Consider the following 288,358-nt stretch of genomic DNA (forward strand, 5'->3'; position numbering starts at 1 on the left):
TTAAACTCTCTGAGCTTCAGCTTTCTCATCTGTGAAACAGGAATAATACTTCCTGCATACAGGCTTACTGTGATAATTAATGAAGCTAATGGATATACACATGCCCAGCATGACATTGGTGTAACAGGCAGTTTAAAAAATGAATAACTCATTTTATTTATTCTGTGCAGAAAAAAAAAGACTGGTTGATGGTCATTATCTGAAAATAAAAGTGTGAGTGTGCTTATTCTTTGAATGTGTTTTCTTAACTGTCATTGAATTTTTGGAGAGCTCTCAACAATCAGACTTGATGGCTCATGTTTTCAAAGGGCTGAGTTTTCTTTATTTTTCAAAGCTACATATTTGTTCAAGAAACATGATTAGGAGTTTGGGGTTAACAGATACACACTGCTATATATAAAGTAGATAACAAACAAGGACCTACTACAGCACAGAGAACTATACTCAATATTTTGTAATAACCTATAAGGGAAAAGAATCTGAAAAAGAATATATATATATATATACATATATATATATATATATATATATATATATATATATATATATATATACACACACACACACACACAGAGAGACACACACACACACATATGTATAACTGAATCTCTTTGCTGAACACCTGAAATTAACACAGTGTAAATCAACTATACTTCAATTAAAAAAATTTATAAAGAAACATCTCTAACATCTTTTCCAAAAAAAGGTCCATATCCACTTTTATACACTCTGGAACAGATTTCTGTTACATTCTAAAAGTTTCTTCTTAGCACAGTGTTTGTGTATGTGTGTATACACACACACACATTCTATTCTCTTAACTACCACCATAAAAATTATGAAGTGCCTGCATGTGTAGAACTTTTGCCAAATATTTCTAAAAATGTACTTCGATTTTCAACATCCACAGAAACCCAGTGCAGTAGCAGGAGAAGCAGGTATTATTACCTTGTTTCACAGATGAGATTTTGAAAGGTATGTGACTTGCCCGAGACCTCAAAGCCGCTAAAGTAATGGAGCCACAATTCAAACCCAGGCCTTCAGCTTCCAAATCCAATATTGTCTCTACCACATCTCACGGCCTCCCCACAGGGCCGTGCGGTGGACTGCTGGAGAGATGAATGTAAAAGCAGAAATGTAAGGCTTGAAAGCCTCTTTGGAATTTGGAGGCACTAAGCATTTGCAAACTACTGAAATGTCATGCTCAGAGAGTCTAACAAGAATTCCGTAGCGATGGGAGTATTAGAATGGCTTCAGAATTTATATGTATTTTCTTTAAAACAAAGGAAAACGCACAACACTTTCCTAGTCTCCACTTTCTCGAATGTGTTTTTCTTATGTCTCAAACACTAGATTCTTCTTCTCCTTCTGTACACACCAGATTTATAGCTTTAGTATATTTTCTCAGTACTTCCTGTGCACACTTTCTATTTAAAAAATCAGTATTTATACCCCACATATTTAATTCTTATACTATTGACATTTAGAAAGGATGTGAGGAGGTTTCCCTGTATCTGGCATTTTGGCTAAGAATGAATAAATAAACAAAAGGAGAAATCAGTCTGGATCTACTTCCACGTGTCATACTTATTTAATATGCAGACCTTGTTCAAACCTCTATAGCTGGCCAAGTTGAAATAACCATATTCTAAAACAGTTGGCATTATATTTAAGGTGCAAAAAAATATTCATAATGGCTCCCCCACCAGCAAATTTATTGTATGGAAATACCACCCCTCACATTCCAACTCTGTGTGTACATATATGAACACACAGAAGCAATTACGTGCATAAAAATTAAAATACTATATTGCTTACACTAGTGAAAAGCAGAAAACATAAATTTTCAACAAAATCTGAATGGTTAAAGACATCATAGTAGATCAAATCTGATGGAATACGGGGCAACTGCTCAATGATTATTTTGAAGAATTTGTAGCAATATGCAGTTTTTGTGGGGTTTTTTGGTAGAGGAAGAAAACTCGAAATCAAATCTACCCTCTGATTCTAACCATGAAAATATGATATTTTGCATGTGGACAAAGATTTAAAATGATCATAGAAAAGTTTAAGGGTCCCCACCCCTTTGGGAATCAATTAACAGTATTTGGGTAATTAACAACAAAAATAAGAAACAGAACACCTTTTGGCAGGCACTAGGTAAAATCGAGAAGAAAGACTGTAGGTTGCTCTGTCCTAACTAAAACGGGTACTGCAGACATGGGGTGATCCCAAGGACCATGCAGTGTTGCACCTGAGCCCTGACTTTGTACCACATGGAGAAAGTCCAGAGCAATGAGTGGGAGATAGTCCAAGTCCCTCTGGGCCAAGGGCTATCCTTCATGTCATCTCAAAACTATACACACATGCTCTACATTCCATGTATCTATTAGGGCATCAAAGTCCCAGACAGCATATCTTTAAATCATTGGATCCCAAAGGGAAACCAAAATTGCATGAGAAGGGAAAATACCACACTGTGGGAAAAATAACCATTTTTGTAAGTCTTTATTTTTTAGTTGCTCCTCCCATAGTAATGCACTGAAAGGCATAACAGTTTATATTGTACAAAGCATTGGAAGAAAGTACCTCAACTTGCCGATTATTTCAAAATGAGATTACAAACAAAAAGAAAACAAATCTGGTTCCTCGATAAAGGGCAAAATAACTGAATACAGTCTGTTATTTACGTCTCTCTTTTAACATAAGGTCTGGAACACTTCATTTTACAAATAGGATTAACATGAACATAACAACGCACAAGCTTGCAGACAACCAGCATAAAATATGGGGTACAGTTTTTAATCAGGAGAATCATGCTTTCATGAAAGAAATTATAATTGTTTATACAATTGAATCAATTTCAGTATTACAAAAACTAAGTTGCATCTATTCGTATTTAGCTCATTAAGAAGGAAAACAAAACAACAACAAAAAAAGGAATGTTAAGAAAAGCCAAACACCATTTGGCACTCCCATACACAGGTCGAGTCACCTTGGTCCTTGAAATTCAAAAAGGGGTGTGCCTCGGACATCAGAAAGTAGTGGCTGACTGGAACAGTGCTATTTTAATCAACAAACAATAGTTTGCCAACAAATAAATACATGATACACGCAACACACACAAAAAATTAAACATTAAAAAACAGTGACATGATTGTCTAAAATTAAGATGTTATTACAAGGATTTGGCAAACCTTCTATTAGCGTAGTGGTACAGCGGTACTGGTGATGAACAGGTTACTTCACTGACTTAACCTCTTTGAGCATTGAACATCCATAGTTTACAATATACACATACCCTTGTTCCCTCGTTTTAAACAATGTACTTAAAGAAGGCAAAAGTTAATGGGAAAAAAATACTCCCTGTTATCAGTTTCTATAATAATCAAGTGTGCATTTCATCCAACTACTTCTGTCTTCGAAGGGTTAAATTACATAAAACTTTAACAAAGCAAGAAAATTAAATCTGTAATTAAAAGCAACTGTTCCCAATCATGTGTCAGGTGATCTTGTACAAAAAAGAATTCAGTTTCTATGGAGTGTTCATTCGTATCAATGCTGCCATCTTAACTACTCCTCTCACCCTCCCACTCCCAGGGGCAAGGTGAACGGGAAGACGCCTTCTGCCCAGCAAGTTTTTCATTTTTATTGAATCATTTTAAGTCGCATCGATCCTCCAGAAGTCAGCAGCTGCCTTTGCTGTGCAAAACAAAATATCGAGAATAAATAGTTTCTTTTTCTTTCTTTCTTTTTTTTTTTTTAATCATTCAGTTTAAGGTCCCCAGACTTTACATGAGTGACCCTTCAGGTTTATAAGGCATTCTGCTCAGCAGTCTTTTAAATAGTCCTATGTGAAAAAGCCATGCTACCGTTGGACTTGGTCCCATTCTGGTCGACCTTGGGAATGTCATACGTGGCTTATGGACTGGATAGCACTGGATTCCGCCGCAGCCCTGGCCATACTGTGCCACACGTTGGAAGAATTGTGGGATGAAGAATGGAGGGACTCCTTGTCGGACAATGACAACATCATAGCATATGCCTGAGGTAAAAAGGAGAGACTCGGTAAGTGGCATTTGAAAAACATCACTTTTTGTTCGAAGGATATCTTTGGTGAATGTTACAAAGAGAAGGGACCCTGAGAAGGAGCATCCCTCATGGGTGTGTTTGGAAGAGTGTGGGACATTTTCTTGTGTTATAATGACATGGAGTTACTGCTGGCCTTCATGGCCTCGGGGCCACAAAAGTGACACAATCTGCAGAACAAAAAAATTAATGACCCAACCTTGAGAATGACAACAGTGCCCCCATTAAGAAATAGGAGTCATCCCCCTCCCCGACCATAACTATAATAACCATCCATCCACTGTTTATGTACATGTTCAACTCACCCAAAATATTACTGAATGCTTACAACTGAAACTGCAAATACAAATAAGAGACAGGCCTGCCTTGACAGTACTGTGGTCCAGAGGAAACAGTCCCACGGACTCCTGCACTGGATAATTGAGAGCCCTGAAGATGAAATGACTCGCCCAAGGTCACTCACCTAGAGGGTAGGAGGCATAAGTAAAACTTATTTCTTCCCAGCTTTGAATGCTTTGTGTACTTCCCCTCCACGCTTGAAGTATTCAATGCTGACACTCAAAGACCTTGAAAGTCGAGGTAAATCAAGTCGGTTCTACCAAAAAATGAAACAAAGCACAAGACCCAACAAAGTTCTAACCCCTGTGCTCCAGTATCTGCCAGCAGAAGGTGCACAGGGGTGCTCTGTGGAGAAGTGCTCTTTCTTCCTTATTATCACGTCAAAGTCTAAATAACTGTTCAGAGAATCTCCCCATTTGCTGCCAAGTAAAATATTCAAATGAAATGTTTGGTCTTGACTTAGTAGTGCACTTTTCACTGTTGATTTGTTGGTCTCATCCACTGCTAAACTTGCTTGTCAAAATGCTGCTGAAGAGGAATCATTAAAGTCCTGCCAAAGACATTCCACCGTCGGTAAACAAAGACAAAATGCCTCCGTTGTTAAGCAGAATTTCATCTCTGGGAGTCGTGCTGAGACATGTGGCCGGTCTGTGGTTTCTTCCGTAATCATGGCATTCAGTTAGAAAATCTGCTCTCGCAGACTGATTTTGATTTGCTGGGTCATTGCTCTCAATGTACACATTTGACTTTTATGTATGCTATTTGCCTTCTGGACCTCCACAAAATCTCAGCAGACATGTTACAAATATTTCTTAAGCATCTACTCTATGCCAGGCACTGTGCTAGGTCCCAGGGAATCAAGGATAAATAACATAGAGTCTTTGTCCTTTGTAGGGTTTAAAGTGTGGGGGAAGTGAGCATTGAACTTTATTCCAATTAAATACCCACAGTTAGAGATCCAGATGAACACTATTCTGAAATGGTTTTAACAAAACTCATTCTTTTTTTTTTAAACTCATTCTGATATGTGGAAAAATAAAAGGGATTGCAAGAAAAAAAATTGAAATCCTGAGTTTTTTTTGATTTTTTTAAATTTACTTTTGCCTGCGTTGGGTCTTCATTGCGGCGCACAGGCTTTCTCTAGTTGCGGCGAGCAGGGCCTACTCTTCCTTGTGGTGCGCGGGCTTCTCATTGTGGTGGCCTCTCTTGTTGTGGAGCGCGGGCTCTAGGCGCGTGAGCTTCAGTAGCTGTGGCTGGCGGGCTTAGTTGCTCTGAGGATTGTGGGATCTTCCCAGACCAGGGCTTGAACCCGTGTCCCCTACATTGGCAGGAGGATTCTTAACCAGTGTGCCACCAGGCAAGTCCTGAAATCCTGAGTTTTAATCCTGGCTTTTAACCTGCCTCTATTCAGCTAGCTGCGTGACCTTGGGCAACTTGCTTAATCTTTCAAGGTTACTTCTCTCATATGAGATGTGGATAATAATAACAAAAACTTAGCTCCAATGGTTGTGGAGGAACCACAAGTACTTATTTACATAAAGTGCTTAGCTTAGTGTTCCTGATGTAAATAGTACCTGTTATCATGAAACTAATTTTTGTAGGATAGGGTTTTTCAGGGAAAACTCTATACAGAAGGCAGCCACTGTTGTATTGGTCAACTATTTTGGATTCAATCACTATAAAAATCACAGAGTAAATATATGAGTTGTGAGTAAAGCATATGAATCTATTCAGGTTCTAGAAAATGATAAATATGGAATGTCTGCCTTTTGGTAATCAAAGGAAATAAACATTTTCATGCACAAGGATCAGGGCTGAGCACATAACTGACAGTTAATGACAACTGAATGAATGAATAAAGTCTCATGAAACAAAGTCAGTTTGCAAAAAGGCACGACCATCTTCAGATTGATATATATATATATGACATTATCAAGTAATAATAAAAATATGAGCTAAAATTGAGAAATGCAAGTATTTCTTGTGAAGGTAATTGTTAGCCCAGCTATATCAAAATGCTGGTACTGAAATACATCATTTCCATTATCTTTAAGTTCCCAGGACCCTTTGCTTTCTATCACTGTGACAGTTTCAGGAATTTTTAGGTATTGTGCCTTATAATGTCATAATTTGGGGTGGATTAATTAAAAGAAATTTTAGAAAAAGAAAGAAAAGCTGGCTCCCCCAGTTTCTCTGATCCACTAGCAAGGAAGAATGGGAAATCAAGAGTTAAAAAAATATATTAGACACTTCTTACGGCTGTCTCCACATGAAAATGAGATGTCTTCTCTGGCTGGTTTACTTTTAATGTTAGAAAATGAAAAATTCATTTTTATCCTCATTCAATGATAGAGCAGGAAGGGATATTAGACATCTTCTCCACTCACCCCACTTTACAATGAGGAAATGATACCCATAGTTGCGAAGTGATGTTCTCAAGCTCATGCAGCTAGGCAACTCCAGAGTTGAGGCTGGGTGCTTTCACTTCAATTCAGAAAGAACATTTATGTTGCCTATTACCATACATGACATCTTAAGACTTTTTATTGACTTTACTGATATTTTCAAATTTGTATTATCCCACTGGAATGTTTTCCCCACTTTAGTTGCGATATGACCACATTTGCTGTTAAGACCAGTGCAAAACATCTCATCCAAATAAGAAATTTCCAAATGTAGGAGTTAATATGGTCACATGGTTTGATATGTCAGGCCACCGTTAAAATGAACTCTGGATCAAAGAATTAGACCAAAGTGACCAACAGATATAACAACAGAAAGTTTCTTTTTTCTTTCTAAAGAAAGAAATGGACCTGAATAAACAACCTGGTTGAGTGCAGATGTCAAGTAGAAAGGACTGACTTCCCTTTTTTGTGAAAAAAGAGCTGAGGCTATGTTCAGTGGTAGTTATAGATCCTTAAATGGATTTATTTTGGTTACCATAGTGCTGATAGATTGCTATAGATCTCAATGAACTTGGGTACCACTCATTCATTCATTCATTCATTCAATAAAAATCGATAGGGTTTATTTCCAGGTTTGCCATTAAGTTGCTACAGACTTTTGGCAATTCATTTCATCTCTGTCCCTCTGATTACTCCTAAATTCTATCATTAGATGACTTGTTTATTAATTATGTACAGTAAGAAACAAAAATAGAGGACAGAATTCACTTTCCAACAATCTCAAAATGCAATTAGGTTGACAAAAATTATAGACACGAAGCATTAGAAAATAATTCTGAAGTAGTATACAAATAGGTGCAAGCAAACATTATGGACCATCTATACAAAGGCAATGTAATTGCAAAGGAAAGGGAAGATTATTGGAGGTCAGGGTTTGACACAGAAATTTCTGTGCAGAATCCAGTCATATTAATTGCTGTAGGGGTTGACTATTTTGGATTCGGTCATAGACAAAGATTTGAACGTTTTGAGTAAAGCACCTGAGCCTGCTCAGATTCTAGAACATTGCAAAAAGTATCTGCCTTTGGTGTCAAAGGCACAATGTCATCAGGATGCTATACTGCAGGAAAGTATGTACCTGTGATTTGGACTTTCTGTGTAACGGCTGTTTAAGTTCCTCTGGCACATGGGAAGCACTGAAAGAAGACACCTCAGCTTCAGTATATTGATTATCTTCCATTTTCCTCATTTTGAGGCTATCTGTGAAGTGCCTTATATGATCTAGAGCAGAAAGTCCAGTTTTATATTCTTCCTCTTTATACCTAAAATGAACCAATGGGAAAGCACAGAGGGTTTTTTTTTCTTTTTCAGTTTGATATCCAACCAAATCACTTTTCATTTGAGTCTATACACTTGTCAGACATATTATATTTGCAGTAGAAAGTAGCCTGCATCAATTCTTGGGTTCTCTAAAAAGCTTACAAATATTCTATCTTATGAATATATTTCTTTTCAGATTTTTCATGACTAAAGCAAGAGTATATTTGAGATAAAGAATTAAAGTCAATGACATGGGAAGTCAGCAATGCAGTGGAGACAGAATTCATAGGTTTATAATTTCCATTTAAAATAAAGCCAGTTACGATTATACTCGTTTGGCACCAATTATCCATATGAAAATATAATATTCCCATCAATTTAACTATTGGGCTAATTTTTTCCATTTAAATATCTATCATCTATATAGATTCCAAATATATTAAGTAAGGTGAAATTTATCTCAATGATATTTGAATAATAACACACCAGATAAATTGAATAAATTAGATAATGTTGAAATCTCTATTTTTCTTTGAGTTGAAATAGGTAGAGTCTAAATAAGTGATTGTGTACTTGTGTAGCTTTCATTTACCCTTCCTTCCTCAGGTTAATCAGAGTTCCACAAATACTGATGTATTTTTATGCTTGTGGATTATGTTGATGGCCACTTTGTTTCCATCTTTTAAAAATTAATCCACTGTGTATGCCTTGCTAATTCAAGTTTAGTTTTTATAATTTATTGTTCGCAAATTGCTTATCACCTGGAATAGTGCACTAATGGAAGAACAGAGCAGCAGGAATGGTAACCCTATGTGGATCTACTCTTGCTTCTCACCTCATTGGGGACGTCTTGCAACTCATCTCCAGGGTGCTGGTGTCTTCATAGTCATCCTCATGGTTTCCTTCATGTAAATTACTTGTCCCTGGTTCCTTTCCTGTTTTCCCAGTAATATCATTGTCTTCATCCTCCTCATCTAACAACACCTCGTCTTCCACCTCTTCATCATCCAGTAAGTCTGAATTTTGACTGGTCACCAAAGCCTTTTCATCTTTAAAGTGACTGCCATTCATTCTTTCAAAAGCATAAAAAAGAAAGAGGTTCAATTACTGGTATCATTTTTAAACGTGCAGTTAGCTCTATTATCACGTCTTCCTAGCAACAATTCAATTTTCAACATTTCTAGAGCAAATTTCTTATTGTTTATGCTTTATGGCAACCATGGGAAAACAATGTAACCTCACAAATGAGAAAATGAAGAAAAAAAATAATTGTGTGATTATTCGGATTATAAATAGAGCCTCTGGTCGAACTGGGAAAACAATCTCAGTCTCCTATTTCTTATCAGGCCTTTGCTTGATAAATGATATTGTTATATAGGATATAAAAAGCACACAAAAGTTTTCTCTAAGTAAAGTTACCTAATTACCATATAAGTACGCACCATTTAAAAGAATAGATTTCTGGAAAACTCATACCCCTGAGCAACATTGCCAAAGCTTCAATACACATGTTTCAAGTGAATCTAAGAGTTCAAAGAAAATGTTAAAATAGCTGCCAAGGACTAACAAGTATTTGCTATTTCTAGGTGACAGTGGTGGGTATATGGCACTTAAACACTCTACTGAGACTTGAAAGTGTTTGAGTGCTCATTTATTCGTACTTTGTTCAAATTATCCTGGATGATCTGAATGTAAGAAAATTCCTTGTTTCCCAGGATAACGTTGGGGTGGGAAATGATATAAAAGTGTAATTGTACAAATATATTTTGAAGCTTACTTAGCAAGTGTGTATAACATAATGATGCAAAAGAAGGCTATTATATTTAAAAAGTCATCTGTAATATTTTAGTCGGTGGTGGCAAGGATTGCAATATGTGATTCGAACGTTTAATTATTAAAAAAACTTAATAACAGAAGTCCCTGTTTAAAACTTTTGAGGGCATTTATGAAACTAGGATAAGCTTTTTGGGCTTTAAAGTAAACATTAAAATATGTGTAACTTGAATCTAAGTTTCATTGTAAGATTTTAAAGTTGAAACTGTTCTAAAACAATTATAAATGTTTTGAATCTCTCCTCCTAACTTCCTCCTTTTAAAGATATATGATCAGGGAAGTTAAGGCACTTGCCCAAGTACAGAAAGCTTGATAGAAATTAAATCATCCTAGGCATCCAGGTGTCCTGATTCCTGGGCCATTCAGAATCTTTCAATTTTGTCTCACTCTTTTACCTATTTACTAATTCAGAAAACTTGCTGAGACTGCTAAATTATTGTTACAGTCATGTACAATTTTCACATTTAATGTAACTATTTTTGAGATTATGGAAAATCAGGTATCAGCGATAGACCCCCATCACTTTCCCACATTTAAAAAAATGAGTATAATTTAATACTTAGATTTCTCAGGGCAAAAAAACACATAAATAAAACAATTGTGGATGTGACAGATGCACACAGTAAAAATTCATTTGACCAGAAAAAGTCATATCATCATTAAGTTTTTTTATACAATCCATCTCTTAACCTCTTTTATCAAAGAATGATGAAAACATGTTTTGCACAGACATAAATTATTAGTTTCCAGTTACACTGCCAACTTGCTAGCTTGAATGGATCGAAATTGTTGTTTTAAAGAAATGAAAGAAAAAGTAAAAGAACAAAAGAGTGCATGGATGAAAACCAAAAGTAACAAAGCCAACGTGATTAAGAAAACCTATTTGTTAATTATGCTTTCAAATGTGGCAATTTATGGGGTTTAAATTATTCATCAAAAGTAGTCTGATAGGAGTTGAGGGGAGAAAAGTTGGATGACTCAGTCTTCTTACTTCTATGCTGTTTAGACATGTTGAAGCCAGATGTTGCAGCTTTATGGTTCACAAATCTCCAGCTAAGGGCTCAAAATCTGAATAGGAGTCTCAGAACACAAATGGTGCTTTTTGTTCACTATTTCTTATTTGTATCATGTAACTATCATTAACAAAATGTCAAAATTATCAAAAGATCATGACTGTCTTTCTTACTTGTCCTTAGTACTTTATACTTCTGATATCTGCCTCCTCACCTCTCTCTCTCTCTCTCTCTCTCTCTCTCTCACACACACACACACACACACACACGCACGAGCAAGCAGAGGGAAAGACATCCAACCGCACAAAGTTATAGTTTTATCAGACTTCTGAGAGGCTGGGAAGAGTCATGCAATAGCAGATATTCTCTCCTTGTTCCCGTAGAAACAATTTTATACAAGTTGAAGAACAGAGTGGTCATATATTTTTATGTTATCTTGGAAAATAATGTTTATTTGATACTTGCCTTAATGGAAAAAAGTACCTAAAACAATTAACTTTGACTTTTAATAGCATCAAAAACAGAAAACACTAACAATAACACTTGCATGATAAAAAGTCATGGAACTTTCATTAATTTCCTGTTACATTAAAAGGTACATTGCAGCATCCTAATTTAATAGGCCACTGGATAGTTATATTCAGAACAACATAGTTCTCAATATCAGATATTTAATTGTAACTTATAGATAAGAAAAATTAAACCCAGTAGTTTGGGTAAAATAATGTTTCATTTACATCACATAAAATGTAAAATACTAGATAAGTATTCATTATCATTATCAGCATCATTAAAAGTTTTTCTATATGAATTAAGCCATATGTGCTTGATGTTGATAATGACAAGAGGGAACCAGTGCACCTTAAAAACAAGGATGATTATACCCACCGAAACAAACATGCTAGAATTAAATGAGGTTGCACCTGAGAGCATATAAGGAAGGGATAGAATCTTATTCAGAAGTCACAAACGTTTCTAAAAAGATATTTGGATGACATTCAATAAGTATTTTATATGTAAATATCTACAGTATGTATAAATATATACAGATACATATACATACAGATATATATATAGTCGTATAATATACATAGTCATATACTCTCTGTATACATGATATATCATATGATCTATAATAGTAACCACTGTTAGCCAGTGATTCAACTGAACTCCTGTGGTGGCTTTCCCTTCTAGTTGGAAAGGTTTTTTTTGTTTGTTTGTTTGTTTGTTTTTGCAGGCCTCTCACTGTTGTGGCCTCTCCCATCGCGGAGCACAGGCTCCGGATGCGCAGGCTCAGCAGCCATGGCTCACGGGCCCAGCCGCTCCGCGGCATGTTGGATCTTCCCGGACCGGGGCACGAACCCGTGTCCCCTGCATCGACAGGCGGACTCTCAACCACTGCGCCACCAGGGAAGCCATAGTTGGAAAGTTTTGATAAAATACTCTAATTAGCTATCAAGAGAGGCAGAACAGAACGGTGGTAAACGCCTGGGCTCTGGAACCACAGAGCCCAGCTGAATCCCATTTATTACTTAGGTGACCTTGGGCAAGTTATTTAACCTTCGATGTCTCCATTTCTGCACTGATAAAATTATAAAACAGTAGTCGCTATCTCATAGGGTTATTAGGGTAATTAAGTTAACTAATAATATAAAGTGCTTAGAAGACCATTTGGTATCTAATCTGCACTAAATAAATACCAGCCATTGGTGGCAGGAGTAAAGTAGTGTCACAAGAGTGAGCACTGCAAATGTATTTGAAAACGTTCATTTGTGAAATCATCGACTTTAAAGAGGAAAAAACAAGCTTTACCTCTCTTCTGTGTTCCTGGGAGACTGGCTGCTATGGTTGCTATTACCGATGAAATTTCGAATTTCTGTGAAGTAAGCATCTTCCTTGTCATCGAGAATCGCACCTGTACTTTCCAGTTCAGAATGAGGCGACGATGTGGCCGTACCTGAGGGGAGAGAAAGCCTTTTGTGAAAAAGACTATTATTTATAGGGCAACTTATTCTGAATCTCATACCTTCTTCATTTGATCAGTGTTGTTTCCTAAAACAGGCTTTTTCAAATATTAATAATGATAACTTTAGGAGGTCAAGGTCTTCCCAATTTTACCACAGTACCCATGCCAGTGAGTAATGGGGACTATTTTGAACCGTTGAAATAGTGAGATACAGTCACCCAAAGATGCCGCTTCTCCCACTAGCTTCCTCCTTTTCCCACTGTGACATGGGAACATTTTAATTTGTAGAATGAGAATATGGGGTGAGGCAAATTATAGAGAGGTCTTACATACATTCTGCAGAAGAAACTGTATACCTGGTTGCAGTCAATATGTATTTATTGCCCCTGTGCTAAAGTATGTTATCAAATAAAGACTGAACACATGCTGGAAATACTGCATTTTGATTTGGTGGATTAAGCCGTGGGTAGACTCAGGACACACCAGTCGAGAGACAGTTGTGGTATAGTATTAAGAGGACAATATTGAGTCTGTGGATTACAGAATGATTGTCAGCTTCCTTACCTATAAAATTAGAATCAAAATACCTGTATCACAGATTATTCCAAAGTTTCCATAAATTTACAAATTATAAACACTTTATAACATGTGGTCAAACTTTATACTAACATTTGCTTCATGCTGTTTAGCGTGCCCACAAAATATCTACAGTTTAATAGTTCATCACAATAGTCTAGACGACAAAAACAAGAGGTTAGAACACCCCTCAGCTTAACAAAGTTATAACCTGGACCAACAAACAAGTATTCAAACTTGACACATTAAATCTTTAACTTATTTATTTTCTGAAATAATTTTGACTAGAAAAATTATAGTGGTATACTGTAAGAAAGTGTAGCCACTTTTGTGTATTGGATTAGACTTCTGCCTCTAAAATCCAATATTTTAAACCAATGATCATTAGATTTTTGGCTTTAAGGGAAACGAACAGTATATAGTTCATTCAAAATTATAAGCAATGTTCCTGTACAATAGAGGATGGATTAATAATAAAATAATTTCCTTCAGTAAAGATTACTACTTTGTATAAACCCAACTTTTCTCTGTTCTTAAAATCCTTTTCAGGAGCTGCGTGCACAACCCCTCTCCTCACTTCTAAGTCATTTGCTTAATTCTCTAGAAACAAATTATGGCTACATAAGTTGGTTTCACACACATATGCCAGCTGCTAAACATTCGTTAATGGTTTATTATCTAAGTATTAGAAGCCAAAGGCAAGAAAACCTACCATGTCTTCTGCTAACTATGCGCTGGTACGTCTGGATTAAGGGAAGTCTAGTTTTTTGCCACTTTTAACTTAATTCTACATTGGAATTTGTGACCAAAACCACACACCACTATCATTTGCTACGGGCTACTCTGATCATGTTGACAGTCTTCTATCACTCATCTCTAAACAAGGTCCCCTGGAGAGGTCCTCTGAACTGCAGGCCTTCTGCAAAAGCAGCATGGTTTCTAGGTTAATACTCAGAGCGTGGTATTCTGGGGCTCCACTGTGGTCATCCTGCCAGGCTGGGGGCCACATTCCATGCCAATAGATGGAAATATTGTTCTCTGCAATTTAGGAAATTTTGGTTCATCAGTCTCCGGTGAGTTCGGGTCATGGTTCTCTTTGCTTGAGATTGCCCACTGAGATGGATCCAGGGGAAAATAAAATCATCCAAATAAAGCTCTGAGTTGTATATTATTCAACGATCACATCATTCACTTCATTCAAAAATCTCAAGGGAAACGTGCTGCAAATTTGCACAACAGGATCTGATTCTCGTGTCAAAGTGGAACAAAAGAATGATCACAGCTGTCTTTTAAAATAAGAAAAATAAGGGGCTTCCCTGGTGGCGCAGTGGTTGAGAGTCCGCCTGCCGATGCAGGGGACACGGGTTCGTAACCCCGGTCCGGGAAGATCCCACATGCCGCGCAGCGGCTGGGCCCGTGAGCCATGGCCGCTGAGCCTGTGCACCCGGAGCCTGTGCTCCGCAACCGGAGAGGTCATAGCAGTGACAGACCCGCGTACCGCAAAAAAAATAAATAAATAAATAAATAAAATAAAATAAAATAAGAAAAATAAGCTACCGTCTCCTCCTCAAAACACAATTGATGACCTACCAGACATGTTCCCATTCTCGTGTTTCTTTAGATGTCTGTCTAAGTTGGTTTGTTGACCAAAACACCTATCACATAAGTGACACTTAAAGGGCTTCTCCTTATTGTGGATGTTGCGAACATGCCGCTGCAGGTTAGAAGATATGCTGAATGACCTGTCACAGTACTTGCATCTGAAAAACAAACACAGAACAAATATTCACAAGCAAATCAAAAGATATTTCTCAAGACAAGCACACCAGATCTCCAAAATTATCACCCATAAAACAACACTGTAGAGAAGATTACTATCCACACAGCCAAAATTTCAATTCCAATAAATAGACTTTGATTGCATTAAAGATTTTCATGACTTCATAAAAAACCATAATAAAATACTTCATAAAACACCATAATAAAATCACAAGTTTATGAAGGTAATCAGTTCTAATACTTCAAGTAAAGCTCACGAAATTAAAAACATCAAGAAATAGTAGTTTTGTTTTATCTTCTGCTTAGGACAATACAATTAAATCTTCTGTAAACAAACATGAAACAGATTCACATATTGTTCAAACAAAGTAAAAAGATCATTTTTTAATTCAAAACTTCTGAGCCTGATTAAATACTTTCTTAGTAAATTCACTTTCTCAATTGCTAATCCTGAAGGAGAAATTCTGTTATCTTCTCCAAAATAACAATAAAGGTTCCAAACTCTTAAAACTGGGGCAATGTAATAGTTTAGTCTGGTACCAAAGATACTGATTTTCATAATCTATAGTTATTAGGGCCCCCCAAAGCCTTTATTGTGTTAACGTTTAAACCATCACAAAAGAAAGAGTACCACTAAATTCTCCTTTTCGGATAAAAACACAAGGTCTTTGCTAACCCTCCTCTCTCTGGATTCCTCCCAGTTTTCCACTTTTATTTTTCCTAGAGTCTGTGGCAGTTCTGAACCAGGTCAGTTTTTTCAGGAAAGCACATATTATTGCCTGGCTAATTGTTTCTGCCTTCCATGATATTTAAGATAAAAAATCATAAATTACTGAAGTTCTCCTTCAGTCACAAAATAAAAATGTAACCTCCCACCCTCTCCCCTTCCCACCAGCTCTTATGGTGAGGAAGAAAAGTGATAACTGACAAGATTTTCTCCTCTGTCATTTTAAAGAGTGCATTGTCTGTTTATATGATTTTTTTTGTACGTGTGTTGCGTAAAAGGAAAAATCAACTTTCTTTAGATAACTTTCAAGTGAAAATTTCTAACTTAGCAGCCCAAAAATCTGAAACTCATTCTTTCATGTGTGAAGGGCCCTTCTGCCACTTCTGAATGCAGGCTCAGCAGTTCGAGGGACTCTACATCAGAAACTACCTCACTCCATTCAAAGTGTTTGGATTTTATGGCTGTCTCTACATGATGCCAGATGTCTAGTTAGTTTAGTGGGGAAATAAATCTGTTAAACTAGTTACTTTGTCATAGTATCAGTAAACCAACTCAAGGCCTGATTTAATTTCCCTCCTAAAAAACCATTCTGGCATCAGGAGGTTCCTCAAATTTAAATTAATAATATTAATTTTAAAATGGGTAAAATCCCACATTGATAGTAGTTGTAATATTTAAGCCTCTGCTTTTGAAAATATATATATATATATGGATATATATGGACTCTTGGCTTTCTTTGAACTTCCAAGGCCCACTGCAATGAGGACCATCATACAGTTAGCACAGTTGTGTTGTCCTAAGCAGAATAACCTAGGAAACACTGATAGAGAAAACTTACACTCCCATCAAACTTTTTAGAAAAATTTTCACTCAAAATATTTTCTGCACATATCATGAGGAAGAGAGATTTTGTCTTTGACATGCTTCCAACTGTCTGCTTATAGGCACAGAAGCTGTAACTCCAATAAATATCATCCACTCTAATATAATCAGTCAATAAGGAAGTTTTAACCAAAAACCATCTGTTACTTTGTATCTTTCCTCTGCTAATATCTTGGCCAAATGTCTGAGTGCTCCTAAATAATAATCATTCCATTCTATTCCAGTAAATTAGTTGGTGGTCAAGAAACGGCTCAATTCAGAGCCTAAGTTTCAGAAATTCTAAAGAGGAGTACATAACACACTCGTGAGCATACACGATTAAGCTTTCCTGGTTACTGGATGTAAACACAGGGGTCAAGGGAGCCTTTCAGATCATGGTATGAGATTAAAAACGCTGACTTGAGAGTTCCAGAACTGGGTTTTAATTTTGGGTCTATTAGTACCAGACTTCACAGAAGGCAATTAGCATCTGTGGATCTAATTTTTTTTTACTTATAAAACAGAAGAGCTGGACAAATAACTGTTTAAGGTCTTCAGCTATGAAAAATTCTGGTTTGCATTTTTAAAAATATACGTACAATAACAGCACCATTTATAGGGTAGAATGAAACCACTGAATTCAGGTACAAAAAAAGAGTAAAATGAGCATGGTATTATAGTTGCATACCAGACCCTTGGCCATAACAAAATGTAAGTGTGGAAATCTTTCCTCCACTTAAGCAGAATTCCTTGGATATGACATTTTCTCAAAAAAGGGAAATCATCTAACACTTCCCATTTTTATATCTCTCTGAGACCTACTATATCAAGCACATTCTATCACATATAAAGTCACTTATAAATATCACTTATGATTAGTGATTTATAAAACATGTAGGAAAGCAAAGAATTTAAGAAAATACTTTATTATTTTCTGAGTTTAAGTCCCTCCAGTTTTCTCCTAAAATTTATCCTAAAATTTGAACAATCTTCAAATGAACATTGGTCTGCCCATTTTCTTATCCTCGTATGTAAAAAAGTCTTTGAAAGCTTTATTTTAATGACAAAAACATTCAGACAAAAATAAGTTTACACATATGCAATGCATAAGAATTTCAAAGCAAAATAAAATTACAATATTACTTAAGGTAAATAACATTCATTCTTTAAAGAAATATTCATGAGTACCTAATACTGTGTGCAAGGCATTACACATTCAACAATGTAGGTGATATTTTAAAACTGGAATGGAGAATTGTGGTTAGTTTCATTTGTTAGTAAACAATAATATTAAAATTAAACACAGGTGTCATGTGTCATATGGCTAATTTTGACAGTTAAGAGAATAAGCTAAGAAGCACTTGAGAAATTGTTGACAGAATTGCTCTCTTCCTATAATATATTCTATTTTATCTGTTCTACCCCTAGCTCCCTTTTCTTCCTCCTCTCCAGGTTTAAAATTTATTCTTTAAACCTCCTAATGGGACCTGTAGACATTGACTTAGCTGTACTGGGAAAACAAAGATATATCCGGGTTGTTAATTCCTAGCAGAGATTTAAGGCTTGGAAGAGGGAGGCTGCAAGATTATGATTATTGTCAATTAAAATGGCATGAATCACTGAGGAGAGAGAGCACTTAATTTTAAAAATGGCTGACAGTTCTTAAACGCTTATTCTATACTAGACACTGTTAGAACTTTTAAACTGAGATATAAGAAGATGATTCAAGAAATTAGGACTTTTCTAAATTTTAACCCCATCCATTAGTTACTTCTTCTTTGACTCAAACTTGAACAGACATACATTCAGACATTCACAAAAATAGCCTCTTTTAAAATTGTGGCAATGAGCCTACTTTATTACAATATTTATCAAGATATTTAGTAAAAATCATTGTCAAACCTGTAAGGCTGCTCTCCTGTGTGGGTTCTCAAGTGCCGTGTTAGGTTCGCAGATCTTGGAAAAATCTTGCCACAGTATCTATTATGAAAAGATGTTTATAAGAGAAAGTCAGCACAATTGACTGTATTCCACTCAAGCTGCATAGAAGCCAGATGCTTATTCCTGAATTAATTAATCTTGCATGGAACTCACATGTCTTTGGTATTTAAAATTTGCAACAAAGCCATTCTACAGATATAAATAACTCTACAAATAAAGACTGCATTATGAGATCCGGTTGAATTTGCTCATGCATAAGCAAGCAGTTTATGAAAACAGACTTGAGTTTTGATGACCCCCATGCTCCTCTTTTATTAACTCTGTATCTTTACATTCACAAAACTGAACCAGACAAGGGGATTAAAAAATGACAAGAGCCTGTGACTCTGGGTTGATGTAAACAGATTTCAAATGTTTCAACTCATTTTACATGTTAGGCACAGTGACAACTCTCTGTACATTGAGTGGTATCAGATCAGACAAGATTCTAAGACCTCATCCATCAAGGTATGTTCCTATAAAAGCTTTTCTGGAAAGAAAGTGACACATTTACCAAACAGCAGATAAATTGATATGCCTGAGTTAGACGCCACAAATTTCTGAAGACAATTCAGAAATTGTAAGTATGATTTATTAAAAAAGAAAACAGAAACTAAAAAAGAGCTTTACTGTACTACTGATGAGTAACAAGAAACTTATTAACTAGTTTTCTTCACTTATCGACCTTATTTGTCCTTCATTAATAGCCTTATTCTTCAATGCCATGACAATTAATAAATATATGCTTGAGGACAGTAGTATTATACCTTTGGATGAAAATAATTAACTGTGAAAGAAAATTCATAAATATCAAAGTGAAACAAGTAGATAGCACTTGGACCATTTCCAACCTCATTTATCACAACCAAATGGCCTGTGTTAAAATTTTCATTTAATAATAATTTTTTAAACCATTATTTTTATATCCCACTAAATAAAGAGTACTTTGAAGTGCCTGAGATCTATCATGGTTGCTATTAATCATCCAATCAAGAATAATTTCCAAAACAAACAGCAGGGCCTTTTGAAATCAGAGGGGAGATTTTTGGAAAGCAGGCCATGATTAACTTTGCAGTTACCTGCAGGTATAGCGTTCCTTTCCTTTCCGCAGGAGGTTCTCTGGCAGGGCATTGGGAGGAGCTCTGAAGTTGAACATGGAGGGAACCGACTGTAGAAGTTCACTGGCGTCAGGTTTCAGGGCACTGAAGCTCTCCAGCTTCTCCGCCATGTTTTCAATGGCTGACATCTGCAAGGCAAAAGCACAAGACCATGAAGGATGGGGCAGACATCCTTCCTTCTGTAATCATCTCTAGCAAACCAAGAACAGATTAATAAGAGGGAAGCATCAAATCTGCTGAATGCAAGGGGCTGTAGAAAGAGACTGTAGTCTCTAAATATTAAACAAATGAGAGAATTCACTGATCTTAAAGATAACAAAGGTAGAATCAAGCTTACAAAGTGCCAAGTGAACTTTTCCATAAGCCCTTAGTTAGACCATTTTGTAATAAGTTGATATACAATTAAGCAATGAAAAACATGAGAGAGAATAAAACCGTTAGATTTTTTATTAAATTAAGAGACAGCATTAGTATCATGCTATCAACAATCACCAGGCCCACCTGTGAATGACTGCAGGAAGGAAGAAATTAATACATCCCCTCCAGAGGCTGACTGGAACCAGGAAATATTTGACTTTACTCCCTCCCTTTTTAGTATAAAAGAAGCTTGAATCTAACTCTGGCAAGATGGTTCTTTGGGACAAAAGTCCACCATCTTCTCGGTCTGTGAGATTTCCAAATAAACAGTAAAAAAATAGTAAACTGGAAATTATAGCAAGAGATCCTGTATGCCTTGTCTAGGTAATAAAAACCATAGGAAGTAGGGAGTCCCATGAAAAGAACTCACAGCATGAAAAACATCAGGTGTTCCAAAGTTATAGCTTTAGCCAAATGTATGTAATGCAGAAAGAAAAAATTAAATGTGTAAACAGTGCTTTATGTTAAATTAATATCTGGATATACTAGATTTTTAAGTGTGATTATGTACAAAGAATTTTGGTGAAATATTCATTTGTCCTGGACAAAGATTAAGTTGAAATGACAGTTCATGATATATTATCATAACTTCACATAACCTGTCATGGGCATTGTAAGTAAGACCAAACTCTTAGAGCAGTATTCTTGAAGAAAAACTGTCCTGCCTGGTTCTTCCCCTCAAATAACCTAATTTATTTCGCTTATAATCTTCAAGTTTTTTGTCTACCTGCACACGTATTCGACAGAGTCATAAACAGAGGGTGGCATTTACATTCAAAGGCAGCTTGATCCTTACTGTCTATAGTTAGACAGACTCTCTCACCTTTCCTTCAACTCTCCCAAAATGTTGTTTCCCCCATGCTCACATTTTATTTGGAAGCTGCTTACTACTGAATTTTTAAGAAGAAAAAGCAAAGTCTCAGGCCATCTTGTAAAATCAACTCACCCATTGTTTATTTGGTTCTCAGGGCACTATGCCACTGGAGAACTCACAAAGCTGTTTAAAAGGTGTTTGTGTTCTGTATGCACTCTGTATGTTTCTCAGAAGGCTGGGGCAGTAGACCAGAAGACCCCATGTAAGGATTAAAAATGTTAACAACTATACATTCAAGCAACTGATCAACCCAAGAAAAAGATTCTTTTGCTGATAAGATGGTAAGACAGAGTTGGAGGTCTAATTTATTATGAGTCCAGGTTAAAAATAAAAGGCAACACTTCATACTCAAAAAGAAAATTAACAAAATTTATACTCCACAGACACACAACCGGACAGAATACCACTGACTTCTTAAGCTGGAGCAAAATCTTAACCGAATGGCCTAAACATGATTCTATTCTTACAAAGGGAATATTGTATGCTTGATTCTTCAAATGACTACTCATGTTGTAGTTAGCTTTCTTTCTTTTCCCTTTATCCTGGAGCCTGCCCTCTCATTTCATGCCCAGACTCCTAATGCTAGCTACAAATTGCAATGTACAGGGTACCACTGCCAATTTGCCAAATGTCTTTCATCAAACACGGTGCAAAAAAAATCTCAGAGGAAAGTCAAGATACATTTACTTGTCAGACGACAAATGTGAACGCACTGGGAGGCAGTAGGGGCTATAAGCTCAGGGGTTTGATTCATAATCACTCAGCTGCTAAAACATTCTCCACAGATGCAAGTGGACAGCACATTTGTCACTATGAAGGATTTTGACACATACTGATCACAGGGCAGAGATATAAAATGATGCTGCTGCTCAGAGAGGTTGAAGGAAACTCTGTCCCTGCTGAATATGGTCATTATACCCCTCTAACCAGAGCATTAGCATTTTCATATTACTTTGGATTTTATTTATTAAAAATCAATCCAGAAATATTTTATGATACTATTTTATTTCCATTTATTCCTTCTAATTGTTGCTTGCAGAAAATCATTTTGATATTCCACCCTCCATGGAATAAATTGTCTGAGTGAAAAATGACCTCTGGCCTTCAAGCTGATTAGCAGGGGTAAGGGGCATGATCGCATATATTTATTGGGAAAAATAGTAAGTGCATGGATGATGATTATAAATGTTTTATTTATGTATATTTAATATTTGAGTAAAGTTTCATTATCTAGTGGTTTTAAATCATTTGAGTGTCCGCCCTGCCGACACACTCAGATTCCTGGGGCAATACATCTTGTAGAAACACTTTCCTTTTATATGGAAAATAGCTTACTCATGACTATCATTATTTTCTGCTTTCATCTCCAGCACATATAAACTACAAGTCCTTCAAGTTATTTAAGAGCAATTGGCTGTTGAGAAATGTGTCTTGCTTTAGTAGCTGCTAATAGCTCCTTTTAAAGGAAGATCACTGTGATTACCTTACCTCAAACTGTTTCAATTTGGGAAAAGCATTAAGAAATAATAAAATATAGTATGGACTTGATGACTAAATAACAACATTCTTAAAGATAATAAGAAAAAGAATAGGGGTTACCCAAGTGCCTCTCTTATAAGCCACCCCCCACCTTTGTCTTGGGGTGTCAAATGAAAAGAGGATTAAGTCAGAGTGAGGAAGAGGGAGAGAAGAAAGATGGGAAGTGAGCTGAGGGTAGCTATTAACACCACATATGCAGACACACACCCCCTCTCCACTTTCTTTCCAGCTAGCAACCACTGAAACAACATATAAGCCATCACTGAATCCTTCCTCTCAACTTCCAAAGATTTGCTCTCACAGCACTTGACATCAGCTGAAAAGAGTAAGTTTCCCCATTAGGACAGATAGAAGTGACTTAGATTGACATATAGACACTATTATGTATAAAATAGATTAATAAGAACCTACTGTATAGCACAGGGAACTCTACTCAATACTCTGTAATGAACTATATGGGAAAAGAATCTGAAAAAGAGTGGATATATGTATATGTATAACTGATTCACTTTGCTGTACACCTGAAACTAATACAGCATTATAAATCAACTAGACTCCAATAAAAATTTATTTTTAATAAAAGTGACTTAGACGTCTGCTAGTTGGGGTAGTTTAGCCATTATGTGACCAACAATCAGCCCTGGTCCATATCTTGGATTAAGGTGTTGGATTAAGATGAGTTTTATCTAATGTATGGGTCCAAACCTCAACTTTCTCTAGCTATCTGGGCTGACTCATGTGATACTCCTCTTGGAATAACATGCATTTTGTAGAAGTGGTAAGTTTTGACATTCATTTTAAAGTCTGACTTGGTATTTTAAAAATCGAGATGAATTGGGATAAATGAAACAGAATCTAGCTAGATATACTTTTCAACTATGAAGAAACCAATGAAGGGGGAACAATGTGTACTACAATGAAGAGGATATTTGCTGAGAATGGGGAAAAAAGGAGGAAAAATCACATCATATATTTTAAAGACGTATTGCCCTCTGTCCCATTAATGTCATAGGCTAATCTCCGATCAGTAAATGGCAGCTTTTTTCCTATGGAACAGTAATTTTTATTTACATATATTGTAGTTGTTGATGGTATCTGCAGCCAGATGTCTGGAAAAGGAAGTCATTTCACCCCCTTCCAGTCCCCAAGGGGCTATTAACTTTATACTGACGCAAACTAATATTTAGACACAATTCCCTAGCTCCTACCAAAAAATGTAGTTATCTTTCCCGTCAAATAAAGTTAGTATTTGTAAAAACATTTCAGCAGGCAAGATATCATCAACTGGGTCTGAAGCACTTAGCTTAACATTTTTTATCTGGCAGCCAATAATTGATGACATAAAGAAGTTTCTCATTAAAACTATTAAAGTGACAATCTGATTATACAAAATGATATATCCAATGGCACCATGAATTATGTGACCTAATGTTTCACAAATTAGATTACACATGGCTTTATCATAAAATAACTAACTTTTCATAAATAACTTATGATGGGAAAGTTTGTAGATTTGGTAGTTTTCTATATTTATTCACTTGATAATCTAGAGAAATCTTCAAATCATGGCCATTTGGGGGAGAAATGCATATTCATATTTTATGGTTGTCTCATTCCATATATCACATTCTGCAGTCATGATTATAAAATTATAGGGTTTTTTAACCACTAAAAATTATAAACTTTAATATTTTACTACTTTCCACTAATATCTATATTTTATAGTACAAATATAAATTATTGCTTTGAAAAACCTATGATTCAAAGAATGGGAGTGTTTCCAAAGCATTGCAATGGCAGTTGCTATACCATTGTACTATCAGGAAAAGGTGTCTAACTTAAAATCTGAACTGGCTTTGTAAGTTGGTAGAAGCACTGGCCATTTGTGTAGGAGACAGCACCTTATGCTTGAAGCACCTAACAGCAAAGCTACTAGCAAGTAATACTCTACATTAGAAATAATGAGGACAATGATGTACAATATTCTGGACAGACCTTTGCAAGGAGAGGCAGACAAGAAACACTGGAAATATAAGCCAGGATAATGAAAGAACAACGCTGTCTACTGCACAACTTTGCCTAATAAGGAAGTTTCTGTCTCTCTACTCTTATACTTTTGAAATAAATGAACTTAATCCTTAAAAGTTGATAGGATGAGAAAAATCACAATTCATCACATATTCCACAGAAGAAATAAAATAGAAGAACTTCTGTTCTAAAAGGAAAACTAACATCAGATAGAGGAAATCGGTAACTGCCAAAGTGCTCTAACTTAAAATAATTTATATATAATTATATGGTGACTAAAGGAAAATTTAACTACATTCCAAGATTCTACCCATACTTCAGAATCAGTATAATTTTGAGTGAAGAGGAGAATGAAGGAGTAAAAGCACATACACTTAGAGGAGATTTTGTAATATATGTTATTTACATATATTTCCATGGACTCAAGGTTTATTTGGTAGTGAAAACTAAATAAATAGTATTCTTTGTATCTTGAATAAAAAATAAAGTTTTCCCCTACTGATGTCAACTTACAACTGACTGTATCTGGAAACATTAATTGAAGGTTGAGGGGGAGGGATAAATTGGGAGATTGGGATTGACATATACACACTACTATATATAAAATAGGTAACTAATAAGAACCTACTGTATAGCACAGGAAACTGTATTCAATATTCTGTAATGGCCTATATGGGAAAATAATCTTTAAAAAGCATGGATATATGTATATGTATAACTGATTCACTTTGCTGTACACTTGAAACTAACACAACATTGTAAATCAACTATACTCCAATAAAATTTTTTAAAACTTAAAAAAAAAAAAGAAAGTTGAGGAAATGGGCCCAATGCTAAAGGATACATTCACTAGTCAGATAAAGATTTTTAAACATTTAGTCTTATGACTCCACATAGCCAGAACCAAGTTTTGCCCCGGGTTATATGAATGTGAATTCTAATGTCATCTTGTGTCTACACAAAAGTTCAGGTTTTATCCTTTTGAAGCCTTCATCATAAGCATCTTTAACATGCTGGTCAGGCTCCCCCAAATAATGGTTGTTTCCACTTAGTGACCCATCTCGAAGTCCCTTTTAACAACATGCTCCCAAGTGCCCAGAAAGAGTTCTACATCAAGGTATAATTACATGGAATGGGGCAGATTTAGAGAATAAACTTCTTTCTGTAAACAATTTATAGCACACTAAATGCCCAGTTATAACTGAAAGCATTCTGCAGTTTGACAAAGCTGGAAATCTATCTGCTAAAGCCATATCATTTTATGGAAAGGGCTCAGAATTCTTTGTCTGTATGGCAACTTATAAGTTGTTTTCCTTTTAATTCTACGTTATTTTAGTCAAAAATATAAGTAGGAAACTTACCCAAGTTCTCTGATCAGGCAGTTGGAACTGGGAGCAAAATTGAAACAAAAAACAAAAAATTACTTCTGTATCAGTATCTTTATTGCAATCTATCCTTTGAGAAATTAACATTTATACTAAGTAATTTTTGTTTATCATGTAACTATATCTTGAGTAAAAGCTTTGGAAGTGAAAATTAATAATTTTATAACACTGCTGAGTTTCCTCTATTTACCTAAATTAAATTTTAGAATCATGGTTATAAACCAGAATGTGCTTATTTCCAAGAAAGCTAAACACTACTTACTATCAAATCTTAAATAGCAAAGTAGATACTTCCTTTTTATTTGTTTGTACTCACTGCAAAACAAGATTCCTAAATTTTACTTTAATAACTAAAAATTAAGCAATTTCCTGCAAAAAAGTTATAGTCTCTTGCATTTTTACAATGTTAGTAACAAAGAAAATAAGATATTTACTCAAATGTGAATCACCGAGTAACAAAAAGGTAATGTCCTTGGAAAAAAACTGCTTGACTTCTACTAGGATGGGACTGAGACCATCAGTAGGCCAAACACCGAAGGATATCAAGGAAAAGAATTACAAATGTCGAGTTCTTTATGACAACTTATGACAAGAATCAATGGAGAAAACTTCAGTGAGTTAGAAGCACTATCAGAAAACACAAATGTTACATCTTTAGAAATATCATTTTGATTGGTTAAAGGGGATATATCTTGCTTTCTTAGATTATGGTATCTTTAATAAGGAAGATGCACAGTTTTTAATGATAAAAGGTTTATCACAGAAGAAATCTAACACAGGAAACACTTGTTGAAAGCAAGAAAGAAGATGAAAGGCAAAAGACTTAAGTGATTTTCACACCCATGTATAAATGATAACTTGGGAAAAGACCTTAGTCTTTTTCCCAGTTCCTTGGGATACAGTAGCAAGTAGACATTTTAAAGGAAGAAAATTCAAAAAATGAATGCATAAAGGACAGAAATGGAAGTAAAATAGAGTCTCTGTTGCAGATCAACACAAAGCCAAACATCTGAAAATGAAATACATAAATAACCAAAAATAATATTTAAACTATAGGAAAATCAAACAAAGGAATAATAGCCACTTTTATAACAGTATAATTGCCAAGTGATATCTATGGCAATTCAAATGAGCTATCGAAGTGAATGCAAAGTACCCAATGAAATGGACATTCCAAAGATCACATGGCAATATCATTTCCTCCATCTCACCTCCTGTGGCTGTCATCTTCTTTTCAAAATTATAATCTGAGACTCCACAAGTAATTTTCAACCACATATTCAGGAAGAACCTCTGTAGTGTTTATTTCACCCCTATATTAAACTAACTTATTTATAAGAGAAAAATATAAAGCTAAATAGTCCTCCAGTGGCCCGACAGAGCAAACATACTTCTTTAAGAACTGAACTGAGAGGAATTTAGACCCTAAGAATGATAAAACCATCATTTACCTTTTGATTTTGATGTATGTGTTCCTATATGTTTGGGGTATTTTTGACAAGGATTTGAAAAATATACATTATTCCAAAAAGCAGTAAGATGGCCTAATAATCTTTCAATAACATTTAATAAATACCCACTGAGGTGTTTGACTTTCATTGATTAGGCACTGTTCACTGGGGAAGGAGGAGGGCAGAATACAAAGACATACAAAAAATTGTAAAAGCAGCCTTGCCCAGAGAACACCACTACCAAGCATTTACATATCTATCTATATATAGGTTTTCCCTGAAGCAGCAAGAACATGTGGTCTCCTCTTTATTATTATAATATCACTGAGAAGTAGATAGGGTAGGTATTATTCTCATTCTGAAGATGAAGATACGGAAGGCCCAGAGAGACCATGTGATTTGCTCCAATATACTTTAAATGAAAAATGAAGCAGCGAATGGTCTTAACCAAGCACTATGTAGCTACAAAATCATAGCAAGCCCTGGGAGCAGAGGCAAGTCCTTCCATGTTGGCTTCTTGCTCTGTGCCACCCTGATTGCCGCCCAACAAGGCAGCACGAAGAACACAATAAGCACCTTTCCAAGGACTTCTAGATACTTGGTATAGCCCCACCAAAAAGACTGGGCTCAGAGGATGGCAGAGGGTATTTTACTGACACCCTTTATGTTCAAAATGGAATACTTCTGCAACCAATAATAATAAGAGCTTTTCCTCATCTAGGTCCTTCCATATGCCAATCACAATGCTAAACACATTATGTACGTGATCACTAATCCTTGCAGCTCCCTTGGTAAGGCTGGAGGGGTGTTCCCATTACACTGATAGAGAAGGTTCGGAGAGATGAATTACATTGCACAAAACTGAAACATTTTTGTGAATAAGTAGGAAAGCCAGTTCTAAAGCAGTTATTTCTGGCCCCCAATCCTGGGCAGTTTCTCTTAGTTTTCATTTGTTTGTTTGTAGGAAAGTAAATCATGAGGCTAGGACAGAATTGATAGAGGATTAGAAAGAACAAAAACATTCTGCAGAAACTTCAGAACATTTGAGGCAGATTTTCTGAAAGAACAGACTGGTCTGAACGGTTGGTGAAAACTGAGTGACCCGAGCTTCTCTCAGGCTACGCTTTTTATGCCACCTGTATTCCACTGATATACAGCCCTTACACATGAAAATAGCCACCATGGTTATCAAAATAATGAAATATTTCTGTAGTCGTTGGTAAATAGCCTCTTCCCCAACTACCCTGAATGTCCTCCTGCAGCCCTGGCCTCCTTCCAAAAGACCCTTCAGACAGCCCACCGGCCAGCAACTAAAGCATGAACAGTTGGTGCAGCAAGGGGTTCCAGGACCCGGCTCCAGAATGGCAGGGGTCCATTCTGATTGATCAGTATTCATTACATATGATGTGTTAAATAGCTGAGTATCACTGTTAGGTCCTGTTCTTATAGCAACACGCAGCAGTGGGCAGTCCCTTATACCAAGACGCGACATTCTGGTGTGGGAAGAAAACTCTCTGCCACTGTGACTCTCACAGGCATATTTTCAATGGTCTGAGTGGGTGATTACTGTACTCCAAGCACTGAACATGTGCCTCATCTTTTGTGGTCATTCATTAACTTTGGGAATCTTAAAACATAGCAGATTTTCTTATATTAATATTATTTGATTAAAAACATGTATATACTATATTTTTTAATTCATTTTTTAACATCTTTATTGGCGTATAATTGCTTTACAATGGTGTGTTAGTTTCTGCTTTATAACAAAGTGAATCAGCTATACATATACATATATCCCCATATCTCCTCCCTCTTGCATCTCCCTCCCACCCTCCCTATCCCACCCCTCTAGGTGGTCACAAAGCACTGAGCTGATCTTCCTGTGCTATGCGGCTGCTTCCCACTAGCTATCTATTTTACATTTGGTAGTGTATATATGTCCATGCCACTCTCTCACTTCGTCCCAGCTTACCCTTCCCCCTCCCTTTGTCCTCAAGTCTAATTTCTATGTCTGCATCTTTATTCCTGTCCTGCCCCTACGTTCTTCAGAACCATTTTTTTTAATTCTGTATATATATATGTGTTAGCATATGGTATTTGTTTTTCTCTTTCTGACTTACTTCACTCTGTATGACAGATTCTAGGTCCATCCACCTCACTACAAATAACTCAATTTCATTTCTGTTTTATGGCTGAATAATATTCCATTGTATATATGTGCCACATCTTCTTTATCCATTCATCTGTCAATGGACACTTAGGTTGCTTCCACGTCCTGGCTATTGTAAATAGTGCTGCAGTGAACATTGTGCTACATGACTCTTTTTGAATTATGGTTTTCTCAGGGTATATGCCCAGTAGTGGGATTGCTGGGTCGTATGGTAGTTCTATTTCTAGTTTTTTAAGGAACCTCCATACATGTATATACTATATTTACAACAGCTGCATGCACATGTAAAGATATTGATAGATAACACTGCCCATCTTCTGAACAAGTAAATTTACCTTAGCTAGCTAGAAATCTTGAATTTCAGAGAGGATAGGGACCTTACACCCAACTCCCTCATCTGACAGGTAAGGAAACTAAGAGCCAGTAGACTGAGTCACTCAAGGACACTGAATCCCAGTGGCTTTTTTTTCCCTCCTTTATACCATGTACTCACAGCACTTAATTTTGAAATGATTAATTACTAGATTTTAAAGATAATTAGAATATGAAAACCACTTGATTTATTGTGATTAAATGTAGATAACTATAATATCCTTATAAGCATTTAGTTAGGAAGTTATCAAGAGAGACATACTTTGGGGTAATATCTGACACAAAACACACATTATGTTCAGTTTTTTTAGCCCATGAGGCTGGCAAGTGCAATTTAGGTCAACCTAAATGTGGAAAATAAGTACCCGATAAACATTTACTATTTTAAAACTTGCTTCTTTTCCATAAAATAATTTAATAAATGATATCATCCCTTAGTCTTCCTACACAAAATGAATACTAACTGGAATATTTCTAACCCCTTTAATACTAAATCATATATTTTTGCAGTTTAAAATAGAGAGAATTTTTGAGCAATGATAGATTTCTCCAGCTAACCCAGAATATGGTGTTTCAGCTCTCATACTTTGTTGTCCAGAATTTAGGAAAGTACTTTAAAAAATGAAGAAAGAAGAGGTGGTGGCAGGGGCGTGAAAGGTGGAAGGAAGAGTCATATCCCATGACTTAATTTAATTAGCTCATAACGTTCTATAAGACAGTTTGCATAGAATTCCACCAATTTTATTAGAGGAGCGTAATTTTTGGTTTGAATATATTGAAACAGAACAAATCAGTTAACTCTGTTTTCAAGCATTTTCATAAAAATTTTGCTTACTATCTATAGAGACCAAAGCTTATATCCTTAATAATAAGTAAACAAAAAATAAAATATCATTAAGAAACCAGACTCAAGATATTTATATATTTCTTCTTTCAATAAAATTCCCCTCATATTTATTGATACGTAAGTCAGCTTTTTAAAAAATGACCAAATATGTAAGGACATAAAGATGAACCAATTAGATAACGCTGCTTTGTATTTTCCTTGCAGTGAGAAACTGTACATATTTTGATAAATGGACACAACTCCATCCAGCAAATAGCTCTGTGTATTGTGGTGAATTCTTGTGCAATTACAGAATTTTGTTGGAATGCCCAGTGGTCTCTAGATAAATTCCTTCACCCTCTATGGTAACAACTTGTCAGGTAGACTCATTTCCTGTTTTTATCTAAGCACTGAAAGAACATGAGCGACCTTCATGAGTTTGGGACAAGTCACACTACGATCCATTTCTTACGATCACAAATTTTTAAACATGAAAGGCAACTTCAATATTTAATTTCTTAACTGAATTCTACTCACTCTAAAATACACTTTGGCTCAGTAAGTAGTTAATAGAGAATAATTTAACAGCAAAACCATGTTGTTTTTTCACATATATTAACTACTTTTTCTTTAAAGAGTTTGGGTTTTAATTCTGCTAGAATTTCCTGTGTTCTTCCACACCAGCGTCATAGGAAATCCTAGTGTTCTCAAGATTTCTTTCATTTCATTGCACCTGCTTTTCAGGATCAACAAGTTAGTTTACAAGCTTGAAGTCTCAAATTCAACATACTTACTTGTGGGTGAAATAAGAATCCTGGAGAAGGTCTCAAGTATTTCTCTTTTAAAGCTTCAAGTGGGTCAGTTAGTTTTCTTTTCTCTACTCTGAAAGGTTAAAATTAGATTTTGGAGATGAATCAGTCTCATATATCAATCCCTGCATACTCGCTGACATTTAAACAGCTAACAATAAAGCAAATGGTAGGTTGCTGGGAAGCACACTAATAAAAATATAAAGACATCTGTTCAGTTCTTGAAGAATACTCCTGGCACTTCTAGGCGCTCAGAGAAAGAAGGGTCTTTTTATAACGAAAAATCCTATTGAATGACTAGTAATAATAATAATGAGGAAATGTAAAAAATGAAGTCATGAAATCAGAGGATTTGGTCACAGATTTGTACCTTTCCATTTTAAATGTACACAAAAAGGCTTGGTGATTTCAAAAGCATAAGAACAGGGCTCATTTTAAAAATTAAAGTCATTTTCTATCAAGAAGGTGCTTCCTCAAATCGTCATCATATTTCTTCTACATTTGTGAATGTCAGCAGGAGCGTTTCTAAGCGAACTACACACCCTGCTAGCCGCTCTCAGGCATAGGTATCTTCTTTTCGATACTGCTGCTGATAAACAGAGTAGGTTAAAGGAGGGTGGTAGGGAGAGGATGAGGAACTTTTTGAAGACAGGGAGAGACATTATCAAACTTATAATATAGCCCTTCTGCTTTAGAAATGTTTGTCATTCTATTTTCTATTAATCATATAGGAAATGACATCGTGGACTGAATTAATTTCCTTCATGAACTGTTGGTGATTTCCTTTTAAAAACTGTGAAATAAGTATACTTTAAAATAGAATCAAAACGAATAAAAACAGCTCCCACTTTTTTTTTTTTCCGGTACGCGGGCCTCTCGCTGTTGTGACCTCTCCCATTGCGGAGCACAGGCTCCGGATGCGCAGGTTCAGTGGCCATGGCTTACGGGCCCAGCCGCCCCGCGGCATATGGGATCTTCCCGGACCGGGGCACGAACCCACGTCTCCTGCATCGGCAGGCGGACTCTCAACCACTGCGCCACCAGGGAAGCCCTCCCACTTCCTGAAATTGTACGTATGCTATGTTTTACATATACTATTTCACTTATTGAAATAGGTGCTCTTATACCCATTTGATGGATTAAAAAAAGTTTAAGACATGAGAAAGCTGAGATTTCAACCCAGGTCTTACACTAAAACTGGTAAGTTTAGGTCTTTCATGAGTTTGGTAAAGTGACATGCCTAAAGCCTCAATTGACACTGAGGTACCAGAGAAAAGATTGAGATTAGAGACAGCAGGAGGGAGGTCAGGAGGTGATGGAGAAGAGTGGAATGGGTGTATGAAGGAACTGGAAGCCCATTGCCATTGGGAGGGTCTAAGAAAGAGAGGCTGAGAACTTATCTTCACAAAGGGCTGAGACATACTGCTGAGTTGGAAATACAACCTTACTGGCCATGTGTAACATATGAGCTACACACAAAATATGGAAGATCTGTTTTTCCTTCTTTTTCTTCCTCTGCCGCAGAAATGAAAATATAATAATTATTTTTTTAAAAAAGTGCCCAAGCATGGTAATGATGGCTCTGAGACATTTTTGTACTGTCCTTTTCTATGCCCCTTGTCATGTTCAAGTAACATACTGGCAATGTTTCTTGGTTAATGCATTGAAGATAATAAAGGTAGAAAAAGAGTTTGAAGGGAAAAGAGTTTGCAGCTGTGGTACCTATTAAGTCATAGGCACTCAAAAAAAATACTGTTGAATGAAGGAATTGAACAAAATTGTCTCTTGATAAAAAAAAAAAGAATCAGGCAAAAATATCAAATTCTCCCAGCTTAAATAAGTCCAATAAAAAATTATCCACATTTTCCATTAACTCTTGACAATGTTCACGATTTGAATGAGAAAGTAAATGGGAAAATTTGTGGTAATATTTAAAATACATCACAAATTAATTATTGTTATTCATACACTTTGAAGAAGACTAGTTTTTAAAAACTAAATCTTTCTGAATGGTTGAGTGTTACAGAGTACTGTCTAAGAGGCTGTTTATTAGCATATATTCCCCCCAAAAAATTTTTGGATGCATCAAAGGAAACTGGATAATGAAGGCATTAAACAGAGATGTGTTTTTTAAGCTGACCACTCACATTATATACAAAGCATTTTTGTGAATAATATTTCAGTTACATGGGGTTCCTAGGAGATTTATTTAGAAACAGAATAGGACCAGTACTTATTAAGGATGTGTTGGTAGGTTAACAAAGAGGAAACGCTTGCTATGTCCCATCTCATTCCAAATAACCTGACCCATTCAAGTACCCACACATATTTGCATTAATCCTTCAGGAGCCTCATTCTTCCGCCACTTGACAACTTGCTTTAAATATGGCTTTCCCATATTTTCCACTTAAAAAATGTGTTTAAAAATAAATTTATTGTCAAGGGAAAGAACTCTGTGGGCCTATTCCAAAACCCCAAATTCGGAGACATCCAAAAATAAGTCCAAACCTAATGAGTTGACTTTCCGAATAAAAAATGAACTCACCAGATCAAACAACTTTACTTTCTGCTTTATAAGAATAATAAAAAAGGTTTGTTAAAAGCTGTAACTTTATAGTGTGAAAACTACCTTTCATTCTTCTGTCCACATTTAGCGGTCTCCCATCCACCCTTACCTGTAAATAGGGTCCATGAAGAAAGGAGTGGGTCTAGCATGCTGTAAGGAACCATCAGTTGCTGGTCTTGGTTCACCGTTGCCTCCTTTCTTTTCCCCAAACACGTGGTTTTTACGAGGCTCTGTCAGCTTGGTCCCACTGGCTCTACTCCTACTGCCCATACTTAGATCCAGGGGTTGGTCTTGGCTTGTGGCCGGCGTCACTGGAGGCTTGGCGGGTACTGGGGTCAAGGGCTTCTCGTCCTTGCGTTTAGTGGTGAGATCAAAGGGAGACTCAGAGCTGCCCTTCTGCAGTTTCTTTACTTCACTTGGTGACTGGGGTTCCATTTTCAAAGGTAACGATCTCAAGTCTCTATCAGGAAATGGGTACATTGATTGAGAGAATGCTGGAAAAAACGGGAGGGGAAACATGGAAGGGTAAGGTAAAGCTCCAACTTTTTTGTCTTGCAGCCCCACCAGTCCTGCTGAACCAAAGTATTTCTCAGCAATAGAAGCAATAGCCTTTATAGAATCATTCACAGCTCCTGACACCGCAGTCTGCTCCTCTAAAGATGGTGAGAAAATGGAATGATTGCTGTATTCTTTCTTATTATGTATTGAAGCCAGATTCGGAAGAGGGCTTACTTTGTCTTTGAACATTTTACCATTTTCTTTAAATTTCTCTTTATCACTTTCAATGTCACTTTCCAGGTCAGAGCCCGAGGTGGTTTCCAGGTCACTGCCACTTGGCGTACTGACATCATCAAGGTCACTACTCTCTGACTGGTCACTGATTTTCTCAAGGGGCCTCTCTTCAGAGGACCTCTCGGGCTGGAACTCCACTGGCTTATCGTCCCCTACAGGTGGGTGTTTAGATAGTGCCTTCAAAATATCTTGTGTAGCTGGCAGTATCTGAGGATGTGTCATGAGGGGACTTTGACTTTTGTTTGTCTGTTCAGTACTTGACAGTCCTTTAACAGGAGAACTAGCAGGTATCAAAGGAGGCCTGTGGTACAAGCCGGAAGGAAACAGACCAGGGAAGCTAAAAGAAAATCCAGGAGCTGTTGGAAAGGTAAGACCAGCAGGATGCCTATTGGCGCCAAAATAGTCAGCAAGGCCCGGGTTGGCATGACTCATATTAACCATGGACGTTTTATCCATAGCTGGGGTTCCAGGAAGTGAAATGCCTTGGCCAAAAAATCCACCTGCCGCAAAATGGTTCTTGCCCTCACAAAACCTCCTGTGTTTATTTAAGGAAGACGTAGTGCTGAACATTTGTCCACAGTCTTTGCACTTGATTTGGGTTCTGCAATCAGCATGCATGCGCTTATGACGACAAAGGTTTGAAAACTGAGTATAGGATTTATGGCAGACCTCACCTGTGTGCAAACAACAAAAAAGAATCTCAGGCTTTATGGCAATTGCTTCTGAATTTAGCATGTATCACAATTGGTTTACCCCAAATTTCAATTAGGAAGCCAGGAAAAGATGTTGGAGGCACCAAAGTGGGTGCTCCAAACACAGAAAACCCCATTTCACTAGATTCCAAAGCAAGGCATCCAACCTGACAAATGTCTTGAGACAGCACAAATATTTCATATATATATATATATATAAATATTCTGTCATCCCCATTGCATAATATTTTGTATCATATTTGTGTATTTAAATATTAATTAAAAAGTCAAATTCCAGCATGCATTGATTTCCCACCCAATTACTACACTAACAGAATCTTTACAATTAAGTTCTTAAGATGTACTAAACATTAAACAGAACAGGAACCCCTTTAAAATTTTAGACCACTTAAAGACTTCTATATTGTAGGCATCAACACAAAATAAAACAGCCTTTCCCTCGACTAGAAACTTCACCTTTATTCCCTCTCCCCTTGGGGAAAAAGCCTGTGACTGCTCTACTATTATTTAATTTGTATTATATCATATGCTCTCATCATTCACACATCAAAGCCACACAACAATGCACATTGTGTATTCTGAGACATTTTTAACAATCATTTTCATGATTTGAGAAAGACTGACATAATTTACAATGGCGCTATTTTAAGCCTGCAAAGGAAACTAAATTGAATGTAGCCCATCCTGCATTGCTGGTTCCCATGAACTATGATCACGTCCTCTGACTTCCCCTCACACCAGTGGTTGTGCTAACCTTCCTGCATTTATGAAACCCCGTCCTTGGGAAACATGTCCACTTGTTGTCATATCTTCACGGGTTATCTCCGGGCTTGACTTCTATGTGGTACAGCCTACTACAGTAAGCAGGGGAGAGTGCGCTGAATGCTATAATCCAGTAAGAACACAGCAGTGGGTGCAGCTGGGAAATAACTCTCGTCCCCGAGAATTTGCCAGAAAAGTAAAACATCTTCTTCCTCATATATGTGTGAATAGATCTAAGTACATTTTAAGATGGAAATCCATAACCCTTAATAATTCCTTTGCTAGGTAGGAATCTTACTCAATACACGCCTGGCAGGATTATAGTATCAATTTCCCAAGCATCACAGCTTTTATGTTACTTTAATAAAGATGAGTTCCCTTTATGTGTGAGCTTACTTTCATGCTTCTGTGCATGTTTAATACATGCAGAAACATGATATGCCTTGTTGGTAGTTGTTGAAACCAATTTATATAAGAAATTAAATTGAAGACAAAATGCAACATTTATTTCTTTCACGTGATGACTGCCTTTAAGCTCCTAAGTCAAAACAATAACAATTTAAAAAGAAAATTCAAAGAAGATTTTATAGACCTTCAGTCATACAAAACTCATCCAGACAGAACTTGGATTATCCCACACACAACCAAACAGGAAGTACCAAGTGATTCTATGTCTATTTCTTTTACCACTAACAATTAAAATGCATTGCTACACTTATCAATGTGCTTAGTAATATTAAAGGAGCTTTCAACTGTGGAATGATTTATGACATTGTAGAGACTATAACATGCATTTTAATGGGAAGAGAAGATGCGAGTGATTTCTTTTCAAGTTATTCTACTGGAATATTGACCAGAGTCTGCTTTAAATATATATACTAGTTAACCATATACAATAAATACACATACTGTTTAAATTCTTTGATACACTAATTAAAACCATATGAAGTAGAGGGTAGAAACATGAGACTTTCGCTAGTTATACTAATTCAGCTATGAGCAATAACAAGAAATAGTAAATAAAATATTGATGGAATTATACATGTGCACTCATTAAGAAAGTGACACCTCTCCTCTGGGCATTAAAAGGCGTTGAGAAAAGATCTTGATGGGTATTCAAACAAGGTATAAGTTTTTGAAAGGTTAGCAATGTTTTACCAAAGAAATGTTGCTCTCTACACTTCTTTCTAATAGCTGGATAGATTTAAGAAAATCAAGAGTAACAGAGGTGCATCTGAATTTCCTGGTTATAGGCTCTGTTACACCAATGAATGGTGTTTGTATCAGGTCCCAAGAACACAGAATCTGGGATGTCTCCTTAGGCAGAGGCTTTGTTTTTCTCACTTGAAGATCTTGCCTGGCCCACCACAAACCACCAGGCCTCCAGGTAAGTGGCTCAATTGATGCTGCAGTCTATACTCTACTGTAATCTTCTCAGTAATAAGGAATTAGCCAGCAGTTAGCATTGCATTTTTCTAGTTATTAAACAAATTAAGAGGTATTTTGAATATATTCAGCCTATTAGAGCATGTGGTTTCTATTTGGGAAGGCTGGAGGTTTCTGTAAAGGCAGTGAGTAATTGCCTTAGCACTGATGACTCTGGGCTCAAGCTTGGTGGCACACTGTAATAAGAGACAGTTGCCATAAACACACCAGGGGGGGTAAATCGTGGTGTGTGGCCTTCTGGTGAGAAACAGATATCAACTCTAGGTGAACCTCCTCCACTCCAAAGTCTCCACACCAACTCCTCTTTTGTTCTGAAATTACACGGCTATTATTCACAATTACCCCATGGTCCTCTGTCAGATTTTATATTTGAAGAATGCCATCTGCTATTTAAATTTACCAATAATTACTGAAAATACATTCATGGGAAATAGTCTGCACAATCTGATTGGAAAGGGACACCCTATAGTGCTTTAAAGCAAAACACTTGATTTCAACACAATTAAAATTACAGATCCCAGAATTTTAGATGGTAGGAATTTCTATTTTCTGACTTTTACTTTAAATAATAAAGAAAGCATTAAATGGGTGATCATAATTCACTGTGGTCAATTCCTCCCTATTTTCCACCAAAACATGAGAAATTTATCAAAATTCATTTCTGAAAAAATCAGAAATAAATGAACTATGTATGTCTGTAGCACTTGCAAGTACATTTTAGGGCATTACGACCTAGAGTCAGGAATGTCTTTTTGAGACAAGAAGTCTAAAATTTCCATTGTATACTTTATTTCCCACGACTTTCAACAGTGCTTCCTCAAGGGAGACTAGAGAGCACCCTTTTGTTTCTCTGCTAGGCCTCTTTACTCCACCAGGGAACAGAAGAACATATGAGCAAAACAGGATGCTAGGGTAAGCTGGAAAGGGAAAGAAAAGCTCTCTTGGTGCTTGGAAACACAAAAGAGGGCTGTGTAAAGGCAAAAAGGAGGAGCGCAAGTCTCTGGCATCTCCATGTTGGCACTGAAAATTAGGTTTTTTTCCATTGGGTCCTGTAGTAGTGTCTCATATACCTACTACAAACCATCAAATATTTGTCAGAGAAACTGTTTTGCAAGGGTTCCCAAGTCAGAGGTTTTGCCAACTCCTGAGTATGTTTCATCCAGTTCTATGCTTATCTGGATCCAAAATCTGTCTTAAATTTTGTAACACAGCTCAGTGAGTCACTGTGTTTATATGCCCAGCCGAGCAATAGATGAAAAGAAGTCCAGAGTCGTTGCCCAGATGGACTAAGAACAACTGATTTTCCATATGAAACATTTCAGCACAATACAGAGAAGAGGGGTGGGTGGACAAGAGAGGCAAATGAGGGCTGAGCTGTACTTGTACTAAAGCGCTCTGTACAAGGATATTCTAAGTAGGTGGTCAGATTGGATGTCCCCTGGAAATACACTGCCCGTAAATCTGCTTTAGTGCAGTGGGTTATAGAAGCAGCATGTCCAGCATCAAAGTAAAAATGTTCTGCTTTTCAAGTAACTGAGAACTACCGATCTGCAACCTGTGATCAGCAACAAAGGGTAGATTAAAGGGCATTTTATCCCACCCCCAACACACACACACACACACACACACACACACACAGTCCTAATAAGCCTCCTTGCCAGGTGGGGTTCTTCTAGCTCTTTCTGATCCAGAACAGGTTTTTCTCACTTCATCTTGTTTAGTGGTATCTGCGATTTGCTGTTTTACAAAGCCACACACATTTTCAGTATGAGACAAATCTCGTTGTCTCTATTAAATCCCACAATCTGGGGAGGCTTCCTTTACATTATTTAACGACTTCTCTACCTGTTATTGATTCCATCTAATAGAAAACACCCCAGGCATCATAGACAAAACACCATAGATCTGGTTATAAAAGATTTTCTTGTAATAGAAAATAGCCCAACTGGATGAGACCATAAATCGCTAATCCAGAGGCCCCCCTCATGGCCATGCGTGGCCCACCCTCCTGATCACAGTGCCTTTTGGATAAGAGACAGTTGCAGGAAGGAGGGCTGGAGTGTGAAAAACTTACAGATAAAGGGCTTCACACTGCTGTGGATGTGCTTGTGTTGTTTGAGGCCCGACGAAGTGGCAAACGTTTTGCCACACTCCGGGCACGCGTGGGCCCGGGCACCAACATGCTGAGAGCGGATGTGCCGCTGAAGGTTGCTAGGGTCCGTGAAAACCTGCTAGGAAATGAGTACTGATTAATCAAGAAACTTAATTCTAGGTCACAAGAAAGAAGACCGGGAATAACTCAAGAAGGAATTTTGTGTATTTGTTTTGTTTTTATTTGTTTACCCAAAGACCGAAAGAAAGTCGTATTTCCAAAGTGTCAGCCTCTCTAGGGTCAGGACTTACAAATTATTCAGTTTTGTATACTTAGCACAAAGTACCCGTTGGTATCAGTTGAACAGAATAATTAATGGCATTATTAGAGCATATTCAAGTGCTTTTTGATTCTATTTAGAGTGAATGGAGTTGGATAATAAAATGCAGGCCATGACATTATTAAAAAATGGTGTGCTATTTACACGCTTTAAACAAAGACACACTATGTACAAAATTGGGGGGATTTTGACTAAAGTATCCCAAATCTATTCAAGGAGTTCCCCTAGGGTATAAATTCTAACACAGTGTTTCATTAAGTTACCATTAAGCTAAAATCATTCCTTCCACATGGTACTAAGAAAACCAACCAAACAAACAACAAACAAACAAAAAAAGAAATAGGAAAAAGAAAAAGCTACCCACACATCAGGGAGCAAAACATCTCTAAAGATAAGGTCAAATGTCCCAATTTCCACTGGCATGAGAAAAGATATTCAAATGTTACGAAAAGTTTTTGGAAGGAGAACTCAGTTTTCATGACACCAGGACATCTTTTAGTTAATTGAGAAACATGAAAATTCAATGATGTGAATTGCCGTTCCCGTTGTTCAGAGTTATGGTCAAGGTGAAGGGCTTTCGTTTCACTCTTAACATTGTTCAGCCCTGGCCACTAAGGCACTACACTTTTAATTAGAACCGAGTCATAATTTATGGTGGGGACTTCGGTGGAAAAATCTGCAAACGTAGGAGTCTCCCATTCTTTCTGAACAGGCATTCAGAAACTTTATGGGATTTCCTCACAAACTGATCTTAAAAGAAATTAGTAATGTGCATTGGATACAATTTTCATTCTCCATAAGGCTAAAAAACGACCCCACGCTGGAAAGCCAGTAGCAGAACCAGGAATTTACCAAGGATGTCTGACACTTAGTTCTGGAACTCACCATCAAGCCTTGCTTCCTCCCTTACAAAAATAAAAGGATACCCACTAAGTGTTTCTATACACTGTACTAATGCCTTGTAGCACACAACACTCCGTCTACTTTTCTCAGGATATTTATAGTTTCCCCTCTCAAGGCTTGTTTTTATATACCGTGGCAAATGATGGATTAAGAGAGAGCAGGATGACACAGAGGGGCCAAGTAGTCTACAAATTCACTGTACCTTGGCACAGTTCTCACATTCATAGTGCTTTCCACTGTCATGTGACATCTGGTGGCGGATTAAATTGGACTTCCAGTTAAATGCCTTGGGACACTGATCACACTTGTATTCCCTCTCTTCAGTATGTGACAACATGTGTTTCTCCAGGCTGTTAAGAGAACAATTGATTTAATAGGACATGGTGACCAAGAACACATTCATAAACAGAACGTCATTTTATTACTAATCCAACTGGCAATTAAAGAAAGAAGAGGGAAAGGAGTTGAGTCGGAGAAGAAAGAGAGGAAACAGGCTTGCAACAGACAGAAGTACGTTTTATATTCCCTAGACTGTGTCTCTCAGAAATACAGAGAAGTACCCCTGTTGTTAGGAAATAAATCTGATTCAGCTAGCAGAGTTTAGGTGCCAATTTAGGGGAATGATAAACAACTAGCGATTTGTCCAGTTCTGGATTCATTACACAGTTCTAGGCGCAACATGTATTGCTGCTACCCACTTAATTCAAACACAAACACTCAAATAGGAAACATTAAGAAAGCGCTTAAGAACATGCAGGAAGCTATTCTATCTAATGTATATAACCCTTACATTCAAAAAAGCACTTTTATTCCTACTCAAATCACCATATGGGAAAGTGAGCTGTAAGCTAACTATTCAACAAGCAACTTCTCAATACAACCAATATAATGGATGGTCAGACAGATGGACCAATGAATGAACATGTATGCATATAGATATAGAAGTAGATATAGATAGAAACATTAACTAGAAAAAAATATATATGTATATATACTATAACCTAAGATTATATATATACAACCTATGAATGAGGGAGGAAAGAAAAGTATATCATATTATAAGTGGATGCACTAGTAAAGCCCCTCAAAAGAAAAACAGGGTTAGAATTTTCTCACAAACATAGCTTCTCTATGTTTTAAAGCTTAGACTATTTTACCTTCTCTCTCTAAAATTTGAATATGGAATCTGCATGAATATAATGAAAAGTACATATTATAGATCATGGATTACTGTGATATTCAGAAGATGTCTGCAACATTTTTGTTAATTAAACACACACACATAACACATCAGGATACTACTCCCAAATAAAGTAACCAGAGCTCCTCAGAGAAATAGCCTGTTTCAAATGTGAAACATGAAATACACAAGATGGGCCTTGAACATCTTGTTATGGCAAAAAGCAAGAGAGTTATAGATCGTGTCAAAAAAATTAGGGTGCCAACCTGAAAAGACACCCACTGACTAAAGATGGGGAAATTTAAGCATCAGTAAGAGTAATAATCTCACCTTTCAACGATAATGATACTCAGAAACAAACGGAACCTCACTAGTTACCCCAGGAAGATGCTGAGAAGCCAAATCATTATTCTGAAAACTAGTAAATAAAGGGGAAAACTCATGTACACATCCTGCCTTTCCTATACGAACTGTACTTCAGGGTGAGCAAATAAACAGTGAGGGGAAGTTTCTCTGCATAGAATTAATCCAGATAATAAATAATAAAAGAACGGGGGAATTAGAATACATTCATTTTGCAGCCCCTAAAGAATTAATGAATCTAGGCAATCCATTATATGCCTCCTGATGGAAATAAATGATACCATCAATGAGGTATTCTTCCTAAAATACTGGGCCTGAACCTGATCACAGCTTGGGATGTAACTATGAGTATACAGGAAACAGAGGAGATGGAGAAAGACGTTAAACAATACCAAGGGGATATAATCAGCAGAATACAGACTGGAGGAAATGCTACAGGAAAAAACACTCAGTATCTTCTGCATATAAACTGTAATGAGAAAGAGGGAGGGAGACTTACTGGCTTTGACTGGGGGAGCCTATAAATTAAGAAATATAAGAGGGACGTCCACCAATTGCTATTATGGACCTTATTTTTTTTTTTTTTTTTTTTTTTTTTTTTTTGCGGTACGTGGGCCTCTCACTGTTGTGGCCTCTCCCGCTGCGGAGCACAGGCTCCGGATGCACAGGCTCAGCGGCCATGGCTCACGGGCCCAGCCGCTCCGCGGCATATGGGATCCTCCCGGACCGGGGCACGAACCCGTATCCCCTGCATCGGTAGGCGGACTCTCAACCACTGCGCCACCAGGGAGGCCTATGGACCTTATTTTGATCTTAATTCAAACTAGAAAACTCTAAAAATAATGAAATGACTGGGGGGAATTTGAACACCGACTGAATATTTGATAGTAAGGAACCATTATTTTTAAAATGAACTTATGTTTTATAGTCCTTACTTTCTACAGACACATACTAAGCCATTTATGAATAAAATGACAAAATGTCCAGGATTTGTTTCAAATAATCCAAAACGAGTATAGCTGAGACAAGATAGGCGTTGTGTGATAATTACTGAACCTGAGTGTATGGGTGTTATTACACCGCCCTCTCTAGTTTTGTGTGTATTTGAAATCTTCCGTAATAAAAAGTTATTAAAAAAAAAAAAAACTAACTACCAAGCATGCGAGCACTGTTTCTTCCCTATATTTTATTTTTCTGTGAAATGAACATTCTAAGTTTGAGAATCAAGACCTCTGTGTGCCTAGAATATGTTATCCAGTGTTTGTATACACCATGTGCATGGGAGTGTGTGTGAAAAAATGATATGCCCTTTCTCATATCTTGATAAATTAGAAACACCTTTCCATATTTTTCTCCTCCTCAGTTTCCTCCTTCCACTTCTATTCATATTGTGGCACATGAACTTATTTTTCCTGCCCTATGAGTCAGTCGACTTGGTAATGCTATTCTATTTGAGCACCAGTGGCGATATCTCTGTGAACAAAAGGTACCAGGAGAGTACAGGTGTGTGGAGTCACAAGAATGTCCCTATCTTTATCTACAATATGTAATCCTCTGTTTGTTACACAAGTTGAAATGTTAATCAGAGAGTTAAGAGAAAGATATCAACAATGGCAGTTAACATTGAACTGAGTCAGGGACATCTTCCAAAATCGTTGTACAGATTGCTATTCGTACTACTGTCTTTAGCAAACTATCAAGGCATGCCATTTTATGACATATATTATATTCCAATATGCATCTCAAATCATAAACTCTGAAACCTAGTGGTAAAAGATTGTCCTATACATTGAGACTTTTTCTTGCCTCCTAACTCCAAGGGTGTGATATTGTTTTAAGAGTATAGTACATATCACAAAAGGGGGAAAAAGATAGCAAAGTAAAGGAAATTTTCTTTTTTTTTTTTGCTTCTTCTAATCCAGCATAAAACCCACATTGTTCCACGGAATGATCAGCTGTCAGCTAATCAGTGATAGAAAATAAAAAGGCAAGTGGTTCTTGCAAAAGCAAATGTTCATTGCTTTCATAAACACAGAAGTATCCAGTCAGTCATTAATGAAACTTCACTTTTCATAGAATTTTATCCCAATTTATAGAGCTTTGCTTAGCCTTCTGTGTTCAACCTTTGTTTCTCGCCCCCCCCCCTTTTTTCTGGAGGGTGGTATTCTTTTCTTAATATTTTACACAAAAGATACAGAACAGAATAATACACCATGTCAAGAAAGGAATTCTCATTTGTTTAACGTATAAAACAATATCGGTTTCAATAAAGTGGAAAATATTCAGGGCACATAGGTTCTGCACTGGCTAAATTATATAACCCAAAATATCACCTGGCTGACTGATATCAGGCCACATAGTGACATGATATATCCATCTGGCTGAGCTACTGAAAAGTGAGTTTTGAGGGTTCATCCAATGCCAGATAATTAGGTTTCCTTATTGTTTTCTACTGAATGTTTGACTGAAGGAGCTAAATTGACAGTTGGTTTTGGCATTGAGTAGCACTGACTCAGGCTTAATCTTATACCTAGTCAGAGTAAGAAGTTTTCTCCACCTAAGAAGTATTGCTATACCCAACATTTTAGTGTTCAGTCTGTCAATTTTTGTTTTATAATGCTGTCCATTATTTTTTATAACAAAATAGAAAGAAATAGACTTACTCTCTGGCATCATATGGCTTTACAGTATAAGTACTTTTCTTAACTGCTGGTATTTAGTAGCAGATAAGGAAAGTATTTTCATTTTGGTTTTTAATTTGGACACAATGTATTTAGGAGACATACTGTGACGGTTTTTGATTACAAATCCATGTTTTACCAAACATACATAACAGATTTATTCTCTATGTGGGTTTTTATTAAGTAGTAAAGATAAGTTTAAAGGGTACTGGGAAAACCCTCTTAGGCCCCAAAATGTTTTCTCTCTAATAGCTAGATTAAGCCTGAATTTTCAAAGCTAGACAGATTCATTCTTTTGACTCAGTCTCCTCAAGGAATGGGTTATACTTGATGCCTTTTTGGTCATCTATGCATTAAAATGGAATGAAACCCTTTCCTATGAGAAGAGAGATGTGGGGCAATCAACAGAGGTGAAAGGAGAAAGAGGAAGAGGAGGCACTAAGGAAAGAAAGGAAACAAAAAGGTAAATTAAAAGAGGTGAGGTGTCCAAGACAAACTGAGTAATTCACATCCTTGACTAAGGTCGGCTGATATACTCCCATACCCATTTAAACACAGTGTTTTTATGTTCAGTTGAAATTCTGATTATAGGTTCCAGATTTAAAAGCAAAGTAATGAATACAATTATTAAAATTGTTTGTGGACCAAGGCAAAAACCATTAGGTAGAAAAAACAAACAAACAAACAAAAAACTTATTAGCTGGTTAAACAACTTTCTGATCTGAAAGACCATTTTGTAGCATAATTATCAATACAGTTTTCAAAACATAGGTTCCAGGGTTGTTGTTTTCTTTAACAGAAATTTTAAAAATGTTCTTGAACTAAATTCAAAGGGCTATGAAAAGTTAATATTATCACTGAAATATGATTTTCGTTTTGGTAAAAATAAGTATTATAGAATTATTTCATTTAGATCATGTTTACTTTTTCCCTTTTTGAAAACTCAATATTTTCTTCACTGAACATGCTTCTCTTATTCTTTTATATATGTGCAGTTTAGATAAATAGTTGAAATTAAATCCATAGATTACACTGATCTAGCAAAAGACTTCCTATCTTTCATTAAGTAAGTACCAGCACAGTCTCTTTTTTATTGTCGAAATGTTTCTAGAGGGTCGCTTTTCTGTTTAGTGTATAATTAGATTAATTAGCATCATTGTTGCCTCCTCTACTCTTGATACCTCCTCTAAGTTATGGTTTTACTATAATGTGAAACTTTCAATTGCCAATAACCCTCCTTAAATAATGAAAGTATTATTTTCTATCTGGCATCAAAATAACTAATTCTAACTTCACTGCAAATATTTGACATGTGAGAATTTCCAGGGGAAAATGATTTCCGAACGTGTGACTAACACATTTGTCCAGCTCATTGTTGTTCCAAATTTCCCATTTGCATCAATTCTGAAAATTCAGCATAAACATTTTACTGTAGAGTAAATCAACATGTTTTTGTAGTGCAACATGCCATGTCTAACCTTTGCAAATCGGGAAACACTTGGTCACATTCCTTACACTCCTGAATTGCATGTATCTCTCGGAGATCATTTTCACTCTCGAGTTTTTGTTGAAAGTCCTCCTCTACCATTGAGAATGCCGAGTGGGGTGTGCTGCATGGGAACTTCTGGTGATCCGCTAGTTCAGCCTTGGACTCAAAGAGCTGGTCACAGTCCTCACAGCGGTATTGCCGTTCTTCTGTGAAAATAATTCAGGTGTTATCAGCACTAGGTGATCAGGAAGTGCCACCACACACTGGCAGTTCTTATCGAATTACGGAAGACATAATAGAAATTATTTGGTTGTCCTTTCCACCACTTCCATTTTAACATGGATTAGAAATAGTAAATGTAGGGACTTCCCTGGCGGTCCAGTGGTTAAGACTCTGCACTTCCACTGCAGGGGGCACGGGTTTGATCCCTAGTCGGGGAACTAAGATCCCGAATACCGTGCAGTGTGGCAAAAAAAAGAAAAGAAAAGAAAAAAAGAAATAATAAATGTAAAGAAGCCAGGACAATAATAACAGAAGTGATTGCTGTGGCTCTCGTATAGCTTTCTTATCAGATAAAACTTTATGACGAAACCCTACCAGGGTTTAATATTCACAGGATATTGAAAGTCATAATGACCACTTACTGAGTATCATTATGTCCTCAATCCTGTACATGGATTATTGATATTCCTAAAACCTGACTGTGAGGAATGATATGTCAGATTTGTATCCCAATTTTCAGATGAGGGTATTGATGCTCAGAGAAGTTCAGTAACCAGTCAGGGATCATAGAGCTAAATGGTTATGTCAGACTTTGAACACACATCTCCGTTCCATACCCTTCTCGCTGTGCCATGTTACCTGGACGGGACACGGGACAGAGTCCCTATCTGAGCCATACTTAAGCCTGGCTAATATCAATAAACTTGGAAATGCTTTGACATTTGTCATTACTTATAATGTGGCACAGCATGATTTTAGCACTTTTCTAGGCTCATTTATGTTCCCTCAGGGCCAGTGCTAATTGGCATGGCTTTGTTAAATAGCCAGCATATCATGCGTTTGCACTTTAAATCACTAAGATAAATAAATGGTAATAGTGGGGGCCAGGGATAACAAGGCTATGGAGTGTCAGGTAGTGACGCCATTGTTTCTATTCTTTTTATTGGAATAGCTTTCAGCCCACTCATGAGGCCATACTATGCACTGATCACACAGATATCATCACAGAAGTCCTGCAAACAGCTCACAATGCTGAAAGACACAGAGGACAACAACACGATACATCATCCCTGGGTTACAGACCTGCAGCCAGGACCTATATCCAGTTATTCACTGACCAAATGTTTTTGAGGGAATATTTTAGTCACCTACTGAATGTGAGGCATTTTGCTAGGGAATGAATACATAAGAAACCCAAGGGGATACACATGTGAACAACTAGTGTGATACATCTTATGACAGATGCATGCACAGGCCTAAATTAGGAGCCCAGAGGAATATACCAAATCCATCTATCCTGAGGAAGAGAGGTTCAGCAAAGATTTTGTAACGAGGAAGAATCAGCCAGGTGAAGCAGCATGAGGGAAGACATTTCAGGCGGTGGGAATAGCATGGACCAATGACGAAGGCAAGAAAGAGCAGGGCAGGCTCGTGGAAAGGCAAAGCTATAGTAAAGTGTGACAGGTTTATAGGGTGCATGTAGGGGAGGAGTGGGAAATGAAGTTAGAGAGGGTAGCAGGTCACTAGGGGCTTTTTAGGTCCATGCTAAGAAGGGTACAGAAAGCCACTGAAAGTTGGAATGCCCCATTGCAGCTTGAGAAGCCAAGCAGAGAGGTCAAACGGGTCGCTGCTGCTGTGATCCATATACGATACTGGTTTAGTTTAAACTAAACCAATAACACAGGGGCCAGAAAAGTAAAGAAATTAGTATGTAGATTCAGTAGGGTTTGTCACCTTTGGACTTGGTTAAAGAAGAGGGAGCTATTTTAAAATAAATCACCTCAGCTGTAAGACAGGTTTCTCAATAACATAAATTAGGTAATGGAAACGTTTCCTATAGTTTGTGACACTATTCACATGTTTAAGATCTAAATTTAGGATCTCAGCCAGCAGTCTGAACACAAACAACCTCCAGGCCTATGAAAAGGCATAGGCTTTAGAGACAGCAAGACCTTGGTTTGAATGCTGCCTCTACCACTTTCTAGCCATGTGGTCTTGGTCAATTTACTTAGCCTTATATGGCCTCGTTTTCCTATCTGTATAATGGAAATAATTCCTTTCTTACAGGTTTGATCTATGTCTAAAAGACTAAATGAGACACTAAATGGAGAGCATAAAATATCTAGCATACAGTAGGTGTACAATGCATGTGTTTTATTTTCTCTTTTCTAAGAAACATTAAATCCTAGAAGTATGAAATACAAATCACCATGTAAACATTATAAACATTATATTTAACATATCGGGTATATGTATGGATATGGGTATGACACAGTGAAAATGAAAAGCAACCGATGGGTTCCAGAGTGTTGTAAAGGCAGGTAACTTATGAATGGTAGCCCTAAAAGAAAAATAGTCACCTCTATTTAGGCTTTTTAGAATAGTACAGTAACCATTTATATTTTAAAAAAATAATTGTTTGAAAACCTTTTTAGAGCAAACATTCACTGATGAAAGATGCCTTGTACCAGAGACAGTCCAAATTAATTTTTTTTTTTATCATCTGAGCACTCCCTGCTGTCAAAGAGCCCTTTCCCACTGGGTCAGTCTCCCCATTCAGGCTCAAATTCTACAAGGCTAGTTAAGAAGTCTGGGTTTCTGAGGCCATTGACTTGTCACAGTTTCTAAGAAGAAAACAAGTTCCAAAAGGCTCCTCAAAATACAACTGGTATAATCTACAAAGAGGCAGAATGCAGCTCAGCCAAAGGAGAAAAATGTTCAAGTAAAGAGCCAGCCAACAGTGGTAGCTTTCTTTGCTGGAGCTGCAGATGCAGAGGCTGAGTTTCTCCTGTTTGGAATGCCAGAGAGATGGAAAGTGGAGCCATCCTCACCTCTCACTGGTAACCCTTCCCAGTGGTCCTTCCAACTATAAAAACACTCTAGAGACACCACTAGATTATGCTAAATCAAATCACATTATATGAGGGGAGAGAAACAGGAAAAAGAAAGAAAACAGTCTTAAACGTTCATCCCGATGATACAAATCAATACAAATAAAATTTCCTTTTACTCTTACCTGAATATACATCCCTAGTAATTATAATTCTTTTTGATCCCCCCTTCTTTAATTTAGAATAGGTCTCTGACAAATACAAATTCCTCTGGCTCAAAAATTTCCTCATCTCTACTTTTCTCCCAATCCTCATCCCTCCAGCCCTCTCCCATATGCTCATGCTGGCTAGGATTTTACTCAAGTAGAAATACTTTTCCCAGTACTAGAACATTAGATGGGAGAAACAACTGCTAGATATACAAAAGCCCAAGCCCAAGCTCCCTGAAATGACTTTTGTACAGTGAAAGGACTCTCACTATAGTCTAAGGCACTGACAAAAGGTTTACCTATGTGATGCTTCAGTCCAAATATTCAAAATTCCTCTGACCTCCATTTCAGAGAAGACCTCTGCTTACTTTAGCTTCACCGTAATATTAGCCAGATGTCAGACCAAGAAAATAGCTACTCTGTGAGAAGGAATTTCTTAAAACTGACATTGACTACCCAGGGAAACTAACAAGTACCAAGTGTGATGGACCCTTTGGCATGCTCCATCACAGTCTCCAAATGAGGGTGGTGCGGATGGTGGCATGAGTGGTACTAACCGTGGATATCCGGTGCCATAGTGTCATGGGGATAGTCTTCACTCTTCATGAACAGCAGGAGCTCCTCTCCTGGTGCAATGTCTGCAACTACTCTATAAAATATCTTCAAGAGACCATGAAGGGGTGGGGGGAGAGAAAGAGAAGTGAATATTAAGAAAGGGCAAGATATACACTAAGATAGCTGTACATTTTCCCATACCTTAACAAAAATATTCCTTTTTATTTTCATCAAAAGAACTAGCTTTCCTGTTTTATACACTGAGAACTAGCCCTCTGATGACAAATGGAAAGCTGTGACTCTCATGCCAATTCATAAATCTTTTCCAGCTCCCACTTCACAAATCAAATTTTCTTAATGCGAGGCTTGCTGTGTCACATACACCCTGTGTAATGTTTAACAAAGAACAATCCCTTCTCTGAATTCCTTACTCTAGGGAGCCACACACATACTCAGAGAGTTGAATGTGTCTTGCGTTATCCAGCAGTGAACTAGCAAAGACTGGCAGGGGCACAATTACTCCCCTCGAGCATGTTCTCAAAAGTAGCACCTTCTCAACAAGGAGCTTTTAAGGTAATAGGCTGAAGGGACACAACATAAAGAATCATGACAACAAAATCTGTGTAGAACATAGTCAAAGGAGAGCATTTTGTTTTTTAAAAACTTAATCCCTCTTTTACCGATCAAAAGTGCCACTCACGGGCTTCCCTGGTGGCGCAGTGGTTGAGAGTCTGACTGCCGCTGCAGGGGACACGGGTTCGTGCCCCAGTCCGGGAAGATCCCACACGCTGCGGAGCGGCTGGGCCTGTGAGCCATGGCCTCTGAGCCTGGGCGTCCGGAGCCTGTGCTCCGCAACAGGAGAGGCCACAACAGTGAGAGGCCCGCGTACCGCAAAAAAAAAAAAAAAAAAAAAAAAAAAGTGCCACTCACAGGTCCAGGACCTGCCTTCATGACCCAGATACTGATCCCACTCTTTGAAAGCGGGCATTATGCCTTCAATTGATTCCTTTACCAGGGTTTGGGGGTGGTGCTTATTCCTCTTACTTTCTAGCAAAATGCTGATGAGAGGAAGGATTTAAGAAATCCATTAATAACTGACTAAAAAGCAGTGGAGCAACTGTGGAAAAAACCCTGACCTATAATTTCCAAGAGCTGCCTACCTTTCCCCTGACCCGCGTGGTTACCCTAGGTAGGTCATTGCCCAATCTACTTGTCCAGGATTCCGGGTTTCTTCATTTATAAAAGTATTTAATTCTGCTTTGCAACATATAAAAACATCAAATCATTATGTTGTACACCTGAAACTAATATAATGTTATATGTCAATTATCTCTCAATATAAAAAGGATTTAATCATGAAAATATTTAAGGTGCCTTTCCTTTTTAAGATAATATGTTCTTAGTTTTTAATTCTATTCTAGGATTATTTATTAAACAATGATTCTGTAACCAGATAGAGGTTATGAAAGAAAGAATAAAGTTATACAGTTAACTGGTGAAAATGAGAACAATTACATTCACACACACTCACACACACACACACACACACACACACACACATACCACCAAAAGCAACAATGGCAACAATAAAACTAGGGATTCAATTCTGCTCAGTCTCAATGCAATGGGGAGAAAAATCACATAACACAAATTGGCACACCCTACTAAGAAATGGGAAGGATCTATTTTGAGAAGACATTGCTCTACCTGTGGTTTCTTACAGGACCACTTATTTCAAACTGAGAAAAGTTGAGTAATTTAACGTTTTATAAGATCAACAGAAATGTGCATAACTTTAATTATATTTATCTGTTTATCTCTTGAAAAGCAGAGGACATTAAACATAAGTACGTGCCTCTTCATTCCAGTAGGTGGCTCTAAACTCCAATTGTTTATTTTCCTTTAAAAAGACCAGAGTACAAAACTGTGCTAAATTCAAAAAATAACTCAATGAGGAGTATTTTCTGCTTAGTTTCTTTCCTGTCAAAATAAAATCATTTTTTTCATGCAACAGTAATTTAACCACATGAAGTTGCTTTATAGAAAATAATGCCAAACATAAAATGTTGCCCTAATATAATATAACCTAATATTCTTTATCTCTATCCTTAGATAAAATCCAGGCTATCTTAGGAAAATTACTCTTTGTTATGTGGTGATTCTATAAAAACCAGAGAATTAACAGTTTGTATCTTATTAACCCTAACGTTCACATTTTCCCTTCTCTGGAAGTACACTCAGAGGAATAATTCTGCTCAAAAAGTTACCAGATTTAAAAAAAAAAAAAAAAAAAAAAGTGTGCGTTTGCTTTTTCCCCCTAAACTTTCCAGTTAAATGCTTATTAGTGCCCTGTTTCATTCTAGAGTTCTATTTCCCCTTAGAAAACAATAGACTTCTCTCAACAGTTTGAATCACCTCTTCTTTTGGCATCTCTCAAAGGTTTAACTTATTAGCTTCCTTTCCAACAACATGTTGATATTTGAATTGTGACATATTAGAACTTTTCAGTGGCTTCTCGGAAACAGTGAGGTTAAAGAGACAATATTCCGAAAGACCGTAAAACAGTACAATTGTCTCTGTTGGGGAATGCTGCAGAGACACACATGCCAGATCATTGGAAGAAAGTATTATGATATCATTATTTCTTTTGAATAATAGAGTCCACTATTAATCATGTCTCTTTTAATTCCATTTTAGATTTACTCAATCCAGTGTGAACAGTCCAAGAAACAAAAGAAAGTGATAGATACACTGTAACTATACATTAGAAAGATAATTCTCTTTGCCGGGACATAGATCACTACTGTAATTTCCCTTTAAGTGTCCAGATTGTCATGTGAACAATACTGAGCGCATAAAAAATAAAAGACACGGAAGAGCATTGATGTTGGCTTTATTTACTGGAGGTAAAAGGTGACATTCCAGGCCACGAAAGGCAAGGCAAAGCAGAGTGGGTTTTAACTTCAAGGTGTTCTTTTCGATTTTAAGTGAATTTTTATGGTGCTCATGAAACTGAGGTTTGAAAAGAACTGGCAAGAGCCCGAAGTAATGAGGGCAGATTCTGGGCATGCTTCCTCATATCGTAGTAAGAATGTGCCTTGAAGCCCCATCTACCACCCTTAGAAATCCAGTGCTTTTTTCAAGGTGTTGTCACCACTTGCCATTTCATTATATCTCAACTCTTTGGGTTTTACAGAGACTTAAGCAAAATTATGTCTTTGCTCTTATAATTACAATGGTCCCAAAGTGTAATTTGAATGCTTGAATCCAGAGATGTCTACATACAAAGTTGGTTTATGTTCTAGCAATAACAATATACCAGCAGGCGTTTGAGAAGTGAGAGAAATAGTTTAAATGAAAACATAATGACTATTTGTTGCCTCAAAACAATTATGTGGGGGAAAGATGGAATGTAATGTTGGAGGAATCAAGCCTTTCAGAAAAAAACGTTATCGCATCTATGCTTTTATATTAGAAAATGGGTCTTTCAGCAACTAAAAATATAATAAAGAATGGAAGTGATTTATGTAGCTTCTCCCGCAGGTTTGTCTATTAAGTATGCTTGACCATGCTTATAAAAATGTTATCATAACATCTTTAAAATCAGTGTATTCTCAAAATTTCGGCTATATATTACAGTCCTATGAATTACATGTCATCTGAGTTATGTACCCGAAGCAGAGACATGACTAATATAACCTCTCCGGGTTTTGTGTTAGATAAAAATGGAAGGGAATCAATTCCTCTGTTAAATTCCATAAAAGAGTTAACAGGTCTCTTCCATCAGGGAGTTTTATGGAAAAAGTTATCTGGAACCAAAATAAAAATGTCCTGGATCTGGGATTTTGTGATGAATTCAACTCAAGTATTTAAAGAGGGGCTCAAAATCCCACTTAGAAAAAGTTGGAATGGATACAAAAGGGTTGTTGATTTATTATTTTGCTGTATGTCTCTCAGAATGCTCTACTAGAAGGGAGAACACAATCTCTCCCAATATAAGGTGAAAAATTAGAGGAATGGGGCCTTTTAGTGTAAGAAAATAGGACTATATGAGAATTCCATTTTTTAAAAGTCATGATAAATATTTTTAAACTGCGTTAACTCCTTTAGAGTTTTCTATTTGGTAGCTAATACCAAATTCCAGAAACACAACATGTTATGAACATGACCTAACTCTCCATATATCGGAAACTTTTGAAAGTTGAGGTAGTCTTTTCATTTTACCATAGGAAAAATTTAATTTTTCCAATATCTTGCTGGACTCTTTTTAATTTTTCCAGAAAGCTTTATCTCTGTCCTTGTAAGTATGGATATTATAACTAAATCCCTGAATACTTTAATTTATAAGAATAAATATTATAGTAAAAGGTTTAATAGATCTTTCTATATTCTTTATTTTAAAATTTGCCAAAATATCACACTAGTGAAATTTCTTAATATTTTTTTAAAAAATTCTAAAGCATTCAGATATTTGAAGATAAAACGAGAAATCCCTCAAATTGTTCACTTTTACTACTGGTGAAATTCACAATTTAAGGCATAAATATAATATTATGCATGTATATAGGAATTACTCTAAAAAATAATTATTATTCTTAATTTATTTTAATCAAACCTTGAAATGGCTCCAAATATCAAAAGCATATCTGTTCAGTTAATATTCATAAGGCTAAGCTAAAGGTAAAAGACAGTGGTGATGTGGATTTGATTTAGCAAATTTTAGACTGCCAAAATGAATATTTTCATACAATGTTATATATAAGTATATATGTGCTTGGATATATTATATATTTATATGTGATTTATAAGTGTGGCAAAGTATACATTTTAGGGACATTTTAAAATCTGCACAAGATATTAGTAATCTCATATTTTACATATTAACATAAATTAATATTTAATGGCACATGATTAATTCTATTATAGATCATATAAGTTATATACAATTATACATTTTATAAATTGCATATTATATGTAATATGTGTTATAGATAACTATTTATTATATACAGTTGGAACCGAAATTAATCACACTTTATTAAATATTCATTTCCTTTTGTTATTTAAGCCCAAGAGGACAGCCACTAAAGAGAGTATGGACAGTTGTAAGCATTCTGATAGCAAAGGTAATAGGCTATAAAAGACTTTCAGATTAATTCTGTTTTGTACTGTCACAGCCTGTGTTCAACCTATTCCTCCATCAAATTGATGATGCTACCATTTGTATTTATAAATGGCAATAATGTGGGTTCTTGTTTATTATCCTATAAAATAGAAAAATCTAGAATCTGTCAGACCAGACTTGCTGTCTAGTTTGCTATGCTTGGATCGATTCAAAGTATTATGCTTGTATTACTGAGACAGAAGAAAAATTCAGTGCACAGAGGGAAAACAAGAAAGAAAGAAAACATCATTTACTTTTAAAAAGATGAATAAGGACTCATTGTTATGAATTCCCATTTATTTTTCCTGGTCAAGCACTGGAAGTTTTATTTATGCTTAATAGACTGCATTTGGCATGTCTGAAAATGGCAGAAGTGTGAATTATGAGTGACCTTCAACCTATTCAGGAAGTTGTAATAATTGAAATAATAGAGAAATGTACTCCCTGCAAAATCTGTACTGAGAGACAACTTTTTCAGACTATTGCCGTCTTTTCACTTTGAAGTAGACAGTTGATTTCTTCCTTCCCACCTCCTAACAATCAGCCTGAATGCTTTATTTTCTATAGCCTCATTCAATTTACCAGTCCGAAGACTAGGAAAAGCTGAATGGAACTTTAATGTTTAGAGTGTGGATAGAAGGGGAGATAAGTGACCATTTGCATGTCTGAACAAAGTCAATATTTGATATGAACACATCTGTCAGTCTTGGTGCTACAGAGGTAACATCAAGTCCACAGAGACAACGTGTGCATATGTGCTGGCTTTAGGAAACTTGCTCTGGACCCCTGATCTTTCCATAGCAACATGGGAAACCCCTACTCAGGAGGGCAGGAGTGACAAGTTTTTAACCTCTGAAAGAAGGACCCTATTACACATTCTAATCCTGATTAGTAGGAGATAACTAAAAGTATCTTCAGCAGACAGAGATTGATGACAGAATGTAAAGATATTTGTCCAACAGAATGGAAGCATTATCGTGGCCAAGCTTCGCTAAAGCAAACCATCCTTAGTTTCCTTAGTTCCTCCAAAGACATAGTATCCTGAATTCGTCTTTAAGGTAACAGTCTAAAGACTATAAAATATTAACTGAGAAATGTCAGGTACCGTCTTGCTGTATCTGCTTCCAAAACAAAATTATATGTATCCACTGGCTATTTTCAGAACAAAAATATTAACGAAGGAGAAGTTCTGCTCCACACATTTTTATCTCTTCATTAAGAACATGAAGAGAAAGCCAAGTGTAATTTATTGGATGAAACAAAACAGAAAGGATTGACTGTTGACTCTAGTTTGCAAGAACAGGGCAAGTGATAAAGATACACATTATTATACCTGGAGCCTACAGTGTACCTAGCCTGGAAGCCTTGCAAGTTGTCCTGTTAAATAACCTCTAAGGATCTCTCTACAGACCCCACAAGAAATATTCATTAACCACCTGTCTTTAATGTGGTCATTTTGTCTGACTCTGTGAAAATTGATCATTCTGAACAGTTTCAGAATGCCTGGGAAGCGAGGAAGCTAAAGATCCTCTTTGGGTTTTTTATTAGACTGGAGGTGCTTCTTGTGTTCTTGACCAACATGTTTTCCTCCTCGATGACTGGCTTGTAATGAATTCTGACAACTATCTTTTTGGTACCATTCCAGAAATAGCTGGAGTCTGGTATGGTTGTGATGCTTTTAGGTCTTCCTGAATGAAAAGTGTTGCGTACATGCAAATATTAATTACTTAGAATGTGCCGATCATCTTTTTTCAATTTATGTGGTTTGTGGATCTTGGTAAAAATTCCTAGGCTGTGTAGTGCTATGGCAGGGTTGTGTGCTGGGTATAATTACATGAGGGAAATTTTTTTGTGGGGAGGGGATGCTATTTGTTTTATCATGTAAATATCAAATGACAGACTATGTCTGAGACAGTTTCATCTTCGGGTGAAGGAAGTAACTTATCAGCCAGACAGCATCCCCCCAAAGTCAGCTTAGGCACCGTTCACAAAGCCAGTCTCTGGGTATTGCCAGCTGGCATTCATCTTAAAACAGCAGAGCATAACTTTGGTATAAAAGTGGAACTTGACTTAAAAGCAAAGCAAAGAAAATGGCCAAAGCCAATAATAATTTTAACATCAAAAGAGGTCATAGAAAATGTGGACAGAAATCCTTGTAAAGGAAGAGCAAATTAACAAATTACCTGACAGTTGACGCAAACATGTTTAAAAAGTAGAGAGAGGCTAAGATACTACATTTTGCTTTTTTGCACAAATTGCATTAATTGAATGATGTAGGCATACATTTTTTTTTCAGTAAAAAGCCAAAGAAAATAACTTGATAACTGAGTCCATAATAAGCCTGCAGTAATAATACTGTTATAGTGTCACAGCAGCCTGATAGCACCGCTGACGTGGACCCAGGGAGAGGGAAAGTGGGTGTGCCAGTTCAGCCATGATGGTCCTGGAAGCAGTTAAAACTTTATAAGGTAAAGCACAAACGAGAACAATGCCTGATCCAACTGAAAACACTGTAGAATCTTGCTGCTGTTCCTCAACGAGAAGGGAGCTGGCAGAATCCCCTAAGTGAATTCTGACCTTGTATTCTCTGAAGGGCACTCCTTCTTCTAGATCTTATTTCTTCAAAATATACATCAGGCATTAGATAATCTCTTATCGACACCTTTTGTTTTCTTCAGAGGGAACAGTCTACTTACTAAATACCAGCTGTCAAGGGCCCGTTTAAAAATGAAAGAACTTATCACCTTGTGTAAATGACAAGATTAATAATGTCTTGGGTTTCTGAGAACTTTATTCCACTTGTAGACCATGTTAGGGCAGGCCAAGAGCTTGAATGAAATTGCGTTCCTTTCTGTGATGCACACCTATAAAATGTTACCCCAAATCACATGCCCAGATCTTTCTCATTATCATGAGTGGAAAGGTAGGTCTTGTGTAAGTCAAAAAAGTTCACTTACACGAATTGGGCCATACTGACCTGATTACAACCAAAATGGTTTCACCATGAAGAAGTATTAGAGGAAAACTTGTGTCCAGAGAGCTATTTGATAAGTACACTAAACTTATGAACATATCCTAGATAAGAACTGGCCTGATGTGAGGTACCTAGGGGTCTGTGGGTCCACTTGCCTTTGATCTAGGTGAAGGGTATAGCAATGTGGAGGTCTGAGGAAACTCATCAAAGGATGGAGGGAAAGGCGGGAGCAGGGTGAGAACAAATCTAATGCAACATGCTCCATCCACCCATCAAAATGGGTGTAAAAGTAAGATATCTACAAGACAACAAAGAAAAGGACATCAAAATATCCAGATTAAAAAAAAAAAACAGTAAATCATCTAGGTGTTTGGTCCACTTGACGTTAAACACATGGGTGCTTCCAGATGTAATGAAATCTCTGAATAATTAATAAACAATTTCCATGCTTCCTCTACATATTTGGTCCTCTTGAGGACCTATTCTGGAAAGAACTTTCATTATCCAATTCTCCGCTTTTGCTTCTGCCCTGATCTACCTCCCAGTGCCAGTTCTGGATCCTCAACCAGGGATAATTCAGACCATTAAAATGTAAAGATATTGAAGCATTGTCTGTCTCAGTAAAAATTTCCAGCTAAAGGCTGTGCCACAGTAGTATAGCTATGTAACACTGTACAAAAACTTTAAGGAATACGGGGAAAAATAATTAGGACTTCAAGGCTAAAGAGCCTTGGGTGTTTTTAGTGGATCTACTATTTTATGACTGGAGTGTGACTTAATTTACTAGTGTCTTTGGTGCGGCCTTCTTTTACAAAGATAAATTACTGTAGTTAATACAATATTTTCAGGGGGGAATAAGGATATCAGTCAGAAGCTGCAGCTGCTTAGAAATTATGGTTTAGCAAGTATGCCAGTGTTTTCAGAATTTCTATCTCCAAAAACATCACTGCAATAATTTTGAAAACATGAAAGGAAAAAGACATCTAAAAACAATAAACTCGAGTCTTCTAGGCAGCACTGTCAAGAAAAAAGCTGCCACAAAGCTCACTCTCGCCTGAAAAAAAGAAATCTGCAATAAAATAACGTGCAGAAATCTATTGGAAGATTTAAACTCCGAAAAATCCCCTCAAATAAAATGCTTGTAGAGAGGTATTAGGAAAATGTTCATTGAATAGCCTTTGCCTTTATGATACAAAACAGATTGCACGCTTTATCAGCTTTACCTGAAAATCTAAACCTAGGCTGTTTCTAAGTACCTCATCACCCCAAACAAATCAAATACAAGTTTTACCCAAGACAACGTGTTTTGACTGTCCCACTATTATCAAACTGTATTATCATCTTTAGCAGACACATTAATTCTCTTTTGTAGAACTCCTTCACATCATTATAAAACTGATCCAAATTGACTAAACTTGATCTTTAATATTAGAATTTTAAAAAATACATATCTTTGCAAAAGTCAACTATAATTTATACCCTCCTTTTTGTTTTAGGTCATCTTCTCCCTTCTTTGTTGGATGCCCTAATTATTGCAATGACTAGTTTGCAGTTGAAAGATTCCCCTGAAATTCTTCATTTTTAAAGCCCAGGACTTATTTAAAATTCATTTTATAAACTTGAGCTCTATCTAAGAATCAGAGCAAAGAGGAACACTTTTTACAGTTTTTTGTCACGTGCTTAATTTGCTTTTGTGTGTGCAGGTGAGTTGATGTTGTTAATGTTTAATAATTACTCCTGATCCAGGGTGTCTCTTTATATCTGGATATTAAATAATATCTCACACAGTGGGAGCGTTCATTATGAGATGAGTTGTGCTTATTCACCATTTGGCAGCTCCTATTCCTCACAGAAAACAGAGTGAAAAAATAGACCTAGAGAATCTCTTTAGTCAGCTCTTTTATCATTGCACCTAGTCCAACATTCACATTTCAAAGCTGCCTGGAATTGCTAGTCTTAATTGGCTTTTAGAAAAGATGCATACATGCTTATAGATGAGTATGTTTATAATATATGCATACACTATTTTGATGTCTGCTCTCGTTTGTCTTGTCAACTGGGTTAAGTGTGATTGTATGCATATATGTCTATCACACAAATCTGACTTTTACCTCTGACTTTCCTCTTGTTGTTTATGGGTGAACGTACTTGACCATATAATGTCAATTTCACAACTATGTTATTTGATATGTACTCTCTTACCATCTTAGATTTCTGCCAGCATAATACATAAGTTTAAAATGAGAACTTACAGAAATAATAGTGTATGTCTAATATTGGCCTTTTATGGTTTTCCTGATTAACTATTTTCCCTGATTCTTCAGTTAAAATATGTAAACATGCTCTTCATTAAGATACAAAGCCATCATATTTTCTTTCGAAAGCAATGCCTTTTACAATGTGTACCTCAAAAGGAACCATGTGAAAATTATAAATGCCTACTCTAATAAGCAATCTAATTCATACTTAAGAACAGCAAAATAGTTTCCTTTTTGATGAGATCACAATTCCCAAGGACAAGAGTATATTTATTAAAAAATATTAGACCCATAACTATTAAATGAAAAAATGTATTGGCCACAAGTCTCATTCTTCAACCATCTTTTCACTGATCCTCAACAGTTTTATCTGTCTAAGGAAATAGCTCCTGTTGTCAGTAAATATGGATAGCAAGTAACTATTATGATATAATTACATTATTTCATCTTACAGCTGCCTTTTGAGGTCTTTCAGTTCCTTTTTTAGGAAGCATCACACGCACAATTCACTCATTTACAACACCTATGTAATACCCACACCTACATATAGTCAGTGCTCAGAAATGTTTGCTGTTGATGGTGACAGTAACTCATATGACGGACTTGGGATATTTTCTGCTTACGATCAATAGCTAATTTAATAATGTTTTCCTTTGTCAATAATGTCTCTTGTTTTCTTACAACAAAGGGAAAAAAACAGTTGATTCGTTTATTATTTTTGATATATGTTGAAGATTTTAAAATAACTCCCATTTAAACCTAATTTTATATTTACTACCTCTTATACAGTTTAGTCAGTAAAAATTATCTAGTAGCTGGTAAAATGCCAAAGAATAATCTCATAACAATGATTGAAACAGAGTTTTAGACCATATGACGCTAGCATTACTTACCAGCTTTCAAATGGAAACATCTAATTTAAACTTTTCTTTTTCTTGGTGGTGATTTTCATAGTAGATTTGCCAAGCAACCATTTTAATATGGTCTTTGAAACATATTTGATTTACATAACCATCGGTTTAAAAGGAATAAACGATGATAATATAACTATATTCTAACTCAACGATGTTTATAAAACAAAATTTAGCAGGTTGAAGTTCTTCTTGTTTTAAGTATTGTCATACTAAGTTACAAGATTCATAACCTCACTTTATTGAGTGCAAACTATGTTTCTTGATATTTTCATGATCTTGTTTCATAGTTATTGTTATTAAAGTTAACCTCACTGCATGAGCCTCCATAAAGCAATTTCCAGCAGTGATACTTTTAAACATTTCACATAAACAACAACAAAAAATGTTACTTGATTAATCTAAAAGTGTTTCTCGTTTATAATTAGGCAAATCAAATGCATAATCAGACAAGTTCACACATAGATCAGACATATACCTCTACCTATTATTTAAAATAAAATCTATATAATATTTCAAGTGTATCACTTCCAATTTCTGCATAAATTCAATGTTCTTGATTAGTTCAGTACTTTCTATGAATGTCTCCTTATTATGATAGCAAAGGAAAAGAAAGGTAAAGAACAGCTACTAATAAGTAGTATTCAGTTTTTAAATCATTCAGTCATTCCCAGAAAACTAGAGCATTTATGAAGTTTACTAGCACAAAATGAAAAAACTACCCAAAAAAGAAGTACTGAAAATGACTTTATGCATCTTATATTTGGGCATTACCTTTCACCATATCGACAAACAGGCCACAAGGGTCTACTGAAGCTCACTGTTATTTTTATTCTTCAGGCTTCACTGATACTTTAGTGCTCTCCAAGAAAGACAAGAAAATCTTTACAACATACCTGATCATTTATCTGGCATGCAACGAGGTTGTGCTGATCATAACAGCCAGCGAACCTGATGTACTTGAGCCAGCTTCCTACATCTGGTTGACTAGCATCTATGCAGAACTTCACATTGCAAAACTCATCTAAGATCTAGAAGGAAGAAGACGAGAACAATCAATTTCCATTATCAGTTCATTCATTAGAATGGTTCATTGCTTGAAAATATTTTATTCAAATATATGATTCCTCCTTTGGATCCTTAAGAGAAAAAAAGTCAGACAGCATGCATATTAATAAAGAAGGAATAATAATAAGTTATCTTAGAAGTGGCAATGTCCTGCCTTTAAAGGAACAAAGCAATTGTAAATTATTACAAAAACTGATTAATTGGTTTTTAAAATGCTCGATTCCTTGTTATGAATGAATGAGTGCCATTGCCTTAGTTTTATCCAATGTGATTTTTTCGAAAAATAATATTGAACAGCATATATTAACATAATATTTCTAAACTATACAAGTCAATATTTTAGGTTCAGATAATCTTCCCTTGTAAGTGTATACTTTCACATATTTTTTCACTTTAAATTAGTGCAATTTAAAAACTTTAATCTAAATATTGTCAAATTCCTTTTCAGTTTGTACTGCACTACTGTGAAACAAATCACACCCGTAATTGAAGAAGATAATAAGATTTGTCTCACTGATGCTTCCGACCAAACTAAAGAAAAACAAATGAAAATAAATAATTGGTAAACACTTGTGCAAAATATGTCAACCTAAATTTTTAGGTAACACATGCCAATGCACATTTCAATTTTATGTTTCGGAAGTAAAATACCAAAACTGGCTTGTGAACAAGTAAAAAATATGTAAGAATGTTGACATAAATTGCCATCATTATATATGGTTGTGTATGTTAGTGTTGTTATTTTTCATGAGATTTTATGTTTGGCCTATGCTAAATATTAATCACTACTCAGGATACCTATTAAAGAAAAATTAAGATGGGAAGTGTCCATTTTTAAGGTCTTGTCTACTTAAACAAGGCTATTCGGAATCAAGAGTAGCAATAATGTTTTAAACATCAATATTAAAAGCTGCATAGTTGTTGACCTGATGGTAAATAACTAGAAAGTCTGGTAATGTTAATGTCAATCAGTTAGCGCAAACTTGAGGAAGTTTCCTATCAAAGACTAAACAATATAGTCTAGAACATTAATTGATGAATTAAATAACCCCCTCCCCGCCACCCGCCCCAGAACTCTGCTGTATCTATACCTATAAAAGTTAAAACTAAACACTCAGGTGCATAGACCAAAAGCAATTTTGCACAGAATTCAGGTAATCACCCAGTTGCAGATTCAAGTCATTAACTCACCACAAACTTCAAGAAGAAGCCCAGTACTCTGAGGGCTCTAGTCAAGAGGCATTATGAATAAGCCTTTGGCCATGAGGCAATTAAAGGGCAATAAGTAGTCCCACAATTTTAAAAAGAAAAATTGAAACATAAGATAGGAATGATAATTGCCACACACACACACACACACACACACACACACAAATCAAGTCTTTTTTCAAGGAGGCCTCTTCGCACCACCACCAACAAAAAGTCTATATTAAATACCCTCTCTAGTGAGAAGAACAGATTTTAACAATTTCTCATTTATAAAATTACAAACTTTAAGTTGTTTTCTTCAACTTTCAATGCTGAGCAGCTTAAATGGCAACTTGAGATTACCCCCCTCCTCACATGTCTGGAAGGAGCATAACATCAGCAATACACACTTTAAAAGAGTAAAAGGTTGGGATTGTTGTTTTTTGGTTTCTTTGATTTCTGGTTGATATTTGTTGTTTGTTTTCTTGACTAGCCCCCCTCCCCCCCAAAAAAGGTAGTTCTACTAACACACTAGAGAAATGTTTAATGAAGGAAACAGGGTGAAGGCAGTGAAATGCAACACCAATTCCATTTCATATTTGCAGAAAGACGTGGGAAACTTGTTAATTTCAAAGTCAAAAATCATTTATCCCCTTAGCTTTCTAGCATTCCCTTTTTGCAAGGGCAGGGTAAGTACTGCATATGCACATAAAAATTCTAGGTGTAATTTTACTCTGTGTTAACATTATTGCCATTGCCACTGTCAACAGTGAAATTAATTTAAAAACAGGTTCATTTCCAAAGAATGTCTTTTTACATACATGTAATACGATTATTCAAATATTTCACCAACGTATTAACTTTCTTACTCTCCGTATTCTTGCCCCAAGACAAAGGCTTAACTTTCTCCAGAAACCTTTCCCCCCTGGGTGAATTATTCGCTTCTGATTTGCTAACACAACTGCATTTGTCTCCCAAATGTCTTAATCGTCTCGGAAATCTCGAATAAAATAAAGTAACAACACATCTTCCGTCATTTCATCGAACACACTCCTGTGTTTTTAAAAGCTGTCAAGTTCCAAAGATAGCTTTAAAAAAAAATTCCCTTTAGGTGGACTTTAGAGAAAGGCCCTTTCAAAAATCCAACAGCGAAAGGGGAAAAAAAAAAAAAAATCCCCACAATCTAGCCAAAGGGTCCGAATGTGACTTTCTCGCGAAGCAGCACACGATGTTGGACAGCAAAGCTGTTACTTGGCAAGGTGGAACTCGGCCGAAAGCGGCTCCAAAGTCGCGTGGCCGGTGCCAGGAATTCAGATTTTGGCAACCCCACCTTCTGAGTCCCTGATACCGACGGACAGACACACGGAGGGAGGGGAAGGAGGAGAAGAGCGCGAGGAAAGGAGGCCGACAGCCGGCAGAGAGACCCACCGAAGGCCGGACGACCCACCCCGGAGACGCGTCCAGACCACACCGTTGCACAGGAGGAACAAGGAAATCGCCAGTCCCGGCAACGTAGATAAGCACAGGGCTCCGCGAGACTGCGGGCAAGTAGGAAAAGGCGGCTGGGGGGCGGGGGGCGCCCCGGAGAAGGGGTGCCAAGGCAGGAAACTGTCCAAAGTAACAAACTATGTACATCGCCAGGACTTCTTTTTTTAAAGTGAGTTCTCTTACCTTAAGATTTCTATGGCCTCAACTCAGCAATAAAAGGCAATCACAGAAGAATTAAAACAAACAAAATAAAATAATCAGCAGCCCCCAGGTTTCCTGCACGAAAATCCTTTCATACGATCCCGAGCCACATTTCGAGATGTTTAAAAAAAAAGCCTCGCGTCTCGATTTCCGAATGGTCTCTGATAACTTTGTCCGTCTCTAGGATCTGCTCGCCAGGACCACGCGTTTCAGATTTATTGTCCGCCAACAGTGTATTTTTAAGACCAGAAATGAAGTCTCCTCTCGTCTGGGTGACCCGAGTTTGGTGTGTTTTGGCTTTTTTCCCCCTTCCTAAATGAGTTCCGAGCTATTCCTTCTGGTTCACATCACCTCCCTCTTTTCTCACTTTCTCTTGCTCTTATCAGCCCGATGTGTAATGAAAGTTATCTGAAACCCACTAAAACTTCTTCCACTTCTCTCTCCCAGTTCCAAGGTGGGGTGGGGGGTGGGGGGGGGGAGATACAAGCAGGAGGAGGAGAGTTTGAAAAGGTGGGGGGCCTGGGGAGGCGAGGGGAGCTCTAGCCCCCTTTCTGATCCTCCGCTGAGCCTTGCCCGGTCCTAGACCCTCACGGGATCGTCCCCTTTCGCAACTCGTAGCTCAGCCGCCGGGTTTCTATTTCATGAACTGTCTCTTTAAAGAGGATCTGCTCGGCCATCCAGAAAGAACCCGGGGCGAGGGAGAAAGGGAGCTATCTCCCGCCGCCCAGAGTGATCGGAAGCCAGACAGGCTCCTCTTTCAGTAAATTTTTAAAGTGACAGCAGCCTCCTCTGGCGAGAGAGGTCACAAAAAGGTCGCCAAGACTCAGTCCTATAGGGACAGACTGATTACGGATGCACCATCCCCCTTAAACATGTAGATTTCTCTGGGTAAACAACCAATGGGGAGATCTCGCCAGGCAGGATTTCTTTCCCCAGGGAAATATCCTCTGTTTCGGTGTCCTGAAAGCCCAAGTGTAAGTGTGTGTGTGTGTGTGTGTGTGTGTGTGTGTGTGTGTGTGTGTTGGGGGTGGGAGTATTGGGGTGGAGAAGGGCTTTCGGGGTGTGAGGGTGTGTGCACGAGGCTGGGGGTGAGGCGCTGGAGGGGGCGAGGAGGAGGTTTAGGCTGAGGAGACGCTGGCTCACGCTAACCATAATTACTTTAGAAATTCTCCGAAAACAGTAGCCTAAAAAGTTGAAAAGGACATTTCCAGTTTTCTGTTAAGTATTTATTATTATTATTGAAATTTGTACTTTGATTTTTCCCTTCATTATCATAGTTAGGTCAGCAGAAGAGCATGCTACTTTTTAAATCACATTTTTCTTAGAAGAAGGAATTTAAAAATCTGAAACATTATTTGCATATAACCTGCCCAAATAGCGTATTAGGGACTTAGAGAAGTAGACGATTGTCTGGTGAGTGTTTGCTATATTCTCTGATACATTAACTAAAACATCATGAATGCTCCAAAGTGGAATTGATAACTCAGATTATTTTTTAACTTTTAACATCATAACTGTTGTTTTGGGGGAATCAGTACTATATGGTGATTAATAGTTTTCAAATATATATGGTCAGCTTTTATCAACACATTCCAGAAACAACATTGGAAGAAAGAATATAGGGAATGCATGGCAAAATAAAAGTGTCTACGGATTTACTCCAGCCAAGCTTGGAGATTTTAGTAAAATCCATCGGTTAAATGGAAATAAACGCTTTTTATCACAAAACTCCATTCATAAAAACAAATGGACAAAATCCAACTTCTCAGCTCAACAGTGGAAAGTTAAGCAAAGTAAGCGAGTCAAGGGACACTTGAGGGGGAGGGGTGGAGAGAGACGGGATGGAAAGCGCGTTTATGTTAAACTTCATCTGCAAACGGAGACGGTACAAGTCCCTTTTTGTTTTCTCCAAGTGCAAATAGACGTGTAAATCTAGTAGATCTGTATTTCCTCAAAATGCTGATTTAAAAACAAAAATAGTAACAAAAGGGAGGGATGGAAGGGAGAAAATGACAAGAGGTGGTGACTAATTCGTTTTGGTGGCCTGTTATCTGTGACATTGAACTGTTATTTCAGATAATGGCCATTGTTTGCGGGAAAATCGCACAGCAATGGTAGGTAGGACAGGAAAAATCCTTTGTAAATAACCTAAAACCCGGTCAGATATTCCCATAGAATTCGGCGCTTGAGAACCTTTAAGAGCTCCGGGCTTGCTGCTGCCATTGATTTCCTGCCCTTCCTCAACTTGCCCATTGTAGGAGCTCCCCCGACCTTTTTTTTTTTTTTTTTTTTTTTTTTAATTTGGCCATAAATTAGACCGGCTCGAGCTATGAGCTGTTCTATTTTCTTCCTGTCAGGATGAGGGATTTGTTTTATGATGCATTGTGTGTTAAATACAAGTAATCTGGGGAACCGATTGCTTCAGACAGTGCGGCCTGATCAGGGGGTCTGAGAGCTCAACGCCCCAATCCCCTGCCCTTGTCTCTGGCCCCCACCTCCTTGCCCTTTACAAAGCTGCTCTGAAAAGGAGGAAACGTCGGTGGATAAACAGAAGTTCGTATGGAATCAGTGGCAGGTCCTGGCTAAATTAGGAATCGTGGAAAGGGCCTCGGAGTTTTTTCCCTTATATTGGGTTCGGGTAGGGGAGGCGGGGCGACTTTCAAGGTCTGAGCACTTGCAGGTGCGTCAGGAGGCCGGTAGATGGCGTTGCGCCCCGAATTAAGTAGCGGCGCTGGCGGCTCCAGCCACCCAGGTGAACCCGCTGCCGCCCTCCGGGTGCCGGCAGCCGAGCTCTGCCCTCTGCCTCCCGCGCGATCCTGCGCCTTCCGGAGCCTCAAGCCCGGATGGGTGCACCCTGCAGTCCAGCCCCGCAGACACGGACCTGAGCTAAGGCTATTGTTACGCATGAAATTCTCTTCCTCAGACAGAGCCCAAAAGAGTTAACACTTTCTTTCTAAGTCCTTGGAAGATTGATCTAGAGAGATAGGGGATTATTTAGCCTTATCATTATTATTTTATTAATGTCATCATCCTCAGTCAGGTTCTCCACTGAATAACTTGTGAGAAAGACTAAAGGACCTCGGCAAACATCAGATCTCAGTATTTCTTCTCTCTCTCTCTCCTCTCCCTCTCGTTCCACCACCCCCGCCCCCTCCCCTCTTTGACTATACTGTGATAACTTCACGGACCTCGCTTCTTCCTGACGACGCAACTTGAAGTTTAAAAATGGGGTCCTGAAATCCCGGAGTAGCTAGAAGGGCCTTGATTCTCATGAAAGGAGCCTCTGGCTATTTCAATAATAACCCTTTAGGACAAGACCCTGACCTCCCTCCCCTGATCAAAAGTGACACGGAAGAGAAGCCGGAGGGCTGGAGGAAAAGGTTTTTTGCAGTGGGGGGCTTGCTTTGCTCCCCGGTTAACTGGCTCAACATCAGGAGTTTTCTAAAACAATAAACAAATGCAAAGAGACAAATACCACCACCAATTCCCTTTATTCCTTGGGATTTCTGGTGAAATCTGTTTACAGTAGTTCCCAGTTACAAATTAGTCTGCAAAAGCTGCTGTCTGCTCAGCAGTAATCAGTAACATGCGTGTTCTGCAGTGTTTAGCGCTGCCCTTGAAATGGGCTATTAAAAATAATGGTTTTACTATAATCTCAAACCAGCTTTAATTTGCAAACATGTATCAGCACAGATGATCTAAGTATTAAGGGAACGGAATAGGAGAACATACAACAACAAATGTACAGTTTAAAAGCAGAACATAGAGTGATTTGGTGGCAATGTTTTTTAAAAAGAATCATACTTTAAAAACATTTTTCCAGAAGGAATGATCGTTTTTTCTGCCCTGTTCTGTTAATTGTTGTTTACCAGGAAAAAGTCATTGGAAAATATGAGGTTTGAGTGTGACTTGATAGATTTTCTGGGAGCTGTAAAGATCCCCCTTTGGCTGATGGCAGGGCTGGGGTGGGAGAGGTTAATGTGTTTTCTTCCTGGCCTGAAAAGGGCATAAACCCTCCTCAGGCCCCTTCCTTCCTCCCCCATCTGCGTGGATTGCAGAATCTTTAAAAGGCTCAAAGATTTCCAATAAGGCCACTGGCTCTGCCTTCATTGTGTAACTGTTTATTTAAAATAAGTCAATATATTAGTTAAAGCAGTAAGAAGTTAGTACCCCAGTATTCAAGTGATTCCCACAAGACTGTAAGCTGATGCCTCTTTTAAGCCTTAAACTTCATGGTTGTCCCAGAAGTAAAAGTTCTGCTAATGGAGACCCTATGGGCATGGTACATTCCAGCACATCATTAAAGGAAAGAAAAGCAGTCCAGCCAAAGCCAGATGAAATGACTGCACTGTCCACTTTTAATAGGCTTCCTGTGGACAAACAACCCTGTAACACTCTACAGAGGACAATATTTAAAAACAAGACAACTTGCTGGCAGTTTTCAATACCATAAAGTTAATAAAGTATGTTCCCATTCACCCTGACATTATGTTTTTAGTTTATAGAGGAAGGCACTTTATAACCTCAGCCTAAGTAGAGTTCCCTTAATTCTGTAGATTTGGGTTTCTTGAGGCCACTAAATATACACTGAGCTCCAAGCCTGACATTTTTGTTTTAATGCTGTTTTGTTTTGGGTTTCTTTTTTTGGTTTTTTGGTGGTTTTCTTTTTATTTGTTTGTTTGTTTTGTTTTTTGTAGCTTTTCAAGAACATACAAGTGCATTTTTACTTTCTCAAGTTCAGTTTCATTCATAGAGATCCTGTTAAATCCTGTTGCTTACAGCTCACATCAAGAAGCATGAAATAATCTGAGAAATTGACATTTGGCTGAACAATAACTGCTTGCTAATTAAATTAGCTTCATGTATGGATATTGATGTGTGTTTAAAAAGAAAATCAATGCTTCCTTTTCCACATCAGAATCGGATTTTGTAAAATCTTACCTAACTTAACTGATACAAAGCTAAGAAAAAAATATAAGTACGTCTTTAGGACTCAAGAGATTTCCCACTGATTTGCATATAAATATTTCTCCCAATACAGAAACTCCAATTTGTCTCTCCTCTTTCCTTCCCTCCAAATTCTTGACCACCTACAATTTCTTCTGTCAAATCTTTTTACTTAATAGGTAAGCCTTGTAATGAAGAATCATAGGCAAGATAAACTGGATTGGGAAGCCATGGAATCAAAGGTAATATTTTAATTTTAACTTATATGTTTTAGTCAGGGGAGTATTCCACAAGCTTGGCTCCCTAAACTTAAAGATGAATCCTGTCATGTTGGGTAGGTAGACCCAGCAAAAAAAAACGGTCACGCACAATAAGAGTTTACAAATAAAAAGTGCTCTGGATGTCCGGTCACCAACATACGTTATTACCACTGCTCAGGAGAGATATTTCTGGTCTCTTTTGATGGACTTTTTTTTTTTTTTTAACTTTATGGGGGTGGGGAAACTGTTAAAAAAAAAAAAAGAAAGAAAGAAAAGAGGAAATTAAAGGTAAAAAAAAATGTAAATAAAAAATTTCCCTTGGTCTGGAAATGGGCCCGACTGAAAGCATGTTAATCTCCACCTCAGTAATTTGGTTCTCCAGGAGAAGACAGAAGCCCTGCTGCTGTGCCCTGCACTTCATAAATCACATCTTTATGTGGACAAGGTCAGGGCACCTAACAGCTCAGACATGGGCCTTCGCAGTGGCTCGAGGATTCAGGCATGTTTACTCTCCCGCCTGGCTCTCCGAGGAGTAGTCCAGCACGCTTCTAATTACTTTTGATTATTTTCATTTGCTGGGGTCAGTCTGGCTTGCCAGGACTGCTGGAGGGTTGATTTCCTACAAATCTCGATGTCTTTGTAGGACAGCCTTGTGTGCGTTCAGAATTAGCACCCCGTTATTGTCCCTCCAGCATGGGATCCCTCCTAACAGATACTGTGATAGAAAAGTTTCCCTAGTGAATCATTACCTACTTCCCTTTTTATTAATTAACTACACAAACATAATCACCTATCTGATCTTTTTTAAAAAATGCAGATGACTTTCTTAACAGATGAGTGTTTTATAGTGTATTTGCCCAGAATAAACGTGATCCTTTTTTTTTTTTTCTGCTTCAACTTTAAATATATTTAGTAATGATAGCAGCTCTTTGGAAACTAAGATGAAACACTTTCCTGAGACAACAGCTCTAGTGAAAAATTATTATACTCAAAGATTTATTTCCAAAACTCCAATTAAGGCTGCCATATTTAAAATATTTTTTGTTGGGCTATTTTGATGTATTTCAGTCTTAAGCCATTATGCTGAGTGGTTATTTTGTGGCTAAAGCACAACAACAACAAAAAATTTATACCAAGTTTAAATGAATACATTGTGATAAAATAAAAACTTTAATAAAATACGTCGTAGTAAAATTTGGTAGAGAAAAAGAGTCAAAATATCATTATTTTTCTCTTTCTTATCCCTCAAAAGTATATATGTTTAATACAATGATGCATATGCCTCAAAAGATATATTCAAGAAAACAATGATGAGGAAATAAATATCCACAAAACTGAGATAAATATTCATAAAAGAACACATCAACCTGGTTGTTCAGACAATAAGCATTTTCAGATCACTGAACAAAAATTACTATAATCTTTTTTATTTTATAAAAGATAACTTGGATCTTGATTATAAGTTGTCCCAAAAAGCCAAATCTCTCATTCTTCCTCACTTTAGATCAAAGAATTAAGGTCCTAAATTAAGGCTTTAGGAATTAACCTCAACTGCTAGGAATTAATTTTTTATTATTTTATCAATTTAAATTAAGTCAATTTTCAAGACAGCATTTAGCACATTATGTAATAAATCCACAGTCAGCTTCTTTCCTGAGGCTTTAGGAACACCATTTCAGAGTGCTTTTAGACTTGTAATCTTGTGGAAGAAGTGAGTTGGAAGACCTTTCTCTGCTCCCATCTCTTCTCCTACCTGTTTGCCTTTGGGTAAGTCACTTAACCTTTGAGTCGCTTTCTATGAAAGTTTCACAGTATCAGCCTAATAGGAGTGTTGGGAAAATAAATTGGGTAATATGAGTGTGAACTGCTCTGAGTTCGTGGGAACAGGTCAAAACACTAAGTTTCACAGTTTTTGTGTTTGGGTAATGGGTTAGACTAGACTTACATACACACACAATGAGGAAGATAGTCTGGTTTGTACTTTAGGGAACAGCAAAGTATAAGTATTTTTCTATCCTCTTTCTTCCATTCCAGTGTCAGTTGCCCTAATCCTTACCCTGACCTATGGAAGAGAAGAATTTTAAGAAAAATGTTTTTTTTCTCTCAAGCTGTGCTATCCCCAAAGATGTCCGTCTTTGCCTGGCTTGCAGCTGAGCCTGCTCTGTCCCACCCACTGTGTTCTCTGCCAATCAGTAAGTGGGAGAATTCTGAGACAGAGGTGAAATACCACTGAGATCCAAGAGCCCTAAAAGCTGGGGTAGGAGGCCATGCACACACACACACACACACACACACACACACATCCAGACTAGTTTTCGGTCAATATTCATTATCAAGGTCCAGAAATGTATTCTCTGCAACGTCCTCTGGTGGACTTTAAGTGCCAGTATGGTAGGAATTGGGTTTCTCTCATTTGCCTCTATTGCCCAGATACTAACATAACGTCAGACATGGAATAGGTATTCAGTAGGGGTTTGTTGAAAAAAATGTATTGGGTCCTTCCTTGATTTTCATTCCTATGTAGTTTGGATGCTTAGCTTGGATGCTTGTTACCTCTAGTCTGAATTATCACAATAACTTCCTATTCTGACCATCACTCACCCACCCACTAGTTTATGCTCAACACTGTTCATCTTCCCATGCATCAGCTGTTACTCACTCCCCTGGTCAAAATCCTTCAGTGGGTTCCAGTTGCCTAACAATTCAGTATAAACTCATTGTATTTTTTGAAAATGAAATGAGGTAATGTATGTAAATTACTTAGACTCATGCATGACACCTAGCATATGGTTAATGAAAACATAGCCATTATTATTATTGATATTGCTAATATAATTATAATTTTAATCATTATTGTTCCTCAGCCTATAATTTATTTTGCCATCATTATCTTGGATGAAATCTTATCTATCCTTCAAAGCCACCTCTTTTTCTATGACCACTGGTCCCTAACTACCAGGTTTGACCTTTTCATCTTTTATCCCAAATCATCTCCTGGTTGACAGTCAGTTCTACCTTACGTTACAGTTGTATCTGTAATGCTCTTCAGTGTGCATTATTAAAATTGTCAGTGGTCCTCCTTAAAGGGTTGTTGTAAAATTCTTAAGGATGGAATCAAGTTTGATTCATATTCACATCTTGAATAGCATCTTTTCAGAATAGGCTAAACTACCTTTGAACTGCGTTGCAAGAATCAATTAATTATGGCCAACTGTATCAGGAATTGTTATATTTAATATCTAAGGAAACTGGACTATTTACCACTGTTCCCCCATGGGAATCAATTGATGCACTGGTAATTCTCTTTCAGGGAATCTAGAGATAGAAATTTCTACCACTGCTGCTTCCCAGGAGTAGCACTTTATTGCTCCCCCCATGCACCCATACTTGTGTTTCTATACCAACTACCTGAGTTGGCCCTTTACCTGGGTACCAACCCTGGACAATATCTGGGATGCCTCCCTTTTCCTTATCCCCAGTGAGCAGTCACTGGCTATTACATTGTTTCTTTAGGGTCCTCACCTTCCCACTGGCACTGGCCTGATGCAGGCCCTTGTCATTTTAGGCCTGAATTCTGTGGCATCTTCACATGAAAAATTAGTCTTCCTGAGTAAAAAAGTTATGACAATGTTTTGCTTTACTTGAAAACAAAAGCTAAAAAAGAAAAACCACACTAATAAAAACACTAATTGTTCCTAATTTGCTAGAAAATAAAGCTCCTAATTCAAAATGCAATCTTCTCTATAAGTGGATGTCAAATTTATCTTTCCAGGCCCATGGTCTGATTCTTCCCTCTAAACAAATCTAAGTTCTGGTTAATTAGGGAGATGAGTAGAAGCTCTTGGCCCTTTAACTGTGTTCACGCAGGCCCTTTGCTTTACTTATCCCTGATACTCAAGAGCATTCAGGAGATGAAACAAAAGCTCAAGGAGGAGAAGTCAGAGTTTTATCTATCAAGCTCATACACAGCCCTCCAGGCTCTTTCCTTGAAATTCTTACAGTGCTCATTATCAAAAACATTCACTTGTCAGTCATCATATTTAGGGTCATTTGGGATATTTCTGTCATCTGCTGATCTACCTATAAGTTGTTTGATGGCAAGAAATGCACTTTACACCAGCATTTTCTCATCAATGACTTGTTACCAGGTATTCTCTGAAAATGTGTTCCGTGGTCAAATGAGGTAAAGATAGCTCCATCTTGGAGCTTCACAATAAACATTAATCTGGTAAATGCTCTAAGACTCTAGAAGTCTAAGAAGTCCTTCAGTGAAGAAACCTATTTTGGCTTGTTTAATAGAGCATCAATAAAGATAGTTAAACATGTATGAAAGCCCCTTTCCCCTTCCACTGAACACCTAAGGGGAACAATTTTGGAAATAAATCTTTTTATTATGTTGCATCTGTTTCAGCAAAGCTGATACTAGTAAAAACTGCTAAGTATTGCCTAAATATTTTTCTATTAATTGACTGTTTTCACTCTTGACCAAAACTGTTACTAAAAAATAGTGCTGGATAAAGAGAGACAAAAGCAAGCCTCAACTTTTCATTCAGCTTGAAAGCATTTGGAAGGTCTATCAAACTCACAAAGAAAGGAGGTTATCAGTAAACTCTCTCCAACTGATCCTTTGCCTGTGAACTGTTGTAATTTTACTTGAGTATCTGGTCTGAGAACCTTCCAAAGAAATGTGTACAATTTCCTTTCAAAATCAACCCACACCTTCCTATCCTCTTCCATTATAAGCCCTTCTAAAGCATAGATTTTTACCATGGGCATATTTACACACAATGTTTTATATTATTTAGGCTCTTCTTAATAAGATTTGGCATTATCTAGATATATATTTCCCCAGGAGAAAGAAAAGCAGTCATTTAATCTTAGTCTACCAAAGCCTGAATTAAACATTTAAGAATTAAACTGGCCTTTTCTCCAGTTTTTGATATTGGATTCCTGTGTTGTGCCTGCCAATGGCTGTCTAACTGCTAAACTAAGTGGACATTAAATCAGATGGCATACAAAATTACAGGAATTTGATCTTTATATAAACCACAAACCTTGATGAACTAACGTTGTTCCAGATGAATTAACTATCATCCTGCGGAACAGAACATTTCGCAGGAGCAACCACACAGTCTCCTCTGTAAAGAGCACTAATGGCTGTGATTAATTTGTGATCTATTGGAAGTGCTCACTGCTAACTAAAGAAGCCTGTGCTAAACAAAGGGGGAGGCATGGTGAGGCATTTCTGGCCCAGAATTACTGCCCTATTTCAACATTCTGATGGTGGATGCTAGTTATGATGTCCCAGTTGCAGAATTATCAAAAAACAATCAATATGCTAAGTTCTGACCAGTGATGTAGTGCGATATCACTCTTCCCTATATTAGAAATCCTAAAATTCCATTTTATTATGTCAATGACTATAACTAGACACTTTAAAAATAAAAACTCTGTAGAGCCAGAAAAGTGTGAGGCTTATAATCCATTTAATGGGTGTCATATCTTTTGATACATATCAAATAGTAAAATGTCAAAATATTCCAATAGTGGTTAAAGTACCCAATAAGATCTCAGTATCATTATGAAAACATGGACATGGTTTCAGGTGTGGCTTTAAAAATATATTTCTGTTAATTTTGTTGAGTCAATCCTTCAACTTCAAATAAAATCCTAATATAGCCTGTCTATAAACTCCAGAATTAAGTACCGGTCAATTTCCAAGATGCAGATTCTCATAGGTATTTGTGTTTTGGTATGTAGTTCTTGACTGGAAAACAAATCTAGGCTTGCTAATGCAGTGCCTACAACTAGAAAGGAGAATGCCAGAAGTGACATAAATGCTTTAAAAGAAAAGAAGAAACACACTTTGATTCACACATAATTTCTCTCCCCATGTGATCTGGACTATCAATTTACAAATAAACCATGGAATCCAGTCATGAGATGGAGAAATTCAAAATTATAAGCCTAGGATGGTAAGATCGAAATGGCTATAGATTTTAAATTTTAAATTCATGCTTTTGTGTAATATTACGTTGTATCTAATATAGTTTTATATTCTTCCCTCTTCCACTCTTCTAAGAGCTAGCAAAGTTCATATGTCCTCAAAAAAAAGAAGTTGGATGAATCAAATTTAAATGATTCATTAAGTCCTTTAGCATGTTCATTTGTATTAATTCTGTGGTTTTTGTTGTCTCTGCAGAAATTATCATAATAAATGTTTATCATTTCCTATACATATCTCTTTGGTAACCAATGCTGGAATATTTCAAGAAAGTCATTAAAAGTCTTTATAAAGTATATTTTGCTACATTTCAGTCTTGGAAAGCCCAGTGGTGTTGTAACATAACATATACACGTTCAAGTTAATAATGTTCAACTACTGTGAACAGATAGAAAGAGGGAGATGGAGATGGAGAAGAGAGAGAGAGAAAGAGAGAGAACAAGAACAAGAATGAGAATGAATGATCCTTTATCCAGAAAAGAGCATCAGATGGAGAAAGAATCATCTGTTCCCTCAGTAGGAATCAGTGTTTAAATGTATTTTGTATTGAGTATCTTGTTGCATTGAGTGTGACTCTTAGGTTTAGAGATATGTATTTTTCACACCATGCAGCACCTGAATGCAAAAACACCACTTTCTCCATGGTCAACCAAAGCCAAGGTGATCTATGTCCATACTGGATGGTTTAAGAGCTGAGCAAGGGAAATTTTGATTACACTTGATTTTCAATTACTGGTTCACTGCAGAATCTAAGCCCTCAGTAAAATGCAAATTTGCTGAATTTGGTTTAGACTTTGAAAAGTATTCCATAGCAGTGATGAGATAAATAATTAAGGTAAATAAAGTATCTTCCAGTCAAAGAACCTGTGGATGGCAAACCAACATTTCTTCTCTAATTATTCCCTGTTCCCAATGATTTTGTTTAATATGGTCCAGGTGATCCCAGTGGCTCATGACTCACATGAACCTGCTGTCAAATCATTCACACCTAGGATGTGGTGGCAATGCTATCACCTGTTTTCACAAATATGCCACATCTTGTGGCCTTTAGCAGGGAAGGCGATGGGCTGAATGTGGTTAGCTGCCGTAATGAAGCAAGAAGATCTTCTTCCCAGGGCTCAGTAGACCACAGGTTTCCTCTCTGCAAATCTAAAATCACTTGGGCTCATGAGCAATCAGTTTCTCCCCGGTTTCCTGCTAAGTTGTAGCCCTCTGATGTTGGAGCCCTGGATAGAATCTGCTGCTACTTATGTGATACTGAGCTGCTTAAACTTCCTGAATTTTTCTTTCAATATCTTTAAAATTGTGGTAATGGCATCTATAGCATAGGAAGTTATTAGGATTAAACAATGGAGAATATACATATGTGTATATATATATATATATATATATATATGGCTCTTAGTATAATGCCTGCTACATAGTAGACATTCAAAAGGAGGGGAAATAGTATAGTGATTAAAAGTACAGACACGAGTAGGACAGCCTGGATTTAAATCAGAGCTTCACTACGTGCTAGGCGAGTGACATGTGCCAAGTTACCTATCACCTCAGTTTCCTCGTCTGTAATTGAGGATAATGATAGTATCTTACAGAGGATTAAATATGATAATCCATGCACAGCACTTAGCTCAGTGCCTAGAACATAAGCACCTAATAAACATTAACTATTATTAAATGGAGTTCTAACTCTATAAAATAGCTGTTAGCTTCTATATAAATGCCCTTTATGTTTTTTTTTTCCATAGACATCTCTACATCAGAAGAGGAATAAGCATTTTTCTTATCCTAATTTATCTGCTGTCACACAGGCAGCAGTTTGTTTTTTGAGAAACAAAATGGAAACATATAGAAGAAGAGGGAAAGAACCAAAATAACTGACAAGAATGCAAATTCATTATGGCATCTAACAACTAAGCTAGGAATTCCAATCTTGGGAGCGGGGAGAAATATTTCCTAAGAAAGGAATATTTTCGGAGATAGGTAAAAGAAAACACATGAAGAGAAATTGGAATCTTCATGATTCTATTGAAGTGATTCATGTTTTCAAAATAGACCTTGAACAGAAATTCAGTACATTTTAGTCGATATTTAAAGTAGGCTATTAAAAGATACAATTCTTCAAAATGTGAATAAAATGGGGAAAATGGGAGGTGAAACATTCAAGGAAAAGGAAAGAGGACATACACCAAGTAAGATGTTCGTGTGAATCTAGAGGATCTCAGCAGAGGTTGTTCAGTTTGGGGTGTGTAAATTTCTTCTGTTGGCTGGGGCAGAAATGTGAGTGGGCGGTGAGTGGGGTTGGATCTTCCAGAGCCAGTCAAATATTTAGATGACTGTAGCTGTTGTCTTAACTGCAACCTGATGAGACCCTGGGCTAGAACAACCCAGCTAGCTAAGCAGCTCCTGAATTCTAAACCATAGAATCTGAGGACAATACATGTTTATTATTGTTTTCAGCCACTAAGTTTTGGGGTAAATTGTTATGCAGCAATAGATACCAAAAACACCAGCCAAAGACCTTTGGTGACTATGGAGAATTCAGTCACCTGGCGTCCTCTGACTGTCAGAGACCTCTGGCCCATGAAGGGGCACCCCGACCGTCCCAGCCTGCACTTAGCCTCAGCCTGCCCTTTCCCTCCTGCAGCTGAAAAGAGATGGTTTCACACCCCCATCTAACAAATACTCGCCTCTGGTTCCTCTCATGAACTGTTGCTCAATAAACTCGTTAGGATATCCCAAGAGCCGTGAAGTTGAGAAGCATTAGTGAATAAGACTTGATAAGGCCAAATTATGGAAAGCTTTCTAAAGCCTGTTGGAATTTAGGCTATCTTGGATTGAAAGCAGAAAAAGCAGCGATCATAAGTTTCAGGGTGGTGATATTATGACAACAGATTTCAGAAAGATTTGTTTCCCTATTTCCAGAGTCCTCATTTAGTGTATCATGAACTTTCAACGGGTTTGGCAGCATGTACCAAATTAGGGCTAAGTTGCTTTGCCGATTCAGACTGATTTTTCATTATTGTGTATAAAATGACTAAGATGTTGATCTTTGAATGTAAAGGGGCTCTGATAAACTGGTTATCAGGAGTTCCCTCAACATTAGCTTAAACCTAGAAAAATGGTAATACAACAGTATCACTGCCAAAGGCAGCAATGAAAAGTAATATTAGCAATCAATGTTTCTCTCCCTTCCCATCACTGCCATGGACTAGAACCTTGCCCCTCTTCTGTGGTAGCAGGAGCTCTCCTGGGAGTTGCAACCACTTCTGATAAAGTAGCTGTGGGCTGCTATTCCCACAGGTTCCCAGAGAGATTGCCAGGTTTTCAAAACTACCAACCAAACCATAACAGATGTGACAGAGAGTATGGTAGGGATAACACATCATCCTTTGCAAGGGGCTTTCACCTAGATTAGTTAATTAAAAGTCACAAATGATGCAAATCTATGAGATGGTATGACAAGTACAATTATCACAATAAAAATGAGAAAAAAGATGCAGACATTAGAGAACTTGCCTAAGGTCCTCGTGCTGGTAAGTGGTAGACCTTCGGCTGGAAGATAGAACTTCTTAGCTAATGTTTTTGCCTGCTGTACCAGTGCTTCTCCATCTATCCAGGCAAAGAGGCTGAATTTAAATTTAATTTTCTTTCCTCTTAGAGACCTGGTAATTTTATTTATCACTTCACTTCACTTTGGTATTTCCTTTGAAGTTTTCATTTTTAAACATTTTCTTGGAAGTCTTTCAAATTATAAAAGCAATTCGTACTGTTTTACCAACTAAACAACACAACACGGTGGTGATTCACCATTCTGAGGTAATTGATATTCATTCCCATGTGGGTTTTTTCTTGTTGTATTCTTTGGTCACACCAAATTTTTAAAAATTCACCAAAATAAAGTTATACTTTACGTATTATTCTATAACTTCCTTTTTTGCATGTGACAATATATCACAAACACACTACAAGTTTAAAAGTCTATAATATCTAAGTTAAAATTCTTTTTCTAATTTGTTTTTGTGTACATACAGCCACATGTACATACATGCACACACAGACAGTTTTACAAGGACTCTTGGGTTTCAGAATAACTCTGAGATTTCTTCCCAATCCCACACCACTCTCTTCAATTCCTTGGCTCTTGATTCACAGGTTGAAAATGACCTACTAAATATGCTGCCAGATAAGGTTTAGAAGCCAAAAGGAGTGAAACATTAATATAAACCATTGTCCCTGCTGTTAAGGCCCAGGCAATCTATTTAGAGAGACAAGACTAAGCTACTTGAAAGAACAACAAATAGTACAAGACTGTAAGTCATTAAGTACTAAATTATGTGGCTCGAATGATAAGTGCTACAGAGATTCAGGCAGGAAAGAGATGCTGGTGTGGTAGGGGAAGCTTTATGGAAGGGTGAGACTTTCACTCATTCAAAGACTGGGCAGAAGTGGAAAAGAATATTCCTGGGGAGCTTTCGATGTGCTAGAGTTAGGTTAAAGGTATTTTCAATGTTTGTTCAATTTCTTTGATGAAACTCAGCATCCTATTGTTCCTTATGATCCCCAAATCATCCCCATATGTTTTTGAAGTATAGACTGTAGTAGCTTAGGTATATGTATATTCATGTGTGTGTTTTAAACAAAGAGATTAATTTTCCTGATGGATTCTAATACATAAATGGATTTATGCTGGGTGAATCTGCCAGCATAAATTAAAGAAACAGGGAAAAATAATTGTTCTGATAAAATCTAAAAGCAGTAAGTAAGGTCAAGAAATTTTTGGAGTAATTCTTTTTTAAATTTAAGAATAACTGTTAACATACTGAAGGTACACCTCTAGGTAGTGCTTTGTAGATAAACTAGAAACACTTTGTTTCAGATAATGAGTCTTCCTATTTTGTTTAACAGTGAAGACCTAGTCAAATCATTTTCAATAGCAATAACAATAAAAACAATAACAAAAATCACAAAACACTTTAAATCATAAGCACAATGCCTAAATACATACAACCCACTGCTGTTTTCTGTGTTGTAATCACTTTTTTGTAAATTATTTGATGTTGATTGGAAATGTAGGCAAAATATATCCATTAGCTTTTTTAAAAAACTGTGTATTTAAATAGTTTATTTCTAACATTAGTCTGTCCTGTTAATTTCACTCATTTATTCATTCATTCTGAAAAGAAACCAGACATGGTCTTTGCCAAATCCTCATCTTTAAAAAGCATAATGGGGGTCTTCCCTGGTGGCGCAGAGGTGGAGAGTCCGCCTGCTGATGCAGGGACACGGGTTTGTGCCCCGGTCCAGGAAGATCCCACATGCTGCGGAGTGGCTGGGCCCGTGAGCCATGGCCGCTGAGCCTGCGCGTCCAGAGCCTGTGCTCGCAATGGGAGAGGCCACAACAGTGAGAGGCCCCAACAGTGAGAGGCCCACGTACCGCAAAAAAACAAACAAACAAACAAACAAACCCATAATGGCCACAATGTGGCAAACGTATTGGGGTGCAGCAAGTGGATACTGGTGACCAATTAGCAAGCTACTGAAGTAATAGAAGCAAGAGATGATGGCAAGATGGTAGAATATAAGTGTCCACTCTATGTCAGGTGCTTATTATGCATCATTTCCTTTAACAACTCACTAACCACCATAAGTGATTATTATCCTTGTTTCGCAGATGACAAAATTTACAAACTCAGTATGATGGAGTAAATACCTTGCCCAAAGTCACACAGCTGGTAAGTATTAAAGATGGGATTCAAATTCTAATTAATCTGACTGTATATTTTGCTGTGATCTTTACCCAAAGCTACAATACCTCAGACATAAAGACCTAAAAGATGGCCCTGCTAACTTGCCAAAGATGTCATCTTTCTGATATTGGGAGTTGGCAATGAGTATCACTCTGGGCCAACCACTAACTGACAGGGACCCTAAGGAAGACTAACCTCAGTTTAATAATAAATATCAGATACATAAAGCAAGTATTCACTAGGGGTGTTTTCAAGACCAATAGAGACTCCTGAGACACAAGTGCACCTATACTGCATATTTGTAATAACACAGTCATTTTGTGGATGTGAAAACAGAGGCCAGAGAAGGAACTTGATTTTCCCAAACCTAAATCATAATAGGAGTAAGAATAAATGTAACCGATGCTTGGTTTGTGGCATCATACATTTTTTCAATTACCCTGTCATTGATTAATGTATTTTCATTGTAGTCTGTTAGGAAAATACACATGAAAAAGGAATTCAGTACTCGAAGTAAAGAAGAGGGGCACTTAGAAGTAAAATTCTCATCTACTAAGGTTCTCAAAAAGTGGCCCTAGAAAATGTATCTTTTATCCTCATCTTACATTCTTCACTTAGATTTGTGTAAAAGCATAAAGGTAAAAATAGAAGAAGATAAAACAATGTCTTATTTTTCTGTCCACAACTATAAATATGTCATAATAGGGATGCTAATAAAAACAATGAAATTTGATTTTTTTTTTTTTTTTGCGGTATGCGGGCCTCTCACTGTTGTGGCCTCTCCCATTGTGGAGCACAGGCTCTGGACGCGCAGGCTCAGCGGCCATGGCTCACGGGCCCAGCCACTCCGCGGCATGTGGGATCTTCCTGGACTGGGGCACGAACCTGTGTCCTCTGCATCGGCAGGCGGACTCTCAACCACTGCGCCACCAGGGAAGCCTGAAATTTGATTTTTAACATTATGGCATTAAACCATAATTATGTCTCATAGCCCAAAGAAGGTCATTTGGGGTTTTTAGTGGTTTCCTCTTAAATCTAGCATGTCTGCCCTTGCTATCTGCTTCCTTGTCTGATTATTTACACTGTTTGAAACTTCCTTGTGCTTTTATCATCAAAAACCACTTGTGGTCTGCATCCTGGGTGCAAGGCACTGACCCCATGTCATATTCTTTGTCTAAGCCACGTTCCCAGTAAGGTTTCCTGACAAAAGTTTTGTCAACATAATAGCCAACATAAGTTTTGATAGGAAATAAATTGGTTTATAAAAGTAAGTCTTAAAGTGGGAATCAGTTCCTCTGTTTCAAGATATCTTTTGAAACTGCTTAATGAGAGTTCTTGAAGATTTTGGTGAAGACACATCAGGATGTGCGTAATAGGAAAGCTTTTAAGTCTTCCTACCTTAAAACTGTTAATAGAAATAAATTGTTCATTGCATCATCAGACAACACATTTCCACTGTGACTATGCTCAGCGGGTATTCATTCTAGTAAGACTTAACATGAAAATGTATTAAGAAAATGAAGTTGTGAAGCTGATTAATTTCAGCAACCATAGGAGGTAGAGTATAATCAAAATGTTGCAATTGCACCGGACATTCAAGCCATCTATAGTGTAAGAGAAGTTTGTAATTAGTCTATGTTTTTCATCACTAGGGGAAAAAAATATGTGGTTTTAGATATCATGTTTAAAGCACCTAAAGAACCCAGAGTTGTCATGCTAAATACAAGAGATCTAAAGATCTGCTGTTACACATCCATTACATTTAGTGAGCTGTCCTCCTGGCTTTTTTGAAGTGCTGTATACACAATCTTGCAAGGCGAAATGCTTTATGTACCATAAGAAATTTGAGGCATAATGTTTAACGTTCACAAGATAAGTTAACAAAACTGTATACTAGTGACTTTTTTATTTCCCAGTTTTATGTCCTTCGAGTACTTTAAGGAAAGATAAACAAGAAGGTAGGAGAACAAATGTGCCTTTCCCTTCTACCTTTTTCACTCTTTCCTAAATTAAATTATAACTGCTGATTTGCACCCGAGGAAGAAATCATGTTAAAATATGTTGGGTTTTTTTTTTTTTTAATGTTTAGATAACAGCTTTCAAAACACAGCTAAGTAAAATGTGTTTTGAGATGGAAAACATTTGGTCTTTTTTGCAGCTTTCAACAGCTTAAGTGAAGGGATTTTTAATGTTCCCAAACAGCTGGGCCATACGATGTGTAGCATGAATTCCACTCTCATTGAAGGGTCCCATCTCCCTCCCTGCACCGAGAGGTTCCTCTCTTTCTTGCTGTTATTACTGCCTGTTCATTTAAATAGCTTTCCATTATTATCACGGCTTTCTCATAGGTCATGCTTGCAGCAGTGATTGCTGAAAGAACTTTCCCTTGAACAAAACATAAAATTTTCCTTCACAAAAATGCTAATTTTTATAATGTATTGTGTGGCAGCTGTAGAAAACAGCAGGTGAGTGTACATTGGAATAATAATAATAACTGTGTGATAGGGAGGGGGGATTCCATTTATTTTCAGGACCTCTTGTAGCTTTCTCAAAAGTGCTAATGAACATTACAGTACACATTATCTGAACTGCCTTAATATTTTATCACTCTCTCAACATTACTCCAGACATATGCCCAAATGGAGTTTTTTTCAAAACTAATTATTTCACAATTATCTTCAAACCCCTTCCCAGGTGAGTACATAAGTACTTACATAAGCACATAAGTACGTGTAGATGTACATAAGTGTATCTATGTGTCAGTACTTATTTATGTGACTGTAATAAGTAAGTTAATGAAGACAGTGTGAATGGCAATCACACATGTCAATTCCACGTGACAACAAAAGTAATCATTGTAAAAAAAAAAAAGCCCCCAAATTATAGAATAGTTACTTAATGCAAATGTACTGAGTTAAAGTGCATCTTACATTTAACAGTAGGTTTACTGTTTTACAATCAAAAGAGTAAAAACAATAGTTCAAACGTTTGCCTACACTAAATATACAAACCGTGTAAATAAACTATGTTCATAAATATACATAAATTATGTAAACTGCTTGGCAAGAAATAGCAAAAATGTCATTGTCTATTTTTATAATCTGTTATTTATTTCTGTTTCCTAGAAAATGTCACTTTTTTCTGAATCTATTTATCTCGAATTTAGGGGTTGAATTGAATGGAAATGTATCTTTCATTCCCTGTGCCTTCCCTCCTCAACTACCTCCTCCCATCCTATTGCAAACTATGGGACCTTCTAGACTTTACTAAGGGCCACTGCAAAGTTCTAAGGTCAGGCAGAGAGTGGAGGAAGACAACATGCATCCATTAAATGACATATCTGATTGGCCGGGAAACTCAAAAGTTCCACATGGTAAAAGAAAAGATGCTGTGGTATTTATTACCTACTGTGAAGTTCAAAATAATAAACAATTCTTAACAGGTAGATGATTCACAATCATTTAAATTGCTTTCACAAATCCTCTATGATTGCTTTTCACCATGGTTGATCTGTACACTCCAAACTCTACTCCCAAAAAAGTTAACTTGTTCTTGGATAATTGAAAATTCACTTAATACATATAATGACCTATACATCTGTGAATAGACGTGTAACCCTCATATACAAAAATTGATTCTGTGTGTAAGACACACACAAACATACACACCCCACAGCTTCAACATTTTTTTAACATAAAAACATACCAGAATGCACACATTTAAATGGCTTTTGAGTACTTGTCCTACCAGGTTCCATACTTCAGTCAACAGTGTTATTATCCACCCAGCTACTGCTTCTGATCCCCTAAGAGAATATGTCTTTAAAATATTCTCTGTGAAATGAAATAAGTGAAATAACTGAAATTAAAAATATTGCTGAGAAATGAAAGAGAATAGCAGCTTCTCATGTGAAAACATTGGTAGGGAAAAAAGATATTTTCAAAACAATTGCAATTCTATTGGTAAATAATTTGATCACTTTTAGAAGAATTTTAAAAATCAGTTTTAGACTTTTCATAATGAGATTTTGTTGAAAATGCCTCAGATTCCAGAACTAATGCTGCTAATTTCCCATCTTAGAGACCTATTTTTTTTTCTTTCATGCTGCTTCAAATTAAGCTACTTTGTTCTTTATTAAATTATGGTACAGTTTTATTTTGGTTTGACTGAGATATATTAGGTTAAAGAATTGTAGCTGTGAAATTGGTAAATGTTGCCAGTTTCTAGATTAAAATCCTGCTAGGTCAGGTTTGTTAACATGAATTGCATTGTAATTGCTTATGGGCAAACCAAAAAGTTTCTAAATTCATTTCCTATATTGACTTAAATGTTCTGTGCTGACCCTACGTCTCATCTTCTTTTTCTCCTCATCTTTTTTTTTTTTTCCATATCAAAACTGTCTTGGAGACTTTATTAGTCCACTTTGTGAGATCCTTGGTGCTTAAACCTTATAGTCAGACTGAGCTAAAAATAATGAACTAGTACATGGTTTTCATTGAGGAGCCTCTTCTGACTAAAACTAGATAAGTGACAAGTCACATAGAAGAGTTGGAACACTAGGAAAAGATTCAAATTTCCATACAAAGAGTTACCTTCTTTAACATATATAAAAATTCAAAGGATATAGTAAAAGCAAAGTATTTATGATTCAGAACAGATTAGAGATAAAAGTTATCCACATTAAATTTAGACATATTATTAATAGAAAAATTGCCATGTGAGGAATAACAAAGAAAATTATGCATGCTCAGTTTTTGGTTTCTACTCTTTAAAAGTTTATAGGTAATATTTCCCCTTTATCTAGCATAAGTTCACTCCATAAGCATAGACTAAGTTAAATTTAACAATGTGTCTTAGATGAGAACAATAACTATCAAGGGGAATTTGTTTTCTGTTTTACTATTTAATGAAGGAAAAAAATTACACATGATCTCTAGCAGAAATATAATACTTAATATCTTATCTGTGTCATAAGTGAACTCTTTCCTTAATTCAGAAATACTAAGTAGAAGAAACTACGATAAGAAACCCAACGTCTGGAGTTATCAAAAATAAGTTAATTAATCTCATTAATTTGGACAGAAATAATCAATATGTTATAAAAGTTATTTATCAATGGAAATGATGGTAATTATACTTCCAAGTGTGTTCTGCTATGTCCTTTGAAAACATTCCAGAATCCAAGTGGCATATTTTCTCTCATATTACTAAATGTTTGCTCTGACCTCAGAGTGTTAATACAAATAAAAATATTGACATTTTTTACACTTATTCAATACCCACTGAAAAGAAACCTAAAGTATCATTCAAACCTCAGTACATCTTGTACTTTAAAAAAAAAAAAAGAAAAAGAAACCTTCAACATAGAAGTCCAAACTGTAAAATAATATGTCCCAGATAGTGAGAGCAAGAAGTAGCTTTTGGTTTCCCTGAACCATTCCAACTTCCTGCTTAACCATCTTATCAGAAGTTTATCTTAATAAACAGAGAGGGGCAGCATGATACTCTGTTCTGTTCAATTCTCTATGAGGGCAGTTCTACTTTTTTTTTTTTTCATGGGAAAGAAGAAAATATCAGCCAGCCAAAATACAAAAGCCAAGATGATATCTTACTACTGGCCCAACGAAGTAATATTTTAGGAAAATTATATTTAGCCATTTATGTAGTTCGTACTGGAAATCAAATCCCTAGACTGTTACAAAAGCTATTTCATATACATTCCTAATGCTGCAAACCCTCTTTTGATCAAATCACTCTATTTTAACCTCTGTTGATTTAGCGATATCATTAAAATTAATCATTAAGATTGTGTGTTCCAACTCAGACCTTAAAAGTCCACACCAAGCCTCCCTGTTCTCTCAGAAGTAACCCTCAGACTATATTGTTTCCCATGGCACTTAATTATTCCAAGCCAAATGAAGGCACAATTCAAAGGTAAACACACTTTTGTGAGTACCAAAAATGTGAACTTGGCCAATTTTTCCATTTTTTTTTTTTTTCCATTCTGCACCAAGTGGCTAATGCTGTGGTGATTTCTCTACTCTGCATTATAAGCCAGCCTCTCTAATTCTGGAAACATTGCACAAAGCTCCAAAGGGAATTCCCCCAAGACTTTACCTAGGATTGGGAGAACTTGGCAGTTTAATAGGAAAATCAAACTATATTAACCTATTTTAAATAAACTTACTGGAGCTTTTGAGATTCTACCCATGTTTTTTTCCACCAAGAAATGGCCAACACTGTAGATTTTTTGATTTTCCATTCTGAGACTACAAATTCTAAATCCAGTGGGCAATGTTTTTCATTTGTAAATTATACAACAGTCTTCCATATGCATACAATAAAACTCCAAACTGGATATTCTGCTTTCCATGTTGTTAAATTACCAGGAAATTTTCAAACTGTGCTCCTAGAATTTCTCTTTATTTTTATATCACTGTATGCTTACAAATTCCTTGCATTATTTTAAGAATGTATCTCTTCTCTAAGTATAGACATGCATAGTTTAATTTTAAAGATGCCAATTTTCTACCAGAAAATCCTTTATTTATTTATTCATCTAGCAAAGGAGAAGCAATAGTGAAGACCTGGAGGAAGAAAATATTGCAAGTAAAATGTTATTGTATTCTTCTATGTTATAAGAATAAATTACTTTGGTTTTCATGAAGAAATCTATTAATAATCAATAATAATTCAAGGTAGATTGTTAGGTTTTCATTCATCCTGAATTCCCAGTTAGACTTTATTCTTCTTGGACACATGGCTCTTGTAATTTTTATATCTCTTTTAATGCCTAGTTCTGTGGTTTGTACATAGTAGGTACCCATTACATGTCTGAGGGAATACAAGTTTGAAATACTATGTTAGAACACAGTTATTAAGCTCTTTAACATTTATAGCATGGCCATTTTAGTCCTTTTGAAAGAGAAGTGTAAAAATAATCTTAAAAATATATTTAGAAATTGATTCAAAAGAAAATAAAAATAATTATAAATGAAATAAGTGATTGTTAGAATAAATAATTCGATACTCATTTGTCAAGCACTCCACGTTACTCTGAGGCAGAGGAAGGAAATGATGAAAATACATAATAACAGGGATAAGAAGTTATTCCTCAACTATTGCAAGATGGAAAAGTCCATTAAGAGAAACAGGGAAACTTGCCTGGAAGAAGTACTAGAGAAAACTATTAAGATATAGATGAAGGGGTGGGGCAAGGAAGAACTATTGGCCTTAGTTTTCTCAAGGGAAAACTAATTCCAGCAAAATAGAAAGTTCCCAAGAGAAAAAACATTAATGCTAAAGGAACACCAGGTCACTTCAGAGTGAGCAATAGGAAATTAAACCAACATTCAATGGGCTCCATCCAGAGTGCAGTGTAAGACAGGAAACTCATATGAAATCTAACAGGCAACACTGACAAAGAAAGAATTGAGGAATGAGAAACCAGAAGAACTCTCCTTTTGTCCAGGATGTTATAAATTTTTACTAAGAGGAATATATGCAAAAACAAATTTTTTTCATGTCTGTCCATGATTTTACCTGACTCAGAAATGCTACTCATGTTTAAGAACTAGGATGACAGATACCTTGTACCAAGTAATGTAATCATGCCACCTCCAAAGACATGGATTTAATTTTTTGAGTTGTCTTATACAGACTACTCTCTATTTTATTCAGTATAATGTTTCCCAATATTCCACAAAATGCTGACAAGTGTCAATTTCTTTTCTTTCTTTCTACCGTACTATGGGTTTTTACTTTATTCACTATCTTTTATCTGCAGATAACCTTGTAGATAATATAATTAAAGGCCTAAGCGTCTGGACGTTATTCCTCAAATAAACTTAATCTCAAAAGAAACAAATTGTGACTGCAAATTGTTTTCTAAGGATATGGAAAATGGAACAGAAAAGAGATTATGTAAGAAAGGTAATAGATATTTTAATGATTGCAATTTTATGAAATTGAAGATTTTGAATGCTCATGATTAGGAGGAAAGTAATAAATCTGAAGAAGGAATATGAATATTTTGTGTCCATGGGCTAAAGGAATATACACTATTCTTTGTCATGTTTGGATTCCTACCATGCTTTCATGAAGGCCTAGTGGGTCAGGAGGCTGAGGACATTACACTGTATTGTCCAAGCTCTACAACTCACGTGCAGCTAGCTGTGACAAATCCCTTAACCTCACAGTGCATCAGTTTCTATGATTTGAAAAAAGGGAGAAATCTGAGGTCTCAATGCTTGTCTTATTGGACTCATGTGAAAATAAAATGACGTTGGATATCAGGGCACTTTATAAACTCCATATAATTATTAATTAAAGGATTGCTACTATAATTGTTTTATTTACATGAAAATGTTGTATTTCCCTAGCTTATCCTAAGGAGAGGACATATTTTTACATTTTGGCCCTATTTGTACCATACCTGTTTTCATCATTAGCAAATGCAGTAAAAAAAATTTAGTGTAGGAATAAACATAAAATACAGGTGAAAGTGAGTGAAAACATTCGACACTAATAGCCACTTCCTCCTTGAAATGGTCTACTTCTTTGACATTCATGACTCACTCTCTCCTGGCTCACCTTCTACTCTGGATTTTTTTTCAGGATCCTCCACCAGGGTCGTTTTCTCCCCCTGCTGAGTAAATGCTGGGTTTCTCCCAGGGTTTTGTCTTCAGCCCATTATCCCTTTAACATGCCCCCTAGGTATTCTTCCAACCGTTCTCAAAGCTTTAATCCTTCCTCCCTCCCTAGGCTGGTTACTCCCTGATGGCTCTAACCATAAGCTCCACTCAGAACTCCAGACTGGTATATCCAGTTGTCCTGGAGGCATCTTAAATTCAGCGTGGCCAACTCTGAAAACATTCTGTGTTCACATTCTTTCTCTGGTCTGTACTATCTTAGACTTCTCTCATGTCCCCAATCCAGCCAGTCTCCAAGCCTCATCAGTTGTATTTCTTAAATATTTCTCATATTAGGTGCTTCTCACCATTGCTTGTCTTCTCTCTCTATTTAATTATCACACTCAACTCCTCTCATCCAGGCTTGCTTATGGTAGACCCATTCTGCCAAATGCAGCCAGTGATTTAGCTTGTGTTCAAATCAAATCATGTTAATTCAAGGTTAAAATCCTTCAGTGACTGTCATAAATGACTGTCTGAAGACCAAGGAACTGAACATGACACCCAGAATACTCCATGTGGCCTCCACCAATTGTGTCAAACTCATGTCCTCTTATTCCCTACCTCATGCTTTGCAGTCTATAAGTACAAACCAGTCTTTAAGTCCTCACATTCAGGTTCTGAGCCTTTGCTTGGGCAGGCTCCACCTTCTCAGCACACCCTTTCTACCCTCTATTTACCCGCCTAACTCATGTTCATCATTTTAAAGACTTCATCTCCAGAAATGTGCAACAAATTCCCAAAATCCCAATGGTGGGCATTTTGCTGTGTTTCCACACCCTCACAGCCATATATCTATTTTCTTAATATCTATTTATGTATATTTACCAGTAAAGTCTAAGATTTCCAAGACCAGAGAAAATGTCTGATACCTTTGTCCTTGGCTCATATTAGTTGTTCAATTAAAATGGGACTAAATTTTGAACAAATTAGTAATGGTCCTACCAGTAATCATTTTCTTCCAGCACTGTTATTCATTACTAATGTAAGGGACAGGAATGGATGCATGGCATCAAAATTATAGAGGTTTTCTTTTTAATACTCTGGACTGCTACAAAGGATAGGTAGAAAAAATAACTGTAAAGGACATATGCAAAAAAGAATCTTGTGTAAAAACATCTTTATATAAAGAAAAATCTACACTCAATAATTTCACACCTAAATTATCAGTCACATCAATTACGGACAATTTTTAAAAGAAATTTTGTCCATATCAGGTTAATGCAGAGATTTTTTTTTTTAAAACCATGACTCCTTGTACCGTCTAAGGAAAGACACCAGCTCTGAGATTCTGTAGAGTGCTGTCCACCTGAAGGTATATTTGGAGAAAGCAATTTATCAGCACAAGACAAGGTCATTCCTTTCTTATCTTCCCTTCTCAACCTGACACATAGTATTTTTAAATTAAACAGAAGAATATGCTGCTTCCCAAGGATTTAAGCAACCATCTGGCATATTACTCACATGACCACTGCTTCCCATTACTTAGGAAATCAAGCACAATTTTATTCACAGAAACCAGACATGAAGACAACTTCTTAAAACTCAGGCTTTTAAAAGCAGAGTCTTTCTCTTCTGGTAACTACTGATTGCCTTTCTGTGAACTTCATTCACTGGGTGGATATTTATCTGCTCCAGTGTAGAGAGTAAATACTAGAGTCTGAAGCTGGGCAGACTTGTGTCTCAACCCTGCCTCTGTTGCCTTCTATTTCTAGCTTTATGATCTTCAAAAGTTACCCAACCCTTCCAACCCTTTCTCTTCATCTATAACATGGGAATAACAATAAGAGCCAGAACTTAAAATGGGCCAGGCATATTCTGATGACTTTGTGAATATTATCTTATATAATTAAAATTCTCCCAACGATCCTAAGAAACAGATATTATTATTTCCAGTTTATAGTTGAGGAAACAGAGAGGTCCCAGTGGCACATTTAAATGGTCTGTCTCTAGAGTTTGAGGCTGTAGTTCTATGTTCTTCCCTTTTTCTATACTCATTTCACAATGTTTGCATAAGGATCAAATATAGTTGACCCTTGAACAACATGGGGGTGTTAGGGGGACCCACCCTCTGCCCAGTCAAAAATCCGCATATAACTTCATAGTCAGCCCTCCCTATCTGCTATTGCACATCTGCAATTCAACCATCTGTGGATCTGGATCATGTAATACTAAAGTACATACTTATTGAAAAAAATCCACATATAAGTGGACCCATGCAGTTCAAACCCATGTTGTTTAAGGGTCAATTCTCCTTTAATAGGGGTAAAATATTTGTGATGGATAGGTACTCAACAAATGATTCCCTCTAGCTTTTTCAGACATTCCTCTCTATCTTGTATGCCAGCCCCTCACCCAAACACCTAGGCACGCCCTTACACCACAGGAGCTAAACACCACCAAGTGAATGAAGATGCCCAGTGAAGACTAAAGGGGAGCCCAGAACCACAGAGTCAAACTGGGCTTTTATAAAGCCTGCAAATCTAGCTTCTATTAATTTGATTCTGTTTTATTTCTTTAGCATATATCAGTAGGCTCTAACCTAGAGGAAGGATCAGGGAAGCCTTCCCTAGGAGAGGATGTTTAAATGAGACATGAAATATGAGAATGAGATAGCCATGTGCAAAAGAAAAACTGTCTGAGAGGACAGCTTCTGTAGTTATTTATTCTGGTTTTGGCTTCCTGACTAGTTTGTAAACTTCAAGAGGGTACACACCATGTCTATTTACCCTTTGACATGGCCCTTAAAAATCAGCATGATGCCTGGCACAGTCAGTGCTCAATAGATATTGAAGAAATGAATGAATGGATGAATGAACAAATATATGTGCAAAATGTTTAAGAGACTGTGGGCTGTTAAAGGAACTGAGAGAGGAACAGTGGCTGCAGACTGGAGAGAGGTGGTAAGCTGAGAGGTTTGCTGGAGAGTCAAATGATGGAGGGTCTCATAAGTGATGATATGAATGTTGAACTTTATTATGAATGCAACAGAGGAGGGTTTTGACAGAAGACAGACATAATCAGATTTAATATTATTTGTGAAATTGATGATAGGCCCTAACCCGCAAATAGAGCAGAGTTAAGATGTCACCATCAAGAAGGACCTTGGTTCCTCAGAATCAATCCTACCACATTTCAATGGGTTCTACAAGCAGAAGCTAGAAGCGTGGAGCTCGGGTGGGGAAAACAGTGTATGGCCAGGAAAGAAGCAGAAGGTTTTGGCCATGTATTTAGTGGAATCAGGGAGTGTTTGGCAGCTAAGATCAAGTTCACTAAACACACACTATCTTTGGAACAATAGTGCCCACGTGCTAGGTTCTCCCATGTTTAATATTTCAAAATGAATTTTTAAAACATAAATTGTTCAGTTCTTTCTCTTTGTGTTACTTAATTTCTAGGTAGTAATAAATCCTAGGATATGTTATGCTAGCTATCCAATGCCAAAGTTTTACTGTTTTTCTTATAACTCTTGAGACCATAAAGCTCCTTAGAAACAATCACTAAACTGTCCCTTTTGTGAGGTTGCTAACCTTTAGTAACACTGAACACCTCTCACTGCACAAAGCTTTCATGGGGCATTCAGATTAGGCACTATTAATCATGAAATTACAGTGTGTTAAACCATGAAAAGTTCAGTTTGGGATAGACTATACCTACATTATTTCTTTAGCAGAGTAATAAAAAGTAAATGTTTCTTAAAAATGAACAAAAACAAAAGGGTGATTAAAATCTCTTTGACATGCACTTGAAAGGCAAAAAAAAATTTTTTTATAAAAGGAATATACGTTTTAAAAAGTATCTAAGCCAATTCACAGCCTTTCTCTTCACTATAGATAGCTATATTGTGTCAGCCCTGCCTTTCTTTGCCATTTATGTTTAAACAAATTTTAGACACTGTAAACAGGCCTTTGCTATATGAAATAAACCATGAGATATTAATGCAAAAGCTATAGTGCTGAGAGCTCAGAAACCCTACACTTCCACTCTCAATGTCAGTGTGTTAAAAGAGATTTTAGTAATGGCAAAGCCAGTCAACAGGGAATAATTAAACTCAAGTTGTCTGAGATTTGCTGTGATGTGTGGAATGATAGTTTCCAACCCAGCTGCTGCAGAATGTTTGCCTAAGAAGAGAGAGTGTGGTTGACCAAAGGATACAGTTCAGATGAAATGCAATGAAAAAGCTCGTTGACCTCTGAAACAATAGGCGGGGCCTCCTTGAATAATAAAATCGACACAAAGTCAACAGTTAAACCAGGCTGTACCAACAGGGCCATCTCTATAGCGTGCCACTGAAAGGTTTTAAAAGGAGAGAATTACTTCATAGGAAACTGAAAAATATCTATGCTGGGCACCTTTTACCAGCTATTAAAGGTGTAGGCTGGTGACTGTGATCAGCAAAACCCTTCAGAAGGAGCTCAGTTCCCATTTCCTGAAAAAGTTCTTCAAATTCAACTTGTTAAAAGGACATATTCTATTTCCTTCAGTCCTGTGGTTGGTCTCTCTTTTGAAGCTGTCAGCCAAGAAGGCATGAGCTCTCACTGACAGCATGGTGACTCCTGAGTGCCTCCCCGTCCCCCCGCCAATGCCATCTCTGTCCTAGGCCTGCAGCCCAGCCTAAGCTCAGCAGTCTGAGTGGTCCCCTATGAAACTGAGTTGTTGGGAATGTAGTCAACGTCGATCGCAGATGAAGAAGAAAGATACTTTATGAGCCAGTGTGTTGTTTTACTTTAGGAATTCCTTTTTAATTTTACGACTTTTTCCATTGTCTGGCATTTATAATATGGTCACAAAATAAAAAGGCAATTATTTACCTCTCTTTCCTATCAACAGTACTCTAAACCTCAGGTCTAATAGAGTTTCCATTTAGAAAATATTTGTATCACCATTTACAAGGTCTTATGGAGTGAAGGCATGCCAAGGTAGTGCTAAGGTTCAATTTATTGTGGCCAGACTTAGTTGGCACTAAATGAAAAGGTTTTACTGTCTAATTTTAATGTCAGTATTAATATTTGTACACAGACACACAAACAGATATATACACACACACTATATGTGGTGCACAAGTGTCTTTAGGTGCGTACGGTTATTTTGATGCACAAGGTCCTTGTATACTGACTGGCTAATAAAAATCACAAAGATCAATCTATAATATGCCTGATGAGAAATGATTTCCTGCTACTTATCACGTGTCCTATTAAAATAGACTTTCCCTTGATCACATTCTCACACATGCCAAACCTGGACTTTTTCAGATCATGTGTATTTGAGAATGGGACAAGAGATGAGCGAATTTTATTTTTTCTTAGTAAGAATTAGAGTCTCTTCACTTCTTTTTCTTCTCATCCACCTTGACCAACAAACAGACTTGCACTTTTTAACTGCATATCTGAAGAAGGGAAGGCATTTTCTGAGATTCTCTGCATCAAAAGTCCTAAATCTGAGAGATTTCAAAAATGTGATTCAATGCATATTTATGAAGCAGCTCCCATGTTGTCAGCACTTCTAAGTAGATTTCACATCACAAAAAAGGCAAGCAACTTCAAGTTATTTAGGAAGTTAATAATAGTAATGGTAAAATAACAGCTGCTAAGATTGATGAGCCTTTACTATGTGCTGGGCATTGTGCTTATCTTTACATAAAACTGCTCATGTAATCCTCACAACTAACCTGTGAGGCACACACTATGATTATTGTCATTTTATATTCAAAGTAATGAAAAACAGAGACATCAAATAACTTGCACAAAGTCACACAGGCTGATGAGCCGGTTTGTCTTTAGATCTGAATCCTTAGCAACCGGACATCATCGTCTTCCTGTAGACCTAACGAGGCCTGTGCTATCCAATACGGTGGCTGCTAGCCACATGAGGATATTTAAATTTAAACAAATTAATTAAATTTAAAAATTTAAACCCAGTTCCTCAGTCACTCTAGCCATATAGTTCAATAGCTACATGTGGCCAGTGCCAAAAGTACTGAACGATGCAGATACAGAGCATTTCTATCTTTGCAGAAGATCCCTAAAAACTCAGCAGTGGTGTTAGGGGAAAAGGTCATCTCTTAACTACACGCACATTAGGTTAGTGAAACTGGGAAAAAGAAAGATACAAACAAAACTACTACTAAAAATAATTCCAGATTTTAATTATGCCTCCAAGCTTAAGTGATACCATTTACTTCCTCTTCCCTAGGATATAACTTTGTAAGGCGAGGATCTGAAAAGTACCACAGACATATGTGTCACAGAAACAGTCTTTATGACAGTGGCACCCAGAGGTCCTGGACAGGATGTTTTTACTGAAGCTACATCTGCACCTATCCGGAAAGAAGCCAACTGAGATGAAGCAACCCGGAATACCAGGGAAAGGCTTATGGAGTCACATGATTTTGGAGTCAGGTGATCTGGGTTTAAACTTTAGTCCCAACTCCCTGTTTATGTGACCTTGAGCAAAGTCTCAGCTTTCCCATCTGTGCAATGGGACTGATAATGTCTCCTTAGCAGGATCTTACAATAATTAAATGAGATAAATGTAGAGCTCCTGCTCAGAGGAGCCTCTTAGAAAATGACTTATATGTATTTGGAGATGAGAAATGAAGACCAAAACTAAACAACAAAATAAAGAAGGGTAGGAAGAGGGATCACTTAGGCAGGTGCTAGAGCTGCTTGAACTGAGTCTAAACATTTACAGAGCTGATATGCTTGCAATTAATTACCACAGAAGGTCACTTAGCTGAAAAGCATTTGGCAGAGCATAATATAAAATAGAGCTGCCAAGGCTAACAGCTATTATTAAATGTCTGCATACTTTAACAACCATGCTTAGCACTTTTAGTCTCACTTGATTCAAAGGACCATCAACTCCTGTTCACTGTGACTGTTATTTCACAAAAATAAGCAGATTCTTGGGCCTCACCCCCAAAGGTTCTAAATCAGTAGACCTGAGTTTGAGTCCAGAAATCTGCATTTTAAAACAGTATCCTTATTTTTGATGCATGGGGTCCATGGACCACACTTTGAAAAGTTTAAGAGATTTAACTTGTTTAAAGCAGTGAAGCAAGCTCTGAGTCTACATCTGCCGGGATGCTATCAAACAACACCAGCTATGTTGGAAAGTGTAGGAAAATTGCCCTTAATTTGGGCAGCACAGAGGTTAAGCCCACGTGCCAAAGCTTATACACTTTTCTTAAAAGAGAGTCATTTAGTGCCAATTTACTTTGATTTAGGAAAAGAATCCAACAAGATTGGCTCTCTGGTTTCCTGGACTAATGATTTTAGAAAAGGTTTCATCCTTTGTGGTAACATTATAGAAGCCACGGAGCTCAAGGATGTGAGTTTCAGATATCTAGAGAACTCGTTTCTCTGGAACACTAACTTCCCTGATTTGCATTTATAAAGGAAATATTACCCAAACACCTGTGAGTATTCCGATATTTGATCCAAAAACTATTTGGCTAAACAGAGCTTGTTGAGATTGAGCAGTGAGTGGAATAGGGGTCAGATGTGGAGTCAGACAGACTTGAGTTCTTACCCTGGGTCCACAACTTCCCAGCTAAGAGGCTTTGTTTGAGCTAATTAACATCTCTGAGCCTCACTCCCCTCATTTCTAAAGTGAAGGTAAGAGAATGGCCATCATCAAAAAGTCTAAAAATAATAAATCCTGGGGAGAGCAGGAGAGAAAAAGGAACCCTCCTACACTGTTGGTGGGAATGTAAATTGGTACAAGCACTATGGAGAACAGTATGGATGTTCCTTAAAATACTAAAAATAGAGATACCGTGTGATCCTGCAATCCCATTTCTGGGCATATAACCAGAGAAAACCATAATTTGAAAAGATACATGCACCCCAATGTTTACTGCAGCACTATTTACAACAGCCAAGACATAGAAGTAACCTAAGTGTCCATCGACAGATGAATGGATAAAGAAGATGTGGTATACATATAAAATGGAATACTACTCAGCCATAAAAAGGAATGAAATAATGCCATTTGCAGCAACATGGATGGACCTAGAGATTATCATACTAAGTGAAGTAAGCCAGACAGAGAAAGGCAAGTATCATATGATACCGCTTATATGTGAAATCTAAAAAATGATACAAATGAACTTATATACAAAACAGAAACAGACCCACAGACATAGAAAACAAACTTATGGTTACCAAGGGGAAAACAGGGGGGAGGGATAAATTAGGAGTTTGGCATTAACATATACACACTACTATATATAAAATAGATAATCAACAAATACCTACTGTATAGCACAGGGAACTCTACTCAATATTTTGTAAGAACCTATAAGGGAAAAGAATCTGAAAAAAAATATGTATGTATAACCGAATCACTTTGCTGCACACCTGCAACTAACACATTCTAAATCAACTATACGTCAATAAAAATAAATAAATATATATTTTTTAAAATAGAAAAAAATAAAGTGAAGGTAACAATAGTACTTATCTCACTAACTCTCATGAGGTAATGTGAGTGATGTGTACGGCACAGTGTTTGACCCGTAGTAACAAAGGCACATTGTTGCTGTTTGCTACTGCCACTCCAGAGATGCGATGGGGATGGAGAGGGCTGGTAGAAGCAAATAGTTTATCTATGGAGTGAATACACGGTGCGAGGGAATGAACAGAAGCACTCATTGCCGTAGTTGGGATTGCCAAAGAAAATGATATACTTTGGTCTTCCACCTTTATCCTCTGAGATTTATTCTCTCATCCCATCAATTCAGCAATGAGTCTGTAGTAGATTTTAATCTAACTCATACCGTATTATTCTGAGAATCTCTGTGAGACCCCATCGCTCTGACTCCAGACTTTCCCCGCTTTTACCTGTTCTGCACTTGCTTTTAAGATCAATCATCTTAAACACCTAAAATACCATTCTTGATATTTCACTCTTTTGCCCCAAAATGTCCTCTGGCTTTGCCATTGTAGCAACAGCAGCAAGAGGAGGAACAGCCACAGTTCACATGAAGCGAGCAACACTTCCTAGATCACAGCTGCTGGGCTATCAGCTGGGCTACAAAGTAAGGCTCACTCTCTGCCATGCGGAAAACAATCTGGAGGGGGAGGCCACTGATGTGCTAGGGACTATAGAAGAGACTTATGAAGAATGCCTTTCTGCAGGTTCCTCTCTCAGGGAGAGCTGTGAGAGCAAGATTTGAGTTGAATCATCAGGAATTGGCCACGTAGAGATGGTGGAGAAAATGGAGAGCAAACACAGACTTCCAAGGGGGAAAATCAGCATAAACAAAGACATGCAGTGGTGGTGGAGCACAGGGCTGTCAGGAGAACTCTGAGTGAATGAAGATTAGGGTGGGGGCCAGAGCAAGGGGAGAGCGTTTGGAACGAAATCACCAAGGACTGTGTCTATCAGGCTACAGAGTTTGGCTTCCTAATTTTTGAAAGTTTTTTAGCCACAGAACACTTTTTGTTCCCAAGCAAAATCTTATAGTAGTCCCTTAAGCAAATAAAAGACTATCTCAGTTTTGATGTTTGATGTTTAGGAAGGATGGTCTTAAACGGAAGAGAGACCAGTCTTAGCAATAGGTGGTGAAGCTCAGAATTCAGTATGATTTGAGGGATCAGGCAGAATCAAGAACTATCTCTGGTGTGTAGAATACTACATTTAGCAAATCACTGAACACGGGTGAAGAGAAAATGAAATGCAAGAAGCCAAGGCAGACTTCCAAGTTCTAGCTTGCAAAATAAGATAGATGATGAAACCACTAATTGCAATGGGAATAAGGGGAGGGAGGATGGATTTCACTTCATTAGAACTGGAGCAAGACACTCAGGTAGAGATCTTCAGCAAGAGGTTGAAATTGTAGGTGTGGAGCCTAATATAAAAGTTTAGGAGTCCTTGATGGATAAATAGATGGCATCTTTAGGTGAATATCATCCAGGGAAATTAAAGACTACAGGAAGAAAGGAGAGCTGAGGTCTGGACCCCGGGGACCATTTGAGGTCTGTGAAGGAGAAAATGAGGAGAACCCAGAGAAGGAGACAGAATTAGAAGGGAACCCTGAAGTAAGTGGTGGTTCAGAAGCCAGAGGTGGAATAGGTTCCAAGAAAGAGAGAATTGTCTTGAGAAAGAACATTATAGTGGACCAAGGACTGACAAACACCATGGATTTGGCTGTTGGGATGATTACTGACCTTTTCAAGTATTACAGGCAAAATAAGGGTTGTCATAAGATGAAGACAGAATGGAAATGAAGACAGAATGGTAAAGCCTATTTGTTCGTGGAGAAAAGGAATGCAAGAAGATAAAAATCTACAGATATGCTACTTATCTTTCAAAGTCTTTCTTAAAGCCTTCTTTGCTTACCATAGCCCACCATGACCACTTTCTCCTCTGAACTCCAAGGGAGGTTCATAATCTGTGTCCTTTGTTTGGGGACTTATCACTCTATCACTCACTACTCTAGATTATTCTATTATAATTAAAGAGCATTATCTTGTAAACTTCATGCTCCTAATGGTATCTTATAAGCATCTAATGTCTGTTGAATTCAATTTATCTTTCTAGGGAATTCAACTCAGTCTCTTCCCTCACTATTCTCTGTGCCCTCCAACACTCACACTGAACTTTTATTAGTTCATGGACTCCACCATGCTTTCTCTTGCCCCTGGGCTGATACCTGAACATTCTTTTTCACTACTATCTAACTCCCCTTCGTTGGAACAAAGTCAATCATCCTTCGAGTGTTGGTTTAGATATACTCCCTCTAGGAAACCTTCTCTGACCCCCTCTAGACTTGGTTGCATGTCCTTTCCAACCATCACCCATACCTAATATCTTATACATGGATTATCTCTAATAACTAGCTTAGATGAGTAGTAACTGGCTCAGATTATGGGCTCAAATATTTGAGGAAAGAGGAGAAAAGAAGAATGAAGGGAGAGAGGAACGAATAAAGGAAGAGGAAAAGAAGAAAGAAGAAAGGAAGGAAGGAAGAAGAAAGAGTGAATTTAATTTGCTTCTAGTTTCAGCACTGTCGTTAACTAGAGGGTTACCTTGGTCTTACATTTTGGTTTGTTAATCTATAAAGCCATGATATCATATTAAATTTCTTCTAGGATCCTTTCCATCTTACAATGAGATTCAAAAAGAAATCCAGCGTTTACGCATGCTTCATATTTCTGGATAAAATAACTCCATAACTATATTCCGTGGCTCCCCAAAACTTTTAAGCCTTAATAAAACAATTACCTACTGAACTTTTCTCCTTAAAAGATGACTATGCTAGAAGTCTGGATGAGTTTACACTTACACCTAAGTGACCTTGACCAAATGACATAGCTTTCCTCCAATTCAGTTCCTCTACCTAGAAAAAAAAAATGGCGACAGAGGAGTAAATGAGAGGGGGTAAGCAGCAAAAATAACTTATGAGCTGCCGTTGGCTTTACATAAGTTAGTCATCAGATAATATTTGTAGGTGGCCAGCTTTTAGGTGGGAGTTTCATTTACATAATAGCTACCTTGATTTAAGAAAAGTCACTACTTGATACATTAGTCACGGCTAGTGCAGTTACAATCAATATTCAGTGTATAGTTATGTAAACAATTTAATAAAAACTTAGAGATTTAAACTTATTCCCAAGCAATAGGAAGGTAATTTATTTACTGTTAGCTACTGAAAGTCTGAGTGTACATGCCTTTCAAGGGAACCCAGCACACGTCGTGATGCTTGTCATACTCTTCAACAGGGACTACTGCCTGGAAAATTGCGGTAGAGGTTTCCAATTCAAGTGGGTGCCTTCTCACCCTTCAAAGAAGTTACAGATTTTCAGTCTCTTCCTGGCTATGATCAACCTCTCGCCTTACTGACAGAGTTTCAATTTAGCCAAACCTCACTGAAACAAATGACTGCTACACCATACTGTTTCTCATTCTCTACCAAGGAGTTAAGTTTCACTTAGCAGAACATTCATCAATGAGTAAGAAAATGTACACAAATACAAATAAAAATGGAAAAGCCGACACCTTACAGTTTTTTGCCTTATGTAAGCTAAATTTTCTTCCACTGGAAACAGAACTACTTGTGCAGGTGGTTGCTAAATGCTACCAGCTGCTCTGTGGCAATATAGGTTTGGAAACAGAACCCTGAAAAGAAGGATGGAGAGAGGAAAAATAAAGAAATGGGTGTGGAATAAGACTCTATATTGAACTAATTCCCTGGGTAATACAGGAGAGGAGGAGAGCAACTTCAGTCGTAAACAGTAAGCAGAATTTCCATTCAGCTGACCTGCAATAAATTTATTTTTCCAAGAAAATGAAATGGAACAAGAGAACAGACATACCTGCTTTATGTTAGAGAAAAGCATGTATGAACCTAATACAGGAGGAAGTTGTTTAAGACTGTACCTCCTTGAGAAAATATTACCTCCATAATAGTGCCAGGGTCTCTGTTAACTTGGGTTATCAGCTACATAAATTAGACACACACTGGGGCAGTCTAACCTGTACAGTCATCTGCAGTGCTCACAGAATGTGTACTTCACTGCATCATTTGCTTCCTTTTGTCCTCCTTCCTACTTGCTAAGTTATTTTTTTAAAGGCCTTTGCACAGATACTGTTTTAACTCTCTTATTATTCATATTGTACCCACTGGAAAAATGCTGAGAAAATAACGTAAATATAAATTCTAGTAATAAAATTAGCAACACCAAAATAGGAATTGGAAAAGAGTCACATATGCAGTTTTAAGGAACGTGATTCTATTTTGATACCAGAAAACCTCTTTCGTTTAAGCAAGTTCTTGACAGTGCCAAGAATTTAACTATCAATATACTTAATGTCAGCTTTTTCCCACCCTGATGTGGAAAGGCAAGAAACAGGACGAAATGGAGAAAGGAAAGGGGAGAGAAAAATAAAAGAAAGAAAAGGAGAGGGAATGAAGAAAATAAACAGAAGAATGAGAGAAATGAAGAGATAAATAGGAAATTGTGGACCTCGAAAGACAAGAGGTGGAGATTTAAAGAAGAAAAAGTCAACTGGACATACACATGCTCAGCTTCTGTATAGCTTTTTACCTTGCTGGGTAATTTGGGAGTAACTGGACAGCTTTACCCTGATATGGAAAAATCACCGCCATGTATAACCAAGATGCTGACGCCAGTACAGGAGTATTTCTGACACCTGTAGAGGGAATATGGGTGCCTGCTCTTATGGATAGAGGTTTATGGTACCATTGTTGCTGAGTCTGCCGCTGCATGGCTCTGCTTTGTGCAAACATTGTGAACTCAGAGTCTTACCCGAAAGGAGCCACCCAATCCCATTTACCAGCTTGAAATTCTAATTCTCAATGTCACATAATATCCCCACATGTGGGTTTTTAGGTCATCAACAAGGCTGAATGAAACCATTCTCTTATTAAGCATGGAATTTAAGAACCAAACTGCTGCAAGTTGAAACATCAGTCACAGATTCTCAGAACATTATGTTGCAAAGGCTGTGATGAAGTTGAGGCACTGCCCATATTTCCTAAAGTAATGACACTTCATTTTAAAGGCCCACTCAGTTGTGTCACATTTGTATTTGCATCCTGTAATGTGAATGTATTAGCTCCAAATTGTTTGGTAATAAATCATCATCAGAGAAATATGTTTGTTTTTATTTTTAGTATTCATGACTTGCATGATCCTAGAACAACATATATTTAGTACTGCAGAGCCATGAATCCATAACTTTGAGAGAAATGGCTTTATAGATATCATTAAGGCCTATGTTGCTTTAACAGTTAATCACATTTTCACTAATAATGTGACATAAGTCCTTTACCTAAAGAGTGACAAATGAATGACTCTTTTGCTTGCACTAAAAAGTCCTCTATTTGACATTTACCAAGGACAGAGGGAAATCCAGTATAATCGCTGAAAGCTTTGCCTACAGCGCTATCAATACTTTCATTCAGCCAACAGACTTAGCCTTCAGTTAGGGCTCCTTGAGTCCCCAAACTGCAGAAGGGAAAAATCCTTCGGGACTGTGCTGTAACTTTGAACTTGGAGTCATGTGGTGATGTCTCAATGAGTCCTGAATCTTCTGGAGAATACCTCAGATAGCTAGTCCAACAAAGACAAATATTATGGCAATGAAAAATAAATCTGCCATTTTTAACCTTTTCAGGGAAAGTAATTCACTTATTGGCTTTAGTTAAAACGTCTTACCTTTCTTCCCCTTTTTGTTGTATCTGTGACTAATTTCTCCAGTCACATTGTTTATAGGAAGTGAAGTTATTCGTAATCACGCCTTAAGAGTATGTACACAAACTGGACATCCTAAAAGACCACTATGTATTAAATTCCTGATTGTTTGACATAAATTCTCTCTCTCTCTTTCACTCCGACAGGAATCTTCTCATTTATTTACGAATAGGTTAAGACCTTCGCCTTGTTTCTAACTATGTTCCTAAGTGCTAACATATATTAAGTAAATTTAGAGCCTCTTCTGCATAGGAAACAAATTAAATTGGTTAAACATGGAGAAAGACTAAATGTAATCCATCTCTTGTCATGTTTATGATATCTGAACTCATCTTATATGAATGTTCCAATTTGGCTGTCGTAGCAGATGGGCTGCTTATGAGAAACCATAACGACAGACACAGAATGTGATAATATAAATCATAAAGAAGATAAATAATGAAATTCTTTTAAAATAACTCTGGTTAAATATTTAGACAGTCAATTTTTAAGCTTACTCGCACACAAAAATAGCATTCACATATCTAGGCAGGGAAAGAATGGTGCTCAACCAGAATATAAATATAATCTAAATCTAAACATTCAGGATGCACGGTATTTTAAAAATCTGGGTAAATTTTTAGAGTAGCAAACAATAAAGTAAGAGGCCTTTTCCAGACGTACTCAAAACAGGAGAGGGCGCTTATGAATATCTCTTTAAACAGATACCCCACCACCTATAATTCCAGGATTAAGTAAAGCCTCCTAAACTAGGATCTATTTCTCACGATAGAGGAAACTCAATATCTCTCTTGATGGACAACATGGGGTCCATGACCCTGTTGTCAATTTGTATCAATTTGTGACCTTGATAGTGCTTAGAGTTTGCAACTGTTTTCAAGTGAGTCTGGTCATCTCAAAAACCTGAACATGGGCCAACAATTATACGGATGAGGAAAATACAGTTCAGAGAAGTGACTTGTCCAAGGTCACACGTTCATACATGCTGGAGCCAAGATTTGAGCAGAGGTTTTTGATTCCTAAACAAGTGCCAGTTCTCTTAACCATGGTACCTCAGCAAATTTAGAAAGAAGAGCCAGTGATAAAAGGGTATGGGGGCAAAGCCTGTACAAATGACCAGCCTGGTAGTTGGGAAGAGGGGCCTGAAGCCAATTATGTTGTGTATCAATATAAATCTACCTTACTAGGGAGCCAACTCTACTCTCAGACTTTCAGCATGTGCGAAAGTGGATGATTTTACAAAGAAATCTGTGATTTGGTGCACTGTTTCAGCCTCTAAATAGGAGGGCCTGTTCCCATCTGGAGTGCTAACTCCTCTCCCACCTCTATGGCAGATTCCTAGTAGGTAGCTGTGCTCCAACTGAAGTTGCATTTGAGAGAGTTCTTAAAATACTTTTCTATAAAATGGCATTTGTTCCTCTCTCCCCTCTTTCCTTGCTTTCTCTCATTCTTTATTATTTATTGAGCTCCTATTACATGCCAATCTACGTGACCATCAGCAAGGTAGCCATAGGCCTAGGCTTTGTGGAGCACCTACTAAGCTGGCAAATACAGAAACATAAGGAGGCACTGTCAGGTCGAAGGGAGCAGATAAGAGCGCCTGCCTGCACCAGGTGTGGGGTGGCAGGCAAAGGGCCAGGAGGGCATATGTAAGATTTCCCAGATGAAGGCAGATTTAAGTTAAAAGCTAAAGGAAAGTAAGATTGACCAGATAAAGTGGAGGAGGGCAGTGTTGTGTCTTAGAGGCTGGAGATGAGATGATGAATAATATGTTGGGGTGTTTTTGTTTGGGGTAGTGGGAGAAAGTGGGGAGACAGTCAGTGAAAGGGGGAAGAGAGGGGAAGAAGGGAGAGAAAAAAATATCCTTGTCACATCACAAAAAAAGGAAAAATAGGAGCAAAATCCTCAAAACCTGATTTGGTGGAATTTTTTACACTATAAATACACTGGATTGTTCGGAAAAATTGGGGAAAAAAATGCATGTGCATTGGGGGTTCGGGTTAAAGACTAGGGTGGATAGAATAAGCCTGTAAGCGCCATTTCAGTGGCGTCAAATAGCTGTCATCTGCTGGTTCTGTCTGGCCTTAGAGTAAAAAGTTTTACCTACTAGACTGTTCAGCCACTAAGTCAACCTAAAAATGCAAAACTCTGGGCATAACTTTTGAGATCACAGCCAAGGATTCATTGTAGGCCTGGAATGAAGTCTCAATTTTTTTCACCGAGAACCCATGTTTTAATGTTTGTTTATTTTTGATTCAAGATTTCTTCTAGAAATATTGAATTGGAATGACAGAGCCCATACCTCTTGGTTGTAATCTTATAAAATATGTTTACTAATTCAAGGTAGTGATGCAGAATATATCAGACATGACACTATTCAGATATAACTACCAATATTTTAAAGGAATATATTATATATATTCCCACTTATATGTTTCTCTATATATTCATATATAATATATAATTTTTCCTCTCTGAGAAAATTTTCTTAGCATTTTCCAAAATTTCAAATAATTTTTCATCAAAATTTTTTTTACCTATACTCCTGTGCCTTCCATGTGATGAAAATTGTGACCAATTTTCTCTGTTCTATTATCCTGTAATTAACCCAGTTGAAAATGTTATAAAAAGAATGTGGACACTGTTGTAAAAGAATATGCAAAAAAGTATGCATTGACATTCCTTTTCATTTTTAAATTGTCAACTGCCAAACCAGTATCTTGCCATACTTACTTTGGATCATGTAGGATTAATCAAGAGAACTCAAACTGGTCCAGCTTGCCACATTAATGATGTCCATTGAATAACCAAATTGTCTACCCTATTTGGGAGTGCTTTCGTACTGTCACAGATAGAGTGAATACCAATTTTCCAATTGCAGTGCATTTCACCAAACCTGCTGCAAAATCCACCCTGAATTACTACTACCTATACTGTTACTCTAATTTGGAAAACGACATAGGCATTCATTCAAGATATGAAAGTGATCTTGTTTATTCATTTTTATCATTGGAGTCTGTTGGATATTGGAGCTCAAGGATATGCAAACAGAGACAATCAACGGCTCAACAGCAACCTGGAAATTGCCCTATTCCATTCAGTCATTTTATCAGTGACTTGGATGAAGTGAGGAGGGGATGATATCCAAGTGACGGAAACCTGAGAAACGGAGTAGGCCTGGGTAAAAGTAGAAAGACAATGAAATACAGAACCTAGATAGTAGGTCAGAGCTATATGTTTAAATTAACTTTTAAAATTTAACAGACATGAATGTCCTGCACTTACATCTAAAAAATTAATTTTCTAAATACTGAATGGAGAAAGACCTGACTATCATAGTTTTCATGACACAGACATAGGGATTTTTTTTACTGCAAGTTCTATAGCTCAGACTGTGATATGATTACCCAAAATGTTACTACAGTCCAAGAGTATTCTTAGAAATATAGTGCTCACAGCAAGGGAAAAGATAGTTCTCTTCTCTGCGTTTGCTGGGCATCCCTGGTATTGATGATGTCATCAAATGGGCAGAGTGAATAAACTAAGGACTGAGGAGGTCAATTCTTTGTGCTGCGGTCTTTGGATCAACCCTCTCTGCCCTTTGGATTTTTCCTCTAAAGCTAACATAAATAAGTTTTCATATCCTAAAACATTTACAGAAGGAAGAAATATTAGTCTAAAAATGTTTAGAAACACAAAAGAGGTCTTCCATATTATTACACAAAAATATGTGAAAAAGGAAAACAAACGAAAGCAAGACTTCAATATTTTCACAGAAAAACGTCTGAAGAAAAATACTAAATAATAAACATTTACTGTAATTTGTAAAGATTACAGGGTGGAAAAGCTAAGGCCTATCCTGAATTTTTGGAATGTTAATCACTGATTTCAAAAAGATGTTACAAATCTAAACTCACTGGTATTTGTTTAGGTACCAAAAACTAAACAGCATTTGTGCTTATTTATAACTTGTATTTGAAATTGATCTAATCCAATGGCTTCATTTTATTAAATTTTTCTCCTTTTATTTTTTCACTTTGTGCTCTGAAAATACATAACAAAGGTAACAAAACTTTTCCCCCAAATACTAATATGGTATTAGTAAATGATTACAACACTTTTACGTAAAACCAAATGTGAATTTTATTGTATGTTTACTCACATTGTGGTGAGACTGTAGATTTTAAAATCAATGAACATTTCAAGATGAGTAAGCATCATCTGAGAAACAAGTAAAAGTTTCTGATAAATAACAAAAAGTATCTTCTCTGCTATATAAAAACCAAATCCTCAAAAATGCCTCTTTATAAACATCTCAATAAATAACAACAACAATAATATGGACATGTATGCATATATTTTTTTCTTCTGAACAACATGCCTCAGGAATTGCTCTTCTGGGAAGCTGCATTTGTGTGTATATTTCATGCTGACACTATGAAGAGACTATATGCAGTTTGGGTGTTACTCCTGAAAGCACCAAAAGTCCTAGGCTTATCTGTACCAGGAATAGTCTCCTCCCAGCTTCAATCATTCAACCTCAGAATTAAATATAGCATCAGCTAACATAATATCAGACTGAACTTGCTCAAATGGCTTTTACCATTACAAACTCACATGATTACACTTAGATTCTGAGTGCAAATACTGTGCCATTTAAGAGAGCAAATAGGCAATTAGCCACGACCCCAAAAGACCATAGTACACAAAAGAGAAGGACATGGTGACAGTGCCCAAAACTGAACCCATGTCCCATCTCAGCCACCTCCAACTATTATTCTAGCAAGCTATGAGAGCTCTTTCAACCTCAATTTCCACATCTATTTAATAGGAATCCTTACAGCTCCCCTGTTTGCATAAATTTTTTGTGAGCATCAAATCAGATAATGCATGGGAAATCACCTGAATAAATAAACCTTGCAAAATAAATATTGCTGTTTCAGCTAATCCCCGTTCATATCTCTGCACTGTCACTGTTCCATTGTAATTAGACAAGAATCTGCATATCCTGAGTGAAAATGAGCCCGCTGTCCAGGTAGATCTGGCCAGCTGTGCCTTTCCTTGCAGGGCGAGTGGCCATCACATGTAGAATCCAAATCTGACCACTGGAGATTGTAGAATACAGCTAAAAGCAAAAACCTGAAGTGTTAGCTGTGTCTGTTCTTTATTATTAGAATTAACTGGCTTTACAGAAGCATACGAAATGGCTTACAATTTTATAAGGAAAAAAGGTACAAGCACAAAAAGGGTACAGCTAAGTGATAGATAGTTTTTGACTAAGCCCACAGTCATTTTTCGTCAGGCTGTAAAATAACTTTTATTAATGCCAATTAATTCCTTGCACAGCCCTGTGTCACTTTATAACCCTCTGCTTAAAAGAAATCAATTGCATGAGTTCAGCTGAGAAATAACCATCATAATAGATGTTTTCCCTCTCACCGTTACTTTTTTCTGATAGCCCTTAAGGTGGTCAGAGGTAAAAGCTAAAGATGCATTGTAGCCCGAGGGATGATTGAATGAAAAAAACGGGGGATGGGAGCAGAACCTACTGGAATAGACCAATTTCCCACCACTGCGAGCCGGAGCAATTGATTGATGAATCCTTGCTCTGTCAAGAGGCAGCCTTCAGATTTGATCACATAAATACTCATTCAACTCAAATTCTGCTTGACAAGCCTCAGACAGCTTTGTTCTGTCACAGATATCATTGGAAGGAAAATGCTCCATTAATCATCCTTAATTAACTTTACCATAGTCTGCTGAAAACCAATATGCTCTCTGGCTAAACCTTGTACTTAGTCAGGATTCTATAGTTATCAAATAGAAGAGAGTATTTCAAGTTCCTTCTTTCCTATTACTACTAATTAACTATAGGGAGTCAGCATGAGTAGAGCTCAGTGGAAGTTACGCCCATTGATTATCTGAGATAGCTTATCAATGGGTACATTCTTCGCTAAAGGAAACATAATTTTAAATATGACTGACCTACATGAGATGGCGTTTTATAACTATATCTCACTTGGTGCTCATAAGTTGTTTCCTTCCCAATTCTCAGGTATCATATGTCCTAAGATATTTTTAAGTAAGAGGAAAGAAAAATTTAAGAACAGCAACAATAATAGAGCCTTAATGTGAAAAATAGAGTTGTTAGAGATACAGAATGGTTTAGTGATAAATATTGGGTTGGCCAAAAAGTTCTTTTGGTTTTAAGTAAAATAAAACGCACATTTTTCATTTTCACCGAGAACTTTATTGAACAACGTATTCATTAACCGAACGAACGTTTTAGCCAGCCCAGTATATAAGCACACACGCACACACACACACCCCTCACTCTTAAGAATGCCTCAAATTTTCATAAAGCTTTAATATGAACATGGTCTCGTTTTGATGTTTGCTTAGTACACTTATGAACCGTTTTCTCATTTTGGAACTACTTCTTGGGAAGTTTTGATAACAAGGATCATGCTTCGGCAGTAATGAGGGCAAAAACAAAAATGGGGAGTGTTCACACTTTAAATACAAATAAAGTGCAATATGTGACCTATAATATAATAAATGGATAGAGTTGTCAGTATGTCCCAGGCCACTTCAGATGATGTCTGCTCGTCCCGAGGTTTCCTAGGTTTCAAGACAGATTTTCTTGCAGCTTTGGACTGTAGCCGTGTTTCTGTGAATACAGGTGATCCCAATCAGAATGTCAGTGACCATCAAAGACTGTGTGCTTTTAAAGCCAGATGAGCCACAGTAGAGTCACAAGAAACTGGTATTTGCATCATAAAATTCTCTAATCATATAGGCGCTCCTGAGAATTGCCTACAGAAAGGCAAATGGACTTGCAGAGCAATGAGGGTGTGCAAGCTCACTGTATGTGTGCAAACTAAGAAGAAAATTGAGGTTTCTGAAGTGATGAGCTCAATAAAGACTAAGGGCTAAAATGTTCTGAAAATGACTGTCCCTTTTTTTTTTTTTTTTTTTTTTTTTTGTGGTACACGGGTCTCTCACTGTTGTGGCCTCTCCCGTTGCAGAGCACAGGCTCCGGACGCACAGGCTCAGCAGCATTGCTCACAGGCCCAGCCGCTCCACGTCATGTGGGATCTTCCCGGACCGGGGCACGAACCCGTGTCCCCTGCATCGGCAGGCGGACTCTCAACCACTGTGCCACCAGGGAAGCCCCGACTGTCCCTTTTTAAAACCCCTGGTCTGACACTGTGCCAGAGCAGACATAACATTTTGCCCCTCACACCCCAGGAGAGGTAACAATGTAATATTATGACATGCATTTGATTTATCATTGATCTTTCTAAGACACTTCTTACGAGCTATAGTTTTCTAATTGGAGGCAGAGTAAAAAGTCTGTGGTAAAGCTCATCTCTGTGAATGACAGATTTGTTAAAACAAATACCAAATCATGTCCTCTTTGTGCAAAATGATATAAAGAGCATGTTTTCATGGAAATCCTAAAACATAGATTTTATTCACCAACATTAAATTTTAAAACTATATATGTGTGAATGCTAAAAAAATAATTTAAAAATATGTAAACTAATTATGACTCTTATGACAATAAAAGAGGATGTCAAGTTGGTGGGACCAATTCACAGCAACAGATGCCTTCTTTATTAAAACGGTTTAAATATTTTATATTTAGTTATTACAAAATAGGGTTTTACTTTGGGGGAAAATACATATCTTAAATCAAATCATTATATAAAACTGTCACTTCCCGTTGCTTTCTCCTTTCCTGGGCAGTGGGGAGGGCAGGGGGGAGGTCAGAAATAAAAATAGGTGGATGAAATCCACCTCGTTATGTTGTTTAATATTATAAATTCTGGTTACTATTGCTGTAAGTTATTCTTCACTTGTCTTATGGTTTACTTCCTCCCTCTATTTTGGTGCCATAGCTTCCTCCATGGCTTAGGCACGAAGGTCCCATCGCAAAGTCTTTATTCCTCTTCCCCTCATTCCATTCCCAGCCTCTCTTCCTTTATCTTTCTTCCCTTACCATTGACTCATTTTCCTTTGCAGACCTAACCCACTGTTCATTTCTTTTTTGCTCCTTCCAGTAGAAATCTACTTCCTGGCCACTCTTCCTCCTGCCCTTTTCGGGTTCAAGCGCCTTTTTGCTAATTACCATGCTGGGAAATGGGGACGGAACACCACACATAACAGGCCTGGGCAGCAGAGGGGAGGTAGGCACTGAACACTAAATCCCAATAATATTTGATAAAAGATATGGTAGAAATTGAGTGTGTTATGGTAACAAATAACTGGAACATAATTTAGTCTGTGAAGAGCAGTCAGGAGAGTTTTTCCTGTGAAGTAACAATTAAATGAAAACCCAGTGGACAAAAAAGGGTTTTCTAGATACAGAAGAGGGAACCAGGGGTGGTATGTATAAAGGCCCAGGTGAAGTTCGTTTATTCATTTGTTCACTACTTATTTACTGATGGCCTCCTATGTGCCTACATCTTACCTGTCTCCTATGTCACCTGTATTGGTCTTTCATTTGTTGATTTAAAACTGTGATATTTGGGAAATTAGAGTGCATAGATTTTAAAAAAATCCTCAAATAAACCTGAACTAGAAATTAATTTTAGAAACAGTGGAGAATGAAATGAAGACTACATTATAGGTTACTGTTTGTTTAGAGCCTGCTTTGGGGATACTTCTATTCTTTCCCTTCTGTCTCCACCCCAGCAATAGCTGAGTGGATTCCTGATGATGGGGGCCCCCTCGTTCACATTGCAGTGGGGACTGGTGGAGAAGGAAAAATGATGGGAGGAAAGGGGAAAAAAGAACACCTCACTCTTCTTTCTGGTAGCTAGCATTGTGATGCACTTTAGAAATTCTTCCCTAAACACTATACATTTGACATATACAACAACATAACTGCATCCATTTCTGGGTCTTAACAAAACCCAGAAAGGGAACAAGCAATGGCCTTCTTATAACACCCCAAGGGGGAATCTTGCCAAACTGTGCTAAAGAAATTTGATTAGTGGTCATTTCATAAAACATAGTCTCAATATACACATGTTTTTAAAAGTCAGCTTGGTGAGCTGTGAAAAATGTAGGGTCTAAATATCCAAGGGAAAGTTGTTGACAGCATCCATTTGGGAAGAATACAACTTTGCTTGTGTTATTTAAGATATTTAATATCAAGGAATACTAAAATGTTCTCTATTTTAAGCAATGAAATGAGTTAAGGAGATTCATATGTATGGAGTGGGAGTCGGGGGAGGACCATGAATGTCCTTCCTCATTTCAAAGGTCAAAGACAGCATTAATTATTTTTAACTAATGTCTGTTTAACCACATGCAAACTTAAATCAGTTTGGGTCTGACCGATTCAAAGCCATTCTTCGGTTCCCTGCTCGGCTGCAATAATTGACTAGGTTAGACTTTGCAAAGGTCAAAAGAATGGACTCAGTTCATATTATTTCAGCTAATAACACAGTTCTTAAATCAAAATTTGAGAATTGATCTTTCAAAGTCACTTTTCCTCTCTATATTCATATGTAATTTCAAATTAAATGATAGATGGATCCAAACCTCACTTTTTATTTAATTACTTTTTAGTAACAGAAGACACAGTGGGAGGGTTTTTTAACAAGATCTAGGTTTGTCTCAAAAAAAAAAATTCAAAAGAGAATTAAGAAAACCATGGGAAACTTGGCATTTAGCGAAGTTCTAATGAATGCAACTGGATGTGGGCAATCTGAAGGAAAAAATTTAGACAGACATAATGCCAAGCAAGAGAGAAATGAAAACGATCTTAGGTGAAGTTCAGGCAAAACGTAGTGCACAGTAGAGTCAGGTATTTTGGCAATTAGGTCTTGCAAGACTTAAAATATCACACTAAACATTAAAAATGTTGCTTTAGAGTCAGGTCTACCCCAGATCACTTAGCACCATCTGCCCAGGCTTGCGCCTTTTGTTGAGGCAAGAGTTTCATCCCAGTTTTGCCCTCCCTCTCCAGGAATGGTCTCCCTATCCCTGGTGTGCCAGGGTTGTTGCAGACCATCATTCAAATGGTACATGGAATCTACCTTCTTCCCCCCAAACTTTCCTGACTAATCTATGGTCAGATGGTGATTTCTCCTCAAGGTTCCCTTATCAAACCTTGCAGCTCCCCCAAGCTGTCTCACTCTCATCACTCCACAATGTACACTTACCCCTTGGCCTGTAGATAATGAAATCTTTATTGAATATGTACATCTGCTCAAAGTTTATTCAGTTGCATGTACATCTTTCAAATGTATTCTATGACAGTTTCATCTCTCACACCTTAGATGACAGAGAATATATATACTTAATGCATTTTGCATTATTCCTAGCACGCCACCAGGTGCTGAAAATATTCAACAAGTGTGTTTGATTATGACATATTCAAATGTCATTTTAGACACACAAGAAGTGTGTGTGTGTGTGTGTGTGTGTGTAGACAAAATAAAATTCAGAAAGAGAAAATCTCCTCTGAAGTAAAATTCAATCCCTGATTTAGCTATTTTCAAACCATATCCCAATACCACATTAACAGAACCAAAATGAAATGGAAATAGAGGGTTATATTATTATCCATTTTATGTAGGGTCAGGTCTTTTTGTCTGAATTAATTTGTTCCTTTTTCATTAGCTGATTAGAAAACTTCATCCTCTCAAGCTGTACTACTAGAGACCCAGCCCATTTTAAAAAGAGTTTTCAAATCAGGGTTTGTATAAAGTTTAAAGGTGCTTTCAAAACCTTGTTGTAGATTTCTATAATAAATATACTTTATGGTGGATTACTCACCAATCATTCAATCTATAAAGCATGCTGACTATATTTAAACCTGGATAAGGTCCATTTTTTCCATATGTCAAAATGCCAGGTTGGCTAAATAATCTTACACTTCTAACCATGCTTAAAGAAATATAAAATTTATGTATGGGATGAGAAAGATATTCATAGATAATTTTTCTGGCTTCAGTACCAAGCACATTCATATTTTTCTCCTAAATCTGAAACCAAATGTTTGGTTTCCTAATATTTTTCCTGTCTACTGGATTTTTCTTTCCTTCTTCCATGTGGTCACTCACAGCCTGGCCTTTGTGTATGCTCCCAAGAAAGAATTGTTTATTTATATTAGCAGTCCTTTCTGGGGCTCCCTGTAGACACTGTTTCCAATGGCATGCGGAGTTACTAAGCTTTTATTGTTGACAAGTGGTAGGTGGGATCCAAGCTTTTGTGGTTAAATTGTTTATTGATAATTACCTGTTAATTACCCCACTGCCTGACTCCTGTAATTTACTCTAATCATTATTTTCCTTTTTCTTGAAAACCATGGGCACAAAAAACAAAAGTGAAGAGAAATAATATACTTCCTTACCACCTTAAAAAAAAAAAAGATTGGTTTTTTAATTAAAACCATTTAGAGTCAGAACATTTCCTCATCATATAATATTTGGATTTGGAAAAGCAAACCAGTGTTATTAATGTAATTATAACTATGCCCCATAATTGATTTATAACTGGTGAAAGTAATTTCGGGTGGTAATCATCAAATTAGGTGTCAAATAGTATTCTTGAGTCATTAGTGTTTTATTTTACTATAGAATGTTTTCCTTCCTAGAGCTGGCCAGAAAATCTTTACTAAATGAAAGGCTTGAAACAAAATAGACTAAACTCCATATTACTTGCTAAAGTTTGATGCTTTTTAATATCAAGATTCCAGCATCCAAAGTTTTATTCCAATGCAGTTACATAATACTCTTGATTCCCCAAGATAATTGATAGAGAGGCTTTCACAATTTTAACAGGGTTATCATTTCTATGGTACAGTCCTCCCTAACCAGCCATGGTGTAAGAATGTATTGATGTCTGGGGAGATAGTGCTCAATGGACCGCTTCAGTTTCCATGCATCTCAAAAAATCCCCCCTAAACCTCACTCCCCAAAGCTCTTTCAATACTAAAAGCATCTGGTAAAATACCTTGCCACTAGTAAAAGTTTAGAATTAACAATTTAGTCCAACATTCTGAGAATCAAAATTAGCTCTGACAGACAAACAGATGGATTTATTAGGCATATATTCTTGAAATGTATTATACAAGGGACTGCAAGGAACAACCAAATGACATCCTAAAATAGCAAACCAAAAACAGCCCTGAACTAACCATAGCCATCACTCAGCCTTTCTCACCAACCTCCTCTTGTTTCCCACCTTTTCACTATATTACTAGGCATTTTCATATTGTGTTGAAGGTAAACACGGTCAAGGTGAACCCACGAACTTTGTTGGAGCCTTTGACAACAAATTTCAGAACTGTCTGTGGTTCACACCACCCACTTGACCTCGACAGGAAGCAGCACAGAGATGAATGGCAAGAATCCTTGATGTGCATTATGGCAACTGATCGACACTCGTCTTCCATGGGACTCCCCATGCTAACTGCAGCTCTTTTAAAAAACAGGTCATTTTAAAACCACAGTGGAAAGAACATGGCGCTTAGAGTTCAAATAGCTGGATTGGAGTCTAGGCTTGACACTTACTAGATGTATAAACATGGACAAATCACTTAACCTCAATGAACTTCTTTTAAAAAATTGGTATAAAAGAATAACAACCTTGATCCAACTCATTTCTTGAAGTTCTTATAATGATGACCATGATGTAATGATATAATAATGCACATGAACACACTTTATAACACTGAAAAGCACTGTCTGATTATAATAATCATTATTAATCATGAATAATAATAGACACCCTTTAAAAAAAACATTAAAAGAACTTTGCTGGACATAGGGAATAAATAGAAGGTCAAAACTATTTAAAAATCTAAGTAAGAGTGTCAATATGCACACATTATAGCATTTCTAGAAATATTTTTCCTAGGGAGAGATTAAAGTCAGAAGAGGAAATGGAACGGCTTCAGTTGCTGTCATTGCATTCTTAGTATTTTCCTTGGGAGAATGAGCCTTGTCAAATGGAAAGACTGAAATGAATACATTTCTCAGCTGCTTAGCAGATATGTTTTCCAATATAAGCTAAACATTTCAACCAACCTCACTTCCATGTGAATGTTTACACTCCTGAATAGATGATGGGAACATTAAGGGGAATGGGTTGATCTTGGCCTTGGAGTTATATGGCCTAGGTGTAAATTTATTCTTAATCTCCAGCTATTATGTTTTAACATTCCTAGCTGAAATTTGGTTGAGCTATCAAATTGTTCAAAGTCCAGTTCATGCCACAGCCCAAGAACCACCGCTGCGAGAAGGTGGAAACCCCAAACCACAACCAAGTCCATCCATAGGGCTTTTCCCCATGAAGGTTACCACAACATACCTAACATTGTTACAGACAAATTGCTACCATTACCAAGCCAAACAATTGTGTTTTTATATTTTTAAATAGTTTTGGTGACTCTTTAGAAACTTCACAGCTGGAAAGGAACTACATCTTGATGGAGCTACATTTATAGAATTTTGTTCTGTGCCACTTTTTCATCGGTTTCCTGATCTAAACAATAGTCCCAATTGCCAGCTGCACATCAGCTACTCACAGGCCTGGTCTGGGTCTGTGATTCAGCCAAGCTCTGCACAATCTTCCCAGCTCCCAACAGTTTATCATCATTGTTTTGTATAATTAGAAACAGAATTATTTATATGTCCCTGCTTACTCTTCAAGCAAATTTACAAGGCAACGGTCTCTCTTAATCTACAGTAGACCTAATGTAAACAGTAATGCAAAAGAGTATTCAGATTTATTACATTACTTCCTTAAAGATCAATATTTAAATGAATACATATTGTGCTAATTTAAACACTGCAACATATCACAGAGCTATCTACACAAGAAATTTACAGTGGCTTAAGACATTTTTATACTCCAACTCTACTTCCTAGGAATACCTTTTTTCAAATGGAAAGAAAAGAAAAAGAGTTACACGTTCAATGTTAATTAGCCTTATTTATAAACGTGCATCTAAACCTGTAACCTCAACAGACAATATATTAAGCTATTAAAAGGAGAATTACAGTTACATTGAGTGTGACCCAGACAAGAAATGAAGCCACTCCGCCCTACACAGTACAAGACGTCCAGTTCAGAGGAGACCACGCTGAGGGGCTCTGTGAAACCAGCCACGGCCTGCTGATCTTAGAGCGGTTATTTTAGTTTTACTCTGCAGTTCCTGGATTCTGCGGGTTTAAATCAACTCCCTCTCTTTATTTAGACCTCATCGTGGAGCTTTAAAATAGTATCCCGTTGACAAGAATCTGAGGTCCTTCAGACCTAATATCACGTCAAGCTGCCGGGCTGAGACCTTACATGCCAAGTCCCAGCCTAGGATGAATTTTTATAAGTGAGTTATAAACCCCTCAAAAACAGGGTTTATAATGAAAACGCTGACAGACTCTTAACTATCGAGTTTCTAGTGGGTTCCTGTTTAATATACTGTATTTCTTCCCCTTGAAGATATTAATTTACTTTTTGAAATGTTCATTGCTGAGATTAAGCGTAAGGTTTTGAAATGTGTTCATAGGCAATTTATGCATGAGTAGAAATGTACTCTTCTCCAGATGTACAGAATACTAATTTGAAAATGATTTATAGGCCACACCGTACTGTACATTCCATTCCCTTCTGAAAAGTTAAGACAAGCTTTTCCTCTGACATAACACCAGGATCCTCTATATAATGTAAAGAGAGTGTGTTAGCAATAGTTGCATACATTCTTGAGATGTCAACTCTAGGATAGGTCAGAATAGAAAGAGTGAACTGTCAGGACCCGTGGAATAAGGGGGAAATGGGAAGATTCAAGAAGAGGAAAATTAACAGAAGCACATATGCAAATAGGAACTTTCCATCTTAAGGGAGTATTTTCTGTTTTTTCCTAATTAGGTCTCTTAGAATCTTAGAATGTTAAAATTGAAAGAATTTCACAAATCATCTAACCTAGACATTGCAAACTTGTGGCCTGGGGTCCAAATTAAGTCCCATAATATAAGTAAGGCACATAAAAAGGTTGGCATCTAATGATGTCAATAAGTAATTGGGAAATTTCACCCCAAAAGGAGAACTTCTATTTCTCTTAAAAACTGGAAAGATTTGAACACACCTAACTTGCATTCTCCCATAGAAATGATTGGCCAGAGATGAGTATTGGTAATTCCCTGTAGAATGGGAGTGAGTCCTCTGCTGTGCCAGTGTCCACTCTTCCTGTTTCACACATTCATGTTATCTTCCCGGCCCCTGATGCATCATGTTTGTGAATCCTGTCTGGAGATTATCTTGCCCAGGAAGCCAAGCTTGTTTGTGGCAGGGTTGGGATGAAAGTAAGGTCAAATCTTAACACATTTCCCGCTCTGCACTATCAGCACATTATCCCCCAACATAGTTCCCTTCCTTGGTCAATTCCCTGCTGAGTGAAAGATGAGCCCAGAGAAAAATAAATGCAAAACTCAAAAAACTCAGGGTCTTCAGCAACTATGGCTTCCTTTACCCCCTTGCCATCCAATTTATAGAATGCTTAGTTGAATACTTCGGTGACTCTTTGGAGGAACGAGAAAACCTCTATAATTCCAAAGGGTGTAGTGTTTTAACTCTTGCAAAACCTTTTTGCGTCTCAAACGCTGTTTCTCAAACCTTGGCTTCACTCAAAAATCACCTGCAGAGTGCTTAAAATTATGAAGCCTGAGTCCCACAACAGATTTATTAAGTTGGAATTTCTAGGTGGGAGATTCAGGCACAATATTTGCAAAACAATTCCCTAGATGATTCTAGTGAACAGCCAGGGTTAACAGGTACTGGTCCAGAAGGTAGTTGACTATTTTATTATATTCAAATGGAAATATTAAACATATTTTGGGGTAGGAAAATTATGTGTAATAGAAACTGGCTTGAAAAGCAGTTTTAAACTGTCTCTCGATAAACAAAATGATGATAGAGGGTAAAGAACAAAAAGATCTTGAAACATAGTGACCTCTTTCCTAAACGAAGGAGTTAAAAGATTATCCATAGCTACTCACTTCATGGTTATGTGCTTTCATCATTGAGGAAGAAAGGTCTTCCTAAAATAGCTGCGAAATAAACAGTGAGCACATAAATGACAGGTCAGGCAGCAAGGAAAGGTGCAGTATCTCTGAAGGATGACACAAGATGTAGAGGAGTTCCAGGTTAAGAATAGTTCTCAATGTTTCCTGGAAAGGAGTTCCATATCCTCAGGAAGAAGAGACTATCTCAGAATATCCCATCTGGATACACAGAAGACGGAAGTCACATTTACAGTAAGAGTTGAGCTTAAGCAGAGAATAAACTATAATTAATATCTGGTAAAATCCAAAGAGCAGCAGTTACTCACGTAGGAAGCTCTTTGTAAAAATATGGGTATTATGTTAATGGAAAGACTATACAAAATTTTACAAGGTAACAGGGACGTTTATTAGCTTTCAGAATCCTGGTTGCACAAGTGCTAAATACATAATTTTCTTAAGCAAACAAAAAAAACCCTACATGTATATACATAATGTATATTTGTGTGTGTGTGTGTGTGTTATATGCAGATGATGTTCTATCTGTTTCTAAGAATAAAAGAATGCTTCCTAGTGTAGATGATATTGATGATTTTTCTTGATACTCTATTTCCAAAGCTAAAAAATCATGAACTTCACAAAAGATTTAGGTAATTAATGCTTAATTGCTCATGTCTTCTGATAAGATTCATCAAATGTAGCCTCACATTGAAAAGCTTATAGTTTAGAACTCAGAGATATTTTACTCAATTTCTGCAGTCCTTTAAAAATTCAGAAGCAGTTCTTCTCGGTTCCCTCCTCTCCCCATCTCACACCATGCTGACAATGTGCACGATAACAGGAGTTACACATAGAATTTCAACTCTCATATTTGAGCCCCTATAACGAGTCAGACACTGTGCTGGAAAGTTTACATGTGTTATCTTTAAATCTTACAACAAGATAGAAAACTAATTATTACTTTAGCTCTTTACAGATAAGGAAATTAAAACTCGGTGAGAGTAAGGAACTTGCCCACACTCACATGGCTGGCTGGTAGCAAAGCTGAGATTCAAGTCCAGATGTATTCCAAAGCCCTTCATCTTTCTATTATAATGCACTCTGCTAGAGATTTTATATATATATATATATATATAATATTTTATATATTATATTATATTATATTATATTATATTATATATATATTATAATATAATATATATTATATATATACACTATAATTTTTTAAATGAAACAGTTGGGTACTTTTATTGAAATTTGTGATGTTTCTTGTATAAAATGCTCTCCCTCCAGTTTCCTATCTATTCAAAAAAGCTCATAACAGCCTCTGTTTTTGATTGAAGATGTCAGTTATTAAAAAAAGAGTGGAATTTGTCAAGTCAATAACATTGTTATAGATATCACAAACTAATGATGTTAGCACTTAGAACATATTTAGGTATATTTTATTTAAATCAGCGTATATGTTAAAGTAAGGATCAAAATAGCCATGTAAAGGTGAAGAAGCATATTTCTAAAGGCATAGAGGCATTACTGTTAAGGATTCTATGGAAATACACAATAGATATCAATATACAATAGATATCAGTAATTGAGTGACACCTTGACAGATATTAAGCAGTAGAAAAGAGAGTTCTCGAAGTAATCAAGGAGAATATGTTACCAATGTGATAAGAAAATGACTTAGGGCTAACTAATCAGAAGAGACAGTGCTCTCAGTCTCTCTCTCTCTCAATCAAGCAATCAATTTTATTGAGATATAATTCATTCATTTTAAGTAAGTCAATGACTTTTGACAAATGTATATAGCCACGTCACCACCATCACAACTGAGACATAAAACAGTTCCATCTCCCCCATGTCCCTTTGTGGTCAATTTCCCCTTCTCCATGACCCTCCCCAGGCAATTATTAATCGGTATAGATTAGTTTTTCTATACTAATCAGTATAGACTACTTTCCCTGTTCTAGAATTTTATATAAATGTATTCAGAGAGTATATACTCTTTAGTGTCTAGCTTCTTTTGCCCAACACAAGGTCTGCGAGATTCATTCACTGCATGGCATATATCAATAGTTCATTCCTATTTATCGCTGAGTAGTATTCCAGTGCAGGATACACCAAATTTGTTTATTAATTCAACTATTAGTGGATATTTGGGTAGTTTCCAGCTCTGTGATATTGTGATTAACAGTACAGTGAATGTGTGTTGCCTGTCTTTTTGTGGACCCAAGTTTTCATTTTTCTTGGGTAAACAACTAGGACTGAATTGCTGGACTACAGAGGAAGAAACTTCTGAACTGTTTCTCCAAGTGGAGGCACTATTTTACATTCCCACCAGCCATATATGAGATCTCTCTACTTTAAAATACACTTTTCTACCTCCAAGGGCCAAATACTGCCCCTTGAGGCTGGAGACACTATCTCAATGATCAGACAGGTTAGCAAAAAACAGAAACAAAAAAAATAAATGAACACACAAACAAAAACACGATGCTACATATCAACCATCCCAATTGTCGGCCTGTCTTCTACTGTCTTTGTCTGGCAGGGAAGGTAGGGGTCTCTTCCATGCTTTCTGTGTTCCTGTGAAATTAACCAACTGAAGATGTCTTCTCCAATCTCATTTTCCTGAGCAGCACCACTGACCACCACCTCTTTCTTAAAATATGCCCTCTCACAGACTCGCGTGACACAGCACTCCTGGTTCTTCTATTTCACGGAGCGCCTTGACTTTGTCTCCTTTACTGATTCCTTCTTTAGATGTTACAGTACCTGTGAGTTTAAATTTAAGCTCTCTTCCTTCTCTGCACTCTCTTCTGAAAATGGTTCATCCAGTTCCAGGACTTTAAGGACCATCTATGTTCACAATTCTCAAATTTATATCATCAGTCCTGACCTCACTTTTGAGTTCCAGACCTTTCTATTCAGTTGCCTACTTGCATCTCCATCTAAATGTTTCATAGATATCTCAAATTTCATTTCCTCCATTCAGAACTCTTGAAGTACCTCCCTCCCCACCCACTCCTCATTAAGCCTCTCTTGTCTCACTCATCTCTACCCCAAAAATAGCTCATCCATTACCTCAAGCCAATCATATAGGAGTTAGACTCAATTTCTCTTTTTTCTCTCTATCTACCTCCAATCCATCAGAAAAGCCTCTGGGGAGTTCTCTCTTTCATATATATCTAGAAACTGTCTGCATGTCTCTCTCTCTCCCTCTTCCACCTCCTCAAAGTTATCGCCATTCAATGCAGCAGTCGCTCCACTATTATCCCTACAATTTGTTCTCCTCACAGCAACCAGAGTGATCTTTAGACAACATAAATCAGGTCATGCCATCCCCCCTGTTGAAATGCTCTGATGGCTTTCTATTGCATCTAGAATAAAATTCAGACTTATACCATGACCTATACAGCCTTACCATACTCCCCTGCTTGCAGAACAGGGCTTGTAGTTAACTGTAATGTTAATGAATAAAAGGGACAGGGTGCAACACACGTGCTTAACTGCTTGTAAGGGGACCAAACTTAACAAGTGACCATTTACACTGTCTTCTAAAACAGTGTGAAGACCTAACAACACAGGCAACCGAAGTAATCAGCCACCTCCACTTTGTGTACAGTTCTGGCCCCCAACTAGCCTCTATTATTCCACTCTCCCCTTGTTTACTATGCTTCTAGCTTTTCTGATGTTCCCCAAATAGGGCAACCTCCTTCTTGCCTCAGGGCCTTTGCACCTGATGTTGCCTTTGCCTGACATGCTCTCCTGCCTGATTTTCACATCACCAGATCCTTCTATCATTCAGACCTCACTCAACCCATTTCTCAGGGAACCTTCCCTCACCTCCTCCTTTAAAGTAGCCACCCCCCATGACAAAGCTTAACCTTATGCATTGTCACATTACCTCACTTTGTTGCTTTCTTTGTATTTTTTACTGTTTGGAATTTGCTTATTTATTTACTAATAGAATATCAATTTTCACAGCAGGAAGGGAAGCTCCATGAGGCCAGAGATAATATCTATCTGCTTTATGCTTGACCTGTAGCTTTTAGGCACATTGTAAGTGCTCAAAATATAGCTGTTAAAGTAATGGGTCTTTATAGTAATAAAAAAATGAGAAATATGCCTGTGAAAGTAGAGTTAGGTTAAGTTTCAAATTTAAAAGTATTTTGGAAGATCAAAAAACAAAAAAGAAGGAAAAAAAATTAGAAAGGAATGTATGAGAGCTTAGTTAACTTTATCCTGTTTTGGCATTTTGATAATTTCCTTTACTTTCCTTTTTAAAAAATGTTTATTCCATTTGAAATAATCATCTCTTTGCTCCATTTTTACTCTACATCTCAACTTTCACCTTACTGAGAGAGTGAGATGGGGGTCCATTTTCAAATAAGGACACACTTGATTAACTCCAAACTGATGAGCCTGAACCAGTTTTAAAGATCGTCAGAGAAGGAAATGCCATAGGCTCTTTTGATGGTTTTAGGTTCTTTTTAAACAAACTTAGCTGGCTCTTAATGCAAAAAAAAAAAAAAAAAAAAGAGCATAGTTATATTTTGTACTCTTTAAAAACTGCCCGGCTTTATTAATATTTTGCTAATAATATACAATTAAGTCAATTTTTTTTTACCCAGAGAAAATGAAGTTTTTATTTGAAAGAGGGTCCTAAACCTGAAGCAGAAGTTTCCGTTTATTTTACCAACTGGGACCCCGACTTCGGCAGTAAACACTTCCTGCTCTCATGGCTGAAGGGCCATATATTATCTGAAATAATTTCTTTAGTCTGTGACTTGAGGAAGAAAAGTGACTTGCCCTTATTTATCTTTTTTAGAGGCTACATGGATTTTAGTGTCCTTGAAAACAAGTGATTGAGAGCAAAGAATTAGCATTAACACACATCTGTATGATACCATTCATCTAAAGATCCCAAAGCATTTTTGAGTGTCTACACTGCCCCCATCTTTCAACTGCTAGAGCATTTTGGTTGAAGGCAGGCAACAGCTATATTTGTTCCTTTTTGTGGCTTTGTAAAAGCCAACATTTAAGAAAAGTAACATGTATGGGTGTCAGTGGGATTAAGCAGGCCTCACTCAGCTTGCAGTGCCAGCAGCCAAAAGCTAAACACACAGGGGATGCCCAGCATATATTTGTCCAATTTAACTTAATCATGTAATTAGGTCTTTAATATTAAATAATGGAAAAGACACATTTGAAGGGACACATTGACGTTTGCAAACAGGAAGAATGGAGCTCAGGAGCACTACATTTATTATTAACTTAAAAAAAAAAGAAAACTAACGCTAGGAAACTCCGTTTTGATGAAAAACAAATTCGTAAATCTTTTTTCAGGTATAGCTTTCACAAGTTCTTGGTCACATTTCAATGAGGAAAAGGGTTTTTTCTGTTGTTTGTTTTTAACTCTCTTTAGCCTTTAAGTCATTGAGTAACCTAATACTAATAAATCCTACAAGATAAGTAATTCAAAATGAGTCTTAAGAAATGTTGTAGTGGATGATTCTGAAAAATATCTATATATACCTGGATTCATTAATAAGTATATTTCCCTTCATTAGAGGTGCCAACATAATGATTGTTATTTTATAATTTTCTACCACGTAAAAAAATAAGTCTGAAAGTTTACAAGGAGAAATATTCTCTAATATATAAAATATATATTATATAGTGTTATATTATATATATATGTATATAGTGTTATATTATTTATATATATTATATGTTTTTAAAATCCAAGTAGAATTCCCTCTGCAAAACTCAGGAGATTCAGAAAGCCGAATGCCCAGGCTTCTCTTATAGACATTTGAAAATAGAAGGGCAATTTTTAAAAAGCCAGTATCATTCACTGAAAGAAGCCATGTTTGTTTAAGTTTATATTAAGTTCCATGCTATGTAATTATTCTCTACACAATATTCTTTGGATTAAACTCTTCCCTAAATAAAGAACAAAAAACCAATCAGAAGAAGTCTTATGAAGTACTTTCCAGAAGACTCATTGTCTCTCCCCTCCCTTTCCTTTTTTGAAAAAAGCAGACTTTCTTCTAAAGAAGCAATTTTATATGGTGTGTAAAACCGACCTTGGGGAAAAAATAGAACACAAAGATTAATCACTTATGGTAAATTTAAACATGAATCCGTGGAAACTCTCCTTTTCTGAAATCCTCCATTTCTTTTAAAACATTAAAATAAATAAATAAATTTCTGGTAATAAATTGCTGTGTTTTTTGCCATATCCTATGTCCTTACTCACTAGGAACAATTGATGCTTGGCACCATTCAACGAGGGTTACATACACTTGTAAAAACAGGAGCCAGATCACTTTCCCTTTAAGAGTCTTTTAGTGAAGTTATGCTTGTTGATTTTTACTCTCATTATTAAAATTCCTCATTAAACCTGCCTGAAAACGGAATGTAATTCCTTTCACCCGATGTGGCAAAGTCACCCTCCCCCGCCGCACCCCCAACCCCCAGGACCATTTTATTACAAAAGAACAATAGATTTCCTTGCTGGGTACAGTAAGAGCCATGTGACTAATGCACTTTCTATCCTACAGAAGGCCTAATATTGTTAATTTACAAAATCAATTCAAGGGAACCACTTTCAAGGCAAACTAGGGTCGTGATCGCTCCAGAAATGACGTTTCAGTTCCAAGGCCAGCATCCCGCCTCCGCTGGCATCTAGCAGTTTTCACTCTTCCAGACAATTTGGCCCTTGATTTCAAACAAATGCATCCTGAAGGCGTAATGCCAGGAATAGTTTGATATGATTTATGCTCCGTATTTTCTCACAACCCAGAAAATTTTAGACCTAAAAGACATATTTTTTCATTATTTAGCGTTCGCTGTGAGTCGTGTGTAAGCCAAAGTTATTTTAGTGTCAACCTTAATTTTTCTGGACCTCTGAGTGGAGTCAGCTCAGCAGTGTTTCCACCTCTTGTTTGTTGCACAATAAGAAAGTTTGCTGTCTGCTATCACCGATCCCTAAGTTCCAGATCTCTCCTTTCTAATGGGAGGATGGCGAAAATAACATTTGGTTGCCATTGTTTGATGTCAAAATGACCACCATTAAAACTATTTTTTCCCCAAAGAATTTACTGTTTTAACCAGATTCACAGCAATCCTCTTTTACTTATTCAGAACTTATGGGTATGGAAGACATAGATGAATTTCTTTGGAAAATAAAAATCATCTCTTTGTATCCTACTGAACCTAAATATAGAAATCAATTGTGTTGCTTCTAGCAGTGCTTAGGTGTAGGTGTATCTTAAAAGTAATAGTTGAAACGTTCCCAAATCTCTTAAATGACATCTGATCACTGGCCACCAGGTCATGAGGTGGTGTGGTTTTCCCCCAGCTTCCTGAATTCATCTTTTTTGCTATTTCTAAAATGAGGAGAAACGAATGCACTACTTATTTAAGCAAACTTCTCTCTAAACAAAAATGCACATTAAGCCCTCTCCTTATCCACTATTTAACATAGACCACTTAAAACAGAATAAATATACTGCTCCATAATTAAAAAGTCATAAAAATCCACCACAGGGTTTAGCCACTAATAGCCACACAAACAGGAATAGTACCATGTAGAATAATTGACACCCCTACCCCATGGGTTGACCTTGGCTTTCTTGCACAGCCAGGTAACAGGAAGGCAGGTTATCCACTATACAGATAGTGGGCACCACAGACTTAGAGGATGAACTGGTGACAAAATGATGTGGATTAGGATGCCAGAGTAAGCACTGACCACGTGGCTCTCTCCTCACTTCTGTTTGACCCCCACAGATCAAATTTCTTATCTCTTGCCTGTGCAAGTGAACTACAGCTGGACTTGGATTTATTTTCCTGGCATCTTCCTTTGATTTTTTAAAAAATTTGTATTTTATATTGTAGTTGATTAATAACATTGTTATAGTTTTAGGTGTACAGCAAAGCAAAGTGGTACATATATACAACGGAATATTACTCAAAGAATGAAATACTGCCACTTGCAGCAACATGGATGGACCTAGAGATTGTCATACTGAGTGAAGTAAGTCAGACAGAGAAAGAGAAATATCGTTGATATCACTTATATGCAGAATCTAAAAAGAAATGATACAAATGCACTTATTTACAAAACAGAAACAGACTCACAGACTTAGAGAACTGAACTTATGGTTACTGGGAGAAAGGATAGTTAGGGAGTTTGGGATTGACATGTACACACTGCTATACTTCCTTTGATTTTTGATAAAACACTTCTGTGGATTCAAGAAGGCATAAAACAAAAAGAGGAAAGGTTCAGTTACAGGGTTCCATTTGGGGCTTGTACTAAGCTAGAACATTGCACTTCATACTGCTCAAGTTCAGAAAGACAAAGTAACAAATTCTTTAGTATTTTGGTAAACTGTCCACAATTAACAAACTACTCACATGAAATACTTGACAAAATAAATATCGTGTCTGTAATTTAAAAGTTATAAAAATACCAACATAGAGTAGTTTATCTCACTCACCCACAAACATAATAGGTATTTAGAGCCTGGCCAAGGCACTGACAACAATTTCATTATACATCCTAAATTCTCAGTGTTTCTGATTAAATATTTTTTAATAACTGTAGAGTGAAGTTAATGCCTATGACAGCAATAATTTGACCACTTAAATTATGCCAGGCTAAAACTTTCAAAATATAGCTCGAGGGCTGGGGATCTAGAAATTACATTTTTATATTGAAGGAAAGAGGAGTCTTACTTTGTGCTTTTAAAATAAAGTTTCAAAAATCCATGAATTCTGAAAAGTTACAGAAAAAATGATTCATTTAATTAAAGTTGTGTGACAATTTGTGACATTCTGACAAAATATTTTAATATAAGAAAATAAAACTTTCAGCAGAGTCATCAGAAAAGCAGGGCTACTATTTAATTTGTAGTAGAATCTTTTAAATCTTAATGGAGGGCTCTAAAATCAGGTGTATGCAGGCACTAAAAACCTTAAGGACTTGCCAATGTGATGGAAAGTTACTTTAGGCAGTGATCCCAATAATGCCACACTTGGGTGGGAAGTTTATAAGGAAAAACAGGAAGTGATGCCAGGGATCACAAAAGGACACTTCCCTTTTGCTTGGAATGAATATTTTAATGTCCCAATTGTTATGCACCCAGGGGGAGGCGGGGCAGGGGGAGGCAGTGTCTCTGAGAAAGCCCACAACCTGTGGCCACACACATTGACTTCAAAAGCTGTGGAATATTATGTCAGGTTAGTAAAAGTTTCTATTCTGTGTTTGAATACTACCAAGTGAGATCTGTATCCCTGTTAACTTGTATTTCTTAATCATCCTGAACTAGGTTTGCAAAAGCCTGCTACTTCTTGCCTATATTCATTCTGGGGATTTAAATTTGCTCTCTTTAATTAATTTTACAATCTTATTTTGACAGAGAGTGTTGTACCTTATTGAATTTAAATTCATCATGACAATGGGTTTGGGTGGGCTTGCAAAGTCAGCAGTGAACACTCTCTTCCTAATTATTCCATTCCTCCCACTCACCCAGCTCCACTTGTGTAGCTGCACGCGTGTGTGTGCGTGTGTGATTTTTCTCCGATATCCTGAACTACGGGTAAGCTCCTGAGTGTGTTGTACCTGCCACATCCGTAGCACACTGTACCTCCCAGTGTCACTGCATTTTTGCAGCAGCTGTAAAATTCAGCACATTATCCTCACTTGCTATAAAAGCAAACACTGAAGGGTCACAGAATCAAAGGAGTCACTTGCAAATACTTTTAAGGGCAAAGGTACTGAGTTTTCAATTGTTCTGCTTCTACTGAATATCACTCTATATCAGGTCTTCTTAAAAATCTTAAGATCATTCCTAGATTATAAGGTAAACTTATAGTTAACTTTGTGGCAAAAAATTAGGAGCCTTAATGTATAATTAGAAAATAAAACTTACTTCTTTTCTCAGTGAGACCTAACTGTGAGAAGAGTTTCTACCTGTCCCCCCCCCACCTGCTGACACTTTATATTCCTCTTACTTGTTTTCTTTTTCCTTCTTAACACTTATTTCTATATAATAAGCTACATATTTTTCTTAATTTATTTGACTGTTCTTATCAGGAGGAGGAAAAGTCCAAGAGGGCAGGAATATTTGTCTGTTTTGTCAACTAGTGTATTTCCTGAGACTAGAATAGTGCCTGGCCCAAAGATGAGACTCAAAAACATATCTGCTGAATGAATGAACAAATAAATGAAACCAAAGAGGGAGGTTAGGGAAAGACGCAGTATAGAATAAGGCTCAGTGGTGTAGGTACTGCTTTCAGGCTGGTTGGACTCAAAAGCCATTTCTGTCTTTTTCTGGTTGCATAACCTTGAGCAAGCTATTTACACCCTCTCCTTTTCCTAATCATTCAAATGGGGGAAATACCAGAACTATCTCACAGTATTAAAAGGATTAAAAAGACGACCCTTGCATAGAATTTAGCACCATTTCTGAAACAGTATGCAGTAACTATACGTTAACTAATAGTGTTACTATTATTATTATCATCATTACTATAGCCACCTTCCTCATCATAATTTTATGAGGGTAGCATTAGATACAAATCATGAATATTTTATTTATTTATTTATTTATTTATTTATTTATTTATTTATTTAGCAGTATGCGGGTCTCTCACTGTTGTGGCCTCTCCCGTTGCGGAGCACAGGCTCCGGACGCGCAGGTTCAGCGGCCATGGCTCACGAGCCCAGCCGCTCCGCGGCATGTGGGATCTTCCGGAACCGGGGCACGAACTGTGTCCCCTGCATCGGCAGGCGGACTCTCAACCACTGTGCCACCAGGGAAGCCCATGAATGAGTATTTTAAAATACTTCAGGGACTTCCCTGGTGGTGCAGCGGTTAAGTCCCCACGCTTCCACTGCAAGGGGAGGGGGTTCAGTCCCTGGTAGTGAAACTAAGATCCCACATGCCGCATGGCAAGGCCAAAGAATAAGAATTAAAATAAATTAAAAACAATAAAAATACTTCAGTAAATGACATTTTGGAGTAAATTCACAAATTATTCGTGTCTCTTTACATACTTCTGTCTGGCCACACAATCAAAGATCCCACTATCCAAAGAGAATTGCTTCCTCCCTCCTCAACTTCTTCCCGTGCAAGGAGCTGAAGTATGTGCCCAGAAACCGTCCATTCATTGCCTATGGCCACCTTGGGCCCGTGGGCTTTTCAGGGTCTGAAAGAGATGTTTCAGGGAGGGTCAGCGGGCAGCTTCTGGAAGTCAGTTGGTCTGGTTTTGAATGGGTTGGGCTAAGTGATCATTAAGGATTTTCTGGTTTTTAAATTTTATGATATTTGCCTAACTTGTCACTCAGAGAAAGGGCAGCGAGAAACGTAAAACAGGAATAATCACTTACATTTCTTGCCTTCATTTAGTCATTATCCATGTATTCACTGCGTTCATTCATTTATCCATTCCTTTGTTCTACATAATTTGACTCTGTACAAAGGTCATCTTTGTACAGACCTTTGTACAAAGGTCATCTTCATCTGTGTCACCAAGTAGTTTGGCACCAGTGAGAGGCAGACTAAAGACATGAGTGAAATGGTATTTCTGTTGTTGTTTTCTGATACTCCTGGTCTTATCTTACAATTGCTCCATAGATGTCCTATCCAAAATGGTAACCACTAACTACATGTCACTATACAAATTTACATTATTTAAATTTAAAAATTCATTTCCTCAGACCACAAGCAATATTTTAAATGCTCAGTAGCCACATGTGGCCAGAGATTACCATACTGGACAGCACAGAGAGAGAATATTTTTATCATCACAGCAAGTTCTCTTGGTCAGTGCTGCTCCCAGAATATGAGTTACTGATAAGTTTAAAAGTAACAAAGAATTTTCTGGGGTCCAATATTAGCTAGCTTATTAAAGCAAACTTAATTGAAATGGCAAGCAGTAATCATTAGCAGAGATTCCAAATTAATTTAAAGGTAACTATGGTTTTGAAATTAATTCCTAACATTGGCTGCCCTCAGTGCCTTGTTACAGCCTCTTATTCCTGCCATCAGACAACAGCGAACCCCACATATGGTGCCCTGACTGGTCACATGATTTTTTAATATCCACATGATGGCACTAAAATGGCCTATTAGATTTACAGTGTCATTAACCTTCCAAAATAAAATGAGAGTCTGCTCTGGCAGGGGAAAAAAAAGTGTGACTGCTGTTGGGTTTTGGGTAACCACTCTGTGAGGAAATGCTGACAGGGGTCAGTGTGACATCATCTTTCATTCAGCCCCAAAGCTGTCAGGCCCTCCCCAGATGTCTGAAACACAGATATAAATTTTCATTATCCAGCAGCAAAGGGCCAGAGGTACACCAAATGAATTTTTTACCAATCAAATTATAGCTCGTTGCCAGATTAAGTGTAAACGCTAATTTTGTGAAGTTTTCTTCTGGTCATTTATCTACAACTCCACAAAGTAACCTTGCTGAAGCTGGAAAGATTTCTAAATCAAATTATTGTTTGTATAATCTCATTGTGGACACTGCAAAATTGAATAAAAAGAAATTCCATTAAGAATGAATAGTGCCTTCTTCCATAGGACAATTAGGTTTTTTTTATATTTCTTTTTTTTGAAGAAAATGCAAAGGCAGGGAATACTAAGGACTCAGAGAAGACATGACTTCACCATTCTGGGCCTCAGTTTCTCCATCTATGAAGTGATGGGACTGGATATGGTAACCACTGATTCTGTGGTATAAGAAAGGCTATAAGGGGGCTTCCCTGGTGGTGCAGTGGTTGAGAATCTGCCTGCTAATACAGGGGACACGGGTTCGAGCCCTTGTCTGGGAGGATCCCACATGCCGCGGAGCAACTAGGCCCGTAAGCCACAACTACTGAGCCTGCACATCTGGAGCCTGTGCTCTGCAGCAAGAGAGGCTGCGATAGTGAGAGGCCCGTGCACCGCGATGAAGAGTGGCCCCCGCTTGCCACAACTAGAGAAAGTTCTCGCACAGAAACGAAGACGCAACACAGCAAAAATAAATAAATTAATTAATAAACTCCTACCCCCAACATCTTCTTAAAAAAAAAAAAAAAAAGAATGGCTATAAGGATCCATGCTTCTCTATTGGCAACTCTCATGTCCAAAGTCCTCTATTTTTAATATGAGGTTTGGGAATAAAATAGCTCCCAATTAAAAATTTTAGTAGATTGTATAAGTCCAACTATATATTTCTTGCTTGGAAATTAGAACACATTTTCCCATAAAAAGTGTGATACATTTCCCTTCCCATGGTACATCACAGTTATAGTTGATGTTACAATGAAACATGGTTGTAGATCAGATCAGAAATAAATGAAAAAGAAATGAAGGAAATAATAGCAAAGATCAATAAAACTAAAAGCTGGTTCTTTGAGAAGATAAACAAAGTTGATAAACCATTAGCCAGACTCATCAAGAAGAAAAGGGAGAAGACTCAAATCAATAGAATTAGAAATGAAAAAGGGGAAGTAACAACTGACACTGCAGAAATACAAAAGATCATAAGAGATTATTACAAGCAACTATATGCCAGTAAAACGGACAGCCTGGAAGAAATGGACAAATTCTTAGAAATGCACAACCTTCCAAGACTGAACCAGGAAGAAATAGAAAATATGAACAGACGAATCACAAGCACTGAAACTGAAACTGTGATTAAAAATCTTCCAACAGACAAAAGCTCAGGACCAGATGGCTTCATAGGTGAATTCTATCAAACATTTAGAGAAGAGCTAACACCTATCCTTCTCAAACTCTTCCAAAATATAGTAGAGGGAAGAACACTCCGAAACTCATTCTACGAGGCCACCATCACCCTGATATCAAAACAAGACAAAGATGTCACAAAGAGCCATGGCCACTGAGCCTGCGTGTCCGGAGCCTGTGCTCTGCAACAAGAGAGGCCACAACAGTGGGAGGCCCACATATTGCAAAAAAAAAAAAAAAAAAAAAAAAGATGTCACAAAAAAAGAAAACTACAGACCAATATCACTGATGAACATAGATGCAAAAATCCTCAACAAAATACTAGCAAACAGAATCCAACAGCACATTAAAGGATCATACACCATGAACAAGTGCTGTTTATCCCAGGAATGCAAGGATTCTTCAATATACGCAAATCAATCAATGTGATACACCATATTAACAAATTGAAAGAGAAAAACCATATGATCATCGCAATAGATGCAGAGAAAGCTTTCAACAAAACTCAACACCCATTTATGATAAAAACTCTCCAGAAAGTAGGCATAGAGGGAACTTACCTCAACATAATAAAGGCCATATATGACAAATCCACAACCAACATCATCCTCAATGGTGAAAAACTGAAACCATTTCCACTAAGATCAGGAACAAGACAAGGTTGCCCATTCTCACCACTATTAGTCAACATAGTTTTGGAAGTTTTAGCTACAGCAATCAGAGAAAAAAAGAAATAAAAGGAATCCAAATCGGAAAAGAAGAAGTAAAGCAGTCACTGTTTGCAAATGACATGATGCTATACATAGAGAATCCTAAAGATGCTACCAGAAAACTACTAGAGCTAATCAATGAATTTGGTAAAGTAGCAGGATACACAATTAATGCACAGAAATCTCTTGCATTCCTATACACTAATGATGAAAAATCTGAAAGTGAAATTAAGAAAACATCTCCATTTACCATTGCAACAAAAGAATAAAATACATAGGAATAAACTTACCTGAGGAGACAAAAGACATGTATGCAGAAAATTATAAGACACTGATGAAAGAAATTAAAGATGATACAAATAGACGGAGAGATATACCATGTTCTTGGATTGGAAGAATCAACATTTTGAAAATGACTATACCACCCAAAGCGATCTACAGAGTCAATGCAATCCCTATCAAACTACCAATGGCATTTTTCATAGAACTACAACAAAAAATTTCACAATTTGTATGGAAACACAAAAAACCCCAAATAGCCAAAGCAATCTTGAGAAAGAAAAATGGAGTTGGAGGAATCAGGCTCCCAGACTTCAGACTATGCTACAAAGCTACAGTAATCAAGACAGTATGGTACTGGCATAAAAACAGAAATATAGATCAATGGAAGAGGATAGAAAGTCCAGAGATAAACCCACACACCTATGGTCACCTTATCATTGATAAAGGAGGCAAGAATATACAATGGAGAAAAGACAGACTCTTTGATAAGTGGTGTTGGGAAAACTTGACAACTACATGTAAAAGAATGAAATTAGAACCCTCCCTAACACTATACACAAAAATAAGCTCAAAATGGATTAAAGACCTACATGTAAGGCCAGACACTATCAAACTCTTAGAGGAAAGCATAGGCAGAACACTCTATGACATAAATCACAGCAAGATCCTTTGTGGCCCACCTCCTAGAGAAATGGAAATAAAAACAAAAATAAACAAATGGGACCTAATGAAACTTAAAAGCTTTTGCACAGCAAAGGAAACCATAAAGAAGATGAAAAGACAACCCTGAGAAAGGGAGAAAATATTTGTAAATGAAGCAACTGACAAAGGATTAATCTCCATAATATACAAGCAGCTCATGCAGCTCAATATCAGAAAAACAAACAACACAATCCAAAAATGGGCAGAAGACCTTAATAGACATTTCTCCAAAGAAGATATACAGATTGCCAACAAACACATGAAAGAATGCTCAACATCATTAATCATTAGAGAAATGCAAATCAAAACTACAATGAGATATCATCTCACACCAGTCAGAATGGCCATCATCACAAAATCTACAAACAGTAAATGTTGGAGAGGGTGTGGAGAAAAGGGAACACTCATACACTGTTGGTGGGAATGTAAATTGATACAGCCACTATGGAGAACAGTATGGAGGTTCCTTAAAAAACTAAAAATAGAACTACAATATGACCCAGCAAACCCACTACTGGGCATATACCCTGAGGAAACCATAATTCAAAAAGAGTCATGTACCACAATGTTCATTGCAGCTCTATTTACAATAGCCAGGACATGGAAGCAACCTAAGTGTCCATCGACAGATGAATGGATAAAGATGTGGCACATATATACAATGGACTATTACTCAGCCCTCAAAAGAAACAAAATTGAGTTATTTGTAGTGAGGTGGATAGACGCAGAGTCTGTCATACAGAGTGAAGTAAGTCAGAAAGAAAAAAAATACTGTATGCTAACACATATATATGGAATCTAAAAAAAAAAAAAAAAAAAGGTCATGAAGAACCTAGGGGCAAGACAGGAATAAAGACACAGACCTGCTAGAGAATGGACTTGAGGACATGGGGAGGGGGAAGGGTAAGCTGTGACAAAGTGAGAGAGTGGCATGGACAAACTTCCAAATTTAAAATAGATAGCTAGTGGGAAGCAGCTGCATAGCACAGGGAGATCAGCTCGGTGCTTTGTGACCAGCTAGAAGGGTGGGGTAGGGAAGGTGGGAGGGAGGGAGACACAAGAGGGAAGAGATGTGGGGATATATGTATACGTATAACTGATTCACTTTGTTATAAAGCAGAAACTAACACACCATTTAAAGCAATTGTACTCCAGTAAAAATGTTAAAAAAAAAAAAAAGAAAGAAATATGGTTGTACCATGATAGAACAAGTACTCTATTACTGGTAGTAACAATCATTTGATTTAATAATACATATATGGGAAAAATTATTCATCCTTTACTCTGGATATCAGAAACTGTATCTCCTTTGTGTAAGACTCTGCAGCCCCTCCATCATCCTTCAAGTTCCAACCCACTAGTAGTGACTCCGAGGACCTCAGGTAGGCCTCCAGCAGGATAGGGGCCCAACCAAGAGAAGCAAAGCAGCAGTAATGAAGGGAAGGTGGGGAAAGGGAAGTTGAGCATGGGAGGGCAAGCACTGAGGAAGACCTAGAACTCATGACAGGTTTAAAACTCAGAAGCTTTTCTCAAGAAAAAGAAAAACAGTGACTCTAGAATTTTCTTTTGAGCCCCTGGAATGCTCTATTTGACTACTGTGTCCTAGAGTTCTTCCCAGTTTTTTAAAAACTTAAAAAAAAACTTTTTAAAAAACATTCATACCTTGTAGAAAAAGACAAAGACTGCTTAAGTGCCAGGAATACCCAGTCTTTGCTCCAAAACATAAAAAGACTGTATTTCAGGGGAAAAAAACCAAACTATACACACCGACTCTGGTTTTTAATCTAGGATGTGGTGGGACAGCTGTACTAAAAAGCACGATAGAAAGTAGCTTAGAGGTTAGGGGGAGAATAATCTAAGAGGATATGGAGAACTTCAGCTTGTGCAGGGCCCATTTCAAGTCTTCCCCCCGCTACACCTCTCATCACCAACACTACTGCTACCTAAGCTTATGTTCGAGACCAGCCATGGAGTATCTGTGGAAAAACAAAGACCCAGCCGTGATTGAGCATGTGAATAGGAGGCAGGTGGACAGAAATTCAAAGCAACGGCAAGGAGTCAGGTGGAGGTTCGGTGGTCATACAGCAATGCACATCCAAGTGAGTGGTTTCTGTGTTTGAATGGCTTAAAGGAGAAACCATGACATCACGTGCTCTCAAAACCCAGCCCCAAGACATTTAACAGGTCGCTGCCATCCATACCCAAAAACACACAATTCTATCCTAAGTCAGTCACTTCAGTGGAAAACCCTATGCCTCAGTCTTCATATTTCGACCTGTCTCAACAAACCTCACAGTAAAAATAGAGTGAGGCTACTGCGGATCGGAAGAAGGGCGACAAATAATTTCCCAGCCCTTGTAAATACTGAGATAGCCCATTGTTTACAGTGTGACTTAATTTTTAAATAGAGAGGCTGAGTATAAAATGTACAGTATTTGTGATCCACCAGGGATCGAGAAGCAAAGCAACAGGGACCACAGAGAATCAAGAAACCTGAAAAGCCCCACCGGCCGTAAGGCCATCCAGCACTTGGCTAACACTGCAACAATCTGTTGAGTTGAGCATAAACGAAGGATACAAATTAGATTTCCCCTGAAAGCCACAAGATTAAACATTAAGGGGCAAGTCTTGGCAAAATGTATGTGTGTATTTTCCAAAACCAAGTTTTATTAAAAAAAAAAAAAGTTCACAAAGTCTGTTAAATACATTGCTCAGATTTTCACATACTTAAATATTTGTTTAACTTGAACACAGTATTCAGGTAAATCAAGACAGATGATATTGACAATCCTAATGAAAGTGTTGATTGGGAGGGCTCTAAAATGAATTTTATAGAGAAACAGTATCATTCGGTATCAATAGGTGAATTTTAGCATGAAAGCCACACAACTATATAATATTAAGAATATTTAAGTATGGGAAAAATTCAAAATATATTCTAAGTGTAGAGATATTTGGATTTCACCTTCAATATCCCATAACCTGTACGTTAAGAACTAACGTTAGGTAAGTGAGGATTCTGCTGCCTCAGCTGCTTAGAGGTGCATGCCTGGACTCACTATCTAGAAAACCAATGGGGACAGAGTAAGCTGAAGTGGGTCAATAAGAGTAAGAAGAGTTGCTTGTGTTTTTGAAGCACGTAGGAGAGAAACATCTCTGCCTTATCAAGGGTTAGTGGTCTTAGCTGTATCTTCTCCCAAATGTGCAATACCAAACAAAAAAGGACCCATACCCAATGGCACCCCATTCCATCATCTTGTCTTGCAGATGGAGATGAAATATTAGCTGGCTTATCCTAAGATCTTTTCTTGAAAGCCCACAGACTGGTAAGGGAAATAAGTAACATACAACGGTAATGGTTCCAAAAGGTTCCTGTGACATAGAAGAGGAGAAGCTGGCAAAGGGCTCCTGATTTCAGCATGTAAGCTTCCACTGCCTCTTTTCATCCATTCCATTACACACTGCCCTTGATGGCCAATTATCTCCTTGTTCTCTTCAAGCTGTGTTCTCCCCACCCACGCTCTACACTTCTTTCTTAATCCAAGTGCAAGGAGGATGAAACGAACATTATGGGTAACCATGAACCCATTAAGGGAATCATTCGACCCAATTTTACCTGGATAAAAAAGGCTAAGGGACAGAAGCAGAGTGTGGTTTTCCACAGGGCCCAGAGCTTCTAAGGGAAGCTCTTTTTCTAGCTCTATTATGAAGATGCATAAAGCAATTTGTGAGAAGTTCCCAGAAAGCGTTTTACCTATTTAAACCTCATGAGTTACATAGATTTTATTTCCTAAACCTTTCCATAAATTCTTCATACTGGTTCTGTGCCTGGAGCTAATATTTGATCAAGCATCTACTATGGGCCAAGGAGGTGCAGTTATTCCCTCCGTTTTATACATGAGGAAATGAAGTAATAGAGAATCTAGGTAACTTGCCCAGGGTCATAAAAGTAACACTCTAACAGAGGGTTGAAACTACATTTTTCCCCTTTAGATATCTACATACAATGTGAATGTATTCTTTTTATTCACGAGATTATATGCAATGATCAGTAATGGAAAGGGAAGTCAGCTAGTTATCCAGGGACGTTCACATACAGAGATTTTACATAAAGCTCTTATTGACTGCAAGGAACTTAACTGACTTGTGCTGTATCTCAGAACTGCACTAGAAGTACTTCTATTTCCCCCATTTTCCAAAGAAAAGTTTTGCTTTGTTGTATCCATGGCACTGGACAGGAGAGCCTTTGACATCTTTTGATTTGAGAAAAGATGTTCATAGACCATAAGAAGGCTCCCTTCCCCCACTCTCAGACCCTTGTAAGAGGGGCTTAACCTCATCAGTCTTCATTGTCTTCACTGCGTGGCCTTAGGCGAGTCACTGACTGAACACTGAATCTTCCTTCTTTGAAAAAGAATATCTGGGCTCTTTAGTCAAACTCACTATTTTATTTTATAAAGCAGCCCGTGATGATGGATTAGTAAATAGGTTAAGATTGTACTAATATTGTACACACAGAGTACTCATATTTACAAATGGGAAAAGGACTAGAGAGTTTTTATTGAACAAAAAATTTTTAAGTGCTTATAATCCGAAAAAAGCAAAAGGTAAGTTCTCTGTAATATTTTGATTTTAAGACATACGAGAGAAAGGGGGAGAAAGAGAGAGCACACACATATGAATTCTGAACTTCACAATTCTTATTTTTAAAATTTTGTCTCCTATTTGATGTGATTTGGGTATAATATCCTATCTGTCCTCTACCAGGAATGTATTTGCCAAATGCCTTATTGGGTAAATGCTTCTAACTGAAAAATTCTGTACAGGTTTTCCTTTCTCTGTATCAGACCACAGGAGCTGATAGTAATCAGTCAGTGTGATTGCTTTTCTGGCTATGGGGATAGGGATGTCATGAACAGGCTTTGACTCCAACTAGGACCATAAAGTAGCACACCTGAGAGATGAGAACTTTTAAGATCTGCTCTCAGCAAACTTAGCCAGTTTGGCCATTCCCGACTGGCAGCCTGGATCCATCATTTTGCTCAGGAAATGCATTGGGAGGGGAGACCTCAGTGCAAAAAGTTATTGATACAGATGTAGAACTGTGCAAAGCCTGGAATAAAATGGCCTGTTTTGAAAAGGAAACAAGATTAGAAACATGACAATATTTCATGATGAGGCACATTATTTCGAGATATGTCTCCAGAAGCGGGAATCAGTATGCATGAGGCCAGAGGGACTTCATCACTGTAAAAGTGAGCCCAAAACAAAGGGTGGGTTTGGAGCAGTGTTCCCGGTGGGAACAATTGTTTTCTCATCTGAGATTCTTTCTCCCAGAGCTCAAGAACAATTGAGACAAATGCTTTCAAAGGTCAAGTGAACAGACAATGCTGGGAACTCCAGGGAACCCAGTGGCGAGTTCCCCGGTGTTTCCGTCACCACAGAGAGAACTGACAACAGCCCAAGGAGCTTGAAGCGATCTGATGAGAACAATCTCGCAGCATTCCTGAGCAATTTCTGTGGTCTCAGCGGAGTTCCTCCTCTACTGTAGTCTGTGCCGCAAATCTACCACAGATTTGGCTCAACAGATGATTTTCTTAAAAAGAATTATCTATGGTGGTTAAGCCATATTTCGGATGATACTCTAGCGGGAAGTCATAATGGAAATACTAGCACATGACTTATTTTTCCTAGCCTCAGTGCAATACCTGTTACTACTTACATTTGATCATTTAAAATCACTCACTATGTGTGTGGATGTTATGATCAAGGAATAAAAAGGAACTGAAAAGTAGAAGAGGACAGATGACTGTGCTCCTATAAACTATAATTTATGCAGAGACCAGTTTTTCAAGAGGCTTAAAAAAAAAACAGGGGTGTATTTTTGCAAGACTACAGTAGACTTTTTCAAGAAAGCAGTATATTAAAAATAAAAACAGGATAAAAATAGAAAAGAAATTTATGAAGGAAATTCAGAGATGTGATTATAGCATCACGCTAATGACAAGACAATTAACCTCAAAGTCATTTCCATGCAAACTTCCCTTTCCAACATAAGTCACTTCAGGCAAGGAATAATCCTGTCAGGCTGAAATACTGCATACTTGGTGTGAGTCTAAAAGTGTTTCGGCTTTCTTCATTTTGTTTTTATTGCCAAGTTGGACAGCATTAGACAGAGCTGTTCTGGAGTTAGAAAGATACAATAGTCTGCAGTTTTAAAAATTTAAGGTTTTTTTATGCTTTTAACTCAGATGTACTTTTTAAATCCCAAACTGGGGCGCTCTTGGAGCTCACACCATGCACTAATATTTTGGTTCACTGGGTATGACAACATCAGACACAGTGAAGATGCTATTCAATGTTTTTAAAATAAAATGCAAAATCACTTGATAAAATACATGCTGATTATATAGTCGAAGCTTTTCACACTCACATGTACGTGAGCGTTAACAGCACTGGCTTGAAAACTCTGGTTGTGGCTTTCTGGTTAATGGTCCGTTTACTTAGAGTACAATCTTCCAGAGGGATTCCATAAAAGTCTGCTCTGCTTGTGAAAGAAACTACCAACCTTACCAACCCCTCACACAGGAGCTGAAGAGCTTCCTTATGCCATCTGAAAATATGACATGCTTAGCTGGAAAGTACCATCCCTGTCTGTGAGATGGCTGGTGGCCACCCAAACAGGCCAGTGAAAAGGCAGTCAGCAGACACCAAAGAAGCCACAATAGCATCCTAACCCCAAATAATGAAACCAAAGGCCCAGAGATTACATTCTCCAATTGGCCATGGCACCACCTGCTTGGCCTTCAGTTTCCAGAGGCAGGAGAGGCTTCATCCTGGATACACAGAGAGGCTGAGGATACTATCCCAGGTCAGTGGTGGTCACCAGATAAGGAGTCAGGTGAGGGTCCTTCAAGGTGAGAGTGGCCCACTGAGCTGATGAGGGCCTGGATGTGGATTCTATTTCTGCCACTCTCTACAGCCTCTGGTCCCCTCATGCGGGTCATTATTAAAAGCTGGGCCTCTGAGCAGCTTGGCTGAGGCAGCTACTCTGATCATGCCCTGTTGACAAGATCCATGAGGATGAGATTCTATGTATCTCAGAAGCCTCTACAATCAGGCACTGTTGTGCTTTAAATCATACAAATATGAGACTGTTTTCTAATTGATTGTATTGATTCTCTATTCCTTCAGCTGAATTCTTTTCATGTCATAATCTAACGTGGGTCAAAAATATTTGTGAAGCATGGAATTGATTAAATACAACAGACCTAAACAAAGAAAAGTCCAAGTAAAAGAAGATTAAAAACTTCCAAAGAGCTCAATTTAATTACATTTTTGAGTTGTCTTCTTCCACTCCACAGCATTTTCTGTCAAGGAAGAATTACTTCAAGGGGCCCTTTATAGGTTATACTTGAATACACAAATGTTCTCTTTGAATTTACCTCTCATCTTACAAAAAATTTCTGGGATGTCTTGAGGCAGCTACCTCTTCTCAGAAGCCACTAACTCACATACTCACCTCAGAAGCCACTAACTCACATACTCACCTCACTTCCCCCTAAGCCAGACCTTTGTTACTTCAGTCTGCCATCTTGGCCTTTCTCTGAATGTTCTCTGTTAGTGCCGAAAAAAAAAAAAAAAAAAAAATTCTGCCTTGCAGGCTCCCTTTATCAAGTATATCAGTTTTTCCTTTCTTGAGAAATGGAATAGGAAGCATCTTGCCTCCTTGAAGATATGATGATGCAGTGATTGTACCTTACACAGAGGACAATTTGCTTTTCTTTAGGAAACTAGGTCAAAGGTGGTCTTCATGAGGATTGTTATAAATAGACCAGTCTTCCTAAAGGAAGTTTGGATGGATTTTCAAGATACCAATTCATTGTTACTTAATTCCTCATTTTTTATTCAATCATTAAAAAGATGTTTAATGAATATCTATCAGGCTCTAAATTAAGGTTTCTCCTCAGAAACCCAAATCATACGTTGAGCTCTTTTTTAGAATGGTTAAATCCTGCTCTGAAGGAACTCACAGTACTGGGACTGATGGGTTTGACCTCAAGGGTTTTGCTGAAAAGAGAAAGTGGGGCTTTCACCTTTTAGGGTCCATAGTCAAACTTTTACCTTAGGCCTAATTTTATTTCCTCCTTGGTCATTGTGATGGCCAATCATTGACTCACTTTCCCAGTAGACAAGGACAGTTGCTGCCACATACAGAACTACTTCACACTGACCCGCCTCCCCACAGGATATTCAGTGACTTCTCCCACCATGAGCATAAATTTGTTCTTAGTATTAACACAGCAGCATAAATAATATAACTTATGTTAACTTGCCTTTGGAACTTTTATCTTACCACCATTCACAGACATTTTTTCTTTAAATACCTTTTCTTTCCTTATCCTTCATTCCATCATAAGAAGTATGCCCTTTCTAAAGGAGTCCCCAAATATTCTTGGTCGCAATGATGTCTCTCACAGTTCTGGGTGTTATTACATCTATAGTCTTGATCTCTCAGATTTCTCTCAATTATAGTCTCCTATTTTCCTTTTGTTGTGTCTATTGAATCAGATTGAAAGCTTCTCAAAAGAAACACATTTCATGCACTAATGTATGTATTTTGTTCGTTCTTTCATTTATTCACTTTTTCATTCATCCACTCATTTATTCAAAAAACATTTATTGAGCACCTACTTGCACCAGGAGCCGGGCTAAGTATTGGGGATGAGGAAGTAAACAAGACACTCGAGTGCCCTGCCTTTCAGGAGGAGCTTATATTCTGGGCAGGCATGAGGAACACACCATAACAAGGAAATGCATAAATAAACTAGCAAGATACTTGTGGTCCATGGTGATTGCCATGCAGAAAACAAAGCAAACAGGATGATGTGATTAGGAGAAACAGAGTAGGAAACTTTAGACAGCTGTGGTCAGAGAAGTCTCTACGAAGGAAGTGATATTTGAGCCAAGACCTGAATCTGGAAGAGGTGCCCCAGAAAGAGAAATCTTTAAGGAGCAGAAAGGAAGCCAGTGTGGTTGGAGTACACAAAGTGAGTAAAGGGAGATCAAGAGGTAAAAAGACAGGGCTTCCCTGGTGGCGCAGTGGTTGAGAGTCCGCCTTCCGATGCAGAGGACACGGGTTTGTGCCCCGGTCCGGGAAGATCCCATATGCCACGGAGCGGCTGGACCTGTGAGCCATGGCCACTGAGCCTGCGCGTCCGGAGCCTGTGCTCCGCAACGGGAGAGGCCACAACAGTGAGAGGCCTGCATACCGCAAAAAAAAAAAAAATATATATATATATATATATATATATATATATATATAAGAGGTAAAAAGACAAATAACCTGTGGCTTCATGGCTGGGGAAGAATTTGGATATTATTCCTTATAACAAGTACTCACTATATTTTTTATTGTTTGCTTAATGAAATGACATGCAAATGTAAGTTTCTCCTATAGATTTGGTCTAGTTTGTCACAAATTCACGAAGTTCAGTAATAGGGGTCTTTTTCATTCTAAGTGGTTAGTCCTATCTTTTCAGCATTCAAAATTTGACACCAGATGACGCCACTTTAAAGCCATTCTGCACACGTTCTGAGGAGCTGAAGCCCACCTTGCATGGTACCCTTGTACTTGGAGATGACATTGCCCCTGACCCAATGCATATAGGACAAAATGACGGGCCAGTGTAGCTAGACCCCAGAAGAGATTTAAAGCTTTTCCTCTTCTCTGGTCATGTGAGAAGGAATTCAGTTCCAGGGGTTCTGTGAATTTCTCATTTTTCTCTTGAATTCACCTTTTTGAGTTATTCCAAATTCTGGTGGGCTTCCTAAAAGACCATACCCAAAACTGCCATTTTAAGGCCATTCTACAACAAAGTGAAAAACAACTTGGACACAAGAATCATGTTTTTTTGAAATTTTCCAGCTGCACTACTGTAACCTATTATTTGCTGTCCTTCCAAGCATGATAGAAGCAAACCACAACAAAAGCTTTTGTTAGGAGTCAATTTAATAGCTGAAAGGTTGATCTTTAAAAACAAACAAACAAACAAACAAATGGGGCAGAAATCTTCAGAGAACGTAAGTACTGAAATTGGCATAAGAATTACACAGTGAGCTGTGAATCTGGAGAGAGTAACATCAGGCACATTGGTAGAGAGTAATACGTTTACAGGAGGAAGTGAGTCACAGAGGGAGTATGGGGGACTATGGCCCCATTTTACATGGAAATCCAGTAACTATTTGAAAAACATACATACATATATACATCGTTCTCAACGATGTTTGTGGTGTGGTTTCAAAATGAGAATTTATAAAAATCAAGTTCTTCAAAAGATTTCTATTAACCACACTATTCAAAGCTTCAATGAATATTTGATTCAGGCCCCAAACACTGCATGTTGCCAGTTTTTCTCAGTGTAAACTCTAGCATGCCCCTGTGCCAAGCTGATTTTAACAACCTCTACCTTTCTAAGCAGCCCTTTCATGTAGAGTTACTTGAAAATGGCATCTCAGCCTCTTGTCACCTCATGTTCTCTTCCAGAGCATTCACCCAGGTCAGTTTCCTGGCAGGTCCTCAACAAGCAGTTGGGGGTTCTTCGTAGACTGAGCTTGGAGTAATTATGCTCTGTAATTGTGGAGTCAGGGCCTGTCTCCCAGTTAAGATTAGAAATGCCAACTCATTTCCTGTTTCCAAATCCAAACGAAAGATACTGATGTCTGATACTGATTCTCCTACATTTCAGTTATTGTGGGGCATCCTGGAGCTGCCTTTGAAGGGTTCTCTTTATAGTACCTGGATCCCCAGCATAGTGCACAATCCTGGACTAACACCAGAGAATACAGAAAATGATTCCAGCTATCACATTTGATAACTCTTCAGGTCATGTCGCCTAGATTCTGGCAACCTGGGTCATATGGAATTGCGAATCTCATCTGGAGATGGACTTATTATTGGGTGCTTTGTAGAAACAGGAGAGCATCTGCAGAAAAGGGAGTTGAGAGGCATTTGGCACATGTTAAAGGGTAAAGCACCTTCTTCTTAATTGTACAGATCCTTTTATTTTACAGCACATTAAACTTTAAAAGGAAAGGTAGCAAAGTTGAGCATCTGTTTTTTTCTCATATAAATTCAACTCCTAATAAATACTAAGCAGAGTTTCCTCAGACTCAGTTGTGGGCAGATAAGCAGTTCCATACACACAGAATTAATTGCAGTGCTCTCTAAACCTCCCTCGACTGTCTTTTTTATTTCTCTGCCAGTGAAATCAGCTTTTGTCAATTGTGTTTTGGGAAAGATGACATCCCCCAAGAGAATCATAGCCAAAACAAACAGGGTTAAGATGGAGAATGATACTAAAAATTATTACTATTTATTCCATACTACAGGACCTTCCACTGTAAAGCGCATTCTGCACCTAAATTAGTCACAGTAATACGATTTTCATGCTGGAAATGAACCTGTGCATGTCCCCCCAGTTTCCTGACTTTGGAGGAGTAAAATATGTGTTGCTGGTTATCAGATATTTAAATGTATTTCCCTTTCACATCCACTTCTTTCTCTTGAAAGTCTCATAAAATCTATAACATAGTAGATAAGGTTACAAACTGCCTGTTACACTTTATAGTGACAGCTGTATAACTTAAAAACTGAAATGTAAAAGTGTCCCTTTGGGTCAACTTCATACAGAAATGTTTGTGGTATAACTTTTTACAAAGAAGAAGATGAGACAGATTTTGGGGGTGGACACACAGGCCCTAAAATAAGGGGCTTATGAAGCTGTGCATTCACCATCCCCCAAAGAGGTACTCTGTGCCATCCAAACGATAAACACTGGGAATGACGTCAAGGGTCATCTGGCCCCTTTCTCTGCTGTCTTCTTTTGGTTGGGAAAAATCAGCATTTTAGATTCCATCAAGAGTATTCAGTATCTTTAAGCAAATTGAATTAAACTATCAATTTAGTCAATTATGTCATTGAGAAAATGCTGGGAAGAGAAAGAAGGTAGGCTAGAGATAAGAGATATAAAAGCAATTTAGGAGGAAAACAAGGAGAAAAGGGAAAGAAAAGAAAAGTAAAAGAAAGAAAGAAAAGCAAAAAAGAAAAATGAAAGAGAAGGAAATGAAAGAATCCACTTACTGTAGATTCTATGTTGGTTAAAGAAAATTCTAAGAAACATTAAAAATCCTTTAGTTATTTGCAATCACTAAGTTGATCTGTTTGTGTGCAAATCATTTATTTGCCATTGTGTAAGTAAGTTAAAACAGTAGCCCAACTTCCACTTCTTTTTTGTCATTGGCTCTTATTCTTGGCCATATTTCACATTTCAACCTGCTCACCATATGTGTACATACATATGCTTTCTTTGCCACTAATTGCTTCTTTTTTGACAATACCATCTATATGTGCATAGTATATGGCCGTTTTTATCACTCTAAGCCTATTAATGCCCAGACTTATGGTTCCCAGAGGAATTAAAATTAACCAGCTCTCTAAATATTGTTCATGAGTTGGAAAACTCCTGTATTTTAGAATCTCACTTCAGTTGTTTTTAATTGGTTTGCAATATTTCACCCTTCAGGGCTTGCCCTTAACTTTTCAAAGTATATATTAAAAAAAATTTATGAGAGTGATATGAAAGGCAAAACTTAGGAAAAATAAACACTGTTTTTGGACAATGATAGTACTTATTCTATGATTTAAAGCCTGATTTTATAGTTTGGTAGAGATTAAACTCCTATTCATTTTCCACTAACTTCTACGATCCTCAATGAGATTTTTACCTGTAAATAAGCTACCAGCCTAATGCGCTCTATCAGCAAAAAATACAGGGCTCTATATAAACCAAATTCTCTTATGGTGAATTTCTCTTTTAGAGCTAGAGATCCTTAACATATTAATTTATTTTTTGAGTTTGTCTTAAAATGTTGCTTTTTATTTCTAGAATACAGAAATAAAAATACTTAGCTTTTGAAGAATGGTCACTTTATATGACCCATAAAACAAATCACTGACAAAATTCCCCTAAATCCCAAAGACCCATTTATTGTTAATGACAAATGCACACACGCACGCACACACACACAAATACACACACAACTCTCAAGTATATTAATAGTGTTTACTATTCCTCAAAAATAAAGTGATAGGTTCTACAGATAAATGACAACATATCTAAATTAGAGCTACAGATTGCTGTTTCTGTAACCAGGGCAGACAGAGGAAAGTATTAATTTTGTTTATAGTAAGAGCAAATGAATTAATTAATAATAATATGTCATAGTCATGTAAAACAGAGATCTTTTACATCTTCATTCTTAGTTCCCCCAAAAAACAAAAAATTTACTACCTCTCACTAATAAGCCCTAGCATCAAAACATTTGGCTTAAAATATAAGTACTATCAGGAAATTTTGAGCAAGTACATAAAGCTTGGAAATGCTGGCCCAGCCATATTTCAAGCAGAAACTTTCCTTCACAAATAAACTTTCTCTTAGAGTTTTGCAGTATAAGTAACCACAATGACTTGGTTTTCAATGAATATTTGTTAAATAAGCAAGTAAACGGAGAAATAAATGAATAAAGTGGAGAAGTAAAACCACATGGAGGTATCAATCGGAAGTCTATAAGAGAAGAAATCCACTACCAGACTGATTTTAAGTAAGCCTTTTCACATCTCAGATGATATGCTATGTGCATATGACAAAAACAAAAAACTATTCAGAATGTCCCAGATTGGGTACTCTGTGTGTATCTCAAAGAGCTATCATAGGAAAAGGGCAACCCTGATGGATGATAATCAGTGAACAAAAACACTTTTTTAATTTATGTAACGGTGCTTTTCTCTGTGAATAAGTAGCATATACTTGTACAATAACAAGTGGCACGTGATCATTAATTGTGAATTCCGAGGTTAAGAACCTTTGACTTTGTGTGCATGAATATTGAGACACTTCACTGTGCTCAGACGTTCAACAAACATACCACTCGCTTTCATCTAAGCTGAGTCTGTCACTTGACTTTCGACCTTTCATTTGGCACTGTCCTGTCATTTCTTCGGTTTTGCAAATTCTAGCTTCTCACTTGACCTCTCCATTGTGACCTTTCACTTGACCTGTGATCTCATAAATTCTGAAATCTCATACATGTAATTGGGGAAAAAATAAACAAAACATCTGGATGAAGCTCCTCCTGAATTAAGTCTGAGTAGATGAAACATAGGACCAAACACTTCAAGATGTCTGAAAATAATTGGATACCCATTAAGATGATATGTAAATGGTAAAAAATAACATTTTAAAGAAATGACCATGATACATCAAATTATTATAAAATAGTTCATAACAGTTAAGCTATAAGCAAAAGATGCAGAATTCACTGCCATGAGAATATTTCTCTGGTCTGATCATATTTAAAAAAAAAAAAACTAACTAAATTACTCCAGTTAAAAATGAAACACCTTTAATGTAAGTAATACTGAATTTTATCATCTTATTACTCAAACATGGGAGTCAGAATTATTGTGTAAGAGGGACCAAAAGATTTTACCTAGATAAAGCTTGTGTAACTCACTATAGTATTCAATATAAAATTGGGTATAAGTTAAGTGCTATCTGATCACCCTTAATTGCTCACTCTCTATAGCACTGTTTTATTATCTTTGTAGCACTAATTAACATCTGAAATAATCTTTATTGATGTGCTATCTGTCCTTCCCCACTCGAGTGCAAGCTTCATGAAGGCAAGAAATTTGTCTGTTGTGGGAACTGCTGAGTCTCCATCACCAAAAAGACCATCTGGCATTTTCTAGTTGTTGAATATTCGTTGAATAAACAAAAGAATGTCTACCATAAATGCAAGTGTCCTCTCCAAACATCACTTTACATAATTGCACACCAGAACAAAAGTCTAAAGTAAATCTTCCTAGCTAATTTTAAAGTTTTAATTACAGTTCACCCATTTTTCAAAAGACCAATACCCTTTAAAATGTATCCTGAGGTTTTCAATATTGGCATCTTATTTTACTTTTATTACTCTTACCATTAAGATATTTTTCTCCTACAAAAACAAAGACCCCTCTCAAAATCTCTAAGATTAATCAATGCTGATTACTATTCTCAAATGCCAGCTCTAGTACAGATTTAAGATTTAAGTCACACATCTTGCTAATTAGAAGAGTCATGTTCCTTTCATTAGATTTCTGGATTCATATAATAGAAAACTAGTTTAGATTCACAGTGATATGAAAAGTGTTATGAAACATTAGAGAATACCAAGTTTAATGTTTTGCCACCTGAAACGACCACAAAATATTTATACTTAAGAATGTTCCAGCTAAAACTTACAATGCACTTCAGATTACTGTGGAAAACTCAGACAGAAACCACAAAATAAACAAACAAACAAAAAAACTGGACTGGACAAAATAATTATTGGACAAAATAATTATTAAATAAAACACTTTGAAGGCAATCTCTTCCAAAGGTTAGCTAGAATATCACCTGGACTTTGTTTTAAAAGTTTGCAAAAGACATAAAACTGATCAAGAAACCCAATCTGATTGAAAGTCAACTTCCTCTTAAATAAGATCTTCCTTTCCAATTAAGGAAATCTCAGTTTGAATATTAAGAAAGAAAAATGTGAGTTTTCACTTTCAAAATGGTGATAGAATAACACCTATGACTATTTACATCCAGCATTTAGTCATTTAACAAAAGATTATAAACTGATGAATGCTAAAATTTAATATAATTGAGCCCTTAAAATTTTAACACCAAATAAATACAAGAATGTTTTGTGCTTATTTAAATCTTATTTGAATACATTACATCTTCAGCATCACAGGTATGTAATAAGAATCTATAATACCAGATTAATAACATATATTTTTGTAATGTAGAGGAATTCTCACCTTTTATGGGTTCCAAAATACTGAAAGAAGTGTAAGAGATGTGAATTGCTGTTAAAGTGAAATTTAAACTAATCACAAAACCAGAGTTTTCTAACTTCCTCAAGCTAAGTTGAATAAATGGTTCAAAGTTTGGCTAAAGTTTGAGGTTCTTTCTTGTTTAATCCAAAGCAGTTCATTTTTCCTTAAAGGTAATCAAAATAGTCAGACATGGTACAAATAATTTTGTTGGAGGAGAATGATGTCTGTGGTTTATTTAAATAATGTAATACCAATAAGGGGAACTTTAAGGAATATTAGAGTATTCGAAATATATAGAGAAATAAAAATGGCAATACAAAAATATAAAAGAAAATTAAGTACAGGAATAATTTTGTACATACCACTGATATATTGGTCATACTAACAATATAATATATAAAGAATAAAATCTAAGTAATAACTGTCAAAAAGAATAGCTCCAAAAGTTAACCTGAAGGGAAAACTATTAACTATTTAGGAATATATATTAAAATATAATCAAGATTTCAAATACGAAGTTCTGGAATTTCAGATAAAAAACTAATATGGGAACTTAAGGAGATATTCAAGTTTTTTGATGCCCTAATAAATAAATGAACAAAGTTACTATTTCTGAGTCATAGCCTACTTTAATGTATTAATGTAATCCAAGAAATGGTATTTTCCCAAATAAGTGAAGAATAGAATACCACTTACATTTTAAAAATTGCAGAGAAATTATTAACAGAAACAGTTGTGGATACTATAAAAAGCAACGTGGAAATTTTGAGGAGAAAAAGGATAGAGAATCTAAATCTATTGTGTTGATATAACAAAGTCCAGACTTAAAAACAAAAGCAAGGTTTGCTGGCTTTACTTCTGCTTTAGGTAGAAGCTTTTTACTACCAGAATTCAACTGCTGAAGTTCATTTCCTGTCTTTAATTCTAAACGAGCAATTTGCTGATAATTTCCTGTCTACATTTTCATAAAATAAAAAGAACATGACTGGTTAAGCTTAATGTTTCAATAACCAAATAAACTTCAGCAAGCATAGTTTAGGAAATTAGACAACTATCTAGAAACTAGTTTTATGATTATAAAATGCCTGAAAACTGTTTATCTCCCCCAAATGTTTGAAAATATTCTGAAGGCCTTTGTGATTGCCTCTTTGACCCCAAAACAAATAGAGCACCATTGCTTTGCCTCAGTGGGCCCAGAGCAATTAAAGTCAAAAGGGTATGAATCCCCCTGAACTCTGAGCTGTTCCAACATAGATGAGGAAGAAATTACCCCTGGCTTGGTTTTAGCCTACAGCATGCCCCCAAACCCTCCACTAGATCTTTTTGCCTAAAGTAGAAATTCGCTTAACTTGAACTTTTTTATAGACTATGTTCTTGGATCCATGATTATCAGCATTTTTGGTCAAAAGTAAACTAGTGCATCCCTAAAAGGGACCCATGTGAAACCTAAGTTAAGCTATCAATTAAAGATGAAGAATCGCTCGTTACTATTGCCTTAAAATGAGGCACCCTCTTTGTGGGGTTGAGATCGCAAACATCTATTACAGCATTTGCAGAAGTGGATCTTAGGAACTGTGTACTGTTTCCAAGGCTTAGAAGAGGGCATAATCCATAAAACCATGAAATGTGGGGACATTTGATAAAACTTCAAGAAATGCCAGTTTGTGCCACCACCCACCTCCAGGTGCCAGCCAGTGGTAGAGAAGAAGTCAAATACTAATTACAAAGGGAGATTTTATTAGATTTAAGGGGAACAGATGAGCCCAAATCCCCCTTTTTACTATCTACTGTACACTTAGCTAATGCTTTCTCCTGTGAGAAAGGCTTAAACAGTAAGCACAAACAGCACAATGAAATTGTAATACTCTCTCAGCATGGACCTGGATTATTTCAGCCACCAGCAATGTGAGTAGCTGCAGGTGTTGCACTAAATAAAGTAATATAAAGTGTCTAAATTTTAACAGTGGAAGTACTGTTTCAAGATCCTTGTCTGCTTTTTATTAATAGTCAGATTCCTTCCTATCAGCAGCCACAACTACCTTTACCCTATTATTCAGCAACAATATTTTGATAGGCAAAGATCTATTAAAATCACTGTTGATATTTTGTGACCATAGTCATTTTGGAGTTGAATAAGCGTTCAATCTTCTCACAGAAGGGGAGAACGTAAACTTGTGATTCAGGAAAAGAGGAAACCAGGGGTTACAAAGGTGGAGAGGCCAAGTAGAATGAAACAGACCCCCTCCATCAAGTACAAAACTTGGCAGGATAACTAGAAACAGACCAACCCTAAATCTTTGGGTTCATGAGCCTTTAGTAACATAATTAACTGAAATAAAACTAATATTCCAGTGTTAAGTTTCACCTTAACATACATCAGCAGTTATAAGTAGTAACACCAGGTATAAAAAGTTATAATCAGAAAGTATTCATTTTGTTTATGGAATATACCTTAAGGTAAGGGGAGACATTCCTTAACGCATTCACGTTATTTCTAAAAAGGAGAAAAGTTATCTACACAGAGAGAACTGTCAAATTTCCCTTGCTTTTTCTATCAAGAAGCATTACTTTTGGGGGAAGGTGGGCTGATCACTTATTTGAAGTTTCCTACAAAAATAGAGAGCACCAGATTTCCGAAACATTTGTTCTTGAGAAAAGAACCACTAATACCTAGGAAAAAAATGTTGAACAGGAAATGTTTGACCAATGTTGCATCACAAGATATCAAAAGAATTTCACTTTGGCTACTTCAGTGAATCAAGTCAGGACATTCTTGATTTTTTCACAGTCTCGAGCTTCTACAAAATGAATTTTTAAAACAAAATTAGTGATACTAAAATTTTTCTAAAAGTTTCCAATGAGTGAAATAAAGTGAAACTCTTCTTCTAGAATGAAATGTAAAAATGTATTAGTGCTGAGAGAGTAGATAAACAACATTAGTGATCTGTGAATAGCATTCAGGAAATTCCATTTATCTGATGAGCTGTTGGCTAACCGAGCAGTGTTTCATATGTCACCAGCTAGCTAAAGCTCCCCATTGTGTGCACAGATTTCCTTTAAAGGCATTTTAACATCGTTTTACACATTAGGAGATAGTTTCTTTAGAAGTGAATGGCAGACCCAAGGAAGGAGTCTTCTTCCTAGTTTTCTTTTTAAATTGATGTCCGTCTGCACCTCACAGCACAGTAATTCCAGAAATCCCTAACTCAGGATCCTTGTCATAGGACTGCCTGCGGCAATCAGCCCATGGTTTCCTTTTGAACAAGCTTTCTTTTAACACTTAAAGCCAGGGATGATTTAACAGAAAGTGTCTCAAGTCGGTGAGCTACAGCCCCTTTAGACTCTACCCAAACAAAGCTACTAATGTGTGGTCAGTTTCTTGGCAACTCCAGTCTCGGCTGATAACGCCCCTGCTTGCTATTCTCCAAGGAGCCGGCTGCTGGAAGACTGCTCGGAACCTCATCCCCTTGGTGCTCCTGATGCGGGCGATCCTCCGACTGCTTGGCGCCAACCACAACATGCTACCCACCGTGAGAGAGCAGGACGCGGGCTGCTCTAGTCAGGACTTATCGTCTATCATACTGATTGACGAAACCAAGAGTGAGCAGAAAAAATAAACACGAACAGAGGCTGCAGTGTATGGGCCAGTCAGCTGGGAGTTTTAGTATTTGGCCTTGGTGATCCTACTCTCATGGTAGGTTATCTTTTCCTTGTGCTATCATTTATCATAACTTTGAGGGCCAGGGAGAGAAACAAACCTACAATTTTTCTATTGGTTACATTCATTAGACTGCCTTCCTTTTTTTTTTTTTTCTTAGCACTCCTTCCTTTGCCCCCCATAATAATCCCATCCCCTCAATAGTGTTCCCCAAAGAACGGGGAAATTAAATCTCAATACAGTTCTCCCCCTTTTACTCCTTTTCCAGCATAGATCATTGCAAGTAATTAACCTTTGTTATTCCATCAAATCTAGAATGCAAACCTCCATGTTCATTTACTTAAGTCAGACCCAGTAATAAATCTGCTTCTCTAGCAGCTCAACTCAATGAAGATCCTGGATGTTGTTCAGTTATTCGGATTACTAACATCTTCTTCTTAAATAATGGCACTTGACTTTTTCAGGCACAAACCATGTTTTGTATTGGTCTTGACAGCCACTATAAAGTACTCCCCCAAGTGTCAGTAACAAAGATGATTTGTATGTGGCTTGCAGTCTTCCAGTGTTCTAATAGCTTTCTCATTCCAACCCAGGAACATGGAACACAGGGCAGCTGGTTAAAGCTGATACAAGCATTTCTTCTCTCAGCAGGCTATTCTTGCATAACCATTTATTTTGCAAAGTTTTAAAGTGCCTGAAGGATTTAATTATGTACATAGACAACCCTTATAAACTCTATTCTAGGGTTTTATTGACTTTTGTGCTGGGCAGCTCTTAGGCATTTCAATTAAGTGTTTTTATAAGAAAAACTACAATATTGTAAAAAAAATTCTTTATAGATACTTCCAAACAGTTTTTTTTCCCCCATTCTGATTGAATAAACTCTATTTAATTGACAGAAAAATTCCAGGTTAATTCAAGTTTTAGTTTTTCCACTTTGGAAGAATATAGGGTTGGAGTCCCACACAGGTTTGGGAAAATGGACCTGCCAATATCAGTGAAGGAACCAGGGCAGAGGGAGGGGGACAAGATGACTCTGTAACATACTCTGAAGAGTCATGAGGCTACCCGATACTGGGGAGTTTACTTAAATTCATAAGGTAAAAACCAAAATGCAAAATTTTACATGTTCCACTTAACAAGTGCAGAATAATAAATTACCAAATTCATTTGGAGCACCCGCTTGACAGGTCTAACCCTCAAAAGTCTCCAGGAGACCCCAAAGCCGCCTTTGTCTGCCTTCTTCAATTGCAGGGCTCAAGTATTTACAAGACTTCTGCAAACCTGCCTTCATTACGATGTGGGATATTTCAGTCCCAGCAGGTGGCCAACAGGAGACCAGACCTGCCCGTGAAATATGTGATACTTTTTCATATACTTTAACCAGAAATGTGCCCCTCTGCAACTCTCCTAACTGTTCTAATTTCCCTTTCTCCTCTTAATCTCCTCAGCAAGCCATGAGCTTGCATTAAAATCTACCTAAAACATTTCACCCACAGGCAATGTAATTCTGAAACAAGCAACCAACATTTCACAGCTCTGGAGTAATAGATTAATTTGAACCTAATGTTGCTGTCGTTTACTGCTCCAAATGTTCTGGTGTAGACATAGCCCCCAGGCATGGTGCTGTGGCATGCACAACTTTGGGAGCCGGAGCTACAGTTGGCTTCACATCTGTGCATCACATTTGCCATGTGCCTCATTATCCTGCACCCCACTGTGCGTACCTGTCCCCCTCAGCTTCTCAGCCACAGGCGATCCAATTTTTTTCCCCTCCAACTAAGAATCTTTGTTCTCCTTCTCACTTACTACATTTTTGCGAGACCTCTGCACCCAAGCCGTGGGGATTCAGTCCATGTGAACAGCTCAGGCCCTTTAGACTCTTAATTCTCCATTAGGAAGAGGAAAATCACAGCATTAAGTTTCTGACATGCCACTGCATAAATTGTGCCATTTGCAGAATCTACCAGAGTCTGTGACCAAACATGGGAGCGTGTAATAAAGCCTGGCGTTGTTGGTTTTGACTTTAACAAGTTTGGTCGGTTTCAATTATCTGTAAGCAAAAAAAGAGTAACTTCCAGTTCCAGATTTAAGGGGGACCAAAAAAATATTCACAGAAAGGAAAGATTGTCACAACAGAAATTAAAACCAAGGGTCTTGAGCTATTTAAGGAGTCAGCATTTCAAAGCATATTGCCACAAATAGTTGACATATACAATGCCCACCCCCACCCCCAAAAAAACACAAGGCTTTAAAAATACATGTAGTAACCAGGCCAAACAGCTGCTTAAATTTTAATCCTGCTTAAACAATAAAAGAATGGTATGACTCTTTTATTGGTTTTCCATTGGAAGTGTTTGGGGCACCCATTTAACAAGAGACAGAAGAAAGTTTCAGTCCTGCCAAAATTATTTAAAATATGCAAAACTTAAATAATATCTGTCGTTATTATTTTAAAGTGTAGGTGTTATCAATAATAATAGCATCAATAATGAAATATGTAAAAAGCAACAGAATACTGGTGTTTAGATATAGAAAAACCACCATCCTTGCCACAAGATAGAAGAAAAAATTCAAACCAGAGGAGTTAGCCTCAAAAAGACCAAAGCTATGAATAAAGAAATTTTAAAACTTATCTACATATTACATATGACAAGCTGGATTTAGACAGTAGTCAACACATACAGAAGGTGACTTAGAGCTCTTCGGTTATTTACCATGTGACAGGAAAATAACTTACTCTGGGAGATAGGAAATTAGTTAGTTTTAAATGATCATTTTCATAAAACTAATACTTTAAAAGGTAAGTCAGATTCAAACAATACCTACAACCGATCACTCAGATTTTTAATCCCTCAGAGGAGAACAAAATTGAGGTCTAGGAAGAGAATTTTTTAAATGCCTTCCCCAAGTAGAAATATGCTTTGCTCTAGAAATTGTATTGGATTTCCACACCTCCCCACATAATCCTCAAAATCTACACAGTACAGAGCATTGAGTCTTGTACATTTCATTATATGCTTGAATTAATTTATCCTATATGGAATTTGTTACCTTTACAATAAAAAAGTCGCTATTCATTATTGAGAGTGGACAGATGGAACATGTTCAGCTTAAGACATCAATAAGAAGAGAGGGAAAAACTTATAATCCATGAGGCACAGCTTTCGCCATCTGGTAGTTCCCCACTTGTCTGCCAAGACTTTTTCCCCAAATAAAAGTGAACGTTTCTCTTTGGAGTTAATGGAACATTCTTAGATACTGACCCTGAGCCTGATTTATTGATAATAAGCAACCATACAATTAAAATATTTTCCAAAAATAATCCATATTGTAGGGGAAAGTTTTGAGCCTAACTGAAAAAAAAAATTAAAACTACTCTTTCTCTAAAAACATTATCAGATGAACAAAACAGTTTTTTGCTTTGATAAATAATGAAGGCCATTGAACAAGTTATTTCATCCCCTAGAAAAACACATTGTAAGCTACATAAATACAAAATGGTGCGAAAGAGAGGCTGGCAGTCTCAGGCTCAGACTATGTTTACACAACATTCTCAAGCCCTTTATCTGGCAGATGATGCCTGATGTGGAAGGCAAGAGGCTCCATTGACAGGTACATCCCAAGCCACAGCTGTTATAGCATCCTTTTACTAGGATGCAGCACACAAGCCTACCACTCTTAGAAATATGTTAAATGCTATCATATACTATAAAACGTAAGTAAATCATCCCATCTATTAACTAAAACAGTGCATATACACTTTTCAAGTGTTTACCTCTCCTCCTATGTGTCTGCTTCCTATTGTTGTTGTTCTTTGCAGTAAGATCTCTCGTCATATGAAAGACATAGGGCCAGTTCTTTGTTTACTAGTGCACTAGCTCCAGATCATATGAATAATATTAGGAAACATACACCCATTTCTCTGGCAATTGTCTAGAATTTAAAAAGATCCTTGTATGGAAGAAAAGCTAACTACCTAATTTTTGTACTCCAGGATTAACAAAGGACTTTACTATAACAATGTAACAGCATATAATGAAATGTACGAGACTCATTGTTACAATGTAACAATGTTACATTGTGACATTGTAAATCCTTAAAAGAATTTCTAAAATTTATTAGCAATTTAGACAATACACATTTATTAAACACTTACTATGTGCTTAGCTCACAACCCCCAAAATGTGGACTAAAATGTGATGGATATGTTATAGTACTTTTGACCCTGAGAAATTTTTTTAAAAAGCCTTAGTGGCATATATATAAACTGAATTTTGGGACACCACGTCTGACTACACAAAATATATTTTTCTCTAAATTGCTCTGTTAAAAATGTGATGGAATAAAATTAAACCAAAGCTTGAATCAATATGATACTAGCTAGGTGATTTTCACCAGTTGCTCTACTGAGCTGCTCAATTTCCTCGTCTTTAAAATGAGAATTATTATAATGATACCTACAACATAGAATCATTATGAAGATTATTAAGATAATACGTGTAAGAGCTTAGGATAGTATCTGGCACAGCATAAAAATAATATATTAGCTATTATTTTTTTATTAAGTTTGCTTTCAGAATTTTTAACAAATTTTAAACCATTTAACATCATCGGAATCATATTAAAATTATTTGTGAAAACTACCCCAAACCAATTAATCCAAATCTATGAGGGTAAATATAATGTGTAGCTAGAATTGAGAACCTCTGATGAAGATGTTAAAATTCTACAGATTGGAAACCCCCAAATGATTTGCTTTGGTTACTTCCTTGTGTTCTCCTGCAGCAAAGCCTAGCTCAGTGATTTGCATATAGTAGATGTGCAATTATCAAATAAAATAGAAAACTGCTAAATCTACCTCTCAGTTTGCATTGCATGAATTCTTGATCTTAGAGTTGTTTCTACGCATGGTAAAACATGTTCAAGAATGCATTCCTAAGCATTGTTCAGGGAATAACCTTTTGTCTCATATTTATTTGAACTCTCTCCATTCATCTCTTCCTTCAGTACCATTATGGGCTGAATTACATCCTCCAAAAATTCATATATTGAAGCCCTAACCCCAACCCAATACCTCAGAATGTGGCTGTATTTGGAGATAGGGTCTATAAAAGTGGTTAAGCTAAAATGAGTCATTAAGGTGGGCCCTAAACCAATCTGACTGGTGTCCTCAGGAGAAGAGAAAATTTGGATGCACAAAGAGGGACCAGAGATACACACACACGGAGGAAAGGTCATGTGAGTACACAGAGAGAAGGTGGACATCCATAAGCCGAGGAGAAAGGCCTTGCAGTCTGTGGTATTTTGTGATGGTAACCTTAGAAAACTAATTCAACTCCATTCATCTTCCCACTCATTGACTCATCCATGGGTAGGGTTCCAGGATCCCCCTCTCTCACAAAGGTTCTATCGCCCAACACATTCTATAATGTATCATATTTATTTACATGTCTGAAAGCCCACAAAACTGAGATTTCTTAAATTAGAGACTATCTAATTTATCCTTGTCTACCTAACATCTACCCATGTACCTGGCATAATTGCTGAATGAATGAGTGAATGAATGAATGAACAAACACCAAAATGATTACTAAGTCAAATAAATGAAAAATGAGTAAATGAGTGCTTATAAAAAATGGAAGAGAAACTCCCATAACAGAACCTTTTCTGACTGTTTCAAAACCCTACACCTGATATGTAGTGCCACCTACTAGTGCCACTGATAAGCAAAGCACACGGACATAAATATCCAAAGAATAGGACAGAAGAACACACAGTTCTATGATCTCTGGACTACTCTGCACAATTCAATCAAAAAACCCTACAAATATTCCTTGCTTAAGATCTGCAAATCTTCCCTGGCTCCTTGCCCGTGGCAGAGGTATGTTCACTCTAATTCAAGCCAATCTGTATCCTTTCTACTTTAAGGACTGTAAAAGTGTTGCTGAGATTTGAAAATCTGGCCTGATATGGCAACGAGCTTTTAAAAACTTTGATCCTTAAGAATCTATTTTTAAATAAAGTTATGTGGTAATAAAATGTGAAAGTCTGGATTGCATCGATATAGAATTATGGAAGTGTTGATAAGTAATAACATTTTGGGTACAGTGACTTTAAACATAGTTTAATGCCAGACAGAGTCCTAGGATACCACCCCCGTATTATGGGCATTTTCTATCACTCATTCATAGTGCAAAAAGCCAGAAGGTGGCCCTCAGGGATTACACACAGTGTAATGACACAACAGGGAATGAAGGTGAACCAAGCAATTTAAGTTTCAGTCTCTCCCCTTCTATAATTGACTGGAACTGAGGTTACAGAGCCTCCTTCAAAATTTGTTTTAAAAATACAATAAAACAGTGTGAGCGGACATCTTATTTTTATTGGTACTTACACTGTGCATACGATTAAGCACAAACTTGCAAAGAATTAACCACTCCACCAACCTATTGCATCTGTTATCAAACTTGCAGGAGCCAGGAATGTTTTGAAGGGAAATGCGGGCGGGTGACCTGAAGCCCACTCCCTTGGGTCAGTGCATGCTGGGAGGGGAAATGAGCTACAGAGCAGACAATTTTCAGCTTCAGTGGTTTTACTTTCTTTACCAGGCCTCACGAAAACACACTGACAAAACAAAGGACACAAAATTAATGACCCATGTATTCTGTCAATTGACTCTTAGTAGCAGTGGCCAGTTCACCTTAATTTTTTTGTTCACATTGAACATGTAGCCCAAGGCATTGGTTAAGGTTCACTTAAGCATTCTTCAAAGGCATCACTTGGTTTTCATTAATTTGTTAACTGTAACTTCTCCTTTCTGCTGAGGAACCCACAAACCAAGTGAAGGCCTTTATGCAAAAATGAAAGAACAAAAGGTAAATGTTTGACCAAGCAGCCCTTCTTTTGCCTCCAGAGCAATCATTTCTCCTTCATGAATATTAGAGTAAATGATATCCATCCGATTTTTCTAGAACTTAAACTATATTTAAACCTTCTGATTTTCTCAGAAATCCAAGTGTCATCAGCTATTGTAGAGGGAGAAGTAACACTGTAGCTTGTTATTCCTGTGAGTAATTATTTCCCAAAGACTGTGGTCTTTAACCAATAATTGTTTATGAAATCTAATTTGAGCATACATAAAATATGGTCAATATTTGGCCTTGGGACTTCCCTGTGGCACAGTGGTTAAGAATCCACTTGCCAATGCAGGGGACATGGGTTCGAGTCCTGGTCCGGGAAGATCCCACATGCCGCGGAGCAACTAAGCCCATGTGCCACAACTACTGAGCCTGTGCTCTAGAGCCCATGTGCCACAACTACTGAAGCCCTCATGCCTACAGCCCAGGCTCCGCAACAAGAGAAGCCACCACAATGAGAAGCCCGCACACCATAACAAAGAGTAGCCCCCACTCGCCACAACTAGGGAAAGCCTGTGGGCAGCAAGAAAGACCCAAGGCAGCCAAAACTAAATAAATAACTGATTAAATAATTTAATTAATTAATTAATTAAAAAATATATTTGGCCTTAGATAAAATTTAAGAATCGACAAAAAAGCAATAAGAATTCAAAAAGATGTATAATGGAACCTAGTACTTCCCTATCTGTATAAAAATTATACCACCTTTAAGATGATGGTAACACTGCATTGAAATTTTCTTTCACTTACTGGCCCACAATGGACAATTTGATATTACAGTAAATTTTTCTATTTGGTCAAAAGTCACAAGAAGGTTCATCTCTATGAATATCTTTCTTCATAAAATTGCTAAAAAGTTGAATGGTTTTCCAAGGACACATAAATAATGGATACTGAGGCACCAATGGCAGGGTCTAAGTTTTATCAATTTGAAACCAGAATATAGGATGAGGCAACAGTTGCTTTCAAGCCTTGCAGGAAGTTGGTAGTTTCAACATTTCTCTTTATTAAAAAACAGTATCAAGACAGTTCTAAGTGTGACGGAGTCTACCATGAGGCCATTTGGTAGTTTTTAGCAAAGGAAATGGATCCCATGAAGCAAATGTACCATTCCTTTCTAAAAGCTTCTCAGACAGTTATAAAATATGATAGCAATGCTTGGTTGGTACAACTTCACATTAGTTGCATCTGTCAGCATTTCCATTACAAACCCTTGATTTTCAAGGTTTTATAATTCAGCTGTGAAAAGTTGCTTTAGAAAGAAAGTTGGCAAGGCAGTCTCAGCCAGGGAGTTTATCAAATTGAACAAATCTTTGTTTAGCTATCTCTCAGTTCTGTGAGCCAAGGTCTACTCCCAGTTAGACATGCCAAACTTCCAGTGACTTCAATGCCAGAGAAAGGTTTTTTCTCTCTCTTTAAATTCACTTCACAAGAGCTTCTCTCATTCTTGCTTCAGAAGCCGCCAGGATCCAGCTCATATCCTGTGTAACCCAGTGGGAGAGGAGCCACATCATATGTAACCCTGTAGGACATATGAATCGAGTCTTGGCCAAGTGTCTCCGGCATGAAATGTGGTCAGCACTACAGAGAGATGTGGAACTTTTGAATATGTGTGCAATTAAAATGTAGGCACATCATACTACTGCTTGCATAGTGAAGTGGTACTAATTTATTAAAAGCCTTGTTGACTGTGGGAGCATGTGTGTGTTTCAGGGGAGTTCTAATTACTTAGCATATGAATTTATTGCTACACCGTCTTTGAAGAAGCAGAGGAAAAAAGACAATCCGAACCATCTATATCGTGTATAGTATACCTGTTGTATAGTCTTTGATATACATTTATTTAATTGAGATTTTGATGTTGGAATGTATTATAAACTTGTTCTTGCTCAGAAGTGGGTGTAAATCAGTTTTAATCAAATATAAAATTACACTATTTATAAACTTATAAGAAACTTAGAAGAGATAGCTCTGGACAGGATAGTATAATAGTTCATTTTTAAGATTACATCAAAATATTTTGTAAGATATTTATCCTTACATGCAATAAATTTCATCTAGTTATTTATTTAGATAGATATATTAGTCTAGGTATCTTTGACACATAAGAATACAAATCAGACAAAAATTCTTCACAAAATCAATTTTAAGTTTGAGAGGGGAGAGAAGACATTCGTGGAGATTACCATGATAAATGCTCTAAATGCTAGACATCAGAAGAGAACAGAAAAGGTGTTTCAGTAGATCAGAAAGTGGAGATTTATGGGATATGCCCAAGGGCATATTACTATTAATAACTCTGTACTACAGTATAGTAAAATATTTAAATATAGTAACATTCAAATATTTAAATTTGATATAAAACAAGTTTAACATTTATAACTATAATGTATAGTTTTATAAATACTTAATTTGTATATTTAAATATAACATCCACTGAATTAATAATAGTCATGTCTCAGGCTAATTCCTTCCTTATTAACAGTTTACACTTGGAAGTATCGTCACAACAAATCTGTTAACAACGTTTGAGGCTGTGAATTTACACCTTCTAGGTAGCTGGCCTACAGAGGAACTAAACGACACCACATGGCAAATTCAGGTGTCATCAACAGTTTTGTAAAGGCCTGGCCTCGTCAGAAGGCTTTTGTAGATGGCAGGCTAGCAGATGGCTAAAGCCAGGTATGGTTTGGGTTTGTTCAATGTCTTAATCTATTTTCAAACTCTGGATTTGGCAAAACCAAAACCACATTTTGCCAAGTACTTTCTCCCTTAATTTTTAAGCCCATGTGCATTTTCAGTGAAATTTAATCCATATGTTTCTTATTTTTTTACACTTAACTCATCAAATATTTTTCTCTAAGAGCCATTTGACATTCAAAAGCCTTGTGAGTCTTTTTTAAAACTAGAAGTTTTTCAGCTATTTTTTAAACTAAAGGTTTTTAGCATTTCCCCCCCTCAAAACAGGAAGTCGCAATCTGCCAAGTATAAATGAATGTGAACATGAACACAATATGCTAATCCAATGCCAAAAGGCTTGAATTTGGTTGGAAACTTCAACTTCACAAAAGTGCCCACAACTTTTTAAAAAATATTCCTTTGTGAATCTGTCTGAACCTAGACAATGACTGACAGAATTTGAATTTTAAAAAACAAACTTTACCAAAGCTGACCAATGAGAGGGGCAAGAAACATCTCTTCAGCATTTCACAAAAGGAATTCTCATCATCCATTTGTAAAATGAGCAACTGCTGTTTCTTTCTTTCTTTAGCTATTATATTTCATTTTCTAAAAATTGTTTAGAATATATACCAGTAAGAAATAAATTAATTATCAGGACCTTAAAGTTATATATTTTCATGATAGAAAGACATAGATTTATGTATTATATATTTATTCAGAAACTTTATTGCTTATGGAATACATCAGTGTATACTTCATATTATTTTTTGAATTTATATATTTGCAGAACATTTTTCCCAGAAAAAAAAGCAGTGATAATTTTTAGAATGGCTTAATACAACTTAATGCCAACATATAAATTCAATATAAACGTATTTAGAAAAGCAACCCTAACAAAGAAGCAATCAGACAGCCTACCCTCATCACATTTTATACTTTGTAGCCCAGCCATATTTTACACAGCTAGGCTCATGGCAGGCACCCAATACACTCTTATCAGATTAAGTTGAATTGATTCCGATAGCATAAGTGATGAGTTACATTGTGATGATCCAAAGAATAATGACACTGTAATTCCTCTAATATATTTAATAATTTCTTGTCAAAATCATATATATAAGCTATTCCTCATAACTATTGTGTGATGCCATTTTTTTTTTTTTTTTTTTTTTTTGCGGTAGGCGGGCCTCTCACTGTTGTGGCCTCTCCCCTTGCAGAGCACAGGCTCCGGACGCGCAGGCTCAGCAGCCATGGCTCACGGGCCCAGCCGCTCTGCGGCATGTGGGATCCTCCCAGACCGGGGCACGAACCCGCGTCCCCTGCATCGGCAGGCGGACTCTCAACCACTGCGCCACCAGGGAAGCCCAATGCCATTTTTTTATCAATTCAAATTCTCTCTTCTGAGTTCCCATCGCCATTAAGTTACAACTATGTTATAGCACTAAGTTTCAGGGAGGAGAAAGTGAAAATCTTGGAGTGAACATCTGAAATCAACCAGAAGCTGTCATTGGGAAGCAAAAGAAAGGCTGAGGTCTATGGGTGTGATGAGTCATCTAGCATATCCCAAATACCTTTCCAGGAAGGCAATCCCCTGAACCCATCATCAAAGGACTCGGCCTCTAAACCTAGGAACAAACTTTCAGCTTTTACTCTAGCCCAAAAGTCATTTTTCTTATTTTCCTTATGACACTCAATAGATATCTCAATAGATATCTTTTTTCCTTTTTCATACCTTATATGAGAGTTTGTCTGAAAGTAATATTACCATGTTTGTCAAGAACACGAAAACTCAGGAAAGTATTATTCAACTTGGTTTCTTTTTTGTTCCTGAGACAATGTGCTGTTAGAGTGGTGAGGTCACTGTCTGAGATTCTCAAGCCAAGAGATGTTCCAAGAGTCTCTCCTAACCCAATTCAGCAGATACTCATTTGTTCATTCACCAAATGCTGGTAAACATCTACTTTGTTCTGGACACTCTTCATGACCAAAGTTTTTGCCCTTTTGAAGTTTACATTCTAATAGTGACTTCACCACTTTAATAGCACATTAACTCAGAAACAAAATGATTTTTGTGCATTTCATTTTATTTTTAATATTAAGAAATCACATTGAATGTTACTTTCCCAAATTTTCATGTTCTTGACAAACATGATAATATTACTTTCAGATAAACCCTCACATAAGGTATGAAAAAGGAAAAAGATATCTATTGAGTATCATAAGGAAAATGAGGAAAGAAAAAAAAAACTTTTGGAAACATTCCAGAAAACTTAGAATGTTCTAGAGCAATGAAAAAAGTTGTAAGTGGACAGAGAAGGCTGATGAATGATGCAAACAGGAGAGCAGAATGATAGCTCTAGGTGTAGTCTTAAACTTCACCTAGTCCAGCAATGGCAAAACCAGGACCCACGAGTGTCCTTCTCTCCTCACAACGCGTGGCTAGCTTTGCTGTTAGCAGACCATGGAGCCAGATCACAGCTTCTGAAACTGTCCAAAGGATCAGAGATCTACCAAAGCAAAGGATGCATGAGAGTTGAAACCTATTTGGCTTCCCTGATAAACCAACTCCTTCATGTTTAGATAACTTGCCCATGGTCACACAGCTACTAATGCTTCACGTTGCTTGCAATGGTTTTCATAATTGACAGAGAAGCAAACAGCTTAAGTGGAAGAGAAAGGAAAGCTGATATCCACCAAGTGCGGAAAGCTGATATCCACCAAGTGCCCAGGATACAAAACCAACACAATATCTCACTTAACACACCAATCTTGTGAACTAAGTAGTATCCCTTTTATACATTAGAAGCCCATGCAATCCTTCCTAGTCAGATACCATACCTAAACTGCCAAAACAAACAAACAAACTTGCAGAATCTGGTTTTTCTCTGTGCTTGTATTGCCTCTTTTGGACACTAGGAATAGGGCCCCTCTCACAGGGGACGTAGGTAGTTGTAGATTATTAAACAAAACAAAATGGTGTAGCTCAGGGGAAGCCTCGATGATCAGCCTCTTTATTTTTCTATTTCTTCTTGAGGTAAATAGGCTAGAAGATGTGAACTAGTTTGATCTCCTTGGAAGTAAGATGTTAGTTTAGAAGCTCAAAATAATCTAGTCCTAATTTGCTATGGTGGCACAGACTTTATTGGTCAAATTAATTACAATTCTCTAGTGTTTGCATCAAAATCTTGTGTTGTTATGACAACCATTTTCAAGCCCTGACTTCTGTATTGTGGCTTAAACGTGATAAATTCCCACTTTCAGAAGACATCCAGCTGGTAAGCTTACTTCAACTGCCAAGATGATGTCCCACAATTTCCACATCTGCTTCAACTCCTCTGTCACAGCCTCATTACTAATTTTTTTCTCCATTTTTTAAGAATTGGGATAATTTTGTTTCCCTGGAGCAGGCTGTAAGTGCACACCCAAGTCAGACTTTTATTTATGAGTGGCTTCAGTTTACGGATGAGATGTGTTTGTACCTTATGTTCCAGGTAAGTCCTCTCCTGACTTTCTCAATAATTTGACTTTATGACAAAATTTAGGTGATTTCGAAAAAAAAGAAAACCCAAAGATATTTAACCCATTTTAAATATTCATTCTCTAGTTTTTCTAGAATTCTGTCAGAAAACTCTTCAAAAATACTTAGCCTCATCTAGTTTCAAATCAAACCAATATAAATAATGGGTAGAATTACTAACCTGCAGGGAATGTCATCCTAAATTTCCTGGCGCTGACTATGTAACCATAAGCATGACTGGTGTATTTACTGGAGGCAGTATATACTGTATAATGTTCCCTGAAAACTCATGTAACTAATGCAATATGATAACCACTAGGGTGCTACTGTGACGTAAAGGACATAGTACAATCTTATCCAATTCAAACAAGAAAAAAAATAGTTGACTTTAATGGTCCTGCCCTCCAAACAAATACATTGCCTGTTCTACTGAACTTAAAATTCCAGGTTATATATAAGTTATCCTGAAATAAAAGTAATTCAGTGGCATACACATTCCAGCACCAACATATGATTTCACTCTTTGATCAAATATTTCTAACAGTGATTTTAAGGAATCAAGTGCTATGCAGGACATGACATTTACTGAGAGAATGTAAGAGGAAAATAAATGGATTCAATAGCACAGATTTCAAGTTGGCAGAAGATGGAACTAGTCTAAGAGGAGACATGTTTCCACTCGGGGAGTTGTTGGATGTTGATATCAAAGTGTTTTAAGCTGGATCCAGCAGATATGCTCAGGCATCAGCAGAAGGAAATTCAGAAAGGTAAGCTCTGAACCACAGACAGGAAAGATGGAAGAGAGTGTCGAGGCTCCCTGCTCTTACCTTCTCATACCCTCATTTCCAGGATCTTACAGATGTGGAAACGTAGGTGTAATTTCCAAGGGTCCCAGTCCCATCAGAGCAGGCTTACAGCCATCTAACTTCCAAGATGCCAAGATGCTGATTCTCCTGAAATAAGTCCTAGGGCAGGAAGAGCTGGAGCTGGGCAGAGACTGTTTCATGGCAGCCTTCCAGGGAGACGGCCAGCACAGTGATAATGGATGTAAGACGAGTGACTCATAAGATGTTAGAGCTGGTTTTAAAAAAATGAATTAAAACGATATCCATGATGAAAGAAAGAGAGAAAGAAAGAAAGAGGGAAGGAGGGAGGGAGGAAGGAAAAAGGGAAAGGAAAGGAAAGGAAAGGACAGAAGAAAGCTAGAGAAGTATAAATAGCCTGGTGTAAATGTACCTGGCCTTCAGCTAAGGCTACAATATACATTATAAACACCAAACACTGTCAAGAGCATTTTAAGAAATTGGTCATCCCTTTCCACCACTTTGTGAGTAATACTTGGGAATGGGATAAAAAAATAATAATGGCCTCCAGGGAATGTTTAAGAATGAGGTAATTTACATGCTTCATCCAGAAAACATTAAGTGTATCCTTCTCCTCTGCCAGGATAATTTTGAATTTCTGGCATCAAAGCTGAAATTTTCTACCAAAGTTGATCAACCTCCTGTTACCACTCTGTATTTGTGTTGGAGTAACAGTTTATTCTATGCAGTGTTAGACTGAGGCTAGTCAGCTATTTAATCTTAAGGTTTTTAGTCAGGGCCTCATTGAAGAAAATCCCCAAACTTCGTGTAGACCAATTTTTGCGCAATTTTTCGATACTAATTCTTCCGATTTGGGGACCATGGCAACTCAGCCAAGGAGGGTGAAAATAATTACTTCTCGAAAGAAAGACCTTGGTTTATTCTCTTCTCCCTTCCCTTTTTTCCTTCTATCACATAATATTTTGGCTTTTTCTCCACCATCAGGTAAGACCAGTGAACTGTGGAACAGCTGCCTGAATTATGTGGATAATTGCTTCTACTTTCTTTAGAGATGTCAAATATATATTGTATTTTGATACATGCTTATCTTGATATCTTATTTCACAAGGAGGCAACTACCACGTGCAAACAGAGGTAATGAATGCATTAAAAGAAAAAGTAGATTTTAGAAACTCATGACAAATACATTGGGGTAGAATCATAGAAAGATCGTAAAAACCGGAGTAGGAGGTACTTTAGAGTTTATTTACTCACAATCACCTTTTTCTCACAGTTTTGAAATTGAAGCCCAGGGAAGTAAGGCAACTTGCCTAAGCCATAGATTATTTCCAGTTGCTCATTTAAAAAAGATAAATCCATTGGTATCTCCATTGCTGTTCTCCTGAATTCTGCTGAGTTGATTGCCATATTAAACCAAGGATTAACCTCTCCTGCTCTAATCCCTTCACCAAATCCTTCTTGGCTTCTTTCTCTGACCTTTGTGCTTCTGAGTTTGTTGCTGTAGTTATTGCTTTTGGGTTTTTTTTTTTTTGTCTTCCTTTTGTTGTTGTTGTTTTGGTTAGGTTGTACTAGCTCACCTTTTAGATGATACTTACTTCAGGGATTTTGTCTAGCAACTCTGAGTATACCCATACCAATTTTCTGTGAATGGGGAGTGATCAACATGCCTATGTCATTCAAAGTCACAAAATGAAAATTTTACACAAAGAATTTAAGCACCTCCACTGCCCTAAAGAATTCTAAAACCTATCAAGTCACATGGAGGTATTTAAGATTAATAATATCAACTATTATCTGTTTTCAGTTAAAAAGTGCCTTCATAATGTACCCACATGTTTAAATCTCATTTAACACTTCAAAGAAAACGAATAAAGTGACCATTTTAGCATTCCTTTTTTTTTTTTTTTTTTTTTTTTTTTTGCGGTACGCAGGCCTCTCACTGCTCTGGCCTCTTCTGTTGCGGAGCACAGGCTCCGGACGCGCAGGCTCCACGGCCATGGTTCACGGGCCCAGCCGCTCCGCGGTATGTGGGATCCTCCCGGACCGGGGCATGAACCCGTGTCCCCTGCATCGGCAGGCGGACTCTCAACCACTGCGCCACCAGGGAAGCCCCCTATTTTATAGATAAGACTGAGGCCACACACTGGACACTGACAATGTGGTATCTGGGGTTTGGAATGCCAAATCTCAGTCACTGTCTACTTTATCATTAATGAATAAAATTCTTCAAGTTGAAATACTGAGTTACTATGGCTGACACTTCCTCTATCAAGGTCTGTCCTAATGAGTTGTGTCATATTTACCAGGTCAAGGGAGCCAAGACAGAAGCCGAGACAATAGGGCAAAATGTCCTACACATTTTTTTGTTTTTGTTTCCTTAACTGCTGGCTACTTTCTCTTGGAGAAACAATCTGGGCTGCCCTAATAGCTACCACTTTGCAACTCTCCACGGTTCAATCTTTTTTTCCCACATATCTTAAGGTAGTGACTGAAAACTTATGTTATCCAATATGTCTGGCTTAAAGATCAGTCCTGAGAACGTCATTTAATGTTATGATTAGGTTTTTTGGTTCTGTTGTGATCATGCTTTTTCTTCTTTTCCTCAAAATGTCTTCTATTTTTCAGTGTAAGGCCTACTTGAGTCCAGGGAACATTGACCAAAAGCATTCAACAAAGAATATATTCACTAAAAGCAGAGGAGTGTACTGAGGTAAGTGCTTCGTCTCGGGAGCCTGATTATGTGGATTCAAATCTCAACTTCACAGCTCACTAGTTGTGTGACCTTGATCAAGTTATTTAATCTATTTGTGCCTCAGTGTCCTCCCCTGTAAAATGGGTTCTTAGGAGAGTTTAATGAGTTAATGCTTATAAAGTGCTTAGAATAGTGACTGACACAAAGTAACTATTTACATGTTACCTATTATGATGAAAGCATGTATAAAATGGAGAAAATGGTCATTAATCTCTAATCTTGTATCAGTTGGTATTAATAGCTTTGTGTCCCTTTATTTTTTGATAATGCTGGATTCCCTTACATTTGGTCCACTAAATGTTTCATTTACATTGGTTCCAAAATTGGCTAAACTTATCACATTGTGAAGTTTGCCTTTTAAAAAGCATATATCCAGTGACCAGAGTTCTAAAGAGCTCACATTGAAACTAACAAATAAAACTCATCTGTTGTGATATGTTCATTTTCATTAAAAAGACATCAGTCTGCTCTGTGCTTCCATTAGAAATAGAACTTAATCTCTGACAGGCGTTTCTCATTTTCCAGTTATTCTCTAGGGAGTATACATTGGCATGCTGGCAATGATTTTTTTTGGCTCTGTACTGTGGTTGCAAATGGTGTCATTGTTCTTGGTTAAATCTGCGAAAAGTCAGCCTACCCCTCTCATTTTTTTGGCTTCACGCTAAAGTAGCCTTCATGGCAAAGAACTCTATGAGTTTATCAGTCTTTATTCACTGCCCATATTCCAACATGATCAAAGTCTGCTAAAATAGCTATACACTGAGCTTTACTTTTCCCTCTTTTTCAGTTTCTACACTTGTCAAGGATGATAATATATGTTGAAACAAAATCTAGATGTTTCTATTTGTTCATCAATACAGGAGTTTCTGAGAGAAACAAGACAGGATAAATAGTTATTCTTAAATTTCCTTGCAGGCGGAGAAACAGGTTTGGTTGTCATTTGTTAATGCATTCTGTCACTGAATATTTTAAACTATTTAGTCATACTTAGGACAGATGTTCAACAAATCATTAATGAAAAGATGGCCCTTAATGTGTGTCAGAATTCAGTGTATAGATTAGCGGTTGGTTCCAAGGATATGATTCCAAGGATATGAGAAAGAAACAATGAAAAACATTCCATGATCATAGACTACTTTTTCCCTAAGTAGTTTGTTCATTCTCTTTGGAATCCTACTTGCATAATAAATTTTCCTCTCAAGTTGTTTCTTTATAAACAGTGTAAACATTAACAGCCTCTGTCTGAAATAGTAGATCCTAAATTAAAGTTAAATTAATGTAATTTTACATTGTTATAAGAGCCAAAGTGATACTCTAGAAGACAAAAAATTTATTTGACTAAAAGATCTAAACTATATTTCTTTGGCTTTTATTCAATATCAGATTTTACGTGCATGGAGAGTACTATGTTTATTGACTAATTGTGCAGTGTGTCAAATTATTGATGTAAGACATTCAAAGTTCTGTGTAGATCAGCCACAGTCAGCTTCTCTTTTTTTTGCAGGAAAAAGGAAATAGACACACAGGGCTGAGTCCTTTGCAAGTTCCATTATTTGCTCATCAAATAATTATGGAATGTCTACATTGGGCCAGGCCCTGATCCAGGTGCTTGGAAAAGTTGGTGGATAGATCAGAAGACATGGTGCTCTATAGGAGCTTCCACTGTAACTTCTAATAGCAACATCCTAAATTTTAAAAATAATAAGTCTTTGCCACTCCTGGCCGAAGACTGCTGCTGACCAAAGTCACATTATTGATAACAATATGCCTTTATTTCACAGCATACTGGCACATACTTTGGTATTTGACTATCACAACAGGAGAAAAAGCCTTTGTGCCTAACGTGCCCTTCTTGACCAAACTCCTACTCAAATGAAAAAGCTCAGCTCAAATGCTTCCTCCAGGAAGACTTCTGACTCATTATGGAAATCAACTTTAGGTTACACAACATGTTTCTCAGATATCAAGGAAATGATGTCTCCAATTCTCATATCACATCAATTCCTTATTTAATCCCCTTGTTTCCCAGCTTCTCTTGCACTGGACTAGAGCCATGTGACTGAATATAACAAATGGGAGGTAAACAAAGGTGATGAGTCACTTGAGTCCAGGCACTTTAGAGTCGGTGATTCTTCTCCATTGCTCTCTTCCTCTCCCCAGGTAATTAACAAGCTTGTGTTGCAATGGTAGCATCACATAGAAACCTGAGTCCTCAAGCTCATTTCTGGAGAAACCTCCACCAACCAGCACTGAACACTGATGGAGCGAGAGATCTACTGTTGCTGTGTTAAGCCATGAGGTTGAGGGAATTGTCTGTTGAGGCAACTGACATTAATGACTGTGACTAATACAGTGACAGAAAGAATGAACTTGTTTTGCTTTTGCCCAAAGAGGCATATCTCCTACATAGGAGACAAGGAGTGATGTTAAAGATGTACCAGGCTGCTACTACCTCTACAGTGGCTGGAGCAGGGCTGGGGATGGGCACTTCTTTCCCCAGTTTGGCTGCCTCTTTCCCAAACACTTTCTCCTGTCTTTTCTCTTGATCCAAAACAGGAAAACTCATAACTCACCCTTTAACAATGAGCTGAGTATACATGAACTATTTGTTACTTTTTCTTCAAGATAAAAGGTATTTAAGTCCTGTCACTGAAAATTGAAGGAGCAGGAGGTCCGTGTGTAAATCTCTCTTTAGATCATATACAGAGCACTTCACACACACACACACACACACACACACATACACACACAGTCTACTTTTAAACATTCTTTCACTCATAAATAGGATGGTTGAAAGAAAGGAGAAAGTTAATTCTAGATTCCAATTAATTTCACTGCTGAAATATTAAAGAAAATTATGTTTGCTTTCTTAAAGTAAATGGAAGTTAGACTATCAAAGATTAGAAAAGATTGCTTATAATAGCTCAGCTGCATACCAGGGAGATCAGCTCGGTGCTCTGTGACCACCTAGAGGGGCGGGATAGGGAGGGTGGGAGGAAGACGCAAGAGGGGGGCGATATGGGGATATATGTATACATATAGCTGATTCACTTTGCTATAAAGCAGAAACTAACACACCACTGTAAAGCAATTATACTCCAATAAAGATGTTAAAAAAAATAAATGTACTTTAAAGGGAACAAATAAATTACTATGGAAAAGAAAAAATAAATAAATAAAATAAATTTTAAAAAACCTAACCAGCCAAAAAAAAAAAGGTTGCTTATAATAGCTAAAAACAAGGAGCCGTTGCTTGTTTAATAATGTCCCTTTCCCTGATTTAGCATAAAGGAATTGGGGAAATAGGGGAACATGAGTATAAATCCTACAATCTTAATGAAAGATTTATTATTAAGTAAAATTATTTTTGCTTCTTTTTAATATGTTAAATTTCATACTACATTGATAGAAAGATAACAAACCAAAACTATTTTTTATTCCATGTGGAAAAAAACAAGTCTGGCCCAGGACGCTAGTTAAAGTAAATGTAGAGATAGGAAAATAAACTATGGTATTAATTAACAGATTGAAAGGAATATGAACACTTCCATGCAGGATAGATTCAAATGTTAGGCATTCTAAGTGCATGATTGATAGCCCTAGAATTTAAACCTGAAATCTAGGTAGATTTTTCCCAATGTCATGATATACTTAACTTCTAAATCCCTGGGGAAATTTTGAATCTAACAAACATGGAACATGGGAAAATAAACACCACCATGTGCCATTTTCTCTTCCATAAATTTTTGCTTTGGTTGCTGGGAAGCTCAGAGATAAAGAGTCAGTACTTTCTTATAGTTCTTTCCAGAATTGGTTATTATATATGCTGCCTTCCCCCTTCTTCTTTTACTCTTCAGTATTTATCTTATGATAATAGTGTTGGGTTTTGTTTTTTGGTTTTTTGGTTTTTTTTTTTTTTTTGGTACCTGTATTTTTCTTGTAAGCTGCCTCAAGTACTTTGTGGAAATAATGGTGCAATAAATTTTTAAAAACCACTTAATTTTAAAACAGCTAAGTGTCAGGTACAAATAGGATTGCATTTCTGAAACTATCTACTCCGAATGGAACCACAGAATGTTAGAAGGGAAGGGGTCTTAGAAGCCATCTAATCCAAAAGCTTGCTAAGTAGATAAGGAAGCAGATCCAAAGAAGTTAAGTAACTTACCTAAGACACACAGATAATTAAGGGCCATTTCTCCTGTAGCATCTCATTCCCTTTCACTATGAGATGTATCTCTGCTTCAAATACAATGTCCACATCAGCACATACTATATTGGCTTAATGTATTTATTTTTCACAAGTTTTTGAAGCTTTCTAGGTAAAGAACGAGTATTTCAACCTAAAGTGCTAAACAGAGACCCACTCTCATCCTTTCCATAGACTGTTGCCCAGGCAGCTGCCAAAGGAAGGATATTATTCCCATGGACTCCTGCCAGGAGCCTGGCTGGGGACTGTGTGCTCAGGACTAACTGTTGCTCTGAGTAGTTATATTAGTCAGGAGCTAGACCTGTCAGGATCTCTACCAATTAGGATCTGCTTAAGCGGCAGCAAAACAGAAAGAAGTTAAGAGAAAGCTCAGTTGCCAATATTCTTGATATATAAAACCCCAATCTTTGGGGAAAGATTTTGTCAACATTATCCTGGGCTATGATATATGGTAAATAATGGCATCCTTGAGCTGTTCCTTCTAAATCACTGCACCATCAGTGGGGTAATTGGTGGGGCTGATCCTGGTCACACAGGTCATGTTGTGGCTAATATATAGGATCCTCTTCATAGGGCTCTGCACTGATAAGATATGGCAGCTGGCATGATGGAATCCAGACAGGCAGCCGGACGTGCCGTGCGTGCAGACAGAGATGGGCTCCAAAGACACTCTGTTATTTGAAAATCAATATATTCACAATATTCTTGCTCGATAGCAAAACTGTGCAACAATTATCTGGCAAAGTACACTTAAGAAGCACTCCGATGTTTTATAGATACTAATATTAATGTCTCTAACTTGTAGTTGTAAAGGTTCAATTTTCAAAACGGTGAGTTTGGAATTTGACACAGAGATAATCATTGGAAGATTCAGGCTCACAAGCCTTGCTGTTCGGTTCTTTTCAGGTTAGAGATTGGAGTGAAGGGGTGTGTGACATCAGAGAACACCAGAAGGAGAACAAAGTGGTAAGTGAACGCATATGGAGTCAAATACTTAACGAAAGGTCTAATGGAAGAGGCTGCGTTCTACCCCATTATTGACTACATTTTCCCATGCACACCGGGTGACATATCACATTCCAATTCTTCCTCTTCACTATGGCACTGAGGTAGTCAGTGGCTAAGGAGTCAGGAGCGCCAGGCTGTAAAGCCACTCTCCACTAAGAGGACACAGTGACATTAATGGATTTCCGGGTGTGGCAGCCTCCCAGCATTATTGCTTCTCGAAACCTCCTTGATGTCTTCAGAAGTCTCTAATCTGTATCCTGCCAAGAACAAACACTATACATAGGGTGTGCTACTTACGAGGAACACAGCTGCCAGTCTGACATTCAGGAGAGTTTTCACTTTCTCACTCTAAATGATTATCTTAGATTAAAATCAACATAAATAAAAGGAATTAACAAAGGAAACTAACCTTAGTTAGAGACAAATTCATAGCCAGACAGCACCATAAATCTTATGACCAATGAAGATATTGGCAAATAAATTCTCCTCGGTGCTGCCCACAAATGCATCTGCTGGTAAAGTTATGCATTAGTGAGTTTACTTCCTCTCAGTAAGGCCTGAGAGATTCTGTCATTGTTAGTCATGATCTTAAATTACTTAATATGAGTTGCAATTTCAGGCATTTGAAAATTATGTACGCATAAAATATGCAGGGTGAAGTAAGCAAACTATTTGCTATTTACTTCTAAATATTTAAATGGTCTTCATTAGTTATCTACGAAGCATGCCTCAGTGAGGTCAGCGTGGTATTCATTGCCAGGCTCACTTTCAAGCCAATGGAAACAATGGAAACAACGTCTCACTGAACAGGGAAAGACAACACACAATTCAGACATGATAGTTCCTAAGTTATCCTCCCATTGTTTCATTCACATAAAGCGATACCTGATCCCATATTATACTTGGTCTTTTCATACTGGCAATTTGAAGAAATACCATTAAAGAAAAAATATTGTAAAATATTATGCTTCTAAACCCTAAAGTAATTGCTTAATATGAAACATAGGGGTGTAGAGACAAAAAGTTGCCTGCCCGATATCAATTCTTCTTTTTGACCTTACTAATAACAGACCCAATATTATTTAAGGCATGAAAGAGGGTAGGGGAGAGAGAGAGAGACAGGCAAGAAAGGAGGAGGGAGGGAGAGAAGGAGGGAGGATGGAAGGAAGGAAGGAGTACATTTCCCAGCTTGCCTTGCAGCTGCACTGGTTCTGGTCAATTAGATATACAGTTATCACTGGGTAGGGGCTTCCAGAAATGCCCTTCAAGGGGAACTGACTTACTGGCATGCACCATTCTTCTTTGTTGTTCTTAACATTTTTCTTGCTTAGAATGTGCACAAGATGGCTGGCACTTTGCAACCATCTTGAGAACGTGCGGGTGGAGGTCACACCTAATAACCGTACAGCAGAAGCTAGAAGGATCGGGAGTCCTAATGACAACATAGAACTGCCGTACCCATGACTGGCCGCCAGCCTTCATACTTCTTTTAAATTTTAAGCCACTATTTTGGAGTTTCTGTTACTCATACAGATAAAAACCAGGAAGTTGAAAAAGTATTGGCTTCAGGCCTGGTTTCTAGTCCTTGCCCTTCCATGAACCATGTGGCCTTTGAAAAACTCTCTTTACATCTCATGACCTCAGTTCTCTTCTCTTTATATTGAGTTGGGCTGAATGATATTAAGAAAACACCTTTCATTTTACTAGTTGTGATTTTTAACTACCCATCTTTACTTTTCCAATACCATCCTTAAATGTCCATGTGAAAAAGAAAAAACTTAATATTGGGTTGGTGAATTTTAAAATAAAAGAAGAATAAGAAGGACAAGTAGTTACAAACCCTAGAATCCACAAACCAGCAGATGACAGTTTAAACAAGTTTTAATTAAAGTAAGCTAATGTTTTAATAAATGCCATCACTAACAGAAAATATTTTGGCCTCTCGAAGAATCTGACTAGGATAGGTAAACTGAGGCAAGAAGGAGTTGCCTTTGCCTTCTTTTAGCTCTATTTAGGAAAGGGACTTAGGAGCCTTAGAGGGTGGGAAGTAGGGAAGAGATTAAACCCGGCCCAGGCTGATCCACTCTTACGATGGAGCATTAGCCTATTTGGGGGTAGCCCTGGGTCAGGGTGGAGCTCAAGGTGGTTGGAGCTCTGCTGCCCTTGGCTGGAAAGGAGCCTCCCTTCTCTAGTCTCCCTACTTCTTCTTGAGTGCTTCTGGGGTGTGGTAGGAAGGCGACAGAAGAACATATCTATAGCATAGTCCATTTTTGCAGAGCCCAACAGTTCTGCAGAGGTACACAATCTGTAGTTATTAGCCACCTACTGTGTATATGTCATTTTGCCATGGGTTGGAGGTACTAGAGAAACACAATGTCATTCCTCGTGATCCAGAGATGCAGGGAAAATTGGGGAAGACTCCTGTAATTTCATCTTACTCTCCCAACTGAAGAATTTATTGTTAACACATGTAAGCCAGAAGTCACTTATTCCATTCAGGAAGATTTCCCCTAATGGCCTGGTTTAGTGCACATTGCAAATAAGCACCCTCAAAAATCTCACAGAATTTTTCATAACCTTCCTGCTAGCAGAGGGAATAATGCTGAAAAATTTTAAATATGTGTATTTAAAAATCCCACAATGACAGCCAATTAGTTTATTGTTTTATTCACAAGAAGCAAAAAATTATATCTATTATTAAGTCTATATATAAAGTTTCTATGTCCCCATCTGGCAGAGCCAAGCAATCTTTCTCTACCTGCAATGCCCTTTACCACATTGAAACTAAAGCATCTGGGATGGAAAATCTTTGATATGCCTTTCAAACCAACCTTGTGAAAAAAGGTATATGTCTAAGCTTATGGCGGCAAACAGTGTCATTATCTCCCTTCCTCTAATATTTAACCAATCTGAACACTCAGGGGAAAAATGTTATCTGAAATCCAACTACCTTATATACATTCCCTTGGTCTTCTTTTGACGATTCAACCAGCTTTTCTCACAAGTATCTCAAATACTTGTTTGGAAAGTTTTTCTCAAGTGGGTGTGCAAACAGGAGGAGGACTGTTCTTTAGCAATCCCTCCTTATAAGCCTCCAATGATACTATCTTCTTGTACTTTAGTTAATGAAAAGATAAATATGATTTGTGCCGTGCCCAGCTGTGTTTTTCTTGCACTGAGGAATTCACAAAAGGAAAATTTTAAATCATATATTTATCAGTGAACAAGCTTGCTAAAGCAAATAGATTTCAGTCTCCTGAGTTTGCTTCAATAAAAGATTAAACGCTAATAGTGCAATTTACCACACTCAACAGATTTATGAATAATCAAAGTTTGGAGGAAGGCCAGGCCGTTTAAGAACATTACCTAGCAAACAGATGCCAACAGTATGTAGACATCTTCCCTGTAGCTACGCAGCTGTATTTCCTATCACAGGATTCAATATTGACTGAATAATTGGCCTTTACAAAACATTTATTAAAACGCACCATTTACCACATACCCGATGCTTGTTTAAGAAGTTCAGGCAGGGAGGGGGATGGGGACAGGGGAGACACACAAGTTCTTTCTAATTACTGAGTGGATTTAATTAGTAAACAGCAGCAAGTCAAGTCTGGAATTGTTAGACCAAGGTGCTGAATTGTCAAGGAGTTCTTTAAGGAGTGAAGGGAATAAGCACCTCTTATTCAGTTTTGGAATAATACTTTGCATTATTACTATCTACATTACTGTAATGTAGATATATAATATATAAAATTACTATATCATACTACTGTGAGTGGCGTTACTCTCAGTACACCAAAGCCCATTTTCCATGTACTTACTTGCATGTTCTAATGTTGCTCCTTGGTGGTCAGGCTGCCATTATGTGGCTGCCCTCATTTTCTAAGATTAATACGCTTAGGCGTGGAGAGTTTGTTGAATATTGTATCTACCTTAGGTAGCATGTTAAGTTAATGATTAAACGAGGGTTGTCATCCCAGGGCCAAGTTTCTAACTCTCTGAAAAAGATTTCTGATTTCTCTATCTTATATCTTTGTATCCAGCTTGAAAAAGAAAAAATATCAGCTGATGGATTCATTGTGATAGAAGTCACCTATTAAAAAAATCTCCTTGCTAACAAATTTGGAATATGGCACAGACAAAATGCTCTACTTCGAATGCATTAAGCTTAGTTATGATGAACTCAAAACACACTCACGGTGTGACTGAAAAATGAAAACTATCACCATGCTTTACAGGTTAACCATGGCAGAAAACACAAGTGGATTCCAGGTAATCTCCTGCCAAATTAGAACAGGTTTCCTAACCTTTCGGCACCCTGCCTAGTAAAAGTGCTGGTCATGCTCTCTGTAACAGTGTTTCTAACCCCAGCCTCACTTGATGCCAGGAAAATGAAGGTATCATTTACCTCTGGTGTTCAAGTACACCTTGAGTAGCTCCTCAACTTGTGTAAGACTTCTCTGACACCTAAAGCTAATTATGCTAGTTCTTCGGTGCTCTTTTTAGTACGTAAAACCTTTGGTGTCTTCCATTTTACTTGGACTTTAAAAAGAGAGTAGGCTTCATTATGGCACAGCTTGCCATTAAGTGGACTCAGAAATAGTGTTGTCTAAGTCTTGCCTTCATATTCATATGTATATATCTATAATTTATATATATATATATATCATACATATAAATTTTTATATATTTAAATTTTCAAAATATATATCTAATTTTTATTCACACTCACTTGGCCCAAAGCATAGGTGTTGTGGGCATTTTCCTAAAGGTCATTTAAAAAGGAGGGCTCCCCTGGTGGCGCAGTGGTTGAGAGTCCGCCTGCCGATGCAGGGGACATGGGTTCGTGCCCCGGTCCGGGAAGATCCCACATGCCACGGAGCGGCTGGGCCCGTGAGCCGTGGCCACTGAGCCTGCGCGTCCGGAGCCTGTGCTCTGCGGCGGGAGAGGCCGCAGCAGTGAGAGGCCCGCATACCGCAAAAAAACAAAAACAAACAAAAGGAATTATTTCACTGTGTACATTCAAGCACACACAATAAAAATGGATAATACAAAATATTTACAAACTCACTGACCCCCAGTCAGAAAGGAACAATGTACTAGTGTCTAGCATCGGAATCCAGATAATAAATGATAAAGTTTTAAAAGATGTATTATACCAAAGGGTTGGCATCTAGCTAACTTGCTAATTCAAATTTATAAAAACTAGAATAGAGAGAGAACAGGAATAGATATTCAAATAAGAGAAAAACAAATCCTAAGTACATGAACAAATTACTCATCTTCAAGATAATTGAAGTTCATAACAAAGAAATTTTAGTATTCCATATTATATCTGTATAGAAATACATAGATATATATCTATATATATACAATTTATACAATTTGTATATCTAATTATAATTTTAAATTTTATATATTAAAATATACTTTAAATATTAAATTCAGTGCAAGTAAGTACACTCATATGATAGAGGCTTTGAAAACTGTTAGAACCCTGTAAAAAAGCAAGGAAAGAAATAGATACAGATACATAAAATACATATAGTATGTACAAAACAATTAAGATGTTTATACTTTTTGTCTTTATAATTCTATTGTTGGAAATTTTCCTAAATACATACCAATGACAGGTAAAAGTTACATTTGTTAGTTTACTTGTAGTGTTACATTTCATGGTATAAAATTATAAATCATGCAAGAGACTAATAATAGGGGGAAAAGTAACTAAACTATTGTACACAGATAGACTAACACCCATAATTGCAAAAATAATTATAAAGTTAATGGGAAAATATAAGCCCATATTTAGGATAAAACATTAAGCAAGAAAAAGGTGAAACGGTAAGAAAGTTAATCAGGCAGAGTCAATCCAAACATAAGAGAGTAAAGTTGTTTTCAATTTTTCAATTTTTTTATAATACTGCTTTTATGTTTTAAAAGTGAGGACAAGAAGTTGAGGCTTCCTTGGCCACATTTACATGTGAGGTACGACCCTCCCTGTCCTGAGACCCCTCTCTCTGCAGACAGTAGTAGGGACTAGTCTCATTTCTCCAGTGAGAGTCAATCCCAGAGGACAGCTATCCCCAGGTGCCCCTGGTATGGCGGTTGGCTTTCTAAGCATGTGCTGAACTCAAGCGGTCGCGGTGTGAAATTATGTCCATTCTCCCTGAGAGCCACTCCCTCTACATCAAAGGACTGTCCTTGGCACAGCACACAGAGAGTGTGCAGCCCCAGCTCTAAGCACAGCCTGTGAAGCCAAAGTGGCCTGGTAAGGGGACAGGGTCTCATCACCAGACATTCTTTTGTCAAAGTAGAAGCATCTCAATGTCATATCATCAAAGAATCATTTAGCTTACCAAGCCAAACAACTGCTTATTGAGAAAGGGAAGGAAAAGGCAGCTTTAACACTCCAAAGTTAAAACAACAACAACCGAAAAAGACTTTCCAAGTTTATACTGCTTTTAATGTCTGTGTTTTAAAACCAGATATTTATTGCCCTTTTAAAATGTCTCAGGGTAACATTTTTAGTTCTGCAACGGTGCTGATAACATTCCAAGACCAGCCATGGTGCAACTGCCCATAAAAAAATTAACACTATCAAGGCCATATTTTTCTGTGCTTAAGCTCATGCCAATGAACACTACCCTATGGGCATAAACTTGATATTTCTGTTCACCACACATTAACCTAGAGTTCCTCAGGGTGTGACACCCAGGTGACTTCTGTGATGCAGATTTCTAAAAATCTGGCTAGAAACCTGCATGACTGAACACCCCACTCATGGCCGGGTACAACCACTGATCTTCTCTTATTCTACCCAATCTGCATTTAGTCTAGGAAGATTAACCCTTTGGCAGTATGAATTCACATTGCTAAATGCAAAGAGAATCCTTACTGAGGCTTATGAAAGTGCATTAGCTCCCAAAGTAGGACCCAGGGACTGCTGGGGGTCTCACATGATTCATGAGAGACAGAGAAGAAGTGGCTGAGATGGGAATCGGGGTGCCTCTTAGGCTCTGGAAGGAATAGAACTGCAGAGTCTTGGAGGTAAAGAAACCATAGTGATTACCTAGCACAGCTCTTTCAATGCACCGCCCAACTAGTTAGTGACAGAAACACAGTCTAGCTTTCTCTCCACTGCCCCAAAGTATTTTGTGGTGAGAGAAATAGGGACTGAAGGAACCTGGTTATAGAGAAAGAAAATATCATACTTTATGATTAAAGAAACATAACAGTAAATGAGGATAAAATATTATGTATCAAGATAATCCCTAAGATACGTTCTGATAAGGTCCTGGTATAATTTTTAAATTATATCTGGACACGAAGGAGACCATCTCCCAAGCTGCAAGTGGATGGCGGCTTCACAGTAAGAGCGCTAACAAAGGGAACACAAATGATTTACACACCTGGCTAGCCCTCCATGACCTTTGAAAGTCAGTGGCTGCACATTGACTTCAACATACACTCTTTTTTTTTTTTTTTTTTTTTTTTTTTGCGGTACGCGGGCCTCTCACTGTTGCGGCCTCTCCTGCTGCGGAGCACAGGCTCCGGATGTGCGGGCTCAGCGGCCATGGCTCACGGGCCCAGCTGCTCCGCGGCATGTGGGATCTTCCCAGACTGGGGCACGAACCCATGTCCCCCTGCATCGGCAGGCGGCCTCTCCACCACTACGCCACCAGGGAAGCCCCAACATACACTTCTGAGCATCTCCTCTTTGTCTGGCAATGTAATTCCCCACACCCCACGCCTCACACTTTTCCAACAGAGAGCAAAGGGTCATGGTGTGGGCACCGTGTGCAGGAGGTCAACTCTACCTCCCTCACATCTGCTGAAGGCCGGGGGGAGGGGAGGCAGAGAGCATGGGGAAGAGCACGAGCTGGGGTAGGAGGGAGCAGGCTGGATGAAGAGAGATATCTTACCCCATTAACTTCTGCTGGAAACATCTATCTCCCCAAGACACAGGCATAGGAAAAGAGGTAGACAGCTACAGAAGAGGAAAATTGCTTCCACACAAACAAGGTTGAGTGAGTTGTTTTTCAGCTGCCCACGTGCTGTTTTATGTGAACATTTAGATATTTATAAAGACGCATCTCCATAGCACCCCTTTGTCACAAATAAGGCATCTTCACAATGCACAGCATCTGTCAAAAAGCAAAGGTATACAAAATATGCTATACGATTCTATCCATCTGCCGCCACCTGCACATTCAAAACCACAAAGATGAACTTTAAAGGGAACGTTTCGAAATGTGAAAGCCCTGTATGAGGTAGGGGCACTCGAGCAAATTACCTTTGTCTGGGTCACTGAAGCTCTCATCGCAAGGAGTGAAAACCATCATGCTTCTACATAGAAATAAGCAAACTACATCGATGAAACACAACCAGGAAGAGAAAATGAATGCAGCCCCCATCATTAATACTAAAACTAGTCAATAATTATCTAGGCGGTATCGGTTATGTCTTCTGTGCATCCTGCTTGGTCTCTAAGTAAAGAGAAGGAGCTTGTGAGTAGTACTTGGGAAGCCTGCGGTTTCTCTATGGGACTATTGTCCCAGGCGGCATGTGTGAAGTACGGGGTGGGGACAGCATGCAATCTGCATGTTTACTGCTTCAACATTCTACCCACTTCTGGATAATTACTGCTCATCCTAAGCCCCGCAAGGGCAGCAGGAAGTTCCTACTTACTGGCAGTTTAGTTCTTGGAAACCTTGGGAGGAAGATGTGCTTTGTCCCTGATGTGCTAAGTCATGGCTGTGTGGAGGCTACTAAAGTCAGCCCATTCTAAATCTGGATGGGCAGGAAGGAATGAGTCACACCTCTCCAAAGTTCCTTAATGATGAGTGAGGACTAGTGCTCATTGTAAAATCTGGTCTGATTTTCAAGAAAGGAAAGATAAGATAACGTTCGAGAAACATTATTTGTTTAAATTCAAGTAAATTTGATCATAAGAACTAGAAATCTAAGAAAGCCATTCTGTAAACTTATATACTTCATGAACTAAGCATATTTTCCTATTTCATAGCATTACATCCTTTTCCAAATGTAAGTTTTCAAAAAAACAGCTACTTGGGCTTCCCTGGTGGCGCAGTGGTTCAGAGTCCGCCTGCCGATGCAGGGGACATGGGTTCCTGCCCCAGTCCGGGAAGATCCCACATGCCGCAGAGTGGCTGGGCCCATGAGCCATGGCCGCTGAGCCTGTGCATCCACAACGGGAGAGGCCATAACAGTGAGAGGCCTGCATACCGCAAAAAAAAAAAAAAAACCAGCTACTAGCTGAAGGTAGTATGGGGATTGAGCAGAGAAAAATCAAAAGGTTAGAGCAAGATAAACCCTGGAGGACAAGATTAGAATCCAAATGCTAGAGGCAAATTAAATAATGTTAAACAGAGCCAAAGGAGTAGCTTTTTCACATGAAAAGGCTACAATATAAATGTTGAAGTTTCTCTAGATCTATATGAATGTGACAAAATGATGAATGGCTATACTGTCAAATACGGTAGTCACTTACCATATGTGACTATTTATACTGAAAATTATTAAAATAAATACAATTTAAAACTCACTACTAACACAATATTGTAAGCCAACTATACTTCAATAAAGAATAATTTTAGTTTCTCATTTGCACTAGACACATTCAAGTGCTCAATACCTACATAGGACTAGTGGCTACCATATTGGACGGCACAGATTATAGAACATTTTCATCACTGCAGAAAGTTCTATTGGACAGATCAGATTCCAGAGCTCATAATGGACTTTAAAGTGAGCATGGATATACAGTATAAGCTGAAATAAAAAGCCATGACTCCACAAAGTGCACAATAGGAAGTAGCATATTGAAACCATAAAAAACTTTTATTCTTGCTTTGACTCAATCTTTAGGAAAAAAAATAGAGAACAGGCAGGGCAATACTTAGGCTAAGTAGCCAAGTTTCAGGGAGAGTTCACAATGAAGTCCTTCTTTTATACTGGAAAGGTACAGATGTAAGTTTGTGTGTGTGAATGTGAGTGTGTGTGCGCATGTGCATGTGCCAGTATCCTCTGGGGTGTCCAAAGCATGACCTTGTACAGAGAAATGTTCATCCTAGGACCTGCCAAAATGGTGTGGATGGCCCAGAATAGTGACATTAAGGCAAGGACTTTAAATAAAACAAAAAGTCAAAACTACCTGGCACCCTTTGATCTGACCTCAAAACAGATTGCTAGAGAAAGTGTCATTCTTAAACAGAATAGAGAAAGTAGGCATTTTCTTTCTTCATGGGGTGAAATGTTCAAAGCAGTCTTTATTATCGAAATCTGCTCAAGATTGAAATGGTTATCCAGGTATTGTCACTGGGTCTGTTTTTGGAAAATCTCATGCCTGGAATATTTAAAGTATTCCGTATCTTGTGAGCAGGAGGGCTTGATAACGTCCCAAGGTCATTCTCTGTGTTGGAACATTGATATCCTGGTAAATATCTTAGTTTTCCAATGAAACACAAATACTAATTTAAAATACACTATTTGATTTCACTCTTTTCCTTTTTTTCTTTTTTACTGCTCCCATTTGATAATGTGTGTGCCCACATGCTTGCCCGTGTGGACGGTCACATGGTTATAACAGCTGTACAGATCTAAGGCTCCAGAAATTATATATCCAGTGTGAGCTGAGATTGAACTGGTTTGTAGTGAAAATACTTTAAAGTATAACTAATCCTAATTAGTACAGTTGTAATAAAGTAAACTTGCAGTGATTACAAAATTTCAAAACTATATGTTATCATATTGAATTGATTCTTTACTAATACAACTCAAATTCCTTTTTATTTCAATCTAGATGACATCTTTTTCAAAACTAGGGAATACTCCCTGGAGCATTTACTTCTTGTGGATTCTCTGTTATTTTCACTGACTGAAATCCAGGTATGTTAGAATAAGAGTCACTTGAATGTATGCATATAGCATCTTACAAAGCACTGTAACATTTCACATTGCATTTGTCTGCCATGGCTCCACATCCAGGATTTTTTTTTTTTTTTTTTTGCGTTACATGGGCCTCTCACTGTTGTGGCCTCTCCCGTTGCGGAGCACAGGCTCCGGACGCACAGGCTCAACAGCCATGGCTCACGGGCCCAGCCGCTCCGCGGCATGTGGGATCTTCCCAGACCGGGGCACGAACCCGTGTCCCCTGCATCGGCAGGCGGACTCTCAACCACTGCGCCACCAGGGAAGCCCAACATCCAGGATTTTATGGCAGGTGGTATCTTAAAAGTGAGAGAAAAAGATCAGATTCATTATGATAAATGCCTAAGAACTTCTAGCCAAGAATTAATTTCTAAAAATTAATTTTAATTGCACAAGCAATGTATGAAATGCATTTTCCTTGGAAAATCTTGTACAGCATTATATATAAAGCTAAAGCCCCTCTACCCACAGCTACATTCATGTCCTCTCTCCATCCTCAGAGGCAACTACTGTTATCAGCAATGATGTGCACAAGATCTTTCTTATTCTTTCACAACTACTCACACATATCCTGGAAGGCATGCATAAGATAAGGAGATTTGACGCAGCATTTTTCATTGCAACAACAAAAAAATTGGAAGCACCCTAAATATCCAACCATCAGGGAATAAACAAACTAATTATAATTTAAAAGATGTGGTAAGTCAATATTAAATAGTTTGTAGTATCTAAAGTGCTTAGAAAGTACATACACAGAATGAGCACTATACATAAAATTTTTGCTATTACCAATATATGGGAGGGGTATATATATATATATATATATATATATATATATATATATATATATATACATATATATATGGGAGAGAGAGAGCCAGAGAGTGATAAACAAACACTGCATAAAGATACAGTATGAGCCAATTTATGGTAAACATACACACACACACACACACACACAAACACCACATATTTTCTAGGAGTTTCAAGATTCCTTTCACTGCCTGAGGCTTCCTCTGCTCTTTTACATCATGAGGATATTTTTCAAACACAATAGAGTAGGAGAGGATGTGGAATGTGTGTTTGATCTGCCTCAATGGTGTTTCTCTGGTCCTCACCCTTAGTAGCTTTCACGGATAGTTCATTTTGTCCTTGATTCTATAAGCACTCAGAGAATTCAAACATAACCCCTCCCCCAAAACAAAGAAGTGAATAAGAGAGAAGAAGCCAACAAAATCGAGTAAGCGTGAACCCTGCTCTGCCAGGTTCTAATTCTTCTGTTTCCCATGTGGAAGGGTCTTGTCAGATAAATCTTAATTTATAGTAAAAGAAAGGAATTGTGCTCTACTGAGCAAAGGATCCAAGAGGTGAATTTTAGTCCCGCTCCATCGTGTCTCCCAACTGGGCACAGAGCAAGTCCCTTAACCTCCCTGTACCAGAGGCTTTGGACATAAAGTCTTTCATTAATTCTTCAGTGCCTAATGGGGGTCCTTTCTTCAGGATCATGCATGTCCTTTACAAATGAAGCCTCCTTTGAAGACAGGCAAGAGCTCAGGCTAAGCCTTTCAATATATATTACTTTTCTTTCCTCTTGGTTCTCTGTTCTCCACAATGGCTAATTCTCAGAGGGGTTCCAGACGTGAACTCTGCTCCAACTACTAAATAAGACTGTAACAAGGGAACTCACACCACAATCCGTTCTTCTTGACTTCCAACCAGGGTTTCTCCCAAAGAGATGCTCCTATGCCATCTGCTCCAGCAAAACTCAGACCCATTCCATTAATCATGTCAGTCTCAGAGTTTCCTTTCCTAACCCTGAAGAAATATATATATATATATATATATATTGCAGTATGCGGGCCTCTCTGCTGTGGCCTCTCCCGTTGCGGAGCACAGGCTCCAGATGCGCAGGCTCAGCGGGCATGGCTCACGGGCCCAGCCGCTCCGCAGCATGTGGGATCTTCCCGGACCGGGGCATGAACCCGTGTCCCCTGCATTGGCAGGCGGACTCTCAACCACTGCGCCACCAGGGAAGCCCACCCTGAAGAAATCTTCATTATTCTCCTGGTTCAAAGTATTTCTGAGTGGACAAACTCAAGATTCTTTTAGTGAAGAAGCGTCGTAGATGCTACACTTATAAACAAAGCAACAAACACAGTTCCTGGAACAAAGCAAACTCTCAAGAAGCATTTGTTGTTGAATGAACGATGGCACATTTTTACAAATATGATGTATGGGGATCTCATTTGTACATTATATTTATATTTTCCACCAGGCTCTGTACAAATATGTAAGCAAATGCTCCATTATTTCTTGCTCTCTCTTTAAAGGGCTCTATTAGCCTTAAGCCTCCTGATATACCCGAGGCTGCCATCACAGTTTTGTGCTCACTCCAAGGTAACTCTTGACTTTGCCAAAATCTCTGGTCATTTGGTCAGTCTACGTTTTAGACAAGTTCAGTTCTGCAAATCCAGATCCAATCCTAAATTCCTACAACTGAAGACCAATTTATTTCTAGTGCTTGAAGGTAAATTTTAAACCACAGTGTGCCAAATTAATGCAGTAAATACTTAGCGGGCTTCCAATTTATTTTGAAAGTAGTAACATAAAAGTCAACATAGAAAATAAAAGCGTTTGTATAATCTCAGAAACATTACTCTATGGAGGTTGTTTCCAAAGGTTGGATGTAAAGTTTCATTAGGTTCATCCATACAACTGCGAGATTATTCATATTAATTCCCTAATTCTTTGATAACTAAAATGTTAGGATGATAGACAACAAAATAAGAAAAGGGGGAAGCCGGGTGGTCAAAGGGAGCTGCATTAGAGCAGTCTCGGCCAGCACGGTCCAAAGGGAGCAGTAAGGGCTCTGACAAGTGATTCACTCACTCTCGAGTCTTTCCAGAGATGTCAAGACACTTAGAAAACACTCAGCACTTTGAAAACACGGACATTCCAACCATGAATTATGTTGCACTACTGGCCACTCCCAACTCCTCCCAGTAGAGGGTCACTGATGCCCTGTCCTGGGAGGCTCAGGTGTACTTACCTGAGTTGGTTCTCAATGAAAAAGTTGAACAGTCTCTACCCTCACTATTTGACAGAACTTTAGATAAAATTAAATTGAGTGATCCGTTCAGGGTTGGTTTAGTTCACCCAAGTGTGTTTCCAACCTGGTCTTTACTTTGAATTTCTAAGCATTTCCTCCAAATTGGTCAGGGGCTCTGCTTCCCTATACCTCATCTACCACCATAATACCAAGACCTCAGCAACCTAGAGTCAGGCTAGGGCCTGACCACAAATCCCAATCTTTCTTGTGGTTTGAGTCATGCCTTTGCCTTGTATTTAGAATCAGGGTCTTGTTGCCTGGCTGAAACATTGGAATTTACAGGGTAAATTTTTTCAATACCACTCTCCCTTCCCTCCTCCTACTACACATATGAAGACCAGAGCAAGTTGCCTGTTAAATAGTTGTTGAGGGCTTCCCTGGTGGCGCAGTGGTTGAGAGTCTGCCTGCCAATGCAGGGGACACGGGTTCGTGCCCCGGTCCGGGAAGATCCTACACACCGCGAAGCGGCTGGGCCCGTGAGCCGTGGCCGCTGAGCCTGCGCGTCCGGAGCCTGTGCTCCGCAACGGGAGAGGCCACAACAGTGAGGGGCCTGCGTACCGCAAAAAAAAAAAAAAAAAAAAAAAGTTGTTGAGTGGGAAATATGTGATACATATGAGGGGAGAGAAGAGTGGGTATGTGGGTGATAGTGGTAGAAGCACAAAAAGGGAAATTTGGGGGAGCAGAAAAGAGAGGAAAAGAAGAAAAAGGGAGCCTTCGGGATTCCCAGCAATAGAAATGCTTGAGAATTCATTCCAGGAAATGAAAGATATTTTACATGCTTGTATATGTACATGTATATGTGTCTGTGGGTGTGAAAATATAACTGTATGCACATATAGTTTTGCTTCGTGATACCAAAATCAAAGATAATGCTATCTAGTTAATACCTACTTATTTAAGTACATCTTATAAATCCTATTCAATATTAATCTACATTTTAATTAACAATAAGGTCGCCTGGTGACTAGTTGTTTTGTTTCTTTTCTTAACCAGTACTGCTGTTCTAACAAAACAAGCTTACCCCTTTGATTATTGACATTTCTATTGCTTCCCCAAACACAAATGCTCTGCTATTTTGCTTGCAAAACCAAAGGCTAGTGTTTTATTGTTGTTAGGAAAGGGTCAAGATTTTTAAAAGCACCACCCTTTAAAGTTCTTCCACAGAGATCTCTTTGAAATGAACAGTAATTCTACAGATAGAAATTACAAGACAGAGAGGCAGAGGGGAGAAAGGCAAATGGGCCAGCTATCATTATTGGTCATAAGTCGCCCAAACTATAACTCTTCTGAGTGAAATAAAGTTGGCAGGAAGGGGGAGAAAAGTCTCTGGAACATTCCATGGGATGAGGCACAATCTCAAGCTAGAGCCATCTTTCTCTCTTACTCTAAACATGCTATTCATTGGTCAAGACCAGCTAAAAAAACTGCTCTGATATGTCTGTGATTTTCATGCATTTCCTTAACCATAAAATGATTATCTTGAGCAATTTGTTATAAAATCCAGACAACTCTCTGAACCTAATCAATTCATTTTCTTTCAAGTTTTAGAACAATTCACCAATCTCACATATTAATCCAACATGATTGTGGTTGTATCAGGCATCTAGTGTATCCATGCCACGAATATTTATTGTATGTTCCTTATGTAAAGAATGCCAAGGATCAGACACACACACATACACACAAACACACAATTTAATACCCTACAAATTCCTTGTAAGAAGTTTATAAACATAGTTGTTTATAACTTTTCTCAGCCCAATGAGAGAAGTTTATAAACAAATAATTGTGTGAAGAACTAGAACCGATTTAGAAATGAAATTCTGTGAAAGGAAAAGAGCAAGCATGTTGTATTTGGGGTGGATGGAATAAAGCAGATGTGGATGGAGAGGGGTGTGGCCATGGTGTAGGCTGTAGCAGGGTGAAAGGGTAAAGGGGCAGAATTAAGGCCCTCATAGGCAGTGTTCAAAAGATGCAATTCAGGGCTTCCCTGGTGGCGCAGTGGTTGAGAGTCTGCCTGCCGATGCAGGGGACACGGGTTCACGCCCCGGTCCGGGAAGATCCCACATGCCGTGGAGCAGCTGGGCCTGTGAGCCATGGCCGCTGAGCCTGTGCGTCTGGAGCCTATGCTCCACAACGGGAGAGGCCACAACAGTGAGAGGGCCGTGTACCGCAAAAAAAAAAAAAAAAAAGATGCAATTCAGCCTACTGGAAATGGAGCACCAGTGTGGGCCTTTACAGCTGGGAATGGCATGATGAGATTGTGTTTTAGACGGAAAAAACTGAAGGCAGTGGAGGAAGCTGTGGGGAAGGGAAGAGATGTTAACCAAAGTCTGGGATTGTTGTGATGGCCCAGCTGAAAAGCAGTGATAACCATTTTTGAAACTTTTGCTCTCATTTTCCTAAACACACTACACCAAGCTCCTCAGCAAGCCTGTCTTTAACCACATCACATAGGAACCAGTTATCATGCATAATCTTGCTACTCAAAGTATGAACTATGGATAAAAGCATCAGCATTAACTGGAAACCTGTTAGAAATGCAGAATCTCAGTCTCACCCCAGAACTGCCAAGTCAGAATCTGCATTTTAACAAGGCCTGAGGGAAACACATTCGCATTACAGTCAGAAGTACTGATGTAAAGGAAATATCCCTGGGCTTAGAAAGAGTGGGGAGGGGGGCCTGGTTCTGTGCCTTACTTCTTGGAATTCCCACTTTTTCCTCCATAAAATTGGGAAACATGTAGTGATTGGCTGTAAGAGTTAGATGTGATAACCAGTGTAAAAATGCTTCATGAACTCTGAAGCACATACCAGATAGATGTAAGGTCATTTTGTCATTGTGATCATCTTGTCTCATAACAAAATCATATGCTCTATTTGTTTGTAAAAAGAATTCTTTGAACCCTAAATGTAAAAATGGTAAAAGGGACACATTTGCAGAGAAAACATCAGAGTGTTAACCAGCAGGGTTGTTTGGTTTGTTTTGGAATTTTTTGCATATTACTTCCTTTGGACTATATTGCTATACTTCCAAGCTTTCCATGAAGTCACAAAACCTACCTCCTCCTCGCTACTGAAACAAACAAGAGGAAAAAGGATGACCCTGGTAAGCTCATTCAGCAAGCCTAAGGAGCTTATCTTTACCATATTTTTTCCTGGTCAAATAATCATTATATTTAAAAGGACACCCAAATTCCAGCATTAAAATAGGTTCCTGGGGGAGGATGTAAAGATTGTTTAGAGTGCAAACCTATTTGTCCATATCGTCCTGCCTAGAAAGGAAGTGATGGTCAACCAGATGACCTACTTTGAGTTCCTTCAAGTGTTAGCTCCATGATAGGCTATTTTCAAGACCAAGCAAGTAAACAGCATGCACAGTAGCCCATAAGGTGTGATTTGAGGGAGAACAAGTCTTTATTCCCTCCAGAAGATTTCCCCTCTAATATGGTGCTGTACAGACCCACAGTTAGACTCAAATATATGGAAAAGATAGTATTTCCATATGAGTCTTTTAAAAAGCATATGCCACATGTTAATGGTTTATTAGAGTAAGCAGCTCTTATTTAGCAACTCTGAAGGAAAGGGACATAAGCCATTTGTTGGTTTACTCATTCATTTATTCATTCTTTTGCTGAATATTTATTGTGTCCAAATGTGCCAGACACTGTCACTCACAGTAAAGGGCCAAAAAAGATGGGGAGGCTCTCTGCCTTCATGAAGAATATAACCTAGAAAGTAGTCCTCAAATGTATATCATCACACTCCCTGTGAATAAAATTTGTTCAGCATGCATCCCCAATATGTGTATATATTTATTTTTATATTATTCCTTATGCTAATGTACTAATACATAAATAGTAATATAATACTGATAAATCCAAATCTAAAATATGACAGTAAAGTAAAAACAGGTCTTAATATTTTTATTAAGATGATTTTAAGAGATCATCTTTTATAGCCCCTGGCATATGAACACCCAGTTGGGAGATCCCTCTTTTAGAGTAATTTCTAAGAGAGAATTTTTTCCATGGGGACAATGTTTTTCAGAAGAGATGATTACTTCCATCACCTCCAGAATTTGAACAAAAGAAATTATATGAGTTGCTCAGAATCAGAAACTCAATCTACTTTCTCTTTGCATGTCTAGTAACTTAAATTGCACCTAGGGCACAGTAGATGTTCAGCAAGTGATTGTAGAATTGAGGGGAAAAGGGAAGAATGAGGGGTGAGGGGAGACAATGAGTATATGTATTATATAAAAGAATTATTTGTACAATAAGAGAAAATAGCTTGCTTGTCAGGAAAAAATAATAAATTATCTTGATTATTAAAATAATAGTAATAATAATAAAACAGAATATAGTTCCTATGTAAAAGAACTCATCTCCAGCTCACTTCCATTTGGCAAGCTGAAATATCTAATCATAAATCTCACCTCCAAACTTTCTGGGTACAATTTCCTGGGTTCCTTCTCTCTTTTTTTAAATAAATTTATTTATTTTTGGCTGCGTTGTGTCTTTGTTGCTGCGCGCCGGCTTTCTCCAGTTGCGGCACGCGGGTGTCTCACTGCCGTGGCTTCTCTTGCTGCTGCACAGGCTCTAGGCGTGCAGGCTCAGCAGCTGTGGCTCGCGGGCTCTAGAGTGCAGGCTCAGTAGTTACGGCGCATGGGCTTAGTTTTTCCGTGGCATGTGGGATCTTCCCGGACCAGGGCTCAAACCCCGTGTCCCCTGCATTGGCAGGCGGATTCTTAACCACTGCGTCACTAGGAAAGTCCCTCTTCTCTTTTTTAATGCACAAAAAATTAATTTTAATATAAAAAAATGGTTTGTGAAATGCATTTCCATGTAGATTCCTTAAAATTATTTACCTTACCCATAATTCACTGAAAAGGGAAATGGCGAGAGACATAGTTACACAGTTACACAGCCCCATAGCTGACACCTATAGCCATTCCCTTTATTCAAAATCAACTGTATTTTCTTTGTGTCGAACGACTTCTACTGATAGTTGGTAATACTAATATTTGTGTCATGTTATCACAAACATTTCCTAAGAGTCATGGTTGCAGTGTTATCAATAATATATTTATCTGTTACATCAAAGTTTTGGTATAATAAACTTATCACCATTTCCACCCGCTTCCCCCCCACTCACCGTCGGCCTGGACAAAGGGCGCTTTGTAAAGTGTGTCTCCATCAGAAACAGTTCCTTCAGGTGCACAGACCATTTGCCAGGTTCTGCCACCAGATTTCTCTGTTGAGTTCAGAACGCCCCCATCAAGACTCTGCTGGAACAGAGCCTTCCGCCCTCTGAGGACTGTCCCATCAAGGAAAAAGAATCCGAAGTTACCACGCAGGGAACTGCATTGTGATACCCCCATGCTTGCAGATATTACAATCTGGTGTGTAATAGCCTTTCAGGAATCCCTAGGTCACATTCTAGCAGCCTTGGGAATCCTGAGTGTTTAGATTAGGATCACTGCTCACTCTGAGCAGGGATGTGCTCTAGCTTAAAAAATCTATTTTTGCCTCAGCTTAACCCTGAGGGTCTCCAAAGTTCCCAGTTGGTTGGGGGAGGATTTCCCCAGGAACCCTTCTCCGCCTCTGAAATCTCAAATGGTCCCCAAATCCCCAAGGGATTCTGGTAGCAAAACTGCTGACATCCATTTTTACAAAGTATATGTGCACACAAAACACACGCACATTTATACATATACGTGCTTGTATACGTATATGTATATACAAATCCGTACATATACATATCTGTATATATGCTTAGTATGTGCTGCTCACAAAAATTATGTACGGTAGGTCTTATTTTTCTCTTTCTAAAAATAAGCACACATGGGGCTCACAAAGTTTATAGAGCTTATTAAAGTCCCATTGATGGGACTCATGCTTCACACAAGTGAAATAATCAGAAATTTCTTATTATATAATCATATTTTTATATTAGCATGGCTGCAATTGTCTGTTTCATGTGCTTGTAGGACACCCTTACTTCCCTGGACATCGGGGTGCTTCCCCCTCCCTGCTCAGGAAGCAGGAGAGGAGAGGCTGCCCTTCCTAACACGACCCCCAGAGTGGCCCCCGCGGTGGGGGGAAAGGAGGTTAGTCCCCAGCGGTGACTCTTTCATCACTAGGAGAAATCTGACCCTTCTTTCAGATGTGTGGAAAGGTGAAAAAGCCCTTTTTTTTTTTTTCCTTACCGAGTATGGGACTTAAATTCCTTCCCAACTAACCCCAAGGGCCCTGGGGAGGCTTCAGGGCCATTATAAAAAGTGGCTGTGGAACCCCTTCAGTGCCACGGTGGACGGGCAGTGCAGACACAGGCCGAACAATAACAGCCGAGCTGCAGACATGCGGCAGCCCTGCTTCCGTGGCGTTCTGACAGTGCCTTTTCAACACATGAATATTACTTCTCGGAGCAGTAATCCCATGGTCCTTATTAAATTTTCCATATCCCACAGACCCCACCACAGCTTTCCCACCCACCCTGAAGGGCGCTCTCTCCTCCCAGGGCAAACACATTCCATGAGGGGCTGACATAGAACTGCATCACGTTTTACAGTCAAACAAACTGGCCAGCTAGATTTGCATGCTATAGCCAAGTGAAGCCCTAAACTTCCTCATATCTGGTTTCTTGCGCAACTTCAACAGAGTGTACGACTGGCGAAGGCAGAGAAGGTTTGGGGAAAAGGTGAGAGACGTTAAGGAAAACTCCACTCACACGATACTGATAAAAATATTCTGATTGGTTAAGATAAGATGTACTTTCATTTTCCTGAGAATTTTATCTTTATAGATAGGCTGCACAACCCCTAAGAAAGTCTTAGCTGAGTGTTTGGGAGTTGTTTGTTATTTTCAAACAGCATGTACTGTGGGAACACATTCCAACTTCTTAATGTGATATAATCAGTAACACGTTCGCTTCAGGCCTTTATAATGATGATGCTGTTAACTGCATCCACCCAAAATCCTTTAAAACAGCTGTTTTCAACCAACTTTCACCGTGAATGTACTTTTGTGTGTTTAATGTACTTGGCAAGCCTTTTGAGAAAGCCCTTGCCTACTGTTTTATTTGTTTCCATTTATGAAAACATGCGTTGGCTGTGAAAATCAGACGCATTTGTAAAGTTATCAAGGAACTCATAAGACAAACGACCCTCTCCTTGTCATCATTGGCTGAATCATCTCCACTGAAATCTGCTTGGAAGAAACTTCCATGCATTTGTTTAACCATAAAATGATCGGCATTTCTTCTTCAGGCAAGAACTGGAGTGAGCCTATTTCTAGAATTATGTGTCCTGAAATTAAGAGAGAGAGAGAGAGAGAGAGAGAGAGGGACCCAATAGGGCCACCTGGTCAAGGTTCAGAAGCAAAGGTTTTCTACTAGGCAGCTTGCCCCCTGCTACCTGGAAGATTCATACCCAGAGTTTTCCACCAAGCCTTACTGTCTCTATCATTTACCAGGCCGCTGCTCTGAAATGCAAGAATTATCCTCAATTCAGAGCTTTAATAAGAATAACACCTTCCTCTCTTGTAACATTATCCAGCCAGGAATCAGGCAGCATGTACAAATGGTTGGTTGAAGTCTGGTCTTTGTTTTCTGTCTTCCTCAGTTGACAATGCTTGCTGCAAGAGAGAAGACCAAAATCTAACTGCCAACCACACCATATTGCATAAACCTGTAAAAGCAGGAAAAAAAATGTCCTTGCCACCTTATGCCCATCAAACCCCTAAACAGATAGGATTGTTGCCATATTATCAAGTTATCAGCTTATGTTGTTATACATATTTGTAACAGGGCATGGGATTAAGAAAAGAGCCAACAACAGGCTGGCATCCCAGACGTGCCCACCACCTGGTGAGAGCTGGGGGGTGCCCTGAGAAGGCCCAGAAGCTGTCCTTTTCCACTTTGCCTCCCTCAGTCTAATCTCCTCATTTCCTCAGCGATGAACTTATTCCTTAATCTGCAATCTCTGGGAAGGCAGATGCTTAAACGATCAGAGCAACCTCGGGCCTTGTGTGCTTGGCCTCTTTCTCGAGTCCTGAACAGTCAATCTGACCACTGCCCTTGCGCTCAGTGTGACAGCGAATGCCAAGCCCCAGCTCGGCAACAGGGGTCCTATTTCCTGGGCCCTCGGAAGATAGAAAATATCACATTTCTATTTCATTCGCCCCTTAGTCTCTCTGTCACGCGTGGCTGCCTTTACAAGTCACCATTTCACCGTCGCAGCAAAGCTTACAGGGGCTCTAACAGGTGAGGCCTCAAGCAAACACAGGCTCCGAGCGGGCCTGGCAGGGCAGCAGAGGACAGCTCGGCTTATCTGCTCCCTATCTCGCCATTTCTTACCACAAGGCGACAGCCAAGTTGTCCCCGGGCAATGGCTCAGTAATAAGATACACAACAAATAATGGGGTTTTTTGCTAGAAAAATATATACTCAGGTAATTAAATTGTTAACATGATGGATGGCCTTATTTTATATTTGAATCCAGAGTGACTTTCTGTATCATTCCACTCAAATGGCTAGATGTTACAAAAAGGAACAAAAAAGCAAAACATAACTCCAGAGAAATGGGAATATAGATTTTTGTTCATTTATTTTAAAAACAAACACGGGTCGTTTTCACCGAGCTGGGTTGTAATGTTTACGTGAAATGCATGGAGCTGGTGTTCAAATTTCATATTCATTACCTCTCAGTCCTAATTTTTTTGTGCCATATCCTAAAAGGTGAGGCTATAGAAAATTTGCCAATGGATGTACTTTGTTTTATGCAGGAAGAGTAAGGACGTATTAGAGAGACCTATTGTTCAGAAGATTCCAGAAGCAAGACCATAGTGTCTGAGTTTAAAATGTTAATGGACATCCATTTTGCCCATGTTGAATCCCAGATGACAATATGTTTTGTGCCCAAGGCATGGTTCTGACAAAATCAATAAACCACTCTAAGTTTGATAAAAGTTTTACAAAATATCCAGGACATTTAAAGTAATTGTTAACATCTGCTCATTATTCAACAGTGTATGCAGGTTTAGAAGCCAGATAAATATATTTATTCATCAGCAGCCAGCATGTCACTGCTACCTCAATGGTGATATAAAACAGTTAGACACCAGAACCTGCCTTAGTCTTGGGCTCAGAGAATACAAATGAACCATTGTGAAAAAAACAGAATGTTCTGCTTTATCCATGTTTTACACTGTGCGAGAGGGCAGGGGGAGGGAGAAGGAGAGGGAAGGAGGAAAGGGACCAGTTTTGGTAAAGAAAATCTTTACTTTGAACTGAAAACCTGGGGAATTATGCAGGGGAAAATAAATAAATAAATAAAAGTATAAATCTTAGAGAAGGGATCTGAAGACAATCATTGCTGCAACATGAAGAGCATTTTTCTTGTTTATTCTCAAAAACACAATTCGATTTTGATTAAGAAAGTTATGTCTACACTGGAGGGGTGAAATAGGCTTTTGAAAATAACATTGAAAGGGTTCTCTCTATCACAATGAAATTAGTTCTTTGAAAATATCCACCAACTTACAGCTGACTCGTCCTGTGCAAAAACCAGCCTCAGATTCATCATTTAACAATAGCGAGAAGATATTAACCAAATCACATTCACCTTTGTTGGTATACTATGGGGATAGGGGGGCATCTCAAGTGGTTTTATGTGAGGTTTTGTTGTTTTCTGTAGTATAGTGTGTGTGTCTGTGTGTGTGTGTGTCTGTGTGTGTGTGTGTGTCTGTGTGTCTGCGTATGTGTTCCAAGTACCCTTCCAGTAGTCTCAGTGACCTCTAGTGATGCTAACTGATCTCAGGTTATGTGTTCTTTGAGTATTTGAAGCTGAGTTGATTATTAACTTTCAACTACCTTACATTATCCTCAATTATGATTGTGTAAAATAGACTGAATAAAGTGGCCTCAAGGTTCACCTCTTTGGTGAGGGAATAAATCTGACAATATACCTATGAAGTGTGCAAAGATTCCAGAGAAAAGGGTAATAGTAGAAGAAAGTCACTGGTCAACATTGTTGCATTTTTCTGAAGTGTATAAACTCACTACCATGTGCATGCACAGAGAATGTCACATAAAAGACATTTAACAAAAGTTGCTTGAATTGAATACCTAGAACAATATTATCTATCTGTATCTAATACCTAATATAATATGAGACATTTATTGAAAACACTAAATTTCTCTATGAGGATCAGATTAGCAAGATAGAGATGAGAAAATTAACAGAGATGCTATCTAGCTAATTAAAGCTGTAGAAGAAGCAAGAGCCTCTTCATGGATTGTTCTGTTAACTAACCTGTAATTATATTGTCAATTGCATTAACTTTATTGCCCACTAATAGAGTAAGTTTCAAGGGAGGCAGCCAATGTGGGGATGGTTATTTATTTTTATGTCCTAATTAATCAGTAGTGACACCAACCCACATCCTTCCTCCCTGCTCATTATTTAAATGACCCATTTATATGGATGAACCTCTTTGCTTTGTGCATTTCATTATCACATTAACATACTTGCAAAACAAAAAGGGTTGTTTCTGCTTCAGCACATACTTTGAACAAACAGCCATTTGAGCTACTCCTGACAGGCTATGCAACCCTTATCTCTCTCTAGGCATTTACATTGGCCAGTTGGAATTTGACTAAAATCAAATGATCACCACTTAGAGGGAAAAAAAATTAATTCCCGATGAATTTTGTATCACTTGGATAGAGACAGGGGAGGATTTAGCTTAGTAAATGAAAACAGGAATTCCAACTTTTCATCCAATGTTAGGTAGCAACTATTATTCAGGTAGTCATTTCTTTGTGCCTCGTATCCGGAAACCTGAAAATAAACCCTGCCTCTGAGTGAGGTTAAAACCTATTGGAATCATCAGATTGACACATAATTTAAAAGCAACTTTGTGAGCCATTCTCTAGAACAGTGGTCCCCAACTTTTTGGCACCAGGGACGGGTTTCATGGAAGACAATTTTTCCATGGACCGGGAGGGGGATGGTTCAGGAGGTAATGTGAGCGATGGGGAGCCATGCGGTGCAGCAGATGAAGCTTCGCGCCTCCTCGCCCGCTGCTCACCTCCTGCTGTGCGGCCCGGCTCCTACCAGGCCACAGTCTGCTACCGGCCCTTGGTCCAGGGCTGGAAACCCTGCTCTAGGACATGATTCCCCTCTAGTGAAGACTCTGGGAGCTGTAACTATTTTGGATCGCTGTAGCTTTGCCCTCTAATGAAAGGTTCTGTGCTTAGACTACATCTTAACAAGCCAACATCATTCATTTTAAGCATATCAACCCTGATACCACCATAGAAAATAGTGTTGGGAGAGCACAGATGCCTTAATATGACCTGATGAAAGGTCTTTTCCCCCCAAGTTTTCCCTTAGAAAAGAGAAAGCATGCTATATTCAGATGTTAACAAAGTCTCTTTATATTATAAGGAACATGCTCAAGATAATTTGGGGGGAAAATTCATTAGCTGGAAAAAAAAACTGAAAACAAAGTTGATTTGGATGGCTATAGATGTCACATACCGAAATTATTTTTAAGAAGAGGCAACAACAGGGCTTCCCTGGTGGCGCAGTGGTTGAGAGTCCGCCTGCCGATGCAGGAGACACGGGTTCGTGCCCCATCTGGGAAGATCCCACATGCCGCGGAGCGGCTGGGCCTGTGAGCCATGGCCGCTGAGCCTGCGCATCCGGAGCCTGTGCTCCGCAACGGGAGAGGCCACAACGGTGAGAGGCCCGCGTACCGAAAAAAAAAAAAAAAAAAAAAAGAAGAGGCAACAACATTTAAACCAGATTTATTAGCTTTCCCTTTGGATATAATCTGACAATTGCAAATGTTTGATGGATTGCACTATAATTTTAAAATAACCTTTAAGGGCTTCCCTGGTGGCACAGTGGTTAAGAATCTGCCTGCCAATGCAGGGGACACAGGTTCAAGCCCTGGTCTGGGAAGATCCCACATGCCGCAAAGCAACTAAGCTTCTGTGCCACAACTACTGAGCCTGCTCTCTAGAGCTCGCGAGCCACAACTACTGAAGCCCGCATGCCTAGGGCCCGTGCTGTGCAACGAGAAGCCACTGCAATGAGAAGCCTGCGCACTGCAACGAAGAGTAGCCCCCGCTCTCCTCAACTAGAGAAAGCCCACGCGCAGCAAGAAAGACCCAACGCAGCCAAAAATAAATAAATAAATAAATTTATAAAATAACCTTTAAAAGTATACAGCAAAAAATTACTTTGTGGAGTCCATGAATACACACCCATAGGACACATTAAAAAATAAATAGTTCTCGGGCTTCCCTGGTGGCGCAGTGGTTGAGAGTCCGCCTGCCGATGCAGGGGACACGGGTTCGTGCCCCGGTTCGGGAAGATCCCACATGCTGTGGAGCGGCTGGGCCCGTGAGCCATGGCCGCTGAGCCTGGCGTCCGGAGCCTGTGCTCCACAAGGGGAGAGGCCACAACAGTGAGAGGCCCACATACAGCCAAAAATAAATAAATAAATAAATAAATAAATAAATAAATAAATAGTTCTGAATTTATATGATTGGGTACTTGCACCTGAGATGAACCTCCTAGTGACAGTCACATAGGCAAATTTTGAAAGTGATATGTCTCAGATACTGTGGATGAAATGAAGACATATGCTCTTGAAATCTGTTGGGTGTCACAACAAACTTTAATGATGCTGATGACATATTTTAATTTTAAATAGATTATGCCATGAAAGTGAAATAAAGCAATATTTCTAGATTCATAAATACTATAACCATCCTTTGATAATGGTAAAAAAAACCATTTTTTTAAGTTTCTGGCTGAGCAACATCAGTTTTCACTCTATATTTTGAGTCTCTTTCAATGGGGCATGGACTGTACTTGGGTATGGTGGTGGTTTTAAGCTCTGTCCTGATGAAAAATTTTCAATTTGCAGAATGTAGCAGAGCAAACAAAATCATGGCTTACACTCCATACTTTCATTTACTTTGGGTGGTTTTCTCATGTTTTCAACAGTTACGAGCCACCTTCCTACTACCACCACCACCTCTGTGGTCTAGGAATCCATCTATGCTGAATTCCACTTATTAAAAGGAAATCCTTCTGTGTACTTTACCTAAATCCTGCATCCTTCAGTTGAAGCTCATTTCATATTACTCAAACTTCTCTGAACAGTAGTCCAACATCACCTCTTTATGGGAAAAATCCATTATCTGCAAATAGTCAATCAATCACTCTTTATCCTTCGTTTCCCCCACTTGAATAAGCCCAACTCCCCAGGGCTTTCTCTGTAACTCTCAACCTCCAACTCACTATCAAGGAATAACTGAGTTCCTGGGAGAATTAGTCATATATTATGACTAATTATAACATTACATACTATAAAAGACTATAATGATTATTCATTTTAAATAGTAAATACAATTGCCATAAAACTTGGCTTATGCCTTCCTCTAAATTCCTCAGGAAATTCTCAAATTTCTCCTTGACTACCTCAGCCTGCTTTAGAAATGCTCACTCCTCTGCGTCAGTGACAGGGGAGACCAGTTTATATTTAGGAGAAGTAGGCAAATGTCTGGTATGGAACACATTAAAACCAGGGAAATCTGTTCCCTTGTAACCTAAGACAAGATCTCCAAAACGAAAAGGTAAGTTAATGAGCCCACAGTCCTCATCGGAGCATCTATTTATTGCAAGTGGGCTCCATTTCAAGCCTCAAATGTACAAACTTTTCTGAAAGGCTTTTTTAAGCAGTGCATACACGCAGACCCAAGAAAAGTTTGTTTTGCTTTGTTTTGGGTGGTGATGACCATTCTGCATGTTTCACATCAGGTATTAGAGTCTCTGTCCAAATTAGACTGTCACTTTGAAGATCAGGGATCCGAATCAGATTTGGATCATGTGACTAAGGCCAGACGGAGCCGTGTACTTCAGGCAAAACTCAAGAGCTGATATTTAGGTCAACAGCTTTATATTTTTTAATTTACTGCCTAACTTTTCTGCATGGGGCATGAAACATGACCCTGATACTAGACCACAGATGCTTAGAAATGATTCCAAACTTTACATTTGAAAGAGATTGAACTGATAGCAGATGAAGCAGCATCTATTTAGCGTGGAAGAACAAAACACTGCTGCAGTCTCCCTTCCTGAAACTCATGACTAAAATTTTTTTATGTCCCCTTACTTTTTTTTTTTATTTTTTTTATTTTATTTTATTTTTTTTTTTTTTGCTTTATAACAAATTTAATCAGTTATCCCCTTACTTTTTGTTTGCAGAAGATGATGACAGAATTTCACTGTGATCTCTGTGCTAATCCTACAAGATGCAAGCAAGTCCCAGTGTGCCTCCCAGACCCTCAGGGTCAGATTCAAATGAACATTAAGGAGGGCTCTGAAAAAGCTCACAAGGGCCACAGGCTGTATGACAGTAGGGGAGGGGATTTCTGGTGGGGCCTCCTCTACCCAGTGACAACTCTTGTCATCAGAGTTCCTCAAATCAGTCTGATAGGAGATTGAAGATCTGAATTTGGGCATCACAGAATGTTTGCAGGCTACCAAGGAGTGGAAAAGACCTGGATCAAATTATATTCAATTCAGAGGCATGTGGGGCATTCTAATGACTTCCATTACCCTTGTGGTCATCATGGGTGGTGGAGCTCATTAAGGTTCAATCACAAAAATTAGGACTCAGAGCATGTCAGACCTGAGAAAGATGCTATGTGGACCACCTAAACTCAGTGAGGTGAAGTGACTTGGCCAAGACCTCAGCTGCAGGCCATTTTATAACCCAGCAGCCCCCAACCTTCTGGGCACTAGGGACCGGTTTCCTGCAAGACAATTTTTCCACGGATGGGAGCGGGGGTGGGGGGTGGGAGAATGGTTCAGGCGGTAATGCAAGCCACGGGGAGCGATGGGGAGGGCAGATGAAGCCTCGCTCACTCGCCCACTACTCACCTCCTGCTGTGTGGCCCGGCTCCTAACAGGCCACAGACCAGTATTGGTCCTTGGCCCAGGGGTTGGGGATCCCTGTTATAACCCACAGCAGGAGCCTCCATGACTATCAAACAGATGGCTACTACTTGTCTTGTGAATACCTGTCCCAGGAGAAGTTAGCTGGAATACATCAACAGAGCATGCAGAGATTCAGAGAGAAAGAGCTGCCTGGCATGAGCAGTGCTTGCCAATCCAGGCCACCATCAACACTCACCTGGGATCCCAGAGAAGGCTCCTAACTCACTGTTGTGCTTCTGTGTTTCTCCACAGTCTGTTTCCACACAGTAGTCAAGGTCTTGCCCTGTCCTCACATCACGCTCAATGCACACCCTTCACCATGGCCTGTGAGGCCCTACCTCCTACCTCACCACTTTTCCCTCATTCATTCTCTCTGGCCTAGAGTGGTTAGTCACTGGTTCTTTGAACAGCAAGTTGCTCCTCCCAAGGCTCTTTGCCCTTGCTGTTCTTCCCTTAGCCTGGAAGCCTTTTCCAACAGTTATCACATGGCTCACTCTGTCATTGCGTTCAGGTCTCTGCTCAAATGTCCCCTCTCAGAGGGACTGTTCTTGCTCCTTCTCTTAAGGACCAATTCCTCTGCATGCTACCCTTCCCCCTTTACCCTCTGTCCCCTTGCTCATCTTCATTTCTCTTTATAGCAGTGTTCCTTACCAAGCATTATATACTGACCCATTTTTGTGTTCACTGTCTTCTCTCCCATTAAAACACTCCAGGAGGGCATGGAATTTGTCTAGACTCCACAACACTGCATGGAACATAGTAGGTACTCAGTTTATATTCACTGAATCAGTGAATTGACACTCTTATGAACTACCAGTCAATCTCTCCTCAGTCTCTTTCTCTCTCTCTCTCTCTCTTTCTCTCTGAATATATATTTCTTAGAGCAACTATGTAACTTAGAACAACCCTAGTAAGACACCCTGGTTGTTTTACTGGTTTATCATTAACTGTTTCTTGGGGTTTTCGTTTGTTTGGTTGGTGACTTTTTTTTCCCATTCAACCATCCCACAATCTCGGTTTCCTGTATAGTAGGATAGTTATATTACTATACTTGCCTTATCTACTCCTCTGTTCAAAGGTTGTATTAGGTTCTGTATTTAAAGATATTTTGAGAGAAAACAATGCTTTTAGAAACAAGTAGTTTCTGGGAGAGTTTGCCATTTCTACAGGCATGTGTTTCCCAGGCAAAGATATACAAAGTAAAAACATCGCTTTTAACTAAGATACTGATCATTTAGGAGGGAGCTGATGTGTGGTCCCTGACAAAGCAAAAATGATAGCCAACACGTGGCTCAACACAGGCAGCAGAAGTAGCCTGGGGAGTCCCATTGCACAGAGTGGGTAAGCAGGTAGACAGGTAGTTTGCTCTCTGACTGTCTTCTCTAGTGACCTGGGACAGAAGGTAGTAGAAAAACAGAAAGAAGACTGCCCAGGGCTTGACAGTCTGGAAGATGGTGACCTCCCACTTGGGATCCCAGGCTCCAGCTCTGGGACTAATTAACTAACTGGACAATAATGAATCTAAAAATGTGAAGAAGTTCAACCAATCATTGACTCTCAGAAAAATCACACCCTCCTGGACCTCTCCTTCTTCCAGAATCTCCTGTATGTCCTAACTCTGCCCAAATAGAGCTTGGTCTGTTTGGACAGGGCTCTCAGTAGTCTGGCCTTACATTTGTGCTCTTGCTCATGTCTCTTCCTCTCACCTTAATATATGGGTTCCTAAGGAAGGATATTTCCTCTCCACCCCCAACTTTAAAAAGTGTTTTCCTAGACTCTCCTTCTTGCTCTAGAAGATTACAGTTTAACAGTTGAAATAGTTATCTTTTTAATCTAAAAATGCTTCATTTCTTAATGCCAGGTAAAAAAGTGAACATTATAATTGAAATTGGTAAGTTTCAAATTGTGTTCCTGTGGTTCCTCTGAGATCATCAGATAAAAGAGGTGGACACAGACGTTGGGTTTTGAAACTCCTACCCCATTCTCACCATAGTAACTTAGCTGACTTTATCTGTTTTATAGAAAAGCTTCTGAGTAAGATATTGTTTAAAGAAATATCTTTACTGCTTTTATTTAAAAGAGTTTTTTTTAAAAAAAACTTATAAATTACAATAACACATGACTCAAAGGATTTGCCACCACCTGGTGGCAGCATACCCAAATTTCAACATAGTTAAATTTTTAGCAGAAGGATTAAGTTGAATCTACTATCCTAAAATTATAAAGAGCTATCAGAAATGTGTCAGAGGATTAAGTATAATTATGGAAAATACATTAAAAACTACAGCATCACTTTCAAAATGCAATGTGATAGCACTTGAAAGTTAAGATACCACAAAAGGGGGCTTCCCTGGTGGCGCAGTGGTTGAGAGTCCACCTGCCGATGCAGGAGACACGGGTTCGTGCCCCGGTCCGGGAAGATCCCGCATGCCATGGAGCGGCTGGGCCCGTGAGCCATGGCCACTGAGCCTGCGCGTCCGGAGCCTGTGCTCCGCAATGGGAGAGGCCACAACAGTGAGAGGCCCATGTACTGCAAAAAAAAAAAAAAAAGGTACCATAAAAGAATTACTTTGTTGTCTGGATCTTATACTACTTATAGAAAATGTTTTCATTGTGCCTTAAAACCAACATTGCAGTAAGGTAAATAAACTAACAGAATTCTCTCTGTTTTAATGTGTGAACATCAGTATTATTTATCTTCAAAAAGCTGTGGAAAAGTCTCATTTCTTCTTATTCTTGGAGTCAATATAAATACTCAGTTCCTGGATAAATTCTATCTGGGACATTCCCTCTAGGCTACTCTCCACCTCCACCAAAACAAAACAAAGCAAAAACCAAAGACACCTTCTCACAGACCTTTATAAATGACTGAACAAAGAGAACAGAAAACAAGGACTAACAAGCACATTCATGGAGGAATGGAGGAAGAAAGTGAGGTTTCTTCCTTTTCAGGCCTTTCAGCTCTCACATAATAGTAATATATTATATTGGTTTTGTCTTGTTTAACCACACTAACCTTGCCATGGCCTGATTTGACAATACTTTGTTCAGGTACAATACCTTTAGCCCTCAGGAATCAGTTCCAGTAAGTGAAGCACCTGGAGAGCGAAGAAGGAAATGAAACCCGAGCCCTGCCATTCTCAGTTGCTTCTCTGTCCAGACCCACAGAGACCCCTCCCCAGCATGATGTGATGCCCCTTGCCCTTCTCCTCTGGCTATATGACCCAGAAGTTATTGTCCCCTTGCTCATAGCAATGATCTTAGGTTAAGTTGGCAGTCAGGACATGAGAGAATCAACAGGACAGACCAGGGACATCCTACAACACTCCCAGATCTGCGGAGATCAGAGTGAGTGGGAGTGAGGGTAACAATGCCAAAGAAATATTTTTGGTGGCAGCCTGGAGGACACAGAAGAAAGAAGTCTCATGGCCCCTCAATAGCTGCAGTAAACTTGCTCCTTAGGATGCCAAGATTACTTTGTATCAGATGTGGATTTGCCAGCAAGATTGCATCTTACAAGTTCTTCTAGACCATCAGTAGGCGCATGATATTCTGAGCAAAGAGCAATTAGGCAAATTGGCAGAGTTTGCCATTGAAATCCATGCCTAGTTTCCCTGAAACTCATTCTAGTATTATTTACCAGCTTTTCCTGGAGGCAACTACAGGAATAAAAAATGACTTGATTTACAAACAAGTAATGAAATGAGATTAATAGAGGAGTGAGGACAAGGAAGTAACAAGAATCAACATAGCACTTTTTGAAATTTAGGGTGTTTTCTCGAGATAAAAATGAGAACTAACCTACAAAGTTTCTCATATTTAACAATACACGGAGCAGAAGTTGATTTGAATTGTGTAGCATTATGTGTGTCACCATTAAGTCTTTCAGCATGCTAAGAACATGTCATAGCAAATACTGGTCAAATAGTTTAAACTATTGCTTAAAAGAAAACTCTTTGATAACCATTACTTTGTGATTGTTAGATGTTCCTACTGTCATTTTGTCTCATAAATTTATGTCACAGCATCATCTCTATAAAACCAAACACTACCAGCTGTGCTCTTCCAACATTTGGGGCAATATTTAAATTTTCTTTGGTGATACACATAGACTGTAGATATACAAAGCCAATCGCATAAAATTGTATATGTTTATTTAAAGTCTTCAGAAATACAAAGTTTCAACAGAGAATCCAAACAAATCCAAAAACTTGAAATAATGTCAAAGTTGCCAAGTGAGAAAACAAGTAATTAGCCTTCCGGCTTTGGTTATTTTATAACAGGCTACATAATGACTTGCTGCCTTGCTCCTAGGCCATTATTACCTATCCTGAGATCACTTTTGATATCCCTAAGGTAAAGGAACACCAAACAGTAGTCATTTATCTGACAAAAGACCTTGTGTTTTGCTTTGTCTATCAATCATTAAACTCGTAATGTCTTTTTATGCTATTGCTGTGACAGTCATTAACACTCACGTCAGAGGAAATCTTTGCAATTAAAACTCCTATTGAATATCTAAAGTTGTTTTGCCTTGGTTTGTTGCAACTGATTTTTTTTTTAAACGGAAGCAATAGCACTAAGATGGGTGAGAACTTACCCCAAGTTCAGCTTGAGGTGTCTCTTTTATGACTCAAACGCTGTTGATACTCATACTTTAAAAAAAAAATCAGCTTTTGACATCTGTGTTAATTTTTATGGCAAGCTTCACTGACTAGCTTAAGAGGAAGGAATACCTCAGAAAAACAAAGTCGGAGAGCTACAAGGCTGCTGGGTTGCCACTGGAATTCTTTCTCGTGGCAAATGCACAAACCCTCAGGAGAGTTTCAAGGAAAAAATTGAAAGGCTCATTATCACCTCAAATACCTGAAACAAATTTACGTAAGTTCATTATGATATGAAACCACAAACAGAAACAGAGTAAGATGAGTGTCCAATATGACAAAGTGAGAACTTTGAATACCATAGGGTAACTCGTTCACTTCTAAACCACTCCTTTTGTGGGAACATCACTCATAAAAACTGATTATACCTCATCCACAGCCATACTGTCATCCAGCATTGAGAGAAATAAAACTGAACAAACACTTTTCTTTTTCATAAAGAGCAATTTAGAGGGTGGGAGAAGAACCAATTTCCTTCTTGGAAAAATCTGTGTGTTATAAAAACATCTTTTATTTAAGGAGTGGATTAACCTCGTTGGATCTGTATTTATATGCCATCTACTTTACAGAATAAATGGAATGGAAATAGATATCAAAATACTTCTCTTTAAATGTTACCAGTATGAAAATGAATATAAAATGTTTCTCTTTTTATATGTCTCTTAACTATTATTTTAGTATTTAATTACGTTAGTATTTAACTAAAATCAAAGATTGACTTTGATCCTAGCGTACTGTAATGATTTAAAGATATGTAGTACAGAATATTTCACATAGATTCCATCTCTCTTCTAAGAACCAAATTCAATCAAAACAAGAAGGCTTGGGGCATGGAATCATCTGAATGTATTTGTTCGGTCAACAAACACTTGGTAAAGGCACTATATTAGAGACACTGCAACTGTGCTGAGAAGGAAACACTACACTTCCCTGTACACACGGGGAAGTGATTTTACCTGTAGGCTAACCAAATCCATGGTTTCAGGAAGTGAACCATAATGGGGTTTTAATGTCCTCTGGGCCCGGCTCAGCATTGTTCATTTTCAGTAAATGAAAGCAATACAAGCTTTGCAAAGGGATTTTAAACTATTACAGGGGAAACTTAGAAACAAATCCAAATACCACCATAGATGTAAGATTCCGGGAATGACTCATCTTGTGGAGATTAATCTGAAATCACTGCAGGTTTCATGAATATTTAAGAAGCAAAGACTCAAAGAAGACAGTTGAAGGGAAAATTGCTGTTGGCTGATTTTTAATAAATAGAGCCTTTCTAGGACTCTCAGTTCTCAATAGGAATTGCCTCAAAGACACTTTCCACCTATAATCATTACTCAAAGATTAGGACCCAAGACATCGCACTCAAGGGACTCGTTTATTGCAGACAGATGGGTAATGGTTCAAAAAGCAGCTCTCCCAGTGTGAAGAGAGACTGTAAACCTGCACCCAAATTGAGGCAAAGAGATGGGGCCATGGCTCCCCATGCAGCACACACCCATGCTGGGGCTTCTCATGATTTCTCTCCCCACCCAGAGAAAGCTGTGGTTGCTTTCTCTTCCTCGTCTGATTCCACCAGGATCAAAATGTTCTTGAGATGAAATTAAATGGAGGATTAGGTGTGGAGAATAGGATTAGGTCACTGGATTTGGGTCTGAGTGACCACTGTGCCATTTACTAGCAGCATGACCTTGGGCAAATCATTTAAGGTCTTTCAAAATAAAGTGCACTACAATCAGTCCAGAGCTCATCTCAAAGTCCTTATGAATCAGAATATGATCCACAGAGGCTTATTTTTTCTGCAAAACTTGCTGAATCAATGGCCCCATTCCAAAAATACCAGCATACGGTTTAGCCACTCTGGGAATTTTGATTCCCATATTTTCATTCAATTTGTGTATTCATTAGTGTAGCTACACATTTTTTCTGGGGAATGCACCTTGAGTCCTGATACTAATATATTTCGCCTCCCACTCTCTATCCGCCTCCCCCAAAAAAATCATGCACAAAAATAAAATAAATCACATAATTTTTTCCTAAAATATGGGCTAGAGAAAGCTATCAATATGAATACGGATGTGTATTTTGAATGTCACATACCTGTTGATTCTTGATTCCTTCCACTTCATTTCACCTTCCTTTCCACTCCACCCCCTCCCCCTGCATGCTCAACAGAGCCCTGTGTCTCTCACAAACGCCTTGCAAAGATTAAGGGATTCATTGTTTGCGCTCTGCTTAAGATGGGAGCCTTAACTGAACGCACTCTGACAATATTTTTCAACATTTTCATGGAGTGTTTCAGATTTATGTCCCCATAAGATCATTATCTCTTGGCTCTCAGCCTATTGTCAAGGAGCCACAACCTTTGTTCAAGAGAAGTCCAGGCCACTGTCGTACCTACAGATTTGACTCTGTTAATAAAGAAAAGGCAAGCCACTAAACATTGCGTTTCTGCTCTCATAATAAGAGAAGGAATTATAATTTATATCGAATCATCAAAATGCTCATGCTAAGTTAGAAGAGGCCTTAGAATCTTAGAACAAGGAGCTCTTAGGTGATATCCTCTCTTATAAGACATTAAAATAGAAAAATTATTTGTAAAACAAATGGTCTTGCAGCATCTATTTAAATACCTATGGTTACGCTATCTCACAACTTTTTGAGTTAGCTCAGTTCAGTCAAAATAGTTCTGTCAAAGTTTTCTATGCCTCCTTAAAATTTTAGCTTCACAGTTTTAATTAATTCTATACCGGCTTGTGCAATAATGAATAAGTCTAACCGTGCTACCTACATCATGACAGCCCTTTAAATATTTGAAGTGAGTGCCATGTTCCTTCTAAGCCTTCTCTTCTCTAAATAGCCTCACTTCTTGCTATCTTAGGCCCTTTCTTTAGAAGCTCTCCAGTCCATGAATATCTCTTTTAAAACAAACTACCCCCCGAATAAAGACAATAACCCAAATAGGATCTAACTATAGGAGAGTACACACAGCTAACCATTACCCCTATTAAATCTGGTCACTGTACTTCTATACGGGAGTCTGGGGTTCTATTAGCTTTTATAGCCACTCCAACACCTTGTTGGGTTATATTATGATTTGACAAGGCCTCGCCCAATACATGGCCCAAACTAACTCATGAATTTTACTCCTGCTTCGCGTGCTGCTACTAGTTAATGGATTAACCTGAAGCAGTCTCTCTAAACTCCGTTTCTTGAACTGTTCTGTGGGTTCAGTATTCCAACCTTGACCATACCTCTTGCTGTTTAACATGTTGTCATGTTGGTTAATATGGAATTAATTAAACATCACTGTGATTCTGTTAGGTAATAACACATCTCATCATCATTCTACAATGTCGTGATTATTCTTTGAAACTGAAACAGCTGCACAAGGTGAGTGTCTGACTAGATTATGTCCAACCTGAACAGAATTTTTTTTTCTCCAATCAAAACATTTTCCTTTCCCTCTTAAAGCTGACAAAGTGATTACAGGAATACAGATTTCTGCATAGAAGAAAAATGTATGATTCGTATCACATGAAGTAAGATGCCACCCAATCCACCCTAGGGAAAGCTGGGAGAAAATATGTCTTTTATTTTTTCTATCATAATACAGAAAATAAGCACTAGCAGTGTTGATAGCCTATGGCTTTTCACTTAGAATCAACAATAGTGGCACATCTCATGATTTTACTTTTTCAGCACCATCCCCAAACAAAGCAATGAAATGTAAGATGATGTGAATGAGACCCTGAAATTTAAGGAGGCAGAATAATGGCTTGCAGGTGTGAACATTATTCATATTTTAAACAAAATTAAATTCTTCCCCATTACTCTAGGAAAATCAATGTAACATAATTACCAAGAGGTAAGATGCTTCTGCTATTCAAAAGATACGTTAATTTTGATGACAGTTTTCACCACTGTTGATCAAAAAAAAGTATGTGTACAGGATTTATATTATTCAGAATAGTACCAAGGTGAAACTTATGAACTAATCCTTCATTTATAGCCTAACTAGCCCATGAAATTTATAAACCCCAAACACAGGATCCTTTTATGTCAGTTTCCTTCAAGTATAAATCAATATGATGGAAGCAACACAAAGGAGAGGGGGTTTGGAACCAACATCAGTGCAGCTTGTTTAAATACCCAGATGATGTTTAGAAGAATGTGGTTATTCTAGGAGATGTTAGACAGGGGTTTTTTAGTGTATACATGCCTGTCTAAACGTCAGGGAAGGCTGTAAAATGTTCTCTTTAGGATGTGGAATATGGGAGAGTTACACTACTTTGTCTTTTTAAACAAGCTCAGGGCTGGGCAAGGACTAGGCACTCCAGTAATACTTGCTGAACTTGAACACACAGAATCTGTATCTGTGACTTCAAAGCAGGCAAGAAAAAAGGAAGAAAGCAATCCATGCACCAAGCCCTGTTTGAAAGGTAGCATAAGTTAGATAGTAGCAGACAATCAGTGCTCCAAGGTCACGTCCTCACACACCATCTGCCCTTCTCGTTCAAGGCAAAGCACAGGGACCAGAAATACCCTGGTGGCTACTGTGTGCAACTGGTGGAGTTTGTTTCATGTGCCCTATCCTGTTTGCGTGAATGTTTTCTTTTGTCATTTTTGTTAAACAACAGGAAAAAGAAATCTTGTGAATTCATATGATTAGCATATTATTGGTATTTGGTAAATATTTATTGAAAGAATAAATAAACATATTTTTGAACAAATGGAAAGCAGTGAAAGAATATGAAATTTTAAAGTGTAGTATTGTAGAATCAACCAAGATTCTACTGAATTGGTCTAAAAGCTTTTTTTGTTGTTTTGTTTTGTTTTTAATTTTAAACAAAGCCAAAACCTGAGCACAATGAGGTGGGGGGTTCTTTCGGATTATTTTCCCAACTTTAATACTTCTTATTTGAATAGAAGTGTCACAAATCCTCTTATACATATCCTTCCTTTTTAAGACAATGATCACCTTAAAAAGTCACATGAAAAATAACACTGTTTGATTAATTCACATCACCAATCAGCTTGATGAACAACTTGTCCTGATGAGGATGAGGATGGTGGGGAGGAAAAGGTTAAATAGAACACATAGGGAACAGGATAATTACAAGTATTGGTAAGAGAGGTCTTAGGATTTCCAGTCGAAAGACTGGAAAAAAGAAGCGATTTTCCATATACTCAACAAATCCCAAGCCAATAATCTGTAGTGTCATCAAAAATTTAACACTCCCCCTTCCCACAGAACAGGAAAGTTCCTTGCCATTCACTCGTCTTCATAGAATGACACACATTGATAGCATTTTCAGAAAGTTTCACTCATGGAATGTGTAGCTGAACCAACTTAAAACGGATATGTCTCTATCTCCACTGCCGTTCACTCAGCTGTTCAACATACATTTAGTACATGCTATCTCTGTGCCTGGCCTAGAGAGCCATAAAACACTAGAGGTGGGAGACACGTACCAAGTGTTGCAAACTCTGGGACCTCAATGCAGGGCAGGTAGCATAAAAATGGTGAAGAGTCGAGTGTAAGATAATAGGGACTGGTGAGGTCTGTGTGAAACTAAAAACATATGGCCCTCTTAACACGTTCAAACTCAATTTCCTTTTTTCTCCTCTGAACACTTTACCTGCCAGAAGCAGCCCACAGGCTCTGAGTCTGCAATCTCAACTGTCTGAACCCTTATTTTTCTCAATAATCAAAGAGTCATGTTCTGTTTCCAGTATCTAAAATCCAGTGAATTGGAAGCTTTATGCTTCTCTCTCACACTGTTTTATTTCACTGTCCTCAATCCACTAAATGATTTTGTTTATTGGTTTGGTTTGGTTTGGGGTTTTTTCTTCTCTCTCTTCTTTGCTATACTGACCAAATGCCAAATGAACACTCCCTTCCCAGGAAGAAAAGGATCTCCGTGTCTATACCATGAGATCAGACACTGCTGCCTGTCTAGAGAGGCAGGATTCCTTCACTAGGATTCCTGGGAAGAGGTGTAAGAAATGTAGCTGCTTTCAGAAAATATGAATGTTAAGCCCAAGTGACTACAAAGCAATGAAGCTACTTTCATGTTTGCTCAATGGAAGTAATTTCATCACCCTTCATGCAAGAGAGATAGGTTTTGGAGGAATTTTCCAGTCCTCCCAATGAATCAAATAATCAGTCTAATATTTGGCTCAGCAAGTATTTGTAATGGTCAATCCAGTTGTGTACTTAGTGACAGCCTTGATCTTTTAAAATAACTTTCTCTGTTAAGCTGTTTCCATGTATCTCTATGCATCACCTGTTCAGTTGGGGTTTTAATAGAAAAAGATTAATTTTAGTGTTGACTTATTTTATCTTTTGTTCCCATAAGAATAAGACAACCAAATCAACACATGTTGAAAAAGTTATGTATCCTCAGCTCCTGTTCCTTCAACCTTATTCTTCTGGTTGGAGCCAACGGACAAATAATGAAATGTATGAAAACATAAATTGAATATAAATGATCTAATGTGAATTAATGGTGGTGAAAGCTGCTGGGCTACTCAGAAGTCAAAACTACTTTTCTTTTTTTTTTTTTTTTTTTTGCGGTACACAGGCCTCTCACTGTTGTGGCCTCTCCCGTTGCGGAGCACAGGCTCCGGACGCGCAGGCTCAGCAGCCATGGCTCACGGGCCCAGCCGCTCCGCGGCATGTGGGATCCTCCCGGACCGGGGCACGAACCCGTATCCCCTGCATCGGCAGGCGGACTCTCAACCACTGCGCCACCAGGGAAGCCAAAACTACTTTTCTTATATTTTTAGCGTAAGTGTTACTGAGCCACACAGAGGATGAAGTGGCAGGCTACCTGAAACAGCACTGTATAGAATATTTCTTATCACCCTACTCAATCCTCTAAAATTCAGATAACCCTGAAAGTATTTGCTACCATAATGTAAAATTTAAAACAATTAGGAACGTCCTTAGTTATGCAGCAGATTACAAACAAATTCTGGTGTCCCCTTTTCCCGCTCCTATATCTCTTTGCACTTTATTGGGGCTCTTAAAATGTCACCGTAGAGTTCATTTTTATAAGTCGTTTTCTCTCTTCCCAGCCAAATTTTCTCCTGAAGCTTGTACCAAATCCCTCCTATGTGTCAGGCACGGTACTAGGGTTCCTGGTACATAATTGATGCTCAATAAATAATTATTACAATGAGATCCTATGGCGGGGGGCCCTTAAGAGTGCTAATTTTGTCACTAGTAAATTTACATTACTGGGAAAGGAACGACATTTCTAATCAGAATGAATGAGGTTAGATACAATCCGTACCTATAGGACCCAATAAATATTAATAGAATTAGAGAAGGCTCTTTTGAAAATTAAACTCCCTGAAAACTGCATTTTTATAGGTTTATTTATTGTGGTAGTTACCGTGCGTTCTAAGAAGGAGCTACTTAATTCATAATATAATCATCTTCAGTGCAGTTAATTAACTCCAGATTTTATTACATTACTTGAGCTCACTTCGTGCTTTAATCTCATGATATAAGGAGGTGGAAAAGGTGGGTGCAACAAGTCATCTCGAGAGCCAAGGGGAATTATAACTTGCATCTCAATTACAAGGCAAGGACTACTAAATGATTACCTAATTTGAGGGATGGAAAAAAATCACAATACAAGAAAGCCCAAAGAATTTCAGAAGTCTGAGGCCAGATAACTGAGTTACCTGGGAGGGGAGGCAAAGAGGAGAAAGAAAGAAAAAACATGGAGGGCAGCTGGCTGAGGGGGCCTTGCCAGTAAGCAGGGCTTCCAGGGTAATGGTAAACTTATGCAAGAAATAAACTTGTCTTACAATGGACACGTTGACTGTCAGCGCCAAGGCCCAGCCCACTGGAAATCAGAGTTGCTGAAATATATGATTAGTGTTCTGTTTCATGCTCACTTTCATGCCACACCTTTCGGTGGAGGTCATCTTTCCAGTCATTAAATAATCTTAGAGTGATATGTACACAGAAGAGTTTGTTCCTTATCTTTTCCATGTCACACCTGGTGCTTTCCATGGGCTCTTTGTTCTTGTTTTAACAAAGTGTGTAAAGGTTGTTTTTTTTTTTTTTCTTTTTTCCTTCCCAATGACTTACTCCAACTCAGCATTTTAACCCTATAATAACCACAGTTGCTAGAGATGTTTCTCTACCTAGACACATATTACTTGAACACAAAGATAAATACAATAATGTATTTTGATTTCAAATAATATACTCCATTTTGGTTAAAGGTTTTTCTTTTATAAATATATCTAGTTAAATTGCTACCCCTCCATTCCTTTCAAGTGAATATATTAATTCAATATTACTTAAAACACTTGTGCATTAGTGGCATAAAAGAAATTTAAATCAGAATTAGGTTACCAAGTGTTTTAAGTGAAGCGTTGTCCAGATAATAAAGAAATTCAGGCTATTGTGTGCTTTCATATAATTGTAGTAGATTACTAAGTCTAATAGATTTTTTTATAGATTAGTATGTACCATATATATAGATTAATATCTAAAACATGTTCATTCAGCTGATGCTCTCAACATTGACCATCTCAAGGCTGTGTGACAGACAAGATGAATCTCACAGATGAAAAATGAAAAATTCCAAGAAATCAGATTATATCCAAAATAGACACAAGAAGTGGCAGAATCCAGATGAGAACTAGAGTCTTCTGGATTCTTGCCCTTCTTGAAACACTCTTCGTTTCTGTGATACCTCACCACCGTGCTTTTCGTCCTGCTGCTACAGTTATGCATCCCCATCTTCCTTAAGGATTCCTCCTTCTATTTCAACCTCAAACATGGGCAAGACCAAGGGCTCAGTCCTTTGCCACTTTCTCCTCCTCACCCTCTAGCAGCTCCCATATACTGTGGAAGTTTTAAATATCATATGTGAGTTGAGACTCCCAAACTCCTATCTCCAATTCAGACCTCTTCCTTAGGTGCTGACTCATATATCCAGCTGCCCACTTGACAGCATCTCTTTAAGTATTCACAGCCATACCCAGCTACCATGTATAAAACAAAATTTCTGATTTATCCCCAAACTGGTTTCTCTCCCAATATTCACTATCATGGGACGTGGCTCCCTTGGAGAAACAATACCTTAGTTTCCCTCCCCTTCCTTTACCCTTAACATCTGGTCCATAATGCTTAGCTTTTTTCTTTCTCCCTCACAGATAGATCACAGCTCCCTCTTCTCCCTTCCAATCCACAGCCATCGTTCTATTCCCAGCCACATCATCACTTCCCTACAATATGCTATAATCTTTTACTCTCAGTCTTGCCTCATTCAATCTATTCTCCACACAGATGCCAAAACAATCTTTTAAAAGCAGAATCATGTTAAGATACATCCTTACTTAAAACTGTAAAAGGCTTCTCATTGGAATGTTTTACATGTTTAACTATTAATAGGTACACATTCAAACATTTCTAAATAAATGAAGAGTAGAAAAATATAAATAGCATAAAGCCCCCCTGTCATTCTTGTTTCCCATCCATCTAGTTCCTCGCCCCCCTCCCCCCACCCCCAGATTAACACTGCTCCTAGGTTTTTATGCTCCACTGCAGTTTTAATAAGATGCAAACATTATGCCCTGGCTACTGAGCCCAGCTGGATCAGACCCTCCTACTTCACTCTCATCTCCTTCCAAGCTCCTCCTCCCCCTCTATGCTCTACTCCCCTGACCTTCTTTAATTTCATGAATTCACCAAATCCTTTCCCGTCTCAGGTATTTGCCCACACTATTCACCTTAGCCAGACCACTCTTCCTTCTCTTCTAGTATGTTCTCCCAGTCTCTCCTCAAATGCCATCTCTGGGCAAGGTAGATCCTCCTCTGTTGCTTATTTAGCAAACTGATCACAATTTGTAATAATATGTCAGTTCATTTACTCATGTCCCACTACCCCTTTCCCTAGATGTTAACCTCCAGGACAGCAAGTGCTGGGTCTATTTATTTTACCCCCTGCAGCTGGTAACATAGTCACTTGGAAGAGAGGCTCAGTCTTAGGGGCGAGATGAACATTAAATAAAGTGAATGAATTAATAGTTTCTGTCTGTAAATATTGAGACTTTAACTAGACATTTCCTGAATATTTAAATTGACAGATGCAGTGAACCACATTACACAAATTGAGATATAAAAGGAACCCTTCGCCTCTCCAAAAAAGTGAGGAGGTAGGGTTCTTTGAAAAAAAATTCTTTGAGTTGAAGACTGTCATGGTTTTATACACAAAGGCTGCTCCAGGCATAAAAAATATTCTAGCCACCCTTCAAAACTAAAGGGCAAATAAGAATTACATATTTTCACATGGCATCTTACAATACAATAACATATTTATAAATCTAAAGTTACTGCATATAATTTCATGCATTGTAAATAAAGTCCTTTGTCATCTGTTGCTTACGAATTTTCTTATACTTTTGCACATGCTATTCCTTTTTAATCTAAATAAAGACATTAAGTCAATAAAATTTTAGGAAAAAACACTCTTAAGGGTGAGTGAAGTGTTTATCTCTTATTTCCTTTTTAAAAAGGGAGGTGTCTAATGCTTTGTCCTGAATGAGCCTGTTATGATCAAGAATTCTCTCACCATAAAAGACACGTCTTCCTTCTCATCCTGAGTGTGGCTGCACATCGAAGGACACTCCAGACATTTCCCTTTCAGATCTCAAAAGGAAATATTAATCAAACAAAAGATGGGAAATTATGACATTCAGCCACTAAGGTTTAACTCAAGTGGCCAAGTTTTAGTTGATCACAGGGTACAGGTGACTATCCATCAAATAACCCATCATAACACACATTAAAACGTCTGGGTTAATCAGGACGGAAGCCAAGAATAATATTTTTTGCTGACGCTCAATGAAGACTACCAAAGGAATTCCCCTGAAACTGTACTCTACAAACATGCAAGACCTAAAAAAAATAATAATAATATAAAAGGAATTCCGCCTAACGGTACGTTAAACAAGGCGGCAGCACATTCTTTGGATGAAGTACTAAATGGCTTGGATGACACATGCAAGTTTAAATTACAAAAATGTTAAAGTAATCTTGTAATTCAACATAAAAATATGTTTGCGTATATATTTTAACCCTCCCCAAAATATCAGAGAATTTGATAAAACATTCAAAATATATTAAATAATATTAATAATGAGGCATAAACTACTGATATCATCATACATTTCTTTTCCAACCCTATCTTCCAAGAATTAATTTCATCTGGAAATTAATGATAATTACACATACAGGCAAAGAGAAAGCTGTAAGATACAGACTGAAAAAGAAATAGATCTTCTCTTTGCTATTAAGATTCTAATGACTTTTTATTACAAATATTAGAATTGGTCTTGTTTCGATATCTGCCTCTAATCTTGTCCTAGGTACAAGTAACCACTGATACCACAATTTAGAGTTGCCACCTTGAATTTTTGTTGGAGCATCATGATGTAAAGGATAAAGCACCAAGCTGAGATCCAGTACTTGAGTCTTGCTTCCCAGTGTGCTAGCACATGACTTCCACTGAGGCCAAGTCATTTACCACCTGGAGTCTCAGCTTCCTCACTTGCAAACTGAGGATGTGAGCTTGATGACATTTTCAACCTTGTCATACTATGTAATTCTATGAAGAACTATAGAAGCAAACATTATGATCACCCTATGGCAAAACCAAACACCCCAGAACAGTATATATCAGGGTCAGGACAAGAGACCGTTCTAATCAAAGGACAGCCAGGGGCCTCAACCTTTTTCCCTTTTAACATTTATTAAAAAATTAATAATACCTCTAGTCCTCTGTAACTTTCTGTAGCTCTTAAAAATAACCAAAACTCTCACAAGATTCAGCTGGGCAATTTTGCAATTAATTTCTCAATGACATCATATCTTTATGAGATTAAAGACATTTTTATCTCTATTAGAGAAACTTTCATAATTTTTTTGCAGATGTCATATATTAGCACGCAGTCAACATTCATTCCATAAACACTGGCTGAGCATATGCTGAGCCATGTGCTAAGCAGGACCTGTATGAAGGAACACACCAGTCCCTACTGTCAAGTCACTTATATCAGGTTGAGCATATGAGATTGCTGATACTCAGGACTTTATGGCTCACAGAATGGCAATTTCATGTAACTCAACCTAATAGTTGTACAAGAAATTGTGTCATCAAACAGATTAATCCTTAAAATTACCACAGACATTTTGGAACATCCCATTAATTCTGGAAAGCCATTGTAATGTCATTTAGCGACTTTCTAGAGAATTTCTTAACAAGGATTTTTGTTGTTTACTTTGTTTTAGGGGGTGTGTCTGTTGTCACTGTTGTTTGGGAACATGTATTAAAAATTACTGAGTTCTTATGCCTTTGTTTCAATGCCTTTACCATAACCAGTTAACGACTGACAGATCTACAATCTCCTTAGCGTTGGTTACTTGTCATGCATGCATGTGTGCACATACACATACAAGATGACTTATTTCCTTTTCTAATCTTAAGGTAATCTTCCTTTTCTTCTCACAGACATAGCTACATTCTTTTTCTCAAAGCTTGTTAGGCTGCTTGAAGGTAGGATCTGAGCCTATGCTTCTTTATATGACCCATAGCCTCTATCCCAGGGCCCAGCATGTAGCAGACACAACAAAATTACCAACTGAATGATAAATTAAATTATAAAGGGAGATAGCTGATTGAAAAAATATAGGAATATCCAAACATGAAAGCTATGCAAAAACAAATATTATATTTCTTGCCAACCATGCTACTGTTTGTCACACGCTGTAGCAATGGCAGTCACATCATGTTCTAAAGTTATTCTTCTCAATGACTCTAAAATAAAGAAATCACAGCATCATAGAAGTGAGGTATACCTAGCACATTAGAGAGCTTTGTGCATTGGATAGTAAGTACACCTAGCTATGTCAGTTAGTACAAGCAAATTTCCAGCTTTGCCTTAGGAAAGGAAAATATTTGTTAGGAAAATGAAAAATAAAGTTTGCCATGTGATACAATAAAAGAAAAGCTTTGTAAGGTTATACAACGACCATGGACAGTTCAAAATGTCCAACCACAGTTAGACTTTCTTTAAATGGAGCTTTCTCTCAAAGTAAACAAATAGCCGAAAATATCCTAATTTTGAGTAACTTTTAAAATTTGAATACTATACCTATCTAAGCAAAATTGAAAACACTTCCCCAAATGATTAGCATGTAGTGCACATATCAACTGCTCCATAGTGCAAGAAATGTCAAATGGCATGGAGACAATGCCATGCTTTCCTGTACAGCACAAACATATTTCTTCTTGAGACACAGTTTACATAATACAGGAAACGGCTTCATCTGGTTCCTGGTCTTTTTGATCAAGTCAAAAGCCTTAAAGGAAAAAGTGTTTCTTTTACATTTTACTTTTTTTTTGTACTTTTGTTTTTCATAAATTATATTTCCCCAAATTGAAAGTGGGAACTAGACAGATATGGAGAGCGACATCCTCTAAGAAATATTTAACTGAAAGGCAAGCTTGTGACTTCTTCATGAGTTCTACAGGTGGCCAAAAACAAAGGAAAAACAAAAACAAAAACCTGTGATTTAAGGAAAGTTGATTCCACAGTTTAAGATAAACTGTTCACTTTAAAAAGATAAATAAACTCAAAGCCCTAGAGGTTGGATTTGAGCAGCAATGTAGCCACTGTGGCTGATTAGACAGAGGAAGAGGTGGAAAGAGATGAGGTCAGAGAGGATTTGGACCACACCATGTGGAGCCTTCAGGGGTTTGTGAGTAGAGCAGGGACTCTGCATTTTGCTCTGAGTGAATTGAGAAGCCATTGGAGAGTTTTGAGCAGAGGAGTGAACTGACTTAGGTTTTTAATCAGTCACGTTGGCTGCAATGTGGAAAACAGATTATAAACCACAGAGGTGGAAGCAAGGAGACCAATTAGGTAGCTATTACCTTCATCAGGCCAGAAATGGTAATGATTTGGAGCAGGGTGGTAGAGGTGGCGAGAAGCAAATGGATTCTAGATGTACTTTGAATAAATGAAGTGATGTGATTTAGTGATTAATTGGATGCAGGTGTAAGAGAATGAAAAGAGGCAAGGATGATTCCAGGTTTTATTGACCTGAACACCTGATAGAATGGGGAAGAGTGCAGAAGCAGCAGATATGGGGAGGGAGGAAAAAACCAAGAGTTCAGCTCTTAACATGTTAATAGTGAGATGTTTATTAGACATTCACATGAAGATGTCCATTGGAAGTTGGATCTCCAAAGCTGGAGCTAAAGAAAGAGGTGTAGGATAGAGACATAAACTTGGGAGTCATCTGTGTAGGGATGGTATTTAAGGCTGTGAGAATGGAAGATCAGTTTCTGAGAGAAAGACTATGGGACGAAGATGAGAAGAGATCCAAGCACTGAGCCTGTGGGTGTTCCAATATTTAAAGGGTAGAAAGAGGACAAGGAACCAGCAAAAGAAATTTAGGATCAACCGGTGAAGTAAGAAGAGAAGCAGGATTGAATAGTTTGCAGGAATTCAAGTGCCTAGAGTTTTTCAACAAGGAGGAAATGATTAACTGAGTCAAAGTCTAAAATGACTAAAATTGACTAAAATGAGGCCTGAGAATGTGACCAATATGGGAGTCACTGATGGCCTTAACAAAAGAATCTCTTTGGTAACGTGAGATAAGAATGAGAGAGAAAGAGAAACTGTAGATTATAGTGTTATGCTCCAAGAAGGAGCAGAGAAATAATGCAATAACTAGAGTGTAGGTGGAGGCACGAGAGGTTTGTTTCCAAAGATGGAAGACTTACAGTGTGTTTATACATTGATGGAAATGATCAAGCTGGAGAGAAAATCTGGTGATGCTACAGTTAAAGGAAAGAATTGCTGGAGTATGTCTATAGGTGGGTGAAAGAGGATGGATCTTCCGTACAAGGGAAGTAGTTCACCTTAGACTGAAGGACATCAGAAGAAGGGTGACAGAAGAGAAGGCAGAATGAGAGGGACAGATGTAGGAGGCTTCCTCAATTTAATGATGTTGGCATGTGAACATCCTCATCCTACTCTAGTTTCTCAATGAAATAACAGATATAGGCATTCCCTGATGGTGCAGTGGTTAAGAATCCACCTGCCAGTGCAGGGGATGCGGGTTCGAGTCCTGGTCCAGGAGGATCCCACATTCCGCGGAGCAACTAAGCCCATGCTCCACAACTACTGAGCTCGCGTGTTACAACTACTGAAGCCCACACGCCTAGAGCCCGGGCTCTGCAACAGAAGAAGCCACTGCAATGAGAAGCCCGCGCACCGCAACAAAGAGGTGGCCCCTGCTCACCACAACTAGAGAAAGCCCGCGCACAGCAACGAAGACCCAATGCAGCCAAAAATAAACAGATAAAAGAAATAAATTTTTTAAAAAAGAAAAGCATTAAAAAATATATATCTTACTGTATGTAATGTGGCAAAATAAAATTTTAAAAAAAGAAATAACAAATATGGTTATTAGCTGATAGTGAAAAAGGGAAGAGGTTGGGGGATTAAGGGGAACAGAAGGAGGCGTGAAATAGTTGATGTAGACTGAATGTTTGTTTTCCCCCCAGATTCATATGTTGAAACCTAATCCCCAATGCAATGTATTTGGAGGCAGGGCCTATGAGAAGTTATCAATTAGGTCATGAGCATGGAGCCCTCATGAATGGATTTAATGCCGTTATAAAAGAGGCCCCAGAGGGCTTCCTCCACCCTTCCTCCATGTGAGGGCTCAGCAGAAAGATAGACATCTGTGAACCAGGAAGCAGGCCCTCACCAGACACCAAACCTGCCAGTGCCTGGACCTTTGACTTTCCAGCCTCCAGAACTGCGAGAAATAAATTTCTGTGGTTTATAAGTTGCCCAGTCTATGATATTTTGTTATAGCAGCCTGAATGGACTATACAGTAGTTTTTTTAGGAATGGTATAGAGGTAGAGTAGGCAGAGAATTGGATTTAACTAGGGTTGGGGACTGGCCAGGTGTGAAGTAAGGGAGTTGAGGGTTTATGCAAAAGGTTATTCATAAATGATGGAACAAACCAGTTAACACTACTGAGCCAGAACAGCCAACAAGGACAGTCACTGATCAAGAAATAAACTTCCATTTTACTAAGCCACAGTCTTTTGATATCTATCTGCCACTGCATCCTAACCTAACATAACTAATTCAGAATATAAGGTTCTTTATGACCAAGTCTCATCTTACTTCTTTTTATTCCTTGTGATCTGCCATACACTAGAATATCCCCAGCTTCCCCCTTCCTGTCCTCTTCACCTGGTGAACCCCACAGGGTCACTTTTCTTCTCTGGTCACCACAATTATTTTATTAATCACCTCCTAAAGCGGGCCAAGCACAAAATGACCACATTGCACAGTAAGTATCCTTCTCCACAAATTCCTGCACAGCAATTGGCACATACTTAACATTTGTTTATAGATGAATGAATGAATGAACTGTCAGTCATGAGTTTATCCATAATCATATATCTCTAGAGGTAGAATGTGTTAAGAGAAAAGAGAGTTTATATTACATGCATAGTTCATAGGTTATGCCTCCATCCATGCTCTGCTCTAATATAACACAATCAATGTAATTAAAATTACTATGTCATAAGTTAAATTTACTGCTTTTCAATTTCTTTTTACATTCATTTTTCATTCTTTTAATAATTCTCATAACTACCTTTTGATAGGAAGTGTGAGAAAAAGAAATAAGAAGAGGATGGAGAAAACAATAAAAGACGCCCAAGAAGAAAATGGTGCTGGGGGGAGAGAGATGGAAGAAAAGGAAAGGAAAAGGAAAAGAAAGGAATGAAACAGAGGCAGAGCGGGAAATAGGGAAGAGGAAATGGGGAGAAAGGAAAAAACTTCAGTGGCAGAAACAGAGGGATAAAAAGGCAGAGAAGATCATAAGGCAGGGATATTAAAGACATTGTTTAAAAAGCACTGAAGGGATTCAGAAATTCTGGAAAGAAGCTGTAAAATTCTGGAATACTTATAGTAGTCCTTTATCCTCTAAATATTGATGAATATTTATTAATGGTAACAACAGGCCATTTACTGAGCACGTCCTATGTGAAAAACACAGTGCAGAGCTTTCTACAGTTGTCATGCCTACAATTCCTCACTACTATTATCCTCATTTTACAAAAGGGGAAACTGAAGCACTGAGTAACTTACCAAAACACACAGTGAGTGGGATTACTGAACCGCAAACCCAGACCCGCCCAAGCTCTTACCCACCGTGTCTCATCTCCTCTTTGCCATGCTGTTTTTGCCATCAGAATATGCAGACCAGGGTAGATTCTGAGCCAGCTGACAAGGTTTTCTCACATCTCTCATCCTTCCCAGGCCAAGTCCAAAGGAAAACTGAGAAGGGAGACATAAGGAGCCGCCAGGAACAGCCCTGGGCTCCCTGACCCAAAGGACCTGAATGTGAAGCAGATGGGACCCAGACACTCATCCAAGACTCACACTGTCCTGTTCTACTCTTTTGACACTTCATTTGGATATATACTGTTTATTCCTTTTAAAATACAGTTGTACTCACAAGTTGGGAACCAAAGTACACAGACAGAAACGCTTTCTGGAGATGTTCTGCCTCTGTCTGAAAGAGGATGGGAAAGACAAGATATCAGCCATCTTACTTAGGGTTGGAGGAAAACTTATCAAAAAGCTAAGAGCCTTGTATCTTTGCATCTTAGGGTCTCTGGAAAAAATTTTCTGGGTGTGTACATGTCAGGAATAACAAATTCACAGCCATACACTACCTTGTGTCTCTCCAGCATCAATAGCAATCATTGTTGTCTGATCCCTGCACATTCTCAATGAGCCTGAATTGAGCCTCAGAATCCTTCACAACACAGTACTCCAGGCAGCTATTAACAATCGATGATAATGAGCACAAGGTTGAAATTAATTTGTAATTCCTCACAGAGACATATGTCAGCATTAGACATAGCCCCATAACATCATAAACTGCCTAACACAGGTAAGGTCAAACAGGAACCTAAATGTTTAAGACTAAAGCCGTTTGTTCTTTGGTCAATAATTATCTTCCCAACATATTCAACAAGAGCTTGTGTTTCATAAAGAGAGTTTTAGGAATTAATTAAGAAACAGTACATTTAAACTGAGAAATGCTAATGCCTCTGTAATTCACAGTAATTTTTAAGGCCTGACCAGGAAATAGAAAACTATTTGACAGGGTCTGGGCTAAAAGCCATGGATGGCATCCACTGTTTAATGTTGTATAATTTACAAACTTCTGTTCTTTCAACAACTACTTTGAGAATGAAGTTGCTAAGTAAATATACAGCTCAAAAACAACACAGAAGAGCTAACCCACCCCTCACATCTTGCAAAAAGGCAGTGGCCCTAAACAGGAAGACAATATGTACAAACTGCCTGCCAGAAGCACCCAGATACTAAACAGTCTCACTATACAAATTTTTTTAGGTTTCTTGGGATGCCTCAAAGAACTAAAAATCTTTTGATTCCATGAGCAAAATTCATTTCTGGCTGACATAGTCACATCAACAAAGTTTGATGATTTTACTTTATGCCTATAGATCTGGAGAATGAGACACAGGGCATAAATGTCACAGAGGCAGGAGGTTTCACATGCATTCACGTACAGTATGTCAACTGTTTTCCACTTACAAGAAATATAATTTTAATCAAGTCTTCTTTATTACATGTTTCAGTAGCCCCCCCACCTCAAAAAAGAGCCCTGCCTCTCATTCCTCACTTATATCTGTCTATCTTAGAACTGTCCTGACATTGGAAGTCACAATATTTAATAAATTAGATCCAAAAGAGCATGATTCCAGAGATACAGAAATGGAGTTAACTTTTTCCCAGTGTCAGGACCTACAAAGGGTTTATTAAATAGTTCTGTTCACTTACGACGGTCCTTAGAGCAACAAGGCCCAGGGATGAGGGTTTGAGTGATATCAACACTATTACTGACTTAAGCTATTAGAAAACCTTTATTTGCTTTATAAAAAATACTACCAGTTCTTGCTTTAAAGTTTAAACAACTCACTGGAATGATAACACTCAAAAGACAGTCCCTAAAAAAAACTGAGTGATCCTAAAAATTTCAAAACTTAAAGTTTTCAGAAAGGTTAAACAGCATTAGAAAATGTGTTTGGAGATTTTTTTTGTTAATATAACAATCATTATATGACACTCAAATTAAGGTTAATATCCTGGAAAAAAAGAATTCTTTTTGTCAACTGGTGGTCTGTGGCTTGAGACTTCAGTGAAAGGTTTCACTTGAAAAGGCTATGAAAACATCAGCCACTGATCCAGAAGTGCTCAACAGCTCAGAGATGCAAGGTCATTCATAATTGTCTCCATCTTTCTTTGCTCTCTCTAGAGTATAATTACTTCAAGAAACAAAATCCTGGTTTATTTTACTAAAATCCAGAAACTCACCACTTATGCAGCAACAGCCGCTTCCCCTATCCCTGGTTTAAATATCCGTAACTGTCACCACTCCCAGGTATATTCTACAAGACAATGCCTAACCCTTGGTGGATCTAATTTTTCAGAATCTGCATATTGTTAAAATATCAGCTCACCAGTCGAGTGGTTACACTGAATTAGTCATATGAAAACAGATATTAGCACTTGGTTGAGAAGAAGGAAGACAGAATAGTGTCATGGAAAAATAACAGAATCCATTTTAGAAATTAGAATCTCAGCTGCATCATTTGCTAGCTGTGAGAAAGTAGGAAAGTTATTCACCTGCCCTATGTGAGAGGTGGGGAAATGATATCTATCTCATAGGACTGTTGTGTGGATTAAAAGAGGTAACATGTCAATGGGCACATGGATGATAGAATGAACCTCAACAAATTAACTACCTTGGTTAACAAGATAACACTCAGGAAATATTTAAAAGTATAACATCTGATTAGGACAGGAGAAGAAGCTTGTAATCACCTAACCAGAACCCTTCACATGTCCAAAGGATTTAGCAAGTAGTAAATCACTCCACCAGAGCCGTTTCAGAAGAGTGGTGGAGACAAGAATGATTGTCTAGAGGACTATGGTAAGGAAGGAAATTGAGAAAATTGGATCTGAACAATACTTTCCAGAAGTGTGGCTGTGAAGGAAAAAGAGAAATATGGGATTGGGCATTGGATTTGGAATGTGCGTGTCTGATATCTTTAGAATGGGAGAGTTTGAGCATTTGCATGTCTGAAGGTCAAGGTCAGATATAAATAGGAGGACCAGATAATTTATCAACCAAACCAGACATTTTTGAGACTGAGAGTAGATGCTATTAATAATTATGTTCGGACAATAGGAGTAAACTGGAGCTGTCCCAGGTCAACTAGAGTCTGGTGACCCTAAAGATAAAGGGAAATGTTGAAGATGTACAAAGGGAAGGAAGACTGATGGAGCAAGATCTCTGAGTAGGGAGGAGAGAAGGAGAGAGCAGGAGCTGAGTAGAGGCATAGTTGGTAGGGGTAAAAGAAGGAAAAAATTAACCCTTTCCCATGTGCCAGACACAGATCGAACACCAGCTGCACCCCTGTTCTCAGAGAATTTACAGTTTAGTGCCTGGATTATCATGTGTAAGAGAAGAGGAGGAAAGGCATGGGATTGGCCACGAGAAGAACCTGTGACATTCAATTTTCAGAAAATGTCCTAGAATTTCTCTTGGGGGGACTTGTAGTTTGAAAAGCATAGTTGATATTATTCAGTGTATTTTCTTTCTTTTTTAATTGGCCACATATTTATTTTGAAATTTTGAACACTGAAGGAAGTTGTTTTCTTTCGTATTTGTTTTTGTTTTGTTATCACAGGAAGACGTAGGCTAAAACTGGTTCAGAAATTCTGACTGAGTGACAGGGAAATAGCTGCACTTTAGTGAACATACTTTCCATGTTCTATAGGTATGTGTGTATATATATGTGTGTGTATATATATGTATGTATATATGTGTGTATGTATATAATTACCATACACACACACATATATATGCATATATATATATATATATATATATATATATATATTAGAACCCATGGACTGTACTCCCCACAGTGGTTCAGGGATATAGGGACTCAGCAAATGTCTGTGGAATTGCATTAGACTGACTGCCTTCCTACCTTGGCATGGCTGTACTGGCTACTAGGAATCATGTCAGCTTTGAAACACAGACCCATGGTCAAATCCTATCACTAAGACCCTTACAAATGTGGGTCTTTTCTGATAAATTATTTTGGCCTCTCTGTGCTACATATTTCTCTATGCAATATATATGTATGTACATATTCTATATAGAGGATATAAATATATATTTAAATATTTTTACAAATTTTATAAACAACCTGATAAGTAACTTAATGAGAAATTGAAATCAGAAATTATATATGTAATATGAAATATATATGTATATATGTAATATAAATATAAATTATATAGGTACTATAAGATTACATAATCATATATATAAATAGAGAGAATATAAAATATAAACATATATGTTTAAATATTTATGCTAATTTTATAAACAACCGAAAAGTAATTTGATGGGAAATCTGCAGACACTGCTGACATGTGCGGACGTTTGCTGAGCCCCTTTATCCCTGAGTTACTGGTGGGGGGGGGATATACAGTTTGTGGGTTCTACGCTCAAGAAGTAAAGCTTAAAGCAGTAAAATAAACAGCTAAATTAAGAGTAAACTTGGAAATACTAAGTAGGGTAGAGAGAGAGCTGTTAGAATACAAAAGAAGAGCTGAAATCTGGTTTAACTGGTCCAATCAGAACATGTGTCACAGAAGAGAAGACAGCTAAGCAAAGCCTCGTGAGTAGGGCAGTGATTCTTCAGGTTGCTGGAATGGGTCCCTATGGGGATTCATAGAAGGTGGGCAAGGGAAGGCTTGGGGACCACTTGTGGCCAGGTGCAATAAGGAGCTGCGTGCTATTAGAACATGAAGGGTGGGGCTAGAGGAGGGGACAGCAGAAGAGATATAACTGGAAGGAAAGAGGAAATACACTCCCAACGGTTGCTATCTTAATTCAATACCAAAATAATGTAATTGGATCTCTATTGGAAGAAAACAAGCAGTCACTGAAGATTTTTTCCAATTTCCAAGGCTGTTTCCCAAGCCAGGATTTTTGAGGGCCAGTTTCTCCAAATAGCTTCAACTTTGTTTACATGATCTTAACAAAAAAATCTTTATCCCTCCACATGTGGTACCCCCTGTCAGCACAATCATTTATTTCTGAGCTCTAAGAAGACACTTGACTTTCTGGAGTGATATGCCGCTTTGATTTTACAGGAGGATTAGCTGGGTCTATTGGTGCATCCTCGTAGGTGGTGCTGAGAGTATGCCTAACCCCACTATGTCAGCTGGACCCAAATATTTTTCTTCTGACTCTCAACTAAGATGTGATGAAACTTGCCAGTAGAGGTATAAAGATAATACCTGACAAGAGATTAGGTGCAAAGCTAACACCCAAACTTATCTTACATTCACAAGGAGGATCTCGGGCTTTGTCTTTTGTACACTGCTTTATTTCCCACATCCATGTGTTCCCCTGGCAGCTCACTACACGAATCTCTTAACAAGCTCTAGGTAAAAGGAGCTTCTTCATTAAAAACACTTGAAAGGACTTCCCTGGTGGCACAGTGGTTAAGCATCCACCTGCCAATGCAGGGGACACAGGTTCGAGCCCTGGTCCGGGAAGATCCCACATGCCGCGGAGCAACTAAGTCCATGTGTCACACCTACTAAGCCCGCATGCCACAATTACTGAAGCCCACGCTCCTAGAGCCCATGATCGGTAAGAAAAAGAAGCCACTGCAATAAGAAGCCCACGCACCTCAGCAAAGAGCAGCCCCCGCTCGCCGCAACTAGGGAAAGCCCACGCGCAGCAATGAAGACCCAGCTCAGCCAAAAATTAATTAATTAATTAATTAAAACAAAAGCAACAACAATAAAAAACTACTTGAAACTTTCTCCCAAGCCTGACCACAACTGACCAGGGTGGAGTCAACTGAACAACTTACTAAGGTTCCCTCTTTGAGAAGTGAAGTATCATATGGTTAATACTTTCTAGAAGAATGTTTCACCATCCCAGAAAAAAAAAAAATTCTTAGAAATGGCAAACGCCAATGAAAGGCTACTACAGGTAGATGATACCAGATTCATTTGTCAATAAGCTCGTACAATGATGGAGAATGTTTTAGGAAAAAAGAAATGATTCTTCAGGGAAAACATATAATAATCTGGGTACAATCTATCAGTCTCAGGATGTGCAGAGTCATCATATGCATTCATACATATGCATTCACAACCAAGACAGGAAGGGCTACTGTCCCTAAGATCATCTTGAGCTCAGAAATAACTGGTTTGAGGACTTCAGAAACCAATGCTCAGTAAAGGGGCATCACCTCTTTCCTCTTTCTTCCCCCAGTATTGTGTGTGTTTCCCTTCTAGAGACTTTATTTGGGAGTTCTATTTAGCAATGAAATATGAAGTCATTAGAAATTCACCAGTGAATGATGGATTGCCTTTTGTCACATAGCCAATGGATCTATGTTTCTGTATCACGGACATGCATAGACATTTGAAGGACCCATGAATTAGAGGAATGACAGACAGACAGACCAGGGAAAGCTTATCTAAAAGCAACAATATGTCAAGATCTCAACACTGAGCCCAGAAATTAATTTATGGCAAGACTGATATCTTTCGGTAAAAGAACATGTAACTATTTACCAAATATGACCACAGTCCCACTGCCCAGGAGGCCACCGAAGGACCTGAGCATTGCCTCTGCAGCCCTTCCTTCAAACAATGCATCCTTGTTCCATGGCCTCCCAGCTGTGACAGGCATGATAAAAATGGAGATTGTTTTTATACTCTATGTGCTGTTTCTTCACTGACAGCAGCATGGTTATTCGCCAAATAATGAGTATGTTGGCATTTTTATAAATAAAGTGCTTGGTCTTGACAGTAATCTGTGCAGGGAGGACTTGGAGGATGGACAAAAGATGTCTTCTTTCCCATGCACAGGAAAAAGCCCTCCTTGGCTATTTTTCAGCACACCGAAATGTCTTTTGACCAAAAAGCAGCCAGAAGCACAGCTATGACATCAGCCTAGCCAAAGCCCTGCTCTCCCCATAAGGACACAGGGAAGTATTTCTTTCCTTCATGGCTTGCAGGAATGTGTTCCTGGGGCTTCCTGAGTTATACAAGGAGGATTTTATTTCACTAGAGTAGGAGCCTGGGAGTGACGGGGGAAAAAGTGTGGAAACTAACATTCAGTGAACTCCCACCATGTTCTGTGCGTACTGAAATTGTTTTGCTTCATCCTGACAATAACGTTGGGAGGTGGGTATTGTTGTTCCCAATTTACAGACAAGGAAACCATGCACGCTCCAGTGTGGACACAAATACTCTGTCAACAGCAATCCAGCCCAGAAGTAGTCAGAAGGTGAGAAAGGGGATACACATTTCTCCTTTATGAAAATCATCTTACTGGCTACAGAATTTCAAGCACATGTTCTGCTGTAGACGTGTAATATTTGTTTTGTCAAAAGAAACTACTTTTCAGTTTTTAAAGTATTTTATAAACAACATCTCTCTAAGCATCATTAAAGGAACACCCTGGGTAGGAGGTAGATTTAATTATTATTTGACAAATGAGAAAACTAACCTTCTGAGGGTTTAGGCAAAGTGCCAAAGTCACAGCTAATGAGCAGAAGAAAAGGGACTCAGTGCAGATCTTCTGATTCTTCTTCCCTGGTGCAATGTCTTCCACTTCACTCTGCTTCTCTCTTATTGCTGAGCATGATAGAAACTCAGAACAAAACTTTCCTGCTGGGCTTCCCTGGTGGCGCAGTGGTTGAGAGTCCGCCTGCCGATGCAGGGGACGCGGGTTCGTGCCCCGGTCCGGGAAGATCCCACATGCCGCGGAGCGGCTGGGCCCGTGAGCCATGGCCGCTGAGCCTGCGCGTCCGGAGCCTGTGCTCCGCAACGGGAGAGGCCACAACAGTGAGAGGCCCGCGTACCGGAAAAAAAAAAAAAAAAAAAAAACCAAAAAACTCTCCTGCTACCGGTGCAGGAGGAGGGTAAAGACAATGGGCACCATTAATGCAGTTTGTCAGGAAGAAACTTGTTTGAACAACTGAAGGATTCAACTGTGGGGACTTTTTACGGAGGGTATTTCCACAGCCCTTCTCCACCACTGCCCTCCCTTCCCTGCCAACCCCGTCGTCCCAGTAAAATCAATCCACACTTGGTACAGATCGAAGTCGCCTAGCGCATTGTGGCTCCTACAGGGACAGCCCTGCACACTACACACTGCTTGTATTTCCAGGCAGCAGAGCGCTTAATCCAGAAGGACCAATACCAGGGTGTGGAATCTAACCTAGTACGGTTTTGAGAATTCCTATAGGAAGGGTGAAAATTTTCACTGAGCCGGGGCAGGAGGTGAACAGAAGCACCCCAAGGTGACAGTGTGGCAGCAGGCCAGTCACTTAACAGGAGCACCACTAAGGGTCCCGTTTGTTTCACTTGTAGAAGAAAACCTTGGACTGTCTTTCCAGCAACCACTGGAATCTGGGTGGAATGGTCTTTGGGCCAGGGGGTTACTGTTCTGCTAGCCAAATTCCAAGTGGATGTTTCTAAACTCTGCTCTCCACAAGGGGATTTAGAAATACGGAATAAGGGCCATCACATATGACTCAAAAATAAAATCTACCCCTCGCCATCACTTTTTAATGTGCATTTAATAATTCAATTCATCCTCTTTAAAAGGGTAAATTTAGCACTACTGGATAATTTAGGATACATTGGGCAGGTATAGCCCCAAGACATTCTGCTTTAAAGCACTTAACACCAACAAACCTTGAATCGGAACTGAGTCGCTATTGGAGAAGATGGAAAATTGTGTTCAATACTAACTTGGTTTTTGATCCTTCAAGAACACTGAACTCACTGTATCAGCTAATATATACAAGCTTCTGACGTCCGAGCAGCCTGTATTTCCTTTCTAGAAGTTGGGCGACAAAATCCGCTGCTCCTTTCAGCTTCCCTTTAATAAAGGAAGTAAAATAACTACTTTGAATGTTATTTATGATTGGGTCTGGGGGTGATAGTTGCCAGATGTGAGACACTTCATGTAAACCATTAAAAGATAAAGACCCCTGAACTTGCATTGATTTCTATAAAGCAGAAATAGAAACCAAAGGGTCAAAACAAACACTGTAGCTTCCGAAATGTGTGCCACTAAATTCAATTCAACAGTCCCATGGGTCTGCCATGGACTAGGCACTAGAGGTGAAAATAGAAAGACGACGAGCCATAAGGGGCTTAGACGCCAGCAAAGTACTGGGGCAACATGCCACAATAAGGGGCCACGGCACCAGCATCTGCTAACCCTGCTGCAGGAGCCTGGGGGAGGAGGGGTCATTCCATTTTGGAGACAAAGCATGAGGAAGGTCACAGTAGACATAACACTTGAACTAGGCTTTGAAGGGTGAAAAAGATTCTGTAGAGGATCTATGGAGAGAAGGGGAGAAAGAGCACTTGAAGCTCTAGAAAAGAGCACAGGCAAAACATTGGAAGAGGAAGAACAGATGCTCTCGAGTAGGTGGGGCAATATTCTGTTCAGAGAAAGAAAACATTATACCACCTGAACCTTTACAGTGTGTTGTTTTGGAAAAAGTATATTAATTTCAGATGAAAAAACATTTTCCTTGTGTACGAGTAAATACTGTAATTGAAGTGACAGAGTAGACATGTAGAATTTATTATCTGAAAGAAAATCTAATCAATAGGTATTTCATTTCAAAAAGTTAATGAAATATTATGGAGAGAGTGGCCTTTTAAGCTTTGATTTTTAGATTCGGAGAAAGAGCTTAATGTTCAGTGACAAGGTCACTACCAGTTGAATGGTCTCCTTTTGCTTCCCACAGAAATGATGGTTCCTCCGTTCTTGAATTATTTATTAAAATCAGGCTTCAATAATTGGAGTTTATTTAAACATTTTTTTTGCAGATCAGCAAATTAAAATCATGTTACCTTTCTTATTTCTACCAGTCAAAAGGGGTATTAAAGTATTTATGTGAAATCAAACATTAATTTCATGGAAGTGTTATTGATGTGTAACAAAATCTTCTCTTTTCAGTTCATGCTAATTAATATTCAATGCAGTAAGTACACATGTATTTAATACTATTATCATCAAGGAAGGGCAGTGGGTTCAAGTCATTGTAAAGGACAATGTGGGTATATTTTATCTCCTGCTAATTAGCAAAATTAGATGAGCTTCTGGAAGATTATTTGAAAGCAAAGGTTTGCCAAGCCTACTTTCAGTAAGCAGTTTTTATGCCTCCAATAGCCTAAGATTCAACTCTTAGATGACAAAAATAAATCTTTGGGAACATCCATCATGGTTAAAGCAAGCCACTTCCAAGGTCAACTATAGGGTCAGAAACAAAAAGCACGCCAAAGAGCCACATATGCAAAAGCATAGACATCAGCTCATCTGAAACAAATGGTCTACCTTGCAAAAGAAAAATTATTTAGTTGTTTGCATTTATGGTAATGTGCTGATATAGCTTGATTTGGGAACTTAATCAAAATTGTGGGGGAATTTTGCCAGTTGGATGATATCTTCTCATAGAAGGAAAAAAATAGCATCCAAACATTGACCCGTATTTTTGCCAAGATCTAGGTCAGGGAGTGAACTGCATATATCTTAGGCAATGCATATAATACAATTGACGTTACAGACACACTTTGTCATTACTGAGGCAGTCCTTCTTTCAAAAGGATGTCTTTGCTAAATAAATGTGTCCTCATAACTGCCTTTGAGAAGTAGACGTGTGCTGATCCTCTAACACTCTACACCGTCTTTGAAGCCCTGAAATACCTCACTTCAAAAACATGTCCTATTTTAATTATATCATCCTGGTACATGAAAGATAAGGTGATTTCTCTACTTCCTGGATCAAAAGGAACAGCAGGATTAGACAGAAACAGCATATCAACTAGCATATTCACTGTCTCTAGACTACAACACTTGAACATTTTACGTCCACACTACAACCCTCCTTTCAGTGTCTATGAGGAGGTGTCTGCACTTTGTTTGACCCGACTGAACTTTGTCACACTGCCTTCTCACCACCCCTGCTGAAGCAAGCCACTAAATCTTACCAACTATCTCTTTGTTGTCTCTTGTGCGTTCCCAGCCCCTCCTTCCAATCTTACCAAGCCAGTTAAGTTGCACTTTTCACCTTCTCTGTTGACATAAAATGAAGTAACTGCATTTATTTGATTATTGACTGCACATTTTGTCAACATCTCAAATTTTATAAGTCCACTAGATCGTGTTTCAAGGCAAAGTCTTAAGATTTCATAGCTCATCTCTATTTGTTTGCTCAGAGCAGAGTAACGAAATGAAAAATTCAGAACTCTAGAGAAAGTTTGTTTAGTCTTGTCATCATATAACTGAACTAAATTATTCAGCACCATATAAGTGTTTTAAAACATTCTATTAGAGAAAAGGAAGTTATTAGTTTGTTAAAATATACTTAAATTTGATAGGCATTTAACCAATGGCTATGAGAGTATGCTGGAATGAAAATTATTAGAGAGCTGAATGCAACAGGAATTCAATGTGGTAGAAAAAGCAGATGTGGCTTCTGTAAGGAGATACTTGCTAAATGAAAATGCTGAGATGAGGAGGCCTGGCTTCCAAGTTCAATGTAGCAGAAAACAGGGTCAGTCTCCTATTTTGCACCCATTGGGTAGAAGACAGTTGTACATCCTGCCCAGAGCCATAACTCACCTGAGTTTTTTTTAATATTTTATGGAGTACAATATTTACCCCTGTTAATATAAAATACTGGACTTGAGGTCATTTACATCTGAGTGTCTGACTTTAGAATAAGATCCCTTACTGTTGAAGCTGAAGCTGCCAGTGGATATTGTTAGTTCCTTAACTAACTTCTCAAGGTTTACACAGAATTCCCTTCTGGTGACTCGACCCATTCCCAGGTGAGGAAATGTTATTTGATATTAATGTGGAAACATACTGTTGAGTATACACATGGGTATAACACAGAAACTTTGAATTTTATTTGAGAAACCTAAACAGTTTTTTTTAAATTAGAGATGCACCTCATTAGAAACGATTTCGTGGAAAAAAAGACATTACTTTCTAATGATTCCAAAAGTACTTATGTCAGTCAGGCAGGCAGCCCAGAAATTATACCACATGTTGCATTCAGTTGCTAAGTTAGAGTAAGATTAGAATTTACCTATAATACTTCTATGTTGTAAGCTGTTTTGGTCTGTTACATGAAGCAAACCAGACTTGAAAAGAAGGAGAATCATACGGAATAAAAACTAGGTGTAAAAGTTAAACCCTAACTAGTAAACAAAGCATCTACCTACATATATAGGTAGTATCTGGGGCTTAGAGCAGGGGCCAAAAAACAGATGCCCTAAGGGGCCAGGCAGGTTAGGGCAATGACTGACACTGGCTTCATGGGAATTGTGGTAAAGTGAGAGTCTGACTGTTGCCTGGCCAGAGTGTGTGCCCAGTGTGGTCAGCACCTTTTAATGCTTCAAGTCTAGCCAGGATCTAGACTCTTTATGTAAGATGTCCCAATTATTAAACATTGACTATGAACTCAATACTATTGATACAAAACAAAATATTTCTATGACTTCATGTTTGCGACCTTTGATAGAAGTTTCAGTGGGGCATTCTATGGACTTTAGATACAGATCTGGTTACAAATAATGAATGCTGCCCTTCAGAAGACAACCATGAGAGGGAACTACCTAATGAAAGAATCACTTAAGCTGATAAATTCAGAACCACCTTAGACCGAGGCTTCCATCCTTGCCCTCATTCCAAAATATCAACAAGCACCAGTGGTGTGCCAAGTGCCAAGTTCTTTGCTGGAATCTGAAGACATGGTGACAAAGAAGAAAGGCTCAGTAATGACTCTCAAGAAGTTGGCAGTCCAATGGATGAACTCGCTTACAATCCTAGCATTCACTGAGTGATTTTCTGTCTTAGAGAACTTCAGGATACAAAGAAAATCCTTCCATTTCTTACTTTCTTCTATGCCTACTTATACTTTACATTCATTACAGTTTCATAACCAGAGAGCTAAGAAAATTGTCTGTTTCTCTCAGTGATTTATCCATCCTCTTAGGAAGAACTCTGGTAGGGTTCTGGTAGAGACTTGAATTTAACACAACCTGAAGGAATGAGTCATTCTACAAGTGAACTCATTTTAATCTTCCTCAATGTCTTTTCACATACTCTTCTAGTTTCCTAACTAATATCCTTTTTACCCCTCTTGCCTTAAGGAGAGCTGCAATGTACCCAACTAAAAAATGACGTTTCTGAGATTATGATGACCATGTGAAATTAAAATCTGGTTAATGCATATAAGCAGAAATGGTTGTGTGGAACTTCCAAAAATGGTTGTGTGAGCAGTTTGCCCTGTCCTACTTTTTTGTTCCTATCTGTAACCTAGATGTGACAGCTGTAGCTCTAGTGACCATATTGTGACTCTAAGAAAACTTTTGTGGATGGTCACCAACCAAGGATAAGGCAGAAAGATTGAAAGAACCTGAGTCATTGATGACTTCATGGGATCACTGCACCAGCCCAGGACCACCTACCTCCATTGGGTAGCCCTAAAGACTTTGAATGTAAGCAAATATGACTAATAAATGGTTTATTAATGATATGGTGCAACACATGGTATGTTCTATTTCATTACGATATGCTCAATTAGCAATGCATAGCTCAATGCAGTGTACAAAATTTCAATGAACAAGGTTTTAACACAGCATATACATCAACTTTTGCACATGCATCTGTTATGGTTTGCCTCTGATGCCTTTTATCTCCAATTTTATTTAAAAAAAAAAACAAAAACAAAACAGAATAAACAATTTGTTCCTTTAGGATATTCCAGAATAAATAATCACAGGTTTCAATATGTAAAATATGACAGTACTTATGTTTGAATACTTTCTATCCACCCTGCAGACTTCATACTAGGCATGTGGAGGGGGTATGGGGGAACCCTTCTAACATGTTCAAATGCAATTCCAAACTTATACAGTGTCAATTAACTCAAGGTAATATCTCAAAATAACCTGGAATATTTTTACCTTCAAAACCATGTGGAAAGTATGGACAAACACCTGTTTCGCTATGGGCAGGAGTGCACCATTTATTTATTCTTTTCTAGAGAACTCAGAGGATACCTTAAATCTGGGGAGCCCTTGGAATTCCATTTAATTAAGCCATCGAACTTTTCTCTCTCCAGTTTATATTTGGCCTAACAAGACAGTTCTTGTCCATAGTGAAGCTGGATTTTGTAGCCTGCCCTGCCTTGTCCTAATATTCTTTTGTAAATAAATAGGTGACTAAGAGGTGCTCTACTGCAATATTTTAAAGAGAAAATTGAATTGAAAATTTTGAATTAGAATTCTGTAAAATTTTGAATACAGGGGAAACTGTTAAAGTGCAATTACTACTAACTCACTCCATGATCATTTTCTATACCTTCTACATGCCAGACAATGAAAAATGTAAAGCTCAGTAAGAAAATGTATGTACCCACAAGAATCAGAGATGCAGATGAACAAGCAAAAAATTACCGGACAGTATGACAAGGCCAGGATAGAAAGTATTCACAAAGCTTTATACGTGCCAGAAAAAGCAATATCTAAATCTATTTTAGAAGTCTTCTAAAAGAGGGGATGGGTAGGTGGAATATTTAAGGATGATTAGAAATCAGCTGAACAAAGAACAGTGAAAGGCATTGCAAGCAGAGGAAAAAATCTGCTTGAAGATCACTTAACTAGTACTTGAAAACAACAGAATCACACCTAGTACAAGCCTGTGACCAAGTTAAAAAAAGAAAACGGTGAGCACTTCCACAGCAGAACTCCTAGAAGAAAAAATCATTAAATATTTTCATAATTCTGTATAAAAGACTAAAGTAAATAATGATCCTAACAAACTGATGATAATTGATACCTATGACTGATTCCATGAAGGTACACATTGACATATGAAATGGCTGAGTAAAAATGAATTGTCTTTCTTATTTCTATGAAGCCTCAAGAAAAAAAAAATCCTTGATTTTGATTTTTTTCAAACTACTAAAATAAATGAAATCCACAGAAAAGAAATTTCCTAATACCAAAATAAGTGACATTTCCATTTAAGTAATATCTTCCATTGTAGATAACATTTTACTGAACTTTCATAATAAAATTTCATCTCATCCTTTTACTTACATGCATAGACCCTAAATTTATATTAATACATATACCTATGCCTACATATATAAGTAATATAGCCAATGGTAGTACTCAAGTACCCATATATTTACAGCTGAAGTGTAGGTAAATTTTAGATAATGATGTTGGTTATGATGTCATCGCAAATATTACTACTTCTGCCTCTAACAGTACTATTAAAGAAAATAATTACTACCCCACCATTCTTATCATTTTTCATGTTTATTATGTTCCAGGAGAAAATATAATCATATTATATTGTAATTATATTGTAATTATACAATCATACATGCATGATGTATATGTGTATACACACACACACACATTACATTTACCATCAAGATAAAGATATTAATCCCATTTGCAATGAGACAAATAAGGCTCACAAAGAGAAAGCAAATTGTCATTGGCCGCACGACTAATAAAGAGGGAAGGCCATCTAAACATACTTGTGACTTCAAGTTCCCAACTTGAACTATGAACCAACCGTGTGGTTTTGGACCTCTCTGAACCTTGGTTTCCTCATCTAAAAATTGGGAACAGACATCATACCTACCTAAGAGAGTGGCTTTGAATATGGAATCTAACATTGTATGTAAAAATACTTGTAAAATATACACAGCCATAAAAGTATTAACTATCATCCCCATGAAAATGTGATAAAAGGATTTATGTAATAAAACCTTGAAGACAGAATATATCTACAAAAATAACTTAGAGTAAATGATGATAGAAGGCAGGGGTAGTTCACTGCAAGTGTTTCTTATAGTTTTACAAGTGTCATAACACACTGGAAGATGATAGAGACCTTAAAAACATCATTTATCTTAAGTCCCACTTAAGACTGATCTCAAAATACATAGGATGGACCACATAAATTGACCCTACTATAAAAAATTCAAAGGGCTTGTCAGATTCATCTTTTTTCATTTTAATCTTTTAAAAGCATGTTTAGATTATATTCATTTGATTTTAGTGAAGCTTTTCTCTAAAATAAATTGCCTATACATGCACACACTAACACATGTGGAATTCCTTTTCTGTAATCCTCAAAGAGGCTTTTGATTCTTCTTCTGATTCACCAAAAAAGACTCAGTGAGGAAGTGCGATGCGTACTGGGATTTAGATGGCTCCAGAGTCACTGCGTGCATTTACATAGAAACCAGATGGTTGTGGGAAATGTTTCTTTTTATTAAAAAAAAAAAATCAATGGATGATTGAGGTGTTTCTATGGACTCTTATTCTCAAATGGATGAAAAGTGCATATTAAAGGTGAACTACAGGGAAATGGCATCCAAAATAATCAGGCAGCTCATCACAGTTTAGATCACATATCTAAGGGCAACTCCTTAGAAAGTAACATTTTAGTAGAACCTATGACATTGTCGTGAAGAGTCTGAGGCTTCTATTAATCAGAGAAAGGAGAGGAAGAAGGAAAAAGGAAATCTTGGTCAAGAAACTTTTATGCCCCTTGCCCTTCAAAGACTTAATTTTTTTTCCTCTCTGAAAAAAGTAACCACAAGTTTATAAGATGGGATGTTTAAGGGACTTCACTTTTTAATCTCACAATATTAATTCCCTGAAGCTTTGAACTGACAGGCAGCCCAATGTAAATGAGCCAGAACAAGAGTCAGAGCCAGAATTTTTGTTGTACCATGACAAAAAATGTGTTATTAGTGCTCAGTGATTAATGAGCAGGCAAGAAGAAGGGCTCTAACAAGTATAAGATTGTCTTGGTATATGCTTATACAATATCAGGGCACAACACAATCTACTTTACTACATTCTGATATATACACATACACATTTAGTGTATCTGTATCAGAAGAAACATTTTATGTGAATTTTTATTCATATCCAAAAATGCTAAAAAAATTTTGAGTAGATACCCATACATTTGTGAAATGACACATACACACAGTAAACAATGCTTATTAATTGTATTTTTGGTTACCTATATTGTATTTAAATCGTCTTAAGTAATTCAGATTCAGTACCTACTGGTGAGTTCGTTTCACTGGCAAAGCAAATTAACCAAATCTATGGTAACCTATGCATGCAATCACAGAGGATAAATTTAGTAAGAAATGCCATTGAAATTCAAACAATGAGAGGAGAAAAAAAATTGGCATTAAGGGAAAAGAAAAACTTTTCTTAACAAAAGAAAAAGTATTCTGGAAAAAAATCTAATGTTCTAACCAAAGCATAGCATTCTATTTTATGAAATTTAAATTTACAATATTCTCTTTCTTTATGCCTGACCACCGAAAACATTTGGAAGAACATAAGGGCCTGTTCACAAATTATACATGTTTATGAAGCACAAATCTAACAACAACTGTTCATCAGCCTTGGTCAAAGCAGAAAAGAAGAAAGCCTGAAGAAAGCTAGGCAGGATGGGGAGGGAAAGGAGGGACAAGAGACACAAAGAGGTAATCCATCAACCACATCGACTGCACCTGTCAAAGCTGCAAACAGCTGGGATATGCCAAGCCAACAAGTAAAGCAGCCCTTATATTTTAGGAATTAAATAAAGTATAGGATAAATAACGGGACCGCGACATAGTAATTACCCACAATAGACCTTAGGGAGAAAGGGGAACTTTCATTTGATCAGATGCTTGGCTGAAATCCCTCCCCCAACTTGATCTCTTATTTTAAAGGTTGGATTCCCCCAGATAAAGAGATCTAGTACCAGCCCCACTACCCCCAAACAATGAAAAGTAATTCACTTAATAAATAAAAGTTAAAGAATGTTATTTTCCCATACTACAGATAGAAACAAAATTTTATTTCATTTATCTTGTTTGATATTATAATATATGTTAGAAATAATTGTTGCAGTTAAAAAAACACAAAGTCAAAATAAAACAAACAAACAAACAAACCATTTTTATTTGTACTGTTTGGGAAAAAGAAGTTCTACATAGTGACTGTGGTTTCCCACGGCTTTTCTTTTCTCTGTTTTTTCCCTCCCTCCCTTCCTTCCTTCCTTCCTTCCTTCATTCCTTTCTTCCTTGTTTTCTTTTTGTTTTTAAAGCCTAAAAGCAAACCCAGTCAGTAGCAATTTAATTTACTCTTTTATACTCTCTAAACCTCACTTCTGAGTGGTTTTCTTTTTTAATAACACCTTCTTTAATAAAGAAAACTTCCTAGAAAGGAATGTGCAAATTTTTGCTGTCTCTTTCCTGCTTTCTCATAGGATTAAATACATAAAGAAGTAGTGTATTGGTTTTATTTAATCCTAATTTACCCAGTCAATTTGCATAACTATTTTTAGTTCTCTTTTGGATTTTCCTCCTTGAGACACCAATATATCATTGCTCTGGAATCAGTTCTGCTGCTCAAAGGGAAATTATACATGAAGAGGTAATACTATTAAGAATTCTGTCTCTGTTGATGAACTAATTGGGTTAAAATTAACCAATAAGCAAAATAAGATAAAACAATTGACACAATTTGGTCATTTCATCTATAAAAGTAGTTCTCAAAGTTGGAGTCATCTAGGAAGCTTTAAAAAGTACTGATGCCTGGACCCCAACCCACCCCCCCACAAAGATTCTGATTTGATTGATCAGAGTGGACCTTGGGGATCAGAAGCTCTTTAAATTCCCCAGGTGATTCCAATGTGCAGCCAGGAACCACAGATGGGGAACACTGGTTGATGACAAGGAAGAAGCCATTCATTGCAAGAGAGAAAGGGTTGAGGCCAGGAAGGATGCTGATTGTGTACAAATACACTGGGAAGAGAATCAAACATTTCCAACTCATCTATGACTTTCAAAAATTGTTTGTTTAATTAACTGGGTGGGGTGTCAATGGAAGGAAATGACGGGAAAATAAATAATGATTAAGTATCCCTTGGAACCAGTGACCCTCTGAAGGTGGATTTTGAGGACAAAATGAGCCAACTAATGAAGAATATGTAGCTCTTCAGCTAAGGCTGGTGAAGCCATCATCGGGGTCTACCTTTGGAATTTAGTTACATAACTAACCAAATCGATTTTGACGTTGAATTCTGCCTACCGCTGGATTGAACAAGGAGGCTGAAATTGGCCATGGGACAGGACCTCTCAAACATATCAGACAAGCCATGAGAACAAACGAGAGAAAACAGGCACCAAAGAAATTGTACTAGTAAGAAGCTCAGAATTATTTGCCAAGGGCCCAGCATTTGGGAAGGTGTAGACTGAACTTCACTTTGAATTGGGAAAGATGGCATTTTCTGTATTCCCCCTGCTACTTTTCCTCATGGTAATCTTCCTCAGTCCTTTTTCTGAAACAGAATACAACTTTGTCCCCTCTTGTTGGCCCTCACTGCTCCTTCAGCATGCCAAAAACGGAGGTGAGCTCAGCATGGGCTTGAAGCTTGGGGAAGATATTTTTATAAAATGGGAAAAGTCTGTTCCAGTGAAAGCAGAGGAGACATTTGAATATTCTATGAGTAAATGTTCAGTAGAAGTACTTGAATCCATCCAGTAAAAGAAGATAACTTCAGAACCTCACGGCTGATGTAACTGGAAATTTTTGAAGTACCTTAATTTTTGTTATGATGTATTAGGATCCATTTTCATTATTTACATTTCTTTGTTTTAATCCAAAGTAATGTGAAATGACTTGAAGAAGAGGGGTTTAATAATCAGTTTTACTGATAATTCACGCTGGCATTTGATTCACTAGGGTAATATCGTATATTATATACGTATGTATAATGAATTTATTTTTAAAAATAATCTATTTCTATTAAACTATGATTTCATATGACTTCAATCCTTTTGTAACAGGAGAAATTTAATTTTGGTGTCCTTATATATTATTTATTACTTAATAATATTTGGAGAAATAAGGCATTGGCATAATTTATGCAAAATAAGTTTCAGAGAATTTTCTATTTTTTCGCAGTTAGTCTTTCTTGTTAGAATTCAAAATGGCTTTCCTGAATTTGTCTTGGGCATTACTGTTTCTAATAATCATTTTATATAAAATAGTAATTGTAACGCTCTTTACCCTTTTCACAGAGATGTTAAAATTCCAATGAAATCACATACTGTTCTGTGTAAGTCACAGGAAGCCATCTTTTCAAAAAATATGACAGAAAGACTTGTAATAACATTTCCTGAGTACAATCTAGGGAGCTTTCAGGGGGACCATATAAAGTCATAGAAGCAAAGCCTCCTATAAAAAGTGAGAAATATTAATAAATACAACGTTTCTCTCTCATCAAATAAAAGCTCACCACAAAGAACTACCTCACAACCTAGAGAGAAAATATCTAATATTTTAAGGCAATTCAATGAAAATGTAAAAAATTACACTGAGGGTGTAGGTTTATACTGAGGGTAAGGTTAGGTCTGGAGAAGCTCAATATAACTCACTTATCAGTGGTTAAAGTAAAATACGTGTTTAATACGCATCAGTTGCTGACCATTTATCTTATGCTTTTAAAAGATTCTCCATTAAAACACTGTATTTCTTCCCTAAAAGTTTTGTGATAGGTTTCTAGCCATTTCCTTTTATTGCTTCACAGAAGAGAATGTCTGGGCAGGTGATTTACTTAAATAGATGGCTGCTAAATGAGAATGAACTTTGACTCATTTAAATTAACTCCAATATTTATTGTTGCAAGCTTGACAATGCTCTTGAAAATGATTAAGCATGACCTCTAGAGTAAACGAATTTAATAAAAAAGACTAAAAAGGAACGCAACATTCTATTTAAGAGATACCGCTATTATTTTGAAATTAGGAACCTGTAAAAGGTTTGACATACAGTACAACAGAGTAAAACTTGATTAAAAAAAAAAAAAGTAACTTTAGATAGTTTTACCTAGAGAAATTCAATGCAAAATACTCTGAAAATGACTAAAATGACTACCTCAAAGAGAACAAAGTAGTTGAGTCTTATTTGTAAATTTTAGTGAAAAGGGAGGTGATTTTGTCTTCACATATGATTGCTTCCATGTACAAGATTTATAATCTATAGGGAAAAATACACATGTAGAACCATTGTTTAATTAGGAATTATTTTAGCCTATAAATTAAATTATATGCCTAAGGGTAACATAGGTGGAGATACAAAATTCCACCACTGTTCATGTTTAATCTCTGGTACAATATATAATTTTTTTTAAGCAAGAAGGAAATTTAGTAAGAAAAATAACTTCGATTTCCTTGCTATTGAAGGACATTTCTCTACTGGTACTTCTAATGCCTCTTTGTGATTCACACCAGAATGAGACCTCTCAGACCGATGGCTCAAAAGCTTAAGCTTGAAGGGGATTTCCATTTATTTATCTATTCCACACACACATGCATCCTTTTGCTAGTTTCAAGAACACATTTACTGATATTAATATTAACCTCCACCTTTTTAGCTCAAAATGTCACTATCACAAGAAAAAAAATTGATGGTGCTGATATAAATCCCTAAGGGGGTCATGGTTGCCTGGAATGATTTCTTGTTGCTATATCTATGTGTGCCTTGTCTTGTAACTAAGAATGCACACTCTCTGTGGACAAAATCCCTGTCTTCTAAATGCCCCCACTCTGAAGTCCTAGTCAAAACTATGTACTCAGAAGGTGCCCATGATGTGCTCTTGGAAGAGAATCCTTATAAGAGAGCATTGTTAAAACAGGACCCTGCCCCTTGCTTGACCTCCAGCTTTCTACAAGAATGGATGTGAAAAGATGTAGCCGTGTGTCCAAGTGTATTTTTCACATGGTGACTAATGCTTAATAGGACCTCTACTCAGCCATTACAGGAAAATAAAGATGATATCAGTGGCCAACCCTGCATGACAGCCTATCTGTCCTTTGTGACTATTTTCAATACTGTTTACCAAAGGAAGACAGGTTTTCAGGAACCCATTCCCTCTGTTAAGAATGCAAGAGAATTCACAGAAGCTATATATTTGCAAAATGCCTGGGTTTAAAACAGAGGGTTTATTTGGTAGCAGTGGCATCAGAGGGTGTTAGTGCTCGGCCACACTGAACAACCTGAGCATCTTCAATGTGTCTCATATTCTCTCCTCATCCAGGGCTCGTCAACAAGCTGTTCCAACTGCACTTCCTACCACCCCACCCCCAACCACTTCAACTTCTACTCAGTCTTCAGGCACCAGCTGAAATTTCATTTCCTCCAAGAAGTTCCCCAGATGCCTAAGAAAGGAAGCTCCATCCCACAGCCCCTCCTCCTCATGCCGTGTAATAATTATCACCTGGTGCCATAACTGCCTGTTGGCTTGTAGGTCTCCTCGCCCTAGACTGTCAACTCCAGAGAGCTGGGCTGTTTTGATCCACACCCACTGGGCCCCAAGTGCCTGGGATGGCAGGCACGTCATAGAGAACTACTGAATTGAAGTGTAAATTGGGCTATGAGACAAGTGGAGTAATTTTACAACAAAAAAACCTTTTCAGAGATAGCACTTTTTTTCCTGAATTATTATGGATATTTGGGAAGTGTGTCTATGTTTAGGTGTGTGTGTGTGTGTGTGTGTGTGTGTGTGTGTGTGTCTGTTGGGAAGATGGGAGTTTCAAGAAAAGGAGAGGAAAGGGAGAGTGTGAGATGGATGTCAGTCCTCTTTATGGGACTGTGTTCCCACACACAGCATTTCCTTCTGCCATTACACCACCTACTACCTTTGTAGAATCACTGCCTCTCTCACTAGATTGCAAACACCTAGAAGGTGGGAATGATGCTTTTTTGATCATTGTCCATAGTGTAGTAGCAGATCAGGGTGAGGGCAACAGGAAAACAGGTGTTGAGAGAGAGCTATATTTTCACATTCTCAGAGTAGAAGTTTGGAATCACATAGGAAGAAATTGGTACGAGAGCTCTGTTTTTATGTCAATCACAACAATTTAGGCCCTGCATTCAATATGATTCCCAGAAAATATTATATTATATGAATAGAGTAGCTCCGATATCAAATAAATTAGGGTGATTAGGTGAAATAAATGAGACAATGAAGGTTGTGAGCTCCATAAACTACCTAAAGCATGGTAGGCATTCAACAAATGTTCATTTCTCTCCCCTATTTAATTATTTGTGTTATGGCCTACCACCTTGGCAGCACTATATATGGGCTCCAAGTGTCATGTGAATCCAGTGTTAAATTAGGGGTCCACAGCAAAAGTTTTCAAAAGGTGGTCACTTGGAACTTTTTAGCAATGCAAATTCTTGGACCCATCCCAGACCTACTAAATCAGAAACCTTCGAAGTGGGGCACAGCCATCTATGTTTAAGCAAGTTCTCAGTGAGACTCTATACAGCTTAAGTTTGAGAACCACTGCTCTACACTATGGGGGAAGTAACTATTTAAAATAGAGGCAAACTATGGAGAACAGTATGGAGGTTCCTTAAAAACTAAAAAAAGAACTACCATACGACCCAGAAATCCCACTACTGGGCATATACCCTGAGAAAACCATAATTCAAAAAGAGTCATGTACCACAATGTTCATTGTAGCTCTATTTACAATAGCCAGGACATGGAAGCAACCTAAGCGTCCATCGACAGATGAATGGATAAATAAGATGTGGCACATATATACAATGGAATATTACTCAGCCATAAAAAGAAACGAAATTGAGTTATTTGTAGTGAAGTGGATGGACCTAGAGTCTGTCATACAGAGTGAAGTAAGTCAGAAAGAGAAAAACAAATACCATATGCTAACACATATATATGGCATCTAAAAAAAAATGTCATGAAGAACCTAGGGGTAAGATGGGAATAAAGATGCAGACCTACTAGAGAATGGACTTGAGGACACGGGGAGGGGGAAGGGTAAGCTGGGACGAAGTGAGAGAGTGGCATGGACATATATACACTACCAAATGCAAAACAGATAGCTAGTGGGAAGCAGCTGCATAGCACAGGGAGATCAGCTTGGTGCTCTGTGATCACCTAGAGGGGTGGGATAGGGAGGGTGGGAGGGAGACGCAAGAGGGAGGAGATATGGGGATATATGTATACGTATAGCTGATTCACTTATAAAGCAGAAACTAACACACCATTGTAAAGCAATTATACTCCAATAAATATGTTAAAAAAATAAAGTAAAATAGAGGCAAGTAATCTGGAGGGGAGCCTGAAAGGTATGGAAACAACCACCTTACCTAATTTCTTGCCACTGAAAGTGTGATTCCTGGACCAGTATCATCACATCAACTGGGAGCTTATTAGAAATCCTAGACTTCAGGCCCCATCCCAGACCTACTGAATCAGAAACTGCATTTTAACAAGATCCCCAGGTGATTTGTATGTACATTAAGGTATGTGAAGCATGGGTCTAATTAATATTTTGAGTAGCAGAAGATGAACTGCAGAAAGGAAAAAAATACAAGATGAGTAAAAATTACATTAAAAAATCTCCAATGTCTCTCATACAGAGTGGTCCTGTAGAAAGTAATGGGCATGTTTTATCACAAGCAATTTCTCTAACTAAATGTTACATTTTTCAGTGTAAGTCAGATATTTGGTGTGGGACGTGGGATCACATAGCATTTTACCCATGCTTTGCAACAAGAGAGTAAGATGGAAGCGTCAGAACAAGCAGGCCACACTTTAAAGCCCAAGACAAGTGACATGAATCTACTGTGTATTTGTAGCCGGGAAACGTAAACACCGCAAGTGAATTTTAAAATTCTTCATCTTTTGTCCCACATTCCTACATACATGCAACATTTTTCACATATTTAACAAGTAATACTTTTATCACCAGGATTTTGCTATTGATTGCTTCTTTAACAACAAAATGCATCACAAACAAAAATGAATGAAGCTGTCTGAGGAGAAAATTCCATAGTAGCTTTACTGTCAATGCCCATCATAAATAACCATGACATCATAGGAGCCTTATCTACGGGTTGCCGCTACTGATCGATGGCATCACTCTAGTGGTGTAAATAGCTTCTAATGTCCCATCTTCCACCTTCAAATAGGCTCTGATTATTTATGATAGCTGTTAGGTTACAAGTCTGAGCTGTGGTTTGGATTTATTTTCTACTTATAGCTGCTGTGGATTTCAAGTTAGATAGGATTATTTTTTAGTGAAGATGATGAACTGAGATAGAACTGTCATGGAGCGGGGTACACCATCATCTCGTCTGGGTGGTGTCACCATTTGACTATGAATTCTCAGTGCCAGAATGCTTTCAGTATTATCATTGTCAACCAAAAGATATTAACAGATAGCAGTTAATCATTGGTTGTTACAACACGAGAAAGGAAAAAAAAAAAACAGGTGCAGCTTTCTACACAATTAAAATGTTTTAAAAATAGTGTCAGCCTTTTGTTACTAAGTTGTGAAGAAGCGTATCATCTGCACTGTGTGTATTTTATAATAATGAAAGTGTTTCAACTTGAATGTGACAGCTAGAGATGATTTAGGAGATAAAAGGAAATCCATCACCTCTCGTGCAAGGTATTCTTCATGATCATAAAAGAGACTGACAGATAACTTGGGCAAGAATACATCTTCGCAGAGAGAAATAGATACGAGCTGTGTCTACATGAAACAAGCAGGTGAAACCAAAAAAATCCATCAATTAGCCAGATGTTTTGTCAATATAATAACAAATACTTGAATCATTCTGAACATTAGATAGACATAGGAAGTTATCAAATATGTTTATGAACTAGATCAGAGTGATAGACCATATTTTCACTTTTTTATCATTATGTAAATAAAGGATGTTTCTCCTGAATTTTCACTTTTATTAGGATTTGACCAATTCATTATTTGAATCTCCTCTACTTTAAGTCATTCTTTCTCTGAGAAAATTGTGCTAAAAATATAAGTTCTCAAAAAACAAGGGGCAAGGTTTTCACCATGCAAAACAGCATGTGGTGAATACCCTAGAGCTACATTCTTTATGTGTTTTTCTGAGATAAATTGAAAAGCAAACTCAATAGTTATGAGACTATTTAAAAATCTCATATTTCCATATTTATCCTATCATATCTTATGATTCATCATTTAGCCAAGCTTCTAATGAAATATGGATAATATTTAAACATCTGTTATGGCAAAATTTTCTTTCCTACTAAATTTTGGATTATTTTGTATGATTTTTAATCACACAGAAAATAACTGCTGTATTTGACATTTTCCATAGTTTTTAATCTGTGTAAAAAAATCACTGGAAATCAGTCTGCTCCTTACAACAGTTTGCAAACATATTAATAGTAAGAGCACATCTAAGCCTAATCACTGCTGAGCAAAGTAACCACCTATTGAAAAATGCTCTAACTCTATAAAATTATGAAATTATTACTATAAGCAATCGATCTTTCCTATTACTTATAGAATTTTCACCAGGTCAATTGCATATTGCTCTTATAAAGTTATTTTTAGGACTACTCTATGTGTTTAAACATATATATTTTTAAAATGGAAATATATATATTTTAATGGTGATAAAGCAACTGCTTCATGATACATAAAATGAAAACAGAGGGTTCCCCTCCAATAATTGTTGTCCTTAAGTGAATATTGTGATAATTCTTTAACGCTAGAAAAGTTCCCTTTCTAATGGTAGTTACTTAAATATTCCTTCCCAATATGCTTTGTACTGCTAAAAGTCTTCAGTAAACTGAAAATCTCAATAGAAAGTAGGAATGTGGCCGCTAGGAGCTGACAATAGCTGTTTTGTCACATCTAGGCCCTGGTAGTTACTCAGGAAGTGGGGATTCGTCCAGCCAGCTGATGCCAGAGGAGGATGATTTATTGCCTGGTGTCCTCAGTGGCAATTGGACCCTTTCCCACTGTCAGTCACAACTTTCAAAGATCGTGTCCTAAAGAAGAGGTTCCCCTCCGTTCTAAAGAGGTAACAATGCTTGTCATAAAGTGTCTTTTAGCAGAGGGAAACGGGTATGAAAATGGGCAAAGAAAGGGAACAATCAGAAGAGGAGAGAAGATGGATGTTCTGTAACCTTTTCTCAGAGACCCATTTCTTCTACTTTTTCTCCTGTCTTTAGCAGGTTTTTGTTTTGGCTGATGACAATGCGTAATAGCCTGATAAATTGATTTTGTGAGTCCCTTTTCTCATCTCTTGAGAAGACACTAACTCGTTGGGACTTCAGAGGGCTCGCAGAGGCAGGAGACAACAATTAGCTTGTTGAAGACATCAGAAAGTAGCTTCAGAGTTTTGCCAGGAGAAATTCTTACTGACAGATCAGTGCTGACAATGTTGGCAGCTGCTTGAAAAGTACAGCAGGCAGCTCCAGCATCTTAGGGTCCAAGGAGGAAGGCCACTGCACGTTAACTGTACACTTGGCTCTGTCCTCGGAGCTGTGAATTCTTCCTGGTTCACCAGAATTAAAAGGGAATGGTATTACAAAAAAAAGTCTAAGAGCTGAATTCTACAAAACCTTTGGTTAAATATCTTCTTTAATAGCTAAACAAACAGAAAATTAAATCTTAGTACTGCTGTTCATTTAAATTTAAACCAGTGCCTAAATAAATCTCTGTAACTGTTTTCAAAACCTTTTATGTGCTGCACAATTTCAAATTTACTTTTCTATATGTAAAAATATATGCTGCTTGGCACTCAACTCTTTAGAACATATTAATTTCAATAAATCTTTTTAAGGGACCAACTTGACATATGTTAAAGAGATAAAATACTCTGGTCTGAACATACTTAAATTAGTCAAGCACTTTGCAGTATCATCCTTGAAATTATTAAACATTATTAACATTCAGATTTACTGCCTAAAACCTTTGCTTTAAAATTACTGAATGAGAGGCTCAAAGTGTTGCTTTTCTAATTCAAAATAACCTAACTTTTCTAACTTGAAGACATAAAATTGGCAATTTCTTGGGAACTTTGAAACTAATATAAAGTCTCATTACATTTTGGTAAATGTTATAAATATTAGTATTTCCCCCTTGGCATGAAAAAAATCAAAGGATTGATCTTTGTAATGCATAAAAGCAAAATTTTATGTTTTGGTAGCCTTGTAACTATTTACTTTTAAAGCTGTATAATTTGGAATACTATACTCTGTGTGTGTGTGTGAACGTGTGTGTCTATAGCATGTTGATTACATATGTGTGTTTTTGTGTAAAACTATCACTTTAGACTTAATGTCCTAGAAGTTGTAATATAGCAAGATGTTTTTCCAGGCATTAAATCTTTCAGAATGTTTCCTAGATAAACACAGAGCTAAACGTAAAACTTCTCTATATTTTGAAGAAAGCTACATCAACCACTGAGTGTTTCTCATATTTCTGACAAAAAAGTATGAAGTGCCCAAGTTAGACAAATACTGGGAGGTGTAAATGGGGTGATCTTACATATTCTGCAGTGAAGAGTTCCAGGGAAAACCCTGAGAGTAAAGAAGCCTGAATTCTAGACTTTGTTTTGCCACCAGCTAGCCAATGACCTTGAGCCTCTCTGGGCCCACTTTCCTCATCAGTAAAACAAAGGGTTAATCAGGATGTTCTCTCAAAGGACTCTTCCAGGAGACCTAAAGCTATAGGATCATTATCTATCGTTTGAAACTACTGACTCCACAGGTCCACTCGGCATAATCGATGAGTTTAGCCAGAATGAGGTCTCTCAAAGACAGAAACCATTGCATACGTGAACGGCCAATGGCACTTTCTGAAATTTGAGGAGCAATTAGGAAGATTTGGGGGCACCCACTTTTTGGTTTCTGGTGGACCTTCTTCCTATCAGTTTTTGGCCCCTTCACCTGTATTAAAGGATGGATGGAAGAAGAGCAAGAGAGGGGAAACTCATATCACAGACTGTGCTGCTGATGTGCTACACAATAAAACTTGGCAGGAATGAGGTGAGAATTTGGAACTGAAATCAGATTGAGGGGTTCGTCTAGAGTTTATCCCTGTGACTACTGCTGACGTTATCACAGTATTAATAAGTCCGTTAGGGAATAAATGCATTTAACCGTTAATGTTAACGCCACAGAAATAAATGATATGGTCAAATTGTTCATTCAATGCATTAATCCAGTTGTAAGGGACCTGCATCATGGCAATAATTGCACTGTCATTTCAAAGCCTTTAAAAGCAAATCTATCCAACTTATATCAGCTTGACTTATACCTTCCCAGCAGCAGTACGTTAGTACTGAATAACAAATAGACGATAAAAGATAGCTTCTGACGCATTTGTAAAGTAGTTTGAAAGCCTTTTGCATTTTTGACCCAACTGAGAGTTTAAAGGTTAGGAAGAAAAAAAGCATCATAGCACAACAGGTTTGACCCAAGTTTTTCCCATTTTACTTTCTGAACCAAACTCTGCAATTCACTCACTCATATTTGACACAAATATTGCCATAGACAAAACCAGCACTTCAATCACAACAGTGAACAGAGTTCTACTGGGTAACAAAAACTCCTCGGCACAACTGGAGACTTTTAAAATTCAAGCACTCTAAACTTAGCAGCCCCCCTGAGAGCCACAAATTGAGAGAGATTAATTCTGTGCCCCTGCACCCCTCATTACCAGGAGAGCTGAAGTAGGTCAAATGCAAGTTAATCTCCTGAATTCCACTTTTGCACATGGATGTTAGGACATCCATTACTGCATCCTGGCTAATGTCTTTAAGCTACATGCATGCAAAATTAATAAACAGTGTGCCCAGCCAATATGAAACATAAATACAAGGAAATGCCTTGAAGTGAATTTCGGTAATAACATCGCATGATACAGTAACTAAGGAAACATATAAACACATGTTACCCCAGGTCTATCTAGAGCCAACATGGGGAAAACAATGAAAACCAATTGCCCAAGTGCTGAATTTTTCCCTAATAAACCATAACACACAGATGAAGAAATGTCAGTCAACCTAAATATGTAACTTCTAATATGATCTGCCTCTACCCCCCATTTGAAAAAGCAAGGCAAATTGCTCACGTGGAGGGGGATGAAGTTTTAAGCGAAGCAAGACTGCCATCACTCTGTGAAGGTACAATGTTTTCCATTCTTTAGGGGAGGAAAAAAAAAACAAGTGTACATGTCAGCACGAGGCTAGTAAAATCAGGACTCTGCTTGTCCAGAAGGCCTCATAACAACCTAATTGCCTTACCTCTCTCAGCCTGCAGCCGGGTCAGACCACTCCTCTTCTATTTTCATTATTGACTGCATATTTTCAGGAGTGATAAATGCTGTAATTTCTTTGTAAAATCAAATGAGCCATTATCTTGCGTTTTGGAGAGCTCTAGTTTTGCAAACGCTTTCACATCCTAACTTATTCCATATGATCATCACAATAACCCGAGGTTAGGAGGATTCAATAGGAAATATTATCCTGGGTACAATAGTGGGAAATATCTTAAATTAATTAAATTATCAAATGAATAACCAGAGGATCTGACTCCTACTCCTATCTCTGTCACTCATTAGATATGTGACCATGAAAAAGTCATTTTATCTTAACAAGCACAGAAAAAAAAATGTTCACTTAAATGACAGTTTAAGGAATAAAATAATGCAAATGGCCCTTAACTACATGGAAAAAAATGCTTAACCTTATTCTCAGAATAAGAGAAATGTACATTAAAAATACACTGAAATGTCATCTTTTACCTATGGTTGGAAAAGGTCAAACTGTTTGGTTATACACTATGTTGGTATGTAAGAGTGGGCAAATAGGCACTTTCATACACTGTTGTTGGGAAGGTTGGTTAGTACAGCTCTGGAAAATTTGCAAAACCTGAAATAATTATAAAAGCACATACCCTTCGACTCATCTTGTTTACTTCTAGAAATTTATTCTATAGATATTCTTCCACAGCTCCCAAATGCTCCATGTACAAAGTTACTCGTTTAGCATCATTTGAAATAGCAAATGATAATGATACTAAATTATGGTACACACATTCAATAGAATACTATACAACAAGTAAAAAAGAATGAACAGGTTCTTTATATATTGATATGGGAGGATCTGCAAGATAAATAGTAGAGTGAGAAAAAAGCAAACTGCAGATTGGTGTATTTAGCATATAATAGCATATACTTGTGTAGAAGAGAAAAACAAAGAATATGCATTTGCTTCTATATGCTACCATATACCCAGAAAGATAGACAAGAAAAGCATTGGTTGTGCCTCTGGGAAGGAGGTGGGATGATGGGAGACGGGTGTGTTCAGTTAATTAAATAAATATTTTAAATAATTAAGTAAATATCTATATACTTATATAGATAGCTACATAGACATAAAGATCTCCAAAATATTACTACAAAAATAAAACAGATAAATGAATGTATAGGTACACATTGCATACAAAAAAAGATTTCTGTCCACAAATATACGATGCATGTGTGTGTATGTATGTATGTGTGTGTATAGACATAGGTTTTCATGTAAACTTTTTAGAATGATATGCAAGAAATTGCTGAAACTGAGTAGAAACAAGGGGTACTTACACACTGCTTGAATTTTACTACGTGCATGTGTTTCTTTCATAATCATACTAACTATAAATAAAAGACAAAAGTAAGGAAGGGGTCAAATTAATTGAAAGATATCCACAAGGTAAGTTATCTACCCTTAAATGGGATGAGGTGGCCCATAGTAAAAGGATTCTATTCTTCCTACAGTTCCACCTTTCTTCTTGTAATTCAAATGTAGATGAGTATACTTTGGAAAAGAAAATTTCAATTAGAAATTCTGTGTGGATGACAGGCCCCTGAAAACAGATGAGCAAGAGCTCAGGGAATGGATTTGTCTGGTTCGCCACATAAATGCCCAATAAATATGTGTTGACTGACTGACAGGCCCAATTGCTAAGCATGCTACAGAATATGTGCAAAATAGCCTACTGGAGCAGTCTGCCATCACATGAAGACATTTGATTCCAACAGGCTAGAATTTAATTGGAAAAATATGGGAAGGACAGGATGGCAAGACCATTCTAACAAAGTCCTCTAAAAATGGACGACTATTTCTCTTTGCTTATCTACAGGGCATCTTCCTGGCAAGACACTGAGCTTCAGAAAAACATTTCTACCAACAGAAATAATTCTACTTCATATGTTTTGCCAGAGTTCCCTGGGAAAGCCATGATAGGTAACATGAGAACAAAGAAAGATGGGAATACTGCAGGTCTGTCTATGTGCACACACATGTGCATAAGGACCAGATGAGGTGAATGTTCCTAGAAAAATTATGATGTTTTATCCACTGAAGTAAAAAGAGGCTGTTTCTGGGTGTGGAGTGTGAAAAATAGTCTCACCACTTTATGGTCACACTTCATAACGTAATCCTGTAACACCTACTGACCCAAGATCTCCAAGAAAGGGATAGTGTTAATTCTACTGCACTTATGGGAAATTTGAGGAATACGTAGCCAAGATCCACCAGCCCTGAGGTTCTTACTCCTAGCCTTAACCATAATCTTTCCTTCTATATCTGAGGATGAGTAGAATAGATTCACATCTTTTCATTAGATTCTGTCTTCTTCTTTGGGGACTAAGAGAACAAAGCAGTCCTTTTAAGGTGAATGTAACCAACTCTGAATGTAATTGCTATTATTTATTTCATAGAATAAGTAAACATTTTATACGTAGACTCCCTTGCAGACATCCAAAAATTAAAAATGAATTTTTCAATTCAAATTTTAATACCTTCTCTATATTTACGGCTAAGACCTTTTCTTTGCAATCATTTCAAAAATAACATTTCTTCTTTAAAAGATTTTAGTCAAATAATTATGTAGAACAGAACAAACATTTACAATGGACTGAGCCATTACCCGCTATATACTGCTGTTTAAGTCTACCTCCCCTCCCTTCTGTGTCATATTCAGAGTATTTTTATTTTTCAAACATTGACCTGTTTTACTGCTTGCTCAGTTAAGGCTGTGAGTGGCTGTTAACCACTTCTCTAAAGACTTCAGGAGACTGACAAACAGTAGAACTGCATTTTTTACATCAATATAAAGTCATGTTCCCCCTCCCCCTCCCCCTCCCCCTCCCCCCGGCCCCCTTCCTGGTCTCCCCCATGCATGTGTTTTTCTCCCTCACTTCTTAGGCGCATTTGGTAACAATCAGGCTTTTATTTTAAGGAGCCCTAAGATAAGGTATCTGTGAGCGCCACACTTGGAGTAATTGATCACATTTGTTTCCTGTTCGTAGGTTAGACTCCTCACTCTTGCTCTTTTTTTAAAAAACTTGGCATGTTTCTCATTACCCTCCGCCTTGTTAGCCTAGTAGAAATTTTCTACTGTGGAGAGTGAAAACAGGACGATACTATTACAAACCCCATCTAGTCAGTGACAGCAGCCCTTCTCTTTCTTGGGGAACTTCTGGCCACTTCACGCTTTAGCGGGGAGCCCTCCTATGGATGCAGATATGCACGCCTGTAACTGAGGGAGAGGCTCCCTGACATCCGCCTGGTGTTGGCATGTTTAATTTTCACACTGTGCTGATTCATACCGAGACTGTTCCCCAGGATGACAACATTGTTATCATATGACTCAAACCTCCCCACCTCATTTCATTTGGAAATGTTAGCTCAGGTTCAATAAGTGTCAGCTGCCAATTCTGTATAAGAAGACCTGTATCTTTCCCGTTTATGCTTTCCAGATAAATTGTAATCAGTAGCATTTTATTGACCCTGTCAGGTGGGGCTTAATTTCAGATATTGTCTAAGGAAAGAAAAATGTAGAAATCTGAACAATCAAGTTCTCTCTTTTGTGTCCGTGGGCCAATGAATAAGAAGCCGGGCCTCAGTCATTTTCCTATCATGGCTTCAATCACAACAAAGCAAAAATTCTAGTAACACTGTAAAATGAAAAGAAAGACCTGGCTTTATTTCCTTTTTTAGGATTGAGAGAATATCAAAATAAATGATCTATAATGGCTAAAATTAATGTATTTACTTACAATATTAATATTTATTTATAAAAATATGATAGATTCTAATAAAGTGATATGCAGTTCATGCAAGAAATCTTAACAAATAATCCTTTACTTGAGTAGTACTCCTTCAACATTCAACATTTCAAGACTATCTTCTTAACTACTGCCAGCCAGTTTTGTTTGTTTGTTTGTTTGGTTGGTTGGTTGACTTTTTTGTTTAATTGTTCTAATGCTTCACCATATTTTGGCGCCTTTGCATAAATAGTCAGCAAAAGCAGCATATTTTCATAGAATTCAAAATAAAATTCAAGAGGAGACTGGGAATCTGGTCTAAGCCCTACTCCCCAGAGTAGTTAGGTGACCTTGGGCAAGTAGCTGACCCTTCCTGACCCTCAGTGTCCTCATTTATAAGATGAGTGGGCTGGGCCAGATGCCCTTCATGGTGGCTTTAAGGGCTCACGCTCTGTGATAACTAACATTGACCTGAAACTCATCGTGAAAGATGGAGCCCTCAAGAAATTCTAAGGCTGTGTTGAATAGAGTAGCTGCTAGCCACACATGACTACTAAGCACCTGAAATGTGGCTAGTCCAAATTAAGGTGTGTTGTAAATATACACACCAGATTTCAAAGACTTTAGTGTCAAAACGGTAAAATATCTCAGTAATAATTCTTACATTATTTTACTTTTTTTTTTTTTTTTTTTGCGGTACGTGGGCCTCTCACTGTTGTGGCCCCTCCCGTTGCGGAGCACAGGCTCCGGACGCGCAGGCTCAGTGGCCATGGCTCATGGGCCCAGCCGCTCTGCGGCATGTGGTATCCTCCCGGACCGGGGCACGAACCTGTGTCCCCTGCATCGGCAGGTGGACTCTCAGCCACTGCGCCACCAGGGAAGCCCCTATTTTACGTTTTGAAATGATAATATTTTAGATTTATTGGTTGAATAAACCATATTATTAAACTGAATTAGACCTGGTTCTTTTTTACTTTTTATAAATGCAACTATGAGAACATTTTAAATTACATATAAGGCTCATGGTATATTTCTATTGGACAATAATGTAAATAAGAGGCCTGTGACTCTGTTTACAACAGATATAGGTTTAAAATGGAAAGAATCTGAAATATTTCATTTATTGGGTGTTTGTAATAATAAAGGAGCAATCACTTGTTCTCTGGATAAAAATATACAGGTCAAAGCCACACTGGAAGCACCCATGCTACTCGATAAAGAACATTAAATGTTAAAAAGCATGTTTCTTAAGATTACAGTACTAGTCATCAACATATATAACTGAAATAGTCAAATTGCCCCAAACTCATAACTTAATTTTCTCATCTAACTAATCTGACTGACATTCCCAAACACTTGAATTCTTTGCTAATTTTTCCCTCTACAACATTAGTAAAAACTTATAAATACATTAATGAAAGATCACAGTTAACTAAATGATTATTAATTATCTTTTGTTTCTTTAGATAGATGTTTCCACTTTATCTTGAAAATCCCTTTATTTGAGAACTTCTGAAGCACTGTGGCTAAAGGCCAAATTTTTACAACAGTAAATACCTAGATAATTTAGATTATTAAGGAAAAACTCAAGTTTCATCCACATAAAAATGTACACACATCTGTACGATCGACATTTTGGTAAGTAGCGGTCTTTTTGTGTTAAAAACAATAAATCTGGGCCATACTATATTTATAAAATTGTGTATCTTTCTAGTAGGTACAGATACAGAATGAATGCTCATTATATTAACAGTGAAACCTAGCCCTTAAAAGAACATTACCTATCCTACATTAAAGTAAATCCACTTATCATATAAAAGGAATAATCCGTAGCACATAGAAAAATTAGCAAGAAATTATAGTTACAAAGCTGATAAATGTCATTTTCTCTCTCCAAGATTAAATGTTTTCCTTATAAAAATATGCAATCTTGTTTTTACCATCCTCTTTTTCAACTATTTGCATCTTTGTCCATCCCCAGAACCTGACACCTTGTCAACTATCACAGGTAAAAGCTTTTGAAGATCTACTGCTACTCTTGTCCTAATAAGGTCACTGACCTTTCAGGCTCAACTCCGGCCCGCCCCCTTCTTCATTTCCTCTCCTATCATTAGTCTGAAATGGCATCAACTACCTCTCAATTTTCCTCATCCCTTCAATGCTCCACCTCTTTAGTCCAAATTCACCTAATTAGGAACTTAATTTCCTTTTTTCCCTGATTGAGGAATTGATAACAGACAGATCCCATTCATCTCTGAATCACAGAAAATTGCATTGATGATCTCTTATTAAGGAATGCTAAGCATTTATTCTAGAAACTGTTTTCTGCAGGCCAAGGTTTTCCAAAGAGTATACTTTTCCAACCACAGGACTAAGCAAAAGTAAGTGTTGTTTTCATTTTATTTTTTAAAATAAAATGGGAAGAGGAGAATCATTCGAATCTGATAAATTTTACATTTATTCTATATTTCATTTTACATGGTCATAATTACTTATATTTAAAACAAGTAGATTGTCCTGTATGGTGGCAAATAATTGAGTTCTACTAGATTACCAGACAGGATTTAAAGAGATAGATATATCTCAGAAGGTTAAGTTAATAATTCCTTGAAGCTGGGTATTTTTGGCAAAATTATACAAAGAATTTTTTACACCAGGAATGATACATGTGGGCTAGATGTCTGCAACAAAATAGGGGTCACATATTACAGCAACTATTTAGGTAATCAGCTAACTTTACTATGAAATTATCTCCTTGACTCTGACAGTGATAATTTCACTGTAGAGTTTTCTACTTAACTCAAAGCATATACATGAAAATATTCCTTGTATTTTTCCCCAAAACATTCTGTGGCCTTAAAAATTGGTGGTAGAAGAAAAACCAATCCAACAATGTTATTCCACTACTCAACTGAAATTTTTAATGTCTAATTTCAAGTCCTACTCATTCAAGGAATGAAAAGATCATCAACATCATTATAAACCTTGGAACTGACCATCGAAATAAATAGCATAAATAGCAAAGACAAGCCAGCTTCATTTTATCCAATAGGAATTTGAACCCTACAGTATACTCTGCCACAGGGCAGCAGCACAAATCATTTCATCAACATATATCTTATACAAATCTACTCAGTGCAGAAGAGAATTAGTGAAATAGCTGACTTGAGGAGAGAATGCAATTTCTTTAAGGAAAAAAAAAAAGTCCCTTTCAAGCATATGTCTCATTGCTTTCTGCTTTCTTTGGTGGGCATTTGAACTGAATGAGGGTTAGAGCTTTGCTATCTGGACGAAAACTGTGCTAACATGATTTAGACTCTCCTGGCAAAAGGGAAGTTGATTTTAAATTTTTCCAAGAAGTCAAAATTTATTCTTATAAAGATAAAAATTACCAAAACAAGTTGTTGAAACATTTCTCATTTTCTTCCTCATTGAATGATTCATACTACATAAGGCTATAGCATATACAAAGGATTTGGCTATTTATAAGACATAGCCATTGCTAAAATGACTTCAAATTCAGTTATCTGAAAAAAAATTTCTAGGAAAATAAAACAGAAAGTAAGAACAAAAGCACTTTTAAAAGACAAAATTAAGTTAATAAACTACCTCATCAATTTCAGAAAATAACAAACTATTTTTGCCTGAAAATATAATTGCTTATATCAGAAAAATCATTAATAGTTAATCGTTTAAGTGGAAAATTTACTCTAGTGAAGACTAAAGAATTTGAATTCTGACTATCGTGGAGCTCTACATAAAAACATTTCTAAATGGAAAAAAAGAAAGATCAGTTTTATAAGTTGCCATATATTTCATTTTCAGCTTCATCTCCTGATGCTACTCTAAATTAATCCTAAATAAATAAATGTAAATAACTAAGTGAAATTCAGAATCTTATCCAGGAAGCAGCAGTATTACAAAATCATTCAAACCAGCTAGGTTATATAGCTGAAATATTAGTTGGAGAAGGAAAGAATTAAAGAATTAAAACCTAATAATGTCTTCTGAACACGTGAAAGATAACCTTATTTCCTTCTTGTATATGTATCTTAAAGACTTGTATTTCTACAAACCAATTACTGTCCTGACACAAAACTTCATTTATAACAATATAAATTCTGTAACTGGACATATTAGTAAAGCTAGTTAGGATTTATTATAATATGACTATAAAATTTTTTCTCAAAATATTCAAATGATACAGCATTTGACCCTAATTCTTCTATTAATAAGGAGGATATACTTTTTTCTAATATATGGGACAAGGATTAAGTTTTTTAAGGAAACGAGAGAATATTTGTTCAGTTCTTCTACAGCTAACTGGTAGATTTCACATAGCCGAAATCTTTTATCGTTTCTTTCCTTTCTACTTTGTAAACCTACTTAAGGTTATTATATAATGACCTGAGTAATGAAGTCCTGAAGATTTTCCATTGAGAATGGAATTAATCCCAATGTACTGAGAGGTTTTTTTTAAATAATCAAAATAGTGTTAAGAAAAAATTAAAAGAAGATGTTATGGCATTTTTAATCCTAATACCAAAAATATCAAACCTAGTAAATAAGATCATATTCACATGTTTTTGACACTCACTGACAATAATCCCAGAAAAATTTGCCATCCCCCCAGACTGCCCAAGGACACATTAACTCTCAGAAACCTCATGCCTAGCAATTTCCCCCCTTATTCCAAACAACTGATCATTATTTCTCCTCCAAAGCTGCCAGAAATTCCTCACTGCCCATAAAGCTTAACTTACTAATTCATAATATTTCCATATTTTTGGATTAAGCTACCTTCACAAGACACAAAAGAATATATTTTCCAAAAATTGGCAGTTTCTGTTTCTCTTTTTGTAGTTTAGTGTGATCATACTATCCACGTGTTAAATCCTAGCCTAGACTTTAACTTGTATCTTGGAAATACTATATAGCTGTACCCCTAGGAAATGTGTGCAAAATTTAAAAGAATTCAAGTTTTATGGCTAAATCCTAGAAGACTGAGAAGAGGTAGAATGCCAGGAATGTTGCTAGAATCTCAGAATGTCAGGCCAAGTGAATGGTCGCCATGAAAATACAGCTGATATGTTTGCGTGGGCATATGTTTGTTCGGTCTTTTTCTCCCCTTCCCGACCTGGGGCTTCAGCTTTAGGTCATTCTGCAAACAAGCCCCAGGAGACACACAATTACACTCCCCTGGAGACTGACCCCTTAGAGTGCCCACCTGTAGCCAAACACAGATAGCATCCCGGAGCAATGAATTAGCACTCTAAGCTGATTAGAGCAGCTCTGCACAACTCTATTTTATTGACACAATGAAGAGAGGACAGAAAAGGGCCTGAAATGAGAAAATCATTTCCATGCTGACTGAATTAAAAGAACAAAAGAGCTCCTTGCAGTTGCAGCATTCAATTTGTCGGGAAAAAAGGAAGCCACTTAATGGCTCACAATAGATCTGAGCAGACAGATGAAATTTAAAACTTCAGCATGAGTGCGATTAACAGCGCAACATATTCTAAATCATTTCCTCCATATGCATAATTTCATTTGATTATTTAGTTCTGAGTTTTACAAAAACACTGAGCTAGATGTTACCTTCAAAATGCCTTGACTTTTCATTTTTCAAAATCACAGAATGGTTTCTCATTGTATGTTAATGTCCTCGGTGACAATGTAAATTGAACAAAACAAGCGTGGCTCGCGTTTTCCTTTCAGCTTTAATTTCCAAAAGTGAACGTATAAACAGAGGTTAATTTGTGGAAACTAGGATTGCAAAGTAATCTTCTATCAAATAATTTGCAATTTGAAGTCAAATAAATTACATGCAACAGATGCCCTTCCACATGGGGTAAAAGGCAACCCATTATTGCACCCAGAGGCTACAAATAAACTCCACCGTGTTAAACTCAAATGTCAATACTGATGTCTTCCTTAGTTTAAAAGATATCATTAATATCACTAAAAGCAATATAGTTAAGACTTCAGTTTCCAAATGTATGGTCTTTATTTAATTTTGCTCAATTAATTATGCTTTTGCTTGTTCTGACTTCTAAATTCTTGAGTTAAATTGAATCTGAAACTGATGTCAAAATGATCACTTAATAAGCAAGACTTATCTTTAGATATAAATATGTTACAGCACTGAAAAAGCTCTAGAATTCCTCTTTACTCTTTATTTTCCAAACTTATAAAAATAAAATCTAAATGTCTAAACTATATATGAAAAACAGAATTGTTTTTCCTGAATGATTCGAACGTTTGTTTTCAATGGAGATTTTTCTTTTGCCGGTGTTAATTTTCAGTGTTTAAAAATAAAAAGAGTGGAAGCAAAGATCTTAGATTTTGGTTAAACTCACATTTTCATTTTCTACGTCTAAACTCCTGTTAAGAAAGGCTTTTTGGTTAAAGTGGTCCTTCAGATTTTTAACCTCTCATCTTGGCTCCTAATTTAAATGAAGAAAATTCAATCTTTCTGATGGTGAAGCATCCTTTGCCAAAGTGTTGAGGTGCAATGTAAATTGAACAAAAAATTACAGAACCAGTTGAAAGAGAAAAAATTACTCTGCGATACTTTGGGATTCGATATTTGGGGTGCATTAGTACTTAATTTGCTAAGGGAAATTTCCCTGGAGGAAAAACCCAAGGTAGTGTAAGGATGATGAAAGCACAAGTGATCTCCCCAACAGCTTCCATTCTCTTGACTAAATGAGGTAAGGGTTTTTTTTATATAAAGAGAAACTATAAAGCTTGTGGATATTTTAACAAAATCAACATAGTGTAACTTTGCTGACAGCTTGTCACATTTCACTGACTGTCTGTCTGGGGTACCGTGATAACATCTGCATTCACTCAGTATGAGAGCTTAACATAAGACAAAAAAGTGGGTCCTGCCACAGACGGTTCCATGAGTCTGTCAGTTCTGACATGTCATCTGAATTTTTTGAATCACTAAACACTTTTGAGACTCTGGTACTTATTATCTTTCCTTAGTTTTCTATACTCGCTTAGCAATGCTGGAAAATGTAAAATTTGCAAGTAAGGTAGTGGACGTCCCAGGCTTTTTGTTGTCTAATCCGTAGGCCCTCATTCATGCTCACTGTTAATCTCTTAAGACATTATAAAACTGTTAGACAAAGAAACGTGAATACCTCTGCTTCTTTCAAGAATGGGAGGAAACCAAGGAAAATCGGGATCATGCTAAGCTATTCTTTTCACTATGAAAATGGTAACTTAAACCTGTTGCATCAAATTATCTATAATTCCCCATGCTAAGGCAAATGTTTTTGAAGAATGAACAAGAGTAGTGTCACAGAAGGAAAGACATGATCACAGAATTTTCAAAATCTGCCAAATTTGATGTCAACAGAGCATTGGGATCCTGGTTGTTGAATTTCTCACTGTTTCTATTTTTTATGCCATGGTACATGACATGTGGTTAATATGCTTTCATGAAAAAGTTTACCAATACTCACTAGTAATTATCAAATAGTTCAGATAATTTTGTTCTTTATTAGGAACACTGGGAAAGCTAACAGCTACCTAACAATAGCCTTAAAAATGTGGCTAAAATTCATTAGAATGCTACATATCACAGATTTTAATGAGTAGTTGTGCCATCAAAACTAGAAAACTTCACAGCATTGTTTCTGTAAAGCCTAAATATAAATGGATCCTTGGAGCCAGAATGTTTTTATGAACCACATAAAACAGCCAAAGCTGCATTTCTATCTCCTTTTTGCAGTCATTCAAGACATTAAGTTAAAAATATATTCATTTGTTCTCTAAGTAACCAAGAGACAGGGAAGAGAGAAAATAATATTAAATTAAGAGGCAAATTTTCTTCTGGACCCCAAATACCTATTTCCCTTTTTCATAAGCACATGTTTAACACCTGCAAATCATTTCAGTATAGACAAATGCCCCTGTAAGTGACTAACTACAGGTGTGTTTCCCACCTGCATCCTCAAAATGACTAACTGTCCCCCAGATGGTCAAATCCTGTGTATATTTGCTCTGATGAAAAGTGACACATATTAGTTGGATAACCAATTAATTTAACCAAACCTATTAGGTGAAGGGAGTGGGATTGACATTTGGCTAAGGGCAAGAAAATAAAAAATAAACAAAAAGAAAACAAGAGAAAATAAAAAGGGAAATAGGAAGAAAGACAAGGAAAGGGAAGAGGGGAAGGGTAAGAAAGCTGGCCTGAGTCACTGCCGTCTTCCACTGCTGGGGCGAGGACATGAGGTAGACACCCAGGGCATGCTTGCGGAGTTAATACATCAACAAATTAGTAATGAGCAAAAATCAGGATAAATTTTGGAACCATGTATTATCTTCTGCCCCTCATAATGCTTTATATAAATTCAAACTGAAAAACAATTTTCCATTGAAGTAAACCCCCCTAATGGAAGAACAGGGTAAACAACTCTCACACTGACAATTCCTCTGCTGTAAACAGAAGATTTTGTGACCATTTCTCACTTCATTTGGCTTCTTGTCGTCTTGTCACTCTCTCAAGAGCTTCAATGTAATGTCATTTGCTTGATGTTTAGTCTGTACCTAAAATGTCAGCTGTTTATTATTTTTACATTTTGACGCTAACACAACAGCACTTCAGAATAAAGGGAAAGGTTTCTGACACATCTCAATGACCAAAGATGGTCATAGATGTTTTCATTCTTTCTGAAAATACAGGGTCACTCATTTTTAAAAAGTTAGATGGACCAGTTTTCATTACTACATAATTTTCTTCTGACCTTTTTTGTAATCTGCCTATGAGTGACCCTGTTTTATACACCGTATTATTATTTCAAGATGGGTATGCTTTGTCTAGAGCCACAAAAAATCACCTTTTCTTTATCCTGAACAGAAGACCAAGACAGCAGAAGGATTTCGAGCCCTGGGCCAAGAAGTCAAAAAGATAACTGTCCAAAGGCAGTCTTTCTCCCCTTCCTAAACTCCTGAGCTCAGGGGTCTCATAGGGAGGAAGTATTTGAGTTCTAGACTAAAATGAATAGAAACTATTTAATGTGTGAGAGAGTAAACACAGATAAAGTTTTCCCTGAGACTGGGGTAAACTTATAAAAGTTATAAAGAGGCTGAAAACAAAAATGGTTTTCAAATGACAACGGATAAATTCACAGCTGACAGAGCCTCGGAGAGGGGCAGCTGAGATGGAAATACCACCTGATTTATGCTATATATTCAATCTCTTCCATGTTGGGTAATGAATTCTAACATCCTATTGTGGCAAGTAGTGCTTCTTTTTAATCTTTTTTGCTCTTGTAGAATTAACTAATCCTCCAGTTCCATCCCATCCACACTAAATCTAGTCTACCAGAATTCAATTAAAGAAGGTCATGTTTATCTATGTCCATATCACATCACATCATAATTCTGACTTTCTTGACTTAAAAGTCCTAATATTTTAAGCATTACCTTACCTGGTTACAGCACCTTTCATCCTATCCCATAGAAGCATAAGGTAAAATGACTTTTTATCCCTTCTCAACACTTCTTGGACGAATGCTGTTGGGGATCAGTGCTCTAAGGTGCTTAGCTGGAATATACATAGAAATTCAAACTCTTCAGTCATACTTTACAACTGCATCTTAGACTCTCAGTGAGGTTCATGGAAGATTCGCAGAGCAGAAACTAAAGCCAATTGGAGATCCATGTCTCTATCAATCAGTTATGGTGGTTGAGCAAAGAATCAAACTTCAAATGAACACTTTTTGAGTCAAGTTCACCAAGTGACATTATATACCTCCTCACTATAATACCTTTCATAATGTTCTGGACAAATCAATGTTCATGGGTCCATATGGAGCTCTGTAATTCAAATCATATCAATTCATGAATTCATTGAGTACTACTTTCCATATTTTTTAGCCTGGCTCGTCTATAGGCAAACCCAACTATTCTTCAATCTTTATATTGCTGACAGTACTCTTATAGAATTAACATCTTCAAAGGAGAATTTCCATGCTTTGGAAGGTGCAAGGAAAGTGGAAATTCTCTTGTTAAAATCATATTCACATTTGGTTTTCTCAAGATTACTGCCTTTCCCAAGTTAGAAAAAGAAAACCAAGTCCTAACTTCTTACTAAACCTTTTAATTAAGCACATTACTAAATCCAGATTGTTCTCAATGGAGCCCTCCACACGAAGAGAGATCTTAGGATATAGCAGAGTTTGTGTAAGTAAAGAATCATTAGTATATGGCAGTTTGGTGACAATTTAGTCCATGCTGTGGAAGTTAAAAGACATTAACATTAGGTTATAGTAGTCAGGAGAACTGAAGGGAGAAGATAGCTGTGCCCCAGGGAAGCAGAGGCCCCTACCACTGATCCACCCTACAAGCCTTCCTTCGGGAAGCTTCTACCCATTGTCAGGCAAACTCAACTTCGGGCTATTGTTTTTTTCAGCCATAAATCCTCAACCAAATAATTCAGGTACCCCCATCTAATAGCCTATGAGTCGAAGAGCCTACTCTCAGAATCCAGTAGCACATATTTTGGTTATTTCTTTATGAGAAAAAACTCCCAAGCTTCTGATGCTTCCTGCATTCAGAATGCTCAGAGGTAATTGTCAACAGTGAAATTTTACATGTGAGAAGTTATACTGGGTCTTCTGCAGAGTCTGATCTCCAAAGTTCTGCCCAGAAAGTCTCAAGATCCCACTGACCCACCAGGTAAAATTTAAGAAAAATTTAAGAATAAATAAATGACAATATACAAAAAGATTAGGATATGTATTTCCACTCATCAGAAATACTTCCATACACTTAATCACAATATATTTAGTTATGACATTATTCTCAGTGATTCAGAGCCATTCTCACTTAACAGGGAATTCCATTAATGGAGTAGGGCCCAGGAAAAAAACAAATTCACAAGATGGCCAGGGTTGTTATTTCCACGAGACAAGGTCAAAGTTTTGTGAAGAGGCAGAGTATGCTTTTCTCACTTAAGATTAGACACTGCAACCTTAGCAAGATACTTGCTGTCATGAGGTGTGTTTGCTCTTAGGTTATTCAAAAAGGACACCACCACAGTCCTCATTGAAGAAGAGCATGAACAGGAATAAACACACACCTACATCCCCCAAATCCATAGACGAGGTCAAACTTCCTGCAAGAGAAAATCTGCCCCATTACTATCAAGCTGAAACCTGAGGGGGCGGAGTTGGCAAGACAGGGTAGTGTCGAGGGCCAAGGAAGATGAGGAAGAGTAAAGAGGAGAGAGGGCCCTTCAAAGGAAGAATACAGGCTTCCCTGGTGGTGCAGTTGTTGGGAGTCCGCCTGCCGATGCAGGGGACACGGGTTCGTGCCCCGGTCCAGGAAGATCCCACATGCCGCGGAGTGGCTGGGCCCGTGAGCCATGGCCGCTGAGCCTGCACGTCCGGAGCCTGTGCTCTGCAATGGGAGAGGCCACAGCAGTGAGAGATCCACGTACCGTAAAAAAAAAAAAAAAAAGGAAGAATACATCGAGAGAGTTATGGTTGAGGGAGGCTTAAAAGGTGAGCTCTTACCGCTCTCAACCCCACCCTACCATGCTACGAGAGCATAAGTTCATCAGACAAATAGTCAAACCTCCTCCTCTGCACTGTTTAGAAACTCTCACTCAAGTCTTTAGTGAAAGAACCTCTCAAACCTCCATCAATGTTCCGAGTATGTCGGGTCTAGGCAGGTCACTTGCCACGCTACTCAGAAAGGAGACACCTTTCTGTGATGGGATGGCTCTGTCAACCTCAGAAGCTCCAACTCCAAAGACTGAATTCCCCCGTCCTTCTCTCACAAAAGAAAGGATACAAGGAGCATCCCCAACTTCTGAATGATGATGGTGATGATGACTGTTAAAATCAGTTTGCTTTGAAGTGCTTGCTACAGCATGTAAGCCTGCTGCAGCATACTCCAAGCCTTTACACTACTCTGCAATGTAATCTTCACAAATATCCTGCCAGGCAGATCCTATTGCTACTACCGTTTTACAGATGAGGAAACTGAGACAAAAAGTGGTTTAGTACTTGTTCAAGGTCACAAAGCTAGTAAGTGGTGGAGAATTTGAACCAAGTTCATTTGTCTTTAGACTCAGTGCCCTCAGCAGTCCCTGTGTTACACTGCCTCTTTTTTTTCTTTTCAGAGACAAGCCCATGACACCTGTGTTATATTTGGGAGGATCAAATGGTATTTTTTAACATTGCCTTAGTATACAGTTGAGGTTGGACTAAGTCATGCCCCAGGGACAGAGTGAAATTTATACCTGTATCTTTTCAAAGATGGCTAGGAATAGAATCTTCTCTCTAACCAACTTACTTTCCTTTCAAAACAAGGCTTTGGTCTTAAGCTGTCTTCCTTACTAAAATATAAATTCCAAAAAGAGACACGCATATCAAATGTGCTTTGATTTCAGGTTTACAAAACACAATTATACTAGTTCAATACTAGTTCAATTATATTTGTTTTCTACTTAATTTAACTTAATTTGTATCCTTCCCAGGGTGCATAGGCCCCAATAGAAGTAAAACCTCTAAAAGCATGACAATATAGAGCACGTCCACGAGGATAAAAAGAAGTAAGGAACGGGTGTACAAGACAGCATTCAAAAACTCAAAGTCAGAGCTAGACTAGACTTCAGTCAGACCTCAGAGGAGAAACTCAGGTGACTTTTCCAAGGTCCCAAGTCTGAGATGAGGCACGAACTCAAGGTTCCTGGCACCTAGGCCAGTGCTCCTTCCACTATCCCACAAGGCGGAAACATAAACCACTAGATGGACGACAAAGAAGCAAGCCAGGGAGCCACGCCGCAAGAATGGCCAGATTGTTGAGGGAAGGGGGGCGGGGAGAAAGAGTCAGGGCTGAAGAATAATATGGTTTTACAGAAATCTATTTGCAAGTAGATCCTGCGGTTACCAACGTGGCTGCCCAAAAGAAAGAACAACTGACTGACAGCATGAACAAAGGCAAGGACACTCTCACAAAGGGAGATACAGGAGTCGCAGTGCTTCGTGCATATCACTAATACACTTCATCAAGTTGAGACCAAGAATAACAGTGAGGAAAAGCCCACCATACACAAGGGTCCCTTTATTCCTCGGGCTTTCCTGTTTCACACACACTTTACCTGATGAAACATTAGAACTTTTGCTTCTATTTCTGCAGAATCCTTTTGATTTTTCCACATTCAACTAGCATATTTCGTAACTAGTTAGTGTTCCTATTTTTTTGCAAAGTAATGTGCTGTACTTACAGGTGACATATCTGGAAGTTAATGAAATCAGATGAAAATTGCTTAGATTAAAATTCCCCCATTTATTCACTACAATGTCTGCCACCTACTGTTCAGCCACAAAATACTGCAGCCCCTGCATCAATAAAACTTGGTATGAATATTCTCTGAGGTGGAAAGACTCGATTAGCCTTTTTCCCCCTCCTCTCCTGTTCTTTGCTTCCAATTGCGTTGAGCTTTGGAACCTTCTGACAAATGGCCATTATTCTCTGGGCTAGTAAAAAATTCCTAAACTTTAGGGGAAATGTCATTGGTCAAAAGCCCAAGGGAATTGGCTCGTTGAATTAAATGATAAATATATGCATTTAAGGTCATTAGAGACTTTATCTCCTGTGAAGGCTATATTTGTCAGATTGATACAATTTCTCTCAACCGAGTACTTAACTCCATCGGCCAACATTATTACGATTATTCCTTTCCCTTTAAGTGGGAGACTTCTGGTGAACAGCACGTGTGTTCTTTCTGGTGCTGCTTCTTGAGCGATCAAGGCCCACCTTTGTTTCATTTCGTATGCAATTTTCACCTCTGACCCAAGAAATGAGTCCTGGGCTTCCTGAACTTTATTGCCTGTTAATAGACTGCTGGCTCTCTTTTCAGCAGTCATAGAAATGGTGGAGAGGCATTTCATTTAAGAGGCTGGCAGACTGCAGTCCAAAAGACAGTGTCAGAATTAAAAGTCAGCCTGCCCAAGAAACAATATAAAGACCACAGTGACATGAAAGAGGAAGTTTTCTATATTCCATCCCAGATTGAACACCTGGTATATAAATAAGAACAGCATCCCAGATCTAATTATTTTCCCACCACACAATGGCAGACACTCTGAATGGTGCTAAGTGATTGATCTAGTAATTCATCTTCAACTTACACCTATCTACATATTTTGTTTCTCCTCATTAAACTGGAGACATCAGTGACAAACTTACGAAGTGGCGGTCCTTGGCTTCATAAAATACACACAGATGCTCATCAGAGGCTCTTTCCTGCCTACTTCTTAGTGACACATGTTTATAATTTTGTCTGTGCTTCATTTGTTGTGGTTTACTCTTAAGTACATCTGTTCGATTAAAATGGAAACGTGTGACATGGCCTGTACTCAGCAACTTTCGAGCTTGTTAATGAAGCGTTCTAAGGTTCCTGCTTTTGCTCTTTATTTGCAAAGGAAAATGATTGAAAAGTACAAAAAAAAATACCCTTTAAAGCACATACAAAGAAGTCAACTGTTTTGTTATTAGTTAAGAAAGGACATTATTACTGTATAAGAACATTTTACATGAAAGGACATTATTAAAAATGATTTACTGCCTTGTGTTTGGAAACTTACAGGAAAAGTCTGATAATATATTAAACTTGTTTATTACGACTTCATATAATTTTGAATAATACTACTTTTTCCTTTGACAAGTGCAATAAACTCTACTGGTATAGACGTAGGTTGATTATCATGAGCCAACTGTGTTGCTTAAAGAAACATGTCCAAACAATCAGCTTTTGACGGCTGCATCTCCAGTTATTTACACTCACCATCATGGTAATAACTCACCATTTCTATATTAATAAGGCAGTGAAATTTATTATGATGGTATTGAAAAGTTATTAAGTACTGCATCCCAAGTGACAAAGTACCACAGCACTGTCACTATCCAAAAGCAGTTGCCCATTCATCACTTGCCTTTCCAGATGGGCCTGCATCTTTATCGCTCCCAGGTTGGTGACATCACCTGTTCACCCACTCAAAATTGATGATGAAAGCAAACAGATCTATCTTACTTACATTTACCAAATCAATTTAATTTTTACAGGCCGTGGCTTGGTGACATATTGACTGTTTTCCTTAATGGCGTCTACCGTATTTAATGCAAGGATGTCATGTTTGATTCCTGGCTTGCATAATGTGTCATTTCATAATAAATTTTTCTAACATATTTACTTAACAGAAAGAATTATGATTGCTTGTCAGTTCTCTTATTAAGCACAATGATAATTTTTTTTTCTTTTGAGTATCATCCATTGGGCAATAGAGATATTTTTAATCCCTCCTCATCTCTAAGGGGGCATTGACTTGGATATAAAGTAAGTTCTAATCAAATACTGGACATAGGACTGAACACTCTCAATCCTGGAGTTCAGTGTAAGGGTTTTAATCTCACTTAATTGTTATTACACAAGAACTAGATTCTCAAGAGATTAAATAATTATCTCTTTAAGAGATTAAAATATTAGCAATAGCTATAGACGAACATATGAAATGCCATTCCAAAAGGATAACAGCTGCAAAACTGATTTGAATGTTTCATATGATGTTTAATGTTTACTTCTCTGGATTATGACAACCAGTTCTCTTCAGTGACTGCAGATACATCAAATATATGTTAACATAAATATCTGCATTGTCAAAGGTCAAGATGCAGGATGAAAGCCTCGTCTACTGACTATCTAACACTCACACACGACACCCCTTTTCCCCAAGTCGATTTACAGATCCATCTGCTGCCCTTCGAGATAGATGCTCATCTGACATGTGTCATCACTCCATTGTGTTGCACTTGTGCTACCTAAAGGGAAGAGATGACCAAAGTCTATATTCAGAGAGGTATATAGGGCGCAGAAGGCAAATCACTGTGTAGCTTCCCCTGCCCCTGAAACCCTCACCTATACTATGTGTACACAAGTAAAAACAGCATCAAATAAACTCCAAGCTTGATTCTAAGAGAAAAACTGGGGAAGGGTCTGTGACAAAGGGAAACTGAGTAACTTATGGTGTATGTATCTATTTCTTTGGATATCATGACCTAGCCAAGAGAAGCCATAGGACAAATGTTTGAGAGGTTAGTGAGGGTGAGGAGAGGGAAAGGTTGGATGGCTCAGCTCCACACGCTGACAGACTGACAGCAATGGCTCTTGGTTACCTCCTTCTCTATCTGGTTCCCTCAGTATTACAGTAGCCAGCCTCCCCCACACTTTCACTAAGGCTAGACATGGTCTGGAAAAATCTCCAAGATTACCTTGCCCTATACTGAACTGATTGGGTCCCAGGATTAGTAACTTCCTGAGGAGATGTCAGGAAGGTGGAAAACTCCACACAGAACCACTCTCAATCTGTGCTCCTATGTTTAGTCTCAATCAAAGGAGCAGAAACTTATATGTCAACAACAGCATCCTAGCATGGTTTATATCTCTTTGGAAACCAAGCCCAGGGTTTCCTATATCCCTGTAATTGGAATACCAGCTCAAGTTAGAAAGAAAAAAGAAGAAAAGAAATCCAGGAGGGCAGAGCCAGGTAACCTGGTTCTACGTGTAGATTAGGTTCATATAAGGAGGCTTTTCTTGCTCATCTATTGAGATGAACTTATCTTAACTCACTGGTTGGGCAGAGTCTTGCCCTTGGGTGAGGTTTCCAGGAAAACAGGGATTCAAGCTGGCAGTGTTGCGAGACCAACAAGAACATCTATTTTTCAGGGCAGCTGGCCTCTGTGCCATGGTGGAGAGTCTATGCCGCCATCACACACCTGCTGAATTCCTACCACAAGAATCTAAACAAATGAAAAAAAGAAAAAACAAATCATCCACACCTGTGGCTGTCAAGCAATTGTGGTTTCTGTGCCATGCCACACACACCTGGGAAGCCTGGGCGGTCAGCTGCAGTGTCAGAGGAAAATACCACTGCCAGCCCATTGGAAGGAGGCACAAGCGCCCACCTCTCATGGATCTGAGACGTGAGCTGACTGGCCAATAGTCACAGGTAATGCAAGTCATAGAAGGTATAATCATAGCCACAGAAAATATACGTGTATTGCCTATGAATGACGAAAACTCTAGGTGTGTGTGCAGCAGGAATAAGAGAGATTTCAGGGCTTCCCTGGTGGCGCAGTGGTTGAGGGTCCGCCTGCCGATGCAGGGGACGTGGGTTCATGCCCCGGTCCGGGAAGATTCCACATGCCACGGAGCGGCTGGGCCCGTGAGCCATGGCCGCTGAGCCTGCGTGTCCAGAGCCTGTGCTCCAACGAGAGAGGCCACAACAGTGAGAGGCCCGCGTACCAAAAAAAAAAAAAAAGAGAAATTTCAGAGTAGGGGTATCTGTAATCATTACCCTCTTCCCATCCTGCCCACAGGGAGGAAGGAGTCGTTTTTCCTGGATCAGTGGCTGGGTCCTTGTTCATTAGCCACAGCCAGATGCCAGGTAACTTTTACTAGGTAATACTAGAATGGAGGAAGTTCATATTGATTAAGTTCATCTACACGATTAAAAAAATATATATACATATATATATATATATATATATATATGAGAGAGGGGGCAGGGAGAGAGGCCTGGATTATGAGGATGGTGTTTAAGAGGGGAGAGTCTTTGAGAGCAGCACCTGCTGGATGTGCGAGATATTGAAAGAGTAAGAGAGTGAATTACAGGGATATATAGGGAGAAAGGACTTTATAAATGGAATCCCATTTGATGTTTCTGAAAAAGATTTGTTTTGTTTTTTGTTGTTTTGGGGGGGAGGAGGGATGGGGTTACAGTGCCTTTTTTTAACAGTGACTGCCAAGGCAGAACCATAAGGCACCCAACTTTATATGGGTTTCATAGAGAAAGCCTTGGGGCCAAACATCCGAAACACTCAGATCTGAAATCCAAATCCAAAATGAAGATTCCAAAATGATACATTTTTAAAAACTTAAGAAAACACATGTATTTGTGTGTGTGTGTAAGGTTGTACAGTTTGAGTTCTGGAGACACTGTTTTTGTATCAGATGACATTCTACAACTGACTTCCTAGGATTAGTTGGAGAAATACAAATTATTTTCGGTGTCTCGAGCAGCATTTAACTGGTGGAATAAAAGTCTGGTCTGAGGACTGATGGGATAATGTTTAATAGTGTGATAGGGTTTGGATCTGGAAGTAGTAGAGATTGGGAGCAGATGGCAGGACCAACTATCCTAGAATAAACTTTTCATTGTTCTTGAACCTGCGTGTCTTGTTCCTGGCCATGAATGCTCCTCTAAGAAGATATCTCTGAGACTTTCTCCTTTGGTCACATTTTTCCAGACGATGGTGTGGAGCTGCTCAGCGAAACGAGCTATTTCTCTGTAATGTTTGTTCATCTTCTATCATCAGTACAAGCAAAAGTTCCTTTATAACAAAAGTGCTGTCAAAAATCTTTGCCATACTAAAATCTTGTTATATCAAATATTGACTTGAAAGAAATGACAACCTAAGAGGTAGCTGTTGGTATCTATTTGCTCAAAACACACACAAAGTCCTTTTATATCATTCTTTGTCATAATGATAGCAGGCCACGTCTTGCTCTTTGTGATTTTTTAACTTGACAATCCTACTAATTATCATGTAGAAAATATTCTTAAAAAGCCTACAATATTTGCCTTAACTTTAGCTTCAGCTATATCATAAAAGGCCAAAAGATATACCAAAGGAAAAATGAGGATAGTATTTCTTTACTAAATTTCCAGTAATTAGCTGAAATACTAATTAATTTTTAAATTTCTGGACAGAATTATGTAAAAAAGAAGTACATCAAAATTATTGTATGATTCTATTGATGTAAAAATGCTACATTAATAAAATTTTTATTTATTGCTCAAATGAAACAATGTACAAATCCTCTGTGTCCCCAATTCTCCATACTACCTCCTTAACATTACTTGAACAAATTCTCTCCATATTGCTACACTAGACAAACTAGAGAGCAAAGAAACTGAACCAACTCTTTATCTTTCTAAGATAGATTTGAATCAGCTACTCCTTACTACTTCCCACTGCTTCCTAACTTATCCTCAAGGAAAAAGCTTAGAGAACAGAATATCCTGATGCAGTGGTCCCAACTTTTAAGTGTTCTAGAATAACAAAGCATTATAAAGAATCTCTGCCCTGGATTGACCAAATCCTAGAGTCAATTGTCAAATCTCTTAAAAGAGGATCTTTCCTGAACATTTCATGTTTTGAACCCATGAGTTTTACTAGTGATATAGCAACTAAAGAGGGAAGCAATAATCATGCAGATGTGTGGGTGAATAAATATGGAAGAAACTCATTTTGGCCCATTTTGTGGGATACACTTACAATTGGAAGAAAATCGCCCACAGTGCTTTTGAAAAATGAGTGACTCACATGCTACTTCTAATTGATCACCAAGGAAGGCAGAGTAAAACAAAAAACTCTTGATATTTGGGGAACTTCTAAAAATGTTTGATATCAGACTTGCATACATCTTCAGCTACACTTTGGAAATACTAGAGGTGTCAAATCAGCCATACGATGAGTAGACATGCTGAACTTCATCAATACCTTTCACGAAAGAAAGTATAAGATGACAGAGCATATGTGGGTGGGGGTAATGGGATTCTGACATTTTCACACACACCAAAAAAGAGATCCCTCTTGAGCCCAGGTCAAAACTAGGGGTAGTTCATAGTGCCTCAGGAGAGTAAACTGCTATTCTCTTTTAACAACCTGAGATATGGTTTCCGCTATGTATTCTGGAAGGACACGATGAATAAAATAAATTGCACATTCTTTTCTTGATTTCATTATATTCTAAGAGAATCCATAATGTCTTCTTGGGCCTCAATGACAATCATGCTCAGGGTCCTATTAACTAAGCCTCACTTTTTCTCTTGGCATTTTCTCACTATTATTATTTATTTATTTATTTATTTATTTATTTATTTATTTATTTATTTATTTATTTAGGATATGGACCATTTTTTTTAACATCTTTATTGGAGTATAATTGCTTTACAGTGGTGTGTTAGTTTCTGCTTTATAACAAAGTGAATCAGCTATACATATACATATATCCCCATATCTCCTCCCTCTTGCTTCTCCCTCCCACCCCTCTAGGTGGTCACAGAGTACCAAGCAGATCTCCCTGTGCTATGTGGCTGCTTTCCACTAGCTATCTATTTTACATGTGGTAGTGTATACATGTCCATGCCACTCTCTCACTTCATCCCACCTTACCCTTCCCCCTCCCCATGTCCTCAGGTCCATTCTCTACAGTTGTGTCTTCATTCCTGTCCTGCCCCTAGGTTTTTCAGAACCATTTTTTTTATATTCCACATATATGTGTTAGCATATGGTATTTGTTTTTCTCTTTCTGATTTACTTCACTCTGTATGACAGACTCTAGGTCCATCCACCTCACTACAAATAACTTAATTTCATTTCTTTTTATGGCTGAGTAATATTCCATTGTATATATGTGCCACATCTTTCTTTATCCATTCATCTGTCGATGGACACTTAGGTTGCTTCCATGTCCTGGCTACTGTAAAGAGTGCTGCAATGAGCATTGTGGTACATGACTCTTTTTGAATTAAGGTTTTCTCAGGTTATATGCCCAGTAGTGGGATTGCTGGGTCATATGGTAGTTGTATTTTTAGTTTTTTAAGGAATCTCCAACTGTTCTCCATAATGACTGTGTCAATTTACATTCCCACCAACAGTGCAAGAGGGTTCCCTTTTCTCCATACCCTCTCTCCAGCATTTATTATTTGTAGATATTTTGATGATGGCCATTCTGACAGGTGTGAGGTGAAACCTCATTGTAGTTTTGGTTTGCCTTTCTCTAGTGATTAGTGATGTTGAGCATCCTTTCATGTATTTGTTGGCAATCTGTATGCCTTCTTTGTAGAAATGTCTATTTAGGTCTTCTGCCCATTTTTGGATTGGGTTGTTTGCTTTTTTGATATTGAGCTGCATGAGCTGCCTGTATATTATGGAGATTAATCCTTTGTCAGTTGCTTCATTTGCAAATATTTTCTCCCATTCAGAGGGTTGTCTTTTCGTCCTGTTTATGGTTTCCTTTGCTGTGGAAAAGCTTTTATGTTTCATTAGGTCCCATTTGTTTATTTTTGTTTTTATTTCCATTTCTCTAGGAGGTGGGTCAAAAAGGATCTTGCTGTGATTTATGTCATAGAGCGTTGTGCCTATGTTTTTCTATAAGAGTTTGATAGTGTCTGGCCTTACATGTAGGTCTTTAATCCATTTTGAGTTTATTTTTGTGTGTGCTGTTAGGGAGGGTTCTAATTTCATTCTTTTACATGTGGCTGTCCAGTTTTCCCAGCACCATTTATTGAAGAGGCTGTCTTTTCTCCATCGTATATTCTTGCTTCCTTTATCAAAAATAAGGTGGTCATATGTGTGTGCATTTATCTCTGGACTTTCTATCCTGTTCCATTGATCTATATTTCTGTTTTTCTGTCAGTACCATACTGCTTTGATTACTGTAGCTTTGTAGTATAGTCTGAATCAGGGAGCCTGATTCCTCCAGCTCCATTTTTCTTTCTCAAGACTGCTTTGGCTATTCGGGGTCTTTTGTGTTTCCATACAAATTGTGAAATTTTTTGTTCTAGTTCTGTGAAAAATGCCAGTGGTAGTTTGATAGGGATTGCATTGAATCTGTAGATTGCTTTGGGTAGTATTGTCATTTTCACAATGTTGATTCTTCCAATCCAAGAACATGGTATATCTCTCCATCTATTTGTATCATCTTAATTTCCTTCATCAGTGTCTTATAATTTTCTGCATACAGGTCTTTTGTCTCCTTAGGTAGGTTTATTCCTAGGTATTTTATTCATTTTGTTGCAGTGGTAAATGGGAGTGTTTCCTTAATTTCTCTTTCAGATTTTTCATCATTAGTGTATAGGAATGCAAGAGATTTCTGTGCTTTAATTTTGTATCCTGCTACTTTACCAAATTCATTGATTAGCTCCCATTGTTTTCTGGTAGCATCTTTAGGATTCTCTATGTATAGTATCATGTCATCTGCAAACATTGACAGTTTTACATCTTCTTTTCCGATTTGGATTCCTTTTATTTCTTTTTCTTCTCTGATTGCTGTGGCTAAAACTTCCAAAACTATGTTGAATAATAGTGGTGGGAGTGAACAACCTTGTCTTTTTCCTGATCTTAGAGGAAATGGTTTCAGCTTTTCACCGTTGAGAACATTGTTGGCTGTGGGTTTGTCACATATGGTCTTTATTATGTTAAGGTAAGTTCCCTTGGATGTGGACCATTTTTAAAGTCTTTACTGAATTTGTTACAATATTGTTTCTATTTTATGTTTTGGGTTTTTTTAGCCACGAGGCATGTGGGATCTCAGCTTCCTGGGCAGGGATCAAACCCACACCCCCTGCAGTGGAAGTGTGGAGTCTTAATTCCTCACATAGTAAAATTTAATATCCAAACTATATTTGCCACCTTTTAAATAATATTGCAAACACTTAATAAATACTTTGTAATACAAGGTTTTATACATTTATTATTAGATTACATTTTTCTTTCCTAACTACCTATTAAAGACACGCTTTTGGATATTTGGTGGTATAATAATTCTACTGGAATCAATTCATTTCAGAATTATTAAGACAAACATCTTCACTTCTTAGTTATCTAGCTTTAAGGATATACAACTTGTCATGTGAATGTACCTTCTCATTAATAAATAAACATTTTCTCTGAAATCAATGCCAAACCAGAGAAAATTCATTTGGGACCCAAGGAGACCTAGAGAGAAATAAGTGAGAAATATTGCCATTCAAATATACCTGGTACATATTTCTAAAATTACCCCATTTTTCTTTGTTACCAAACATGCATTATTTGATTGTCAACCTCCTGACTCTGAACTCAGTTGTTAGGTATCTGGACATTTTGATGTTGTTGTTGTTGTTGTTGTTGTTTTAATGTATGCTCATGTTTCAGTTAACACATAGATTGCATGTTTCAATGGGTAAGGCATTACCACAGGACTCAAAATCAAACTTACAAATGTGAGAACTATTTCTTTTAAAATGATATAGGGAGGCATTCATTGTAATATCACATTTCAGGACTACATTACTAGAATATAATGTCTTGTCAAAGCACTGCATCAAAATTATTTAATGAATGTCTGACTCCTGTAAAATCTCTTTCCACTATTCCTTCCCATCTATTTAACCCAACATAAGAGAAATTTACTGTCCACTCATGTCATTATTTTTCTACGTCTGAATATGTGTATGCTTGAAGGGAAAAAAAGAAAAGCCAAATTCATACCTGGTATTTTAACTGATCAAAGTAATCTGGATCAATTCTGGGTGAGACAGATAGAACAGAAGATTTGGCACCTAACAGGTGCACTGACTTACGTCTACTCGCAGAGTTTTATGATGGCCAATGACAACAAATATAGGCAAAGAAAATGTGCTAAACGGCAATATTCCAAAGAAACAAAACTTCACTCTCTTTTTCCAATGACCCATTTTCAGACTATTAAAAAATGTGCCACCCAAGTTACTCTTTGGCTTAAAAAGAAATTTATGAATCTCTCCTGAATCCTTGTTTTAATTCTTAATTAGGAAGCAATTAATGCCTCCTTTTCAATAAACTCAGAGTCACATGATTAGATCATCCTGGAGGTAACTGAACTTCTAGAAAACAAGTGGGAGAAAGAGCAATAATTTATAGAAAAATCAGTAAATAAAATATAATTGGCTTTTGCCCTATCTAATGACCCTGGGCTAGATCTGTGTTTTAGTCAAGATTTTGTTGCTTTTCACCTTTATTAAGCACTTCTACCAGATGGAAGGCTCTTTGGTAGGCTTTTAACACACAATGTCACAGTTTACCCTCACAACAATTCTAATTGGGTAGGTACAATTATTATCACCATGTAACATGCAAATAAACTGAGGGACAACGAATTTAGTAGCTTTTCCCAAATCATTCAACTAGTACACAGAACCCTAAAGAGGATTTGAGCCTCGGAAGTCTCCCTCCAGAAGCCTGCTCCCTTCTGTTCTGCCAAGCAATTCCTATGTTATCACATAATGGTCATCTTAGAAGGAAACATACAAGAAAACCTTAACTTGAACCAAGAGAATTTTTTTAAATTATTCTTCACTAATCAGTAACTCTAAGAAAAAGTGATCTATCACTAATTACTTTTAGGTCCTAGAGACAATCAAGCACTCCCTAGTCTTTGAAAATCT

At 37.7% G+C, this 288,358-nt stretch overlaps 2 protein-coding genes across 9 annotated transcripts in view; both read right to left on the bottom strand.

Moving 5' to 3' along the window:
• Positions 1–2,489: 2,489 nt before the first annotated feature.
• MECOM (MDS1 and EVI1 complex locus) lies at positions 2,490–171,303 on the bottom strand. 8 transcript variants are annotated; one of them, XM_081234314.1, is made up of 16 exons: positions 171,149–171,303; positions 63,225–63,359; positions 51,024–51,126; positions 47,194–47,410; positions 41,694–41,841; positions 40,231–40,384; positions 34,553–35,909; positions 31,863–31,950; positions 26,226–26,252; positions 19,968–20,134; positions 18,811–18,888; positions 15,132–15,301; positions 12,812–12,956; positions 8,989–9,225; positions 7,972–8,155; positions 2,490–4,045 (listed from the first exon to the last, which is right to left on the bottom strand). In XM_081234314.1, exons 3-16 carry the CDS (start codon positions 51,070–51,072, stop codon positions 3,911–3,913), a joined length of 3,156 nt encoding a protein of 1,051 aa, XP_081090440.1. In that variant the 5' UTR covers positions 51,073–51,126; positions 63,225–63,359; positions 171,149–171,303; the 3' UTR covers positions 2,490–3,910. The 8 variants fall into 8 exon arrangements, with proteins under 8 accessions (XP_081090440.1, XP_081090438.1, XP_081090439.1 ...); XM_081234312.1 differs by having other exon boundaries at positions 40,231–40,387; XM_081234313.1 differs by lacking the exon at positions 171,149–171,303 and adding an exon at positions 66,256–66,323 and having other exon boundaries at positions 40,231–40,387.
• Positions 171,304–280,823: 109,520 nt separating this feature from the next.
• The window catches only part of LOC308617944 (histone-lysine N-methyltransferase MECOM-like), a gene marked incomplete at its 3' end in the record, with an annotated part of 297,664 nt that continues 290,129 nt past the window's right edge, over positions 280,824–288,358 (bottom strand). Inside the window, exon 3 of the mRNA XM_081235348.1 lies at positions 280,824–280,901. Coding sequence (XP_081091474.1) covers positions 280,824–280,901 — 78 coding nt within the window. The remainder of the gene's footprint in view (positions 280,902–288,358) is intronic.

This window comes from Mesoplodon bidens (genome assembly GCF_964165515.1).
Source record: "Mesoplodon bidens genome assembly, chromosome: 5".
Classification (NCBI taxonomy): domain Eukaryota; kingdom Metazoa; phylum Chordata; class Mammalia; order Artiodactyla; family Ziphiidae; genus Mesoplodon; species Mesoplodon bidens.

Bases quoted from the DNA above. Each gene is read 5' to 3' on its own strand.
- MECOM (XM_081234312.1), bottom strand. From the start codon at position 51,072: ATGAAGAGTGAAGACTATCCCCATGACACTATGGCACCGGATATCCAC. The intron at 31,951-34,552 runs GTAAGGGTGGAT...TTAACCTTTCAG, and splicing joins TTCATGGACCCTATTTACAG to AGTAGAGAAAAGAAAACTAA. The intron at 20,135-26,225 runs GTAAGTTTCCTA...TTTGCCTTGCAG, and splicing joins TGCCTGATCAGAGAACTTGG to ATGTCAGCCATTGAAAACAT.